The sequence below is a fragment of the Pongo pygmaeus genome, chromosome 2, assembly GCF_028885625.2.
Source record: "Pongo pygmaeus isolate AG05252 chromosome 2, NHGRI_mPonPyg2-v2.0_pri, whole genome shotgun sequence".
Classification (NCBI taxonomy): Eukaryota; Metazoa; Chordata; class Mammalia; order Primates; family Hominidae; genus Pongo; species Pongo pygmaeus.
Window position 1 is genome coordinate 150,153,736 of NC_085930.1, and position 288,358 is coordinate 150,442,093.

The 288,358-nt window shown below is 40.4% G+C and overlaps 3 protein-coding genes, 1 long non-coding RNA gene and 3 pseudogenes across 8 annotated transcripts in view; 3 read left to right on the forward strand and 4 right to left on the reverse strand.

The window, feature by feature from the left end:
• Positions 1-5,739: 5,739 nt before the first annotated feature.
• On the reverse strand, positions 5,740-7,035 carry LOC129032933 (keratin, type I cytoskeletal 18-like; annotated as a pseudogene).
• Positions 7,036-22,074: 15,039 nt separating this feature from the next.
• RASA2 (RAS p21 protein activator 2) lies at positions 22,075-151,188 on the forward strand. Of its 4 annotated transcripts, none has more exons than XM_054480198.2 (24): positions 22,075-22,307; positions 47,272-47,389; positions 51,409-51,512; positions 64,772-64,866; positions 75,596-75,672; positions 88,910-88,993; positions 90,889-90,961; positions 94,435-94,511; positions 95,441-95,542; positions 106,451-106,607; positions 106,945-107,093; positions 108,149-108,263; positions 108,681-108,755; positions 109,472-109,595; positions 112,528-112,634; positions 115,887-115,970; positions 116,628-116,705; positions 121,533-121,606; positions 122,152-122,261; positions 143,606-143,688; positions 144,414-144,622; positions 145,340-145,443; positions 145,800-145,989; positions 148,125-151,188. In XM_054480198.2, exons 1-24 carry the CDS (start codon positions 22,175-22,177, stop codon positions 148,153-148,155), a joined length of 2,553 nt encoding a protein of 850 aa, XP_054336173.1. In that variant the 5' UTR covers positions 22,075-22,174; the 3' UTR covers positions 148,156-151,188. The 4 variants fall into 4 exon arrangements, with proteins under 4 accessions (XP_054336173.1, XP_054336175.1, XP_054336174.1 ...); XM_054480200.2 differs by having other exon boundaries at positions 148,887-151,188; XM_054480199.2 differs by having other exon boundaries at positions 122,152-122,258.
• On the reverse strand, positions 57,333-58,888 carry LOC129034190 (putative uncharacterized protein MSANTD5; annotated as a pseudogene).
• Positions 135,770-136,468, reverse strand: LOC129032624 (14-3-3 protein theta-like; annotated as a pseudogene).
• A 13,857-nt stretch (positions 151,189-165,045) lies between the features above and the next one.
• Positions 165,046-169,099, reverse strand: LOC134739189 (uncharacterized). The gene is made up of 2 exons (XR_010125770.1): positions 168,968-169,099; positions 165,046-165,212 (listed from the first exon to the last, which is right to left on the reverse strand). It is a non-coding gene; the product is annotated as an uncharacterized LOC134739189 (long non-coding RNA).
• Positions 169,100-198,155: 29,056 nt separating this feature from the next.
• On the forward strand, positions 198,156-277,255 carry LOC129032625 (uncharacterized). Its single transcript, XM_054480203.2, has 12 exons — positions 198,156-198,443; positions 199,233-199,333; positions 201,098-201,326; positions 204,414-204,566; positions 220,466-220,614; positions 224,080-224,220; positions 224,894-225,039; positions 229,421-229,516; positions 259,937-260,072; positions 267,798-267,904; positions 276,208-276,320; positions 276,773-277,255. The coding sequence occupies exons 4-12, from the start codon at positions 204,417-204,419 to the stop codon at positions 276,782-276,784; spliced, it is 1,050 nt and encodes a 349-aa protein (XP_054336178.1). The 5' UTR covers positions 198,156-198,443; positions 199,233-199,333; positions 201,098-201,326; positions 204,414-204,416; the 3' UTR covers positions 276,785-277,255.
• A 7,620-nt stretch (positions 277,256-284,875) lies between these two features.
• RNF7 (ring finger protein 7) overlaps positions 284,876-288,358 on the forward strand; it is a 7,608-nt gene continuing 4,125 nt past the window's right edge. Inside the window, exon 1 of one of the 2 annotated variants that reach the window (XM_054480204.2) lies at positions 284,876-285,342. In XM_054480204.2, the coding sequence (XP_054336179.1) occupies positions 285,168-285,342 (175 nt within the window). In that variant the 5' untranslated portion in view covers positions 284,876-285,167. The remainder of the gene's footprint in view (positions 285,343-288,358) is intronic. The other variant, XM_054480205.1, reaches the window with a different exon arrangement.

Genomic DNA, 288,358 nt, shown 5'->3' on the forward strand with positions numbered 1-288,358 from the left:
TCATCTGGTGCACTTTCTATTTTTATATTAACAAAATTTTTCTTATAAATTAATGGAAATGGCTGCTTTCTAGAGGACAATATAGAGAACTGGTAATTTCTGGATTCTAACCTGATTTGTAATGCCACTTGCACCTACAGCGTTTAACAACTCTCTGAATATCTTTCTATTTCCTCATCCAGGAAATTACAGGACATTTCTGACATTTCAATGAGTTTTTAGTTAGGGACTTTAAAGGTAATAAGTATCTATTCCCTGGTTTCAGAGGAAGCGTAATTGAAATTAAAGTCTAATACCCCAAATAAAAAGCTACATCATAGACAAGATAGCACAGCTTACATTTCTTTGTCAATCTGTTTTGTAAATGTCTGCATTTCTCATTGCAGACTCAATGTAACTGAGACATCTAGTGTTCAGTCCTAAGAAAAACAAATTTCCATGAATCTAGGTTTAAAGAATTCACAAAATCCCTTTTATGTTCCCTCTGAGTAAAACTGAATTCTCCCCACCCCCGATCCTGGGAAACCTCTTTATGGTTCTTCCTGGGCTTAGCCCTTTCCCAGGTGAAAATTTTTTTCATATCACAGACGCTTATGAAATGTTTCCCACATTTAGTGTTCTTGTTATTATAACTATGTTGTGAGTCACACGGATAAAACCCATCCCCTCAGTCCAACCTCACCCTCCTCTAACTTTTAAAGCAATTGTCTCAGATAGAAAATGCCTTTCCTCGGCCGGGCGCGGTGGCTCAAGCCTGTAATCCCAGCACTTTGGGAGGCCGAGGCAGGTGGATCACAAGGTCAGGAGATCGAGACCATCCTGGCTAACACGGTGAAACCCCGTCTCTACTAAAAGCACAAAAAAATTAGCTGGGTGTGGTGGTGGGCGCCTGTAGTCCCAGCTACTCGAGAGGCTGAGGCAGGAGAATGGCATAAACCCGGGAGGCAGAGCTTGCAGTGAGCCGAGATCGCACCACTGCACTCCAGCCTGGGCGACAGAGCGAGACTCCATCTCAAAATTAAAAAAAAAGAAAAAGAAAATGCCTTTCCTCTTCAATAGGGCTGCATGTAGGTCACACCTTGTTTTCTGGATTTCTAGTAATTAAGAATGTACACATAAACCCAAAATATTTAAATTATTTCATATGAATGTAAGTAACATATTAATTTCTATCACATAATGAATAATATTTGCATATCAGGATAACTTATAAAGGTGAATTATATATTAAATATGGCAGCAAAAGCACAAGCAACAAAAAATAGGTGAACTGGACATCACCAAAATTTAAAACTTTATGCTTCAAAGAGCACTATCAAGAAAATGAAGACAACCCACAGAATGGTAGAAAACATTTGAAAATCATGTATCTGATAAAAGACATATTTAAAATATGTAAAGTACTATTACAACTCAAAAAGACAACCCTATCTATAAATGGGCAAGGAATCTAAATAGATATTTTTGTCCAAATTTTCAATTTGGGGTGATGAGTACAGTAGAAACCCACCCACCATTATACAATATATTCATGTAGCAAACATGCACATTTGTATATTTTTTCAGATATACAAATGGCTAATAAACACATGATGCTCAACATAATAAGCACAAGATGTCCAACATCATTAGCCATTAGGGAACTGCAAATCAAAACCACAATGATTTTGATTGTTCTCATGATTACTATCATGAGAACAGCATGGGGGTAACCACTGTTCTCACAATGATACCTCACACCAACTATAGTGGCTGTAATAAAAAAAAAAAAAGATAAAAACAAGTATGAGGGAAAATGTAGAGAAATTGGAACCCCCATGCATTGCTGGTGGAAATGTAAAATGGTGCAGCTGCCTTAGAAACAGTTTGGCAGTTCCTCGAAAGATTAAACAGAGTTACCACATGACCCAGCAATTTCACTCCTGGCTGAAGTGAAATTCACTGAAAACAAATGAAAGTCTATGTCTATACACACACTTGAAGACAAGCATCCTTCATAATAACCAAAAAGTGTAAACAACCCAAATATCCATCAACTTATGAAAGGGTAGATAAAATGTGCCGTATCCTCACAATGAAATACATTTGGCCATAAGAATAGGCAAATCTACAGAGACAGAAAGTTGATTATCAGTTGCTTAGGGATAGGGTGGGGATGGAATGGGAGGGAGAATGAGTTGGAGGGAAATGGAAAGTGACTCCTAATGGGTATGGAGTTTCTTTGGGGGTGAGGAAAATATTATAAAATTGATTGTGATGATGGTTGTACAACTCTGTGAACGTACTAAAAAATAGTTAAGGTCAGGTGCGGTGGCTCACGCCTGTAATTCCAGCATTTTAGGAGGCCGAGGTGGGTGGATCACCTGAGGTCAGGAGTTCGAGACCAGCTGGCCAACATGATGAAACCCCATCTCTACTAAAAATACAAAAAATTAGCTGGGCTTGGTGGCAGGTGCCTGTAATCCCAGCTACTTGGGAGGCTGAGACAGGAGAATCGCTTGAACTTGGGAGGTGGAGGTTGCAGTGAGCTGAGGTTGCACCACTGCACTCCAGCTTGGGCAACAAGAGTGAAACTCCGTCTCAAAAAAAAAAGTTTTAAAAAAATATATTAAAAACATTTAATTATATTTTAAAGTATAATGGGTGAATTTTATGGTAGGTGAATTATACCTCAACAAAGCTTTTATTTAAAAGTAGGTTATAAGTAGTAACTTTTTTCCATTAAAAATTCCATTTACATTTACATTGAACTGTAAACTAACATAAAAGAGTTAATTTCTTACTTAGTGGTTAGGAGTTCATGATGTTTTCTTTTTTAATTAAATTAATTTAAAAATTTTTTGATTCATAGGGTACATGTGCATGTTTGTAACATGGGCATATTGCATAATGGTGGGGTTTGGGCCTCTAGTGTACTAGTCACCCTAAATTGAACATTGTCTCCAATAGGTAACCTTTCAACAATCACCCCCTTCCTCCCTTCCCCTTTTTGGAATCCCCAGTGTCTGTTATTTCCATCTTTATGTCCATGTGTATCCATTGTTTAGCTCCCACTTATAAGTGAGAACAGGCAATATTTGATTTTCTGCTTCACTTGGGATAATGGCCTCCAGCTCCATTCATGCTGCTGTATGAAAGGAAATTATTTCTTTTTTTTATGGCTGCATATCACATTTTCTGTATCCAATCAACCACTGATGGATACTACGTTGGTTCCTTGACTTTGCTATGATAAATAATAGTGCTGCAATAAACACACAAGTGTGGGTGGTTTTTTTTTTGTATTATTTCTTATGTTTGGGGTAGATTCCCTTAGTGTGATCGCTCTATTTTTAGTTCCTTGAGATTTTTCCATAAAGATTGAACCAATCTACATTTCTACCATCAGGGTACAAGAGTTCTCTTTTTTCACATCCACGCCATTTGTTGTTTTTGACTTTTTAATAGTATTCTGAATGATGTAAGAGGGTATCTCAGTGTGGTTTTTAATTTGCATTTCGTTAATGATTGAGTGATGTTGAGCATTTTTTCATGTGTTTGTTGGCTGCTTATATTTCTTCTTTTAAGAAATGTCTGTTCATGTCCTTTGCCCAGTTTTTAATGGAGTTATTTGTTTTTTTCTTGTTCAATTGTTTGAGTTCCTTGTAGCTTCTGGATATTAGTCCTTTGGTGAAGGAATAATTTTCAAATATTTTCTACCATTCTATAGGTTGTCTGTTTATTCTGTTGATTATTTCAGAAGTATTTTAGCTTAATTAAATCCTATCTGTCTGTTTTCATTTTTATTGCATTTGCTTTTGAGGTCTTTGTCATAAATTATTTACCTAGGCTGATATTCAGAAGTGTTTTTCCTAGATTTTCTTCTAGGATTTTAATAGCTTCAGGCTTTACATTTATGTCTTTAATCCATCTTGAATTAGTTTTTGTATGTGATGAGAGAAAGAGGTCCAGTTTCCTTCTTCTGCAGGTGGCTAGCCAATTTTCCCAGAACCATTTATTGAATAAGGGTGTCCTTTCCCTGTTGTTTATTTTTGTCAACTTTGTCAAAAATCAGTTGGTTGTAGGTATGTGACTTTATTTCTGGGTCCTCTATTCTGAACCATTGATCAATGTGTCTATTTTTGTACCAGTACCATGCTGTTTTAGTTACTATAGCCTTGTAGTATAATTTGACATCAGGCAATGTAATGCCTCCAGATTTGTTCTTTTTGCTTAGGATTGTTTTGGATATTTGGGCTTTTATTTAGGCTCCATAAGAACTTTAAGATAGCTTTCTTCTAGTGAGTAGTAACTTTTAAATTGATACATAATAATTGTATATATTTATGGAGTACATGTGATAGTTTGATACATGCATACAATGTGTAATGATCAAATCATGGTGAATAGAACACCCATTACCTCAAACATTTATCATTTATTTGTGTTGGGAACATTTCAAATTTTCTCTTCTAGTTATTGTGAAATATATGATAAATTATTGTTAACTTAGTCATCCTCCTGTGCCGTCAAACACTAGAATATATTCCTTCTATCTAACTGTATTTTTGTACCCATTAACCAACCTCTATTCATCCTCTGACCTTCCCAGCCTCTGGCAACCATCATTCTACTCTCTGCCTCCATGAGATCAACTTTTTAAGATCCCACACGTGAGTGACAGAATACAGTATTTGTCTTTTTTCACTTTTCTAACCTAGTTATTTCACTTAACATAGCAATCTCTCATTTCATCCATGCTGCTGCAAGTGACAGGATTTCATTCTTTTTTATGACTGAGTTGTATTTCATTGTGTATATGTACCATATTTTCTTTATCCATACATCCATTGATGGACACTTAGATTGATCTCATATCTTAGCTAATTGTGAAGAATGCTGCAATAAACATAGGTATGCAGGTATCTCTTCAATATACTGATTTCCTTTCTTTTGCATGCATACCTAGCAGTGGGATTGCTAGATCGTATCGTAGATCTATTTTTAGATCTCAGTGTTTTGAGGAACCTCCACACTGTTTTCCATAGTGACTACTGATTTATATTTCCATCTGCAGTGTATGAGTGTTCCCCTTTCTCCACATCCTCACCAGCATCTGTTATTTTTCGTGTTTTTCATAATAGCCATTCTAACTGGGATGAGATGAGATCTCACTGTGGTTTTGATTTGCATTTTCCTGATAATTAGTAATGTTGAGCATTTTTTATATGCCTGTTGGCCATTTGTATGTCTGCTTTTGAGAAATGTCTCTTCAGTTCATTTGCCCATTTTTAAATTGTATTACTTGGTTTTTTTTGTTTTTTTGTTTTGTTTTGTTTTTTGCTGTTGAGTTGAGTTCCCTATATATTCTGGTTATTAATCCCTTGTTGAACGGATAGTTTGCAAATATTTTTTCCCAATCCATAGATTGTCTCTTCACTTTGTTGATTGTTTCGTTTGCTGTGCAGAAGCTTTTTAGCTTTATGCAATCTTATTTGCCTATTTTTGCTTTAGTTGTCTATGCTTTTGAGGTTTTAACCCAAAAAAATTTGCCCAGACCCATGTCATAAAGCACTTTCCCAATGCTTTCCTCTAGTAGTTTCAAGTCTTACATTTAAGTTTTTAATTCATTTTGATTTGTTTTTTGTATATGGTGAGAAATAAGGGTTTCTTTTTTCTTTCTTTTTTTTTTTTTTTTTTTTGACCGCTGAACTTTTTATTGGCCTCCTGCTCCCCAAAGGGTACCCTGCTTCTGCTGTCTTAATGTCTCAGAACTTCGGTGCCATTGGTCTAAGACACCACTTTGCCAACCACTATCCGGCAGGTGGTGGTCCTTTGGATGGTTTGCATGGAGTTGCTGCTGTCCAGGGCATCACCAAGATTGAAGTCCTCGCCGTCTTCCAGCAGGCGGCAGTGGGTGGTGCTCTCAGCCTCCAGCTTGGCCTTGATGTTCAGCAGGGCCTCATACTCCTGGGCCTAGCACTGCCCCTCTGCCCGGGTCTGTGCCAGCTCTGACTCCAGATACAGCAGGATCCCATTGAGCTGCTCCATCTGCAGGGCATAGCGGGCCTCCACCTCCTTCAGGCTGTTCTCCAAGCTGGGCTTCAGATTTCTCATCGAGTCCAGGTTGATCTTCAAGGACTGTACTCTATGTCTCAGCTCCCTGAGCATCATTTCAACAGCTCTAATCTGCATGGTGACTACTGTGGTACCCTCCTCAGTCTGCTGAGACCAGTACTTGTCTAGCTTCTCTCGGTTCTTCTGAGCCATCTCGTCATATTGGGCCCAGATGTCTGCCATGATCTTGGCGAGGACCTGAGATTTGGGGGCATCTACCTCCATGGTCAGCCCACAGCTGGCCACCTGGGCTTGTAGGCCTTTTACTTCCTCTTTGTGGTTCTTCTTCATAAAGAGCAGCTCCTTCTTGAGAGCCTCAGTCTCTGTCTACAGCTGCAGCTGAGTAACATTGGTGTCATCAATGACCTTGGGGAGCTCATGGATGTTGCTCTCCACAGACTGGCGCATGGCCAGCTCTGTCTCATACTTAACTCGAAAGTCATCAGCAGCAAGACAGACATTGTTGATCTGCAGAACCATGTGAGCATTGTCCACAGTATTTGCGAAGATCTGAGCCCTCGGGTCCCCGATGGTCTTGAAGTAATGGCCCCAGTCTCTGACCTGGGGTCCCTTCTTCTCCAGGTGCTCCCGGATTTTGCTCTCCAGCTTCTGGTTCTCTGTCTTCAGGTAGGAGGCCAGGTGGTTATTCAGGCTTTGCACGGTCTCCTTTTCATTTTGGATGCCTCCCATTCTTACCAGACCCCCGGCCATCCCCGCAGCCAGGCCTCTGGACCCCAAGCCACCCTGGAAGCTGATGGAGTGGGACACAGAGATCCAGGAACCAGAGCCCTCCACGCCTGCATAGACACTGGCCATGCTGCTGACCGGCCAGGTGCTGTAGCTGGGTGCCTGGACAGACCCCAGGGACCAGTAGTTGGTGGAGAAGGTGGAGCGAGTGGTGAAGCTCATGCTGTCCAGGGAGGAGAGCGAGAGGACAGGACTCAGGCTTTGCTGATGACCAAGATAGGGTTTTCATCTTTCTGTCTATGAATACCCAGTTTTCCCAGCACCATTTACTGAAGAGACTGTCATTTCTCCATTGGATGTTCTTGGTACTTTTGTCAAAAATTAATTGGCTGTAAATACATGGATTTATTTCTGGGTTCTCTACTGTGTTCCATTGGTCTATGTGTCTGGTTTTATACCAGTACCATGCTGTTTTGTTTACTATAGTTTTGCAGTATATTTTGAAGTCAGGTAATGCGATGCCTCTAGTTTTGTTGTTTTTTACTCAGGACTGCTTTGGCTATTTGAGGCCTTCTGTAGTTTCTTTTGTTTTAAAAAAAAAATTTAAGCTAACGTTCTTACTGGACTTCTGTGGTTTCATATGAATTTTAGGGTCATTTTTTCTACTTCTGTGAAGAATGTCTTTGGTATTTTGATAGAGATTGCACTGAATCTGTAGATCATTTTTGGTGGTATGGTCATTTTCATAATATAAATTCTTCCAGTCCATGAACAGGGATGTGTTTCCATTTTCTCTGTGACCTCTTCAATTTCTTTCATTCATGTTTTATAGTTTACCTTATAGAGATCTTTCATCAACTTGGTTAAATTTACTCCTACATTTTTTTATAGCTGTTGTAAATGAGACTGATTTCTTGATTTCTTTTTCCACTAGTCTGTTAGTGGTGTATAGAAATGATACTGATTTTTGTATGTTAATTTTTTATCCTGCCACTTTTCTGAATTTGCATATCAGTTCTAAGAGTTTTTTGTTTTGTTTTGTTTTGGTGGAACTTTTAGGGTTTTCTATACATAAAATCATGTCATCTGCAAATAGTGACAGTGTGACTTCCTCCTTTCTAATTTGAATGCCCTTTATTTCTTTCTTTTACTTATTTGCTCTGGCTAGGAATTCCAGTACTATGTTGAATGGTAAGAGTAGGCATTCTTGTCTTGTTCTAGTTCTTAGAGAAGAAATTTTCAGTTTTTCCCCATTCAGTATATTAGCTGTGAGTTTGTCATATGTGGCCTTTATTGTATTGAGGTACATTTTCTCTATACATAATTTTTGGAGGGTTTTTTTTTATCATGAAGGGATGTTGAATTTTATAAAATGCTTTCTCTGCATCTATTGAAATTTTTTTTGTACTTCATTCTTTTGACATAATATATCACATTTATAGATTTGCATATGCTAAACTATCCTTGCATCCCTGGAATAAATCCCACTGGATCATGATGAATGATCTTTTTAATGTGCTGTTGGACTCAGTTTACTAGTATTGTGTTGAGGATTTTTGCATCTATGTTCTTTAGGGACATTGTCCTATAGTTTTCTTATATTGTTGTGTTCTTGTCTGGTTTTGGTATCAGGATGAGCTGGCCTCAAAGATGCATTTGGAAGAATTCTCTCCTCCTCAACTTTCTGGAAAAGTTTTTTTAAAAAGGTATAGTTCTTCTTTAAATATTTGGTAGAATTCAGCAGTGAAATCATCAACTCCTGGACTTTTCTTTGATGGGAGACTTTTAATACTGATTCAATCATGTTACTCACAATTGGTCTATTCAGGTTTTCTGTTTCTTCTTGGTTCAATCTTGGTAGTTTGTACATGTCTAGGAATTTATGCATTTCCATTACGTTTCTCATTTTTTGGTGTATAGTTTTTCACAATAGTCTCTAACAATCTTTTGGACTTCTGTAGTAGCAGTTGTAATGTCTCCTTTTTTCGTTTCTGATTTTATTTGTTTGGGTCTTTTCTCTATTTTTCTTGTTTAGTCTGCCTAATGGTTTGGCAATTTTGTTTATCTTTTCAAAAAAATGCCTTTTTTCTTTTGTATTTTTTTGGTCTCAATTATATTTATTTCTGCTCTTATCCTTGTTATTTCTTTTCTCCTACTAATTTTGGGGTTGGCTTCTTCTTGATTTTCTAGTTCCTTGAGATGCATCATTAGGTTGGTTATTTGAAATCTTTATACTTTTTTAATGTAAGCATTTATTGTTATAAACTTCTCTCTTAATACTGCTTTGCTGTATGCCATAGGTTTTGGTATGAGTATTTCTTCTCAATAATCTTAATGAATGTGTTGCTATACCATCACTATAGAGTGTATTTCTACCACAGATATCTGTGTCTTCAAGTGATCCATGCATGTCGCATAAGGTAATTTATTAATGCGATACTTCAATTCCCTGACTACTTTTGTGAATCAGAAATTTTACTACGATTTACTACATAAGATTTCTTTATCTGAAATGTGGAAAATGGGGTGAAACAAAGCTACTATTTAATAGAGAAAGAGTGAGAAAACAGTAAGTTTAGCTGAGGAAATGAAGCCAAATATAAAAATTTGTTAATGCCAGAGGAGATGCCACAAAATTCAGATGGGACTACATGTTTCTTTGCAAAGGGAAAATGTGATTGTGCAAAAAGCCGAATTTTCTGTTTTATCCAACAGGGGGCACTACATTAGCGCCATGCCTCAGCTGCCAGGAACTACCAAGACCACTTCACGTAACAGCAACTGTAGGATCCATTATTTATTTGTGTTTGATTGTGGCCTTTAAGAAGCTCATTTTGTTAAAAACAAACAAACAAATACACCTCACACAGACACTCAGTAAAGTGTACTTGATGAAGAGATTCCAATTACTCTTCCTAGAGGTACATTCATGTGTTGATTCGTTTATTGAGTGCCTTTTTTTTTTTTTTTTTTTTTTTTGAGACGGAGTCTCACTCTGTTGCCCAGGCTGGAGTGCAGTGGCGCAATCTTGACTCACTGCAAGCTCCGCCTCCCGCGTTCACGCCATTCTCCTGCCTCAGCCTCCCGAGTAGCCCGCCACCACACCGGCTAATTTTTTGTATTTTTAGTAGAGACGGGGCTTCACCGTGTTAGCCAGGATGGTCTCGATCTCCTGACCTCATGATCCGCCCACCTTGGCCTCCCTAAGTGCTGGGATTACACGCGTGAGCCACCGTGCCCGGCCTAACGAGTGCCTTTTTTATAAGTCAGACACATACTTGGTGCTAGAGATACAATCGTGAGTAAAATAATGAGCCCTGTTCTTATGAACCTCATGGTTTAGTGGAGGAAACAGATATTAATGAGATGCTTATGTTAATGAAATAATCCGAATTGTGGTAAGTGACCCAAAGGAAAAAGGCAAGCCATATTATGATACAGGCACCAAGGTGGAAGGCCTGTACAAATGTGGACTAAGTTCTGTACAGAAGAGACAGAAATTGTCTTAAATGTTCAAATCTACCTTGTGCATATCTATTGGATTTTAAAGAGTGTCTGTGGCTCTCTTAAAAATCACCTGGTCCCCCATGGCAACCAACAGACACCATAACTAACAGACGTAGAAAAAGTGCGCCATTCATGTCGCACTAGATGTTACACTTCAGCCAAAGTCTGGGATAGGGTCCATGCTTTCTCTCCTGAATGGCTTTCCTTCCTCCCGCTTCTCTGCCACAAAATGCAGTAATTCCAACAGAAGCTGCACATAACCTACAACTTAAATTTCCCAAATATGGTTTCCTCTTAGCCAATTCCCTCTTCATGAAACAGACAGAAGCTCTGACTTTCTCAAAGCTGACATTCTAGTCCTCGCCCTGTTACTCAAGGATCTCCAGGGCATGCTCCAGCGTCCTTTCGGTCCCACCTCCCATAGGCCCCCGTGCAAATCCTGTGGGCAAAGAATTATACCTACTAGCCTTGGAATGACCTTGTTTATCTCCCTTCTCTGGCTCTGTCCCATGCCTTTGCTCCACGCCATCCAGACATCTGAAGTGGCTTTCTTGCTTGTCAATAAATGACGCCTCCCTTAAAATAAAATCATCAACTTTTCGGGTATTAAACGAAACACTGACAATACAAATAATGCTTTTACTCTTTTTAAAAGAAACATTTACAATAAAAATAATGCTTTGTTTTAAACATCCGTGCTTGGCAAAATAAAAAGTGATACTCCTATGTTAGTCCTCTTACTAAAAATATTTTATTTTGCTAATCTTTTGAATTGTAGATTCAGGGAAGCAGAGCCCTACAAAGAAGTCTCCCTTTAAAGACACTGGCCTGACTCCATTTGAGAGAGAAAATTGGCCCACATGTGGGAGGACTGTCCTGAGGCTCCTGTGAGGCCAGGCCAAGAAACCTTGAGATGGCCAAGAATGCCTTCTCCTGTCTGCTAAGATTGCCCTCAGAGTTCTGGTTTCCTGTCTGAGGACCTACATCTTCTTCCAACCATTGGCTGGACAGATGTGGTCTACCCACAGGGCTGTGGTCTCAGCCTTGCAAGTCTCTATGGAACAACCACGTTAGAACATGATGTGCGTAGGAAAAATTATCAATGTATATAATGGTGATAATATCATTTTGAAGTCCCTCAACTCGCTGCCTTCTTTTACATTTTCTTGTACTTACCTTTCCCCCAATCTTTAGAGGTTTCCAGTTGCCTCAGGGAGGTTTAGGATTGTTACAGTGGGAATGCAAAAAAAAAAAAAAAAAAAAAGAAGAAGGAGAAAACAGAAAAAGTTAATTATCAGCTTCTAAATAGGATTTGGGGGCTTTTTGGCCAGGTAGTAGCCTAAAAGCTAGGCTTTATAAGGGAGAGAAAAGACATTCTAGATTCCATCTTGGAGGTTGTTTTTGTTTGTTTGTTTTGTTTTTTTGAGATGGCATTTCACTCTTGTTGCCCAGGCTGGAGTGTAATGGCACAATCTTGGCTCACTGCAATCTCCGCCTCCTGGTTTCAAGCGATTCTCCTACCTCAACCTCCTGAGTAGCTGAGATTACAGGTGCATGCTACCACGCCCAGCTAATTTTTGTATTTTTAGTAGAGATGGGGTTTCACCATGTTGGCCAGGCTTGTCTCACACTCCTGACCTAGGTGATCTGCCTGCCTCAGCCTCCCAAAGTGCTGGGATTACAGGCGTGAGCCACTGTGCCTGGCCAGTCTTGGAGTTTTACACAAGGAAAGACAAGAAGAAAAAGAGGAAACCCCTTCCCCGCTATTCATCCCAGGGGACTACCTAGGAAAAAAAGAAGAGAGAGGTAAGGGAGGCCACATCTAATCTTCCTTTTCCTGATCCTGCCCAAAGTGAGGAGGTTTGTTAAGCAGATAGGGGAAAGGCTGAGGGCTTCGGACTACTGCATCTTTGGGACCCTGGGAGGAGTTCACCTTATCGGTTGACTGACACCACCCCAGAAGTGGCTATATCAAAGTTTAACTCAATAGCACAGCATAGCTTGCAGGGAAAGGGGTAAAACATAATTTCCTGAGCTTCCCCCAAGACCAGTATGGACTAGACTGGACCAAGGAGTTCCCACATACTCCAGGGAAGAGGCGTGGAAAGCAGCTGAGGTGGTAGCCACCAGGCTTCCAGGCACCGGCCATCACAAGGGAAAGGTGAATCAGCAGCGAGGCTGGGGAGAGGTATTCTAGTGAAGAGCCAGATGGAGGATGTAGGGTCTGAGAGGCAGCCAGAGTGGAGTCTGAGTCATCAGGGAAAACGAGCAGGCGCTGCCAAGCCAGAAGGAACCAAATCACAGGTACTATAGATACAGCCTCAATAGCAGGCCCTCACACAACTCCCAGGATTGAGCCCATCTCACCCTCAAAAGAAGTATCCAGAAAGTATCCAGACCACCCACTCACAACAGAAATCTGCAGAGATGCAAAAGATACTGCATCGATATAAGGACCCCACCTCTTCTCTGTCTCTATGGGATCATTTAGCCACAATTCCATCAAAAACTCAGACACCATCTCAAAAAAAATAGAAAAAAAGAACGCAGATATCTAAGAGACTGAGCATTATTTACTTAAATGGATGGACCATTTATATAATGTCTATTTAGGTCGCTGACACCTGTAATTCCAGTACTTTGGGAGGTCAAGGAAGAAGGATTGCTTAAGCCCAGGAATTTGAGACCTGCTTGGGCAACAAAGCAAGATCCCCATCTCAACAAAAAATAAAAATAAAAATAAATGGCTTATACCTATAGTCCCAGCTACTCAGGAGGCCAAGACAGGAGGATCCCTTGAGCCCAGGAATTCGAGGTTGCAGTGAGCTATGATCAGCCACTGCACTCCAGCCTGGGTGACAGCGTGAGACCCTGTCTCAAAACAAACAAACAAACAAACAAACTGGTGCATCAGAATATTTTCCCCTCTATTCAGTTATTGGAGACTCATAAGGAAGAGAAGAACAATTTTAGAGAAATGAAGATGCTACATCTTCTTTGCACATCTGTGGGTAGGATGAAAAAAATCTGCAACCCTTCACACATACTAGTGTTGCCAGTTTTTCTTGTCCTCCTCCCCACTGCTAAATTTGGTGCTGCTTGGGCTGCTCAGTTCCTCCCATCCACCCACACCCAACTGTAGAGAAGAGTGTGGAGGGTCCAGACCGGATCTTTGGGACTTTCGATGCAAAATTTAAAAAAATAAGAGAGGAATAGAAATGACATAAGCCACATGGGTACATTCTAGGGAGAAAAGAATCAAAGCCAAGCTTTTCTTGCAAGAGGCAACTGAGAGTGGGGGCCATTGATGTGTTCAGAGGCATCAAGTGGGAGCAGGAGGACAGTCAGAGATAGAAGGAGAGAACGGGTGGGTGGGAGAGTGTGCTACTCTGGGGAAAGAGGGTGAGGGATCTTGGTTTTGTTGGATATTGGAGAAGATAAGATGAAAAACATTTTGATAAGAACTGCTCCAGCCTAGTGCTGTGACACATACCTATGGTCCCAGCTACCTGGGAGGCTGAAGCAAGAGAATCCCATAAGCAGGAGTTCGAGACTCACCTAGGCAACGTAGGGAAACCCTATCTGAAAAAGGAGAAGAAGGAGGAGGAGGAGGAGGAGGAGGAGGAGGAGGAGGAGGAGGAGGAGGAGGAGGAGGAGGAGGAGGAGGAGGAGGAGGAGGAGGAGGAGGAGGAGGAGGAGGAGGAGGAGGAGGAGGAGGAGGAGGAGGAGGAGGAGGAGGAGGAGGAGGAGGAGGAGGAGGAGGAGGAGGAGGAGAAGAAGAAGAGGAAGAAGAAGAAGAGTAGGAAGAACTGCTCTAGATTATATAATTGTATCTCATTTTTTAACAGTGGAATTACTATCAGGACTTTGCTTCTTTGAACTCTACCCACTCAGGCACTGAACAACACAGACCTCAGCTTTGACAGGTTTACAAACACAATGACCCTGTTAATACAAGAGATGTATTAACATACAGCAGAGATTCTCAATGGGGCGGTGATTTGTCTCCCAGAGGATATTTGGCAGTATCTGTAGACATTTTTGATAGTCACAACTGGAATATGCTGGTGGCATCTAGTGGATAGAGTCTAGGGTGCTGCTAAATGCCCTATAATGCACAGGACATTCCCCAATAAGAAAGAATTACCCATCCTAGCCAAAATGTCAATAGTGCCACAGTTGGGAAACCCTGAAACAGAGAAATGGAGGAAGGGCAGTTGTTTCCTTACAGCTTCCCTTTCCAATGACAAAACAAAAGACAGCTTTGTTTCATTCGAAACACGTTTTCAAGTGTGTGATATTCATTCTTAATCAGCACTACATACATATAATGATCTCAGCCAAACCATATAAATCAGTTCCCTAAAACCCTTTAAGGTAGAAGATTTCCCATTGAAGAATTCCAGATCCTGTGGAAAAAACAGAGTTGAATAAAGGAGGCTCTAGAAAATTTTGGAAAATCTTTATAAATATTTGTATTTTCAATATGAAATATGAAAATATAATAAACCTAGCACAGCAAATAAAATAGCTATGACATGTAAGACATGCTTATTATGGGTAATCAGGTTACTCTCTATGCTTTGCTCATGGCTAGAGAGAATCCTCAGAATCTAGCTTATATTCCATCACGCCCCTTGAGAAACTTTAGCTGAGGTGTTAATACGTTTGTTTTGCCTCGTTGCAGATAAGACATTCACTAAGAAGAATTATTTGGAGTTAAGGGTGCTGGGTACAGTGGTATATTTGGCCTTCCATACAGATGCTCTATAAATGCCTCTGGATTTTTATTTCAATCTCCCTGGCCCCTCTCTCCAACAGCCCTTCCCAGTTCTATCTCTGCACAGACAGCCCAAGAATTCAGTCCTAAGGACCCACCTTACATGGCTTCAAACAACAATACACAAACTAGATGTTTTACATTCTGGTGGCCATGTCGAGTCAATTATTTGATAGGCCACCAGCTTTCATTTGTGGCTGTATATCCAAGTCAGTTTTCCAAAATTCAGTTATATGCTTATAAAATAAGTACCAATGTCTTTAGAACTAGATAAAATACAATTTATTAAAATATTTTCTTTATATATGTGATAAGGATTGAGGGGTTCACTCCCTCATTCCACCCCCAATCTTGCCCTCTTTTAGATGAAAGGCAGGAGGCAGTTGCCTAAGAGAGGGCAACCAATAGCCCTTGCCTAGGCAGGTCAATGCAGGCCTCTCTCCTTCCCTTGGACCCTCAACTGTGAGGGCTAGGATACCAGGCCGGGCTGTTCCTAAAGACTCTGAGCCCAAGCAGTGCAGCTTTGGGCCTAGAAATGGGGAGGTAACCCTTCTTGCCAGCCTTGCTGAAAATGTGGAAGCCCTGCGGGTTCTGAAGGATAACGCTCTTGGCTTGGGCCTTGATATTCTCATAGCAGGCATCATAAAGTGGTGAAGGTCCCTTTTTGTGACAGTGGCAGGGGAAGCCAGAGCAGGAGAGGAAGAATATAACAAATCCAGCAACACCATCATGTTCCCCACACCCTACTCTGCCAATGTAACCCACTGGGCACTCCTGAAAATCAATAATTGGGAAGAGGTTTAATTATTTGGGCAGGTAGAAAGTGGAGACAAGATAGAGAACTGTGGATTATTTATGTTAACAGGATTTCATTTGTAGCCACAGACTGACATGCTGCCTGGATATCTGGTCATAATAACAAGTATGAAAACACCTTGCAACTTTGAAATCAGTTTTCCCAGCTTCTACAACCACCCACAAAAAATTGAAGGCATTTGTATCTAGCCCACGTTTAGAACACAGATTACGATCGATGAGCTTCTGCTCTCCTTGGCCATCTCTGACAAAAATGAGCTGCTTGGGACAGATGCAGCCCCAGCCCAGTGTGAGGACTGGAAACCCCAGATCCTGACTCTTTCCCTTTCTCCTTCCTTATCTGACTCCTGAGCATTGCCTTTTCTCTGCACCTAAGCTTTCTGCAAAGCCCAGGCCCAGCCAGCTGGTTCTGTGGTCTGCTCTGATTTCCTTTGTGGATTTTAAATTCAGAATTCTAGGCTCATTTGTTAGCAGCTTCTCTGAACACATTATCTCATTTATTTGCTCATTCATTCATTCGTTCATTTATCAAACATTTAATAAGTGCCTTCTGTGTTCTTCTATATTTTCTATGCGCTAGGGAGGCAAAGACAAAATACTGTCCAGTCTTTGAGACTGTTTCAGACAGGTAAACAAACAGGAATAGTAAATGTGTTACGAGTACTACAATGATTATGTGTATTCATATATACAGGGTACATAATGGCCTAAAGGAAAAAGAGGCCAGTTCTGTGAGACAAAGTCAGGAAGTGAAGATTGGGCATTAAATGTATTGAAATATTTTCATTTGAACTTAGGCACTATTATTAGAAGATAAGTATGTTGATATGGTGAACAGAGTTGGCTGCCTACTCCATGTCTTACTGCTCCCCTTTCTGTGTCACAAGAAAACGTTGGTTTGGTTCAGGCTTCAGGTCTCAAGTAGCAACGTACTTTGGGAAGGAGGGTTCATCCCCAGACCCAGGGGTATCAATGTTGCTTAGACTAAGAAAATTATATATTCCTTGTGATTGTGAATGAGCCTTAAGAAGATACCTCATGGTGGTGATTTACAGGAAAGCTACCTGGAAAAGTGTTCCTCCCTAATATTAGGTTGGTGCAAAAGTAACTATGATCATGCCACTGAAAGTAATGAAAAAGACATTTTAGAAAAAAAAAAATACACCTTCCTGCCATTGGATGTTGAGATGTTTGGAGGTACAGCAGCCATAATGTGACCATGAGGCAAAAGCCAAAAGAATTGCAAAGAAGCTAACCCAATAAAGTCCTGTTTATGAATGAATACAGAGTAGAAAATGAAACAAGCGAATGGCTGCACAACATTTCCAGTTTTCTTTTTACACTCATTGTTTTGTATGTTTTTATTTGTTTGGTTGGTTTTGAGTTTTGGGGGTTTTTGTTGTTTTTGTTTTTTGTTTTGTTTTTTAATAGATTTGGGGTCTCACTATGTTGCCCAGGCTGGTCTTGAACTCCTGGGCTCAAGTGATCCACCCAACTCGGCCTCCGAAAGTTCTGGGATTATAGGCATGAGTCACCAAGCCCAGCCTACACCCATTGTTTGTTTTATCACTAAAATGACAAGAATGCACTGGAGATGGAATGGATATGGCAAAATAGTTCAAAAGGAGGGGGATTGAGAAATAACTGAAGTCACACTGACCTAAGGGCATCAGCTATATTGTGCTCAGATATTCAGGCCTTTAAAGTTCTCTTGCAAGAGGTGACAGAATTTGAAAAAGAAAAAAATTCTTTTTTTAGAGATAGGGTCTCTCTCTGTCACCCACGCTGGAGTGCACTGGGATGATCATAGCTCACTGCAGCCTCAAATTCCTGAGCTCAAACAATCCTCCCACCTCAGCCTCCTGATTAGCTAGGAGTACAGGCGGGGCACTTGCCACCATGCCCAGCTAATTTATTGATTTATATTTGTAGAGACAGAGTCCCACGGTGTTGCCCAGGCTGGTCCTAAACTCCTAGCCTCAGGTGATCCTCCTGTCAAAGTTGGTATTACAACCGACTGTTGGATTACAGGCATGAACCATCACATCTGGCCTTGAAAATATTTGTACCGAAGGAGTTGGAGGTTTTAAGGTAAAAATTTGTCCACATTTTTGTCCACACAGTCTTGTCAATGGCCTTATTTGGTCTTCAAATGAAATGTTGAAAGTAAGTTTTCTGAACATTTAAGGTCTCCCCTCACCTTCTACCACTCCAATTTTATTTTTAAAAATGCCAGTTGGATTTAGAGATTTTTTTTAATAATGTAACTGAGTGCATAACGCTTAATATCAAACAGTACTCTGATGGGGCAAATGGGGAAACCAAGTCATCAATGATCAAAGGAACTTGCTTTCCCACCAGTCCAGCAGAAACAGTTCTGTCTCATAAGTGTCCAGCCCTATGAAAATGATCTACATTTAAATACTAAAAAGAAAGCGCATTTCTTTTCCCCCTACTCACCAGAAAAAAATGTAATAAGTAACTCAAGGCCAGGAGACAACCCCTTACAATGCCGTGTTATAGGTTGGTGGGTGCTGATTCAAAAATATGCCGTAACAGACAAGTTATGGAATTAGTTTCTAGCTGCAGGTTATAGTCTTCTTATTAAGAGACAATGTAGTTTTCCTACATCATCTGCCATAAAGCAAGTCAATGTATGGGTTGAAATGACTGAATGAGTTTAAAACTGGTGAAGAAATAGGAAAAGACATAGTAGTGAATGGTTGCTCATCAGAACGAAGAGTGGTAGGGATAGGAGTGATGGCCTTTAAACACATTCATTAATAATTTGAGGAAGGAAGTGAAGTTCAAGTTTGTGATGATGCAATATTGTTCCAGTTACTAAACATTATGAAGAAAAGAGAGGAACTCTAGATGAATTTAAAACATAATGCAAGGGCAATAAGGGGAATGAGATGTAACAGCCTTCTTGTAATTATACTGTATGTCTTGTTAGTCTTTAGACAACTTTATTTTCGGCTGGGCGAGGTGGCTCACGCCTGTAATCCCAGCACTTTGGGAGGCCGAGGCTGGTGGATCACTAGGTCAGGAGATCGAGACCACAGTGAAACCACGTTTCTACTAAAAATACAAAAAAAATTAGCCGGGCGCGGTGGTGGGTGCCTGTAGTCCCAGCTACTAGGGAGGCTGAGGCAGGAGAATGGCGTGAACTCGGGAGGCGGAGCTTGCCGTGAGCCGAGATCGTGCCACTGCACTCCAGCCTAGGCGACAGAGCAAGACTCCATCTTAAAAAAAAAAAAGAAAGAAAGAAAGAAAACTTTATTTTCCAAATATTTTATATTAAGGAAACATTGACATTACCCAAGATCTCTTCAAAGTAGGCAAGTATCAGTAAAAACAGAATAATTAGAAGTGACTTCGGATGAAAAAGCAATGGAGTTTGGTGATTTTAGTGAAACCGTATAAGTCTGAAATCTGCAAAAGGAAGACTGTCTGGAAGAACAAAAAAAGTGGAGTGTCCCTTTATGTAAAATTGTTTTCATACCTTTAGTGACCATTTAGTAACAGGGTTATGCACTTGGGGTTAAGCTAGTGAAAAAGAAGGGAAGTTAGAAGATTTTGACACTAATGGACAAACATATTGATACTTTGTCCATTGGATACATTTGTCCATTGGATACATTTGTCCATTGGATACATTTGTCCATTTGTACATTGATACTTTATCCATGGATACATTTGTCCAAAGGTTCAAATAATTTCTCTGTTTATTGGAGAAAGAAATAGATGGATGGGGCATCGCTTGGCCAAGCAGGAGGAAGACCAAAATCAGACTGGTGAGAAAAGGGGCTCGGTGTGGCTGGAGATCAGAGGAGTCAGGTAGGCTGGATCCAGTTCCAACACTTGGCTGAAGAATTTGAACCTTAGTCATTTCTAGCATTGTTCATTACCTGTAGTGTGCTCTTGCTAGCTGGCTGAAGGGATAAATGAAGCCACTGATGTCCTCTTGAGCAGGCAACTGATAAGCTCCATATTTTTTTTTTGTTAGGAAAGTTAATTTAAGTGGTATGTAGGAGGAATGAGAGGGATGGGGGACTTATTACCAGAGTTCCAGTCAAAAGCATGAGGTCAGTTACTGAGGTAATCCTACTACGTGCTCAGCATTCCACTAGACACTTCACATCCTGCTCCCAATAATTATTTAATCTTGATAACAACGCTTCAAAGAAGAAAGTTTAGCATTTCCACTTTACTGTTAAAGAAACAGGTTCAACCGGGAGCAGTGGCTTACACCCAGCAGTTTGGGAGGCTGACGCGGACGGATCACTTGAGCCCAGGAGTTCAAGACCAGCCTGGGCAACATGGCGAAACCCGACCTCTACCAAAAATACAAAAATTAACTGGACATGGTGGCACACATCTGTAGTCCCGGCTACTTAGGAGGCTGACATGGGAGGATCGCTTGAGCCCAGGAAGTTGAGGCTGCAGTGAGCTGAGATCGTGCCACTGCACTCCAGCCTAGGCAACTGAGCAAGACGGTCTCAAAAAGAAAAAAAAGAAAGAAAGAAAGAAGGAAGGAAGGAAAGAAAGAAAGAGAGAAAGAAAGAAAGAGAGAAAGAAAGAAAGAGAGAGAAAGAAAGAGAAGAAACAGGTTTAGGAAGGTTGAGTAACTTGCCCAAATGTAAAAGGGGTAGAAACAGGCTCTGTGTCTGATTCTAAAAAGGGATGCCTTTAAAAATAAGGGGAAAAAACCCCTGTAACACGTTGATACTCTTTAAATGAGAAAAATTTTAACAAGGGCAATGACAGAGAATGGAAAGGAAGGAAGAGATTTCAGCAGAGTCGGAAGGATGTGGCAACTGAAAACAGCATTGGGACAAGGGATAAGAAAAAGTCAAAGTTTCTGGCCTGAATAACAGTATAAGGTGTGAACTCAGATTTGGAAAGGAAGACAGGAAATTAAGTTTTGGACTTATGTTTGAAATGACAGCAAAACATTCATATAAGAGGAGGTGGTTCACTTTATCCAACAAGTGTAAAGATCACATGGGGGAATAGGAGTCACCTGCAACACAGGCAGAACTGGAAGCTTCGCTGGCCAGGTCCATGTTAAACTCTGACCATTCTCTGGGGCTGTCCAGCCTTTGCACAGGCGGCGCGTTTGTCTTCAGTTTTCAGGTTTCCCCGTCCTATTTCTTATCTCCCAGTGCCTCTGGCCTTTTCTGTGTCTCCCTCCAGAATGAGCTGGAGCTCTCTTCATCTTGACCTTTGTGTAGTCTCTGAGGTCTGAGGCTATCACTATGTCTGACCCTCAAAAAATATTTGTTGACTAACTGGCTTATTCCTGTTGTTGCCCTGGAAAAGAACTACCCTGCCGGATTAAGTCACAGTTTCTTCCTTCTTAGGGCAGCGTAGTTAACAACCTCAACACCAGGAAATTGTCTTCCTCATCACATACCAGGGTATTATTCATGCAGTTTACTCACTGTAAAGAGTTCCCTTGAAATAAAGCTAACAATTAGTCAAAGATTTACACATTTCCTAGGGTCAGTCAACTTTTTAACAAAGCCAACTTTTAGTAGTGGTGGTGGCGGGGGGGGAGCCCTTCTTTGCTTTTTCTGTTCCTGAAATACAAAAGTGATGGTAAATGCTTCAGAATTTCTCTATGAGAGGGTCTCAGGCGCTGCACTCACGCTGGAGTTGGGGGTGGCTGGTCCTTTTCTTGAACCAGGTTTTGCAGAGAAGTGGTCCTAGTAAAGAGTATTTGTGTGGGAGGAATTTGGCTTGCTGGCGGGGAGTATTTGGATAATACTGGAAGAGCCTCAAATGCATCTCTTGCCTGCTTTTGAATAAAATACTTTTGAGGTCCACCCACCTGCCAAATTCCATTCTATTTTCTTCCCACAGGGAGTTTCCCTGATTGGGAAGGGCCTGTATTTCCCGCGAGCGTTAGGAGATGTGCAGGTCTATTCATTGGGGCAGCCCAATTCCCGGGAGTATTTAGGGATCACGGGAGGGCCGGGGCTTTCTCCTGGTGGGGATTTTAAGGCCGCTCAGAGCCACGACTGGGAGCTACCCTTAGCCAGCGCCCCATGCCGGGAGTACGGTTCTCGGCAGGGCAGCCGGGTTCCAGGGTGGCGAAGGCGGTGAATGGAGACCTGGGTGGGGCGGGGGCGGGGCCGCGGCGGGCGGGGCGGGGCGGGGCGAGTCGGGCCGAGGCCCGGGGGCGGGGCCAGGCGCGCGGCTCGCCTGGGCCTAGGCCGCCGCTGGGCTCCGCCTCGCCCGGCTACGCAGGCGGCAGGGCTGCGGCACGGGCCGGGCGGCACCATGGCGGCGGCGGCGCCCGCTGCTGCGGCGGCTTTTTCCGAGGCGCCGGCGGCGAGTGCAACTGCAGAGCCCGAGGCCGGGGACGAGGACAGTCGCGAGGTTCGAGTGTTGCAGAGCCTGCGGGGCAAGATCTGTAAGCAGGGGCTGGGCTGAGGGGACGCCCTGGCGGCGCTGGGCGCGAGGCTGAGGGGGCGGCGGGTGCGCGGCAGTGGCGGCGCCGAGCTGCGCTGGGATCGCGGGCCGGGGAGGGGGCCTGGGCCGGGCGCGGTTGAGGCTGGAAGCGGGTGTGTTGGGGGGCGGTGTCGCCTCGACGGGGCGGCGTGGGCCGGGGCTGCTGCCCTCCGGAGGGAGTGAGAGCTGGAGATTGGCCTGGGGTGGGAGAGCCCGGGCTGCGCCGGCGCGAGGGGCTCGGTCGTGGGGAGCGGCCTGGACGCTGGGACGCTGGAGTCAGGGGCGCGGCCGGGGGCGCGGTCCGGGGGCGTGAGGAGCTTCCGGCCGCCCTCAGACTCTGGCCTTCGCGCGGCTGCGGGCGCTGGGGAGCGGCCCCGCGGTGGGAGCCGAGCAGTAATTATACGGAGGCGCGGCCCGAGGAGGGGGCGGGTTGGGAAGTGGGGCTGGCCCGAGGGGAGGGGGCCGTTCGTTTCCTGGGCTCGGCGAGCCTGGGAGAGGTTGAAAAAGGCGCCCTGAGCTGCAGGAAACGGGCCGCCCTGGGGCCCGAGTGGCTACCGCGCGGGCTGTTCGCGGGTGAGCGCCCGGGGAGGAGCTCGGCGGGACACCTGTACTTGCCCCACCTCGCTGCGGCGGGGAGTTGAATCGAGGGACGGCGTGACAGGCGGGACTAAAGGCAGGATGTAGTGGCTTCCTGTGAGCAGGTCTCAAAACACAATCACTCAGCCCGCTTAATTCCCTTCCTTCTCGTGCGTGTAATTGCTGCTTTAGTGAGCGAGCCTACCAGTTGACTAAATACGAAATTGTGCTTAGAGTTGTCCGAGCATTACTGTGGACAGATCATTTGAGTTCTGTCATTTGAACATTTTAGTTTTAAAAACGACCCTTTGGTGTCAGGTTGCCATTTTTTTTCACAGTGGTTTATTTAGATGAAGCGCTTTTTGTTTTCTGTTTGTAAGAGAGATCAATAAAATTTATTTTTGCATTTGTCGAAAATTAGCATTATTTTCTTCATGTAGTATTCTCAGATTGGAAACATGCTTCATGTTTCTTATAAATAACCCTCAATTATGAGGGCGTACTTTTCACTTTGAAGAAAATTGACTTGCATTAAAGTAGCTAACAATTCTTTCCTGGGCAGGATGTAAAATTTTCCTCTCCTCTAATACCAGTACTATTGAGCTCACATTCTCCCACTTGTCCTCTTTTCAGGTGGTTCACGTATTTGGGATTTTATGAAACCTCAGAAGCAGACATGTTAACTTCTCTTATCTTTTTATTCTCTGAAGTAGTCCTGGGGCTCTTAAGAGATTACAGTTCTTAAAACCTGGAAAGTGACACCAGAGAGGTAGATCTTAGTTCCCAAAATTAAAGTTACTTTCTAGGGCATAAAACCTTTTCAGAATTCAGATTAAATTTTATTTATTTTTTGTTTTTTCTGTAACCTTATATTTGAGGGGAAAATTTTATTTTCAACTTTTGCATGTATCTAATTTAATATTTGGGAAAACTGTAAATGGGCCAAAGTTTCTCCCTTTATATGATTTTCCAGACTTTTACCACTTTCTTAGTGCCACTTGATGCTAGGCATTGTCTATTGGAGCCTCACTGGTACGTAACTGCAGGTTTTACCATGGAACTACATATACACATGTCTTAGAATTGAGGGTTAGGGTTTCCAGAAGGACTTAGTTGTCCTGTGCTTTTGTCTGCCCCGTGCCAAAGACCACTAAGAACAGTTTTGTAAGTGAAACTTGGGTCTACACATTAAAAGAAAAACAAAAAACCACTTTGTTTTTATGGTTTAAAGCAACCCTGGCTTGGAGATTGATCATCCAGCTGCTGGAAATGATATTACTGCTTTAACCACAGTTGGAGTATTGTATCTGTTATCCTAGTCAGTTTCTTGCTTTTTAAATTGCTTATCTTATAGCTCAGGTTATGGAGTGTCTGCTTTCTAGAAAAAAAAATATGTTTGTATACTTATATACAGAAGCTCCCTTCCCATTTCTTTGTCCTCCTTTTAACTGATGTAATCCACAGTTGGTTGACATTCAGAACCTTGTGAAGAGATGCTGTTTTCTGTTTCCCTGAAACTAACATGTGGGTTTTGTAGGGTGGGGACTGAGGGGTTGGAAGAGTCATTAGCAGGTGTCAAGGTCACAGAAATGAGACGGTGGTGGTTCTGACAAGATATTAAGCAGCTTGGGGAGGGTGTAACCGTGTCAGCTTTTCTCTTCACCACAGTAGGAAACCTTGGAAGAAAGCCTGATAGTGCCCACTAGGAGATGTGCTGGCAGATTTTATACTACTGATTGAGAGCCTCTTTTCTGGAGAGTTAGAGATCTGTAGGGGCTGAAAATTAGCCTGAAGAAATTTTCTTATTTCTGGACTTGCATAGGACTTTTAACTGCAAATCACCCCAGTGAAAAGCGAGGAGGATTGGTTTATGTATCTTGAATGTTCAAGAGATAATAGTCCATAACCTTCTTTAGGGATTTCATTCCTGTAATTATTTCCCCTTATACTTCACAAGATGAAATATCTGTCAGTTGGACAGATATTTGTCTATTGAACAAGAGGAAACTTAACAAAAAGTGGTAACCAAAAAGGTGGAGGTCACAAAATAACAATATGAGACCTCAATATATATAAAGGATGAAGCCCCAATACCCCTTTTTTGCTTGAGTGTACTTTTTTTTTTTTTTTTTTTTTTTGCTGGGGGGCTGGGGAGGAGGGAAGAAGGGGCATGCAAATATGTTTCAGGTGTTTTATATGCGCTCAAATGAGCCCAGGGAATTCGAGATCCATCTATAAGACAAAATATTGTCAGCAACCCTGGATTTGCTGCAGTTTGCGCTAGGAAACCATGACAGTTCTGAATTGTCTGCTTCCTGAAACTTTTTCAAGAGGTGAGTTTGGTTGTTTGATATCCTAAGGTTGTTGTATGAACCCTTGATAAAGGAAATTAGGGGTGTACTCGACTCCATTCTTTGGTCTGAACTCCTGTGTAGCGAGTAGCAAGTATGCTAGAACACCTGAAACACATTTGCATGCTCCCTCTTCCCCTCAAAAAAAAAAAAAAAAAAAACGTACTCAAGCAGAAAAGAGGGATTGGGGCTTCCTCCTTTATGTATCTTCAGGCTTCATGCTGTTATTTGGTGACCTCCTTTTTGATTAGCACTCATTAAGTTTCCTCTTATCCAATTACATTAGATTGTAAAAATGTTGCGGAGAGCACCCATGCCACTATATGTATGGGCTGATCTACTCAAGGAATACCAGATCAATAAGAGAGCCAAATGGGAAAATTTTGTGTGAATTTTCAGATGTGTGGTACAGTGCGAGATCTGTGGGACCATGTGTTCCAAAACTCACTTGGTTTCTCTGATGTCTTCAGACCAAGAATAGCCTAGGGTTATTTGACAGAGTAGGGAGGATCTTATAGGATATGGTTAAGTGCTTGAGCTTAGAGGCTGGGTGAAGAAGTTAGTTACCTGGGTTTGAATCTTCACCTAGTTTCCAACTTTCGTTAATGTCTTTGGGCCTCCATATTCTCATATATAAAATGGGGATAGTAAAAATAACTATCTCATAGTATTGTTATGAGGTTTAAATAAGCCTGCCTCCCTACTCTGCCCCTCCTCATCTCTGCCCGCTCTTTCTCACTCCCCAGGATCTGGGTCATACACGGACCATCTCTTAGGAAGGAGTAAAGTAGGAGATAAAAACTAATCTTTATCTGATGTTCTTGTCCAACGTATACTGGCATTTCCAGGTGTACAAAGCTGATTAAAATCTGAAGACCTATATTCTTCTTTAAACGTTGTTAATTAATCTTCATATGGCGTTAGCCAGCTCACTTATCTTGAAGCTTACCTTCCGCATCTTTTAAATGGGAATGATGCTTTTCCACTATCCATTGTATACAGGTTGTTCCCTCTGCTTGGGATTGTCTTTCTTCTTTACTCCACCCCATCTTTATGTCAGGAAGCTCCTACTCATCCCTCAAAAGCCTGCTCTATGTGATCTCCTTCCCAAAACCTTCTGAGACACTGCCAGTGCCATCTCTGGCCAGAGGATGTTAGGACTTTCTGCTGCTGGGGAATCACAATTCCTTGCTCATTTCCTTATTATAGCACATTTCATAGAAATCATTTGTTCACTTCTCCTGTTAGATTGTGAGCTCTTTCAAGATAGAATTGATTCTTGTTCATTTTTTAAAAATCATCCCAGTGTGAGCACAGTGCCTAGAACAGAATAGGCCTTTAGAATATGCCCTACCTCACAATGTTATCCTGTGGATAATTACTAGATATGAAAGTATTTTATAAATTATATACCTAAAAAAACTAGAAGGTGTTAGTATTAAGAGAAAACTGCATGAGTCTGCATTAGGAAGTTCATCCCTTTCAAAATCACAGTGCCCACTAAGCTTAGGTTTGAATTGATGCCAAAGTTGGCTTGTTAGGAAAAAGATTAAATTTTTCTTAATGCTCTGATTACTTATTATTAGGGCATTTGAATATTGTTACTAATTGGTCCTGGAGCTTGGAAAAGAAAATCTCATATTGATACTTTACACATTAAGTGTTTTAATTTGACATGACAGGTTTGAGTAAAACCGTCTATTTAATTCTGTGAAGTATAAATCAAAACATTTTATTGACTATCCAGTAAAGTTGAGTGGAAGAGATTAAAAAGGGCGTATTCATGCTAAGAGTTCATTTTTATCAGATATTTGAAATGAGATGATGAGTTATTTAGGATGGAGGAAGAATCCATCTTTCAGATGAATAGAAACTGGGGAGAAAAGGGTTCTTTGTAAAAGTTCACAGAGCAGTCTGCTAATCATTTGCTCTGTGGAAGACGGGAGGTAAACCTCAATGAGTTCATAGAGTTGTTTTTTTAAAACTTAGAACTCTTTGAATAGATCCTTAAGTGACTAATATAGCCAGAATAAAACCATCATTTTATCCTTTAATCATAGCTGCTAATCCTATTTCCTTGTTAATGTGCTTTATGAAATTATTTGACAATAATATCAGATTACATGTTTTTGCTACTAATAAAGTTCTGTTCTCTTTTGAGAACTGCAAACAAAATGTTGTATAGTCATATATTCATGTAAGTTAAGCTTTTTATGTGTATTAAGACTTTTTATGGCATCTCTTTAGCTTTGTATGTAATTTTAGTCATCAAAAACCCCTATCTAAAGTGATAAACATTAAAAGTTTGTATCAGTACACATACAGAGAACTATAAATGACAAATTTGTTTTCCTGTCATTAATGACAATGACTTTGGACAAATTCTTTAACCTTGCTGAGCCCGTATTTCCTTACTTGTAAAATTAGAGGTTTGGATGTGGTCTTTAACATCCCTTCTACCATTTTGATTATTGCTTTTTAACTTGAACCATTCGCTTTAAGACAGTACATCAGATGCTTTATTTTAGTGTTTAAATGTATTTAGTACACTTGTTTTGCATGATTCACTGTTTTAAAAATGTTTAAGATTTATTAGATAAGAGCGTTTGAATTCTAAATTTTTTTTCTGTGACCGTTAATTAATTCAGCAGCACATAATACATATCTAAGGGTCTGTTAAGAGACACTAACCCACTGGACTGAAATGGGCCTAAGCTGTGAATCGAATGAAAGATCCTATTTTATCCTAAAGTCTGTACTAAGCAATAGCTGTTTTTAGACATCTGTATTCTTAGACAATTATAGAAATTTAAAGCTGGAAGGTAGAGAACATGAAGGTAGAGAAAATAAAGATTCTTACCCTTCATTTTACAAATGAAGAATCTAACAGAGATAGCAAGTGTCACACAGTTGATGGCCTGTTCAGCACTGGTCCACTATTATCAAAGTTCTTTCTAGAATGCTATATGAGATTAACTTATTACTATGAATGTTGCAAATGTACTACATTTAATACACAGAGATTATACTACTTATCTGTTTATATATTGAGAGGTGGTAATAAGATTTTCACTGTGCCGTCTACACACTCTCAACTGTTTCTTCTTAAGAACTTTGTGAAGTGGTTAGGATTAGTGATGAAACTATGGTTATGACCTAGGTGGAGATTGAACCTGGATGTTTACTTACTTGTGCCATGGTCTGCCTCAGCCATTTTCAGTTCTGACTGACTGTCACCATCACCTGTGAACTAAAAAAATTATGATGCCTAGAGTCTACCCCAGACCTACTAAGTCAGAATTTCTGGGTTTCAAAAGTTCTATAGGGGGTGATGTTGGGCAGCTAGGATGGTGAATTTCTGCTTTTGTCACAAATAGATTAGCCACAAACCCTACCTAAATGGTAGCAACCTGCTGTGCTATCATTTAAAAGGTACCAGTAGAAAGGTTGGTGTAGTTACAGTGAGATTTTAGTTTGTTTGCATATATATTTGATATATTAATTCTATTTGATTAGATAATATGAACAATTGGTACAAAATTCAAGGGGTACAAAACAGTATATACATTGAAAAGTATTCCTTCCTTTCATTGTCTTCTAGCCATTCCCTCCCCAGAAGCAAGCATTACCAATTTGTTATATCCTTTTTGTTGTGTGTTCTTCCAGAAATAAAGCATTTACAAACATAAATTTATGTGCACTAATATATTCCTTCCACCAACATACAAATTATAGCAAAATATATACATTTTTCTGTATCTTGCTCTTTTACACTTAACAACATAGCTTGAAGATTTTTTCACATTCGCATAAAGAGAGATCTGCCTTATTTTTTAAACAACTGCATAATATTTCATCATTTGGCTGTACCACAGATTGTTTAGCCAGTCACCTATTAGTTGACACTTAGGTTGTTAACAGTCATTGCTATTACAGACATTACTACAATGAATAACCTTGTAAGCATGTCATTTTTAATATGAGTGTCTTTTTGTAGGATACATTTCTAGATAGATGTTAAATTGATGAAGGATATGTGCATTTTTATTTTGGAAAGACAATGCTAAACTATAGCAATTTAAGCTCTCGCCAGCAGTGTATGACTGCCTATTTCTTTATACCCACGTAGGGTGTATTTTAAAACTTCTTGATCTTTACTGGTCTGTGAAATAAAAAGGAACATTTAATTTGTAGTTTTAATTTGCACTTTTAAATGAGAGTGAGGATCGCTCTGTCACCCTGTCACCAGGGCATGATCTCGGCTCACTGCAACCTCCGCCTCCTGGGTTCAAGCGATTCTCCTGCCTCAGCCTCCTGAGTAGCTGGGATTACAGGCATGTGCCACCACGCCCAGCTAATTTTTGTATCTTTGGTAGAGATGGGGTTTCACCATGTTGGCCAGGATGGTCTCGATCTCCTGATCTTGTGATTTGCCTGCTTCAGCCTCCCAAAGTGCTGGGATTACAGCCATGAACCACTGCACCTGGCCCTAATTTTTAAATTTTAAATTTTTCTAAGGCTTGAAATTAAGTTATAGGATCTCTTCATATTTTTAAGAGCCATTTTTTTTTGGTGTGCTATGTGAACTTGTCTATTTCTTTTGTCCTTTTTTTTTCTGGTGAGTTACAGTCTTGTTGATTTGTGAGAAAATGCTTTATGCTGTAAGGAAGTTAGCTATTATTTTAAAACCTGTGCAGAGATTTTAAAAATCTGTATACTTTGGCTGATGCCTGAATTTATTCTTAAGTTGATTGTGAGATCCAGTGAGGGCAGTCAGTTGTAAGTTTCATCTACTTATATAACGTCTGATGGTCGAGAAATTGAGAAAGAACTGCTTGAGGAAAGGTAAGCGAAGACTTACAAACAAAAGTTAAAAGACAGTAGATTGGGAGAAAATATTTGCAGTGTATCCTTCAGACAAAGGGAACATGTATAACACTTAATTCTTTGCCAGGCACTGTTTTAAAGCACTTTTTGCATATTAACTAATTTAATCCTTACAGTAACTCTAAAAATACCATTATTATCCCCATTTTACACATTATGAGGAAACAGATACACAATAGCTAAGCTAAGTAAATTGACCAAGGTTAGATGGCTGGTGAATGGTGGAGCTATCAATCAGACTGGGCAGATTGGCTCTAGAGTCCATCCTGTTAACTCTTAACCTACTATGCTATTATGCCTCTCTATTTATTATGTCCAGATTATATAAATAATTCATACAGACTTAAAAACAAGAGGCCATTAGAAAAATAAAGGATACGGATAGGCGTCTCACAGGAAAGGAAATACAAATGTCCAGTAAACGTGAAAATATTGGTAAAGTAAAAATTAATCAGGGAAATAAAATTTTAAAACATCAATTTACAAAAAAGGAAAGTTTATCTCAGTCTTTGGTGAGGGTTTAGGGAAATAAGTATTTTCCTCATTCTTGCTGTGAGTTTAAATTGATAAAGCAATGTTGGAGAGCATTTTGGCTATATCTATTAATAATTTAAATGTCTATACTCCATGCATTTTTACTTCTACCTATTTGCCCTACATCAACAGTTGTACATTTAGAGAAGAGGCATATACAAAGATATATGATGTTGCCTTGTTGGTAAAACAGAATAATTGGAGACGACTTAAATGTACATCTGTAGGAAAATGGATAATATGTTCATATACGTATTCTATAGCAACTAAAAAGAATGAGGTATATCTGTGTTATGAAAGGAAAGAACTCCAGGATGTCTTGTTGGGTAAAAACAGCAAGTTGTAGAATAATATGTGTAGTATCCTATGTATTTTTTTAAATCTCAAAACATTTTACTTTTCTGCATGTAGATGGATAAATACATAAAAAGAGGTCTGAACAGTTGTACAGATAACAGTGATTGCCTCAATGGTGGATAAAGGGAGTTAGCCGGTGCTGGGAAAACTGGCTAGCCATATGTAGAAAGCTGAAACTGGAACCCTTCCTTACACCTTATACAAAAATTAATTCAAGATGGATTAAAGACTTAAATGTTAGACCTAAAACCGTAAAAACCCTAGAAGAAAACCTAGGCAATACCATTTAGGGCATAGGCATGGGCAAGGACTTCATGTCTAAAACACCAAAAGCAATGGCCACAAAAGCCAAAATTGACAAATGGGATCTAATTAAACTAAAGAGCTTCTGCACAGCAAAAGAAACTACCATCAGAGTGAACAGGCAACCTACAGAATGGGAGAAAAATTTTGCAATCTACTCATCTGACAAAGGGCTAATATCTAGAATCTACAAAGAACTCAAACAAATTTACAAGAAAAAAACAACCCCATCAACAAGTGGGCAAAGATGAACAGACACTTCTCAAAAGAAGACATTTCTTTTTGAAATGCAGTCAACAGACACATGAAAAAATGCTTATCATCACTGGCCATCAGAGAAATGCAAATCAAAACCACAATGAGATACTATCTCACTCCAGTTAGAATGGCAATCATTAAAAAGTCAGGAAACAACAGGTGCTGGAGAGGATGTGGAGAAATAGGAACACTTTTAAACTGTTGGTGGGACTGTAAACTAGTTCAACTATTGTGGAAGTCAGTGTGGCGATTCCTCAGGGATCTAGAACTAGAAATACCATTTGACCCAGCCATCCCATTACTGGGTATATACCCAAAGGATTATAAATCATGCTGCTACAAAGACACATGCACACGTATGTTTATTGTGGCGCTATTCACAATAGCAAAGACTTGGAACCAACCCAAATGTCCATCAATGATAGACTGGATTAAGAAAATGTGGCACATATACACCATGGAATACTATGCAGCCATAAAAATGGATGAATTCATGTCCTTTGTAGGGACATGGATGAAGCTGGAAACCATCATTCTCAGCAAACGATCGCAAGGACAAAAAACCAAACACCACATGTTCTCACTCATAGGTGGGAATTGAACAATGAGAACACTTGGACACAGGAAGGGGAACATCACACACTAGGGCCTGTCGTGGGGTGGGGGAGAGGGGAGGGGTGAGGGATAACATTAGGAGATATACCTAATGTAAATGACGAATTAATGGGTGCAGCACACCAATATGGCACATGTATACATACATATGTAATAAACCTGCATGTTGTGCACATGTACCCTAGAACTTAAAGTATAATTAAAAAAAAAAGAGGGAGTTAGCCTTACCTGTAATGGTTTGATTTCCTATAGGGAGTATATTTATATATTATATTATCAAAAGTAACTATTTATATAAATGAACTTGATACAGTATTAATCTTAAGCTGTGCCAGTCTCTGTTGCTCTACTTTGGAAGACTATCCTATCTGCAAAAACAAGAGTAATCAAATGTTAGGTTTTGTAACATTTTGAGTGCTATAGAAGAAATAAAGTCAACTTTTCTGTTAAGTTTTTTTGGTAACTTCTGATATAATTTCAAACTTACAAATTGTAAGAATAGGCCGAGGAGGGTGGATGGCTTGAGCTCAGGAGTTTAAGACCAGCCTGGGCAACATGGCAAAACCCCATTTCTACAAACGAAAAAAAAAAAAAAATGCCAGGCATAGTGGTGTGTGTCTTTAGCCCTAGCTATTAATACTTGGAATGCTGAGTCCAGAGAATCACTTGAGCCGAGGAGGTTGAGGCTGCGGTGAGCTGAGGTTGCGCCACTGCGCTCCAGCCTGGGTGACAAAGTGAGACCCTGTCTCAAAAAAAAAAAAAAAAGTAAGAATAATACAGCAAATTCTTATATACTTTGCCTGTTTGACTAATTGTTTATGTTAGAAAAACTTTTTAAAAATTTAATACATTGTTTCAGAGAAATGTGGTAAAAAGGGTCTGAAAAATTTGATCCTTTAAAATATGACATTTGTGTGAGTGGTACAGAATTTTAGTTTTGAATTTTACAGTTTTATATAAAATATTCTTGGTAGATGGGGTGAACTAATGTTTATTGAGTATTTACTGGTTTCCAGATGTTGTGTTAGGATACTTTGCAAAATATTTCATGTAATCCAATTTCATGAAGAAGATTGTTATTCCTATTTTAGAGAAGAAGCAACAGACAGAGGTTATTTGCTCAGGACTGTAAGGGAGCAGAGCCAAGTTTTCAGAAAGTCTTTATGTTACCAAAGCCCACATCCCTTTCTCTACAAAGCTGCCTGTCAGATGATATATTGGAAGGAATTGATGAGTACATTTATATTGTCAAGAAGTTGATAATTACTCCTAAATTGGCTATGGTCTAATGTAATGGATATTCAATAAAATTATGATGTTTGAATGCTATAAGAATTTATCTTCTGGCCTGTCTTGGGGGTTCATGAATGTAATTATTTTAGCTGCCTAACTGCTTATGTGGGTTTGTGTGTACTTTTGAGTGGTTCTTGAATATGTGTACACACATACATACACACACACAGGTATACACATACACACCTTTATATGCTCATGGGTGTAACTTCTTTATGTGTCTAGTTGTCTTTTTTTTGTAGGGGGGGCCAAGATCAATATGAATCCTATTTTGGCCCCCTGGATGCTGTCACCAGAAATAACAGCCATATCCCATATATAGCCTGTCCATGTAGCCCTGAGTTCTGCCAGCGCCTGGCTTTTTGCCTTCCTTTTGTTTGCCATACCAGGCTCTCTTGGTCACCTTGGTAGCCTTGCTAAGCTTCTTGTAGCTATAGGTACCATTGGCTTAGCCCAGAAGAGCTTCCTGCCATATATGTACTTCAGAGTTTGGTTTGCCACTTGTGGAAGGGGTCTGTAGGGAGCTTGTAGATCAGCACACATTCAAAACTGAAACCGGAAGTGGGCAAGGCAAACCACAGGAAGATCCTGCCCGCAACTTGGTGACGTATCTATATAACCCATAGACACTTCCTGGCAATACTTTGTGAAACTTGCCTTTTCGTGTATAGTAGTTTCCTAACTTCTTGTTCTAGACTAAGCTTCAGTCAGAAGTGATTAATATGATAGCAATGTAGATAACTGTATGATAGTTATTGTGCGCATGACTTCCATGCAGCAACCAGCCCCTGATTATGTTCTGTAGACTTTATCACTGAGGAGTTGCAGTGGTATTTATGCGTTTACTTTGACTTTGTCTTGTCACTAGCCATTGTCTTACTTATGTGTCATTGTACTTATATATAGTTCAGGTTTTATACCCACAAAAACCCTTATGATATATTACCACTATATAGGATTGTCTTATTTATGTGGAATTGTACTTATATATAGTTCAGGTTTTATAGCCACACACACACACGAAAAAACAGTTCTTTGCTTCACTGAGTCTCGGCTAGCCACCCAAACTGTGTCATATTCCTAGAGTCCTGTGCCCACTCAAGTGTTTGCTCACTGGTACTACCTCATTTTATCATAGTGGCTTGTTCTTAGGCAGAACCAGATTTCTGGTAGGAGTTATTTAAATGTGTTTTTTTTGTTGTTTTTTTTTTTTTTTTTTGAGACGGAGTCTCCCTCTGTCACCAGGCTGGAGTGCAGTGGCGCGATCTCAGCTCACTGCAACCTCCGCCTCCCAGGTTCGACAATTCTCCTGCCTCAGCCTCCCGAATAGCTGGGACTGCAGGTGCGCGCCACCACATCCAGCTAATTTTTGAGTTTTTAGTAGAGGCGGCATTTCGCCATGTTAGCCAGGATGGTCTCAATCTCCTGACCCGCCCACCTCGGCCTCCCAAAGTGCTGGGATTAGAGGCATGAGCCACCGCGCCTGGCCAATGTGTTGATTTTTTAAAGATTACCAATCGAGTGGGATTATAGACTCTTGGATTATTTTACAGATACAAGTCATTTGCCAGGAGTGAGGAAAATTGCTTGACAACTGAGTTATCTCACCATGTTAATTTATGCATTGGAAAACTCTGCTTACTGGTAGATATTCCAGCAGTCACCATATGCCTATTGGTACCATTTCTCATTCTCTGTCTGATTAATATCACAAATGTGTAACTTTCCAGTGGTGTTTTCAAGATGACAGTTAAGGAGCCACTAAGGAAGGAAATAACAGCTACATAACTTTTTTCTTTTCAGTAGTTCTTGGCACTCGCCCCTCCTTTTTTAATTTTTATTTCTTCATACACTGCAGCAATCTGATGTACTCTGAAGGGGGTAAATTTGAGACTCTTTGGAAGGTCTTGTGTGATAAAGACAGTTCTTCTCTTCCTTTCTCCATTCAGAACTGTTAAAGATAAATCAATGGGAGTGTTTTTTTCTTGTGTAAGATTTATTATATACAAAATATTTTTTAAGTGTGTGAAAACTGATTGAATGATAAAGGCTAAGGTAGCATGTTTAAAGCATGGTTTTCTGCTACTTTTCTACTAATCACTTAACCTCTCTGAGCCTCAGCTTCCTTGTCTACAAATTAGGAATAGTAGTTTTACTAATCATATAGCATGGTTGTGAAAAGGTTAAATGACTTGGTATACTGCCTGGCATTTTGTGCTCAGTTAAGTGTTGGTTCTAACATGAGCAGTAGTGATACTCATAAAGTATCTTTTCATAGTTTTCTTAATGTATAACTTATTTGATCGAAATGTACTGGAGTATTCGTACTTACATGTATATCCAGTTCTTGTAGTGTTCATCAGGTTAAACTGGCAATAAATATTAATATCTGAAAGCATTAGAAATCAGTGTTACTCTGTGCTTTTTAAATTTCAAGTGTTGTCTCTCAGATTTTATTTTTTTATTTTTTATTTTTTTTGTCTCTCAGATTTTAGAGCTATGGAGAACCTAGAAGATTAACTGGCTAAGGAGCTGGAAACTCAAATATACACAGACCAGGTATAATGCAGTAAAGCCCAGCAGAGATTATTATGATTTAGTGAGATACCCCTGTCTGCAGTTTCCACTCAAAATCATTTTGCCAGATTTTGATTATTAAAGAGAAACCAGAAATACAAATTTATTGTTAGCTCTCATTTTCTAGATGGTCACAAATTATTTTTTAAATTTGGTGCAGGCCAAACAAATCTCTGGCTAGCCAACCTCAGATTTGTATCCTCATTTTAGAGATGTGGAGCTTGAGGTATGAAGGTTGGACGTGTTTCCATGTATTTCCTATAATAGAAATGCATTGATTCTGTAACAAAGGACTCATTTTAAAAAATGACCTCCTCTGTTATACCCAGTTGTTATATTACAGGTTATTTTTGGTCAGGAGCTAATGGCTTGGATGAAGGGAATTGTATATAGATGCTAATTTTTAAGAATGTCTAGCCAAGAAAGGACACTAATAGTTACTATCCATTGAATTGTGCCAAGCACTTTACCTTAGTTAATACTCACAACAATCTTGAAGCATTATAGTTACCTCTTTTTACATAGGAGGTTGAGAGTAAGGACATACAGGTAGTTAAATGCAAAGTTCATGTTGAAACGCAGATGTCTGCCTCCGTAATGCATTCATTTAACTTGCTATACTATACTAGTACTGTATATGTTTTTATAATTATGCATACCTTTTATCATATTGCAAAAATTGAAGTTAAACTTTAGAAGAAAATTTCAAAGACCTTATGATATATTACCATTATATAGGATTGTCTTATTTATGTGTAATTAGATTGGCACAACAGCATTTTAATTTTACTTTAAACTAGTCAATACCAGAGACTATATCATATTTTTAAATATGCATTAGATTCATTCTTTCTCACTCTTTTTTTGTTGTTGTTGTTGCAAATGTAAATGACAAAATGTGCATATTTTATATCTTTTCATCACCTGAAGTTCTACTGTTCTGTTTAGGTTGATATTTCTGTTGCTGGTTGAGCATTCCAAATCTCAAAGTCCAAAATCCCAAATGCTCCAGGGGGCAAAACTGAGCACCAACATGATTCTCAAAGGAAATATTCATTGGAGCATTTCAGATTTTCGGATTTGGGATGCACAACTGTTAAGTATATATAATGCAAAATTTCAAAATGTAAAAACATTTGAAATCTGAAATACTTCTGGTCCTAAGCTTTTCGGATAAGGGATATTCGATCTGTATTAGAACATTATATTCTGAGTCATTCAAGCCAGTTAATGCCAAATTCTGTGGATTCTGTCTCCATAGTATCTCTTCTATTTTTTCTTTCCTCCTATCTCCCTTTGTTACCTTAATGTAGGCTCTTCAAACTATCAGAGTACTTTTCCTGAAGTATGAACCACACAGAAATCTTTAGCGAACCTTGTTGCCTACTGAATAAAGTTAAACCTTAGCTTGGCATTTTAGGTTCTCTGTTTGATACTAGCTGTCCTTTATAATCTTTTTCCCTCTCATTCCCCCTTCATCTCTCTTTATGCTTTAGTCAGTTTATACTATTCACTGCCTCCTCGATGGTGCTCTTCTTGTTGCCACCCTCCAGAACTTGTTCATGTTATGCCTTCCTCCTGGAATGTTATCCTCCGATCCCCAATTTCTGTATTTTGAAAATATATATCATTCAGATGAGTTATTGTGAAGATTAAGTAAAATAATATATATTAAGTCAATGAAAAATCTCTGTGTAATACACGTATTAATTTATTCAGTAAGTGGTAGCTATTATTATGATTTGGCTTTCTCTCACCCCAAATAATCCTTAACTTTGGATCATCTTGTCCAGGACCCTGGCCCTTTGCAGTTTTTCTAGGGGATTAATCCCACTGGGACCCATGTTGGCTCCTACCCTTGTACTTCAGGTAACCTTTGAAGTAGACCTGGACCTACTACATCTCTTTCAGATGGGAATAGTTTCTCAGCACAGCTGTATTCAGAAAGACCTTAAGAGTTGAATGGAAAGACTCTAGGCTTTGGAGTTTGATTTATGCCAGATAACCTTACCAGCTATGTAACTGAATTTTTTTTTCTTAATTTATGAAAGGGAATAGTAATGCTTATCTCACAGGGTTGTTGTACCGATCAAATGACACATTTGAGAAAATGTTTAACACTGTCTTGGAGCATCTAACTACTTAATAAATCTTTATCTTCTTTTCTGTCTTATCCCTGTAGTGTCCTCCCCTAGGACATGAAGAAACATACATGCAAACCTTCAGGTATAAATGCATGCACATAATCCTCAAACATCCACATAGGCGCATATGTACATACTCACATACATGAACAGAAGCATATACATCAGAATCTCTACCTTTGATAGTAGCCTGATATTGGAATTTTTGTCCTAGATAAAATTTATATGGTAGGATTTGAATTTACTGTCTGATGACTGTTACATGGAATCATTGATCTTGTACATAGAGAGTTGGCTGTTTTTCCGTTTCTGTTAATCTTAACAGTTTTGATTTGATGGTGTTTATCTTTTGTGCTTTAAACTATTTACTTTTTAACAATATCTAAAAGCTGCTGTTTTCTATAGTTACATGTCTCTCCTCTTTTTTCTGGTATTTATGCAGAAGTTACTTTCTCAATGAAGCCTTCCTTGAGCTACCTCATTTCTTGTGGTGCCCATAGTTATTAGTATTAGGCCATACATTTTTACTTATTTATCTTATTTGTTGTCGATCTCTGCATGTGTGTTAGCCTAATAAGGACACAGACTTTTTGTCTGTTTTGCTCACTGTCATATCCTAGCAGCTTAGTAGGTACTCAGTAAATATTTGAATGTGTGAACTTCAGCACTGGTTTATTTTCAAAACGTCTCTGTATTAATACAATAAAGATTCTTTAAGTGCTTTTGGTAACTGTATACAGGAGACTTTTTAAAAAATCTTTGGAGTAGTTGACATAAATCAACTTAAATGAAATAGAAAAAAGGAGCTTACATACAATTGTATGGTTTGTGGTGTGGTATTGGAACCTCTTTTTTGCCCATGCCAAAGTTATATACACACGCATTGATACTTATTCAGCAGCTGTTTCATTATATATTTTATGCTAAGGATGGTGCTAAGAATCCCTTTCCTCAAGAATTTTATAGTTCAGTGAAGAGACAAGCAAACTGCCTTTGCTTGGTTGTGTCTCATCTTTACCACCTCAAAACATTAGAGAGCCCTGAGGCTCAGTCTTCAAATTTCTTTTCTATATTTGCTCCCATTGTGATTTTGTATTGTCTCTTGGTTTTGTAAATTTTATGTACTTACTGGTGATTCTCAAATTTTATCTCTATCCAGGACCCTTTGTCCTTGGACACATTGTCTGCACTTGGATATATAAGGCATCTCAGATTTAATATTCAATACAGTCTCTTGAATTTAGTCCCCAACAAGAGGCTATGTCTCTAGAAATAGCATCTCTATTCATCCAGCTGCTCAGACTAAAACTCTTAGAAGTCATTCTTGACTACTCTATTTCTCACACCCTACAGTAAATCCTGTTGGCTCCATCTTCAAAATACATGCCCAAATGACCCATTCTCTCCAGACCCGTGTCTGCTCTGCCCCTCCCCTGACCTGCAAGTTTTCGCTCATCGAGATTACTACAGTAGCCTCCTATCTAGTCACCTGCTTCTACCTTTCCCCTCTGCATTGATTTTAAAACAAAAAAATCTTGCCATTTTTATGCTCAAAATCCTTCAAAACCTTACCATCTCACACACAAAAAAAGCCTAAGACTTTCCAGTGCCTGTAAGACCTTATTTAACCTGCCTCTTCCGGTACCCTTACTCCCTCTCTTACTATCTCCTCCCTCTCCCCACTTTGCGTATTGCTTTGTAGCCATACTGCCCTCCTTGCCACTCCTCCAGTGTGCTAAACTATCCTGTCTCAGGGCCTTTGCACATTTTATTCTTTCTGCCTGTCCATCTCCTTCCCCAGATATCTGTATGGCTTATACCCTTAATGACTTCCTTCAGGTATCTGCTTAAATATTTTAATTGAAAGGCCTTCCCTGCTTCCCTATATAAAATAACATTGACCTCCTCCCTGTCTCTACCCTCTGGGCCTGCCATTCCCTAACTCTTAACCTGCTTTGTTTTCTTGAATAGCAATAAATATTTGTTTCTTCCATGACAATAAATACTATATGCTTATTTAAGAGTTTGTGGTATTTGTCGTCCCTGTATGTATTGTACAACAGTTTCGTATGGGCAGAGACCTGTTTTTATTCACTGTTATATCCCCAGCACTTAGAACAGTGCCTTGTGTGTTTAGGCACTTAGTAAATATTTGTTGAATGAAATGCAACAAGTACAAAACAATATGATCACTGTAGTAGAGATGCAAGGTACAGTAGAAACACATGGGAAAGAGTGACATGACTACCTAGGAATTGAGGAAGACTTTACAAAGATGCCCTTAAGCAGAGCTCTTTGGAGAGAAAAACAGGTAGGGCATTTCATACAAAGAAAATAGCATTGCAGATACACAGAGGAATGAGAGAACAGTGTGTTCAAGGAACTAAAATATAGTACTGCTACAGCATAATTTGTAGGGGGTAAAGATGAAGTAGATGAGGCTGAACATGTAGTAGATAGCACCTGATCATGGAGGGATGGAGGGTTTTTGTGCCAGACTAAGGAATTTTAGATTTTGTCCTGCCAAGTGGGCAGTGGTAGATAGTGTGAGCCATTGAAGACTTCTGAGCAAGGGATGTTTTATTTATATTTATTTATACGTGTCTGTGTGTGTGTGTGTGTGTGTGTGTGTACGTATTAAAAAGGTAACTCTAGCAACAATGTGAAGGTTGAGTATCAAAGCTAAACACAGCATTTTCTTTAAGATATGTATGATTTAGGAAAATATGATGTAGAAAAACAATTACTATCACATGTGGGCGAGAGGATATTTCATTTTATGTTTGGACAAAATCATGGATGTATAGTGGGAAGATGTTCTTGGCATACTTGTAGTACATTTGTGAAAGAGAAGAAATGCACAATGGAGGATTATTCTGTTTATCTTTGAAAATCCACCCTTTAAGAAAGAAGACTTTAAAAAATTAGTTAACAGTTATGTTGTAAGTCATAATGTACACTAGAAAAGTGCTTAAGGAGTACCAGTTATGAATCAACAAGAAAAGATGTTACAGAATAAAATAAATTGTGCTTGAATGTCAACCTCCTTTCTTCATAGAGGAACAGTTGGCTGTCGTTGATGTACCTCCTGATCTTGATTTATTGTTGAAGGAAATAGTGACAGTTGTACACACAATCAAATCTATACTGTTTGCTATGGGAACAATGTATCTGCCTTTGTAGGACAAATGTCTGCTTTTGCATATTGCAGGACTCCGCATGCACAGAATTTTTGAAATGAGGGATGAACTATAAAAACATTTCTTCCTTTCATTCAAATGCAAGTAAAAACCATTTTTATTATTTCAGCTGGCTTGCTTGTGTCATATCTTAGCAATATATTGAATTTCTTGAATACTTTATTCGTATTAATTTAGGGTCAAACTATGATTTGTGAATTTAAGGATAAAATAGAGGCACCCAAAATGGTGCACACGATTTGAATGTTAAGAATTTGGATTTGGCACTCCCAGCCAGGCATGGTAGCTCACGCCTATAATCCCAGCACTTTGGGAGGCCAAGGCAGGCAGATCTCTCGAACCCAGGAGTTCAAGACCAGCCTGGGCAACATGGCAAAACCCTGTCTCTCCATAAAATACAAAGCAAATTAGTCAGGCATGGTGGTATGTGTCTGTAGTCCCAGCTACTCGGAAGGCTGAGGTGACAGAATCACGTGAGTCCAGGAAGGCGAGGCTGCAGTGAGCCATGATTGTGCCACTGCACTCCAGCCTGGGCGACAGAGCAAGACCCTGTCTCAAAAAAAAAAAAAAAAAAGAAAAGAATTTGGCATTCCAAATTCATGAAAATATGAATACTGTATTATTGAATATATTTTTAAAATTTTATCCAAATGCTACAGAAGGTGAAGAAATATTTTGTGAAAGTATATACAACTATATATAGAGTTAAGATCCATTTCCCAAGTTAAAGGATTCCCTTTTTAAGTGTGCTGCTATTCAACTCACTATCTGATGGAACAATGAAAATAATTTTCAGTGAAAAATTGCTTTGTAATTTCTGAGTCCATGTTTGATCCAGATAGCCACGTGTAGCTGGCAGATTTACCCAACCATGATGACCAGTAACTCAAGGTGGGATTTTCTAATTTGTTGGAAACAAAGATTAGAAAAGAATTGAGATTAGGTGACAGCATCAACTGTAGTTAGTTTAAGCAGAAAGAGATTTAATAAAAAAATTTTAAGTGGCTTATAAAATTGTTGACAAGACTGAAGAAACAGACTCTAGATCTAGAAAAAGCCACGTTGCATCTAGGCCACCAAGAGCCTCTTTTAGGATCCTCTTTTAGGATTATTGCCTCTTTTAGGATCAGAAAGGCTTTTGCAGAATTGTGAAACTGTAACTTTTAGATGCCTGTCTTAGAACCTTGCCACCTCTCCACGATCAGGAGTCTACTACTATTAGGAAATAGCCATTAGCAAGCAGCCACCTTCATCAGTAAGCCATTGTCGTTGCTGGCCCTAGAGCCAAGCCCTGCCTACCACAACCTGTACTGCAGAATGGACGCCTTGTGCCTTTCTTAATATTCATGAAATCTGTGACTGAATACTAGGACTTCTACAAATACTGCTGCAGAACATGAACATCTCCATGACAATGTTTGCTAGTAAAGCAACCCAAACTCAACCTCCCTTCTCTTCTGTCCTTAAAATTTCTAGTGAGTGCATCTGATTGGTGGAACTTAAATCACATTTACAACTCTAGCCACAAGAGAGGCTGGGAAATGTATTTTTTAACTTTCTCTTCAGCACAGGAAGACATACACTGAAGGAGGTTGAAATGGATGTTGAACAGTAATCTACCATATTTACTGCAGATTTAGAACCTGATTCTCCTTAAGGTTGGCTGTCATTAAACGGGCTATAGATAAGTTGAGAAAGTTTGTAAATAATACCATCAAACAATGTTGAGAAACTCATTTGTTTCTTTGTATATTTTTATTGTTTTATAATGACAACATTAAAAAGAAAAACTAGAATTTGTCCTTCACTCTATGATGAATTAAGTGGGCTGTGGATACCAAAAGTTTCCTCACGTTTAAGATGTGGTTAGTGGATAAAAAGCCCAAAAGAGGGAGTATAAGAAAAACCCTCATAAAAGGTTACCTGAGCTGAGGAAAGGTTAGTGTTGTCAAATAATGAAGAGTGGTCAAATAAGGTGGGACTGAAAAGCAGTGATATGATTTGGGCACTTAATATTAGTGGTTTTTTGGGGTTTTTTTTCTTTCTTTACTATTGAGACAGGGTCTTGCTCTTTTGTCCCAGGCTGGAGTGCAGTGGCGCAGTCTCGGCTCACTGCAACTCCCATCCCCTGGGCTCAAGCCATCCTCACACCTCAGCCTCCCAAGTAGCTGGGACCACAGGCATGCACCACCACGCCTGGCTAATTTTTTGTATTTTTAGTAGAGATGAGGTCTCACCGTGTTGCCAAGGCTGGTTTCGAAATCCTGTGCTCAAGCAGTTTGCCCACCTTGGCCTCCCAAAGTGTTGGGATTACAGGCATGACCACTGCGCCCAACCTGTTAGTGTTCTTCAAGTTTCTAAACAAGAAGTAGAGAAGTAGGATAAGAGGGCAAGTTGCAGGTTTAGGCTGTGAGTTGAAGGGAACACTTGAAAGCAGAGATTATAGAATAAGTTTTCAAGAAATTTGGCAATAGATTTTTTTTTTTTTTTGGTCCAAGGCACATGCTCATTTATATACCAGAATTGGCTAGAGTTCATGAGGCCCTGAACAAATATCACACACAAGCAAGTACAATCTTCCAAAGTTCTTTACTTTTGTCTTTTTGTGTAGCTTGATGTAAAGTGTGGCTCTTAACATATTCTCTTTATGCTTAGAGATGTAATAGGTACAACATTATTTTTATTATATCTGTAACCATTACTTCCTTTTTGATTATGTTGTTTATAAAGTGCCAATTAATCACTACTATAGTTTGGAGTTACAGTATCTGACTTAACATATTTGTACAATTGATTGTTGAGCCGGGCATTGATTAGATGAATTAACTTTCAACAAAGTTTATTTGAACTTCAGTCAGTGGTGGATATTTAAGAAGTACAGATTATGATAACTGCTTTTATAGGAAAGGATGCTTGGTACATTTTTTCATATTACATAGAACTTACATTTTTATGTATTCTGGATAAATATCTGATAATGTCAGATTCATTGGATTCTTCAAAATAACCTCACTTTCTCTCTCTTAAGAGGGAGAGGGAAGTAGAATATGTGTAAATTTATATAATATTGTTTTCTCAAAACTGCACTTATGTGAATGAAACAGAAACATGTTCAGGGACAGTTAGTGTTTCAAATTCTCTCAATTAGATATGGAGCATATTTATTATGGAGCATATTAAGTAGAGAATTATTATGATCTAATTCCAAATTTTTTATATTTTAGGTCCTATATTGTGACCTAGTTGGACTTTTGTTTAAAAAAAAGTCTAAATTATGCAGAAGGGAGATGTCAGAGAAAAAGGAGAGGCTGAAGAACAAGAAGGCTGAAAGTAATGAAAATAGAATTGCTAGACAGTGTCCTGGAGGGAGAAGAGGGAATGGGGTAGAGAGAGCACAGGTAAACGGATGAGCTTTGGATGAGAAGAGGAATAACTAGTCTTTGGAGGAAGAGGAAAACGGATGAATACCGGTTCACATATAGATTATTTTTCTTAGCGACCTGGTTTATTTGTAAGGACTAACCCATTTTAGGCAGTTAATTAAATTAATCATTTAAAAGGTGAGATTCCTCGATTCTGACTTGAGATGGACATAAATTTGTTTATTCTGTTTAAGTGGTAACTTTATTTTTTAAAAAAATCTTTTAGTGACAGATTTAATAAGTATCTTACTGGTACTATTCCATTGGTTTTCTTATTTTAATTTTATAAATAATTTGTTTACTGAGTTTTTTTATAGGTGCTTCTTAGGTTTCTAATAGACTTCTCTAAAATATATTGGTTTAAATGGCCTTTAAAGTTGATAAGCAGAAAGATACTTCAGTTTATCTAGTCCAAACTTTCATCAGGAAAGCTGTGATTGAGTGATTTGTCTGAAGTCATACAGCCACTTAGTAGCAGAGTAACAGAGGAATATTGGTTTTATGGTTCTTGGGGGTAATGCTGTTTCCCTTATGCCAACTGATTGCATAAGGGAACTAGTGTACTGATTTCAGCACCCATATTTGTGTATGTCCTTTGAGCTAGAGTATCAAAGCGCTTCAAAACTAGACTTTTTAGGTTATTTAATATTCCTTCAACAAATGTTTCTCAGCTGTCTACTGTATGACAGTCACTGTTTAAGATCTTGAAGATCAACAAGTTCTTGGGCCTCAAGAATGAGGGAACCAAAAAATAAACACTGAATTAAAAATGAACAGAAATTTAGATAATTATCGGTGCTATCAAAGAAACAAAATGGAGAAATAGAATATGGTAGCAGAACTATGTGCTTTAGATAGAATAGTCAAGGACGATTTCTCTGAGTTAGTGATATTTGAGCTGAGACTGAATGATAAGGCACTAGCCATTGAAGATCTCTAGGAGTGTAGCATTCCAGACAAAAGCCCTAAACTTGAACATGATGTGGCACAGTTGATGAATGAAAAAAACTAAACACTGACCGGGGTTGGGGGAATGGAAGGAGAAGAGATCAGAGAGACCATTAAGTAGCGCTTTGTAGACTGTGGTATAGAAAGATAATTTTATTCTAAGTGAAATGGTGTGGTATTGGAGGAGGGGAGTGAGTGAGTAACCTAAAGAATGTGTTTCAAATATCACACTGCTTGATGGAGAATGGATTGTGTAGGAGGGCCAAAAGTGGAAGCAGGGGCACCAGTTAGGCAACTTTCATGTTTGTTCAAATAAAAGATTGTGGTGGCTTGGGCTTGGTGATTCTAGTCAAGGCAAAGAGAACTGGTTGGATTTGGGATTTATTTTGGAGGTCTGCTGGATTTGCTAAGAGACTGGGTATGGGAGTTTGGGGAAGTAGAGAATGGTGAGAGTAAGAGAGAAAAATGGAAGACTGGGGAAAGGGCACATTTTAGGGAAAGAAATCAGATGGTTTTTCTGGGACTTGTTAAATTTGAAATGCCTACTGGATATCCAAGGAGACAGTTGAATAGTCACATCTAGTGTTTGTTGAGGAGAGTTAGACTTGATGTTGCAGATCTGGGAGGTGTTAGCATTAACACCATATACTGCAGAGTTGGCAAAGAGAAGGAAGAGAAGGTGGTTTGGAATTGAGGCATTGCATGTTTAGAGGTAGGGAGGGGGAGAAGTCAGCAGAGAGCCAGTGATGTAGGAGAAAAGTCAGAAATACTGTGTTGTGGAAGCCAAGAGAAGAGAGCATTTTAAAGAGGGATATTAATGTTCACTTGGGTTAAATCATGCTGCCTGGCCGGGTATGATGAAAACAGAGAAGTGACTGTTGATTTGGCAATGTGGAAGGCATTACTGTCCTCAGCTAGAGCAGTTTTAGTGTCATGGTGGGGTCAGAAGCTGATTGGAGAGGGTTGAAGAATGAATGGAAGGTAAGAAAGATGAGACAATGACTAGAGATGATGCTTTTAAGAAGTTTTTTTTCCTTTTCTTTTTGTGTGTTTTTTTAAGTTGAGAAATTCCCATCATCGTTTATATGCTGATGGGAATTTCCTTTCCACTAGAGAGGAAAATTAATGGTGATTCGGGAAAGAAAGATTAATTGTGGAGTAAAGTCCTTGAGGTAGCACTGGTGGAATGGGATAGAGAGCACAAGTAGAGGGATTGCCCTTTCATAGGAGTGGGGGTGCAATTACGTAATATAAAAAAGGGACCTCAAGTCACTTTACACACAGCCCCACCCTTCAGTCTTACCAGTCTCCTTTAGACCAGCTTGATCTTTCTCTAATCACTAGTGTTTTTTTTTTCTGTGCCACATTAATATGTTCTTTCAGATTGAAGTCATCTTATATAAGGCTTAGTATGAAGCAGTTGATGATATTTAATAACAATTTTAAATTTTATGCCAACAGGTGAAGCAAAAAATTTATTGCCATATCTTGGACCCCACAAAATGAGAGATTGTTTCTGTACCATAAATTTGGACCAGGAAGAAGTTTATCGTACCCAAGTTGTGGAAAAATCTTTAAGGTTGGTAGAAAAATTGGTAAATTATAATTTTTACTATATGGATTGGTAAATATTATGCATTTTCCAGATTATAATAATCAAGAAGACAAGATAGAAACAGTGCTTGCTTTCATGTGGCTTTTCATTGCCTCAAAATGTGTCTTCCTCTTAATTGTTCCTAATTTTATCTTTGTTTTCTGGAGAAAAGTTTTTTCACATGAAAGGCTAAATATTGCCTATTTGTTTGAACTTTCCTCAAAGTACATCTTTATTTTATTTATCTAAAGAATAAGTTACTTAAAGTTCATACAAGTTGCTTAACTTAGTAGTGCATTATCAGGGAATGAATTCTCAGATAGATGTCTCATCTTTGAAAGTGTAATTGCCCTTTGAGAGTATCATATTAAATTCTAATTCATAAAATTGGAATATACCACCTCTGCACCGTAGCAATGTGAACATAATTCTGGTGCAGAGCTGTGCTGAGAATCTTGTTCAGAGACAAAAGTCAAAATAAGGAGGCCGGGCATGGTGGCTCACGCTTGTAATCCCAGCACTTTGGGAGGCAGATGCGGGCAGATCACCTGAGGTCAGAAGTTCGAGACCAGCTCGGGCAACATGGTGAAACCCCGTCTCTACGAAAAATACAAAAATTAGTTGGGCGTGGTGCTGGGTGCCTGTAATCCCAGCTACTTGGGAGGCTGAGGCAGGAGAATCGCTTGAGCCCAGGGTGTGGAGGTTGCAGTGAGCCAAGATTATGCCATTGGACTCTAGCCTGGGCAACAAGAGTGAAACTCCATCTCAGAAAAAAAAGCAAAAAACAAAAAACAAGGTGTGGGGTGTTATTGGAATGAGCATGTGGTGGATGAAATATTGAATGCCATGCCTTATCTGAATCATATTTTAGGTCAGTTGTATTTTAGGGATCTGTTTTTTTTTGGTGCCTTTTTAAAAATACCTTTCTTTTACATTTGCCTTTGAAGTTTCCCTTTATGTCTTTATTTTCATTGTTTATAATTTTAAATATCTATTGAATTCTTCTTAGAAAAGGTATTTTATAAAACTGAAAATAGTAGCCCAAAAACATTTCAAGTAGTAAACTTGAAATCTTTAGTCTTAATTCTCATATTGTTCTAATTTGGCTTTAGAATGTACTTTAAACATAATATTTGAATGTGGATGTGATATATAAAGGAAATTCTGCATTTATAATTGTTTATAAAATAATGCAAAGAGATACATACCTACACGTCTTGTCTTTCATATCATGTTTTCATATCATATTTGACTAATAGTTCTTTTTGCATTGATTTCTGTGTTGAAATTAATTAGAAGGCTCTAGTTACTTTGTGAGACCAACTTTTAAAAGTTATAGTTTGGTTACATTTGAAGGGAAAAACATAGTGACAAAAGTTCACCAGGCATTTTAACAACTAAAAAGCTGAACCAACCGTTTTCTAGACAAGATCAGATATGACTTCTGTAGGAGTGTTTTACTTTATATTTCAGCTTCTCATTTAGTTATGACATCATAAAGATACTGCATTTCATAGTGATATTTCTAGAGAATCTTTTTGTTCTTTAAACTTTCTCGGGAAAGAGGTACACTTGACAAAAGCAACTGTCATTTCAGAGATTCACATCTTCATAGAAGAGTCATAGAAGAATAAATATATCAAAATGGCATTCTTAAAATGAACTTATAAAAATAAGCTTTGCAACATGGGGATGGGCAAAGATTTCTTGCTTTGAATGCAAGAAGCACCACTAATTATAAAAGATGAAAATTGGTAAATTAGATTTTATCAAACTTGGAGGCTCCTTTTGTTTAAAAGACACTGTCAAGAAAATTAAATGGCAAGCCACACCTGGGAGAAAGTATTCTGACAAAAGACTTGTATCCAGAATTTATTTAAAAACAAAAGAAGACAGATGGCCGTTTAAAATATGGGGAGAATACTTAAACAGATATTTCAGAAAAGATACAGCCAAGAGCACATGAAAAGGTATTGGACATTGTTAGTCATCAGGAAATCAATTTAAAACCATTTTTGTCACTATAGATTCTAGAACATAATCTGCAGTGATAGAAATCGTATCACTGGTTGCCTGTAAGAATATGGTGGGAGTGATTGCAGAGTCACAAGGGAACCTTCTGGAGAGATAAAAATGTTTTGTATCTTGATTATAAGGTAGAGATTACATAGGTGTATACATTTATCATGTTACATTCACTAGAATAGCTAAAGTTAAAGACTGTCAATACCAAGATGTGGAACAACTGGAGCATTGCTGTTAGGAGTGTAAAACAGTACAACCACTTTGAAAACAGTTTGACAGTTTCTTGTAAATTACACATTCACCTGCCTTTTAACTCAGCAATTGCACTCTCAGTAATCAAAAGCATGTGTCTAGAAAAAGCTTTGTATAAGAATGTTCATAGCAGCTTTACTTTTGATAGCCCAAACTGGAAACAACTCAAATAACATCACTAGGAGAATGGATTTGGAATGCAATGGAATACTATGCAGCAATTAAAACAGTTGAACTACTGTATACACAACAACATCGAAAAAATCTCACAGACATTAAGCTGCATGAACAAAGCTGGACATGAGTACATACCATATGATTCTATTTATGTGAGATTTTAGGATAGATGTATAGTGATAGAAAACACATCACAGGTTGGGGCAGGTATGGTGGGGTAACTGAAGGAGAGGTGTAAGAGAACTTTCTGGGGAGATAGCAGTGTCCTATATTTTGATTGGGGTGGAAGCTACACAGTTGTATAAATTTATCAGAAGTCATCAACCTCTATACTTTAAATTGGATTTTTATTGTTTGTAACTTATAGCTCAATAAAATTGATTTAAAAATAGCTTGTTTTAATTTTTTAAAAATATTTTTTAAAGTTGATTTTAAAATTGCATATTTTAATTTTTTAAAAATAGCTTAATTTTTAAAAAAATTTTGAAGTAAACTTTCACATAACATTGGCTGTTTTAGGTATTATGTATTGTAAATAATACAGCTTTACACATTTCTAAGACAAGGATGGTATGAATGACACTATCCTCACCTCTCAAATGGTCCACCTTAGGTGAGCATGACCCCAGGCAGTTACTGTATCTTCTATTCACAGGACTGCTGAAAAGCTGTTGCCAGAACTCATACTGGCAACTTAGATCCCCTCAGTGTTCAGCTTGGTTTGTATAGAACTTAGTTGAAATTTAGCATTGAGAATTATCTTGGGGCTTTTCAAATTCTTTTCAATGGCGTTTTAGTCCATAATTTCATTAACTTTATTGAAAGTGATATTATTTGGCCAGGAACATTGGCTCACTCCTGTAATCCCAGTACTTTGGGAGGCTGAGGCGGGTGGATCACAAGGTCAAGAGATTGAGACCATCCTCCTGGCCAACATGGTGAAACCCCATCTCTACATACAAAAATTAGCTGGGCGTGGTGGCATGTGCTTGTAGTCCCAGCTACTCGGGAGGCTGAGGCAGGAGAATCGCTTGAAACTGGGAGCTGGAGGTTGTGGTGAGCTGAGATCACGCCACTGGACTCCAGCCTGGCAACAGAGCAAGACTCTGTCTCAAAAAAAAAAAAAAAAAAAGAAAGTGATATTATCATTCTCAGCAAACTATCGCAAAGACAAAAAAACCAAACACTGCATGTTCTCACTCATAGGTGGGAATTGAACAGTGAGAACACTTGGACACAGGAAGGGGAGCATCACACACCGGGGCCTGTTGTGGGGTGGGGGGAGGGGGGAGGGATAGCATTAGAAGATATACCTAATGTAAATGACGAGTTAATGGGTGCAGCACACCAACATGGCACATGTATACATATGTAACAAACCTGCACGTTGTGAACATGTACCCTAGAACTTAAAGTATAATAAAATATATATATTAAAAAAAGAAAGTGATATTATTTGAGTATTTATACAATTATTATTGAAAGTGATATTAATTATTATTTAATTATTTTATATTATTTGAAGTAATGAGCTTTCCTTTTCTTTCTAGCCCATTTTTCAGTGAAGAATTTTACTTTGAGATTCCAAGAACTTTCCAGTATTTGTCTTTCTATGTTTATGATAAGAATGTTTTACAAAGAGATCTCCGTATAGGTATGTACTATTCATAATTATCTTTAATCACAATGTTAATGTTTATATTCATTCGTTCTCTTAGTATAGTTTTGAAAACTGCAGAATAATATATGCTCAACATCTCTGATCTTTTTCTCTAGACTACATGTTCATTTGTGAAATTTCATTTTTAATTTGTATGTTCAGCTTATATGACACTTTCTCAGGGAGGCCTTTGCAGCTCCCCTAGTCACTATGTCATATGTTTTTATAATACCTGATGGTTCCCTTTCCATGGTACTCATTATGCTTATTCATTAGTTGGCTGTTTCATATCTAGGTTCTCTAGTTAAATGTGATATTTAAAAGAGCAGGGACTCTTTTTTTTTTTGGACACAGAATCTTGCTCTGTCTCCCAGGCTGGACTGCAGTGGTGCGATCTTGGCTCACTGCAACCTCTACTTCCCAGGTTCAAGCGATTTCTCCTGTCTCAGCCTCCTGAGTAGCTGGGATTACAGGTGCGTGCCACCACCCCTAGCCAATTTTTGTATTTTTAGTAGAAACAGGGTTTCACCATGTTGGCCAGGCTGGTCTTAAACTCCTGCAGGAGATCTACCTGCCTCGGCCTCCCAAAGTGTTAGGATTACAGGCATGAGCCACCGCGCCCGGCCGGGCAGGGACTCTTTCTTACGGAGCACCTTACATTTAGTAAGTGTTGGGTAAGTATTTGTTTAGTGGTTCAAATAATGTTTTTATAGAAAGACTGCAGTTTTGATCCTTCCAAAGAACATCTGTTGTTGAGGTTTTTCTAATAGAAGTAATAATTCGCTTTAATCTATTTATACCTTATCTTCCTGTCTGTATTAGTGACTGTATTAGTCCATTCTCACACTGCCATAAAGACATACCTGAGACTGGGTAATTTATAAAGAATATAGGTTTATTGGCTCACAGTTTTTCAGGCTGTACAGGCTTCTGCTTTTGGAAGGCCTCAGGAAACCTACATGAGTGGAAGGCAAAGGGGAAGCAAGCACATCTTCACATGGCTGGCAGGAAAGAGGAGAGTTGGGACGTGCTACACACTTTTACAATAACCAGATCTCATGAGAACTCACTGTCATGAGAACAGCAAGGGGTTGTCTGCCCCCATGATTCAGTCACCTTATGCCAGGCCCCTCCTCCAACAGTGGGATTACAGTTTGCCATGACATTTTCGTGGGGACACAGAGTCAAACCATATCAGTGACCAATAAATATATTTCTCTCTCTCTTTTTTTTTTTTTTTATGAGACGGAGTCTCGCTCTGTCGCCCAGGCTGGATGGAGTACAGTGGTGCGATCTCAGCTCACTGCAAGCTCCGCCTCCTGGGTTCACGCTATTCTCCTGCCACAGCCTCCCAAATAGCTGGGCCTACAGGTGCCCACCACCACGCCCGACTAATTTTTTTGTATTTTTAGTAGAGATGGGGTTTCACCGTGTTAGCCAGGATGGTCTCAATCTCCTGACCTTGTGATCTGCCCACCTCGGCCTCCCAAAGCGCTGGGATTACAGGCATCAGCCACTGCGCCCGGCCAACAAATATATTTCTTAAATAATTGTCAGACTAGAGTGTGATCTGTGGGCATGAACTAGAACAGAGCTAACTGGCCACATATGTGTCACATTCCTGATCTTTGCACCACTATCTTTGTATTTTAATCATAGGCAGAGGTCTAATTTACATTTATTCTCTTTCTTTTTAGTATCCTAAATTTCATCTCTATTTCCTTTTTTATTTGAAATATGGTCAAGTCTCCTACAGCTTAAAAAATTAAGCATTATTTGGCCAGGTGCAGTGGCTCATGCCTGTAATCCCAGCACTTTGAGAGGCTGAGGTGGGCAGATCTCGAGGTCAGGAGTTCAAGACGAGCCTGGCCAATGTGGTGAAACCCTGTCTCTACTAAAAATACAAAAATTAGCCTGGAGTGGCGGTGCGCACCTGTAGTCCCAGCTACTCAGGAGGCTGAGGCAGAAGAATCGCTTGAATCCGGGAGGCAGAGGTTGCAGTGAGCTGAGGTTGCGCCACTGTGCTCCAGCCTCGGCAACAGAGCGAGACACTGTCTCAAAAAAAAAAAAAAAAAAATTAAGCGTTGTCTTTGTCCTCTTAACTAACTTCTGATGTTTCTCTGTGTTTGATATTTAACTCCTTAACAAATGGTCTGTGTCAGTCCTCTGCTTGCTACTTATTTCTTTTAAAATCTCTATAATCTGACTTCTTTGTTTTTTTGATAAACCTTTCTTGAAATTTGCCAACGTCATTTTAATCAAATAACCTTTAAAACAATATATTTTTCTTAATTATAAAACTATTATATGTTCTTAGTGTCTGGTAGTGATTCTCTACAGAAACAACTACAGTTAATAATTCGGTGTATTTCTTCCATTCTTTATTTCATAGATTTGTATGACTACATTTTATTCAGATTTTTTCCTTTTCAATTAATATCATAGTGATCCTTTCCCCATATCATTAATATTTGTCAAAACTATTTGTTACATAATATCCTTTATAGAAAAGTATTTTATTTTAACCACATCCTTGTTGGTGAACATTTACATTTCCAAATTTTGGGCATCCTCAATGGTGTTGCTATGAACAAATGTCCTTTGGCATAAATTTTTGCATGTCTCTTTTTCCCAGGATAAATTCCTAGAAGTGAAAATACTGAGTCAAGGGGTATGAACATTTTTATGATTTCCTCTGTAAATTTCTGTATTGCCCCTCTGCCCCACACAGTATCATGCTAATATGGACGACAGAAATGTTGTACTAATTTACATTTCCTCAAAGATGTCATGGGCATAACCATTTTACCACCCCCTGGCCATTTTTCCATATTATCATTGAAAAAAATTTGTCAATGTGGTAGGTGAAAAATAACACATTATTATTTTAATGTGTGTTTTCTGATTTTGAAGGAATTTGAGGAATTTTTCATGTGTTTATTGGTATTTACATTTTTCTTCTGTGAATTGATTGCTCATTCCTTTGCCTATTTTTCTTTTGGTTGGAGTTCTAACATTTATCCGTAAGCCTTCTTATTTTTAGATATGTTAACTTTTGTCAGCTATATACATACCAAATACTCTGTCTCACAAAAGGCATTTTCTTCATTTTTATTGTTATCTGCCTCTGTGTCACATTTCACTCTCTGGATTGCTTATTCAGTTTGTTGAAAGTGAAAGAAAAGACATTTTCATGGTGGTGTATTTTTTTAGATGTGTTTCTCCCTCTGACAGCTTCTTATATGCAGGCTCTTCTGTTTCTAGCAAACCGTTGATTATAGACCACCCTTGAAGCTGTATCCTCAATTCAGTTTAACATTTACCAAACACTTCTCTGTGGCACACAAAGGATGGGACTTTTAAGATGAGTAAGACTCGTTGCTCATTAGAGAGGCAGACTTCTAGTCTAATACTAATGTATTAATACTAATATATTAGGGTCTGTGCTGGAGATATGAACAGATTACTTAGAGAGAATAGTAGGGAGAACAGCTCATTTTATTTGGTAGGGAGTAACAGAGACTACATAGGTAGGAAAAGGAAGAACAATTTCTTTTCTTTTTTTTTTTGAGATGGAGTCTTGCTCTGTTGCCCAGGCTGGAGTGCAGTGACGTGATCTCCGTTCACTGCAACCTCCACCTCCTGGGTTCAAGCGATTCTCCTGCCTCAGCCTCCAAGTAGCTGGGATTACAGGCATGCAACACCACACCCAGCTAATTTTTGTATTTTTAGTAGAGACGGGGTTTCACCATGTCGGCCAGGCTGGTCTCGAACTCCTGACCTCATGATCCGCCTGCCTTGGCCTCCCAAAGTGCTGGGATTACAGGTGTGAGCCACCGCGCCCCACCAGGAAGAACAGTTTCCAGGTGACAGGGATTGGCAGAAGCAGAGGGGGAAAAATGAATCATGTTTGTGGTGTACCTGCTGGAGGAGGGTGATAGAAGCTGAGGATATAAATTGGGACCAAACTGATGAACCCTAGAAACCATTCTTAATTCCAAAAGCTAAGGAACTTGGACTTTATTCTGTAGACAGTGGTTTTGAACCTTTTGAGAATGTATGTAACTATATATAACTGGAGTGTGTCTGTGTGTGTGTTATATAATATACATGCATTTGTACTGCTAGAAACAGAAGAATCTGCATATTGTATTATATCATATATAGTTATAGTTACATACACAGTTATATATATATATGCACACACATACACATACACTTATATACACAGATATATATACACACACAATTATACATACGCAGATATTATATATTCTAATTTAAATATGTAATCTATATACATCGAGTTTGTAGTACAGTTGTAGGCCATAAGAAGTTGTTGATTTGGAATAGGGAGCGGTTAGAGGCAGGAAGATCAACAGGTATGCTGTTATCAAATGAAATGAGTTAGGGCAGTTGCAGTGGAAATACAGATGAGGGAATGTACTTCAGGGGTTTCAAATAGGGCATAGGGACCAAGATGAACAGGAGATGTGAAAAGGAGAAGAGTTTAAAATGGTCTTGTTTGTATGGCTGTCATTAAATTAGATAAAGAACACAGCAAGAACATTCACTTTTGAGTGAGAAGGGGAGAGGATGACTTTGGTTTCAAACAAGTTAAACTTAGTATTACCGGGGTACAACTTAGTGGTTGTCAACCAACAACATGTTGGTTGACAGTTGGAAATATAGCTCTGAAGCTTAGAGAAAAGAGCTAGAGATGTAGATTTGAGAGTTATTAGCATTAAGTGATAGGTGAAGCCTGTGTTGGAATGAACAAAATTACCTGGGAGTGGATAAGGAGGGTTTCAGGGAAAAAGAGACTTGAAGATAGATAAGGCATATCAGGAAGTAGAAAGAAAGATAGGAGAGATTAATGTCAGAGAAGATAAGGAACCCTTTTAATGTCAGCAACTAGAGAAAGGTGGAGTCAGATAAGGATTGATAGAGGCTATTGGTAATTATTAATAACCTTTGAGAGAATGTATAACTTCGGCCATCATATCTTAAGAAAAATGTTTAGTAATTTTTGTCTCTACATGTTATAATCTTAAGGTAATATTTCTTGAAAAGGCCTTTAAGGAATAGCAGCATAAAGTTGAGGTTTATGATTTCCAGAAGTTGCCTTTGTTTTTTGTTTATTTTGAAAGTAAAACTCAATTTTAAGTAAAATAATTTCTAGTAAAAATCAGTTCTTTAGGGAGTGGTGTCAGAAAGCTGTAACTGTTGGTGTGATAACTTTTTCTTAAATGTTTATTCCTTCTAAGGGATAAAATTTCTACATTTAACAGAAAATTCTTTTTCCTTTTGCATATAGAGTTATTATTAAACACACTACATACCCTTTAAGGTTGGAAGTGGTTGATGGTTTTACTTATACATTTTTAACATTTTTCTAGTTCAGTATCATTTTCTTTTGTCATTAACACACAGGTTTGTTTTTTTTTAATTTTGAGCTATTGGAAGTTGAGTTTTCTTAATTTATAATTTGGAGTCACTCAATTGTAGATTAAACACTGACAGCATTTTCTGGAAATGAAATTTGAGCTAGAATTGAGAGAATCATCTTTTAAACTTAAGATCTGAGATTCAGTACAAGTTGAGCATAGATAGATTTTAGGGGTTTTTTATTTTTAATTATATGAGTAATGTATGGATTTTTTTTTTTTTTTGTCATTCATTTATTTCACATTTATTCTTATTGTACCAGGCAAAGAGAGGAAGGAGTCATGCACCAACACACACAGATTGTGCTGTTTTTCAGTCTTTCTGATAGAATCAGGATCCATATTCTAACTGTCTTCTAAATCTGGATCAGTCAGTAGAGATGGACCACTGTGGTGGAGGGCCCGGGGCTGCTGAGAGAAAGGCAGGATACATCTGTAGAACTGACCATGGCGGGTTCATGTTCCAGGGCTCCCATCTGGGTGGGTACCTGAGCATTTTCCATGTAGATCACAGGTGTTGGGGCCCACATCGGCTCCTGAAAGTCTCCAGGAATGCCATAGGCTTGGGGCTGGTGCTCGGGAGGTGCAAGGTCAGCCACATCAGCACAGGGAGGACCTGAGAAGTTGCTGATCTTCCATCTGTATCCCAGAATCCTGTGCAGGGCCTCTCCATAAGGACATTGCGAGGGGTGGCACCTTGGCCCCTGCTTGGCCTCATGAATAGTGAAGTGTAAGTCCTGCAAGCTTATCAGCATCTGGAGACATTCCTGCCAGCTCTTCTTTATACCTCTGTGCTTGAGATGCGGGGCAATTGCTTTTGATACTGTGAGATACTTCTTCACCCTGTACACTTCACGCTCAAGGAATTCCCATTCTTGCAGGAAACTCTGGACTTCCTGGCTACTCCATGGTTTTAATTAACTGGACTGAGGGCTTTTCTGGTCCCTGGACTGCTTTTTTTCTGCATGTTTCTGGTAGTTTCAGTCTGAAGTGTCACTTTCTCCATTTTTATTCCTGAGTTTTCTTCTGGGATGATTCTCACTGAGTCTGCAGAGCCTGTTCCTGGGTTGGTGGAACACTGGCACTTACTCTGCTCTAATGGAACCTAGTAGAGTCAGAAGGAGCCTGAGTGTGGAAATGTGTTTGCTTCTCTCTGCTTGTTATGTATGGATATTTTTATTTTTGTAAAAAAATTTTAAATTATGGCATAGATAATCCTTTTTTTTTTTTTTTTTTTTTTTTTTTTGAGATGAAGACTTGCCCTGTTGTCCAGGCTGGAGTGCGTTGGCATGATCTCGGCTCACTGCAGTCTCCGCCTCCTGGGTTTAAGCAATTCTGCCTCAGCCTCCTGAGTAGCTGGGATTACAAATACCCGCCCCCACACCCAGCTAATTTTTATATTTTTAGTAGAGACGAGGTTTCGCCATTTGTCCAGGCTGGTCTCAAACTCTTATCCACCTGCCTTAGCCTCCCAAAGTGCTGGAATTGCAGGCGTGAGCCACCACGCCCAGCCTAAATGACTTTTGACCACTGCCTCCTCCCAGTCCTCTTCCCAGAGGTAATAATTGTTATTAATTCGGGGCATAACTGTTTATATTAGGCATCTTTATATGCTAGGAACAGTTAGTACAAAATGAGAGAAAAAGAAAAACTTTAAGCATATATTTTTATTTCCAATGAGGATTCTAATAATATTGAAATTAAAACATAAATGTTTTACCTCCTATTATGTATTTTTTAGTTATTTTGTTATTCAAGAGCTCAGACAAGTAAACTATGACTATTTTTCTAGAGCTCAAACAAGTAAACTGACTATCTTAGTAGACTCTGGCAGTTCTCCCCACCCCTCACCCCACCTTGGTTCAGAACCATATAGAAATGAAAGGATTTTACTAGAATGTCAGAGACCTGAATACCAGTCATGACTATGTCACTAACTATGTGATCTTTATTGAGTCATTTTCTTAGGCCTGGTTCATCCATAAAATAAGATTGGGTTTAAAATTGCTAAGGTCTTTTCCAACACTTTGAATTGTAATTTCTGCTGACATTTAGCTTTTAAGCAAAATTTACTGTGTATAAATTGCTTATGACTACATTTTGGTGTCTGTTTGCATAGGGACTATATCAGTTATCTACTGCTATGTAACTACTCCAATACTTACTGGCTTAATACAGCAACCTTACATTTACTCATGATCCTATTGTTTGTCAGTTTGAGCTGAACCTAGCTGAGTGGCTCGGCTGGTCTCGCCTGGGGCTGATGTGCAGTTATCTGGGAGATTGGGGCTGGCTAGTCTGATTCATATGTCTGATGGTTGGTGCTGACTATCCATCCATGAGGAAGGATGGTTGGACCTTCCTCACCACATGGTCTCCTGATTGGTTCTAAGAAGGCAAGCCCTAATGCAAAGGTGTGTCACATTTGCTGATGTCCCATTGGTAAAGACAAGTCACATAATCCAAGAGTCAGTGCTATAGGGGACCACACAATGGTGTAGATAACCAGGAGTTATGGAGGCCATTAATATACCAGTCTACCACAAAGACCAAAGTGTATCTATCGAAACCTCGTACACTAAGGCTTCGAAGTGCTGCCATTGTCTCTAAATTGCTGCTGTTGACTATCTGCCAGGATTTGTTGAGTCCTCTGGTCCTGTTTCATTTTTATATAGACAGTAATATTTGTTACTGTTTTTGTTTGTTTGTTTTTTTGAGACGGAGTCTTGCTCTGTCGCCCAGGCTGGAGTGCAGTGGCGTGGCATGATTTCATCTTACTGCAACCTCTGCCTCCTGGGTTCAAGCAATTCTCTTGTCTCGGCCTCCCGAGTAGCTGGGACTACAGGCGCACACTGCCATGCTCTGCTAATTTTTTGTATTTTAGTAGAGATGGCGTTTCACTGTGTTGCCCAGGCTAGTCTCAAACTCCTGAGCTCAGGCAATCCACCCACCTCGGCCTCCCAAAGTGCTAGAATTACAGGCGTGAGCCACCATGCCCGGCCTGTCACTGTTTTTATCTCCTCTTTTAGCCATTTCTGCTAGTGCTCAAATAGGAACAGGACTATCAGGATTTTGCCAACTGGTGAATTGTATCAGGCTGAAATTTCTAAGAATATATTGTATCTAAAAATGGGTCCCAAGGGTAACATAGTATTTACTGATGGCAAGAAAATGCTGCTGACAAATGGTATTAGAAAGCTAAAAATGCTTTTTTTATTTAAAGATCAACAAAGGTGGTTTCTGTGCCCACAGTTCCTTCATTTCCTTTTGTGTTTCCTTTCTTTGTCTGATTTTAAGGAACTAATACAGCATCTGGTGTGTATATGTCTGGTTTTAAGCTCTTTCTGTCCATGAGTTTGTCAGGACAGTGAGGAAATGAAGTACTAACTTTAAATGATTTGTTGGGACGTTTGTTTCTTGTTGACTTTTTTTTTTTTAAGAGTCGGGGGTCTCACTGTGTTGCCCAGGCTGAACTTGAACTCCTGGGCTCAAGCAGTCCTCCTGTCTCAGCTTCCCAGATACCTGGAACTACAGGCATGAACCACTGCACCCAGATGGGTTTGATTTTTTTTGAAGTTGGTAATTTCATAGCTAGTGAAATAATGAATTAATTTTGTTTAAAATAGTAATCAACAACTGGCCACAGTGGCTCATGTCTATAATCCCAGCACTTTGGGAGGCCAAGGCAGTTGGACTGCTTAAGCTCAAAAGTTCAAGACCAGCCTCGGCAACATGGTGAAAACCCATCTCTACAAAAACTAAAAAGTAGCCAACTGGGACCAACTATAAAAATTACTTCTGGCTACTTGGGAGGCTGAAGTGGGAGGGTCACCTGAGCCCAGGAGATCGAGGCTGCAGTGAGCTGTAATCATGCCACTACACTCCATCCTGGGCAGCAGAGCAAGACCCTGTCTCAAAAAAAAAAATTGAAAAAAATACATAAATAAAAGAAAATAGTAAACACTAAACTAAAACAATCTTTGGGACTATTAGAGGCACAAAAAAGGTTTTTAAGATCATTAAGTTAAAAGTCATTCTAATGCAGAGGAGGCACATCAGATGTAGAGTTTGAGTAATTCACCCAAGATTACACAGCTAATAAGTAACAGAATTGACACCAGGTTATAGAATTAGTGTTTGTGTTAGAAGGAGCACAAACAGGCATGCCTTGGTTTCGAAATCTGGCTGCAGCACCTGTTAGCGGCAAGTTTAAAAATATTGTTCAGCTTTCCTCATCTGTAAGATGGTGATTATACCCTCTACCTCCAAGATTATTAGGAAAATTAAACAAGAAAATATATAAGAATGTCTCCTTATATATACTTATATTTACTGAGGTAGAGACTCAGTAAATGCTGGCTTTTCTTTCAGTTCAGTGCTCTTTCCACTGTGTCGGGCTGCCTACCTTTTACTGTTAATGCCTGCCAGTTTAGTGATTAAACAACAAATCAGAATCATGAGGCTTTTTTTTTATTCTATTTGTGTTTCAGAAACTTGTTCCTTCCTTCCCCATCCTCTCTTCTCCCTCTCCCATACTTCCTTCTCATTTATCCTCTCACCTTTTTTCCTCCTTCATTCTTTGTCTCTTTTCCCCTCTCCCCCTTCCTTGTTTTATTCCCTTGGGCTGATGTATATTTCTTTTTATATGTTATATTGCCTAATAAAGTGCTGGACATGTTGTAGGTATCCTGCTACCTATTGACTTCAAATATTTTTCTTAATTTTCCTGTGCCATTCTTATATATCATTTTCTCTAACTTTGTGGGATCATGTACTCTTTCTTCCCTGCTTCTTCAAGCCAACTAGCCTCATGCAACTAGATCTTTACATATCAGAAACTGACATCTTAAAAAGGAGCTTAAGAATAAGAGCTGGCAATAAAATTACAGATTATTCTCAACTCACAAATGACTTATTTATGCAGCTAGTCAGAGAAGGGTTTCCCTCTCATAGGACAAGAAACATTCAACTCTTCAGTGACAGTGATGTCATGATACTCATGATGCAGAATAGGAGGAAGAGGCTGCTTGCTTTAGAATATATTACCTGTGTGACTAAGAGAGGATTCTCTTTTGGGAAGGCACCTGTGACAGATGAAATGTATTTCCAGTGATCTGAGAGTAATGAGTCATAAGTAGGACAGGTAAATTTCTACTCTAGTTTTTAGCAGCATTGTTAGTTAAATAGAGTTTGGTTAGGGAAGCCTGGAAATCAAATCAGCATTTACAACACAGTGCCATTGTGATTGTTGAATGAGGGAATGAATTTGTCAAACCAATAAACTCCTAAATAAACTTTGTAGGAAACCCTCTTTTAGAATTTGGGACTCGTTTTAGTGATGTTTGTATGTATTATATGTATGTACGTATGTACGTCTATATACATATTCATAAATTGTGTACAAAACTAAAAATTATGGAAATTGTAAAGTAGAAATTTCACCAGAAGTCTACTGATTCGTTTCTGGATGGTAAGTAAACTCTCTTAAAATTATGTGCCAGATATTATCTGTGCCTTTTTCTGGGGAGAGGACATAAAAGATACACAGTTACAAAGATTCTTAAAGGGAGGGGAATGGTTCTCAAAAGGTAGGACCTTCAGCTGTAGGATGTATAGATGTATTTCTGTATGTACATATATATTTTTTGAGTATCAGACTGTTAATGCATTGCCTTAACATTTTATTTACGTCTGGTGTGGAATCTGTGGTAATTAGGACTACTTGATAGAATTATGGTAATCATTTGTGGTGTGCAATATTGAATACTTTGTCATAATTTTTTATCTTAAGCCATTCCTGGTAGTATATGGATTTGCCAGGAATTTGATACAATTCATACATAAAACATATCCAGAGATTTGGATGATTTGTCTCTTAACCTAAATTCTTCCTGCAGTTTAAGGAATATTTGAGTATTCCAGTTAGTGCCTGAATTTTATATTTGGCTTTTAATCTGTGTATTTAATACTATAAGAATTTCTGTTTTCCCATCATTTTTATCTTAAATTTAACCAAAAAAGAACTAAAATACATTATTTCCCTAGTGTCATTTTCCATGTGATTTGAATGAACTATAAATGCTATATAGTCACATAAAGATTTTGATCTTCAAATTACATTTTATCCAAAGTATTCAAAAGAAAGTTGGGAAGATATGTATTTGTTATCAGGACCAATTTATTTTAAAATTTTATATGTTTTAACTTCATGTATTCATAGACATATAAAGATGAACTTTCAATAGGCCTCCTTCGATTGTATTTTTTAATACAGTTACCACTCTTTAATAAAATACAGCTGTGTACTTTACTGTTTTCTTTAAAATTAGATGTATCGATTGTCTTTACAGTTTGAATTCCAAGACATGAATGAGAAGCTTATCAAAAACTGTAATGTGGTTACATTCTAAAAATAACAGTTTTATTGAGATGTAATTCACATACCATTAAATTCACCCTTTTAAGGTATACATTATATTTGCTTTTCAGTGGTTCAGAAAAAGAATCATTATATATGTTAGAGGGAGAGAAACATTATAAAAGTTTACAGTAGGGGAATCTGAGTAGAAAATATGGAAATTTTTGGTGTACGGTTCTTGTAACTTTTCTCTGTTTGAAATTATTTCAAAATACATCTTTTTTTCTTTTTTCCAGCACTAATGGCTTGGGTGAATTAAAGTATTTTTTAAATTAAAAAAAGTGTATGGTGTGGTGGGGGCCTTAATATGTTCACAGAGTTGTGTAACTGTCACCACTAATTCCAGAATGAAATTTTAAGCATAGTTTGTATTTGTTTTCCTGTTCCTTCCTTTTCACTTGATATACAAAAGTTGACATATCTTGACAAAAAAATTTCTTTACACTTTTCTTAAAGTTTTCAAATGTTGAACTAAAAGACAAAGGTATATCATAAGTACAAGGAAATAAAGTAGAATTAGGGCGTATAAAATGAAAATTCTTACTTGACAAAAGAAAGTGAACTGCTTTTAACTTTATATATCCTTTGTTGAAACTTTTGTGTAGAATCCTGGAATAAATCATCAGTCTTATGCAAAACTGTGTCTACTTCTTAAAACTTGAATTGAGGAAGGAAATGCTTTGTACCAAGATGGCAAATATTTTATTATAAGAACATTTCTGTTTCTTCCTCTCATACTACTTTGTTCATTGTACTGTATCTTCCTCTGAGAGGGTTTAAACTCTTTAGAGAACTGCCTTAATTTTTGTATGTGTTGGAGCAACATAATCAGTGTTTGCAATGTTTTGATGAAAGTAAATTCTTAATAATAAAATTGTTATAATCTCCCATAATTTTCAAGTCAGTTTTCACTGTTGTTAATGATGTATGATATTGTTTTTCCTTTTCTCTTAATTAGAATTTATAAACTCTTACTAAATGCAGATACATCTGCTCAAAACTTGTCATTTGTTCATAGCGTCAAAAAATTGGGAAGATTAGTTTGCACTACCATTGTACCTTGCTTTTTATAATGAGTATACTCTGGGTAAAAACATGAATCTGAATAAGCACTAAAAAAATGCAGTTGCATGTAATACAACTGAGGTTTTATCTAATCCCCTGATTCAAAATGACCCAGACAAAGGTCTGCCAAGGGGCAAGGAGAAATGAGACACTTTTTCATTCTTTAAAATGTAGAAAAAATGCTTTATAAAAATGGATTTTTATGTCAATAGGTACAAATCATTTTAAAATGTTTTCTATAAAGTATTATATAAAACAGTGCTAATGAGTCTTAGGATTATACAAAGCGTGTTTTCTTATATTGTTTTACTTATTTTCTGTAGGAAAAGTAGCCATCAAAAAAGAAGACTTGTGTAATCACAGTGGCAAAGAAACTTGGTTTTCATTACAGCCTGTTGACTCCAATTCAGAGGTTCAGGTAAATATTAAGGCTTATGTAATACAAGAGATTGTCACAGGAAATGAGTAAAAAATGAACTAATTAAACTGGTTCATGTAAATAGAGCACATTATACCTTATTTTAAATTCTGGCATCAAATATTATAGACTTTTGGGTAATATAGGACAGGAAGGTAATGGCTTTGTCATATTGTTTCAAGAATAATGCTCATGTATGCATATGTGTAGATTTGTGGAGATAAGGGCATTTCTTTCTTACCTTCTTCTGTTTGAGTCACAATAGCAAATTATTATTTTGTCTTTGAGGGGAAAAGTTTTAAGGGAAAATATGTGTTTTATTAACTCTGACTTTGGGGAGAATCCCTGGAAGTCTGATTTTGTCTGTCTTGATTCTCTGTTTACTCTCTAGTAAACTGGACTTGGGGAAATGTTATTCATTTAAACCCTGCCTGAGCCCACTGTGCACAGCCTTCACTCCCACACCCACCCTTTCCTGTTGTTCACCTCGCTTTTTATTTGAAAGAGTATCATTACTCTTTAATCTTTTTCTTTTTTCCAAAATAAGAGACCTTTTTCAGATTCTGAGTAAAGATGTGTGTTTAGCCATGTAGCTGAAGTTTCTATTTGTTTTTAGAAAATCTGAGTTGCTCTGTCTTAGAAATTATTATTTCTAACTAAAGGGAATCTTTTTGTTGTAGCCTTATTTATTTATAAAATATGGTAAGGATTGTGAAACCATTTCCCGAGGGCATAATTGCAAGCAGGATTCTTCCTCTCTAAAAGAAGTTTTAATTTGCCACTGTGACTCAAACAGAAGTTTAAGACAAGAAAAAAGTGCTACACCCACACCACAGATAATTTGCAAATAAGTGCCTGTGTCTCCATTTCCTCATAATCTCTCAAGCATTCTCTTTGATTAATTATTAAATTCTCAAAAAATTAAGTACTTATGCACTAACACCCCTTCTTAACTGCAAAATTTAACATACTTTTCCTGTTTAACCTACTTTGCCGTGTTTTAATATTCTTGTCTTTCCTTATGACCATAGCTATTATTCAGATTCCAACTGTACAGTATTGTAAATGATCCATGTGAGAAGCAATGTGAAGAAGTGGAAAGGGTTTAAATTAAAAGGCAGAAAACTTAGGTCCTAGTTTTTATATGTAGTTACTTAAATGACATTGAATTTCATTTCTATAAAGTGGGAATAAAAGTTGCTGTGTTCGATTCATATGGTTGTGAGAATTAAGTGAAATATCTGTAAGAATAGTTTAAAAGCTGTTAATGCTATACAGATGTAAAATATTGTCTGTTTACCACCAGTCAGTCTGGTGGCTATTTCCCTAATATTCCTTTACCAAAAGGCAGATATGAAAGTTTTAAAGTACCAGTTTTTCTTTTAATAGTTTTAAGAAAAGGCATGATAGGAAAAGGCTTTGAAAATTTAAACTGAAATTTTATGAACCATTACATTTTATAAAACTCATAAATTTTGTGAATTTTATGTAAATTTGCTAAACAATTTAAGAGTTCCAGCTCTCAAAAGGTAGAAATCTATATAGAATATAGAATTATTGGAGATGGTACTAAAGATTAATACAGAGACACAAGACTTTATTTGATGGTGTGTGTGTGTATATATATATGTGTGTGTATATATATATATGCATGTGTGTGTATATATGCATATATATGTATATATACACACACATTACATACACATGGGTATGCATATTTATAGATATACATATATATGCATATATGCATGTATATATACACATTTGAGAGATACATATCTCATCTATGAAACATGAAAATTGTGGAAGCAGCAGTTACCCAGATATAATATAGTCATTTTAAAATTTTGTGCCAGTTATTTTCATGACTATGAGTTATTAAACTTTACAACTCTTTTGTCTTAAATGATACTTAATTAATAAGATTTGCCCACTATTTAAAACAGATTTTAGAAGGAAAAGTACTTTATGGGGTGGAAGAGACATATAACACTTTTGGGTTAATATTGTACCATTGAAAATGTTGTTGTCCCACTACTGATAAGGGAATACTAAATTATCTTTATGAGAATAGAAAAGATAGAAAATCATCCCATGGTTCATACAAATCCTACTTTGTTAATAAATTTGTTCACTTCCATAAACTATAAAATTTTACAAAAATACCGTGAAACATAAGTGCAATTAATAGGGAAATAGGTGAAAGCTATGAAACAGATTGCATTCAACAGGAACTCAGTCTGATAATTACTATTAGTAATTATACCAGTATATCCTAAGCACAGTACTAAGTACTTAATGTCATTTAACTTTCAGAGTAGCATTATGAGGTAAATAGCATCACCTGCATTTTACAAATAAGGCAAGTGAAATTCAGAGGTTAAATGTCTTCTCCAGAGTCACAGAACTACTAAGTAGTGAAGCCTTGATTCCAAAAGAGATCTGTCTGATTCTAAAACTCCTAACCACAGTGCCTTTACTACCTTTCACCACTCTGTACTATTAGTCATAAAAAAAAAATAGATTAGGAGTATCACTTAAATAACATCTGAGTGTAAGGAACAGAAGACTGCTCAGATTTGCTCAAAGAAAATGGGAGAGGCCGTTGGAAAGCTCCTAAAGAGTTTCTTGGAATGTCATCATGGGAACTTTACATTGCCAGTGTGAGCTAGAAAGTTGTCAGGCATTTGCAGAGGAGATGCATCTTAAGTGGAGGTTAGATTCTTAGAACAATAGACATTAAAATTTGCCTGAGTTCATCTGTAAAATGAGTATACAAAATGAAAAGTTAAAAATTTTTGCATAAGTTACAATTATTTTTGAAAAGAGTTTAGTTTCTTATAAGATACCCTAAGGTATTTGGATGGTTTTTTTGTTTTTGGTTGACTACCACATAAAATAATTGGCTTGCATTCTGGGCCATGGTAAATGAAAACTATATAATGTATCTTTAGACTGTAGACCTCCCCGCCGCTCCGACTCAGTACAGCAATAGATACTGCAGGTGGCACATGGAAACTGAGACCCACTAATCATTTCTTCTATTCCTATGTTCACTGTGCTTATTGAGTATAAGTTCTCACTGTTTAAATATTGGTTTTTTTCTTTCCCTTTCATGAAGTGAGTAATGTTTTCTCTCAGTCTTTCCCTCTCATTTTAATAACTATTCGCTTTGCAAAATATAAAGGAAAGAAAAAAACACCATTTTGAGATTCCATTGTATTCTTTTTGTATATATAATGAGACATGTCTCTTCCCCTGCTTCTCTGTAAATCTACTGCAGTCTCTTTTTGAGACCTAAAAGAGGCCACACCAATTTTTGAGTCCATGTGACCATACAGCTTCCTCACCTCCAACATCTGACTCAGTTTTCTGCCACAATCTAGAGAGAAAGTTTGGCTAAACTTGGGTCAGATGTCTACTTCAATCTAATTTGATATGGTTGGAGGAAAATGCACTGTAAGGCAGTCCACTTTAGGGCTTTGAGTAGGCATGTTCCCTAAGGAAGGGGTTTGAGTAGAGGAAATGATTGGCATTGCTACCTCAGAGGGAGAGATGCTTGTTTCCTAGTTCTACCACTAATTAGCATTTGCGCCCCAAATAATCGCAAGCCTGTTACCTGAGGATCTTCATCTGTGAAATGATAATGTCAGTGCAAAGGGTTCCCTTGGTTGTGAAGTTCTAGGGAAATAACATGCAGAAATGTAATTTAGCTTTCCAGTGGAAAGATCCCAATAGTATTAAGATGGGCTTTATGCCAAAACAGTTGAAAAATTGTTTAGAACTATAACCTCTTACCTTGAATTGTCTCCCGGAGATAATTTTTTATTATTGCTGATACTGTTATACTTGTCAATAATGTTAATAGTTCTTTTCAGTTTCATCTTCAGTAGTTCAAAATATTGTTAGTAACATTTCATGAGTGTATTTTTCTACTTTTTTTTTGTATTTAGGTTTTGGCTTGATTCTACCTTTTGTAATTTTTCCTTCTGGGCTGAACCATTTTTTTCCTCAACCTATTCTAATCTGCTTTCAGACTCTGCAGTGGGTCAGAGAGAGAGCAGAAATGGTTCTTTTTACCAATGACATTGTGTCAATAAGTCTAGTGGACATTTTTCAGTCCTCATCTTACTTGATCTTTGAGCAGCTTTTGATACTGGTGACCACTCCCTCCATTTTGAAGCATTCTCTTCCTTAGTTTCTGATCCTGTTTATGGTCCTAGTTATCATCTATTTCATTTGGTATTCTTTCTCAATATTCTTTGCCACATATGTGAAGTTAATATGGGTTGTGCTGGTGCCTTCTACAAATCCTCTTTTGGCTTCAGTGAACTACAGCCGTGCTATTAGTTATTAGGTCCTGTAACTCACCAGGAACATTAAGTATTTATCCTTTCTTTATTTCTTAGGCACTGTGATAAAAAGCATACTTTACATATGGTTGATTAAACCAGGCCAGGTATGGTGGCTCACTGCAGTCCCAGCACTTTGAAAGGTTGAGGCAGACAGATTGCTTGAGCCCAGAAGTTTGAGACCAGCTTGGGCAACATAGCAAGACCCCATCTTTATAGGGAGGGAAAAAAAGAGTGATTAAACCAAATCTCCCATGTGGAGAATTTGCTGCTGTCATTAATTAAGGAGTTTGTCTCACACAACTTGTCCAAGCAGTAAATCCAGATGTGGTATCAACCATGTCCTATATGATGCAATTACTTAGTTAATAGGTCTTTACCAACAAGCATATCTTGAATTTCTGGATCATGCCATAAGTTATTGATTGTTTTATTGGTTTTTTTTTTTTTTTTTAAAAAGACCTCTGCCTTACCTGTTTAAAAAGACATTTAAAAATAAATGCAATGATTATAGCTAATAATAAATACACGAGGATTTTTAAAACATGCCCTATTCAAGCCATAACAAATGTAAAAACATAATTCATTATTGCAGGTTGAGTTTAACTTCATTTTAAATTTTTATATGTGAATTAATAATGAGCCATTCTAGATCATATTAAATACTTCTTTAAGGAGAAAACAACACCTTCATAAAGAACTGCCATTAATATAAGAGATACTAAACAAAATTTATATTTTGCTTTTTCATCTGATGGGCAATTGTGTCCAAAATTATTTATAGAGGTAATTTCTACATATTAAAACATCCATCAGAAACCCCGAAGTTGGGATATTTTTCACTTCATGTACAGGCATACCTTCTTTCATTGTACTTCACTGTATTGTGCTTCACAGATACTACATTTTTTACAAATTGCAGGTTTGTGACAACTGTGTGTCAAGCAAATCTATCTGCCTCGTTTTTCCTACATCATGTGCTCACCTCATGTCTCTATGACAGCCTTTTTTAGCAATAACATATTTTTAAATTAAAATATGTATATCGTTATTTAAGACATATTGCACGCTTAATGGACTGCAATATAGTATAAATGTAACTTATATGCATTAGAAAACCAAAAAATTTTTGTGACTTTCTATTTAGATATTTGCTTTATTGAAGTGGTCTGGACCCTTAGACAGTATTTCCAAGGTATGCCTGTAAAAATATTTTTTACCAGTTGAAACATACTGAGTTATTTTATATGGAAATGGTGTTTTGTGATAAAAACAAAATAAAGTTTAGTCTTGAGAGGATTTTAAGTGCATGTGTTATGTTTTGCTCAAATACCTCTGTATTGGTCCTTTTTTGTGTTGCTATAAAGGAACATCTAAGGCTGAGTAATTTATAAAGGAAAGAGGTTTACTTTGGCTTACAGTTCTTCTGCAGGTTGTACAGGAAGTATGGTGCTGGCATCTGCTTCTGGTGAGTGCTTCAGGAAGCTTACAATCATGGTGGAAGGTAAACGGGGAGCAGGCTTATTACAGGATGAGAGAGGGAGCAAGAGACAGAAGGCAGAAGTCCCAGACTCTTAAACAACTAGATGTCACATGAACTAACTAAGCAAGACGCACTTATCACCAAGGGGGTGGCACTAAGCCATTCATGAGGGATCTGCCCCCATGATCTGACACCTCCCACTAGGCCCCACCTCCAACAATGGGGATCACATTTCATCATGAGATTTGGAGGGACAAACATTCAAGCCATATCAACCTCTGTTCATCTTGTTTTTCCAAACTGTATGCAGAAATTTACACAGTATCTTCTATATGGTACCAAGAATATATGTAATATACAATTGAAATAATCACAGATATTTTTGTGTGAAATTTTTGTAAAATTAATTGAAATAAAGTTAGCATATAAAATACTAAATCTTCAAATAGTACCTGTATTAGCCTGTTTTCATGCTGCTGATAAAGACATATCCGAGACTGGGAAGAAAAAGAGGTTTAATTGGACTTACAGTTCCACATGACTGGGGAGGCATCAGAATCATCGCAGGAGGTGAAAGGCACTTCTTACATGGCAGTGGCAAAAGAAAATGAGAGAGAAGCAAAAGCGGAAACCCCTGATAAGCCCATCAGATCTTGTGAGACTTATTCACTATTACGAGTATAGCACAGGAAAGACTGGCCTCCATGATTCAATGACCTCCCCCCCGGGTTCCTCCCACCACACATGGGAATTCTGGGAGATACAATTCAAGTTGACATTTGGTGGGGACACAGCCAAACCAAATCAGTACCAGAGTAATGTAAGTTCCTCAGAATGCCCCTTAATACAAGATAATGTGATATTATAACTGCATGTATCAGCCTAACATAATGATATGGAAGTCATATAGAGCAATACCTTCCAAGAATTTGGTTTATTTTTTATTAAAGATGTATAATACAGAGCAAGGTATCTGATGTTCCAACATTTTCTGACATACATGAAAATTATACTGTCGTTGAGCTTCCTTTAAGAGATTGAATAATAAGAATGCAGTTGTACACCAAATCACATTACATGTTTATTATCAAACATAGTGCCTTGTTAGATTCTTTTTTTTTTTTTTTTTTTGAGATGGAGTTCTGCCGGAGTGCAATGGTGTGATCTCAGTTCACCACAACCTCTGCCTCTTGGGTTGAAGTGATTCTTCTGCCTCAGCCTCCCGAATAGCTGGGGTTACAGGCATGCGCTACCATACCCGGCTAATTTTGTATTTTTAGTAGAGACAGGGTTTCTCCATGTTGGTCAGGCTGGTCTCAAACTCCTGACCTCAGGTGATCTGCCTGCCTCAGCCTCCCAAAGTGCTGGGATTACAGGCATGAGCCACTGCGCCCAGCCTCCTTGTTGGATTCTTAATGTTACTTCTTTGTAGGTTCTTTATTTTTCTTATTTGTCCCTAGGAATTCTTGAATCTGTGGCTTGTCTTCTATCAGTTTTGGAAAATTCCAGGCAATTATCTTATCTCCTTTTTTCTTCTGCCCTGTTCTTTTTTTCTCTTCTCTGCTGTGACTCCAGTTACATGAATAATAGGCCATTTCACCATGTCTCATATGTCTCCTATGCTTTTTCCCTCTCTGTGCTTCATTGTGGATATTTTCTACTGACCTGTCTCCCATTTCACCAGTCCTCTTTTCAGCTGTGGCTACTCTGCTACTAAATACATTTTCATTTTGGTTTATTACTTAGTTCTAACTTTTCTATTTCATTCATTTTATAGTTTCCAGGCATCTGCTGGATTTTTCATTTTGTTTTACATCTTTTAAAATAAAATAGCTATTTTAGGCTGGATGCAGTGGCTCACACCTGTAATCCCAGCACTTTGGGAGGCCAAGGCAGGAAAATTACTTGAGGTCAGAAGTTCAAGACCAGCCTGGCCAACATGGTGAAACCCTGTCTCTACTAAAAATACAAAAATTAGCTGGGCGTGGTGGCACATGCCTGTAGTCCCAGCTACTCGGGAGGCTGAGGCAGGAGAATCGCTTGAACCCAGGAGGCAGAGGTTGCAGTGAGCTGAGATCATGCCACTGCACTCTGGCCTGCGCGACAGAGCTAGACTCTGTCTCAAAGAAAAAAAAAAGCAATTTTAAATTCTGTCAGTTCCAATATCTGCATCTCTTGTAAGTCCATTGCTTTCCTCATTTTTTCTCTTGGTTTTTGATCTTCTGGCATATTCTGTAATTTTTAATGGAATGCTGGAGATTAAAATATAAAATATATTGGAGATAATTTGAGGGCCTGAATGACATATTTCCCCTAGAGAAGAAGTATGATTCCCTGCCAGCAACTTCTGTTTCTATCTTGTTGGCCAGAACTACATCATATGGCTATCCCTGATCTCAAGGGAGGCTACAAAATGTCAGTTTGCTGGGCTCATAACTGCCCCATCAAAAAACAAAACACACACACACACACACACAGACACACAAACTTGTTTTGCTGCAGTTCACATCTATAAAATGATTACAGATATAAGTAAAACTGAACTTTTGTGTGAAGAGACTAAAAAGTATTCTAAAATGTTCACTGATTTGAGTTTCTAAAACTGAAAAGCAGTTTTAAATAATTTAAAACTTTGTTCATTTTTCTTTACTAAGAACAACACAGTAGTAGTAAAAACTTTGAAAATTAAATTGGTAGTATAAACTTTTAAAATCTGAAAATTAAATTGGTAGTATGAACTTTTAAAATCTAGAGCAAAAAAGCAAAGAAAATCTTCTGAAATTTCACCAACCAAAGGTATCTTCTATCAACATTTTGGTAGATGATCTTGTAATTTTATACATATATGTTTTTTATTTTAATAAGTTAACATTATAGTATGTACCCTATTTTGTGATTTATTTCTTTTGCTAAGTATCGTATGTATTTCCTTGTTAAAGTATATAATGAGTTAGTGTTTTACAGTTTAGAAATTATAATTTCTTTAATTTAACTCATAATGCCTTTTAATTTAGTGTTCCACACTAATAGTATGTGTTTTGTGTCTGCCTGTTCTGTCCTCACACTTTTCTTGACCAGGTTAATATATAATTATGTTATTGTTGATTAATACCTAAGGAATGTTTAATTTACCAGTCAGTGGGAGTAATGAACATATTAGGTAGGCTCTGACTCAATAATAATGATTTCTGGCAGAATCTCATTAAATATCCTTTTGACTTGCTATAATACTATGATTTTAGTTGTAAACAAAATGATTGTCTTTTTCTACTCTATTGTCATAGTTTTTATTTTTTAGAACTGGAATAGATCCTAGACATTTCCTGAGAGACAGTTGTGTTAGCATACGATTTCTGTAATAAAATGTATATATGTTAAAATTGTAAAACTGCAAATTTTTGTGCAGTTGGCTTGGCTCCCTTGCTAGCCAAGTAATACATACATGCTGTCACAACAGAAAATATGATTTCAAAATTCTAGTTGAGTAATATTACAAATTACAGATCATGGACCTTCAAGATCACTCTTGAATAGTAGAGATTGTAAATACTAAATGCAGGAATAATGAAAGACCTAGTTTACAAATTATGTATGATTTTATAAATATTTGTGCCTAGATTTTTAGTGGAAGATTGCTTAATTTAGTGCCAGCTCCACGTAACTGCTATTAATTTTGCTACCACAGATGTGTTTGCTGCTTTAGACCTTAGCTTTCTCAGGCAGACTTTTGTTTTAAGATCCATCAGTATTTATTGCTCATCTCTTAACTATTCATCTAACCCTGAGCTTTGTACCTGGTGGACCTCAGATTCATTCTTGTATAAGTCCCCTTAAAATAGTGAGGGTGTTTCAGGTTAGGTTTCTGAAAGAATTTTTGAAAGGGGTTGTTCTAAAGAGGAACAGTGACTAGGTAATGAACTTTCCTACCTCTAATGAAATCACTCACGTCATCAGTCCCTAGACATCAGTCCCCTGACATCTCCACGTGGCAGTGTGAGAATTTGTCTTGTCAGCTGGGTGGAGGTAATCCAGTACTGTTTCTTAACCAGTTTAGAATTGCTCATGATTAGCGCAGAATTGCTCATCACCAGCGGCAGGGTAGAAATATCAAGCTCTGGATTATATTGTTCCTAAGCCTTTGTTTCTTGAGAAGTTGATAGTTTGAATTCTTTTGAACTTACACTACTTAGTTTTTAAAAATTCGTCTATTAATATCTCTTTAAGAAAGTACTCCTTTATTTTCAGTGTCCCATCTTTCCATCAAGACTCTTGGCCATATGTTATCTTTTGTTTATTGTCTTCCCAACTAGATTGTACGCTGCTTGTAAGCAGTGACTTACATCTTTGACATCTATGGATTCCTACCCACTCCCACAGTGCCTTCTGAAACATAGTAGACATTCCATAAATCTTTATTGTTTGATCAGAGTAAGTAGTGACAAATTGAGTTTTATTGGCTGTAACTTAGTTTTTAGTTGTTTTAGAATTGTATGATTTCTTTGTCTTTTAATGATACAGCTTCTGTCCTTAATGCTGGTTTATCTTCTGGAAAAAGCATCCTACATTTTATAATTTGGTTTTATCTCAAAATTTCCTTAAATTTAGGTATTATCTTTCCTTTTAGTCTATGATAATTAGATATATAAATATTTATTGAATTGGACATAAAATTCTTAAATTTGAATACCGTGTTTGACATAAGTATTTGTTTCATGTCTTTCAGAACTTTGATCTATGGTTTTGGTTATTATTCATTTAACAAGTACTTAGTGTAGGCAAAGCCATGTGCTAGTGGTCAGTGGATAAATACTGTGATGATTTGAAAAGGCACATACCTTTAATATTTTGTCAGTAAAATAGACTACTCAGTTTGTAATTTTTTTTGTCATTATAGGGTAAAGTTCACCTTGAATTAAAACTGAATGAACTGATAACGGAGAATGGAACTGTATGCCAGCAGCTTGTTGTACAGTAAGCATTTTTTTTAACCAAAATCAACTAGAAATAATTCTCCATTTTGTATTCTTTCGATTTTAAGCCAACTCCTTATTTTAACTTCAAAAACTTTTTTCAAAAATGAGATTCTGCTATGTCATTCCTTTTGTGAAGTTGATTTTCAATTTTCTCGTAGTCTACTCAGGTTATGGTGAGTCATTAATTTATTCAACTAATATTTATTGAATATGGGTTAAATGATATATATGGGCATTAAGGATAAGGGTGTCTAACTCTCTGGCAGTGGAGAATTGGAAAGGCTTCCCAAAGAAAGTCCTCTAGAAATTGTCATACCACAGAGCAGAGCTTTAGAGACCTTGGAGCTAGAACTAATGCCCACTCAGAGATGACCAGTATTGATTCCCACCTACTTTGAATTCCTTTTTACCTCTTCCACCCTCAAGTCATTTTTTACCACCCAGACTCTAATCTCCTGGCTGTTCTGGAAATCTGTTGTAGCCCAATCCCCTGCTCTTTTCCTCCCCTCCAAACCCTTACTCTGTGATATCAATAGACTGCCAGATAACCTTCACTTCTTCTGGGTGTTTTCTCTATTTTTGCATTGGTTGACATCTGAATATCCCACAAAGTACTGCAGTTTCACAGCCTTCTCAGTTAGAGGCTTTGTTTTTCTATCATGTCCACATATTGTAAGGCCAGGAAGTAGAGTAGATATTACTCTCCTATTGCTGCTCCAGACTGTAACTTATTCTCATCAATTGTGAACCCCAGCTCCTTTGAGGTATTCTATCTGTATATAAATATGTCTGTTTGCTACTATATATAATACTTATTGCGTTAATTTTTTCCGACCTCTTTGAAAGAAGATTGCATGTGTATGACTCTTTATCTCTTAATATATCAGTATGTATTTCCTAAGAATAAGGAATATTATCTTAAATAACTCCAGTACAGTTACCAAATTCAGGAAGTTTAACATTGTTACAATACTTTTTAAAAATCTATAGTTATTTTCTAATATTTTAATCTGCAGTTATTATATTCCACTTTTGTTAACTGTCCCAGTGATGTCTATTAAGGCATTTTTTTCCTTCTAAGAAAGGATCTGCTCCAAGATTATGTTTTATGTTTAGTTGACGTGTCTCTTTAATCTCCTTTAACATGGAACAATTTTTTGCTTTTCTTTGATTGTATTAACATTTTTTAAGAATATAAGCCAGTTTTTTTTTTTTTTAAATGTTTGTCAATTTGGGTTTACCTACTAAAAACAGTTCAAGATCTGTTTGCAGCTTTTTCTCCACAGACTGACTCTGTAGACCAACTGAGAGCATATGGTGAAAGTATCTGGATTAGGTCTTCCACTCCTCCCTCCCCTGCTTCAGTTTAATTATAATAGTCATTTGAAATACAGTTAGTTTGGTTGGTTTGGTTTGTTTGCATTCAATTTAAGGGTTTTCTTGTGCCCCTTCCCCCCAATTTAAGTTTTTTCCCCCATCCTTCTAGGCTTAATTTTATTTTTGAATAGAATATTTGCGTGATTTCAAAAATCAAAACTGTAACAAAAGGCGTTACTCAGAGATGTGTAGTTCAGTTCCCTCTCCCCACACCCAGCTCCAAGCAACCGTGATCTGATTTCTGTCCCTATAGTTTTTGCCTTTTCCAAAGTGTTATTTGAACAAAAGTATATGATATGTCTTTTTTGTGTCTGCTGTCTTTCACTTAGCATAATGCTTTTGAGATTCATCCACATTGTACGTATATAATTTCCTTTTTGGTGTGTTATTTGTTTCTTGCCATAATTTGATAGATACTGTTATCCTCATTTTGCAGATGACAAAACTGATGCCCATGTTGGTTAAATAAGCCTAATTTCACACAGGAAGTGTTGGAGCCTGAATTTGAACTCTGGCAGTTTGATTTTTTTCCCCCAACTTTAAAATTTTGAAATAAATTTTAAAATCCTTACAGAAAGTTGTAAGGATAGTACAGAGAGGTCCTGTGTACCCTTCATTCTTTTTCCCTCAGTGGGTACATCTTGCATGACTATAGCACAATACCAAAACCAGGAAATTTACATTGGCATAATGTATGGATATAGTTATAGATCATTTTATCATGTGTGTAGATTTGTGTAACTACCACCACCAAGTTACGAAACTCTTCTGTCACCATAAAGATATCCCTCATCCCATAGCTTTATAGTCATAACGACTCCTCTCTTCTAACCCTTCGCAACCTCTAATCTGTCTTTATATCTATAATTTTGTCATTTCAAGAATGTTATGTGAATGGAATCTTATAATATGTGACCTTTTGAGATTGGCTTTTTTTACTCAGCTCTATCTGAATGACTGTGTAGTTTTTTGTAGATGGAATATAGTTGGGTCACTTTTTAAAAAAATCATTTTTGCCAATCTCTGTCTTTTTTTGGTGAGTTTTTTCCATTTATTTTTAATGTAATTATTGAATATGAGGCTTAAATATGCCATTTTTTGTTTGTTTTCTGTTTGTTTCCTATTTTATAGTTTTCTGTTTTCTTTTTCCTATGGGTTACTTGAACACTTTTTAGAATTCCATTTTGATTTATTTATATTGTGTTTTTAAAAAATCTGTAGTCTATCTCTTTGTATAGATTTTTTTTTAGTGGTTGCTCTAGATATTACATTATACATGCATAACTAATCATAATGTACTGATGTCAACATTTTACCAGTTAGAATAAAATGTATATACTTTACCTTTCTTTAAATCCCTTTACCCTCCCCCATTTGTAATATACTTTGTCTACATATATTGAGAACCACATCAAACAATGTTATAATTTTTGCTTCAGCCATCTAACACAATTGAGAAGAGTTAGAGGAGAAGGAAAGTGTAAGTCTATTGTCTTTACCCACATTTTTGCCCTTTCCATGTTATTTTTTTCCTTTCTGATGTTTCAAGATTCCTTCTGTGATTAAGTTTATAGAGTTTCCTCTTAACATTCTTTTAGAGTAAGTCTCTTGGTGATACATTCTCTTGGTTTTCCTTCATCTCAGAAGGTCTTGATTTCCTCTTCATTTGTAAAAGATAATTATACTACATACAGAATTCTGAGTGGACAGTTCTTTTCTTTCCACATTTGAAAATGTACCACTTCCTTGTGTCCTCGATGGTTTCTGATGTGAAATTCATTGTCATTCAAATTGTTTTTCCCTATGGGTAACACACTGTTTTTCTCTGGCTTCTTTTAAGGTTGTTCTTTGCCTTTAGATTTCTTTTCTTTTTTTCTTTTTTTTTTTTTTTTTTTTTTTTTTGATATGGAGTCTAGTTCTGTCGCTCAGGCTGGAGTGCATTGATGTGATCTCAGCTCACTGCAACCTCTGCCTCCTGGGTTCAAACGATTCTCATGCCTCAGCCTCCGAAGTAGCTGGAATTATAGGCATGCACCATCATGCCCAGCTAATTTTTACATTTTTAGTACAAACGGGGTTTCGCCATATTGGCCAGGCTGCTCTCGAGCTCCTGGCCTGAAGTGATTCTTCTGCCTTGGCCTCCCAAAGTCCTGGGATTATAGGTGTGAGCCACCACGCCCAGCCTGCCTTTAGATTTCTATATGTTTTAGCTTGACTGTGATGTATCCTGGAATAGATTTCTTTTAGTTTATCCTGTTTGGGGTTCGCTCAGCTTCTTGACTGTGTATATTTATGTCTTTTGCCAGATTTGGGGAATTTTCAACCATTATTTCTTCTATTAATTCTTTATCACCTCTGCTATCTTCCTCTTCTTTCAGAACGCCAGTGGCACAAATGTTAGGTCTTTTTTTTTTTTTTTTTTTTTTTACAGTCCCAGAGGTCCCCCTGAGGCTTTGTCCTTTGCTTTTCCCCCCAAGTCTATTTTCCCTCTATTGTTCAAACTGGGTGATTTCTATTGTTATGTCTTCAAGTTCACTGATTCTTTCCTCTGTCCACATCTTCATTCTTCTGTTTAGCCTATCTGTTGAGTTTTTTATTTTGGTTATTTATATTTTTAAGTTCTAAAATTTATATTTGATTCTTCTTTATAACTTTTTTCCTTTGGTGAGAGTTTCTTTTGCTGAGACTTTCTTGTTTGTTTTTTTGTTTCAAACATATTCATAATTGCTCATTGCATTATTCACAATAGCAAAGACATGGAATCAACTTAAATGGCCATCAATCGCAGACTGGATAAAGAAAATGCAGTACATATATGCCATGGAATACTAGCCATAAAGAATGAGATCATATCCTTTGCAGGAACATAGGTGGAGCTGGAGGCCATTATCCTTAGCAGACTAATGCAGAAACAGAAAACGAAACCAAACACTGCACGTGCTCACTTATAGTGGGAGCTAAATGATGAGAATGCATGGACACATAGAGGAGAACAGCAGACATTAGGGCCTACCAGAGGGTGGAGGGTAGGAGGAGGGAGAGGATCAGGAACAATAACTAATGGGTGCTAGCCTTAATACCCAAGTGACAAAATAATCTGTACAACAAACCCTTGTGGCACAAGTTTACCTATATAACAGACCTGCACATGTACCCCTGAACTTGTTAAAAAAAAAAATTGCTCATTGAATTATTTTTATGATGGCTGCTTTCAGATCCATGTCACATAATCATAACAATCATGTCATCTTGGTGTTAGTGTCTTGTATTAGTCCATTCTCACATTGCTATAAAGAAATACCTGAGACTGGGTAATTTATAAAGAAGTTTAATTCACTCGTGGTTCTGCAGGCTGTATAGGAAGCATGGCAGCATCTGCTTCTGTGGAGGCCTCAGGAAGCTTCCAATCATAGCAAACGCCAAGGGGGAGCAGGTGTCCTACATGGCAGGAGCAGGAACAGGAGAGAGAGTGGGGAGGTACTACATACTTTTTTTTTTTTTTTTTGAGACGGAGTCTTGCTCTGTCGACCAGGCTGGGGTGCAGTGACACGACCTCCACCTCCTGGGTTCAAGTGATTCTCCTGCCTCAGCCTCCCGAGTAGCTGGGATTACAGGTGTGCACCACCACACCTGGCTAATTTTTGTATTTTTAGTAGAGTCGGGGTTTCATCATGTTGGTCAGGCTGGTCTCAAACTCCTGACCTCATGATGTGCCCACCTCAGCCTCCCAAAGTGCTGGGATTAGAGGCATGAGCCACCAAGCCTGGCCCTCTTTTAGTTATTTTTAAATGTATAATAAATTATTGTTGACCGTAGTCACCTTCTTATTCCATTAAATACGAGATCTTATACATTATATCTAACTATTTTTGTACCCTTACTTCCCATCCCAGCCCCTGGAAAACATTGTTCTACTCTCTGTTATCATGAGTTCAGTTGCTTGAGTTTTTAGCTCCCACAAGTGAGACCATACGAAGTTTGTCTTTTTGTGCCTGGTTTATTTCACTTAACATAATGATCTCCAGTTCCATCCCTGTTATTTTGAATGACAGGATCTGATTCTTTTTTGTGACTGAAAAGTACTCCATTATGTATATATACCACATTTTATTTATCAGTTCGCCTGTTGATGGACACTTAGATTGCTTCCAATTCTTGACTATTGTGAATAGTGCCACAGTAACCATGAGAGTGCAGATATCTCTTCAATATACTGATTCCCTTTCTTTAGTGGGATTGCTGGATCATATGGTAGCTCTGTTTTTAGTTTTTTGAGGAACCTCCAAACTGTTCTCCATAGTGGTTTTATTAATTTACATTGCCACCAGTAGTGTACAAGGGTTCCCTTTTCTCCATATTCTCACCAATATTTATTATGCATGTCTTTTGGATAAAAGCCATTTTAACTGGAGAAAAATTATAATTTCATTGTAGTTTTGATTTACACTTCTCTGATGATCAGTGATGTTGAGCACCTTTTCATAAACTTGTTTGCCATTTGTATGTCTTCTTTTGAGAAATATTTATTCAGATCTGTTGCTCATTTTTAAATCAGATTATTATATTCTTTTGCTGTAGAGTTGTTTGACCTCCTTACATATTCTGGTTATTAATCCCTTCTCAGATGGATAGTTAGCAAATATTTTCTCCCATTCTGTGGGTTGTCTCTTCACTTTCTTGATCGTTTCCTTTGCTGTGTAGAAGCTTTTTAACTTGGTGTGATCCCATTTGTCTATTTTCGCTTTGGTTGCCTGTGCTTGTGTGCTTGTGGCAACCATTATGCAAGAAATCTTTGTCTAGTCCAGTGTCCTGGAGAGTTTCCCAATGTTTTCTTGTAGTAATTTCATAGTCTGTGGTCTAGATTTAAGCCTTTAATCCATTTTTATTTGATTTTTTTAATATGCTGAGAGATATGGGTTTAGTTTCATTCTTCTACATATGGATATCTATTTTTCCCAGCACCACTTATTGAAGAAACTGTCCTTTCCGCAATGTATGTTCTTGGCACCTTTATTAAAAATGAGTTCATTGTAGATGTACGGATTTGTTTCTAGGTTCTCTGTAATGATCTGTTGGTCTATGTGTCTGTTTTTATGCCAGTACAATGCTGTTTTGGTTACTATAGCTCTGTAGTATAATTTGAAATCAGATAATGTGATTCTTCTAGTTTTTTCTTTTTGCTCAGGATAGCTTTGGTTATTCTGGGTCTTTTGTGGTTTCATATAAATTTTGGGATTTTTTTTTTCTGTTTCTGTGAAGAATGACATTGGTATTTTGATAGGGATTGCATTGAGTCTGTAGATTGCTTTAGGTAGTATGGACATTTTAACAACATTGATTCTTCCAGTCCATGAACTTGGAATATCTTTCCATTTTTAAGTGTCCTTTTCAATTTCCTGCATCAGTGTTTTACAGTTTTCATTATAGATATCTTTCACTTTTTTGGTTAATTCCTAGCTATTTTGTTTTATTTGTAGCTATTGTGTAAGCAGTATTACTTTCTTGATTTATTTTTCAAATTGTTCACTGTTGGCATATAGAAACCCCACCGATTTTTGTTGTGTTAATTTTGAATCCTGCAACTTTACTAAATTTGTTTATCAGTTCTAATAGTTTTTTCGTGGAGTCTTTAGGTTTTTTCCAAATAAGATCATATCATCTGCAAACAAGGATAATTTTACTTCTTTCTTTCCAGTTTGGATGCCTTTATTTCTATCTCTTGTCTGATTGCTCTAGCTAGGACTTGAATAACAGTGGTGAAAGTGGGCATCCTTGTCATGTTCCAGATCTTAGAGAAAAGACTTTCAGTTGTTCCCCATTCAGTATGATACTAACTATGGATATGTACTATATGGCTTTTATTGTGTTGAGGTTTGATCCTTCTGTACCTATTTTTTGAGGGTTTTATTATTATGAAGGACTGTTGAATTTTGTCAAATACTTTTTGGCATCAGTTGAAATGATCATATGGTTCTTGCCCTTCATTCGGTTGATATGATGTGTCACATTGATTAATTTGCACATATTGAACCATCCTTGCATCCCTGAGACAAATCCCACTTGGTCATGATGAATGGTCTTTTTAATGTGTTGTTGAATTGGGTTTGCTGATATTTTGTTGAAGATTTTTGCATCAAGGTTCATCAGGGATATTGGCCTGTAGTTTTCTTTTTTTGATGTATCTCTTTCTGGTTTGGTATCAGGGTAATACTGGCCTCATACGAAGAATTTGGAAGTATTCCCCTCTCTATTTTTTGGACTAGCTGAGTAGGATTGGTATTAGTTCTTCTTGAAATATTTGGTAGAATTCAGCAGTGAAGCCATCAGGTCCCAGGCTTTTCTTTGCTGCAAGACTTTTTATTGTGGCTTCAATTTCATTACTTGTTATTGGTCTCTTCAGGTTTTGGATTTTTTCATGGTTCAATCTTGGTAGGTTGTATATGTCCAGGAATTTATCCATTTCTTCTAGGTTTTTCCATTTATTCTTTTTTTCAAAATTTCTTAAGCCTTTGCTCTCCATACTCACTGTCTTGTAGCAGCAGAGTTCCAGTGGTAGCTTTATGGAATTTATTGTTGATTTCTCATCCTTATAGATATTCTGAAATTCATGACATTCTCTGTTTTTTAGTATTGCTAAAGGCATGGTTTCACATATGGCTTTCTTTGTGCTTCTTGCTGGACTTTGGTTTTGGGGGAGTAATGTATGGGAAGATTCATATCCTAGTAGTTACTATTATCCTCCAGACCTAGAAAGTCCCCACTACAACATTTTTTTGAACTTCAGTGAGACCTCCCTACCATCCATTGATCTTCACTGTGTTCCTGTTTTCACTTCTTTCTACATCTTTTTCCGTGATCTATTGCTGTAGTCATTTTCTTGCAGGTTCCGTAAACTCCCCTATTGTTCTCGTCATTCTTATTTATTTGGAAAAGCTCTGATTGAAAGTGACCTCTTCCTCTGTGTTCAATCTGCACATGAATATTGCTGGAGAAGATCACGTAGGCTGATTTCACTTTAAATTTATCATCACATGCCTCAAATGGGCACTTATATCTGCCCTGGAACTTAACTGTGCTTCTCTAATACAGCTAAAAGATTCTCTACCACCACAGCCTGGAAATTGCTTACATCTCCCTGAATCCGAATCTATAAACCTAATTTGCATCCATAATTTTGTCCTTATAGCAGAGGAGGTACTCCTTTTCTTGACATTGAATTCTTCCATCTGAGCTCTGGATTCCATTTATTTCCTCTACTTAACGAGTTTTGCTCCTTCAGTTATGCCTTCTTTTTCTTGTTTTGTCAGCTTTACCTTCTCCCCTACATGGTTCTCACCACAAATAAACATGGTCTAGTATCTCTATCCTAAAAGGCATGCCTCCCCAGACCTCATCTCTGCCCACCCATACCCCAGTTCCTTTTTATCATTCCCATTCCTCTGCTCTCCTTTGAAGGCAGACTTCTCTAGGGAAACATAGTGGTAGGAGTGTGTATGAGTGAGTGTATGTGCGTGTGTGTGTGTGTGTTTGCAATTCTCCAGTCAGCACTCTCCAGTAGATTTTTCTGTGATGTAGAAAATGCTTTGTATCTTCACTGTCCAAAACAGTAGCCACTAGCCATGTGTGGATATTGAAAACTTGAAATACAGCTAATGTGACCAAAGAGCTGAAGTTTAATTTTGTTTAATTTTAATTAAATGTAAATAACCACACGTGGCTAGTGACTACAGCATTAGTGCAGCTTCAGTAAAAGAACCTGGACTCCTTTTTAGCAGTAGTTTATTTCAGGACTTGGGCAGGGAAAATATGAGATGGGTCTGGAGCATCTTGGGGGCTCAAAAAGTAAGAAAGTGCTAAAAAAATAATGGGGATATGTAAAAAGGACATTGAAGCCAATGTAAAGGGACTTCAAATTACCAAATCTGGAACAATTTGAGCTTCAGAATAAATAATAATAGTGGATTAAAACTTATAGAATAAAATGAATATAAGCAAATACTGGTACAAATAAACAATTAAAAACTCAAATACTTGGTAGGGAGAAAGGACTGCTTTTTCCTATAGTAGAATTCTAATTAATGAATGTAGGAGGAATGATGGAAATGAAAATCAACATTGGCAAACATCACAATAATAAGTGAGTGAGGGGATAATTCAACAGATCATCTATGGATGCTAAGTGAGCATAAGTATGATGACAAGATGTCTGATAGATGCCACCTTAATTGAGTGATCCAAGTTAACATCACCAATAATGAGACATCCAGTACCTCCCAATAGGATGCATTGAGAAGGACACCAAGATACATAACCTCAACCTAATCATGAGTAAACATCAGACAAACTCAGATTAAGGAATACACTACAAAATAACTGGCCAGTACTGGCAAGGTCATGGGGCAAAGAAGGAAAACTAATGAACTGTCTCAGGATGGAAAGGAATAAGAAGACATGACAACTAAATGCACTATGGGATCCTATATTGTGTCCTACTTCAAAAAGGGACATTGATGAAATTTGAGTAAGGGCTACAGATTTCAGTAATTCTGCTATGGTTATACAAAACGTTAACATTGGTTGATGAGTATACAGAAACTATTATTTTAACAGCTTTTTTGAATATCTGAAATTATTTCAAAATAACAAGGTTTTTAAAATTGCCTATACCTTGTGCATTCAACCCAGGTCTGTTTTCTGAGTTTCAGATTAATATGTCTACTTTGATGAATCACATTGCAAACTTAACACATTTAAAACTGAAGTACAGGGAGGCTGAGGCAGGAGAATGGCGTGAACCCGGGAAGCGGAGCTTGCAGTGAGCCGAGATTGCGCCACTGCACTCCAGCCTGGGCGACAGAGTGAGACTCCGTCTCAAAAACTGAAGTACTGATTCTCATGTCTATCCACCTCCTCCCCCAAAGTCTTAGCAAATGTTTAATTCCACTCAGTATGTTTTTCATCTCTAGATTTTTCCATTTTTATTGTCTTCTGTGTCTGGATGGATCGTATGGAATATAATTATAACTTTTAAATGTCTTTGCTAGTTCTATCTTCTTTGTCATTTCTGATTCTGTTTCTATTGATTTTTCTTTTCATTATGGATCATAATTTTAGTTCCTTGCATTCCTGGTTATTTTCTGTTGCATGCCAGACATTGTGAAGTTGCTGGATATTTTAATATTTCTATGAATGTACTTGAGCTTTGTTCAGCACTTGGTTAAGTTACTTAGAAACAGTTTGATCCTTTTGTGGTTTACTTTTAACTTTTGTTAAACAGACAAGCACAGCCTTTACTGGAGGGCTTATGTTTTCCTACTATTAAGGCAGTACCCATGAATTACCAGGTTTTCTACTGTGGCTGATGGTACCTCTTGCTAGCCATGTGTGGGTTTTAGGAACTATTGCCTCTATTCTTTTCAAATGGTTCTTTCCCCAGCCTCGGATGATTTCCTCATATATATACACATATCAGTACTCAGCTGAATACTCAGTGGGGATTCTTGTAGCTCCCTGGAGGTTTTTCTTTCTCTGTGTAACTTTCTTCCCTTTAGTACTCTGCCCTGGGGACTCTAGTCACTTTCACCTCCTTCTGCTGACAGCTTTGTCTCCTCTTCTCAGAGAAACCATTTAGCTGTAAGCTGGGGCAGTTGGAGGGCTCACCTGTCCTTCACTGCTGATTTTGTTCAATTCATTTTGGGTGGAGAGTAAATCTCGTTCCTGTTACTCCATCTTACCTGGATGTAGAAGTTAAAATTTTCTTTTAGTTTAAAGAAAAAATCCAAAGAAAAGAATCAGATCAGTCTTATTCTAAACTGTTTATAATATTTTCTTACCTTTGTAAATTTTAGATACTGTATTGTAAATGCTTTATATGTCACATATAAATAAAATATAAAATTCCTTATATTGTGGTTATTTTCAACATTTGTTTTCTGCCCATCCATGATTTATGATATGAAATTGCTTGACTTACAGATTGGAAGAACAGTGCTATCCTAGGTAATTAGAAAAATAATATTTCCAAATATATGTAATGAATAACCTATATTTAATAATATTACTTAAGTTTTGCAGAAAACTCAATTTTTAACTGTTTTATATTTAAAAATTAAGAGTACTGATGATTTCTGTAGGGTGACACTTCTGGTTTGTGGGCATCCTTGTTTTGGTTTGTGGGTATTCTTATCCTTTCATAAGTTTTTTATAAGTCAGCATTTTCCTCTGGTTTTTTTATAGCTCATAAAATAGACAATTGGATTTCTGTCATTAAGGTTTCTCATAATTGGTGTTTATGTGAGATAAATGTGGTATTACAAGGACAGTAATATTATATTTGGGGGCACAGTGGGAATGTAGAAGGGCACTGGACTTCAGTAACGAAATTAAAAAGTAGAAGTTGAGTCTTGGCCAGCTTCTTACAAGTTATGCTACCTCTTTGAGCCTTACATTGTAACTTCCTCACATAACCTCTGAGCCTTACTTCTTTTAAATGGCATAATTCTCCTCACAAAGGCAGTTGTGAGGATTAGGTGCATTTTGTGAAAGTGCATAGTAAACTGCAAATGCCGTATCAGATATCATTTTGAGGTTTAGCCTGAGAAGGGTAAGTTTTAAGCAGTATGTACAGTGGGAAAATCTGACTATACCTCAACCCAACGTTAAAAACCAGGATTATCTTGGCTTGTGTTTTCTTTGGCTAGTTTCAAAATTTCTTTATTTATTTTTTGATGCTCAGCTTAATAGAAATGAGTCGTATTATCATTTCTGTCTTTACTCTGCAGTATACCAATAGCACTTCACTCACATCTGTGACCTGTGGGTTGTGGAGAGAAATGAGGATGTTACTCAACAGCTTGCATCTTTCAACAAAAAATACTTTTCAGCAACACTCATGAGTTTCTCTTAGGCATTAGAAAATGCATACCCTTAGACATTAAACTAAACTCATAAACTCAGTAATATTTAGTGAGAAAATTGGAGGAACAAATCACTAAAGTTAGATTCTGTGTTCTCTGTAAATACCAACAACTGTGAGCCATGGAGTAGATTAGATGACCTTGGTTTTTATGGTCTAAAACATTTTCTGCAGAATGGTGCTTACTGAGGAGCTGTTTACTGAGAATTGGAATAAAAGGCTACAGAATTGTGTGAGGCTTGCCCTATATTTATGAATCAGATTTTTAACTGGAAGCCACAGTTGTTTCCTTGTTTGTCATTCATGCTTTAGCAGAGGATATGATGCCATAGAGCTAGCTTGGTTTGTAGCTTCTCATTTAGGGTTTGCACCGCTTTCTTTTCCTTTTTAGAGGCCACAGCAGTTTTGATGTATTATCAAACCGCAAAATGTATCTTGTTGGGTATTTAGCAGAAGGAAATGTGTTGACTATTACACATCCCTTATCTACAATGCTTGAGACTAGAAGTGTTTTGAATTTCTTATTCTTGTTGGGTTTTTTTTTGAGTATTTGCATTATGTATACTTGCCCATTAAGCATCCCAAATCCAGAAAGCCCAAATTTGAAATGCTCCAGTGAGCATTTCCTTGGAGCATCATGTCAGTGCTCAGAAAGTTTCGAATTTTGGAGGACTTTGGATTTTTGAATTTGGAATGCTCAGCCTGTGTTTGATAGTTTCATTAATGATTGTGGCATTCCTGTTTAGTCTCATTTTGAAAATATAGCATAAATTTAAAAATGCATACATATGTATGTATGGAATAGGTAGTACATAGCCATACAACTGCAGACACATGGAAAACAATTCTTAACCTTTTGAATGTATTAGTTTGTGTTTAAAGATAATGTTTTATCTTGTTTAACTGGAATCTAATATGTTAAATCTCTTTTATTCTACCTTAGCATCAAGGCATGCCATGGGTTGCCTCTCATAAATGGCCAAAGCTGTGACCCTTATGCAACAGTTTCTCTAGTGGGCCCTTCTAGGTAATGTTTATTGAATTATTATTAGGTTTTAAGGTTTTGATGTTTGATTTAAAAATTTAAAAAGTGAGATTCTATGAGCAAATGATAAATAGCTATTTATAACACACAGTAATAAATGCTTTGAAAGAAAAATCTTTAGTGAGTTCTATTATACACTTGTCAATAAAAAAGCCCTCTTTTTACAGACACAAATTGGTACCCCATTTTAAATCTGCCATGCTCTTAGGCTTTAAGGAACAACCTCAGTTTTATACTATTACAATGTAGTACTTTAAAACATAAACTTGACTTTTCATGCATCAGCATTCCTACTTTCAAATATCCTGAATTTTATGCATGTAAAATCCTGTTTTAATGAATGCCAGTTCAGAATAACAAGAAAATTTATATATTTTTATCTGGAAGGCAGCTCAGGACTGAAAATTGCCTTTTCTACTCATGAGATCTGTCCTCTACAGAGAGAATTCCAACTATAGAAAAACTGCTGAAGTACCAGAGCATGGCAAAGTGTACCATATCATTGATTTAAATGATTTATAATAATTTGTGAAAAAACCTGTAGCATTTTGTAATATGGTGTGTTATATGACTTCATTATGGTTTCTTTAAGGAACTGACACATCTGAAATATGTCTACAACTGGAAGGTTTAGAATCAGGAAGCAGGAAGCACAGTATTCCCTCTACACACACATACATGCATACATACACACCCCTTTTCCCCATCTCCAGAATCTCTAGTTATTCTTACTTTGTAGAAAATCACTACTAAGTCACTTTGAAAAATGTATTTATGTATGTATGTAAAGTACCTAGTACCATGCCAGTATTTATTAGGTGCTCAAACAATAGTATGCTATTAGCAGATACTCAGTCGTATGACATTAAATGCTATTAGAGAGATTTATTTTTGCGAGTTAAAAATGTTCAATCTAGTGGAGCTATTTTTGTTTTTTTTAATAATCTCTACCTGACAAATTATTTGGTAACATACAGTTAGGGACAATTTGGCATATGAATTTGTGTTTTAAAAAGTCTGGCCAGGCGCAGGTGGCTCACGCCTGTAATCCCAGCACTTTGGGAGGCCGATGCGGGCGGATTACCTGAGGTCAGGAGTTCGAGACCAGCCTGACCAACAAGGAGAAACCCCGTCTCTACTAAAAATACAAAATTAGCTGGGTGTGGTGGCACATGCCTGTAATCCCAGCTACTCGGGAGGCTGAGGCAGGAGAATCGCTTGAACCCTGAGGCGAAGGTTGTGGTGAGCCAAGATTGCGCCATTGCACTCCATCCAGCCTGGGCAACAAGAGCAAAACTCTGTCTCAAAAAACTAAAAAATAAAAAGTCACTGTTGGTTTTGCTATTGTACTGTAGTTGTGTAAGATGTTAACACTGGGAGAGGCTGGGTAAAAACACAAGATTTCCTTACGCATTTTTTGTGACCGCCTCTGAATCTATAATTAAAAGATTTTTTTAAGAAGTCTCTATTATACCTGAAGCCCAAGAAGTAAGCTGAGTTAAGAACGTTTTTCAAGTTCCTTGGGTATTTTTCAACATAGATGAAGGTACTCTAAATCTTATTGTCTTCCTTCTATTTATTCTGAGTTGCTTATAGAATAGAATGTGTTTTTAAAACCCCTGAAAAAGGTTGGCAATCTAGTGTGTCCATAGAGAGAGTAATACAATCTTGGCACACAGGGGATGCCTAAAGCTTATATATTCTTTGATTTGAGTTTATAAGGACACTTACTTTTTTCCAAGGACTATTTAAAACTGAATCTTCCCTGAGTCACCTTAACTTTTAAATGGAGGTCAGGCTCCCTGGTTGGAAATAGCATGTTTTATAATTGTGTACTGTTAAGTTCTACAAGGTAAAACTCTACCACATTGGAACAGGAATGACCAAAAGAAGACAAAAGTAAAGAAGAAAACAAGCAATCCGCAGTTTAATGAAATCTTTTATTTTGAGGTAATTTTTTGTTTTACGTAAATGTTAACATTAAATATGTAATATTTAATGCTAGTTGATTTCTTTTTTCAAACCACAGTCATAGTAATCATTTTATCAATTAATGCAGATAAGCATTTCTCTCCTGAAAGCAGTAGAACCGTGGTGTGATGCAATGGATGCCCAATATATAAAATGAATAAAGGCAGAGCTCTAATTTGGGAGCAGGAGGGGCCGGGGCCATACCCACTCCCCAGTCATCCTCACTATCATGCCCTCCTTTGCACCCTCCCTTACCCTACTCAGCTCCCTACCTAACACGTAGTGGCCACAGGACTCTTCTGCAGGGTACCCTTTGACAGTCACTAGTGAAGTAAGTATAATTATCACTCAAGAAATCTGAGTTCCAGTCAAGTTGACTGAAAGAGTCACTAAATGTGACTCAAGTTTCTTATCCTGTGAAAGAATAATTGGAGGGGAAAATAAGAGCACTACCTGACTCAGAGTTTTTGTAAGACCCAAAGCATGTGAGAATCCTTTGAGACCATAAAATACTGTATGATTACAGCCTTATTATTACTCTTTTTTTTTAAGCCTGTGGACGCCTGCTTATCTTCATAGACAGCTTCAGCTGCCTTGAAGTTGTCCCAAATACAGTGCTTTGGAGTGCTTTTCTTTGGAGCATTTGTTAAATAAATCCTTTTTCATATTATTTACAAACTACAGAAAAAAAAAATCAGACTCTCAAAAAGATTGTGTTCTAATAAAGCATGTTGCAGTTCGTATCAACATGTAGGGAAGGTTTTAAAAAAGGAGTTACATTTTGTGCCTTTTCTTCTGTGTGTATTTTTCTTCGTATTTCAAAGTGGAGAGAATAAGGGTATCTCTAGTCATGCCAAATTGCTGTACTTTAATAAAGGAACACAGGCCGAAGAAAATGCCAAAAGTGAAGCAGGAAGAATTGTGGAGGGGGAAGCAAGGGAGAAAAAAAACAAGAAAAAGTACCAATGTGAGACTTTTCCATTTCCTGGCTAAGGACTTGGTGCAGTTGTTCTACATTTATTAATGGCGGTTGCATCTAACCTGGAGAAAACAAAGAAGGCAGCAATGTAAAGAGCTGCTGACTAAAGGGCACTCACACTCCCCATTAGCCCACATACCTTAAACCTCAGCTGGATGGAATCTACTCTGCTTCATGGATCCTTACAGTCAGCAGATGACCTTTTAAAAGTAGAAGGCCTGACCTGCCTGCTGTAGCAGGAGTACTTGTTAGGCCTTGCAACATTCATTCAGAGGGCCTTTTGTTGGTTATAAAGATAGATACATTTCCATCTCTGTCCTTTAACTAAAGCAAGGAACACAAAGCAGACATATGTATGCATATACACAACAGTAAAATGCAGTAGATATTGGGGAGGTCAGATGAACTCTGCTCCATTAAAGGCTTGAAGAAAGATTGGATTTTCTAAGATTGAGGAAAGAGTATTAGAGATGACGAACATTTTGAGCAGAGGCACAGAGACAGAAAAGCAGAAAGTTATGTCCAAGGTACAGTGAGTACTGATTTTACTGGGCTTGTGTAAGGAAATAATGGAAACTAAGATTAGAAAGGTAGAGTAGGACCAGCTGATGAAAGGCCTTGAGTGCCTAGCTGTGGTGCTTAAGTAAATGATTTTGAGCCTATAAGTTATGAGTAAAACAGTGTTTGGGAAGGAATTAACTATGATCTGAGGTCTAGGTGGCTTAGGGAGAAAGAACAAAGATGGGGAGACTGTTGTACTTTAGGTGTAAGAAAAATGGGGAGGGGATGGGGTATCTTTCAAGAGAGCGCTATGGAAATAGAGAGGAAGAGGCAGATAAAAGAGAGAATGCAAAGGGCAAGGTAACAAATTGGTTATAGAAAAAAAGAGAAAGGAAGTAGTTGAATGCTGCCCCCAAGGTTCCAAATCTGGAAAAATAGAAAAGTAGGGAAGAAGGAAAATAAAAGTGGTTTAGTTTGGAGCATAATTAGCTTGAGGGCTAACATTTTAAATCCTCCAGTAGGGAGTTTTTGACTGAAACTTAATATGAGTGATAGTTATTGACCAACACTCAAGGTTTGTTTATATAAACAGCCAAGAAAGCCAAGAGAATAGATGTATACAATACAGGAGAAAAGTGAAGAAACTAATTTCTGCGACTTAAGTATTCAACTTTGAGCATGTCATTTAATTTCTGTACTTCAGCTTCCTCATTTTTAAGTGAGGGTAATAAATCTAGCCCTGTCCGCCTCTGAGCAGCGTTCTGATTAACAAAGGAGATAATGGATGTGAAAGCACTTTGTAGACTGTACAGCACTGTGCAGCTCCAAGTTGTTTTTAGTGCAAGATAAAACATAAAATTTTGAAGAATAATATATCTATAGATTCTGAAAAAGAAAGACACAGCAGCATAAGGTTGCCAAGGTAGTGCCCAGGTAAACTCTATAGAGTGTTTCTGGGAAAGGAGATACAGTTGTATGATCACTAAATTAAATAGGAGATCAAGGGAGGTAAGAACTAAGAATTTATCATCAGATTTGGTGATGAAGAGAGAGATTTTAGGAGAGTGATCTGTGAGGAAGCCAAGATTATAAGGAGTTACTATAGTGAGTGGGTGGTGAGGAAGTACAAGCTGTAAGGATGGATTACAGTTTTCAGATATTTGTCTGAGAAAAGAAAGAGATAGGAAGACCATAATTTAAGGGAGAATTTTTCTTAGACTTGAGTTAGATGAACAAGCTGGTATTGAAAGCTGTAATTAAAATAGATCAAATAATGCTTACTGAATGCTTATTGCATACCATGTGTGGGTGGCTAGTCTTAGAAAAGAAGAAAATCATCTCATTCTCTTGTTGAGAAGAGCATGAGAAAAAACTCAAGTAGAGAACCCTGTGTGGGAGTGGACAAGTTCAGGTGAACGGTTATTGAGGAAGTTCCTGCCAATGGCCTTGATATTTTCAGCAAAAATGTGAGAAAGAAGTGCAGAGTAGGATTGGTGTCTTGAGAAATGTGAGAAGGTCTTTAAACACTTCTGAATCACCAACTGACTACCTGTGAGCCAGAGAATCTAATGTTCATTGATATATTTATTTTATTTTATTTTTGTTAAAATAGAGACAGTCTCACTTTGTTGCCCAGGCTGGTCTTGAACTCCTGGCTTCAAGCAATCCTCCTGCCTTGGCCTCCCAAAGTGGTGGGATTACAGGCATGAGCCACTGCACCTGGCCATTGCCATATATTGAGTTGATAGGAATGGCATAGAGACAAAGATTATTTTGATTTTTTTTTACACTACCTTATTCTTTTCTGCTACTTCCACAGTTGCTTTTATATTCAGCTATTGAGTAAAATATTACTTGGACATTTTCCTCTGCTTTTATCCACAATTGAATATTTTGCAGATGATCATTTTTAAGCTGTAGGAAAAATGTATTTTTTAAAAAAAAATTTTTACTAAAAATATTTTGTTTACAGGTAACCAGATCCAGTAGTTACACCAGAAAGTCCCAGTTCCAGGTAGAAGAGGAGGACATTGAAAAGCTAGAAATCAGGTATGTGCCTTGGGGTTTTACAGAATTGCTTTTTTGTATACCAAAAGAAAATCCTAGATTCAACCAAAAAAGGTAAACCAACTTTAATAGAATTCTCTATAGCAAGTTGGTTGATGAAACTTAGAGGAATATGCAACTAATTTAAATCCAGATTATCTTTCCAAAGTCTGATTTGTTTGCAGAAATAGTCAAGGTGTATTAATTTTATAAACAAAGATGATCTAATTTTCATCTGTTTTATTGTATTGATTTTTAATTTTTCCCAAATTGTTCCTTACATTTCTGGATTATAGTGTAACGGATGGAAAGGAAGTTATATCTCAGCCAATTTAGAAATTTTTTTTTATCCTTCTTAACATATCTGCTGTCTAACAGAAATTTCAGTGAGGTAAGAAGATAATTCAACAGGTGCATGTGTTTGAAGTTTGTGCTGTTTCCTAGGTCTTAAATATCTATGCCCTTTGTGAAGGAAAAATCTTATAAATGCATGTGTAGGTGTGATGTTAACAGTGTGTTCATCTAGATGGTATATTAATCATGTGTTTGGAGTGATCAGGTAATGTATTTTTCTAATTTTTCTGTATATATTAATTGGTGGTAATCTAGAGAGAAACTGTAGTCTTATTGTAGTTTCTTTCTGTAGTCCTTATTGCTATAGGTTAAAATAAAGCCTCAGCTTTCAAACTAAGACAGTTTAAGTGCCTTCTTTCAGACTATTTAAAATTACTTTCTGTGCTTTTTAAATAAAAGCTGCTATAGTATTTTGCTTCTCTGGTCTGGATAGTGAGGTATGTATATGGTGTTGCTAACATCTTTTAAGCATGTAAAATTAATGCTATAATACAGATCAAAGTAATTTGAAGCTGTTTTGTGGTGTGAACTCTCTTAAACATTGTTTGCAAAACATAAAGCCAGTTTTCAATTTTCAGGATCGACTTGTGGAACAATGGAAACCTAGTCCAAGATGTTTTCCTAGGTGAGATTAAGGTTCCTGTAAACGTATTAAGAACTGATTCCTCTCATCAAGCCTGGTAAGAGCCCAGCATTTTGGTGAACTCCATAGTTTAATTCTCTTTAATACAGTGTATATATATGCAAATAAATGCTTACTCTGAACATATTTTAAATTTGCCATGTAATAAGCCAAACGTCATTAATATTGATATGTTCATTAATTCATTGTTGCAGAAGTAAATTGTAAGTTTTATGACTTGACCTGTGGTACGGAGATAAAAGAACTGAATCATCTAGGAATATTTTTCTTTTCAGAAGTGAAGACTTGACTCTTAAGGAGAAAAATGGGAAACATTTAAAACATTATGTAAGAGTTGTTCATGTAAGAAAACGCTTGGTCACAAATCAGTGTCTGCATTTCAGAAGCTTTATTAGTGGTCATAGGAACTGTGGATATTTGAAAGCAAAGGATTTTATTTAGGGGCCTCAGTTGTTTATGAGAACTAACCACTGTTCTTCCTTCACCACACCCCATTGAAATGTACTGTAGATGGCCCTAATGTTACTTTTTGAATGTCTAAGGTCTTATGTTGTTGAGCTGGCACTTTTTAGGGCTCTTGGTTTTCAATAATGACTATAATATTATTTTAGTTTTCAATGACTCTAATAATAACATTAAACTGATGTTAAATTCAAATTAATATTCAGACATTACATTGAGCTAGTTTCCTTAGCAGAATCAATGTGAAACTATTGTTTTTTTCTGTCTATAGCACTTAAAAGCATGTGTATCCTTTCAGTATGTTGCCCAGCATCTCTCTTGCTAGATTTTGGTTTCAACTGGATATAAATGAACATGCCTTTCTCATTTGCCTTTTAAGGAGCACTTTTTGGAACTCAGTTTCCGCTGCCTCAAAGGGGAGTGTTTAGGTGTTTTTTATGGATATCAGTTTCATCTGTCCCTAAAAGAGCCTGCCTCTTCTGATTGGCCATCAGACGTCTTCATTTTAGAGTCTTGTCCTAGAGCAGTTATCATTTGTAGACTGATATGGAGACTCTCAAAAGTTTTACTTTATTTTTGCCTCTCTAGTCTAAGGCAGATCTAAGATTTATTGGTCTTTATGTTGGCATTTTGTGTATTATAGTTTGTAAAATGCATCCACAGAGGGGGAAAAAGTCAAACGTAGTCACTGTGAAAAATTGATGAAGATTTGGGACCTGTCATCCTCCCATTACACCATGTCTTCCACCTTCCATCAAATGGCATACATTTTAAAATGAAAATTTCTGAGCTCAGTTTGTCAAGTTTTTTAAATTATGTGCCAGACCACTCAGTACAGAAGAGAAAAACGCTTTGTAATGCCTCCGGGTCCCTCAAAATGAACTTGAAATGTGCCACATAATCTGTTTTTTAAGTAAGACTGTCTCCAGAGATGCCTTCCAAATTTGGCAAAACTTTGTGCAGCTTCCTTGGCAGTATGTAAGAACATTAACAAACTAATTTTATTTTTATAGATGTTTTTGGCCCATGATATTTTAAAGTAACCTGCCAGAAATATAAGTGCTAAAATTTATATAGCATGAAATAGGAACATCTGGTAATTCATATATAGTTCCATAGTTGTAAAGAAACATAAAAATGTGAATGCCATTTCTTGTAAGTTGGAAATAAAACTCTTAACCTCCTCTGTCAATTGTAGAGCCATAGCATCCCCTTGTGGGGTTGTTGGTAACTGCATGAAAACTCAAGAAAAGATTTATTTATCCTCAGGATTTCAGGCAATTCTTTCTAATCTTGATGTTAAGAGAGTAATCATCAGTAATTTAATTCTGTTGTTTGAAAAGTCTCAAAATAGATATAAACATCTTTTCAGTTTTAATTTTTAAATTTGAAAGTAAGATTCAAATAATAGATAAGAGAATTACTGAGTTTTTCTTTTCAACAGAAGCACTTTATACATTATTTTAGACTAGATGAATATTTGATATGATTTAGCTTTCCAGTTAGTTAATTTTGACACCTTTTGTCCTCAAACATTTTTTTTGGGGGGGGTGGTCTTACTTTTTTTGAGACAAAGTCTCACTCTGTTGCCCAAGCTGGAGTGCAGTGGCGTGATCTCGGCTCACTGCAACCTCCACCTCCCGGGTTCAAGCGATTCTCCTGCCTTAGCCTCCCAAGTAGCTGGGACTTCAGGTACATGCCACCATGCCGAGCTAATTTTTGTATTTTTAGTAGAGATGGGGTTTAACTATGTTGGCTAGGCTGGTCTTGAACTCCTCGTGATCCGCCCACCTCGGCCTCCCAAAGTGCTGGGATTGTGAGCCACTGCGCCCAGCCTTTGGTCTCACATTTTTAACATATCTGTTTAATATTTGAATTTAGAAAATATAACAAGTCTCCTGTCTTCAGTTAAAAAAAAAACAAAATACAAAAAAACAAAAATAGGCCTGGCGTGGTGGCTTACGCCTGTAATCCCCGCACTTTGGGAGGCCGAGGCAGGCGGATCACGAGGTCAGGAGATCGAGACCATCCTGGCTAACACGGTGAAACCCCATCTCTACTAAAAATACAAAAAATTAGCTGGGCTTGGTAGTGGGCACCTGTAGTTCTAGCTACTCGGGAGGCTGAGGCAGGAGAATGGCGTGAACCCGGGAGGCGGGGCTTACAGTAAGCTGAGATCGCACCACTGCACTCCAGCCTGGGAGACAGAGCGAGACTCCGTCTCAAAAAAAATCAACAACAACAACAACAACAACAAAAAACAGAAATAACGTTCAACTTTTTTTTTTTTTTTTTTAGACGGAGTCTCACTCTGTCGCCAGGCTGGAGTGCAGTGGCGCAATCTTGGCCCACTGCAGTCTCCACCTTCTGGGTTTAAGCCATTCTCCTGCCTCAGCCTCCTGAGTCGCTGGGATGACAGGCATGCGCCACCACACCCAGCTAATTTTTGTATTTTTAGTAGAGACGGGGTTTCACCACGTTCACGAGGCTGGTCTTGATCTCCTGACCTCATGATCCCCCTGCCTCGGCCTCCCAAAGTGCTGGGATTACAGGCGTGAGTCACCGCACCCAGCCCACGTTCAGTTATTAATAGAACTGCTTCTTTATTCTCTCATTTACATAGCATTATGTACAAATCATTGTACTTTGGGTTTGTCTACCTCAATTTTAATTACACAGACCCTATGGTTAGAATTGTTTAAATGCTGATTTTTTTCTGTTAAGGGACTGTCAAAACTGCTTACTCTTGAGAGCATAAGGATTGCTTTTATGCTTGTGAATGAAAAGTACATGTTTAGAGCAACTGAATGCTACTTTCAGTTAAAAATTTCTCTTTATTTCCTGCTTCTTTTTCTTTCAAATGGAAATATTTCATTCAAAAACTGACATATATATATATATGAGTTTTTTGTTTTGTTTTCATTTAGAAATGCCAGATAGTCCTGAACTATTTAACAAATCTTGAGCCTTTTCTCTTTAGCTCTAATTCATACAGAATTATTTAATTCACAAGGATCTTTCAGGTAGTTTATTAAATTGAGCCTTCGTAATAATATTTTAAAGTAATAATCACATTTATATAGTTATACAAATAACTATTGATAGTTATTCATATATTTAAGTGGTAATAGTTATACATCATATATATAAATGTTATATGTGTAACATTTACATAGTGATTACTGTGTACCAGGAACTATTCTAAGTGCTTTAGTTATAATAACTTTTTTAGGGCTGTTGTAGGGCTTTAATGTGTTAAGACACTATTAATACTCCTTATTTGACAAATGAGGAAAAAGCACAGAGAAATTTAGCAACTTGTCTAAGGTCACACAGCTGGGATTTGAACCAAACTGTTTGACCCCAAAGTTTGTGCTTTTAACCAGTGTACTGTAAGTTTTGAACTTTGGCATATTTCTGAATATATTTAAAACTCAAAAACATTCTTTTAAGCCATTAGCAAAGATTTGAGTGCCCCTTGCTTATAAAATATTATTTAAAAGAGAATCAGAGTTCCCTACTCATTTAAAAAATGAACTCTTCAAGGGATGGGTAAAACAACATGTTATGAAGTCTTTTTTTTTTTTTCAAGTAGACATAGATGAGATATTTTGTCTATGGGGATTTCTTATGCTGCAAAGAAAATCCAAGGAAACAAGTTTAGAAAGTATGGCAGGAGTGAACCCTTCTGGAGTTCTTAAGCATCCAAAAACAATATGTGCATAAAAATGAGTAATTGGCATAGCACTACCCTAATTCCTCTACATAGAACAATGCTATGTTAAGACTGTAGGCCTGGTAATTTTCAGTTATATGAGAGTAAAGAGGGATGTCATACCCCTCCCTCAGTTATTTGGAGCTAAAGGAAATAAACTTGCGCTCTGAGCAAAATTTCTGTAGTAAAAACCAAAACAGAGTTTGTTTTGACTGTAGAGTGTAGAGACACTGTTTAAGATGGATACGGATGGTCCCAGAGAGGCAGAACCAGTTGTAATTGAGTAAGCAGTAATACGAGTAATGTTACTCTACTGTGCATGGAAAACATTAGTTCAATAGGAGGAAAAGATTCATCTAGAGTAATAAAAAAGGATTCCAAAGAGGTAGGCATGGTACTGCCTATTCAAGCACAATTGAGGGGGTAGGGGATTCTGGTCCAGAAGAATTACTGTTTCCTTGGCAAGACTGTTGTCTTAGCTGAGAGATTCTTAAGGCTGCATAAAACTTGTCATGCCTCTGTACTCACCACAACGACTTTTGATAATTTGCCTTTTCAACAACAGGTAAAAAAAATACAGTGAAAGATATAGATGAAAACCCTATGGTAAATGGTGACAATTGTTGTAACCAAGTGACGAGCACATGGGGGTGGTGGTAAGAAAGGGTGTTCATTATTACTATTATCACTCTTCTCCCTACTTTTTTAAGTGAGCATTTCTATAATAAAATGCATTGGTCACTTAACAATCCAGGTACTTACGCCACTTGACTATATTTCTTTTTCATAAATTTAATAATTGACCTGCTTTTATCAGGCTCTGCACTCAGTCATTGCAATTCAGGTGCACCTTATTTTTCTTTTTTATTTTTTTTGAGATGGAGTCTCTCTCTGTCGCCCAGGCTGGAGTGCAGTGGTGCGATCTTGGCTCAGTGCAACCTCCACCTCCTGGGTTCAAGCGATTCTCCTGCCTCAGCCTCCCAAGTAGCTGGGACTACAGGCATGTGCCACCATGCCTGGCTAATTTTTGTATTTTTGTAGAGATGGGGTTTCACCATGTTGGCCAGGCTGGTCTCGAACTCCTGACCTCAGGTGATCCACCCGCCTTGGCCTCCCAAAGTGCTGGGATTACAGGCATGAGCCACCACACTTGACCTTCAGGTTCACTTCAGATGTGCTGATAAAACGAGATGTCTGAATTTGCAAGGTTGCCAAACATGCCCTGGATTGTGAAAAATTGACCAAAGTATCAATTGTCAGGATGCTTGGTCATCAACCAGCTAAACTTCCTGATATGGTTTGGCTGTGTCCCCACCCAAATCTCACCTTGAATTGTAATCATCACCACATGTCAAGGGCAGGGCCAGGTGAAGATAATTGAATCATCGGGTGGTTTCAAACCCCCATACTGTTCTTGTGGTAGTGAATAAGTCTCAAGAGATCTGATGGTTTTATAAATGGGAGTTCCCCTGCACAAGCTCTCTTGCCTGCCACATGTAAGACGTCCCTTTACTCTTCTTTGTCTTCTGCCATGATTGCGAGGTCTCCCCAGCCATGTGGAACTGTGAGTCAATTAAACCTCTTACCTTCATAAATTACCCAGCCTTGGGTATGTCTGTATTAGCAGCATGAAAACAGACTACACTTCCCTTAGAGGTACTTCTGAGTCACCTTTGCTAACAGGCTTGTTTCTAATTATTTCATTGACCATATCTTTACATCACTATTTCTTAAATCAGACAGTAGATGTTCTGAAGGTTGATCTTCCTCTTTTGTGGGATAGTGATGTAATTTCTTCTTGTATTAACCATCCCTTCATCCTTTAAATTTGCCTTGGTTAATTCGCTAGTTGTCTTTTCTGTCTTTATCTTATCTTTCTCAAAGCTAATAAATATTCTATTAAAGCCTTCTTCTATTTTTAAATGAATTAATATATTAGAGGAGGTCATAGCTGATAAATATATAAATTAAATATTAAAACTACTGTTTCTTTTATAAAAAGCATCTCAGCATTCCAGCTAAGTGAAGGAGGAGTGATAGAGTTATAAAATTATCATTTTGATGATTAATGGCTCTAAGCCGTGATCATCAGTGGCTGCTGATATTGCAAAAGGAGAAACAACCAGACATTTGTGCCTCTTGGTAGAACTACACAGCATTATCAATGAAGCATTCTTGCCAGAACGTCAAATCTGAATCTAACGAAGCCTCTAGATCTAACTACCAATATAGAGGAAATACAGAGAAGATGAAGGAATATGGTAAATGACATTGTGGAGGTAGAGATAAGAGCTAACACAATTCCAAAGGTGGAAAACTCTATAGGACCAATAGTGAGGAATCTATAAAAGAGACTTAAGAATGCTATTACCAATTCTAATCTATGGACCTTATTTGGATTTGAACAAACTGTAGAAAAACATTTATGATAAGTTTGGGGAAATTTGAATACTAACTGAATAGTCATGACTTTTTAAAATTATATATGAAATTATACCTGGAAATTGCTTTAAAATAATAATGCAGGAACAGGATGGGAGAGTGAGTGAAGGTATGGCTGAAACAAGATCAGTCTTCTATTAAAAAAAATCAGTGTATGTATTTTTAAATTTTGTTTGGCATTGCCTTTAGATAGAGAATAGAGAAGATGGCAGCTTTTTTCTCATGTTAATTAGAAACTTCTTTCTAATTGCTTTCAAAAATTGACCCAAGGCTTCAAAACCAAAGCATTCATTCACTCACTCTCTAGTCAACATCCATGGAATGTCTACTACTAAGCCCATGTGCCCTATGCTGACCTATCTACTGAAAATAAAATCGTGGGTTCAAACAGCAATGCTTAAAAAAAATCAAACTGCTTAAAAATATTGCACCTGTGAATCTATTTTAGTATTTCTAGGGAATTACTTTACTACTGGGCTTTGTAATTTCAAACTTTAGAAAGGCCTTAGCGCAGGATTTATAAAACTTGAAATCTATGAGTATAAATAAATAATTCCAGGCCAGGCATGGTGGCTTACACCTGTAATCCCAGCACTTTGGGAGGCTGAGGCAGATAGATCACCTGAGGTCAGGGGTTCGAGACCAGCCTGGCCAACATAGTGAAACCCCATCTCTACTAAAAATATAAAAATTAGCCTGGTGTGGTGGCACACGCCTGTAGTCCCAGCTACTCGGGAGGCTGAGGCGGGAGAATCGCTTGAACCCAGGAGGCAGAGGTTCAGTGAGCCGAGAGCATGCCATTGCACTCCAGCCTGGGTGACAGAGTGAGACTCCGTCTCAAATAATAATAATAATAATTCCAAACATTCTACATTCTTAGATAAAATATATAATTTATTTCTCAAACAGTATAGGGGAAATATTGACAGCATTTAAAATGCATTTTAATGTATTTTAAAACTTTTTAAATGTATTTTTAAAACATTAAAATGCATTCTTAATGTATTTTACATGTATTCACAAAATATAAGAAAATGCAATTCGTGTCATAATTGTGACATGATACCAAAGGAGAGAATCCCTCCCTTTACTGTAGCAAGTGTATACCATAGAGGCAGTGAGTAAGAGAGGAACAGAATAGAGCAGTAACAAGATGAAAATGGAAAGACAAACTCTTCCTCAGTATAAGTAACCAGTGCTATAAATTTGCTGTGCCTAGTACAAATGTTGAACAATTGTATAAACAGAGGTTGAGGATTTTCTGCAAATAATAAAAGAAGTATCAGTGCAGATTATTCTGGGAGAAGAATGGCAAAGAAAATCCACAAAAGCATTTTAGCAGAACTTGGGTAACAGAGGACTGAGAAAGAGAATTTCCCAGACCCACAAAGCAAATAAATAATTTTCCCCAGTCTCTTAGTAAGGAGGATTGAAATTAAATTCAAAATTTTAATGTTTGCTGTTTATTGCTTTTTGAACACAATTATTTTTAAGTTACTTATGGCCTATTAAGCTGTATAGCATTTTCACTTCACAAGACAGTACAATTATTTTTCATTATATTCATAAATACCTCTCTTAAAGAACTCGAGTCCATTCATTGCATGAATATTATGTACCCGTTAAAAAGAACAAACTGGATCTATGAAAAGTAGTTTCAGAGAGTTAACTAGGAAGTGCTTTCGGGTAAAAAAACAAGATACAGGAGAGTAGAATATGATAACATTTTTGTAAACTGACTAATAGGCTCAAAACTCATTTATAAATGTGTATATATGCACACATTTTTAAAAATCTATATAAAATTATATAAGCATGAAGAAAATAGAGAAGGGTCCATAGTAGGTAGTTAACAGGTTCCTAAGAGAAGAGGAGGTGCAGAATGGTAGTGTTTTGAAGATAGGAAAAAAGATAAGAGAAACCCAAAGTTAAAAGAGAAAAAAAAGAAAACGTTCCTTGAAAAAACAAAAGCATTGATTTGATGACATTGTTTATATATGTATGCATCGTTATCTATTTGTCTATGTGTAGTAAGGATTTTTTAATATTAAATAAAGATTCTGGTTCAAAGAGTGATGAAAATAATAAGTGGCACTCCACACAGATTCTTTCTTGGTTCTTGAGGTTTGAGCTTCACTACAAAAAGAATCTCCATTCAGTTGCTTTTATCTACCCTACAGCGTTTGTTAATAGCAAATCCAAATTTGTAAATTTAATTTGGAGTTATTTCTGAAAATAAATTTTGTGGGCAATATGATGATAAGTCATAGGAAAAAAAATGCAGATAAATATTTATAAATAAATTCCCTTAATATATTCTAATTGTGATAGTTTCTGCAGCATAATTTAAAATTACGCTATTTTCAGTGTCCAAATAATGATGTTATCAGTGTTAGTATTGATCATCTGGCTGCACATAGTAACTTAAAATAATTTTGTTTTAGAATGTACTAATAAAAGACACATATAATACAGTTTTTCTGCAGTTTGGTTTCTGGTTATAGTTAAGTAAAGTAAAGATTCACTATTTTATATACAGCACAAGAAAATGCCTTTTTAAAATAATGAATTATTGAAGAATAAGAATACAGTTAGGTTTTTTTCCTGGCTGTTTTTAGATATTTTGCTCTAATGGAATAAAGGGGATGAAGTATTTGTAATTGGCATATTATTTTAGATAAATAAATTTTTAAGAGTTTGAACAATTTTTTAACTCCTGGAACTCCTGTGATATCTTGAATGAGTAGCAAACTTTTTTTTTTCCAGTCCTAGAAAGATATATTTTGGCTAAAGCCCAGCAACTCTGAAGTTTTAATGTCCAAATTAGTTGAGTTCAATTGTTTTTGCAAACTTAGGCTACTATAAGAGTAAAAATTGCCTTTCTCTAAACCTGATATAGTCTAGAAAAAAAAGAGGTATTTACACTAACAACAAATCATAAATTTCAAATTTAGGCAAGCATATTGCTGAGTATCCCCCAAAAAAGGAAATAAGAATACTTGATTGTCAATGGCACTTTACAATTTTTATCAGCCTTCATCCAATTTTGTTTTGTTTTGTTTTTTAATTTTAGATTCAGGGGTACATGTACAGGTTTGTTACATGGGTATATTGTGTAATGCTGAGGTTTAGGCTTATTATCCCTTCACCCAAGTAGCGAACAAAGTACCGGATAGTTTTTTCAACCCCTACCCCCCTATCTCCCTCCCCACTTTTGGAACCCCCAGTGTCTATTGTTACCATCTTTGTGTTTGTGCATACCCAGTGTTTAGCTCCCACTTACAAGTGAGAACATAGGGTATTTGGTTTTCTGTTTCTGCATTAATTCGCATAGAGTAGTGGCCTCCAGCAGCATCCATGTTAGTGCAAAGGACATAATTTTTTTCTTTCTGTGACTGCGAACAAGATTAGTCTTCAGTTGATAATTGTTTAAGCTAGATAATGGGTACATGAGAGTTCAATATTCTCTTCTCTTTTGTTTGTGTTTTTAAATTCCCATGATAAAAAGCTTTTTTTTAACTCTTAGATTTCTGGTTTTGGTCCTGCAAATTTCTCTTAAGTTCAAATTTTTGGGTAAAGAATTTACTTTAAAACAAGTTTACTTGTGCATTCTGATATGTCTTATCTACTTTTTTTTTTTTGAGACGAAGTCTTGCTCTGTCATCCAGGCAAGCCCAGACTGGAGTACAGTGGCGGAATCTCAGCTCACTGCAACTCCGCCTCCTGAGTTCAAGTGATTCTCCTGCCTCAGCCTCCCAAGCAGCTGGATTACAGGCACCTGCCACCATGCCGGACTGATTTTTGTGTTTTTAGTAAAGACAGGGTTTTACCATGGTGGCCAGGCTGGTCTCGAACTCCTGACCTCAAGTGATCTGCCTGCCTCAGCCTCCCAAAGTGCTGAGATTACAGTCATGAGCCACTGCACCCGGACTGTCTTATCTATTTTCAACTAAATGCCTCTTTCTTAAATTTAGTTGGTAAAAATTTATTTTTGATAATACATTGGATTTTAAATGTTTACCTTTTATTATCATTTTTTCTAAACCTGCAAGCTAATCAAACTCTTGTTCAACTCCTTTGAGATCTTAATTTCTGTAATATCTATGCTTTTTGTTTCCTGGATAAAAATGTATTTATAGCTTTCTAATCCAACGTATAACCAATATTAGGTTCCTGAAGATGAGTATCCTGCTACTTATGAAGCTTCCTAACCGTAAATACTAAGTTGACTTTTTTGGTTTAGTTTTTTTATAGCTTAACTCTTAACTTGCCTCATTGGCTTGAGTGCATTTCCATCACATGGAATCACTTATATTTTTACTTCAGGTACTTGCTACAACCAAGAGACAATGGAAACAAGTCATCCAAAACTGATGACCTGGGGTCTCTGCGATTAAATATATGTTATACAGAAGACTACGTGCTTCCTTCAGAGTACTATGGTTCTTTGAAAACTTTGCTGCTAAAATCACCAGATGTTCAAGTATGTTAAGAATCTTAAGGATATGATTTAACACGAAACAGCTAAAATAATTCTATAAATGATAAGGAAAAGATTTCAAGAGTATCAAGTCTTATTAAAACAGTAAAAATTATATACATACATATATCTACACACACACGTTTCTATTTATCTGAACCAGAATACTGTGATTCCTACATGTGCTCCCACAATCATCTCTGATAAAAAATTACAAAAATTAAATATCCTGTATAACAGCTTTAGTGACATTATTTCAGTTACTTTTACAGGCTAGTGATTGAACAGTTAATCATGTTTCCTTGATGTTTGTGCTTGTTTTCTACCTTTCTGTATTTAGCCAATATCTGCCTCAGCTGCTTACATTTTGAGTGAAATATGTCGAGATAAAAATGATGCTGTTTTGCCCCTTGTACGACTGCTGCTGCACCATGATAAACTTGTTCCTTTTGCCACTGCTGTGGCTGAATTAGACTTGAAGGATACACAGTAAGAGTTATATTTTATTAAATGTTAATTACATATTGTTGAAATTGGACCTTAGTATGACAGATTGATTCTGTAGTCTGAATTTTTTTGTATTGATTAGCCTTACTGTATAGTAGGCTGAAAAGAAGTACTTAACAAATAACAAAAGGCAGTTAAGCTATCAAACAGTATTCATCTACCTTAAGGACAACAATTAATGAAGGATGTTTTTCTTTAACTCAGGAAATTTCATTTGTTACTAATCTGCTGCTTAGTATACTGATTCACGTGTCACAAGTTAAAACACCAGAGCAGAAGTGTTTTTTTCTTTATTCATTATGTGTCACCCTTATATGCATATGTATGACATTCAAAAAGCAATCAAGTGACTTCTCATTCACGTCATAGTCCAACACTGTTGTTTTTTTACACACAGAGACATACATATACTCCACATTTTTGGTTCATAAACATGATATGCCTTTTTAAAAAAACATATATATGTATATATGTATATATATATATATACACACACACACACACACGTATTGAGTTTTTTGTTTGTTTATTTGTTTTTAAGACAGAGTCTCGCTTTTTCACCCAGGTTGGAGTGCAGTGGCATCATCTTGGCTCACTGCAGCTTCTGCCTACTAGGTTCAAGCGATTCTCCTGCCTTAGCCTCCTGAGTAGCTGGGATTACAGGCACTCGCCACCATGCCCAGCTAATTTTTGTATTTTTAGTAGAGATGGGGTTTCACCATGTTGGCCAGGCTAGTCTCACACTCCTGACTTCAAGTGATCCACCTGCTTCGGACCCCCAAAGTGCTGAGATTACAGGCGTGAGCCATCACACCTGGCCATTATTTCTATATATTTTTGGTAAGTTTGAAAAACCTAATGGCGGCAAGCTTTTAAATAAATGGTAAAAATTACTAAAATTGTAGGTCACTCATGCCTTCTAGTATGTCTTAATCTATTTCAGCTAAATGCTTCTTTCTTAAATTGGTCAAGTATGTTATATTATTGGTTTCAAAACCTTTGTTTACTACATTTGGTTTCATCCATTTCTATTTCAGAGATGCAAACACAATTTTTAGAGGAAATTCCTTGGCTACCCGATGTCTGGATGAGATGATGAAAATAGTGGGAGGGCACTACCTGAAAGTAACATTAAAACCTATTCTTGATGAGGTACAGAATATATCTCCAACAATGATAGTTTGTTGCCTTATGATAGTTGTTCTTTTATCAAGTGATCTATTGATGGGAAGGATTTATTCATTCATGTGTTACTGAAAAAATAGACTGAACACTTTAGAAGCAAATTATTTACTTCTCTGTCAATGGGTTTTTACTCAAAAGGTACAGTATAGTATAATCTACATTATTTCTTTGTTATGGGATTTCTATTTTAGCTAGAGTTTCAAATATATGACAAATACTTTTTGATATCATGTTTTAAGAAAATTGTGTATGTTATCCCTGCATAGGACATTTTACGCTTTGCTACAATTTAAATTTCTATAATTTTATTGTCAGAAAAATAAGTTATTTTCATTTTGTCAGATTACTTAGAAAAAATCATTAACTGAAAAATTTATTTTTCAGATATGTGACTCCTCAAAATCCTGTGAAATCGATCCTATTAAATTGAAAGAGGGAGATAATGTAGAAAATAATAAGGTAAGTCCTTGTTATATTATTTATAATTGCATTAAAATTGGTCTTAATGGTGTACTTTTCTCCCACTTACATTATAATAAAGCCATATAGAGGGAAGCAGTGCTGTTTATTCTTCACATAAGCCTTTATTATTAGCAGCACTTCCTAGGATTAGTTTTTAGAATGTTATTTCCTCAGTGGTTTCACTTTATTTTTGTTCTTGATTGTCTCTTTTTGGCTCTAGTAACAATAGTGAACTTAAGCTATAGCTAGTTGCATCCCCCGTTCTAGCCATTCCTTTGGGCTCAAACTGATCAGGCTAAGTGACACAGTGACTCTATCAGTCAGTAGTTTCAGTGGCCTCTGAAAAAACAGTGATTGTGTTAGGGTCACAAATTTTTATTGCAGTGGATAATAGTGTCACAATGTCCTTGTGCTTGTGTATCCGAGTTATTTTGTGATTTCCTTTTGGATCATTTTATTCTGTCTTGCTTCTTGTGAGGTTTATTCATAGATTCAGCTCTTACGCCTAGCAAATCTAAATTTAATTTATTAAATTAAGTCAGTATATAAATTGTCCTTAAACTGAGTGAGTTTGGAAAAGGGTAACAGTGCTTTAAAAAATATTAGATAGTGACTGTCTAATAAACCTCATTTTCTTACATTTTTCTTTCATGAAGGCTATTGAAGATGTGTGAACATCAAAATCTTAACGTTTACCTTTTTAAATCCTGCAGGAGAATCTGCGCTACTACGTAGACAAGTTATTCAATACAATTGTAAAATCAAGTATGAGCTGCCCCACTGTAATGTGTGATATCTTTTATTCTCTAAGGCAGATGGCTACTCAGAGATTTCCTAGTAAGTGCCTTGTTTTACTAAAACATGCCATTTCTTTTTCTTTGACTTTTTTGTAGATATTAATTACATGTTTGGTTTGTGTGAGATATTTAAGGTATTTATTTATTTATTTATTTATATTTTATTTATTTATTTTTTTTTTTGAGACGGAGTCTTGCTCTGTCACCCTGGCTGGAGTGCAGTGGCACTGTCTTGGCTCACTGCAACCTCCGTCTCCCAGGTTCATGCCATTCTCCTGCCTCAGCCTCCCGAGTAGCTGGGACTACAGGCGCCCACCACCATGCCCGACTAATTTTTTGTATTTTTAGTTTCACCATGTTAGCCAGGATAGTCTCGATCTCCTGACCTCATGATCCGCCCGCCTCGGCCTCCCAAAGTTGCTGGGATTACAGGCGTGACCCACCATGCCCAGCCTAAGGTTTTTAAGTACAACCTTCTTTAGTTTTTCAAAATGATTCTAGCTTTCTCATAAGAAATCTGATTTTTCTTGAAATCTCAAAATACATATTCCATTTTATTTCAGTATAATGCAACTTTATACAAAGAGCAAATCAAAATCACCATTAAAGAAAGGCAAAAATTTAGAACTATAACATTATATAAGTAAGCACTTACACCAGATGCTTATGAGAGTTAAAAATACCTTTGTTATTTATACCATCTTTTCCAGCTGCATGCATTCAGATAGTGAGAATCTTTAGTTCCATAAAATTGACTAGATTTGACAGTATGAGAATGCTAATAAGGTTTTGGTGGTGAGCGGTTTTTACAGAAATGGTCTTAGACATTAGAAACCTTTCTGTTGTAACATACATAGAGTTTTAAGATACATATATCAGTAACTGGCATATTTTAATTTTGAAAAAGTAGCTATGTCAAGGTTTTGCTTAGAAACTTTTCATAAAATTAAGTGTTACTGTCGCTGCTAATATTTAGAATTATTCACATTTTAATATATTTCTGATAAGTAGATAAACTTACTACAGGTAGCTTTTCAGATCTGTCTATAATGGGAGGTGGTGGGTAGGAGGGTAAAATTAGGCAGGTACTTAAATTATCAGTCTTAACCAGCTGTGCAAAACTGTAAGTTTATTTCTGTAACCATCTGAAGAGATTTTGCAGTTTTATGTTCTTTTAAGTGTGTGCTCACCCTGTACACACATGTGTGCAGTTAACTGCCCTTCTACTAAATTGATGCATTACTAAATTAGTGGGGCTGAGTTGTCTAACATGTAGATAAATTCAGATCTAAATGTCTTTGCTAATTATAGTTGCAAATAAGTAACTAAATCTAATCTTCATAACAAAAATAAGGGGAGCCAGAGGCACACGGAAAGGTGAAATGCTCATTGAAATTATATTTTTAAATAGTTAAATCATGATAACCACATTGACTACTTAGTAACACACACAGTGTTAGCATGTTAGCCTCCATTGTCTCCTATTCTCATCTTCACAAAACCACATGAGGTAGGTACTACTCCCATTAGGTGAGAAACTAAGGTTTAGAGAAGCTGAGTAGCTTTACCAAGGTCTATGGCGTGGCCAACAGGCAAGCAGGACCTCAAACCTGGGCCTAGTCTGCTCCAAACCACATGCTGCCATTCACTATACTCTATACTAACTGGTGATCTTGGCCTTAAATCTGTTTTAGCAATTTAATTCTTGTTTATATAAATGAACTTAAACACTTTATGGAATTTTTTTGGGTTTTGTTTTTGTTTTTGTTTTTGAGACTGAGTTTCACTCTTGTTGCCCAGGCTGGAGTGCAATGGCACAATCTCAGCTCACTGCAGCTCTGCCTCCCAGGTTTCTAGCCTCCCAAGTTGCTGGGATTACAGACATGTGCCTCCACGCCTGGCTAATTTTGTATTTTTAGTAGAGACGGGGTTTCTCCATGTTGGTCAGGCTGGTCTCAAACTCCTGACCTCAGATGATCCGCCCGCCTCGGCCTCCCAAAGTGCTGGAATTACAGGCGTGGGCCACCGCGCCCGGCCAACACTTTATGTTTTTATATACATGCAGATGTATCTCTTTAGTTATGTTTTTTGTTGACTTGACTATTAATATGGTTATCATATCCTCAGTAGACTATAGTAGTGACAGTTTTGTTGCCATAAGTGTTTCATATTCTCTCGTTTTTGTTGTTCTTACTACGCTAGAAGAATGGGGGAAGGAGAGGTAGAAGGGCAGGGCAGACAGCAGGTAGAAGGCAGATATTACTAAAAAATGACAAACGACTTGTTAATGGTTACCTACTGAATGACTTAGAAGAGTTAAAACTCGAACCAAACCTAAAGATTCTTTCCCTCACCATCTGCTTCACCACCATCTGTCTGATTGTTGGGTAAAGTGTTGACTCCAGTCTGAAACGAAAGTTGTAGGTGAATGATCAAAGCCACCAGTAGTCTTCAGTTCGTCTGCATTTTTGTTTATGGACTGTTGATAGCTTTTTAAAGTAAACATTTCTGCCTAATTGTTTTTGTTGCATAACTTTTGATATTATTAATATTTTTGGGGGGGGAAATTGAAACAAGAACCTAAAACTGAAAGTAGCCTTGTATCATACTCTTAAGGGATTCAGTGTTACCACTAGGTAGTGCTAGATACTACTTTTATTTCTGTTGTAATTTTAGCAGTCTCTTCTTGCAGGTGAAGAAAGAGGTATTTTTCAAATTAAAATATTTCTGAAAACCTAACAGCTTTGTCTTTTTTCATATTATTTCTTACTTCTTTTGGATTTTTTTAATCATAGGGGTTTTCTTTTAATTGAGTCATAAATATCACTATCATTTCATCAACTCAGTTCTTACTAGACAAATTATGTTGCTCTCCTAGTTTACATGTCTTTTCTATATTTTTTAATTTATCATCTTTGTTTTTTAATTAAGTGTTTTTGTGCATGACATTTCACCATTTTTTTTTCCTGCAGATGACCCTCATGTTCAGTATTCTGCAGTGAGCAGCTTTGTATTTCTTCGTTTCTTTGCTGTAGCCGTAGTATCACCTCATACTTTTCATTTGCGACCTCATCATCCAGTAAGTGTTTGTTCTTCTGAAAGCTTTATTCCATTTTTTAAATTTTTATTAAAATGAAGAAAAGATAAACCAATTTCACTGGGCTGTATTTTCTTATAACTGATACTTAAATTTACTCAGCATTTTTCTTGGCCATTTCAGTCTTTCAAGTGAGGCTAATAATCCTATTTTTTGTTGTTAAAAGATGTTCTACAAGAGTAATAAAATGTTGTTAATTATTGAAGCTTGGTGATGAGTACAAAGGGGATTTATTATATTTTTTCATCTGCTACTGTGTGTGGTTGTAAATTTCCATAAGATTTTTTTTCATTAGTTACAGGTTTCATTTTGATAGGTTTTTTATTTAAACAAAATCTGCTTTCCTGATTTATTAAAATAGGTTAATTTTGCAGATATTTTTAAATTTCACAGAAATTTGAAGAGGCTCTTCTCTAAGAAAGAAGGCTACAAGAGAAATTCCATTTAATTTAGAAACAGCATCTAAGATAGAAGATTTCAGTAGCAATGAAACTGACAGCATATAATTAAAAAATATTAAGTGGCAGGTGAACTGGACAAGCATTAACGGTAAAAACAGAAAAAGAAACCAAGAATGCAGTATAGTGAAAGGCGTAGGAACTTTTATTGGAATATAACTTGTTAAATATATCAGTATTTTTACTTTTTATTTACGTGAGGTAATACTGTAAACATATGAGATTTAAAAATTTTTTAAGCATACAATCTTTGTTCTGGAGTCCTATTTAATTACCAAAAATCTAAATCTCCACTGCATAGATTTACATGTTTATTTCTTAATTTTTAAAATTCTTTTTTTTTTGCTATACTTCTGATTCCTTCTTATATCGTGTAATTTGGCTGATTCTTTAATCTTTTATGTTCCAAATACTTTATAATCTTATCTAATTGCTCTTAGTTGCTGATTTGTATAACAAATAATAATAATAGTCCACATTTATTTAGTGCTTTGTACTAGGCCTTGTTCTAACTACTTTATGTTTTAACTTGTTTGGGCCTCCTAGCAACCCGTAAGGTAAATTCTATTATCATCCACATGTGCAGATAAGGAAATCACAATACAGTAACTTTTCCAAGCTCACACAACTGACAAATTATGATTTGATCTTACTCAATTTGAACTGGGTTTAACTGGGATTCAAATTCAGTCAGTCTTTATCATCTGTGAGCTTAATCCTATCCCTTCCAACCTCTTAGACAGATGTTCAGGTACCTATAATGTATCATTCCGTGCTCAGTACTGGAGATACAGTGATGAATAAGATACTCTTTGCCCTTAGGAAACTCACAGCCAAGAGGAGTTGCTCAATAGTGTAGGGAAAACACTTGAGTTTTAGAGTTAAACCAGGTTCTGAATACCCATTTCTTCTCTCAACGGCTACATGACACTGACACTCACTTAACCTTGTGAGAACTGAATAGAACCATGTTGCAGTGGCAGCACCACGCCCTTTCTTGCCAAAGGATAAATGGTCTGTGAGCAGCCCCAGCAGAGAGTGGGCCAGTGTCCTTTTGTTCACAGGGCTGTCCATTCTGTGGCTTTGTTACTAAAGCTGCATAGAACTCTGAGGCAGTGAAAGCGTGGTAGCAACATTCTGGACATAAACAGAACACCTACTTCTGAACTTGTGAGTCTGCCTTGTATTCATACTTGAATTTGTGTATTCCTGTAACAGATGTTGGTGGATACTTAGGTTGGTTCTATGACTTTGCTATTGTAAATAGTGCTGCAGGAAACATGAGTGCAGGTGCCAGGACATCTTTAAGAATATTATTTTCTTCAAAGACAGAGAATTGTAGGGACCTTTTATAGATGTAATGAAATCCCAGATGTTACAGCTAAAATGTTTTCTGAATAGCCTTAATTTAGGTGTGTATCTATTTTATAAGTATATTATAAGGATCATATTTCAGATATTCCTTCCTTTCCAGATTACCTTATATTTTGGTCATCTCTTCCCCTTCACATTCATTGCCTATTTTCAATGTGGGGGTGGGGGGGATACCAAAATATTAAGGAATGTGAGCCAAAAATCAAACTAAAGCTTTTCTGTATCTAAATTTTTCTGGATATGTCTTTAGATGCAAGATACTGTTTACTTGAATCCTTAAAACAAATAAAAATGGTCTGTGTTTTGATAGAAACTTACACAAATGTATGGATTGGTGAAAATTCAGTAGGGTATTCATTTAAGACCTATTCATTTTGTCATATGTAAATTATATCTCAATTAAAAAAAAATGAAGGATCAAAGATTCTTGAGGGAACACCGTTTAGTCAATTTTATATACTACTATATATTACTTCTTTCAGATAGACAGGCCTGAAAAACCTCTTGGATAATAGACCCAAATAATCACCCTCTGGTAAGATCCAAAAATAACTAGGTGACTTCACATTTCCTAAGCTGAATTTAGGTCTTTGCTTCCATGGTGAAAAGAGTTAATTGCAAAAGCCATTTAAAGTATTGAATATGTTTAGAGGTGAGCTGAGCACAGAAAATTTGGAACACCTTAAAACTGCCATTTTAAGTTATAAGGTAGTAAAGTAGAAGTGACTGTTACAGAAGTGACTATAATTTGTCAGATAATCCAAGGTGCCATACTGTACAAAACAACTTATATACAATATTGATAAAATTATGGCTTTTGGTTGGTGCCAAAAGGCTCATGCCTGTAATCCCAGCACTTCAGGAGGCCAAGGCGGGCAGATCACCCGAGGTCAGGAGTTCAAGACCAGCCTGGCCAACATGGCAAAACTCTGTTTCTGCTAAAAATACAAAAATTAGCCAGGCGTGGTGACAGGCACCTGTAATCCCAGCTACTTAGGAGACTGAGACAGGAGAATCGCTTGAACCCAGAAGGTGGAGGTTACAGTGAGCTGAGGTTACGCCACTACACTCCAGCCTGGGCAACAGAGCGAGACTCCATCTCAGAAAAAAATATATATATACGTATATATATATATGTGTGTATATATATATGACTTTTAAGAGCACCACATCTTTAATAATTACTTTGGGAAGAATTGTTAATTATATATGGCTTCTTTAGTCTCTTAATTCCTTAGGCCGGTAAGTTGTACCCAGCCTTAGCTAGATTTTAACTGTGTGTGGTTTGAACGTTTTTGAGTCATTGTTTTACAGCAATGTAGTTCATTTACTCTATTCTACTTTTTTATACAAATTATTTTCTTGAAAACTTAGTAGTTTTGGTCTTTTTTACATTTTTTAGGATGCACAGACAATTAGAACATTAACTCTCATCTCAAAAACTATACAAACTTTGGGAAGCTGGGGGAGTCTGTCCAAAAGCAAGGTAAGTCCTTACATCTTTTATTTTGTTTTTACACTTCTAAATGTTGTTACATCCTATGATCCCTTATCCTTGACTTACCTTCTTCCAAATTAAAAACAAAACATACACACACACACACACACACACACACACACAAATAGCTGTCTTTTAAGTAGATACTCTCTTAGTCACCTGTTAAAGAGGACAGTTTCAGAAGCTGGGCATGGTGACTTGTGTCTTTAATCCCAGGAAGCTGAAGCAGGAAGATGACTTGAGGCCAGGAGTTCAAGGCTGTAGTGCACAATGATGGCACCTATGAATAGCCACTGCACTCCAGTCCGAGCAACATAGCAAGACCCTGTCTCTAGAAATTTAAAAAAGAAAAAAAGTTTAATGAGAACATTAAAAAAAAAAAAAAAAAAAAAAAGACAGTTTCATGAAAACTGCTAAATAAGACAAGAGAGCCTACCTAGTAAGGAGGTACAGGACAGTCTGTCTGCCTGCTTGGGCCATAATCACATGACAGCTTTGAAAGAAGTCTTCCACTCCAAGCCCTGAACTCTCTGAAAATATATAATTGAGTCCTTTTAGGCCTTAATCCTCCGCTTAAAAATACAATCCATTCTATTCTTAATTCTCTATTTAACACATATAAACCCTGTGTTTGTTTTTTCTTAGTCAAGTTTCAAAGAGACATTCATGTGTGAATTTTTCAAAATGTTTCAAGAAGAAGGATATATTATAGCAGTTAAAAAGGTATGATGGTTTTATTCTGGAATTGTTAATATTTATTTCATATAACATAGGGGAAATAACATTTTATATATATTATTATTATCAATCCCCAGTTTAAATAATAATGTTTAAACTGTTCATCAAAAAGGCTTCCTTTTTCTTTTTTCTTCTTCCACAAAGCTATGTTTTTCAGCTTTGAAAATACCTAAATAAGTTTAACAACAACTGCTTTTGCCAGTGCATTAGAAACACAAATTACGGCTGTCTAGGGTTAGGATTTCTCAGAGTGACACTATTGGCATTTGGGACCAGATAATTCTTGATTCTGAGGGGCTGGCTTGTGCGTTTCAGGATATTTAGCAGCATCCCTGGCCTCTACCCCTTAGATGCAAGAAGTATGCCTCTGTTTTGACAGCCAAACATGCCTCCAGGTATTGCCAAATGTTCCTTGAGGGACAGAATTATCTCTGGTTGAGAACCTCTGGTCTCTGGGGGTAAAGGCTTTGTATGCTGCCTGATGTAGAGTGGGCACTTAATTGCCATAGTAAAAAATATATACATTATTGAACATTTAATGAACAATATAAATTTATGGTAGTAACCTGAGGAAAGTTACTATACATGTGCAAAAGCCTGTAGTATATAATATCCTAACATAAGGCCTGCAGCCTACAAAAATCACTGTACTTAGAAGTTGAGAATGTTTTGAAAGGATCTTTAATTTCTTGAGTCTTTAGTCTTGAATCATCTAAACAAAATATAGCATTATTGTAAAATGCTGAAAATTTATAAAGAAAAGTTACCTTTGAAGTACTCTATCCCATATAGTCTAGAAGTTAAGAATTAAAAAATAAGGAAAGAAATGAATTACATGTAAACTGGGCCTGAAGAAAGTACTGTATTTTATGTATCACAGTCTTAACTTAATGAATCCAAATTAGCAAAGCCAGATATTAAAGACTTCATTCAATTTCTGTAGCACAACTAGCAGTTGGTTGCCAGAGTATTTATTTTGTTGAGATACATGTTTGAGCCTTTTTTTATACTTAGGATTCTTATAGAGACTTAGTGAAACATGATGATTTAAAAAATTAAAGTCCATTGGAATATTTTTCATCTGGAATAGTGCCTGTTTAACCAAAATTTTTTTAGGCAACCATTGAAGGCTTTTGAGGAGAAAGTCTTTCAAAAGAATAGGCAAAGAAAAAGCTGCCCTTTTATTTTTCAGACGTTGTTGAAACATTTGTGACACTGTAGGCAGACTTTTATTGGCAAGATTATGATGTACTGTCTTTTGTTTGAGGGTTGTTTTTCCATGTTTTCTGACTGAGGCTGTGGTAGCATCTGATTTTTTTTCCCCTGATATAATCAGAATGTTTAGAGTTGATAATGTCAGTGGAGAAAGGATTTAAGGGTTCCAGGAGTTCAGTCTGTTCCTGATCTGCTCTGAGTCACCCACTCACATTCTAATGGACTATCGCCATAGTGTGCCTCTGTCTCAGATTTGGTTCTGGATCCCTAAGCTGACATAGGGTATTTTGCCCTAATATCCTAGTTTCCTTTATTATTTAGTAGTTACAACAAGATATGTGCAGTGCTATAAAGTGTAAAAGCTTGTGAAGCTCAATTTCTCATTTTATATTGGCACTCTGACTAGTGACATTTACTATTGATGCAGAAGAAAATAGAGTATAACTGAATCATATGCTATTCCCTGCAGAGTTTAGAAAGGATAACCTGGATAGTTCTATAAACAAGGTGACCATATAATTTGATGTCTAAACCAGAACACTTTTAAGAGTGAAAAATACTATTGGTGATTATTCTGGGATGATAGGAATGGTCCTGATAGAGATGGTCCTGAGCAAACTGGGACCTATAATCACCCTGCCTATAGTCCATCTTAATTACTGGGTTTTCTTTCACTTTATATCTCTGTATTTACCCCATAGTTCCTTAAGAATTATAATAAATAAATTATTGGCTGGGTGCAGTGGCTCACGCCTGTAATCCCAGCACTTTGGGAGGCCAAAGCGGGTGGATCACCTGAGGTCAGGAGTTGGAGACCAGCCTGGCTAACATGGTGAAACCCCATTTCTACTAAAAATACAAAAAATTAGCCAGGCCTGGTGGCACATGTCTGTAATCCCAGCTACTAGGGAGGCTGAGGCAGGAGAATCGCTTGAACCCAGGAGGTAGAGGTTGCAGTGAGCCGAGATCATGCCATTGCACTCCAGCTTGGGCAACAAGAGCAAAACTCTGTCTCAAAAAAAAAAATAAATTATTATAAATAATAAATATTTGCTAACAAATCAGTGACTTCAGGTATATATTAAGAAATAAAATATTCACATAACTCAGACCCCATTAGTGCATGGTCCATCTGGGAGAATTGATGCTGTGATAGGGCGCTTCTTCAGTTCCCTTGGATACTTGTACCCACATTACCCACATATAATGCAAAAGGAACTCTGTTCTTGTTCTTGTTCTTTCACTTACCAATATTTTCTCCCAGCAAACAGAAGTAAACATTCCATTTCAAAACTCCTTAAGTCTGAGCTCTGGTGGGCAATTGTCAGCCAGTCTTAGGAGAAAATGGCTGTGCCTACAAATTCCACTTTAGAATAGGCACTGGAGCCTCAATACTATCCTTATTGGAATGTGGTTTGTTTTTAAGTCCTAAGCAGAACAACATAGAAAAGTATAAAGGAAAAAGCAAAGAAATGCAGACCCTCTCTGAGTTTCTGAGTTTGTAATATACACCTAATGAACTAAATAAATGGATAGCTCATTTAGGGGGCAAAATAGGATTCTTCTTTAAGAACAAGAATTGTTCCTCAAAATCAAAGTAATGGTAGATTTAAAAAAAAAAAAAGAAAAGAAAAGAATTGTTCCGGCCAGGCACGGTGGCTCACGCCTGTAATCCCAGCACTTTGGGAGGCCGAGGCAGGCGGATCACAAGATCAGGAGTTCAAGACCAGCCTGGCCAATATGGTAAAACCCTGTCTCTACTAAAAATACAAAAATTAGCCGGGCATGGTGGCAGGTGCCTGTAGTCCCAGTTACTCGGGAGGCTGAGGCAGGAGAATCACTTGAACCTGAGAGGTGGAGGTTGAAATGAGCCGAGATCACACCATTGCACTCCAGCCTGGGCAACAGAACAAAACTCCATCACAAAAAAAAAAAGAAAGAAAAGAAAAAGGAATTGTTCCTTGAACTGCTGATTTCCCTTTCCCATGAAGAGACAGCCAAATACTAAAAAGCCCTTGACCAGTCAAGGTAGCATATTTATGAAGTTAAATGTTTTTCACTAGCTGACTTGGTAAAGATGGATACTATAAATTTTCTTGATGGAAAGTTTATAAATGGTGATTAGATTTCCAGATTATCCATTTACACTTCAGTCATGACTGTGAAATACCATCTCTCAGAGCTAAAGTCAGTTATATATAATAGAAGTTGGCAAACTCTTTTCTGTAAAGGGACAGTGAGAAAATATTTTAGGCTTTGCTGATCACATAAGGTCTCTGCCACTTAGTCTTTGTTTTCACAACCCTTTCACAATCCTAAATGTAACCCTAATTGTTACATTTAGAAATGTAATAGTTACAGGTTGAGTATCCTTTATCAAAATGGTTGAGACCAGAAGTGTTTTGGATTTTGGATTTTTTTCAAATTTTGAAATACTTTTATTCATTCTCTCTCTCTCCATATATATTTTTTGACTGAGCATCCCTAATCTGAAAATCCAAAATTCAAAATCCAGAATGCACCAGCAAGCATTTCCTTTGAATATTCTGTTGGCACTCAAAAGGTTTTGGGCTTTGGAACATCTGGGATTTTTTAGATTAAGGGTGTTCAACCTGTATTCTTATGGGCCTTACAAAAACAGGCTACAGGTCAAACGTGGCCCTCTGAGCCATGCTTTGGTGATCCTTAACCTATAATAAAGGTTCACAATCTTATATGTAAAATCATTGGGACCAAAAGTATTTCAGAATTCAGTTTTTCAGAGTTTCAAACGGTAATCAGTATATACTATATGTAACACCTCCCAGTGGAGCCTAGGGTAGCACCCCACAATCAAATACATTAATTCTTATAGCACAGTGTATGAATACTTACAGTAAGTAATATAAGTACAGAGTGTAAATAGCCTTACACCAGTTCAGGTTAAGTTATACCCCTGAATGAGTACTTCAAATCAGAGACAAGATTAAAAACTTTGTATTCAGAATGTTATGTATTTCAGAATTGCAGTTAAGGAATTATGGATTGAATTATTCCTACAAGGAAATATGTTCTGGGTTTTAAGTAACTTAAGAACAAAGTTTTAGGCTGGGCATGGTGGCTCACACCTGTAATCCTGTAATCCCAGCACTTCGGTAGGCTGAGTCAGGCAGATCACTTGAGGCCAGGAGTTCAAGACCAGCCTGGCCAACATAGTGTAACCCTGTCTCTACTAAAAATCAAAAAAATTAGCTGGGCATGGTGGCACATGCCTGTAATCCCAGCTGCTTGGGAAACTGAGATATGAGAATCACTTGAACCCAGGAGGAGGAGGTTGCAGTGAGCCGAGATTGCACCACTGCACTCCAGCCTGGGCAACAGAGTGAGCCTCTGTCTCCACATAAATAAATAAATAAACATTACTTTTATAATACTTGTCATTTGTAAATTAGGGATTTCCTCTCTAATTAAATATGTGTTTTGTTTTATAAATTACTATTATGTGTATTCATTAATAATGAAGAACTTCCCATTATAATCAATGACATGTAAGATAAACTGAATTTTTTATAATGTACCTTATCACACAGTGTAATATTTGCCCATTTCCCCATTTAGTTCTTGGATGAGATTTCATCTACTGAAACTAAAGAGTCCAGTGGTACGAGTGAGCCTGTGCACCTGAAAGAAGGGTAATGTAATCAAATTAGACATGGAAGTTATATATCGGTATAGATATTAAGTAAGTACAAAGAGCATGGGTCTAAGAGTGAGGAGATCTGGCTTTGTGTGCTGTGTTAGAACTGCCAAAATTAGCAGTCAGGTAAGTCACCTTTACTGTCCTACAAACTTTATGGCAAAAAAGCCTGATTTCCTATGCATACAGTCCTAGAGTTGTTTTGCAATTATAGTGAGATGATGGGTATTTAGAGTACTTTAAAAAAGTAACAGCACTATTAGTCTTAATGTAAAGTGTTTATTGTAAGTTAAGGGGGGGAACCACTCATTTGACCCTTTTTTGTTCTGTATAGTACAATTAAAAATATTAAATTAATTAAAGACCTTATTCCTTTGGTATGGCCAAAATAAATGCAACAGTCATGGATAGCAAAAATATTTTTATATATTTAATATAATCTTACACTACTATTCATGTCATTTAAAGTTAAAGGATACTTCTTTGTTTTAGATTAACTTAATTTTTATAGCTAAATGTTTACATCTGTTATGTTGGCAGTGAGATGTATAAAAGAGCTCAAGGAAGAACTCGGATTGGAAAAAAGAATTTTAAGAAACGATGGTTCTGCTTAACAAGCAGAGAGCTCACCTACCACAAACAGCCAGGTAGTTGTGTTTATGCTTTATTGTGGGGTTTTTCCTGGTTCTCAGTGAAGGTTTCTTTGCCGCTTATTGTGACTCTAGTGAATCCTTTCAGTAATATTACTGTAGTTTATGGTTTCTCACACTGATACATACGTACTAAGAATGAAAAAATATTTGACAGTAACCCCATGTATGTTATGTTTTTCTTGAGTTCCTGAAAATGGTGTTCCTTCAGTGTGCTCTGTTTTCTAAAAATCCAGAGTAATCCATACTGTTATTTATCAAAGAGCAACAGCTAAACCTCTTAGAACACGGGAGTTTCTTTAACTCTCAGAGGCAAAATTAGCAAGATTCCATATCTAATAAATGAGACTATTTCTGTCCTTTGCTGGGAAATATCAGCCAAAAATTCCCACAGTTATACCATAGATTGTGATCCCTATACAGTTGTCAAATTCATCCTAGGCTCTTAGCTAAGCTAACCCCAAGGTGGATGACTTAATAATTTGCCTTGTGAGAAGACTCTGTTGCCTTTACAAGTGGGCTGTTTGTGTAAATGAAGCCATCTTCCTACAGTGTGATTTGAGAGCTGCAGAGAGGCAAAGCGTATCCTTCAGTAGACTCACACAGTCCTTTAAATAAACTACTTTTGAGTTTATTCCGTTGGGTTAATTTTCCACAGAAGGCCAGGTGTGGTGGCTCATGCCTGTAATCCTAGCACTTTGGGAGGCCAAGGCAGGCAGATCACTTGAGGTCAGGAGTTTGAGACCAGCCTGACCAACATGGCGAAACCCCATCTCTACTAAAAATACAAAAAAATTAGCCGGGCATGGTGGCACATGCCTGTAGTCCCAGCTACTCTGGAGGCTGAAGCAGGAGAATCGCTTGAACCCAGGAGGCAGAGGCTGCAGTAAGCCAAGATCGTGCCACTGCACTGTAGCCTGGGTGACAGAGCAAGACTCCATCTCAAAAAAAAAAAAAAAAAAAAAAAGGAATTATCCACAGAAGGCCATTAGCTTCTGATATTTTAGCAAGAAGAATTTAGTATCTAGATGACAGATCACATCTATATAGTAGAATCCCTTCTGTCCAAAATGATCAGGATCCAGAGATGTTCACTTAACCAAACCAAAAGGTTGGTTAAAGCGAGAATCATTTTAAAATAAAAAGATGCATATAGATCTTAAATATTTATGTATTTGTTTACCAGCATTTTGGTAGAGAACCAAGATTATTTCTTTGACTATGGACCTATAGATCAGATTTCCTGCCTTTCTTGTGTAAATATACACATAATGCATCAGTTTTCAGGATGATTTCTCCAAAGTAAATCTAGAACTTAGATACTTAAAAAGTAATTCAAGCACAAAATCCTCTTAGATTTTCAGGATAGTTACATTAGTCTTTTACAGCTGTCTTACCCCCACATAAATCAGCCTTATTTGTGGAGGGTATGTGTCTCCTTTTTAGAGGCTTTTCAAAGCATTTACCTGATTTTCAAATAAGTAATAAACCTCTTGGTAGTGGGCACTTACTTTGTCTCTTTACATAAAGTAAATTATAGTTACAACATAGAAAACTAGCATAAATAAGTTTAGCAACAAACCCAGTGGATTTAGTAAGCAAAACAGACTAACTGATGGAAGTAGAAGGGTGCAGGCTTAACAGAGTACCCGAGCAACCACAAGCGTGTAGCACCCCGTGAGCAACATTCAGTATGTTTTACAGAGGAAATGGAGAGTCTGTTAATCCATCAAATCTGTTAGGTAAAAATCTGTTAAGAGAGCTTCTGCTGTAAATTCTGGAATAATACATCAGACATAAGATGCTTTAAAGAGGATATAACAGTTAAGTAGAGTGCTTCAGTGGAGACTCTTGAATAGTAGAGTGATAAGAAAAAACTTTTATTTCATAATTCTTCCTTAGGAATGGCTTAACCAGAATGACTACATGTGTCCCAGTATATTAGAAAGATATAAGAAACCAAATGCATTATACTTTTGGGTATATTACCCAGATAATTTGTTACAACATTTACATACTCAAATAACTAAAAATCAATAGGCTGCATACATGACCTTCCAGATAGCTTTTTATTTATTTATTTTATTTTTGAGATGGAGTCTTACTCTGTCACCCAGACTGGAGGGCAGTGGCATGATCTTGGCTCACTGCAACCTCTGCCTCCCAGATTCAAGTGATTGTCCTGCCTCAGCCTCCTGAGTAGCTGGGATTACAGGCTCCCGCCACCACACCCAGCGAATTTTTGTATTTTTGGTGGAGACGGGGTTTCACCATGTTGGCCAGGCTGGTCTTGAACTCCTGACCTCATGACCTGCCCCCTCAGCCTCCTAAAGTGCTGAGATTACAGGCGTGAGCCAGCGTGCCCAGCCCAGATAGCATTTTTTAAGCTAAGCATATTTTGAATGTTTTAGAAATTATAACTTACTGAATACTATATAAATGTTCTCACCTATGCATAGCACTGGGTGCTAATTATGTTTATATTAATAGTACATTTAAATAAAAGTTAAGGTAAATTAGTCATTCTCTATGAATAAATGAGTTCTTTTTTCCTCATTTAAAGCATTTTCTAATCTAAACCAATATTCTGAAGTATTTTTTGGTTTATAATCTTCTTTAAGAATTAGATAGCTATGGACCCCTTTGTCTAGAAAATTGTACCTACAAACATAGACAAAAAATTTTGCATTTAACTTCAGGGAGTTCATAGACACAAAATTTTGCATGTAATATCAGGGAGTTCATAGACCTAAAGTTCATCTGTGATTCTCAAGTTAAGAACCTCTGTTCTGGCCGGGCGCGGTGGCTCACGCCTGTGATCCCAACACTTTTGGAGGCTGAGGCAGGCGGATCATGAGGCCAGGAGATCAAGACCATCCTGGCCAACGCGGTGAAACCCCATCTCTACCAAAAATACAAAAATTAGCCAGGCGTGGTGGCGTGCATCTGTAGTCCCAGCTACTTGGGAGGCTGAGGCAGGAGAATTGCTTGAACCTGGGAGGCGGAGGCTACAGTGAGCCAAGATCGTGCTGCTGCATTCCAGCCTGGGTAACAGAATGAGACTCCGTCTCCAAAAAAAAAGAAAAAAAGAAAAAAAAAAAGAATCTCTGTTCTGTCCACTGATTTTAAGAGGACAAAATTCTCTAGAATGATGAGGCTACTAGAGGTATAAAATAGATGCATTAGAAGCCATGTTGTTTTTAAGCATTAAGAAGTTTAAAATTTTGGAATGACATTGGAGAAATGAGATATGAAGTTTCAAGCTTATTTACCAAAGCCTGCAGTTTTAAGCTTCCATGCTTTTTGTTTTAACTATTTTGATGGATTTTTCCAAAATATATTACATGCTTCCCTGCCTTCTAAAAAAGAGTTCATTGAACGTAAGTTAACATCTTCTAGATGACTTGGGGCTACCATTGGTAATATTAATTGTTATATGGATTCTGATTTAGTGATATTTTCAGGGCTGCTTAAGGGTATGTGCAACTGTTTACTCCAGCTAAATGCATTTACTCCGCAGCTAAATGCCTTGGACTGCTGTGCTTCTTGTGTTCCTATGTTCGCTTTATACAGTTTCTCTGTATCCTTTGTGGTAAGGCTGTGACCTTAAATTTCTTGTGATGTCTGTGAACCATAATATAACACCTTATTCCCATCCCATCACCCACCTCTGTTTTTTACAGCAATGTCCTATGAGTGAGGATGCAAGTGCTATGTTAGTTTAAATTATGCCTAAGATTAAAAGGCTTTGAATGAAAATGTCAGGACTTTCTCCTGTAAATAAAATACCTGGGCTTTGCATTCTCTGTTTGGTTGTTGAGCAAATGTTTTGCTTACTTCCAGTTTCCCTGCTGTTTTCTAGATAGCCAAGACTGCTAGTTAATTAGTCTTTTGCTACACTTACTATGTGACTTTGGTGTCTGAAAGAATACCTCCCAAATTTCCTGTAACATAGACCTAAATCATTGAGTCTTTCACTCTGTCTTCCTAATATACAGTAGTATTGTGAATCAAGTATTTCTGTCACTTATTGTCAAATAATATGCATAGTCCTTTCCCAATTTACTGGAAAATGAATTAGTAGAATTTTCTCTGTCTTAAGGATTTTTCTTCAATAAGTTTTTAAATTTTTGAGGCCCCTTTAGGCAAGTGCTAACAGGCAATAGTAAGCAACTAATCAGTAGAGTTAAATTAACATGTAGCAAGTGAATATTATCAGACACTCAGCCATCAGTCATGATTACCTTGAGAGATTTTTATGGCCCTGTGTACTTATTACGATTATGATTTTATATTGCTATATTATAATTTAGTCATCTTCTACAAGTAAAAGTTCTCTTAGTTATATGCGGAGATCAAACTAGTTATTGATGTTCCAGCCTCTTTATGTCTCATTCAGCCTCATCTTTTGCAGTATCCATATGTAGTTTCACCAGACTACTTTTTGCAGTGCCTTCTTTACATCTTTTGCATGCTTTTACATTCATGCTTTTGCATATGTACATAAAAATATCTACCTAAAAATTCCTTTATTTTCTTCTTTACCTGTGTAATCTGTTGTCCTTTAAGTCTTAGATCAAGTGTCAGCTCTTTATGGAAGCCATTGTAAGCCTCATATGGCTACCTCAGTGTAGCCATTCCCTTACTGTGTATCTTTAGCTATGTGGCATACTGTGTGGTCATTACTTTTGTCCATCTCTTCCCCTAGTCTTTAAGATCCTCAGTGGTAAGGACCATATTATTACTAGTGGCATAAAGGCATATACTAAATATTCTTCAAAGAACCCCATGTCTTCCATATATGCTGTCATCTGAATTACGTTAAGAACCACTTGTCTTTCTAAAATTTCTGCCAGGCATACTAATTCATCTTTGAAATTCTGTTCTGTAGAATTTAATTAGATAAATTAAATTAAATTAAATTCTAATTAAATTTAATTTAATTCTTTGGGGAGACCTGTTATACACATATACATACACACAACTTTCATGTGACATTAAATGCCCTAGCTTATATAGCCAGCCATACCCTAGCTCATATAGCCAATGGACATTGTAAAAGAAATGTCCATGATATTTTAAACATAAATGTTCAATACACTGAGGTTGACATGGTTTTCACCTACCTGTATTTTCACATACAGGGCTCTGCAGCCTTTTTTTTTTTTTCTTCTGATAGCTAAGGAACAAAATACATCATTGATTCAATCATGCATTTATTCAACAGGTATTTTATTGAGTGCCTACTATGTACCAGACACTGTTCTAGGCTCTGGAGAGAAAAATAGTAAACAAAACATACCAAAATCCCTGTCCTTATAGATCTTTACTAAGACAATAAACAGTAAAAAAAAGAAAATTATATTTATGTTGGATTATAATAAATCAGATGAACAAAAAAGAAGCAAAGACAAGGAACAGAAAATGATGGGTTCAGTGAGGTGAGTTAAAATATTAAAAGGTCTAACCAGGGAAGGCTTCACTGAGAAAGTGACATTTGAGCAAAGACCTAAACCTAAAGATGGTCGGGGAGTGAACCATGTGGATATTTGGGATAAAAGTGTCACAGAAATAGCTAACAGCACCCAGAACAAATGCCTTGAAATAGAAGCATGCCTGGAGTGTTAAAGAGATAAGAGAAAGCTCTTGTGGCTGGAAAAAAATGAAGAAGAGGGTAAGTCATAGGAACTAAGATCAAAAAGATCATAGAAGTGCTAGATTTTATAGGACCTTGTGGGCTTTTGCTTTGAGTAAAATGGAAAGACATTTGAGAGGTTTAAGCAGAAGAATGACATTGTTTAACTTATGTCTTAATAGGGTAACTTATGTCTGTGGAGTGTTACATGGAGAATGAATGAAGGTCACAAGGAGACCAGTTAAGAGACTATTAAAATATTCTAGAGGAGAAAAGAGAATGGCTTGGATCTGTTGGTAGCAGTAGAAATGATAAAAATGGATCACATTCTGGATCTATTTGAAAGATAGTACCCAGAGGAGTTAGATACTGGGAGTGAGAGAAAAAGGCAAGTTAAGGATAATTCCAAGGATTTGGGCATGAAGTTGCCATTTTAAAAATAGATACAGAACTCTTTTTGAGGAAAAAAAAAAAAAGAAGTAAAGAAGGGGAACAGAAAATGATGGAGTCGGTGTAAAACTGAACTTGAAAAAAAAAAAAGAGTCCTGGTAATGGTAGAAAAAAACCAAGAGTCCTGGTAATGGTAGAGAAGCTTGTATTAGACTAACTCTCATAGATAACAATTATAAACCTTGAGCAGAATATATATAGCAATTCTCTGAAGAATTTGACCCTTGAAAGAAAGGAACCATGCTGGCTAAGATTGATTGATTGAGATGGAGTTTCACTCTTGTTGCCCAGGCTGGAGTGCAGTGGTGCAATCTCAGCTCACTGCAACCTCCACCTCCCAGGTTTAAGTGATTCTCCTGCCTCAGCCTCCCCAGGAGCTGAGATTACAGGCATGCGCCGCCATGCCCGGCTAATTTTGTATTTTTAGTAGAGACAGGGTTTCTCCATGTTGGTCAGTCTGGTCTTGAACTCCCAACCTCAGGTGATTTACCCGCCTTGGCCTCCCAAAGTGCTGGGATTATAGGCATGAGCCACTGCGCCCGGCCTAAGATTTATTTTTATACAGCTTTTCCCTTTGAAAGCACTCCCAGTCTAGCCAGTTTGCAGTGGTGCTAAAATGCAAGCAGAAAACTAAGCTTTATTGGCTTGAGATACCAAAGGATGGAGTTTAGGGCTACCAGAGAGGCTGGAAATTGAGGCATAAAGAGGAGTTCTTCAGTCTGCATGTGAACTCCTCTGAAATATTTAGTTGACTCTTAAACCACTAATGCAAGAGGGACCTCCAAAGGGGCTAGTGAAAAGCAATAACTGAAAACTTGAAAAAGATGAGCAGAGACTTCAGTTTCTGTCCCCCTCAAAGGAGACAGAATTTGGAATTTTACTTAGAGAGCTTAGCAAACACTTCAGTATTTTCATCAAAATCTCAAGAGTGGTGGCTTAGTAGTAAAGACTATATTCTAGGATTAAGAATAAACAAAGTATAGTATAAACAAAGTATAAAACCAACCCTCAAGATAACCACCAATGATGTAACTTCAAGGGAAGGTAACTGAATCCATAGTTTCTACAATGTTTTATTCATGATGGCCAGTATGTAATGGAACATTAACAACTCAAGAAGAAACACAGAATTATAATGCATAATCTGGAGAAAAGGCAATCAGTAGAAGTAGACCCCTAGATGATCTACATGTTGGAATTAGCAGATGTGAACTTTAAAGCCTCTATTATAAATATTTCAAGGACTTAGTGGAAAAGTAGTCATCATGAGTAAAGAAATGGGGAATCTCAGCCAAAAAAGAAAATAAAAAGGGAATCAAATGGAAATTCTAGAATTGAAAAGCACAATACCTGACATGAAAAATCTGACAGGCTTAACAACAGATTGGTTCACTGAACTTGAAGATAGATCAGTGGAAATGAACCAATCTATAACACAGAAAAGACGGGGGGGGAAATGAACAAAACCTCAGTGACCCTTTAGTACAATATCAGGTAGTCTAACATATGCATGGTTGGTGTCCTAGAAGGAGAGTAGAGAAAGAATTGGACCAAAAAAAAAAAATTTTTTTTTGAAGAAATAATGGCCTAAAATTTCCCAAATTTGATGAAATAGTATCTTATAGATCTGAGAAGCTCAATGAACTGCAAGCATGATAAACGCAAAGGAAGCCGCACTTAGACATACAATAGTCAAACCAGAGATAAAGAGAAAATCTTGCAAGCAGAGAAGCAAAAGACAGGGGAACAGCAGTACAGTTGACAGCCAACTCCTCATAAAAAGCAACTAAAACTGGAGGACAGTGGAATGACTTCTTTAAAATGCTAAAGGAACAAAAGTCTCAACATTCTAGAGAAAATTTTCTTCGAAAATGAAAATATATTTTAAATAAATGAAAGCTGAGAGAGACTCCATTGTGAGCAAGCCTGCACTATAGGAAATGCTAAAGGAAATTATTCAGGCTGAAAGGAAATAATACCAGATGGAAACTTAGATCTACAAGGAGTAAAGAGCACTGGAAATAGTAAATATGTGGGTAAATGTAAGAATGCCTGTTTTTTTTTCTTCATTTCTTTAAAAAGCAACTGTTTGATGCAAAATGTATGACATTTAATTATAGGGTTTATAATGTATCTGGATATGAAATATATGACAGTAACAGCACAAAGGAAGGGGGTGGAGTAAATTATTCCAAGGGTCTTATATTTTATGTGAAGTGATGCAAGAATAATTTTAAGTGGACTGTGATGAGTTAAAGCTGTATATTATAATATCTAGAACAAAAATTTAGGAAAAAACTTGACATAACTAATCCATCCCCTCTCCTCCTCCCAAACAGTAAGTAAATTAAAATGTGAGGAAGGGAAGAACAGAGGAACAAAAATCAGATGAGACAGAAAACGAATAACAAAATGATAGCTCAAACCCAGCCATATCAATAATTACAGTAAATGTAAATTAACTACATTACATTGAAAGTCAGAGACTGTCAGACTATATTTTAAAAAGCAAGAACCAATAATATACTTTCTACAATATATCCACGTTAAATATATTATAAAAGCACAGATAGGTTGAAAGTAATTGGGTGGAGAAAGATGATGTAAACAGTAAGCAGTAATCCCAGACCAAGTAGATGTCAAAACAACTTTTACCAAATATGTTTGGGCACATTTTATAATGGCAGAAGGAGCATATAATCCTAAATGTGTACATACCTAATTACAACTTCAGTGTAGTTGGAGAAAAAAGCAGAATTGAAATAGGACATCTACAATTCTAGTTGAATTTTTTTTTTTTTTTTTTTTTTTTTTGAGACAAGGTCTCGCTCTGTCTCCCAAGCTGGAGTGCACAGACATAGCTCACTGCAGCCTCAACCTCCTGGGCTCAAGAGATCCTCCTGCCTCTGCCTCCTGTGTACCTGGGACCACAGGTGGATGCCACCACATCTGGCTAATTTTCTGATTTTTTGTAGCTGCAAGGTCTCACTTTGTTGCCCAGGCTGGTCTCAAACTCCTGGACTCAAGTGATCCTCCTGCTTCGGCCTAGAATTACAGGTATGAGCCACCGCACCTGGCCTGTAGTTGAATATTTTAATAGTCTTCTCTCAGCAATTGTTAGAGCAGCTGAGCATAAGGACCAGTTTTCTTACAGAAGTTTGGAATAATACTATCAGTCACCTTGATCTAGTTTACATTTATGGGACGCTAGGCCAAACAGGTGCAGAATACATGTTCTTTTGAAATGTGCATTGGAACATTCAGTAAAATAGGCCACCACATGCTGGGCCTGGAGTCTCAGTAAATATCAAAAGATTGACCTTTTACAAAGTATGTTCTCTGATCACAACAGAATTAATGACAATATGATACCTGGAAGAGCCCCAAATATTTGGAAATTAAATAAAATACTTCTAAGTAACCTATAGATTGAAGAATTCACAAGGAAACTCAAAAATATTTTTATCTTAAATGATAATGAAAATGCAACAAATACATCAAAGTTTGTAGGATGCAGCTAAAACAGTACGTAAAGGGAAATTGATTGTTATAAATATTTATATTAGCAAGTAAAGAAAATCTTTGAACTTTTGTAGGTTAGGCAAAGATTTCTTACATAACTAAATATATGGTCTATAAAAGAAAATATTTGATAAATTGGATCTCATCAAAATTCAAAAACATTATTTCAAAAGAAGATCATTAAGAAAATGAAAAGGTAAGCAACAGACTGGAAGAAAATATTTGCAAAACCCTTATCTAATATACTTGTATCCAGAATTTTCAAAAACCCAATTTAAAAAGAGGACGATAGATAAGAACATTTTATCAAAGAGATTATACAAATGGATAATAAGCATATGAAAAGATGCTCAACATCATTATTAGGAAAATGCAAATTAAAACCACAATGAGATACCATTTCACACCAACTAGAGTGTCTGTAATAAATAAGACAGACAATACCAAATGTTGTTGAGAATGTGGAGAAACAGAAACCCTCATACATTTCCAGTGGAAATGTAAAATAGTCAGGGGCTTTGACAAGCAATTGGGCAAGTTCTCAGAAAGATAAACATAAAACTACTATACATGTAACCTAGCAATTCCACTGTTGGTTACCTACCCCAAAAGAAATGAAAACATATGCCCACACAAAGAATCGGAGTGAATGTTCAGAGCAGCATTATTCACAGTAGCCAAAAACTAGAAGCAACCTACATGTCTATCAACTGGTGAATGGGTAAACAAAATATGATACATATGTGCAATAGAACACTATTAGCAGTACAGGCTGGGCGTGGTGGCTCACATCTGAAATCCCAGCACTTTGGGAGGCCAAGGTAGGAGGATGACTTCAGCTCAGGGGTTTGAGACCAGCCTGGGCAACATGGTGAAACCCTGTCTCTACAAAAAAAAATAATAATAATAAAGAATACTACTAGCAGTAAAAAAGATTGAACTACTGACACATGCTGCATCATGGATGAACCTCAAAAAATTATGCTAAGTGAAAGAAGTCAGATCCAAGAAATTATGTACTGTATGATTCCATTTATACGAAGTGTCCAGAAAAGACAAAGGTATAGGAACAGAAAGTAAGTTAGTGGCTGCTTGGGACAGGTTGGGAACCAGTCCCAAGTAGCCGATTGGGGTATAAACAGGCATGAGGGATTTTATTGGTAGAATGAAGCTGTTCTAAAATTGATTTATGGTCATGGTTATACCACTCAGTAGAGTTACAAACAAACCTTCCTTTGTACACTTAAACGGGATGAATTGATACGTCAAATAGGCTCACCTTAATAAAGCTTTTATTTTTTTAAAAAAAAGGATAAAATCAATTACATATTTTCAACTTAAACTAGAAAATGAGAAAATAAACCTAAAGTTAATTGAAGAATGGCAAAAATAAAGATGAGAGTACAATCAGTGAAATAGGAAACAAACTAATAGTGAAGCATAACAAAGCCAAAAGCTTTAATAAAATTGAAAAATGCCTAGAAAGACTGATAAAAGAAAAAAAAATCAAACACAAAATTACCATGATTAGGAATAAGACTACTACAAATTCTAATGACATTAAAAGACTAACCAGGAACTAATATGAACAACTTTATATCAATAAATTTGACAATTCAGATGAATGGGCAAATTTCTTGGAAAACAATTTACTAAAACAGATGCAAGAAAAAAGTAGAATATCTTAAAAACCCTGTATCTGCTTGTGATGAAATGTGTCCTAAAAAAGAATGCCAGGCTTAAATAGCTTTACTGGTAAAATCGGCCAAACACTTAAGGAAGAAATAACGTCAACCTTACCCACAAAGTCTTTTAGAAAACAGAGGGAAAGAATACTTGCCAAGTCATCTTCTGAAGCCTGCATAACTCTAGTACTAAAACTAAAGATTTTACAAGAAAAAATACGTATAATGAATTAAATCCAGCAGTATATGAAAAGGACAATCCATAATGAAGTGGAGTTTGTCCCAAGTATATAAAGTTGGTTTAATATCTGAGAACTAATCAACATAATTTATCTTAACAGACTAAATGTATTTGACAAAATTTAACACCTGTTTGTGATTAAAGAAAATAAAAACTCTGAATGAAGTCTAAAAGATAATCTCCTTAATCTGATCAAAAGTATATAAGAAATCTGCAGTTAAATCAAGGATTATCCCCTTTAATAAATTCTGTTCAATACTGAAGATTTTAACCAATGCAGTAAGACAAGAAATAAAAGGCATATAGTGTTATATTGAAACTCCTGAAGAATCCTCAAAACAGCTACTTGAACTAATAACTGAATTTAATTTAGCAAGGTCTTGGGATAAAGGATAAATATGTACAAATCAATTATATTTCTGCAAGTTGCAAACTGTTAGAAAACAAAATTTTAAAAATCATACCCTTTACAGTAGTCCCCCCGAAAAAAACCCTAAAATACTTAGGAATAAATTTAACCAAAGAAGGCTGGGCACGGTGGTTCACGCCTATAATCCCAGCACTTTGGGAGGCCAAGGTGGGCAGGTCACTTGAGGTCAGGAGTTCAAGACCAGCCTGGCCAACATGCTGAAACCTCGTCTCTACTAAAAAATACCAAAAAATTAGCTGGGCGTCGTGGTGCATGCCTGTAATCCCAGTTATTCGGGAGGCTGAGACAGCAGAATCACTTGAACCCAGGAGGTGGAGATTGCAGTGAGCCGAGATCGCACCACTGCACTCCAGCCTCGGTGACAGAGCGAGACTCTGTCTCAATAAATAAATTAATTAAATTAAACCAAAGAAGTACAACACCTCTACACTGAAACTACAAAACACTCCAGAGATAAAGTAAAGAAAGTCTAAATAAAAAAAGACACGTCATGTTTGCAGATTGAAGATTGAGTTTCTTTGTTTTTTGGGGTTTATTTTTTTGGTTTATAAAATGTAATTTTATTTTATGTTACTCTGCTGTTACATAGGGCATAACATTTTCACAAGGCTTTTTGGGCCTACAGTCAATGAATAGCAACACACAATAGTGTTCCAACTCTAACAATCACTAGACAAACGGGACACCCTCTCACGTGCACAAATCTGCATAGAAAAGTACAAAAGTTTTAAACTTAGACTTGTGTACTTTATTTCCCCTTTCTAGTGTATTAAGAAATGACATGCACTTTAATTTGCCAAAAGCAATGTTGTATTCTGGCAGTAACATGCTACTTCTATTACATAGTAAAGTGAATACCAGAACTACAAAGACAGGAGGTATAAGTGAATTTTTATTGGGAAGGGAGGTTGTCGACTTAAACAGCAGCAAATAAAGAGTGAATAAGGAAACTCCCTGTTGCCACAGATATACATGACCTCCTTATGTGATAAAGGAGGCATTTCAATTTGTGAACCCCATAGCCAGAGATGGCAAGTGTGTTTTCATTCAGTCTAATACTTCTGGATTCCTACTAAAAAGGAATACATTAAGAGCATGGAAAAGTTGCTTATTGAAAGGAAATCCTCGAAGAGTAAGGGAGGGAATGTAGAAATTAAGAAGTTATATGGAACACTCTTTAAATTGTAATTAACTACATTTTTGTATCTTCACAGTAATACAAAACAGCCACTTGCAGAACTGTTTCAGATTACTTAAATACCAGATACATTTTTAGTCCTCTACATAAGTGTGTGGAAGTTACTTACGTTTATATGAAATGAAGCTATGAATACTTTTCTACAGCAGTAACTGCACACCAGGAAGGCCGAGACAAACACAAATCAAGGAATGAAGTTTTCTGAAAGCTGCAGTTTGAAAAGACTATAAACAGTTGATTCCAAATACATGAATCGGTTTCTTTGCTATAGGAAATCCAAGTGGAATAAGGAATAGAGATGTGTAAAAAGGTTTCTTGAAGGAAAGAAGGATGACACCCTGGTGGATTTAGTTTTCAGCCCCTTCTACTGCCTCATATTTCTTCTCCTGCACTGTCTGATGTCCAAAGTGTTAGGTTGTCTCTAAGCAGTTGCATGATGAGGGTTCTGTCTTTATGAGTCCTCCTTCAGTGTATCAAGTTCAGCAATGGCCTCATGAAAAGCCATTTTAGCCAGCGTGCAGGCAAGCTCTGGGTTATTAAGAATCTCATAGTAAAATACAGAAAAGTTAAGAGCAAGCCCCAGGCGTATTGGGTGTGTGGGTTGCATCTCTTTCTTGCTTATATCAAATGCCTCTCGGTAAGCTCCTTGGGAATTATCTATTGTTTGTTTTCAATCATCACCACATGCAACCACATACAACTTCAGCAAGGTACTGGAAGTAATCACCCTTCATTTTCAGATAGAAGACCTTCCTCTCTGGATTAGTCGCATTGGCTATTAAATATTTATCCAACAATTCCAGGACGGTGGTGCAGATGGATCTCAGCTCAGACTCCACTTTCTCCCAATAGTCCTTAATCAGCTGCAGCTTCTTGTCGGAGGTGTCAGTCTTCTGCTCGATGCTCGAGATGAGCCTCCAGGCAGACCTGCAGCCCCCGACCACATTCTCATAGGCCACAGAGAGCAGGTTGCGCTCCTCATTAGACAGCTCAGCGACCTACTCGGTCACAGCCTTCATGCAAGTGGCCATGTCATCGTAGCGCTCTGCCTGCTTGGCCAGCTTCGCCTTCTGGATCAGCTCCCTCTTCTCCTTGGTGGGTGCAGGGCGGAGGGCAAAGAGAGCAAGGGCAAGCGCCAACCTGGAGCAGGAGGAGTCTTCAGAGCTTCACATCTCCGTGGCCACAACTAGAGTCCTACCACTTTGATCTGCTTTTAGATAAGTATTTTTTAAGAAGCCACATCTCCCTGAATTCATCTTGATTTTAACACAATCCCACTCCAAATCCCAGCCAGTTTTTAAAATAAAAATGTACAAGTTGATTCTAGAATTTACATGGATGGAAAAATAAAGGTCTTAACCATAGCCAAAGCAATGTTGAAAGGTAAAGCAAAGTTGAGAGCTAATTTAAAGACTTACTGTAAAGCTGCGGTAATCAAGATTGTAGGTTTAGGATAAGAGAGAAAGAGATCAATGGACAGAGCAGAAAGAAACACACACATATATATGGCCAATTCCATTTTAACAAAGCTGTCAAGGCAATTCAGTAGGGAAAGAAAAGGCTTTTTAACATATGGTGCAGGAACAACCCTGATAAACATGGAGGGGAAATGAACTTTACCCCATCTCACACAACACAAAATTTAATTCAAGATGATGGGGCCAGGCACAGTGGCTCACACCTGTAACCCAAGCACTTTGAGAGGCTGCAGCAGACAGATTGCCTGAGCTCAAGAGTTCAAGACCAGTCTGGGCAATATGGTGAAACCCCGTTTGTATTAAAAATACAAAAATTAGCTGTGCGTGGTGGCCCACGGCTGTAATCCCAGCTACTTAGGAAGCTGAGGTCCAAGAATCACTTGAACACTTGAACTCAGGAGGCAGAAGTTGCTGTGAGCCGAGATCGCACCACTGCGCTCCAGCCTGGACAACAGAGACAGACTGTCTCCACTGTCTCCAAAAAAAAGAAAAAAAAAAGATGATAGAATCATAGACCTCAAAGAAAATGTGGAAAAATATCTTCGAAACCGTGATATGCTAGGATTTCTTGAAGAGAACATTAAAAGCACTGAACATTTTTCTTAAATGAATTGGACTTCATTGAAAAGAAAGGTGTATTTTCTCCATTATTCATTGTCATTCCTTTTTCTTTTTTTAATATGATGACCATAAAATGTATTACTTGGTGGTTGAAATTTTTCAAGAGCTTGTTGGGGTTTGTTGAATTTTTTGAACCATAAGATAATGTTTTTCACCAAATTTGGGACTTTTTTGACTTATTTCTTCAAATTTCCCCCCTTTTTCTTCTAGGGATCCTCCAATTTATGCTGACAAATTGTCTCATAGATCTCACTGAGACTCAGTTCATTTTTCTTTTATTCTCTTCGGTCTCCAAATTAGATCATTTTTACTTAAGTTCACTGATTTAGCTCATGTGAATTTTTCATTCATCGATTGTACTTTTCAGCTCCAGAATTTCCATTTAGTTCTCTTTGTACTTTAGATTTTTCTGTTGAGAGCCTATATATGTTCAGTTGCTATTAGTATATTTTTATTGAATTATTTCAGCATATTTAGAGTAACTGTTTTGAAGTCTTAGGCTGCTAAATTCAGTATCTGGACCCATTCAGAATCAGTTTTAGTTGGCTGCCTTCTTTCCCAAGTTATGTGTCACACTTTCCTGTTTTTTTATATGTCTTACTTTCTTATTAAAAGCTAGACATTTTTAAGATCAGCAGTCCCCAACCTTTTTGTCACCAGGGACCAGTTTCATGGAAGACAATTTTTCCATGGACTGGTGGGGGGATCATGGTTTTGGGATGAAATTGTTTTACCTCAGATCATCAGGCATTAGATTCTCATAAGGAGTGCACAACCTAGATCCGTTGCATGCTCATTTCACAATAGGGTTTGCACTCTTGTGATCTCATGCCACCCTTATCTGACAGGAGGCGGAACTCAGGTGATAATGCTTGCTTGCCCACCCACTGCTCCTCCTGCTGGGTGGCCTAGTTCCTAACAGGCCACTGACCAGTACCAGTCTATGGTCCAGATTTTGGGGACCCCTCTTGTAGATAGTACACTGTAGTGTGTCTGCATTTGGTTTGTTCTGAATGCTTGCCTAGACTAAAACTGCAGAGTCTCTCTCTTACTTACAGTGTATCTCTCTGTTCAGATGTTTCCCTCTAACCCTAGCTAGCTCCCTAGGGGGCCTCACCTGAACTTGATTAGTTTAGTGGTCAACAAATTAATTGAGCAGGCAGCCCAAATACCTCAAAGGCTTCCACCCTCTGTCACCTAAGCTGTGTGTGGATTAGAGAATACATTCAGAGTCACAGCAAATTGACATCTCCCCAGGCTTTCAGTTTTTGCCAGACTCTGGGATATTCCACATACATGCCTACGTTAGCAGTCAGGCAGGGATCTGGCAAGTTTATTATCAGGCTTTCATAGCCCTCTTGCTTCCAGATTTCATCCTTAAACGGAATCTGTAACCTCCAGCCAGTAAAACTCTTGTATTTTCACTGCCTAACTTGGGGATAATGGAAATACCCCCAGGTAGGAAGACCATAAATCCACAGTTCTTACCCTATGCAGTTTTTCATGAGTAAACTTATCACCGTTGGTTGTTTTCCTATGCCCTGAAGTTGTTTTTAATAATTTGCCCAGTTTTATACACCCATCTTTCTTAACACTATTATCAAAAATACGGTCATGATAACATTATTTTAGCTGTGTCCCTTGGGGCCAATATGTAGTTGGACATTCGTTTTTATTGTGGTGGTAATGGTATTTTTTTAAATTTAGGTCGGGCACAGTGGTTCAGGCCCGTAATCCCAGTACTTTAGGAGGCCAAGGCGGGTGGATCACCTGAGGTCAGGAGTTCGAGACCAGCCTGGCCAACATGGTGAAACTCCATCTCTACTGAAAATACAAAAATTAGCCAAGTGTGGTGGTGGGCGCCTGTAATCCCAGCTACTCAGGAGGCTGAGGCAGGAGAATCGTTTGATCCCAGGAGGTGGAGATTGCAGTGAGCCGAGATCATGCCATTGTACTCAGCCTGGGTGATGAGAGCAAAACTCTGTCTCAAAAAAAATAAAAAATAAAATTTAGATATAATTCACATACCATAAAATTCACCCTTTTAAGGTATACAGTTGATTGGTTTTCAAGATATTCATAGTGTTGCGCAATCACCACTAATTCCAAAGCATTTTCACCACCCAGAAAGAAACCCTATACCCATTAACAGTCACTCCCCATTCCTCCCTTCTCCCAGCCTCTGACAACCACTAATATACTTTCTGTCTCTATAGGTTTGCCCATTCTAGACATTTCATATACATGGAATCACAGGTAGCCTTTTGTGACTAACATCTTTCACTCAGCGTAATGTTTTGGAGGTTCATTCATGTTGTAGCATGAATCAGTACTTTATTTTCGTGGCTGAATCATATTCTCTTTTACAGATAATACCACGTCTTGTTTATTCATTCACCAGTTGATGGACATTTAGATTGTTTTTGGTTTTTGGCTATTATGAACAATGCAGTTGTGAACATTCATTTACAAGTTTTTGTGTGGATGTGTCTTCAGCTGTCATGGTATATACGTAGGAGTGTAATTAGCGAGTTAATAGGGTATTTCTGTTTAATTAGGAGGTAATGACAACTTTAAAACCTGATTTCAGCCATTTAGTAGGAAATTTAATGCACTCACATTTATTGTGATTACCATTACTACTACTTTGTTTTGTGTTTTCTATTTACTAGGCTTTTCTGTTTCTTGGGTTTATTTTTCCCTTCCTTTTTATTGGAATAGTTGAGCATGTATGGGTGTTTGCACTCTATCTTTCTGTCTCTATCTAGTGAGGAAACTTGACTATCCTATTTTTACTTTTTAAATTGTTAGCAAATTTAAACTTAAATGTTTATATTAATGTCTACAGTTGATCCAAGTCTCCATTCAAGCTGGGAAAGAACATTACCATGCTTTCAATTATTCTTTTCCTAGCATCTCCCTAAAGAAGTCATCTGGAATTTTAATACTTGTTTCTCTTGTTTCTTTTACCTTTTTACATTATGTTTTAATGATTTTGCATCCTTGCCTATCAATTTTCCTGATTTCTTTGGCCCAGCACTATTTTTTGTATAACACATCTTTTTCCTGAATTCATTATTATTTTGTGGGAGTACTTAAGGAATTCTTTCAGATAGGCTTTGTGGCTGATAAGTTTTCTGAGTCCTTACATATACAAAAATGTCTTTTACCTGAGGGGGGAGGGGGGAGGGGGGAGGGATAGCATTAGGAGATATACCTAATGTAAATGACGAGTTAATGGGTGCAGTACACCAACATGACACATGTATACGTATGTAACAAACCTGCACATTGTGCACATGTACCCTAGAACTTAAAGTATAATAAAAATATATATATTAAATAATAAGTTGAACAGGAATTTAAAAAAAATGTCTTTTACCCTTACTCTCGAATGATAGTTAGAATACTCCATTGTTTACTAGCTTCCATTGCTGCTGATGAGGATTTTGATGTCACTCTGATTCTCAGTCTTTTGATTCTTCTATCTAAAAACTCTTAGGGCTCTCTGTAGCCTTCAAGTTCTAATGTTTTTCTGCCTAGTATTTAGGTAGTTTTCTTTTTTCTTCCATCCTGCTTAGTACTTGGTGGATAACTTTCTATTTGAAGATTTCTGACTTTCTCTTGGGGACATTTTTATTTGTAATTTTCTCCTGAATACTCTTATTTGTCAGATATTAAAACTTCTAAATCCATCCACGATGGTACTTAACTATTCTAATATTGCTTTTTTTTCTTCTTGTACTGTATTTTTGGAAAGTCCTCAGTAAAATCTTTCATTTTCACTAACTCACATTGCAGTTCACTCCAGTTAACACTGTTAACTGTGAAATTAACCCTAATATCATGATAGTATATGTGCCTGGGAGCAATGCCCTTTCTCCACATATGCTGTGTTACAATTTGTCCAGAAATGAATAAATATAGCAGTTTTCAGGGTATGTGCATTCTTTGTGTATTCAACAAATCTAAAGATAGAAACTCCTTGCAAAATTTTAAAATTGTCTGACTATAATGCCCCCTGTAAATTAGTACCCAAAGACATAGGTCTCTTCCCCCCAGTTTCTTAAACTCCTGATTTCCTCAGATGTTATCCTCCTTTGTTGCATGTATGTCTCTTCTTCAGAGTGATTAGTTTCCTTAACTGGTGATTTTTTTTTTTTTTTTTTTTTTGGTGTTTTGCTCATCTCTGTGTTTTGCAGTCCATTTACCTACTTGAGTGTTGAATAGCTTACTGCCAATGATTATGAGGGAGGGACAGGACAAGCTGCTGAGGGGCAGGAGTGCTTTTGCTTGTCTTCTGGTGTGGGTGTTCTCTTCTTCCCTTCTGAGAGTTAGCAGCTACCTGTGACATTGCACTGCTCTGCAGCCCAGTATGCATCCTTGCTGCTTTAGCCTGTGAATATATGCCTCTGTTGACTGCTGCTTAGCACAAACCTGGGAATGGGGAGGGCCTGATTGACCCAGCTGTTCCACATGCAACTTACTGATTAATCATCCTGATGTATGTTTGAGTGCCCCCAACCTTCAGCTGTCTGTGTGCACTGGCTCTGGCTTGAAACTCTTCCTTAACCACTCGTACTTTTGCAGATGTCTTATCGTACATCTGGCTTAGACTATGGCTTCCTTCAGTTACTGCCTTCCTGCCCCACCATTCAACTCCCCACCCCCATAAATATAATCTCGTCTGATTCTAGGAGATTGCTGATAGTCTTTCCTTATTATCTCATGCATTAATGATTTATATTTGTTAACTGTAAATGTCATTTCCTCAGAAAGTTTTTTCCTAGCCACCCAATTTAAAGTAACTTCTCACTTTCTATCACATCACTCAGTTTATTTTCATTGTAGCATTCATCTCTATTTAATATTTATGGTCTTTTGTCTTTCCAGACCTAAATGCATACTCCTTTAGAAGCCTTATATGATCTATTTACAGCTATATCATAAGTGGTTAGAACAGTGCCTGATATATAATAGACATTCAATATATGATAGTTGAATTAAGTGACTTTATCTTTTTTAAAAACATTATATGTCACATCTGCTTGAATTACATAAATTTTAGATTTTATACCAGAAACCAGGCTTACCAAATATTCTATCTTAACATCTCTGTAAAGACAAAAAAAAAAAAGAAACATACCTTTATTAACCAAATAGTTTCGTTGCCCAAAACTATGCAATTAATTGGTTAAATAATATAAAATGCAAAGTTTCTTAACCTCCAGCACTTCAATCTATATGTCATTCAAGCAAAGCTTGGGGGTGAAATAAAAGCAAAGCTTTGATTTTTCTAAGAACAATACTACATAATGACCAGAAGTTAGAATTATGTTTGCTTATAGTTTCTATGACTTTGTGAGATATAATTTATTCTCAGGTAAATCGTTAAGTTGAAATGCATCATATTCTTACGCCATATTATTATGGAGCTCCTTTAGCAAACTCAAATTTCCTTAATGGAATTTCCAAAGTCTTAGGTTAAGGATTCACTCTACCAGATAAGATTTTTACTTTTTTTCCGTATATCTCTTAAATTTTGTAGCTTTTGATCAGGTGGCTGATCAACCCATATGGGATAATAATGAACAGTTTTTCAGTTTAGAAATATTGTTTTGAGGGTTAATCCCTTCATTAAATTTAGGTTAGAAAAATATAAAAATGCACGTAGGTAGTCATAGTCACTGCTTACATAGTAACTCCTCCATGAAAGACAAGTCCTTGTCTTGGCAAGTTTTGAGTTGGCCTCTTTTGCTGAGTCTGTTATTTTTTCAGTCCCCATATATAAAATTTTGTAACATTCTTACTTTCTACACAGAGATCAAATTTAGTCCCAGATTTTTCCTTGAAAATGTTTTAATATTATATGGCAAAGGAAAGTGGTAGTCACTTTAGAAGACAATCAAAATTCATCTGTTCCATGAAACAAATATTTATATATATGCCATTTGTAAGTCTTCTGTAGGTTATTTATACTCCTACCATCAAGAGGATGAGCTTAAACCCTACAGAATTAACCTCTCGTCTTTATAATTCTGAGGGAAATTACTTTAATTTTGTTTTACTTTTTTTATTATTTAGGCAAAGACGCAATCTACACAATTCCAGTAAAAAACATTCTTGCTGTGGAAAAACTGGAAGAGAGCTCTTTCAACAAGAAAAATGTAAGTTATGTAAATAAATATTTAAAGCTTTCTAAACTGCATATATTACTTAAGTATTTGTATTTCAAAGTATTTGGTAATACCTTGTATTTGTATCACCTATTAGATATTTGTATTCAAATTTTCAAGAGGTTGTTTATTGGATTGTTTACCATTAATCATTAATAGTTCATAAATAGCTAGCTCAAACTCTGTCTTGAAATTGTCCTTTATTGTTGATGCCTCATATAGCTTGCCTAGTTTGTTAAGTTAAAGATACTTTTCTCAAGATTTCCCTGTTATACTGCTGTACGTGATATTCAAGTCTCTAAGTAATACAGTCCCAAGCTATCTGTTCAGCTTTGTCTTCTGCTCCCATTCAGTGCATACGATACACTCAAGCCAACCAGGATGATTTCCTTGTTCCTAAATATTTTTCTACTGCTTTTTCTTTATACTTTTTCTTCCATTAACAATTCCCTCCCTTTATTCTTATCTATATGATAGTCCATTCCTTTGGATATGTGTGGCTTCTAAAACTTACATTCTTTTGTACTGCTTAGTACCATGTGATTCAGATTATGCTTGGGACTAACTTGCTTGAAACATAATAATTTCTAAGACGTCTTAGCACCAGTTGTCTAGCCAAGCAAACTAGATTCCTTTAGGTACTTTTCTTCTGTTTTGTACTGTGTGTTGGTTTTTGGACTTTTGTCACTAACTTTTTATCTTAATTGCCTATGAAGATGTTCCAAGTAATACATACGGAGAAACCACTCTATGTCCAGGCAAATAACTGTGTAGAAGCTAATGAATGGATAGACGTACTCTGCAGGGTGAGCCGATGCAATCAAAACAGGCTCAGTTTTTATCATCCCTCTGTGTATCTAAATGGAAATTGGCTCTGCTGTCAGGAGACCGGTGAAAACACTCTCGGCTGCAAGCCATGTACTGCGTAAGTTTCTTTCTGATTATAAAAGCAGTGTGTCAAAATTTGATATATCCATTCAATGTTAATATTATTTGTCCATGAAAAGGAATGACATACTGATCCATGCTACAACAAGGATGGGACCTTGAAAAATTATGCTAAGTGAAAGAAGTCAGTCATAAAGGCCACGTATTATCTGATAACATTGATATAAAGTGTCTAGAATAGGTAAATTCATAGAGACACAAAGTAGATTAGTGGTTACAAGGGATAGGAAGGGAGGAATGGGGAGTGCTATTGGATGCCGAGATTCTTTTAAGAGTGAAGAAAATGTTCTAAAATTAATAGTGGTTGCACAAGTTAAAAAATTTTAAGGCAATGTTTAAATAGAAGCCTGAGCTTGAACCAAGATATCAAGAAAGAAGGGTCCTTAGCATTCTCTTTCTAATTGTATGGAACAACCATTGTATTTCTGTAGACTTAAATAATAATGTTTTGTGATGAAGCATAGGTTGTGGAAATGATTTTACTTTAAAATTTCCCTCCTTCTGATTAGAGTCACATAACAACCAAACCTCTCCTTGGCCCCACTTTATTTTAACTGTCAAATGAAACTAAATTTCCAGACTTCCTTCTGCAAAAGTCTGTGGTTCTATTTTTAGTCTGAAACCATCAGAAGTCCTTGGCATGTTAACAAAATAAAATTTGTACAATATCTTTATTTTTTTATTTTTACCATAGAGGTGTCCCTGCAGACATCCAAATAGATATTGATGAAGACAGAGAAACAGAAAGAATTTATTCCCTTTTTACCCTCAGTTTACTTAAGCTGCAGAAGATGGAAGGTAAATACACAATCTATTTTTATATAACCATAATCTTTCATTACCAATTCCTAAAGTATTGCTTTAGCATTATACAAAAGTTGAAAATACTCATAGATTTACCAAAATGTTATTTATTGAAAGTTGACAAATCCACAGAGAGGCATTTTTCATTGACATTCATGAAGTAAAAATACTGTTTTTGCATGAAGGTGATGATGATGCTAATAAATAAAATGTATATATTTTAGTTATCTCGGCTCTGCCAAGGGAAATCCCCTCAGCATAAGACACTTGAAAAATTCTTATTTGTACTACATATTGCATTTATAGAATTTAGTTGTCTGATCAGAGATTTATTTTCCTGCTCTTTGTAGAGGCTTGTGGAACTATTGCAGTCTATCAAGGACCACAGAAAGAGCCTGATGATTATTCTAACTTTGTAATCGAGGATTCTGTAACAACCTTTAAGACAATTCAGCAAATAAAAAGCATAATTGAGAAGCTGGATGAACCTCATGAAAAATATAGGAAGAAAAGATCCAGTAGTGCAAAATATGGGAGCAAGTGAGTAATTTTTAAGCTATTGTAAACATATTTTTAAACAGAGTTTGAGATTGCCTCTCCTGCCCCATCGTCACACCTCCTGCTCACCCACATCTGTCAAGATCCAGCTCAGGGCCATTCTCTGGTGCAAGTTGCCCTGGCCTCTCAAACTCAAAGTGCTCTTTGTGTTGCTCAGTTTAGCCATCATCATCGCTTCTCGGCCTTTTGGCTAAGATCAAGTGCAGTTTAGCCATCATTTCACTGTGTTGGTGCTATACTTTATCGACTTTTTAATTTCATATATGTGTATATGAAATTATATATGATATATGTATATAAATATATATTTTATATATATATATATATATATATTTAGTTTTTGTGGAGACAGTTTCTTGCCCTGTCACACAGGCTGGAGTGCAGTGGTGTGATCATAACTCACTGTAACCTCCAACTCGTGGGCTCAAGCGATCCTCCCGTCTCAGCATCTTGAGTAGCTAGGACTACAAGTGTGCACCACTGTGCCCAGCTATTTGTTTTATTTTTTGTAAAGACAGGGTCTTGCTATGTTGCCCAGGCTGGTTTTGAATTCCTGACCTGCAGCAATCCTCCTGCCTTGGCTCTCAAAGTGCTGAGGTTACAGACATGAGCCAACACTACCAGCCTGTCACCAGTTTTAATGTTATGTTCAATTGTAATTCATTTCTTGAATACTTAATAGCTTTTCGTTTTGTTTTTGTTTTTACTGATCCTCCTTCTACAGTATATAATAAGAATTCACAAAACTCACCCCCCAAAAAAATAAGCTGTAAAAGTGCTAGAAGTATTTTATAGTTGATTTTTTGGACCACTTCAGGTGTAGATGGATACTGCAATGGATAACAACAGCAACAACTCGCATTTATTGGGAACTTACTCTACCAAGGGGCACTGTGCTTAGTACTTTACAGCTTATTTAGATTGCTTTTAGAAGCAAGTTAATGAAGTCCCAATTGAGGTGGCTTAAACAATAAAACTATTTACTCTTGCAAATTAAGTAGTTAACTTCTGCAGTTGGTTAATTCAGCAGCTCGGCACTGTCATCGAGGAACACCTGCCACTCAGCCAGCCTCAACAAGGTGATTTCTCTCTTCCTCAGGCTTGTTCCCTCATGGTCACAGATGAGCTGCAATAATTCAGAGCCCCACATTTTTATATGATAGCATCCAGAGGCAGAAAAGGCTGTTTTCTCCGTACTAGGAGAAAGGAACCTTCTCTAGAGTTACCCCCAGCTTTCCCTGAAACACATGGCTGCCCAATGTTAGAGCAGAATCAGGGTCCGTTTACAAAGAAGTGGATAGGGAGGGGATGGATCTTGGGCCAGCAAGTAACAGTGTTTGCCACAGTGAACACTCACTGATCCTCAAATCAGCCCAATTTGGTTTTATCCTCATTTTGCAGCTAGAGAAACAGAGGCTTAGGGAAGCTAAATGCCTTGCCCAAGGTCACACAGCTGACTAGTCACACAGCTGACTAGGGCTCTGAATCCTGGCCCTACCACTTTAAATATTCTTTGAAAAGTATGTGTATTAATAATTATATTTTTTATTCATGTACAATAAAAATCAATTTGACAGGTATAAATATTTATATGTTCTTCCTAGATAGATGCCTCAATTAGAAAGGTTATTATAAGCATCCTAATCCTGTCTTTTCTGTATTAATGTAATTGGTTCCTTCCAACAGTAGTAATCCAGTTTCCTTGGAGCCCTGGGAAGTTTCCATATGAGATCCCAGACATTCTTTCTTAAATAGTACCTCTCCACTCATACCCATACACACCATACCACTTCCCAGCTTTATTTTTCTTTATTAAAAAATATCAACCTCTACTGTACTAAATATCTTACTAATTTTATTTACCCTGTACCAGAGTGTAAGTTCCATGATGGCAAGGGTTTTCTTGGTCTGTTTTGTTTACTACTTTATCTTTAAGTTCTACACTAGGGTCTAAGATTGAATAGGTGGTCAGTAAGTACTCGTTGAATTAATGAAACAAGATTTGGCATGAGAGATTATCCAGGGAAAATTCTAAATACTTAATGGATTATATATTTGTCACCCTTTAAATTTTTGTATTTCTTAAATTTTGAAAAATGACTTTTTTTCTTCTCTAGGGAAAATCCAATTGTTGGGAAAGCATCTTAGAGTTTAACAGATTGGTTCAGAAGAACTGGAAAATATTATTTTTCTTGGAGCTTTTCAATTCATCATATATTTTGTTCATAGTATTTAAGAATGAGCATCCGCTTCAATGTCATCTGCCTCCACATTGTATTTAATATTTAATAATTGAAATTAATTGTTTGGGAATCCTGGTGTTGATGTATTACTAGAGAATTTAAAGCCCAAGATTCCCTTCATACCTGTGTGACCAAATCCATGTTTCTGCAACTTCTTTTTAATCGAAAGACTCTTCCTAGAAAAGCTTTGTAACAAAGGGAGAACTCCTCCGTAGCAAGAAACCATCTCTTCTTGTAACACTCTGTTCTGTGGACTTGTTTTCACTACCATCAGTGCCTGCTCTATACTGCCAACATTGTGTTTTACTAGAAAATTCCAATTCATGACAGTTCAGAGCTTTTCATTTAGGCCATGTAGACCCTCCCGCTTTAAAAAAGAAAAAAAATAGGAAATGTTTTTCCTTTGGCCCATCAGTCATTACAGGTTCGATTCAAGACAGTGATAGAAACTTTAGAAAACTGCCAGAGCATCCTTGAAAGTTGGTAGATCCTTTTGCCTAAAGATGTAAACAAAACTCAAGACAGAAGGAATCAGGGAATATGTGCTATTGTGTGCATCTTGTTTACATTTGGGATCAGTGATGGCAAAAGAAGTAATGAGACCACTGAAATTGTTTTCATTGTTTTAAATACCAGGTACTCATTTTCTTGATTTGAAAGTTTAACATGACTTCTAAGGACATCTCTTCAAAAAGAAAGTAAACAGGGAATGAAGGTGGTGGGAAAATCACTTCACTTCACCCGCTATTTCATGTTGTAATAAGGGCCACCATAAGGATGCCCTCCTCATAGTGTTCGGTTCTGATCTTACTCGAGAACAGTCACTCGGCGCACTTTAATAATCTGGACTGCTCCAGATTATACTTTAGATACTCCATGGTATCTAATCTTTATGATCAGTTGAATGATCAGTGTTTAAGTCTAAAAATAATGCTTTCCTGAAAATGTTTATATTTCATTGCTGTTTCCTTATTGCCTGCTAGCCAAATGGAATTTGGGCAAGCAACTCTTTGAAGACTTTTTTACCCTAGAAATTTACTTTTGTCCTAAAAACCCTAACTGTAAATAAGCAGTCGAAGCAAGTTACCACCTTGAAGTTGAGGATACACTTTGCTTCATCAGTATTAAAAACCATGGTACTCTTATTTTGTCTTTTTTAATTCAAAACATTTTCTAAATGTGGTACTTTGAACCTTGGAGTATTTACATGTTTCTGTTCAAAACTGTGACTTATTAATGTAAGTCTGCTAGTAGTACTTTTTTTGTTTCCCTGAGCATAAGCTATATTTCACGATATACTTTGCCAATTTTGTTATTGGTGGGTAATCGTTTTTAAATTATATTGTTATTAGGTAATTATTTTTAAAGACTACTGGCATACAATCAAAGTTGTTCCATAAAAGAATATAACTGAGCAATGTATTTCTCTAAATGACTTGTAAAAATCAATGAGTTACGTTTAAGTCTGCATTATGCTAGATTATTACTCCCAGCTTATTTTAAAGACAAGTTTGAAAGAGTCCTTTAAATTTTATAAGCTTGTAGATTCCGTAAACTACACTGATTTATACATTTGAAAGAATTTAGCCATTTAATAAATTTCTTATTCTCAAATTGCATTTAGATTAAAATTCCTTTTAAGAGTCTCTGAAATGTCTACCTGCGAAGAACATGTAAACATTGCCAGGTACCAGTCATTATTCTTTAGTGGCTTTTTAGTACTCTGCTATTTTTTTTAAGGCCAAAGAAATATGCATCTAGCATTTCTAATACCAAATCCCCAATTGTGATTGTTTTAAAGATCATGGCATGATCACAGGGACCAAGGCTGTGTGCATATATAACTCTGGATTTGAAAGGAGGAGAGTTCAGCCATCTAGTTCTTTTCTTCATATGACACTTTTAAACAGCCAGTTTGACTGGAATTAACCAACTTGGCACAGCCTAAAAAAGAAGTAATGTGAAATTAAATTATTTTTCTTTGAAAGTCTTTTGAAATAAGAGACCATGTAAGTAGGACCCTAAGACAACCAAGGAATTTGCTTCCAGGGCCCTCATTCCTCTGCCCTTACTTACAAATGTTTTAATTTTTACTACCTGATATTCTTTCTCTACCTTTTCCACATTTGAAAATATACAAGGCAGCTCACTTCATCCTAAAAACCTAAAAACTCCAGGAAAGAAAGAAAAGGATGATATGGGGAAATTTGCCATAAATGCCAGTTCTGGTTTGTAGTTTAGCCATTTCCATCAGTTGAAATTGTGGTGTGATCTGTTGCTTGTTTTGTTGTTGTTTTGTTTTTGTTTAGCTTTGTTTTTTAATATTCATTTAATAAGATGATGGGCAATAGCAAAGATTTTTACTCCCAGGAATATAATTTATCAAATTGAACTATTTTATTTGCCAAAGAAACTTGTTTTTAATATCACGGGTAATGGGTAAGTGTGAAAACTAGGCTTTTTTTAATTAAACAAAAAAAGGTGACGAATAATATGGCTTTTGTTTCTGTTTCTGAAGCCTGATTTCATTTATGCCAGGTTTTGAAAAACAGATCTTTTTATTAAGTGAAAGCACCTTAATTTGCTCTAACGGTACATCCTGTAAAGACAGAATTCTGCATAGCCTTTTAGGTGTTTTTACAGTATGTGAAAAATGCAAGACTCATTCTAGAGTTAAATTACCAATCTTGGTTGACATTATCTGCTTCCATTTTTATTAATTTGGAAATTAATATGTTGCTAGTAAATATCGGTTTTTACAGTACCCAGTTTGAAAATGTAAGTTATCAAAACTTAATGTAGTGAATTTGTGTAACCATGTTGTATTGTTGAGAATGTATTTTTATTTAAATTTTATTTTCTTATCAAGAGTATTATAAAAATTAACTTTTGTAACTGTCGCTTGGAAATAACTCAAATAAATTACAAGAAGCCTGTCTGTTCTTTGTGAGACTGTATTTTCTTACTGATTTAGTAATTTCTTCTTAAAATTATTATACTTTTCCTATTAGTAAGGGAACTGTGGAAGTGAGAAGTCTCCAGTAAGAATGATGCAATCTGAAAAGTGTTCAGTTTTCTTGCACTTAACTAGGCTGATTTTTGATGGGTTTGTTCTTTTTTTTTTTTTTTTTTTTTTTTGAGACAAAGTCTTGCTCTCCCCAGGCAGGAGTGCAGTGGCATGATCTCGGCTCACTGCAGCCTCTACTTCCCGGGTTCAAGCAATTCTCCTGCCTTAGCCTCCCCAATAGCTGGAACTTCAGGTGTGCACCACCATGCCCAGCTAGTTTTTGTATTTTTAGTAGAGATAGGGTTTCACCATATTGGCCAGGATGGTCTGTATCTCTTGAGCTTGTGATCTGCCCACTTCGGCCTCCCAAAGTGCTGGGATTACAGGCGTGAGCCACCATGCCTGGCCTCTAATGGGCTGTGTTCTTATATGTTCATTCATTAAGCAGACTTGTTTTGAGGACCCATGGTGTTCAAAACACCTTGCCAGGCTCCTGTCATTCCCTAGAGCCATGTACAACTGTCATGGAGGAATATAATTCACTTGTGTCTAGACGAAGTTTAAAGCTGAGTTTTCCAGACTATGTTTGACTTTTTAAAGAACAGTAGAAAGAAGAATTCTTTCAGAGCCTATGGTTACTCAGGCCCTGCACTGACCCCTGCAGATTAACCTACTCCATAGCTTGACCTTCAGTGCATCATCCTTCAGGATGTTAGAATTTGCCCGTGTTCTGCCATTTTGCTGAGATGCCTGGAGACATCTCTGGTGACAGCACCAGAGACCAGGTTAGTGGGTATAACTTGTGCCCTCAACAAGAGAAGCCAGGATCCTCCCTGATTTGTGCCTGAACCCTTTTATAATAGCATCCCTAAAAAACCCTTCTATAAAACAAAGCCCCTGGGCTCCAGAGGAATTTAAGGTTAACAAAATGGAAAGGATAGGGTTCTGAATCTCTATATTTATTGAAACTTTAGAATTCCTCTCATACTAGCCCATGTATAGAATAGAACTTGTGAAAAGCATCAGATTTAGGGTTCTAGTCTACGATAGAAGTAAACTAGGTATTTAAGGGAGAGGGGACCATACTGCTATTTCAAATTGTATGATTCCAAAATGAGAGACACCTAGGGCCAGAGTCCCTTTATTACACAAGAATAAGAAACAAGACATACTTTGGCACTCCTGGTATATGTTTTTCTACTCCAGTGGCAAGTACGGAACTCCTCTGGAAATGTTTCAGAGAATAACCTGTCTTGGGTACTGACCATATTCAGAGATCTTTGGTCTTAATTCTTCATACATACCTTCACCTGAGGTTTGCTCTTTTGTGGCCAAAAAGTTCATTCTTTGGCTTACCATTTTGCCATTTGACTTCATAGTTTAGGGACACCATTTGCCGTCATATTTTGAGCTTATGCCTATTTTTTATATTGACAGCAGAGATGTGACTTGTTTAATTAAAGTACTATTAAGATTTCATCACTTTTCTGCCTTATATTTCAAACCCTTTTTGTTTTGTACTGTTAGGCAAAGCCTTTGTGCTTTTTATTGATCTGCTTTTTGAGTTGGAGTTCAGTCTTAGATACATAAATTTTACTCATCAAGAAAGAATTCTGTTGTCTAGAGCAGATAACATTGTTTTCCAAACTTAACATTTTTCTCAACTCCATCCAGAACCATGAAGACCACACTGCCTGCAGAGTTAAAGGAGCAACCATTATTTTAATGGTTCCCCGTGCGCAATGAGGTAAATGATCCCTAGACAGACACCTCAGAATCTGCATCAGAATGTAGTTTTTTTGTTTTTGTTTTTGTTTTTTGAGGTGGAGTCTCGCTCTGTCGCCCAGGCTGGAGTGCAGTGGTGGGATCTTGGCTCACGGCATCCTCCACCTCCCAGGTTCAAGCAATTCTCCTGCCTCAGCCTCCCGAGTAGCTGAGATTACAGGTGCCCACCACCACGCCCGGCTAATTTTTGTATTTTTAGTAGAGATGGGGTTTCACCATGTCGGCCAACTGGTCTCAAACTCCTGACCTCAGGTGATCCACCCGCTTCGGCCTCCCAAAGTGCTGGGATTATAGGTGTGAGCCACCTTGCCCAGTCAGAATGTAGTTTGAAAGACATTGTCAATATTATTTTACATTTGGAAATGCAGAATATCACCTAATTTTATAATACAAACTACGAAAAACAAAGGTCAACAAAATCATCACTGAGAGAGAGTATAGATGAGGCCATAATTCTCACCTGGAGACCTTTGGGGCCTGAGGTTTCAGTGTTAATGTGGGACATTTGCTTTTAAAGCTTGGAAAACACAGGAATATAGGCTTAAGTAAATTCCAAATCTTGACCTAAAGTCTTAGTAATAAACTGCCATCAAAATTATGTGTCAGGAGTAAGAATACAGCAAAAATCACTGGTCCCTTATAGCTTGTACTCTGGGAAATTGAAGAAAAGTAAAATATGTCAGATGGTGGTATGGAGCAAAGTAATGTGCAGGAAAGAGACAGGGAGTGCTGCATAGGATGAGGGGTCAAGGAAGGAGATATTTTTCAACAAAGACCTGAAGAAGGTGAGGAAGGAAGTGATGTGGATAGGAAGTGAAGTGATGTGATATGAGGGGAAGATCCTCATAGGAAGAAGAAATAAAATTACACAGTATACTCAAGAACAGCAAGGGGATTGGTGTGGCTGAAGCAGGATGAGTGAGAGGGAATGGGAGACAGGAGACCTGGGTGATGGAGAGGTCAAGTGGCTCAATGACGTGATTCACTTACCTTTTTTGGATTGCTCTGACTGCTATGTTGAGAAACATCTCAAGGAGGCCATAGGAGGAAGAGGGGACAGGGTAGATCAGTATAGTCATCAGGTGAGGGGTGATGGTGATAGCGAGCGCCATGGGTGATTGGAGTGGTCAGGTTCTTGTTATGTTTGATGGTAGAGCCAACAAGATTTATTGACAGGCAGAATGTGGAAGAAAGGAGTCTGGGAAGATCCAGTAGCCTAAGCAACTGGAAGAAAAGGGGTCATTCACTGAGATGGGAAAGACTATAGGAGGAGCAGGATTTTATGTGTTGTATCTATGTCCATGTTAATGACTCCTGATAGCCAGGTCCACTTAAATCACTTAGTAGCAGCACGTATTTTACCCGGTTTTAGACATTTATCATAACTTCCTCACCAGATTGTAAATGACTCCAAGGATAGGGAAGGGCTTTTATTATACCCTACAACCCTTGCTCTTAGTCGCAAAAAGGCGCAATAAACATTCCATGAAGGAATAACTTACTGTGGCTAATGGTGGAACAAGCAAGGTCTTGGCTAACAGTGATGACTCAACTAGAAACTACATTTATGATCTTGGTTAAATAACCTCTTTGGGTTTGTGTGTCTTTACACATGTAAGATTTTAAAGATTATATTGTCTAGAAAAAGTATCGGGCCCCTGCTACACACTACATACCCTGCTAAACCCAGGGGCCCTAAGATGCTGCCCTCAAGCTGCTCTGGGTCAAGCTAGGGACTGGACCAGAGGGACCTGAGGATTTTTCACAAGTTCAATGCCCAGACAACCCCTAGGGCCCCTCCCACCCCCCAATTATTTGTGTAGATCATTCGATAATTCCTCCAGTGGACTCTTCCTGAGAGGATGTTCCCAGCCTTCCCCAAAAACTCCATGACAATGGACCAATTTAGCAGCATCTTTGACCCTATAGAATGTATTGTAATGCTTCCCCCAGAAAAGTCCTGGTCATTCCTGAGATTTTTGGCTTAACCAATGAAAGAGCCTGATGTGGGAAATGAACCCAGCACCCATTCTGCCAAGGTGTATGGACAAAAAGCAGCCTTGACCGGGTGCGGTGGCTCACACCTGTAATCCCAGCGCTTTGAGAAGCTGAGGCAGGCGGATCACTTGAGGTCAGGAGTTCGAGACCAGCCTGGTCAACATGGTGAAACCCCATCTGTACCAAAAAATACAAAAATTAGCTGGGCGTGGTGGCGGACACCTGTAATCCCAGCTACTCCGTAGGCTGAGGTGGGAGGAGTGCTTGAATCCAGGAGGCAGAGGCTACAGTGAGCCAAGATTTTATCCCTGCACTCTAGCCTGGGTTGGACAAAAAAAAAAAAAGCAGCCTTATGGCTCAAATAAGGAGCAGACTGACAGTTGCATTCTGTTGGCACAGAACACATCTTGGATGATAATGGCCCTTCCAGTGTGCGGCATAGATCCAGATATTCTCTCCTCTGGCTGGGCAGCCACTCGTCTACCCCTCCCACTGTTTATAGGGAACATGGAAAAAATTAAAACGTGTGGCCAGTAAGAATGTAACCATCATTTGGAGACTCAATTGGATTTTTTCATGTGGTGGTTTAAAAGAAAACAAAACAAAAATGCTACGTTTCAAAAACATTTGCAGCAAAAAATAAAGTAAATCATTATCTCAAGCAAATTTTTATAAGTAAATGCTCTATTTACTTGTATCTTGGAAAGTTTCAAAACATTTTATTTTATTTAAATGCTTAAGGGAATGTAGAGATTTGCTCAGTTATGAGATAGAAATGCTTAAATCTAATCACTCTATTTGAAACATTTTATCCACATATTGAGAAATATGTGAAAACTTTTACCAACAGACCACTAAAGCATAGTAGGGAAGCAAATCATATCACCTGCGTACCCTAAATTCCTAAAGTCTATATAGCAGTCAGTGAAAGTGCCAACATTCAGTTAACCTTTGTTTTTCAGCCACCCTAACAACAGCAGGGGGTGGCGGGGAGGGGGATGGAGTTCACGTTTCCAGTCATAGTTCAAGAGGTGTTTTCTCAAACCAGACCCAGGCTTCCTACAATTTCCTGCAATTCCAATACAACCAGCCCCACAGGGTTGGGGGTGGGAGGAAGAGCTTGTCCTTTGGCCTCCTTTCCACTGGAACCCTTCACTTGTCATCTTAAGAAGACAAAATGGCCTGGAGGTGGGGGCTGTGTGGGCTCCTCAGGCACAAGAGCCACTTACAGAGCGTGGGAAGGCCTGGCCTGCACCAGCCTCAGACCCCACAACCCTCCTTCAGGGCTTCCAGGGCCACTCTTAGGCCACATAGGTGGGCTTAGAGGATCAGTGCTATCGTGCCCTCTGCTGAACTAGTGCACATAATAAATTCTAAATAAATGTTATTATTACTACGAGGCCTGAGACAGACACCCAATCTCATAAGAGGTGCCCAAAACACTTAGGTAGCCCTCCTTCAAACCCTTGATGCTAACTCAACCTGTGGGGGTTTTGACTGGGGGTCACACTTTGAGAGCCATTGGCTGCTCCATCTCTTTATAAGACTGGCTCTGCCTGTGACAAAGTAATACCTAGACCACCTTAGAACAGTGGTTCTCAACCAGGGATGGTTTTTGCCCCCAGGGGACGTTTGGCAGTATCTAAAAAAAAATTTTTTTTTTTTAATTTTTGAGACAGTCTCGCTCTGTAGCCCAGGCTGGAGTGCAGTGGTGCAATCTTGGCTCACTGCAACTTCCGCCTACGAGGTTCCAGTGATTCTCATGCCTCAGCTTCCCAAGTAGCTGCAACTACAGGCATGCCCCACCACGCCTGGCTAATTTTTGTGTGTGTATGTGTATTTTTAGTAGGGGTTGAGGGGGTTCACCATGTTGGCCAGGCTGGTCTCGACCTCCTGACCTCGTGTGATCCTCTCATCTTGGCCTCCCAAAGTGCTGGGATTTTACAGGCATGAGCCACCATGCCCAGCCTCAAAAAATTTTTGTTGGTCACAACTAGGAAATTGCTATTGACATCTAGTGGGTAGAGGCCAGAGATGCTGCTAAGCATCCTACAAGGTACACAACAGACCCCAACCACAAAGAAGTGTCAGGTCCGAAATGTCACTAGTGCCTAGTATATCCAACAGTTAAGAGCACACAGGCCTAAGGGACAGACCTGGTGCCACTGGCCAACTGAGCAGCCTTGGCCTTGTTCCCTAAGCTCTGCAAACCCCAGTCTCCAAGCATCAAATGGGAATGATAACGATATCTGACCTCAGAGTTGGTGTGTGGAACATAAACAGAGTCACACAGCTTAGGTCCCTGAGCACACAAGCAGGTGCTTGGTGAGTGCCAGGCTTTATTTTCGGGTGATCCAAAGCTGTCTGCAAGGGGAACTCCACTTTGCTCTGTCTGAGCTACAGAGACCTTGTTTTCACAGATCAGGGCATCATGACCCCAGGTTCTCCATTTGGCTGTGCCCCTGACTTCTCCTCTCTATTACCTTTGCTCAGTGCTAGGGATACTCATGCAAGCGTGCAGGTGGAAGCCTACCAGGGGCGAGAAGTACACAGAGAAATCTCCACCCTGCTGAGCAAAGCAGCAGCATTACCACGCAAGAGCTCCAGAGAAACCTCTTTTCTCAGAGCTGCTGGCTCAGTGGAGCAAAGGTGACTTTGTGAGACTGTGTGTGGGTTGAACCAACCCTAACTAGGATATTAGGAGCCATGCTGGTCCCCTAGTAGGAGGGTCCAGGCCTAATAGTGAGGCCTCAGGAGGAGTGGCCTCCACACCACACCTGAGAGGAGGGAGATGGGGAAGCTGCTGGGCGTAGGGGATGGACAGCTAAAGGGCTCCCTGAAGAGGAGAGATCAGAGCCCTGCCCGAGGCCCTGGTGGCCAGAAGGGTACAGAATGGGAGGCACGCTGTGATGATGACCCCATGCCACAAGGAAATTTCTTTTCTTTCTTTTTTTTTTTTTTTTTTTTGAGATGGAGCCTTGCTCTGTCGCCCAGGCTGGAGTGCAGTGGCGCCATCTCAGCTCACTGCAAACTTCTACCTCCCAGGTTCCAGCGATTCTCCTGCCTCAGCTTCCTAAGTAGCCGGGACTACAGGCATGCACCACCATGCCAGGCTAATTTTTGTATTTTTAATAGAGACAGGGTGTCACTGATACACACAGGAGACAGGGAAATACTGGATAGAAGAGGGCAGTTCCCTGGCAAAGGCCCACCCTCAAGCCTGGAAACCTGCGGCCCTAAATGAGGACAGGCATTCCTGTTTTTGCCCCCAAAAGTTGCCTTTTGACCTGCCGTGCTCCCCTATCCTGTACCCATATAAACCCCAAACCCCAGGCTCCACAAGCAGATGAGATGAACAGAAGAGCAGAATGGCAGAATGGCCTGGCGGAGAGAAGAGAAGGAGTGCGTGAACACGGAGAAGAGTTCAGCTGGGGACAGTTGGAGAGGAGATTGGCCACTGGATGGCCAAACTCGAGGGGAAGATCATCTTCCCACTCCATCCCCCTTCCAGCTCCCCATCCATCCCACTGAGAGCCACCTCCACCACTCAACAAAACCCCTGCATTTACCATCCTTCAAGTCCATGTGCGACCTGATGTTTCCTGGATGCTGGACAAGGACCTGGGTACCAAGAGGGCACTGAAGTTGGTTAAAACTTGAGCCGTCCATGGATGGCAAGGCTAAAAGAGGGCACTGTAACATGCACCCACTTGGGCTTTGGGGGTCACAGACACCTACCCCTGGGCACTGCCCTGGGGCTGGAGCCCAGGGGTATTTGCCCCAGCTCCTGCACCTGCCCATCTGCTCCCCCTCCCATAAGGGGTTCGAACGCATATGGCAGCCAAACAGATGAGCCACACCCCTGTCGCACGTCCTGTGTGGAGGGGTCAGGGAACTCTCCCGTTTTCATCACCCTGTTGCCCAGACTGGTGTCAAACTACTGGACTCAAGCAATCCACCCACCTCAGCCTCCCAAAGCGCTGGGATTACAGGCGTGAGCCACCACCCTTGGCCTCCAGGAGGAAATTTTTTACTGTGTCGAACCAAAAACTGCCTCCTGCAGGCCCTGTCCTTCCCTCAGCCCTCTGCCCCTCTACCCTGCCTCTTGAAGGCAGCCCCACCCAGTTCTGGAAGCGTCCTGGGGGCAGAAAGGACTTCAGAAGCTCCCACCGCAGCAGCATGTGGCTTCCACCTGGGCTAGGGTTAACAGATTTAGGAAATAAAACATAGGACACTCAGTTAAGTTTGAATTTCAGAGAAACAACAAATAATTTATTAGTCCAAGTATGTTCCATGCAGTACTTATGTATTTTATCTGGCAGCTGTCCTCTCTACACACACACACACACACACACACACACACACAGAGGACACAGTCCCTCGGGAAAAGGAGCCCCTGGGGAGAGGCGCTCTGCCCTCGGCCCACCTATGGCTGCTGCTTCTGAGGGGTGGAAGGTGCCTGCGGGGGGTGCGCCCCTGAGCTCTAAGCAGGATGCAGTCAGCTTACGAGGGACCATCTTCAAGTCTCCAGAAAGTCCTAAGTTCAAGGAAGGGATAAAACTCCAAGCAGGCCCAGGGTAGCCCCAACCTCCCTTTCCCAGCCCTCCCCTGTCCCATGAGCCCCTCCTTCCTCCCTCCAGCAGGGCCTCCCCGCCCAACCTCAGTAAGGACTTGGCCCCAGGAGGCTTCCCTCAGGTGACTCACTGGGCACCCAGCCTTTGCCCCATCGGTGGAATCGCACTGGTGCGGATGTGTCTCAGAGCCTGGAAGCTGGAGTCAGGGCCCTAGGCTCCTTTCCTTGCTGTCATGTCCCCTTACAAGTCCCTTGCTCACCCAGTCTCCATTCCTTTCGCTGGAAATTGGAGACTGAGGACTCTGCCTCCCTCAGGAAGTGTGTAGTTGGTGGTAAAGGAGGACACCTGTGTTCGGGGCAGTCATTATTCTTTGGGGCCCTAAATCTAAGTCTGTGCAAGGGGTCACCACTACGGCCATCTGCTCTTTCCCAGATGGGAAAACGTAATAGCACGAAGAGTAGCTTCGGGACAGGCTCCAGGGACCCTTTAAACTCTTCTAATAGAAAAGATGCGGCCGGGCATGGTGGCTCATGTCTGTAATCCTAGCACTTTGGGAGGCCGAGGACGGTGGATCACCTGAGGTCAGGAGTTCGAGACCAGTCTGGCCAACATGGTGAAACCCTGTCTCTATTAAAAATACAAAAAAGTAGCTGGGTGCAGTGGCACATGCCTGTAATCCCAGCTACTCTGGAGGCTGAGGCAGGAGAATCGCTTGAACCCGGGAGACGGAGGTTGCAGTGAGCCAAGATTGTGCCACTGCACTCCAACCTGGGCTACAGAGGGTGACTTGGTCTCAATAAAAGAAAAAAGAAAAGAAAAGAGAGGAGAGGGGAGAGGAGGGGAGGGGGGGAAAGGAAGGGGAGGGGAGGGGGACTCTATCCCATATAGAAGGATTAGTCACACCTCAGAGCAGAAAGGCCCCCTCCATTCCTTGCAGTTCAAAAACCCTCATTTTGAATCTTTTCACATTCCAATAGTCATATTTGCAGAGCATCTTTGACTCTTTTTCAAATTTCCACATCATCTAAACTTTCATGGCCTCGGGGAGAGAGCCTAGTCCACCCTTCTAGCCTCACCCGGCTCTGCCTCAGTGCACAATTCTGCCAGTGTACAGCCCACCCACAGTCCAGATCACCAGGTGCAGGCAAGGTTCAGGTGCCAGACACTGGGGTCAAAGTGGACCAGAGTTCTAGAAGGAGGGACGAGAGCTAACGCAGAGGGCATTCATATGCATTTCATGAGTACTCTCTTACATAATCCTCACAACAGTCCTGACACCGAGGGAGATTCTGCTGCCCAGAGAGGGTAAGTGGCCATCCTAACAAGAAAGGTATGGCCCAGAGCAGTCCAACTCATCAGGCCAGCGGGTGGAAGCCTGAGTGCAAGGCTTAGAAAACTTGAAGGCAGGCTAGCACATGCTCAGTGCCTCTGTGGGAGGCTCAGCTACCACTGAGGAGCAAGGGCAGAGTCACAGGATGCAACGGGGCCGCTGACAAGCCTCCGAATGCAGGGGCCCAGAAGGGAACCTGGAGGACCAGGAATGGGGGAAGCTGGATGAGGAAACAGGAAGCATCGTGGCAGGCACCTGTGATGTCTGACCTGCAGCCCACCTCAAAGTTGCCACATCTGACACCAGACAGCCCAGCAGTGCGCCCCTCTTGGGTCTGAATGGGCCCAGCAGGAGGTGTGGAGGACAGGCATGTGAGACATCAGCGGGGGCCCAGCCAGAGCCCAGGGGGACAGGTGTATCACCGGCCCTGGAGCCCTGAAGTTCATCCCTCACATGCCCTGGTGAAATGCTTCCCAGCACCAGACCTAAGCTGGGCCCAGACACAGGGCACTGTGCCAGGATGGGCCCTGAGTCACCCCTGCCCTCCCAAGCTCAGAAGCCACCTCCACCCTCATTTCCCCACACTCTGCTCTGCTCCTTCCTCAGTGTAGACTTCTGACGAGCACACTGTCCCTGCACCTCCAGGCCCAGGCCTCAGGCTCACTGGACACTTGTTTCTAACTCTCGTTCACTGACAGAGTTTTCTGCCCAGTCCTGCGGATCTGCCCACCCCGGACAGGCAAGGGGCCAAGGTCAGGCCTCAGACTCCCTCCTCTCTGTGGCTCAGTCCCAAAAACTGACTGGGCTCAGATACTTAAAACTTTAAGGACTTTCTCCCAATATCATGGATGCTCTGTCCCAAGTTCAGACAGCCACAGAGAATCCAGGATAATCCTCTCTCCCAGCACAGTCATCCCAGGGAGTGACCACACCTAAGTACCTTCCAGGAAATTGTCAGGTACCAGGCAGATTCTTGACCCTTGAAACAACCCCTTCACCCAGAACCTGGGAATCAGCCAGAGGGGCCTTTCTCACCCGCCCTCCTTAAACCCCCTATTTCAGTGCAATCCCTGGGAGATGGAGTGTCCCTTCTCAGGCTTCTGCAAGTCGGTTTCCCATCTGAGAGTTAACATTTTAGGGAGCTTTGGAAAGAAAGAGAAACATTAGACCAGTGGTTCTCCAAGTGTGGTCCCCAAGACCAGCAGCATCAGCATTACCTGGGCACCTGCTAGAAATGCATCTTTCCGGCCAGGCGCAGGGGCTCACACCTGTAATCTCAGCACTTTGGGAGGCTGAGGCAGGTGGATCACGAGGTCAAGAGATCGAGACATCCTGGCCAACATGATGAAACCTCGTCTCTACTAAAAATACAAAAAAAAATTAGCTAGATGTGGTGGCTCACGCCTGTAGTCCCAGCTATTCAGGAGGCTGAGGCAGGAGAATCACTTGAACTTGGGAGGCAGAGGTTGCAGTGAGCCGAGATCGTGCCACTGTGCTCCAGCCTGGGCAACAGAGCCAGACTCCGTCAAAAAAAAAAAAAAGAAATGCATCTTTCCAGGCCCCAGCACAGATGAGTCAGCCACTGCAGGGTGAGCCTGAGCCATCTGTTTCACAGGCCTTCCAGGTGATTCTGACGGTGACTCAAGTTGGAGAACTCCTGCTTTTAGCACCCTCCAAGCTGATCTGGAAAGGTGATCAGGTGCTGTAGACCTCCCTGACACCTGCTGCCAATGGGAAATCGGCCACCTGCCTCTGGGGGGCACAGGCAATTCCTGGAAGCACTGGGTCGTCCTGCAAGCCTCCTCTGACTTACTGTAGGTGTTAACATTGAGGGGGAGCCCCGAGCTGAATCCAAGTGGCATGGAGCCACCCAAGATAAAAAATTAAAGTTCTCAAAATATTATTGTTGGGAGTACTTGGGAAGGCTCTAGTGTGGTGCCTTTTACACAAATATTGTGAATCACAATAACTGTGTTTATCTTCTTTTTCCTTCAGCAAATAAGGAAACATCTGTGGGGGTGCTGATATTTATTTATTTTTGAATGAGCATCGTAATAGTGGAAATATTTTGTATGTGATTACAGAACCCTGGGGCTAAAGCACTGCCCCTGAGGAGGAGCAAGGAGTTAATTGGTAAATAATGTAGACATTCCCTTCTAATTAAGAAGACTTAAACGATAAATCCTTGTTTTTTAGGTGGCATCGCTTGGGGTGTCTCTATAAAATGCAAGGTCAGCCCAGTGGGGAACGAAAGCAGTCCTAGCAGAGGGTGCCTGACCCAACAATCTCAAATTATACTGCCTTTTCTGGGCCTCAGTTTTCCCTTGTTTCTCTGCCTCCTGGAGGAGCTGAGAAACCAGGTGTAGCTCTCTGGACTCAAGCCTCTGATCTTGTCTGGAGCCAGCCCCTTAGGAAGAATCCATCAGTGCAGATCCCCACTGTGGCCGCCATAAACCTCCTGCCTAAGAATCACATTGACCTATGTGACTCATGCACTCAGTGCAAGAGAAAAGAAGGTGCTCTGTGTCCTGGGGTGACAGGGCAGAAAAGAAGAACAGCCTCTTAAACACCCACTTAAGGAGAGCTTGATCCTGAGGCTGGATGTGTGCTCTGACTCTGCAAGATAAAGAAACGCATAACAGGCCAGGCCCAGTGGCTCACGCCTGTAATCCTGCACTTTGAGAGGCTGAGGCGGGTGGATCACGAGGTCAGGAGTTCGAGACCAGCTTGGCCAACATAGTGAAACCCTGTCTCTACTAAAAGTAAAAAAATTAGCCAGGCGTGGTGGTGCACACCTGTAATCCCAGCTACTCGGGAGCCTGAGGCAGGAGAATTGTTGGAACCTGGGAGGCAGAGGTTGCAGTGAGCCAAGATCGTGCCACTGCACTCCAGCCTGGGTGACAGAGCAAGACTCCATCTCAAAAAAAAAAGAAAGAAAAGAAAAGAAATGCATAACAGGTACTTGTAACAGGAGGGGTGAATCTCAGCACCATTATTCAGAGTAAAATAATTAATAATTGCTGGACAAAAAAGAGTACTTGCTGTGTGACTTATTTGTATAAAATTCTAGAAAGTGAAGACTAATCTACAGTGACCGATAGCAGTGATTTTCTTGTGGGAGGGATTACAAGGGGTCCAAGAAATCTGGGAAGTGAAGGAGATGCTCACTGTCTTAATTGTGGTGATGGTTTTGATGGGATTCAGGACAAACTACTCCCAAAATATGGCACTGTAACTGAGAGGTGAAGCCAGCTGGACTTCCTGGGTCAAGTGGGGACTTGGAGAACTTTTCTGTCTAGCTAAAGGATTGTAAGCACGCCAATCAGCACTCTGTGTCTAGCTAAAGGTTTGCAAACGCACCAATCAGCACTCTGTAAAAATGCACCAATCAGCACTCTGTGTCTAGCTAACAGTTTGTAAATGCACCAATCAGCACTCTGTAAAAACGAGCCAATCAGCACTCTGCAAAATGGACCAATCAGTGCTCTGTAAAATGGACCAATCAGCAAGATGTGGGCAGGGCCAAATAAGGGAATAAAAGCTGGCCACCCAACTCAGCAGCAGCAACTAGCTGGTGTTTACTTCTATGCTGTGCAAGCTTTGTTCTTTTGCTCTTCACAGAAAATCTTGCTGCTGCTCACTCTGGGTCCGTACTACCTTTATGAGCTGTTAACACTCACTGCGAAGGTCTGCAGCTTCACTCCTGAAGTCAGCGAGACCATGAACCCACCAGGAGGAACAAACAACTCCAGAAGCGCCAACTCTAAGAGCTGTAATGCTCACTGGGAAGGTCTGAGGCTTTACTCCTGAAGTCAGCGAGACCACGAACCCACCAGGAGGAAGAAACTCCGGATATATCTGAAGAGCTGAAGGAACAAACTCTGGACACACCATCTTTAAGAACTGTAACACTCACCGCGAGGGTCTGCAGCTTCATTCTTGAAGTCAGTGAGACCAAGAACCCACCAGAAGGAATAAATTCCGGACACATAACCACCCAACAGATTCCCCCTGCCCACTGCCTAGACAGAGCCAATTTATCAAGACAGAGGAATTGCAATAGAGAAAGAGTAATTCACACAGAGCCAGCTGTGTAGGAGACCAGAGTTTTATTATTACTGAAATTAGTCTCCCCAAGCATTCGGGGATAGGAGTTTTAAGGATAACTTGGTGGGTTGTGGGCAGCCAGTGACTCAGGAGTGCTGATTGGTTGGATTGGAGAGGAAATCATAGGGAGTCAAAGCTGTCTTCTTGTGCTGAGTCATTTCCTGGTGGGGGCCAAGAGATTGGATGAGCCAGTTTATCGAGCTGGATGGCACCAGCTGATCCATCAAGTGCAGAGACTGCAAAATATCTTAAACAGTGATCTTAGGTTTTACAATAGTGATGTTATCTCCAGGTGCAATTTGGGAAGGGTCAAAATCTTGTAGCCTCTAGCTACATGACTCCTAAACCATAATTTCTAATCTTTTGGCTAGTTTGTTAGTCCTACAAAGGCAGTCTAGTCCCCAGACAAGAAGGGGGTTTGCCTTGGGAAAGGCCTGTTACCATCTTTGTTTTAAACTATAAACTAAGTTCCTCCTGAAGTTAGTTCAGCCTACACCCAGGAATGAACAAGGACAGGTTGAAGATTAGAAGCAAGATGGAGTTGGTTAGGTCAGGTCTCTTTCACTGTCTCAGTTACAATTTTGCAATGGCGGTTTCAGCACATTGGCATATTGAATTATTTTAAGCTGAAAGACTTTCAGAAAATAGTCCCATTCCCTTTTCTCCACCCATCTCTCCTGAAGCAGGTCATTGTAAGGTCAGCCCAGAGAAAGGAAGAATGACCCAAAGTTAGGCGAGTACATTTATTGAACCTGCCGGCTGCTCCATCACACTCAGAGGAAGCAGCCCTGAGCTTACAAAATGAGGAATTTATACTGGGGAGGGGTGTTTGAAGGAGTTCTTTGGTATGGCCACATTCCGGGGTTGTTTGCTGTTTAATTTTGTCACATATCACTTTGTGACGTGTATGGTAGCAACTAGATGAACAGCAGGAATTTACAGGTGTAGGTAAAGTTTGTTTATGCTTCCCATGACCTCCCCCGTGCAGCCCAGATGGTTTGTAATTGGAGTTTGCTTATCACAGCAAGCCCTGATAGGTAAAGTCTGCTGGCTTTACCGTGGCACCTGGTGCCTAGATAAGGGCTTAGAAATGTAAAGGGGCTCAGGGGGAAGGGTGGACGGCACAGAGAAGAGTTGCAGAGCATTAGGTGGAGGGGTGGGCAGCGTGGAGAGGTTTGGGGGAATTGTCAGCAGTACCAAGAAGCTTTTGGGGAAGTTTGTCCTTAACAGTCATAAAACCTAGGAGGGATTTTCTGACCTTCCACCAAAGCAGGTCACAAGACACTCACTTGAGAGGTACCCTTCCTATACTTGGAGAAAAGGAACATCCTTATCTCTGAAATCATGGGGTCACAGAGAAGAATCTGAGCAAACAGGCCTTGCTAAATCCCTCCCAGTTCATCACCAGTAGATCACACCTTTGTTCAATTATATTCCTCCATGACTGTCCACTCTTCATCAAAGTTAGCGTAAAAATATGCAAGTTTAACTGTTTCTTCTGGTCTTCATTTCCTTATGAAGACTCTTGTGTCATGTAAAACTTACATAAAATAAATTGAAGGCCAAGCGTGGTGGCTGATGCCTGTAATTCCAGCACTTTGGGAGGCCGAGGCAGGTGGATCACCTGAGGTCAGGAGTTCAAGACCAGCCTAGCCAACATGGTGAAACCCCCGTCTCTACTAAAAATACAAAAATTAGCCAGGCATGGTGGTACACACCTGTAATCCCAGCTACTCGGGAGGCTGAGGCAGGAGTCTCACTTGAACCCAGAAGGTGGTGGTTGCAGTGAGCCAAGATCGCACCACTGTACTCCAGCCTGGGTGACAAGAGCAAAACTCCATCTCAATAAAATAAATAAATTGATATGCTTTTTTTTCTAGTCTGCCTTTTATTATGGGGCCTCCATCATGAACCTAGAAAGGGTAAAGAAAAAATACTTTTCTTCCCCTACATTTTTATGAGTGGTCCATATGTCAAAACTTATCCAATTGGACACTTAAGTATGAAGTCTATTATATGTCAACAGTGCCTTAAAGCTTAAAAAATAAACAATTCTGTTTCTTTGAGAAACTGTTCACGTATGTGCTAGAGTTCCTCTTCTTCCTGACTGAGTTTGAATCATACAGATTTTTGTGGTGAGCTGTTATCATCAAAAGAGTCATAAAAGATATTCCGGGGTGAATGGTGCAGGTGTTTGTATAAGAGGTAGGGAATGAATGTATCTTCTCTGTATCAACGTTAATATTGGTAATCAACAATTTGAGCATTTGTTATCTGCCAGGCTGAGCATTTTACAAACATCATATAATTTAACGCTCACACAATCTTTTGAGTAGATATTATTGGATCCATTTTCCAGAGGGGGAACCTTAGTCTCAGGGACACTAAGTAATTTCCTAAGGGGCAGCAGGCAGACCCAGGACTTGAACCAGGTTCACAGATCTGCATTCTAAGATGTTAAACTGTGGCCATCTCTGGATGGCGTGATTACAAGTGAAATTTTTAAAATATTTTTTATTTTTATGTATTGCTAAAACTTTCTACAATGAACATGTACTTTTTTTTTTTTTGAGATGGAGTTTCACTCTTGTTTCTCAGGCTGGAGTGCAATGGCGCAATCTTGGCTCACTGCAACATCTGCCTCCAGGGTTCAAGCGATTTTCCTGTCTCAGCCTCCCGAGTAGCTGGGATTACAGGCGCATGCCACCATGCCCGGCTAATTTTTGTATTTTTAGTAGAGATGGGGTTTCATCATATTGGTCAGGCTGGTCTTGAACTCCTGACCTCAGGTGATCTGCCCGCCTTGGTCTGTTAAAGTGCTGGGATTACAAGTGTGAGCCACAGCGCCAGGCCTAACATGTACTATTATTAACAGAAGTATTTTTAAGCCTTTAAGTTGTTATAACCACTTTGCAACAATACTTTAAAAATTCTTCTCCAGTAAAGATAATCCATACTGCTTACTGAGCCTAGTAAATGCCACAAGCTTAATCTGTCATTTTAATCTGCAAAGTACAAAATGGGAAGCTGAGGCTCTGAGTAGGTGAATTGTATTCCCAAAATGACAAGTGTGGGAGGCAGGATTTCAACTCAGAGCACTCTGGCCCTGGAACCACTTATTCTTAGCATGGCACCAAATACCACCACATCTGACCAAACACTCTACAGCCATTTTAACGTCTCTGAAGTCCCTGTCCAGTGTTGGTCAGGCGTACACATGTTTAGCATAGCTGAAGTCACTGCGTCTATCTGTCATGGATTTTTCCCCACGTCAGACGGTTTGAGAAATATTTTCCACATTACTTTTGAACTTTTTCCACTTCTCATTAGTTCTTTAGAGGACCATGCAATACTTCATGCTACTGATGTACTATAATCACTTCTTGGCCGTTCTTAAAGAGTGATTTGCAATGGGCTTTTCAAGGAGCCAAAAAACTACCTAGTAACTTACATTCCTCTTCAAAAGGAACGGAGAGAGAAGGGGAAAATATACCCTTATGTTTAGAAGCAGGTCAGTCACATTCCAAAACATGACAGGGAAAGGCTCAGAGAAATTAACTCTTTCATCCTCAAGAAGGAAGATTTACGGAAAAGCTCAAAATAGTTCACCATATTGATGCTTGTGGACTGTCAGTCCAAGTATTTCTACTCTTCCATAAAATAGCACATTTTCTTTCGCTCACTATGAAACAGATTATCTACCCAACCTCTTCCTTGGGGACTACATGGATTCATTATCTCGCCACATGCCAACCCTGGAACTTCCGCTGACAGTGGGTCAACTTGGACTGACACTTGGAAGCCACAAACTAACACACCAGTGGCCACACAACTATAAAATCCAGCTAATCTATCTGCCTCCTGCCTGCCTTCTGGGCTGTCAGCTGCTTACTCAATGAAGACACCTGTCACCCACCTCATCTTAGCCATGCCTCATTTGGCCTCCCTGGCACGCAGGCAGTGCTCCAGCATGGCCTTGTTCCTTCCATGATGCCTGCATCTCCATCACCTCCAGACTCGGCTGAAGCACTCACCTCAGAAACTGAGATCTGCTTCCACAGTGGCTACGCTGAGAGCCAGGTGGCACAATCTGGAAGTGCAGGTGCAAGGGGCTTGAAATTGACCAGTGAGAGATAGGAGGCAGGAGGGAGCTGGCAGATAAATTCTTTTCTCTTGACTCTGCTGAGATACAGTGGTTGCATTTAGCTTGGCCATAAACATAGCTCTGACTGTGATCAGCCCAGGAATGCACCACTTTGCGTTTCCTTTTTCTCTTTCTGAGCCTTTTCCCTCACATTGGTTGCCTTGGGCTTGTAGTTCCAACTTGTTTTTAGGGAACACAAGTTATGACACCCATCAGGTCCATTGTTTGATATAGTAATTTCCCCAGTGATTCACAAACTTTTACACAGCCTCAAAAGCATGACTCTGTGCATAAGAATCAAGTATTTTATGAAATACCCAGGAATGGTGGATCTATCTATTGCTTTTTTTTCAGTTTTCCTAAAAGGTATCATATCATTCACTTCACAGGAAAAAACAACAACAAACATATGGCACATGTTAATATTCGATGACAACCACTATAGCAAAAATTACTTTTTAATATTAATTTAGTGCATTCACTACAGTGTCTAAAAAATTTAAATTGATTTAGGACACATTTTGGGAGTAGCTGGTGTATGTCAAGTCTTTTTACCAATTACTCATAGTATAAATATCCTATCTCTAATATATAATGAACTTCTAGAAGTCAATATAAAAACCAAAATAGAAAAAAAAAAAGAAAAATAAGAAAAGAATATGCACAGTAGGTTTACAGAGAGGAAAATATGGCTTCCTTACACATGGGGAAATGTTGAATTTCACATGTTATTTTTAAAATACAAATTAAAACTACAAAATATCATTTTTCACTGATTAGTTTTGCAAAAATAAAAAGTCTTACACAGTGTGAGCTAGGGTGTGAAGGAAGAGTTACTTTTAGGTATTATGTTAGAAATATTTGCCTCCATGATGAGATCTTGCCACATTAAAAAGTAAAAGAAATATTTGCTTACAGAGGGCAATTTAGCAAAATATCGACCAAATTATAAATGTACACCTCTACTGACTATGCTGTTCCATTCAGACATTTATCCTGTGGATATCTGGATAGGTGTTTGCAAAAAATCATCTGCATAAAGTTATTCTCTGCAGCCTTGTTTGAAATGGCAGAAGATTGTAAACATCCTAAACATCCAGTAGGACTAATTAAAGAAATGTTGTTACATCTATACAGGAGTATAAAAGAATGACAAAGACTTTAATGTACTAATAAGAAACTAACTCTGAGATTTAATGTTTAACTTAAAAAAAAAAAAAACCAGAAAAGTGAAGAACAGAAGGTTGAGTGTGCTAACTTGTGTAATCCTGTGTGTATTCTTTATGCATAGAACATCTTTAGAAGGATATTGGATATTTTTAAAATTAACATTGGTTGGAGGTAACTGGGGGATGACAGAAGTGCTTACTTTACATTGTGTACCTTTTTGTGCCTTTGAATTTTGAAATATGTGATTATATTACCCATTCTTCAAAAAAATTAAGAGTTTTTAAAAGATGAAAGAAGAAAACAGACACTTCGTCCCTCTCCCTCTACCCTTCCTCTCCCTCTCCCTCTACCCTTCCTCTCCCTCTCCCTCTGTCTCCCCTCTTCGGGCTCCCTCTCCTTCTTTCTTCGGTCTCCCTCTGTTGCCGAAGCTGGACTGTACTGCCGTGATCTCAGCTCGCTGCAACCTCCCTGACTCGGGCTCCTGTGATTCTCCTGCCTCAGCCTGCCGAGTGCCTGGGATTGCAGGCACACGCCGCCATGCCTGACTGGTTTTTGTGTTTTTGGTGGAGACGGGGTTTCGTCCTGTTGACTGGGCTGGTCTCCAGCTCCTGGCCTCGAGTGATCTGCCCGCCTAGGCCTCCCGAGGTGCTGGGATTGCAGATGGAGTCTCGCTCACTCAATGCTCAATGTTGCCCAGGCTGGAGTGCAGTGGTGTGATCTCGGCTCGCTACAACCTCCACCTCCCAGCCGCCTGCCTTGGCCTCCCAAAGTGCTAAGATTACAGCCTCTGCCCGGCCACCACCCCGTCTAGGAAGTGAGGAGTGCCTCTGCCTGGCCGCCCATCGTCTGGGATATGAGGAGCCCCTCTGCCCGGCCGCCCTGTCTGGGAAGTGAGGAGCACCTCTGCCCGGCCGCCCCGTCTGGGAAGTGAGGAGCGCCTCTGCCTGGCCACCATCCCATATAGGAAGTGAGGAGCGTCTCTGCCCGGCCGCCCATTGTCTGGGATGTGAGAAGCGCCTCTGCCCGGCAGCCCAACGTCTGGGAAGTGAGGAGCGCCTCTGCCCAGCCGCCCCGTCTGGGAAGTGAGGAGCGCCTCTGCCCAGCCGCCCATCGTCTGGGAGGTGAGGAGCACCTCTGCCTGGCTGCCACCCCGTCTAGGAGGAAGTGAGGAGCGCCTCTGCCCGGCCGCCCCGTCTGGGAGGTGAGGAGCGCCTCTGCCCGGCAGCGCAACGTCTGGGAAGTGAGGAGCGCCTCTGCCCGGCAGCGCAATGTCTGGGAAGTGAGGAGCGCCGCTGCCCGGCCGCCCTTCGTCTGGGAGGTGAGGAGCGCCTCTGCCCGGCCGCCCCGTCTGGGAGGTGAGGAGCGCCTCTGCCCGGCCGCCCCGTCTGGGAGGTGAGGAGCGCCTCTGCCCTGCCGCCCCGTCTGGGAGGTGTACCCAACAGCTCCGAAGAGAAAGCGACCATCGAGAACGGGCCATGATGACGATGACGGTTTTATTGAAAAGAAAACGGGGAAATGTGGGGAAAAGAAAGAGAGATCAGATTGTTACTGTGTCTGTGTAGAAAGAAGTAGGCATAGGAGATTCCATTTTGTTCTGTACTAGGAGAAATTCTTCTGCCTTGGGATGGTGTTGATCTATGGCCTTGCCCCCAGCCCTGTGCTCTCTGAAACATGTGCTGTGTCAACTCAGGGTTAAATGGATTAAGGGCGGTGCAAGATGTGCTTTGTTAAACAGATGCTTGAAGGCAGCATGCTCTTTAAGAGTCATCACCACTCCCTAATCTCAAATACCCAGGGACACAAACACTGCGGAAGGCCGCAGGGACCTCTGCCTAGGAAAACCAGAGACCTTTGTTCATGTGTTTATCTGCTGAACTTCTCTCCACTATTATCCTATGACCCTGCCATATCCCCCTCTCCGAGAAACACCCAAGAATGATCAATAAATACTTAATAAAAAAAAAATTACCCAGGCATGGTGGTGCGCACCTGTAATCCCAGCTACTCAGGAGACTGAGGCAGGAGAATCGCTTGAACCCAGGAGGCAGAGGTTGCAGTGAGCCAAGATTGCGCCACTGCACTCCAGCCTGGGCGACAGAGTAAGACTCCATTTCAAAAAAAAAAAGATTTAACTATTCATATAAATCCGTTTCATATGTGTCTGATTTAAATTAAATGTAAACTTATACAACAACAACAACAAAAAAAGAAAACAGACACTTCCCACATAGAGCAATATGGCAGACTGGATGGATCTCCTAAAACCTTCTAACAATAAAACACCTAAAAATTTTTTTAAAATAGTTTGATTTCTTTATTTGTTCATTCTTTTTTTGAGATGGGGTCTCACTCTATGGTCAGGCTGGAGTACATTGGTGCAATCTCGGCTCACTGCAACCTCTGCCTCCCAGGTTCAAGTGATTCTCCTGCCTCAGCCTACCGAGTAGCTGGAATTACAGGCACGCACCACCATGCCTGGCTAATTTGTGTATTTTTAGTAGAAATGAGGTTTCACCATGTTGGCTAGGCTGCTGTCAGACTCCTGACCTCAGGCGATCTGCTAGCCTCAGCCTCCCAAAGTGCTGGGATTACAGGTGTGATCCACCGCACCCAGCCCTTAAAAAATAGTTTTAAATGCATAGCTAAACTGACATGAAATTAAGACAAATCCTCGGAAGCCAAAACAAAAGAGAAAATACAAAACTAGGAAAGACAAAGCTAAAGCCATTGACTGCCCTAGGGCATCAGGAAGTCCCTGGAGATGAACAGCTTCCATTTTCAAGACCCAATAAGGGGGCTGCGAAATAACACCTAAGGAGCAAGTTAGCACATAGTGTCTCAAATAAAGCTGGGGCCTTAAAGACAACACCCTTAGTAAAGGAGTAATCTAGGGAAAACATCCACTCCACAAAGGGAATAGCGAGAAAATTTGCCAACCATGGCCTTGACTTTGGGTAGAAGGAACGAAAAGGTCCCCCTGAGAAGTCTGAACTCTCCAACTCATTTTATAAAGTTAATATGACCTTGATACCAAAATAGACAAAAGGCAACAGAGAAAGAGCTAATCTTGCTCATGAACATACATGCAAAATCTTTTTTTTTTTTTTTAGACGGAATTTCACTCTTGTTGCCCAGGCTGAAGTGCAATGGCACAATCTCGGCTCACTGCAACCTCTGCCTCCTGGGTTCAAGCGATTCTCCTGCCTCAGCCTCTCGAGTAGCTGGGATTACAAGCGCCTGCCACCATGCTGAGCTAATTTTTGTATTTTTAGTAGAAACAGAGTCTGGCTATGTTGGCCAGGCTGGTCTTGAACTCCTGACCTCAGGTAATCCACCCGCCTTGGCCTCCTAAAGTGCTGGGATTACAGGCGTGAGCCACCACACCCGGCCCAAAATCTTAAATAGAATATCTGCAAACCAAACCTAGTATTAAATACAAAATGTAATACAACATGACAAAGTTGGGTCTATCTCTGATCAAGATTTAATATTAGAAAACCTATTAATGCAACTGACCACATGAACAGATTAAAAAAGAAAAATAATATCTCAATAGAGACAGAAAAAGCATTGAATAATGATTAAACAAAACTATAAAAACACTAAGAACTAGATAAAGGATAGTCTTGAAATACTATGGCAAATGTCATACTTAATAGTGAAACAGCTGGGTGCGATGGCTCCCATCTATAATGCACACCTGTAATCCCAGTACTTTGGGAGACTGAGACAGAAGGATCACTTGAGCCCGGGAGTTCAAGATCAGCCTGGGCAACATAGGGAGACCTCATTTCTACAAAAAATTTAAAAGTTAGCTGGGTGTGGTGGCACACGACTGTGGTCCCAGCTACTCAAGAGGCTGAGGTAGGAGGATAGCTTGAGCCTGGAGGTTAAGGCTCCAGTGAGCCAGATTCATACTATTGCACTCCAGCCTGGGCAACAGAGCGAGAGTCTGTCTCCAGAAAAAAAAAAAAAGTGAAATATTAAAAACTGAAAGCTTAAAATATGAAACAATATAAGAATGCCTGCTTTCATAACTCATCATTGTACTAGAGGTCCTAGCCGGTATAAGAAAAGCATAAGAAATAAAAGATGTAAAGATTAGAACAGAAGAAATAATTAAATCAGTTGATAGTTGTAAAAGTTGCAGATACCAAAACGAAACCAGTTTTTGACAAACCCAAACAAATGAGAGGTGGGCAAACACTAACAGGGAGAGCTCATGCTTGCATGTCTGAGATAAAGACTGTCTCAAGGACTTTCTGAAATAAGCCCACAAGAAATTCCTTTTTTAGGACTGTAGCAATTCAGACAAGATGCTCTCAAAAGAACACCTGCCCAGGCCGGGCACAGTGGCTCACACCTGTAATCCCAGCACATTGGGAGGCCAAGTGGGGAGGATCACTTGAGGTCAGCAGTTTGAGACCAGTCTGGTCAACATGGTGAAACCTCGTCTCTACTAAAAATACAAAAATTAGCCAGGCATGATGGTCCATGTCTGTAATTCCAGCTACTAGGGAGCCTGAGGCAGGAGAATCACTTGAACCTGGGAGGTGGAAGTTGCAGTGAGCTGAGATCACACCACTGCACTCCATCCTGTGTGACAGAGTGAGATTTTGTCTAAAACAACAAAAAAAAAAACAAAAGAACACTGGCCCAGTAACAGCATGAGTAACCAATGAGCCGATGCTGAAAACCAGTGAATTCTGTTTTCAAGCAACTTGTGTAAACTTCACTTTTCCCAATAAAAGGTTCCCTTTATCCTCCCCTCTTCAGGTACGTATGTGGCTTTCCATAACTGTGCATCTTGGATTTTAATCCTTTTTTCTAATTCCCTAATAAACTCAACATGTTTGGAGATATTTGTGTATGTTTTTTTTGAGGCTGAGTCTCACTCTGTTTCCCAAACTGGAGTGCAATGGCACGATCTCGGCTCCCTGCAACCTCTGCCTCCCGGGTTCAAGCAATTCTCCTGCCTCAGCCTCCCAAGTAGCTGGGATTACAGGCACATGACACCATGCCCGGCTAATTTTTGTATTTTTAGTAGAGACGAGGTTTCTCCATGTTGACCAGGCTGGTCTTGAATTCCTGACCTCAGATGATCTGCCCACCTCAGCCTCCCAAAGTGCTGGGATTACAGGCATGAGCCACCACGCCTGGCCTTGTCTCTGATTTTTTTTTTTAGGTTGACAGAGTCCATATAAAAACTCAAAGAATTGCCCCAGGTGCAGTGGCTCATGCCCCTAATCCCAGCACTTTGGGAGGCTGAGACGGGCAGGTCACCTGAGGTCGGGAGTTCGAGACCAGCCTAGTCAACATGGAGAAACCCCATCTCTACTAAAAATACAAAAATTAGCTGGGCGTGGTGGCGCATGCCTGTAATCCCAGCTACTCGGGAGGCTGAGGCAGGAGAATCGCTTGAACCCAAGAGGTAGAGGTTGCAGTGAGCAGAGATCACTCCATTGCACTCCAGCCTGGGCAACAAGAGAAAAACTCCATCTCAAAAAAACAAAAGAAACAAAACTCAAAGAATCTACAGCCAAATTAACAGAATTAATCAGAGATTTGATCAAGACTGATGGACATAAGATTATATACAAACATTGATTATGTTTCTGTATACTGGCAACAGTAAAAAAATTTTTTCTTTTACAAAATATCATATTCAACATTAATAAAACAGTTAATGTACCTAGGAAGATCCAACGAAAGATCTTATGCATCTAACGAAAGATGCATAAGGCATTTATGAAAAAAATGTTGGAATATAATGGAAAGATATTGCATTTCTTAATGTAAACTAACTATTCTAGCAAACTTCAAACTCTTAGTGGTGTAGCACAGTAGAAGTGTTTTTCTTTTACTTTTTTGTTTTGAAATGGAGTCTCGTTCTGTTACACAGGCTGGAGTGCAGTGGTGTGATCTCGGCTCACTGCAACCTCCGCTTCCCGGGTTCAAGCGATTCTCCTTCCTCACCCTCCCAAGTAGCTGGGATTACAGGCGCCTGCCACCACACATGGCTAATTTTTGTATTTTTAGTAGAGACAGGGTTTCACCATGTTGGCCAGGCTGGTCTCAAACTTCTGACCTCAAGTGATCTGCCTGCCTGGGCCTCCCAAAGTGCTGGGATTACAGGCGTGAGCCACCACACCCTGCCAGAAGTGTTTTTCTTGCTCTTCCAACAGTCCCATGTGGGTGTTCAGTGGGAAGACTTCCACACCATGACGGGGGAACCCAGGTTCTTTCATCTTGCGGCTCTGTCATTCCTTAGGGTCTCAGAATCCTCTTCTTGATCCTCTGCGTCCACCTACAGTTGAGGGAAGAAACAGAGCAAGGCAGATCACAAAGGAGGGCCAGGCCTGAAGGGGTTACCTGTCCCTTGCTCTGCCCTCATCCCATTGCCCAAAACTTACCTTGGCCACAACTCACTTTTAGGGAAGCTGGGAAACACAGCCCAGCTGTGAGCTAAAAGAAAGGGGATTGGGCTTGGTGAACCACTGGACAGTTTTGTGCCACAGACAGATCAGACCTACATAAATGTTTGTTGATAGGATGACTTGAAATTACAAAAGTGTGTCAGGCACAGTGGCTCACAACTGTAATCCCAGCACTTTGGGAGGCTGAGTGGGGCGGTGGGGGGCGGATCACTTGAGCCCAGGAGTTCAAGACCAGCCTGGTCAACATGGTGAAACCCCATCTCTACCAAAAATACAAAAATTAGCCAGGCATGGTGGTGCACACTGGTAATCCCAGCTACGTGAGAGGCTGAGGCAGGAGAATCACTTGAACCCGGGATGCGGAGGTTACAATGAGCCGAGATCGCACTACTGCACTCCAGCCTGGGCAACAGAGTGAGACTCTGTATTAAAAAAAAATAATAATAAAAAAGCTGACTTTTTGATTCAATGCAAAGCCAACCAAAATTCTAACAGAGCTATTTGCAGAATTTGAACAACTGATCTTAAAATGCATGTGAAGAAGGAAAGGGCCGAGAATAGCCAAAATTGTCCTGAATGTGGGGAGAAATTATCCTGTCAGGAAAAAGGGCTTGCTTTAAAGCTATAATAATTTAAAGTGTGGTATTGGTTCAAAAACAGAAAACTATACCAATGGACAGAATTGAAAGCCCGTAATCAGAGCCTCACATCTGTGAGGGACACAAAAGTAGGTGAACCACAGATGAGCAAATAAAGAACAGACTTTTCAATGAATGCTGCTGGAATCAATCGAGTGTCCTAATGTCCACATTACTATTATCCAAATTATCCATTAGTTGCTTTTTTTGTTGTTAAATAAACAGGTAAATGTGAATGGTAAAAACTTCAACACTTTTAATAGAAAATATAGAAGAATGTCTTTAAGACCACACAGAAAAGGATTTTTAAAAAAATAAGTCACAAAAGGCCAGGCGTGATGGCTCACGTCTGTCATCCCAGCACTTTGGGAGGCTGAGATGGGCGGATCATCTGAGGTCAGAAGTTTGAGACCAGCCTGGCCAACATGGTGAAACCCCGTCTCTACTAAAAATACAAAAATTAGCTGGGCATAGTGGCAGGTGCCTGTAATCTCCACTACTCAGGAGGCTGAGGCAGGAGAATTGCTTGAACCTGGGAGGCAAAGGTTACAGTGAGCTGAGATCCCACCACTGCACTCCAGCCTGGGCAACAGAGCAAGACTCCGTCTCAAAAAAAATAAAATAAATAAATAAGTCACAAAAATGTCATATGATAAAAGGAAATGATTGACACAAAAATTAGGAAGTTGAGTTCATCTAAAGAAGACATAAAGAAAATGAAAAGACAGACCAGGTGCAGTGGCTTGCACCTGTAATCCTAGCACATTGGGAGGCCGAGGTGGGCGGATTACTTGAGATCAGGAGTTCGAAACCAGCCTGGCCAACATGGTGAAACCCCGTCTCTACAAAAATACAAAAATTAGCCGGGCATGATAGCATGTGATTCTAATCCCAGCTGCTAGGGAGGCTGAGGCAGGAGAATCGCTTGAACCCAGGAGGCAGAGGTGGCAGTGGGCCAAGATTACACCATTGCACTCCAGCCTGGGCTGGAGTAAGATGCCATCTCAAAAAAAGAAAATGAAAAGACAAGCCACAGGCTAGGAGAAAATATTCATGACACATACAACTGAAGAAGGAGTAGTATCCAAAATATATAAGGAATTGCTACAAATCAATAAGAAAAAGAAAACAACCCTATAGCAAAATGAAATAAAGACAGGAACATATTTTCACTAAGAAAGGAAACCCAAATGACCAATTAAACACATTTAATGATGTTTAGATTCATTAGTAATTGTAGATATGGAAAATACAGGGTGCATTACAATGCAAATTAAAATGACAATAAAATGTTTTCCACTCACTACAGTGGCAAAATTGTAAAATCTAACAACTGGGGAGCAACAGGAACTCGTTTACACAAGATGTGTACATGTGGTGTAAATCTATAAAGAAAAAGAAGGGAATAGGCTGGGCGTGGTGGATCACACCTGTAATCCTAGCAGGCGATTTGGGAGGCTGAGGTGGGTGGATTACCTGAGGTCAGGAGTTCAAGACCAGCTAGACCAACATTGCAAAACCCTGTACTAAAAATACAAAAAAATTAGCCAGGAGTGGTGGTACGTGCCTGTAATCCCAGCTACTCAGAAGGCTGAGGCAGGAGAGTCGCTTGAACCTGGGGGGTGGAGGTTTCAGTGAGCCAAGATCATGCCATTGCACTCCAGCCTGGGTGACAGAGCAAGACTGCATCTCAAAAAAAAAAAAAAAAAAACAAAGAAAAAGAAAAAGAAGGGAATAATAAACACCAAATTCAGGATAGGGGTTACCGTAGGAGGGGTGGTATAAAGAGAGAGGGGCACCCAGGAGGGCCTCCCAGTCTCAGTACATAGGCAACGTTGGTTACATAGATGTTTCTATTATTATTTTGTATACCTTATATGTGTTTAATATAATATTCTATTGTACACATATGTGTATGTTCTATTATGTATATATGAAATATTCTATCATGCATTTATTTATTTATTTGAGAGAGAGCCTGGCTCTGTCACCCAGGCTGGAGTGTAGTGATACAATCTCAGCTTACTGCAACCTCTGCCTCCTGGGTTCAAGTAATTCTTGTGCTTCAGCCTCCCAAGTAGCTGGAATTACAGGCATGCACCACCACGCCCGGCTAATTTTTGTATTTTTAGTAGAGATGGGGTTTCACCATCGTGACCAGGCTGGTCTCGAATTCCTGGGCTCAAGTGATCCACCTGCCTCAGCCTCCCAAAGTGCTGGGATTACAGGAGAAATATTCCATCATTTTAAAATTAAGTTACTAAAAATAAGATAAAATAAAGATACTATTTTGATTCTGGAAGGGCTTGAAATATTGTCAAGAAAACAGAAAACCAAATCATTCCAATATAATATAGGTGGGTATAAGATGCCATGGGACCCAAGAGGAGAGACATGCTAATTAATTCTGCCTGAGAAAGTTAGAAAGGCCCTGTGAAAGAGGGGAAACTTTGAGTTGGGTCTTAAATAATGAATAAGAGTTTTCTGGGTCATTAGATATCAGCAGCACTAGATTTACAAATCATAAGACAGAGGAGGCCGGCATAAGACAGCATCGTGAGGAATTGCAAGAACTTCAATGCTCTGCTCTCACAGATATATCCATGCCATGTTTTTATTTTTGCTGTTAGGCTGAAGGCAAAATGGTTGGGTCTTTTGTGTTTTTCAAGCCATTTCACCAGTATGGACACATATAAACTGAAAATTGAATTTCTGAAATAAATGAGATTGTGGTATGGGCATGAAACAGTTATGTAATCATGATCAGCAGAGTCATCTATGGTCAAGGTGGTGGAGTGACCCAGCCAGTCAGTCTGCAGGATGTGTGATTGCACACCGTTCTTACCAAGCAAATAGAGGAAGCTCGAGAAGGTATTTGCAGAGCCTCAGAAAAATGCTGTGGTTATTCTGAGTAAACTTAAGCATGGCTTTGAGGGAAAAATAAAATTTTGGATTTTGAGATCTGTCTAAATTTTGGATACTTTATATCTAACCACATTACACCTACAAAAAAAAGTAGCAATTTTTTTTCTCATCAAACCTCTGGCTAGCCTTATTAATTATCAAAATGACTAATTTAGAATTCAGCTTTCCTCCACAACCCCTGCTGTTCTCTGACAGAAAGAGGAAAAGGGAGAGGAGAGGGGATACATTTCTAGAAGGCAGGTGCCCTGAGAAAAGTAACCAGCCACTGTGGTTGGCCATCTGCACAATCAATCAGTCCATAAGTAACTGACCTGCAGAAACATCAGGGAAAACAGCCTGAGCCAAAGACCTGCAACTGGAATCCGTTTAATTTTAGGCCCAGTGCGGTGGCTCACACCTGTAATCCCAGCACTTTGAGAGGCCAAGGTGGGCAGAACATTTGAGGGTCAGGAGTTTGAGAGAAGCCTGGCCAACATGGCCAACTAAAAATACAAAAATTAGCTGGGTGTGGTGGTGCACACCTGTAATCCCAACTACTCGGGAGGCTGAGGTGGGAGTATTGCTTGAACCTGGGAGGTGGAGGTTGCAGTGAACGGAGATTGTGCCACTGCACTCCAGCCTGGGTGACAAAGCAAGACTCTATCTCAAACAAAAAAAAAATCCCTTTAATTTAAAAAAGTATCTTCCATTATTGTTAGAAAGTCATATTACTATTATCCAGATTCTCCAAACATTGCTTTTGTTTGATAAGCCTTCTTCATATACCCTGGGTTTGACTGAGGGGTTTAGGTGTTTTAATAATATTATTACAATTGACCCAGTAAAGCAGTCGGAATCCATGGAAACTTAAACTGGCTTTAACTTTTAGCTGTTTTGGTCTCTCAGCAGGAATCAGGCAAAGAATCTCAGAGGAGTCTGCTAACCTCTCAAAAGTGACAACTGGGATAAGAATGTCAGAAATCCCTCAACTATCCTAGTTATTGGAGAATGGGGGTATTGTGGTGCATTGACTGCTTTTTATTAAGTAATCTACATTTTGGAAGGCTTTCTGTTGCTTTTTCTTCTATGGTGGTTAATGATTTTGTTAAATCCAAAGGGGTAGTAGCAACTAAGAATGTGGGTTTGGAGTCCGACCAACCTGGTTGGAAGCCAGATTCTAATCCCTTTTAGTTTTAGTAGTTTCCCTATCCAAATAAATGGACTATAATTTCTTTTTTCTTTCTTACTTTTTTTTCTAGAGACAGGGTTTCACTATGTTGCCCAGGCTGGACTCAAACTCCTGGGTTCAAATGATCCTCCCACCTCAGCCTTACATGTACCATAATTTCTTAACCACATAGTTTCTATTTCTTTATATTTATGAATAACACTATATCAAATATCTTCATATGAAAATGTTGGTTCCCTGTGGCAGACACCATTGGCTGCTTACCCAAAAGAAATTTACCCTCCTTCCTTTGGAATGCTACGCCACTGGTATTCAGGCAGCCATGTGCCTGCTGGGCCTTGAATGGCCTGAGCCCATCATGGAGATCTCACTCCTCTTTGTTAATGATACACATCCAGAAGGTGAAGCGAAGTGTTTATAAGCTTCCGAGAAAGGCATTTTTGGAGAAGGTCTGTTTTTCCCCACTCTCTTCTTTTGTATTTGTCCATTGTCATATGAGAATAGGATGCTGTGAGTACTACCATGAAGGGAGACAACACGTCCCCCCAACTCTGGATGGCAGAGTGGGAAAAGAAAGATCCCAGGTTCTTCGTTATACCATGGGGACACAAAACCACTTCCAGGATTTCTTACTACCAAACTTATATGAGCAAGAAATGTCTGTATGCTGCAGTCACATTAGCTGAGTTTTTTTTTTCTTTCTTTCTTTTTGACAGAGTTTCACTCTTGTTGCCCAGGCTGGAGTGCAGTGGCACAACCTTGGCTCACTGCAACCCCTGCCTCCCGGGTTCAAGTGATTCTTCTGTCTCAGCCTCCCCAGTAGCTGGGATTACAGGTGCGTGCCACCACGCCTGATTTTTGTATTTTTAGTAGAGATGGGGTTTCATCATACTGGTCAGGCTGGTCTCGAACTCCTGACCTCACGCAATCTGCCTGCCTCAGCCTCCCAAAGGGCTGGTATTACAAGCATGAGCCACCGCGCCCGGCTGAGTTTTCTATCACTGGCAGCTGAAAGCATTTGAGCTCTTACACCTAAATTTAATTTATTTCCTAGAGTAGGTTCCCACATGTGGAACTTCTAGACCTCATCTATACAGGCAAATCTCACTCGAGAAAAGCCTCCATTTATACCCCCAGCAGCATACAGGAGACTACCTTCTCACCGCAGTCTCTTCATATTGAGTCACTGAGTGTTACAGATTATCATTCTTTAAAAATCACTGCTAATTTGGTAGGCAAAATCTGCTATTTCAAAATCAGTGTTTGTTCATCTCGAGTTGGTGGAGCACAGTGTGATTGGACATGGCGTAAGAGAGCCTCCTGGCGGCCCGCCCAGGCACTGCAGGAAGAGGTGTGGTCAGTATTAGGCTTCCAGAAGCAGTGACAGTGACGGGTAAGGGTCAACAGTGAACTCACATGGGAAGGATCAAGAGCTCTTTCAGGTGAGGCCAGAAATGTGAGGCCAAGGGTGTAAAGCTGGCCTGAGCCGGCAGGAGGTGACCAGGGATCACAGACAAGGGCAGGCCCCAAGGAGGAGTGGCCCTCTGGAAGGCCCCAAAGTCTTGTGTCTTCTCAGCCAGATTCTGTGCCTCTGCTCTGTGTTCCACCCAGAGATGATCTTAAAGATGCTCCTTAGCACCTGAGGATCTTTCTTTCTCTCTCCCTTTTTTTTTTTTGAGACAAGGTCTCACTCTGTTATCCAGGCTGGGTGCACTGGCACAATCTCAGCTCACTGCAACCTTGACCCCCTCCAGGCTCAAGCCATCCTCCTGCCTCAGCCTCTCGAGTAGTTGCGACTGCAGGCGTGCACCACCACACCCGGCTAACTCGTGTATTTTTTTTGTAGAGATGAGGTCTCACTATGTTGCCCAGGCTGGTCTTAAACTCCTGAACTCAAGTGATATGCCCAACTGGGCCTCCCCAAGTGCTGGGATTATAGGTGTGAGCCACCACACCCAGCCAAGATCTTTCTTGATAAAACCCAAAAAAGAGGATGGGCTTGGTGCTCACGCCTGTAATCCCAGCTCTTGGGGAGGCCGAGGCGGGCAGATCACCTGAGGTCAGGATTTCGAGACCAGCCTGGCCAACATGGTGAAACCCTGTCTCTACTAAAACTACAAAAAATTAGCTGGGCTTGGTGGTAAGTGCCTGTAATCCCAGCTACTCGAGAGGCTGAGGCAGGAGAATTGCTTGAACCTGGGAGGCAGAGTTTGCAGTGAGCCAAGATTGCGCCGCTGCACTTCAGCCTGGGCAACAAAAGCAAAACTCCATCTGAAAAAAAAAAAACAAAAAAACCCAAACAGGAAAATGGAGGAGGCCAAGATGACCTAACTACTGTAAACTGTCTGCTCAAATTTTAAACAGAGCCAAAATTAAATATGGGAATTAAGTTTCCTTACATTGAAACTCAGAAGCAACACTTGTGCCTTTTGTATCAGTCAGAGTTCAGTCAGAAAGACAGAAAACATTCCAGTTATTTCCAACAGAGAAAATTTAATTTGGGAATTTTTTTTTTTTTTTTTTTTTTTTGAGATAGAGTCTTCCTCTGTCACCCAGCCTGGAATGCAGTGGCACAATCTCAGCTCAGTGCAACCTCCACCTCCCGGGTTCAAATGATTCTCTTGCCTCAGCCTCCCAAGTAGCTGGGACTACAGGCATGTGCCACCATGCCTGGCTAATTTTTGTATTTTTAATAGAGATGGGGTTTCACCATGTTGGCCAGGCTGGTCTTGAACTCCTGACCTCAGGTGATCCACCCGCCTTGGCCTCCCAAAGTGCTGGGATTACAAGCGTGAGCCATCGCGCCCGGCCTAATTTGGGGAATTTTCAACAAAATTCTTAGAAGGTCTAGAAGAGCAAAAGGTTGAAGAAAGAATGCTGGAGAAACAAAACAAAACAAAAAAAGAAACAGTGATACCCAAAGACCAGAAGCTGCTAATATCACCCTGAGTGGGGCTCTGAGACCCTACATCTGCTGCCACAATTTTGGAGCCACCATTGCAATTAGTTCTAAATCCATCAAAGAGATGAAGAGATAAAACCACTGAAAATGTTCTGCTTCTATCTGGGCTTCTAGGGCCTCGGAATGACCCTACTTCTGCTGCCTCAACAACAACTGCGAGGACCTGCCAACAACTGCCAGGGAATGAGGTAAGATTCTTCTCCCTTCTCCCTACCCTCTGGTCTCCTGCCTGTCCTCTGATTGGAGGAACCCACGGATATCCAGTTGGCAAAGGGGCCTGGGAAATGTAGTTTGCAACCTCTCAACCCCAGTAGTTCAGAGTGTACCAGGGCAGGAATGAAGTTCAGAATAAACAGGAAGTAACTTGCACATTATCATATCCAAGTCTACAACCTCTATTTTTTACTCTAAATTGGACTATATAACTTATTTTTATATTTGATTCTGGGTGAATTTCTCATATGAATCTAACTCCCCTCCATGAGAGTTTTTCATAAAAGTTGACCATGAAAAACAATTTGTGTTGGCCATTCTACACAGAACACAGGAGCTTGGCACTGAACGGCGCTGTCTTTTACATATGGCTGCACTGAGGACCCATGTCAGTCAAAGGCAGCATTTGAGACGTTCTGTTTCAAGGTGTACTTTGATAGCCAACATATCTACCTCAAGGAACCTCATTCTAGGGAATGTTTATTATAGTTTTTCCTCTGATCTGTTTCCTCTCCACCTCTCATCTGGCAATAGCACCCCACACCTTGCAATAGGAAGACCCAGCCGATTCTTCCTCTTTCAAGAAGTTGGATCTTGAATAGACACAGACACAGATCATGGTGCTGTGGAGTCATCTAATGGCACATAGTATAGTGCAATGGTACATGCCCAGGTCCCCAGGGGTGACCTGTTTTCTGCCTTTCCCAAGGCCTAGTTGTTCAGCTGTCCCTTAGCAGTGTATTAGTCAGGGTTCTCCAGAGGAACAGAACCACTAGGATGGGGGTGGGTGTGTCTTGAGAGAGAGACAGAAACAGAGAGAGAGAGAGAGATTTTGAAGAATTGGCTCGTGCAATCGTAGCAGCTGGCAAGTCTGAAATCTGCAGGGCAGGCCTGCCAGCTGGAGACCCAGGGAAGAGCTGAGGTTGCAGTTCAAGTCCACAGGCAGTCCAGAGGCAGAATTCCTTCTTCCTCGAGGGACTTCTCAGTCTTTTCTCCTAAGGTCTTCAACTAACTAGATTAGCAATCACCCACACCATGGAGAGTGATCTGCTTTACTCAAAATCAATTTATTTAAACGTTAATTACATCTAAAAAATGCCTTCCCAGCAACATCTGGACCAGTGTTTGACCAAAAACTGGGTACCACGGCCTAGCCACGTTGACACTAAAATTACTTATCACAAGGATTCTGCCAATACATCCTCCTTTTTTTTTGCCCTAGTTTATTGGAAATATTTTCTGTTGCTTGCAACTACAGAGCACGAACTGCTACAGAATGTAATTTGTTTGAACATCAGTCTGTCCAAATTGAACTTTGACCTGACAGGTTGATAATTTGCCTCAGTAAACAGAGATCTGACTGTGAGTAGCGGGGGTTCCCTTTCCTATGGCATCACTTAATTTTTATATGAAAATAAGGCATATGTTAATAATAGCAAAAAATACTTTAAAAATAATATATGGCCTACCTCTCACTAGTTCTTGTCTTTACTTGCTATTTTTGGACCTCAGGTCCCTGGAAGTTCCTGGGAGATGTTTTTGGGTGTTTCACACAGATCCCCCAGCTAGCCCAGGCAGCTGAAGTGTTGCTCTGCTTTCCTTCTCCTCCCCTGTCATCTGCTGGGAGGGAGAGACCAACAGCTCTAATTGGTCATCGCTGTTAGCGCCGCTGAGCCACCCTTTCCTCCTGAGGACTGCCACCAGGCCATGTGAGGTCTTGAACTACCCAGGGCCTGCAGGGAGGCTGGGAGCTTGGCTAGGGTACCACACTCCCCTGCTCCCCACTGTCTGCTCTCCCACATCAAACCAACCACAGAGGCATGCTTATTAGTACATGTACACCTTCCCCTTCCACAGATAAGGCTAGCTCCTTTTTCCTTTAGGAAACCTCCCTGGTCTTCCACATCCAGTCAACTTCAGATAGCCCATGCTGTCAACTCTTCAGATGTGCCCAACAGATCTGAAATTTAGCAATGGTCCCAACAGGGGGCTGGGATGGAGCCCCTGCTATAAGAGCAATAGAGCTACAGACCTGTGGCACCTTGGATAATCAAATCAAATTTAAAACATTGGGGCAAACCATTGGTTTGATCTAAATCATCCATACTCTCAGACTTCAAAATAAACCAGGGCCGGGCACAGTGGCTCACACCTGTAATCTCAGCACTTTAGGAGGCCGAGGTGGGCAGATCATGAGGTCAAGAGATCAAGACTATCCTGGCCAACATGGTGAAACCTTGTCTCCACTAAAAATACAAAAAAATTGGCTGGGCATGGTGGCACGTGCCTGTAGTCCCAGTACTTGGGAGGCTGAGGCAGGAGAATGGCGTGAACCCGGGAGCTGGAGGTTGCAGTGAGCTGAGATCGCACCACTGCGCTCCAGCCTGGTGACAGAGTGAGACTCCATCTCAAATAAATAAATAAATAAATAAAAATAAAAAACAAACAAAAAAACCAAATCCATATGCCCATATGCCTGTTAGCTAGACTTCTTCTTCTCCAACTGGATATAAAATTGAATGGAAGCATTACTCACCTTCATAGACATTTTGGCTGGGAAGGCAGCTCATTAAATTCACCAAGGAAAGATTAAACTATCTAGGGGAATACAAAGCATTAACAACTACAGAATCTGAAAAGTAACAGAAAGTTCACTCATTTCCAAATATGTGAACTCATATAATAGGAAACGCTTTCTGATGCTTGCAACCACAAGACTAATTAATGAATCTTTTCAAACTTAAATTTTACTTAACTAGCTGCTACTCTACCTCAAGAAATTATATATTGTATTTGAGAATATACCCATTTTCAGCATATAACACTTAACTATTTGTGGAAATGGCTATGTTTTAAAAATAAAACAATTTCATGCATTAACAGTACCATAAAGAATTATGTAGAATAGTGAGGACTGAATGACATAAAGAGAGTTCAATAATGAGAATGTCATCTTCTCCATTGTGGTGTCTTAGGCTTGTGAGAAAGGAAGCTGGGGGAGTTAAATAAAATGTCTAAAACTAACTTTTTAATTCAGTAATTTTTGTCTGGATTCTAAGTTGAATTTTGACTCAGCAAAAGCAGGAGCTATTTGTCTCTGCCGTCCCACACAAAGCCCACAGGGAAGATACCTTTCTTCTCAGGCTTAGCAAATGTTCTTGTGCACTCAGATTTCTGAATCTGCAGGGTTTTGCGCGGCTGCCACAAGGACACTCGCAACATGAGAACTTCAGTGTACAAAGGAGGTGATTGCAAATCTACAATGAAATTCAATTCTTGGATTCCACAAGAATAAAAAAGTCTTTGCTCCTCTTCTGTACCCGGGAAAGGGAACCTAGGAGGACCACTGGAGCGAGGACAATTATGGAACCATGCAATTGGACTTCCAAATTCGATGAACTGCGCGCCTGCAAGCTTTCTCCATGGTCTGTGGCCCACATTCACCTCACAAGATGGGGGAGAGATAACACACTTTGGTTTTCTTTTTTTTTTTTTGAGACGGAGTCTCGGTCTGTCACCCAGGCTGGAGTGCCGTAGCGCGATCTCGGCTCACTGCAAGCTCTGCCTCCCGGGTTCACGCCATTCTCCTGCCTCAGCCTCCCGAGTAGCTGGGACTACAGGGGCCCACCATCACGCCCGGCTAATTTTTTTGTATTTTTAGTAGAGACGGGGTTTCATCGTGTTAACCCAGGATGGTCTCGATCTCCTGACCTCGTGATCCTCCCGCCTCGGCCTCCCAAAGTGCTGGGATTACAGGCGTGAGCCACTGCGCCCGGCCCTCACTTTGGTTTTCTTAATGCAATATTGGTGTTTCTTTAAGAAAGTATAGCCTAGACCGGGCCAGGCGCAGTGGCTCACACCTGTAATCCTAGCACTTTGGGAGGCCGAGGCAGGCAGGTCACTAGGTCAGGAGTTCAAGACCAGCCTGGCCAACATGGTGAAACCCCATCTCTACTGAAAATACAAAAATTAGCTGGGCATGGTGGCGTGTTCCTGTAATCCCAGCTACTCGGGAGGCTGAGGCAGGAGAATTGCTTGAACCAGGACCCGGGAGGCGAGGTTTGCAGTGAGCGGAGATCGTGCCACTGCACTCCAGCCTGGGCTACAGAACAAGACTCCATCTCAAAAAAATAAAAATTTAAAAAAAAAAAAAGAAAGTATAGCCTAGACCTTTATCACAAGCACAAAGTCAAAGCACCCAAAGTCCAAACACTCCTTTACCTCATGGAGACATCCAATCTTCCAGCCCAGAGTCCACAGTGGTTTGGGAGTGGCTCTTCTCTGTCTTGAACATCAGACCCAGATCCTCCAGGGACATGGTCTTCACAGGGAAGCCCTTGGGGTTTTTTAAGAGCCCTCCAGTTCCTTGGCCCTTTCTCACCTTCTTCCCCAGGGTCCTCTTTGCAGCTTCTCATCTACGTGGACAATCATTCCATTTTCCTCTTGATGGGGTGGGAGGAGGACTGTAGTCCTGGAGATGAGGCATCTACAAGGCAAGTAGGCCTTCATGTTGTAAAAAATGGCCCCCTCTTAGCATTTTACTGTGTGTGTTGAGCTTAAAATATGTTATTATACTGAAAAAGGGAGGGGGTGCTGAGTTGCATTACCAAGGCCATATCTGTTAACTCAACTTCAGTATGCAGCAGGAAAGCAAAATTGCTGGGAGCTGGGGAGGATGAAGGGAAGAAAAAAGTTCTGTCCTATTACCAAATATAAAATTGAATGCTCAAATTTATTTGAATAAGATTTAAGTTAATTTGAGTTAATTAATTTGAATAAGAAAAAGTTGTCAACTTCAGCAATAAGACTTTGACCTCATATTTTGGCCCTGTTTATCAACAACTACTAAAAGAGGTGCCTGATATTTTGCAGCAGATAGCAAAGTACAATAAGATCTTACTTGAAGAAAAGGCAACAAATTTTATTCCGCCTGGCTCTTCTGGTATGCTACTTCTGCTCTGTGATCTTTTAAGGTGACAGATTTATTAGGTTTCTGGATATTATTTCCTTGCAAATACTTGACACAGAGAACTTGGCCATGAGAACAGAAAAGATGGGGAGATAATATTTTTAATGCAGGCACGCTGGATTTGGAGAGGAGCAGAAAGAACCTCCAAAACAGTTAGGGTGCTCTAGAGACTGAGCCAACAGAATGTGTGTAGAGATAGGTTTATCATAAGGAATTGGCTTACATGATTGTGGAGGCTTGGCCAAGTTCAAAATCTGATGGGGCAGGCTGGAGACTCAGAGAAGGGTGGGAATTTGAATCCAAAGGCAGTCTGCAGGCAGAATTCCTTCTTTCTGCGGGGAGGTCAGTCTTTGTTCTAGTAAGGGCTTTAACTGATGGGAGGAAGTCCTCCCACATAACGGAGGGCAATCTGCTTTACTCGGAATCTACTGATTTAAATGTCAATCTCATCCAAAAAAACATCCATACAGAAACATCTGGAATCATGTTTGACCAAATATCTGGGCACCATGGTCTGGCCAGATTGGCACATAAAATTAACCATCATACTAGGGAAATGGTGATAGGTCCAGGTTCCCAGAAGGAATGGCTCCTCAGGGAACAAAATCCTGGACAATGCTGGGAAGGCATGCACTAGTGGCCCCCAGGATCATGTCTTGTGTTGATGGATTTTCAGTTTGGGTACTGAGGAAGAGCAGTGGTTTCTGTAGCAATCAGAAAGACCAGGTACCAGAGAATCTCAGAACCAGAAGAGATTTTGGAATTTACAGGGCAGAGGTCCTCAGACTTGAGCATGCTTCTGAATCACCTAGAAGCTTTGTTATAACAGATGGCTAGATCTTGTCATACTCAGAGTATCAGAGTAACAGTCCAAAATTTTGCATTTCTAACAGTTTCCCAGGTGTAAGGACAATGGCCACACTGCACTCAAGTGTAGGCTGAGGTACACATCCGGCACAGCATGACACAGCGGGATTGGAGCACAGGCACACAATACTGTGTATTATACCACCATGCTATGTAGCCATAACATGGGAGGGCTCATCACGTGGCTCTGAGCCACTATTGTCTGTGAGGTGCATAAATGCAGCACCGACGGTGTGAAAGAGCTGGTGAACAAAGCCATGTGGTCTCTCGAGTGTTCTTTCAGCTGCCCTCCCCTCATCTACCGACTCCCCTTGGACCTCAGCTTGGGCCAGAACCTGACACCAGGTGATGCTGAGGCTGCTGGTCTTGGGACTACATTTTGAGAACCACGGACCTAGGATCTTGCTATTCCAATTATAGCCCACAGACCAGCAGCATTAGCAGCATCCACGAGCTTCTTAGAAATGCAGGTCTCAGGCCCCACTCTTGACCTACTATACCAGACTCTCACATTGACAAGATCCCCATGTAACTTGCGTGCACATTAAAATGTCAGAAACACTGATATTGCAAATGAGAACAATGAGAGTGGTGGAGTACCTTGCTTGACAGTGGAGAGGACTGATTCCTGATTCCTGGTCTCAGCACTCTTCCACAGCCCTGTGCCTTTCCACGGCTGCGTGTTAGAACCACCTGAGAACAAACACTGTCGCCCCCCAACCAAGGATAATGATGTAACTGGTCTGGGGCAGGGTCTCAGGCATGGACATTACTTTCAAACTCCCAGGTGGTTCTAATGCAGCACTGGGGTTAAGAAGCACTGATATAGCCCACATTTAAGGCTTAGTTTTGTATCATTACCCCATTCACCTTGCTGAAAAACTATTTGAGATTTGTTTTCAAATGTCTTTCTCCATTGAGTTTTTTATTGGAAAACATTCCTGGCCCTTTAGTTAAGAAGTTTATTTGAGATTTTTTTTTTTTTTTTTTCTGGTCAGATCACTTTTCAGAAACACCTGCAAATGGTTTGCAAGGCCAGTCCTCACTGAGTCCACAACACCTAGTGCCTGTGAATTTCAGATATACCCAGCCCCAGGAAAACCTCCTCTTCCTTCTAAGCACACCCTAGAAGAAAACTCTTCCTTACCTGCCAAGGGTCTCACCATTTCCTCACTGAAGATTTTGCTTTTTTTGGCATAGGAACCCTGTCAGGACTGAATGACGACTACAGAAAAAGCAGAAAAGAGAGAGAGCTTCCTTCCCTAGAATTCTGCTGGGGGAAGTGGGCTGGGAAGATGGTGGCTGCCTGCTTAAGGGTCCAAGTCTTCTCCTTTCTCCTCCTGTTGGTGCCAGAAGAAACAGACACATAGATGGAGGACAAGTTATTTGAGGCCAAGGTTGAATGAGTTTCCAAAAATTCCAGCTCCTGCCAGGGCTATGCTCTGTTGCCTGCTCCTCCCCCTCTCACCAATTCCTGACCCTGCTGGAGCCCGTAAACAGGGGAGGGGCTTACAGCTCTGGCTTTGGGGTTCTGTTAAATGTCACTGACCAAAGATTACCAGGATTTCTTTGACCTGCAGTCCAAAAAGACGTTAGATTGACTGGCCTTCCTGCAACAGGAGCAAATGTCCCCAGAGGAACGTGGGGACTTCAGGAAGAAGAAGGAGTTGGGAGAGGCTTCTTACAGGATTGGACTCACATGGGGTGACTCTACAAGGGGAAGAGGAAAGTGGGGGGCAGTCCTAGATTGGATGCTGTCAAGGAGTATGGGCAATTTGTAATCGTATGTGAATTTTATCAAGACGGTAGGAGCATTCCAGATGGCTGTCATTGGTGACGGACAGCAGTCATTCAGGTCCATCAGAAGAGGACATTCAGTCACTTTCATGCTTGGAGAATGGCCTTGTCTGTCTTGCCCCAAACATATTGTTGGGAGGTGGGAGCAATGCTTATGTGCAATTTGGAAGCCACAGTCTGGCGGCCAGCAGGGCCAGTTGTCACCTTTTTAGTATTCAAAACTCAGTGTTCTCCTTGAGAAAATGAAACAAGATTGGAGATTGTTTCCTAATTTCTGTCTTTTTTTTTTTTTGAGACAGAATCTTGCTTTGCCGTCCAGGCTGGAGTGCAATGGTGTGATCTCGGCTCACTGCACACCTCCATCTCCCACGTTCAAGTGATTCTCCTGCCTCAGCCTCCCCAGTAGCTGGATTAGAGGCACCCACCACCATGCTCAGCTAATTTTTTGTATTTTTAGTAGAGATGGGGTTTCCCCATATTGGCCAGGCTGGTGTTGATCTCCTGACCTCGGTGATCTGCCCGCCTCAGCCTCCCAAAGTGCTGGGATTACAGGCACGAGCCACCACACCAGGCCGTGTCCTAATTTCTTACCACTATAATCCCTGTTCTCTTCAGAGCAGTTTCTGTAGGTTTCAGAGAAAGGTGAACAACACAAATTCACCAATCAAAAATGTGATACTACCACTGCATACTTTCTAAAATTTGGAATTGAGTGTTTGCACATTTCTAAAGATGCATCAGTCAAGGAGTTTATGTATCTGTAAATCTGAGAAATCTGAACAGTTTTGCTTTACGAAATGAGAATCCAGGCCAGGTGTGGTGGCTTAGGCCTGTAATCCTAGTACTTTGGGAGACCAAGGTGGGAAGGATCACATGAGGCCAGGAGTTTGAGGCCAGCCTGGGCAACATAGTAAGACCCCATCTCTTAAAAAAATTTTCTGTTTTAAATTTAGCCAGGAGTGGTAATGTGTGCCTGTGGTCCCAACTACCTGGAAGACTGAAGTGAGAGGATTGCTTAAGCCCATGAGTTCAAGGCTTCAGTGAGCTATGATTGTGCCACTGCATTCCAGCCTGGGTGGCAGAGTGAGACCCTGTCTGAAAAACAAACAAACAAACCAACAAACAAACAAAGAAAATACAGAAGAGGGCAACTCAGACTGGTTCAGGGGCTCCATGATGCTACTAAAGACACCGACTCCTTTCATCATCTGCTCAGCCATCCAAGGTGTGTTTGACATCTAGTGATTACAGAACAGCAGCTTAGTCTTCAGCAGCATGACTGTATTCCAAACAAGAAGAAATGGAGGAACAAAAGACAGAAAGGTCAAGCCACCTGGATCTGCCTCCTTGTAAAGAGCCTTCTGGGAAGCCTCTTTCATCAATGTATGCATATGTCTCATTGGCCAACGCTATGTCACATGGTTACCCCATCAGCAAGAAAGCCTAGGGAATGTTGTTTTCCTGGCTTGTGGGCCCACATACCAAAATTGAGTTCTGTTAGCAAGGCAGAAGAGGAGAATGGATATTTAGGCACTTTGGCCATGCACCGTCTAGAACCTGTGAATCTTCCATTATGGAGAAAGAAGTTCCTAAATGTGTTAGTCTTATATTGGTGGTACAGCAAATTATTCTACAAAGTAATGGCTTTATACAACAAGCACTTATTATCTCACACAATTTCTGAGAGTCAGGATTCTGGGAGTGGCTTAGCTGGTGGTTCCAGCTCAGAGTTGCTCGTGAGGCTGCAGTGACTCGAAGGCTTCACAGGGCCTGAAGAATCCACTTCCAAAATGACTGTTGGCTGGAGGCCTCAGTTCCTTGTCACATGCACGTTTCCCAGGGCTTCTTGGGCATTTTCACAAAATGGGGGCTGCTTCCTCTCAGAGCCGGTGAGCCAAGAGGAAGAACAAGAAGGATGTCGCGATGCCTTTCTGACCTGGTCACACACTATCACTTCTACCATGTTTTATTCACTAGAAGCCGGTCACTAAGTTCAGCCCACACCCAAGGAAAGCAGAATGAAGCTCCATCTTTTGAAGGGAGGAGTAGATGTATTTGTGGATACATTTAAAATCCCCACATCAGGAGTGGGCCACCCCTGAACTGGTCTGTCCCTTTGACTTTACCTTCCTCGTTTGTCTCTTCTCCCTCCTATTCTCATTTTCTCTCTTTCTTTCTCTTTCTCCTTTCCTTTTCTTCTCTCAGGATTTCTCCCCTCTGGCATAATCTCCTGTGTATTCAGTAGCACAACAGCCCCTCTCCACGAAAAGCAAAATTCATCTCAAAGGCCTTTTAAGAGTTCCAGTGATGGATTAGCAGGGAGTAAAGAAACCCGGTGGGGTAGGCTGATACTGATTCTGAGTACCTGATCATGTTTTTAAGAACCAAAGAGATTGTGGCACATCCATCTTTCTCTTCTATGTAAATCAAAAACCAAAACAGCACTGCACTGCAAAATATAAATAATGAAGCCCAACAGAGTACTGATTTTTCCCAAAACTATTTTGGTAGCTTTTTGTTTGTTTGTTTGCTTGCAATATGAAATAGCAAGTTCTTTCCTTCTCATTGCTATTGTTTTGTTTCCAACTTTGCTGGAGCCCTTCACACATGCTTGGTTAGCCTGTTGGGTAATTCAGCCCTGGTGAGTCACATCCAAAATTACAACTGTTAAATGAGTTCCAGGCTGCCCCTGATTTACAAATGCTCAATGTGTGAGAAATCCACACAGTACTGATAGTGACAGGAGTCAGCCAAATGCCTAGGGAGATAGGGGCGGGTCCCCAGTGAAACTCCACCTCCAAGCCAAAGAAAGTTTAAAGCCTGAAGGCCAAGCTACATGTCAAATTCATGGACCAGATTGAGAACCTGTCTTTCCGTTTGGCATGCTTTCCTCTAATTGATCCCCACCCTTCACCTATTTTACATGTACTCACACTTCCCTAAGGGTTTTCTACACTGTTGTGCGCACCTTTGAGTGATATCTTTGCTTTAAACTTTTTTGCATACTCACAAACCAATCAGCACGCACTTGCCATTCTAAGTCCATAAAAGCCCTGATTCAGCCACACTGGGAGAGAAACCCACCCAGCTGCTGGGATGGGGGACCACCCCTGCATCCCTTCTCTGCTGAGAGCTGTTCTGTGGCTCAATAAAATTCTTCTCCACCCTTCTCACCCTTTGAATTGTCAGTGTATCCTCATTCTTCTTGGATGTGGGACAAGAGCTCGGAAACCACCGAACGTGGGTACAAGCCATAACACAGGTGGGCCAAGTGGGGAGGGTGCCTCCAGCAGCAGGCTGTGGGCAAGTGAGACCTGGGAGGCAGGTGGGGCATTGTTGGCTAAGGAGGTCCCCAGTTGGCAAAGTGGCTGAGAAAAATCCTGTGTCAGTACTGATAAACTGGCAACTATCTCACCACTGCACCTATCATTGCTGTGGCTCTGGCAGCTACCAGCTGCTGTGGCTCAGGGTGCTAGTTATCTCCCGATATCTGTCTTGCCCTTCTTCCGTAGTAACAAAAGCTCCCATTTTCAGGTGGGCACGTGGCTGCCTATAATAAAGACTACATTTCCCAGCCTCCTCTGCAGCTAGGTATGATCATGTATGGTCATGTCCCTAATCTAGGGGAATGTAAGCACAAGTGTCATGTGCAGTTTCTGGAAGATATTCTTAAAGACAGAGAATGTGCCCTTCTTTTTCCAGCTTTCTTTCCTGAATTTGGGACAAAATGGCTGGAGTTCAACAACCGTTCTGGGCCATGAGGTAGAAGTCACACACCAAGGATGGAAGAGTAATAAAGTAAAAGTTGCTTTGGTTCTTTATAATCCTGGAGCTTCCGCAGCAGCTCTGGACTGCTCACTCCTGAACTTCATTTACATGAGCTTCATTTACATGAAACTTCATTCACTGCCCACTCCTGAACATTTCTGTATTGTTTCAACTGTGTAACTGGGTTTCTGTCACTAGCAGCTGAACCAAATCCTAGTGACATGGTTCCTTTAAGAACTTGCCCACAGTGCATATGAAGGACCCTTCATCTCAGCTCTGATGGGCTTTCTAGGTTCTGCCCCTCACCGTCCCTGTCCTCAGGCTCTGGCCTTCCTGACCATTCCTCTGCTCCCTAAGCATCTGCCCTGAGTCCCAGCAGGTGCCTTGCAGGTGCCCTCTTGCCCACTCTGGAACTCTCCTCCCTCACTGTCTTCCTCTGCTTTTTGTCTTAGGAAGGCAGAAATAGTCATGCACAAAATAGGACCCTTTGAGAAAAGCTATAAGTTCCAGCACAGAGGGGAAGAGAAGAGGCAAAAATAACAGAGGGGCACAGACTCCTGAGGGCACACTCACTGGAAAGTCATGTTGGACCAAATTCAGGATCCCTCCTGGCCCTTCTTGACCCTCCTCACTTCACTGTGAGCCCAGACTTCCTCCCATTAGAGCTAATTGGGTTGAAAACGTACACTTAGAAAACTACAGCCAGCCCTACAGGAATGAAGGGGTTACTTTCCATTTGCAGTTTACTGTGAATTTGTTTAATCCAACTGTTATTTTTATTCACTTTTTTCCATTAAACAAGTATGCATTAAGCACCTACTCTATATCCTAAGATAGATATAGATAACTTATGTGCCAGATATGGAGGGCAGAAATCCCACACAACTCTCACTGGACTGAAATCAAGGAGTCGGCAGGGCTGTGTTTCCTTACGGAGGCTTTGGGGAGAATTCTTTCTCCACTTTTCCAGCTTCTAGAGGCTGCCTACCTTCCTTGGCTTAAGTCTCCTTACCTCCCCCATTAAAGGCTTCAACAGGGCGCAAAATCCTGCTCATTGCATCTCTCTCTCTCTTTCTCTCTAATCTTCCTTACCTCTCTCTGACCTAACCTAAAAGGTTCTCAATGTCACGTTCTCAGACTCCTGTGATTAGACAGGGCCCACCTGGGTAATCAAGGATAACCATTCACTCCAACCTGCACCCTGCTTCGAGGTCCATAACTTTAATCCTGTGGAAAGTCGCTTTTGCCATATAAGGTAACATATCCACAAGTTACCAGGCTTAGAGCATGCATATCTTTGGGGGACTCTATTCCGCCTACCACATCCTCCCAATCCTTCCTTTCTACGCCCACAAACTACTGCCTGAAGCAAGTGGCGCGATCTTGGCTCACTACAACCTCTGCCTCAGGTTCAAACGATTCTCCTACCTCATCCTTCCGAGCAGCTGGGATTACAGGTGCCCGCCACCACGCCCGGCTAATTTTTGTATTTTTAGTAGAGACAGGGTTTCACTATGTTGGCCAGGCTAGTCTGGAACTCCTGACCTCAGGTGATCTGCCCTCCTCGGCCTCCCAAAGTGCTGGGATTACAAACGTGAGCCACCGCGCCCGGCCAGTAAAGCTTCTTAAAATCCTTTTTCCTCCCCATCCAGTCCTGAAGGCTTCAGCTGTTTTGCACCTTTCTCCTTAACATTCCCCAGAAAAACTCCTGTATAGTCCCTGAGCCTCTCTGCCTTTATCCCTGCGCCCCTTTTCTCCTGGGATCGGGAGCGGGAAGCAGCCGCTCCATGAAGCCCCTCTAGTGGGTAGGAGAGGACTGGGAGGGACGGCGAGCGCGTCCCTGGCGCCTGCACCTCCTGCTGGGTGATGCGGGGACGGGGATCCCTGGGAAATCGTGTTAGCGGCTCCAGGGCTGGTCCACGGCGGCCTTGGGAGCGGCGGCAACAGGCTGGAGCGTCCACGCTTCGGAGGCCTCTGTCTCCCCCAGATTCCCCACTGATGAACAGGGACGCTGGTCCGCCTTCCCCAACTTCCCCTGTTCCCTGCCAGGCAGCGTCCCTCGCAGCGACGTTGGCTGAGACAAGTTTGACCTGCAGCGAGGACACCAGGATTTCTCAGTTTCTCCAAATCCAAGCCCGAGCCCGAGCCCGAGCTCCGACCAGTCCTGACACTGCTTCCTGCCGCCACCTGCCTCCTCCTCCGGCTCCCGCTGTCTCCCCCGCGCCGGCGCCCTGGGTGGCCACGGTCCCTCCAGCCTCCGCCCCTCGCCGCCGTCTCCAGGGCGCGGGACGCCACGCGGGCAGCTGGCCCGGGACGCAGGGAGAGTGAGAGCGAGTGAGTGCGGGCGCCCGGCGGGGCGGGCAGGGGCCGGAGGAGGTTGCCCCAGCTCCGGGAGAAATGCTTGATCCCGGGAGCGAGGGTCCATGGAGACCATGGTGCCCGCAACCCCCTACTCTCTCCCCTATCCACCCGCACAGCCCCAGGGCGGGGGCGGGAAACAGTGCACGCAGCTGGGCTTTTCCCGGCCTCGGGGTGCGCAGCTAGGATTCTCTAGGGAAATATATTAAAAGCACGGGAGCCTTGGAGAGGGAGCGCAAAGCAGCCCCTCCTTGCAGGCCCTCTCCATGTGCCCTGGGACTCCGAGGTGGACCAGGAGCTGTCCAAGCTGGGCGGGCAACGGACCCAGGGAGGGGCCCTCCGCATCCCCTCGGGACAGAGGGCAGGGTCCGGCCGCCCCTACTCTCAGCCCCTCCTCCGGCACCCACACTGTGCCCACACTGTCTCCAGGACACTGGGGAGGGAGAGTCACTTTCAGAAAAGACAAGTAAAACCTAGCACGGGGCGGGACACATACACCTTAGACCTTCAATAAATATTCATTAATGATTCAATCAATGCTGGCTTTGAAATGCCTAGATATTTGCTAACCTGAGCATTTACTGTATATAAAAGTGACATAAATTCTCGTGATAAAACATTAAGTGAAAAACTCAAGATTCAAAAGTGTCTTATTAGAGCATTTGCAGAATCTATGTGGGTAGTTTGTGCATCTGTAAATACTTTAAATGTTGATGAGGAATAATCCATAATGTGAGCAGTAATACTGTATACTACCTGTCTTAGCTTGGGCTGCCATGACGAAATACCATAGACCGGGTGGTTTAAACCACAGAATTTTCTTACAGTTCTGGAGGCTGGAAGTCTGAGATCAAGCTGCCATTGAGGTGGGTTTCGTTTGGAGGCCACTCTTCTTGGCCTGCAGCAGTGGGGGTGTCACAATTTCTCTGAGTGCTTTTTTTTTTTTTTTTTTTTTTTTTGAGGAGTCTTGCTCTGTCGCCCAGTCTGGAGTGCAGTGATGCCATCTCTGCTCACTGCAACCTCCACCTCCCAGGTCCAAGCGATTCTCCTGCCTCAGGCTCTAGAGTAGCTGGGATTACAGGCGCGTGCCACCACGCCCAGCTAATTTTTTGTATTTTTATTAGAGACTGGGGCCACCATGCCCGGCCATTCTCTGCGTGCTCTTATGGCCCATGTCTTTGTGCCTGAAACAGTCCTGGGAGTCAGGAGACCCAGTTCTGTTTTCAGCTGAAGTAAGTCCCTTCTTTTCCTTTCTTGAGCCCAGAAGATCAAGGTTACAGTGAGCTGTGATTGCACCACTGCACCAACAAAAAGGTTGACCTTGCCCAAGAAACAGTTTTCTGTAGCTGCCAAGTCTGGTTGCTCTGTGGCAGCAGACTGGAGTACAGGCTTCTGAGAGGACACCTGGGAGATGGCCGTGAGTGGAGGAGGACTGCTAGAGTTAACAGTGATTCTGGTTTGCCTAGTGCTTTTCTGTTTTTAGCATTCAACGTCCTGGATTAGACAATCTGTAAAGTCCCAACCAGAACTATGATATTGTGATTTTCCCTTACCCTAGTATCTGAATGTCTCTACATTCCACTGGGTTCATTCCCCTTTCCAGAATGCTTTTCACCCATGATGGGGTCATTTGCTATGTAAAAATAGGATACTAATACAAGTGTGATCTAATTTGAAATTGTAAAATACTTCCAGCTAATAATTCACATGACATCTAACAGATGTTGCTGGCTTTCTCTTGAAATTTTAAATTATCCTACAGTGCCCTGTAAATTTGTGGCAGTGTCCCGAAGCGCCTCAGTGTAGTATGGGAACCATGGCTTGAAAGTGCAAAGCATTACTAGAGACGAACAGGAATATTACATAATAACAAAAGAGTAGACTCCCCAGGAAGATTTATCAGTTCTAAATGTATAGACACCTAATAACATAGCTTCAAAATATATAAAACAAATGTTGGCAGAATTAATAGCAAAGATACATGAATTCACATTCACTCTCTCAATAACTGGTAGAATAAGCATGTGATAAATTCAGTAAAGATAAATGTAGTGGGAAGCCATCGGAGAGATTTAAGTAGAAGAGTCATATGACCTGATTTACATTTCAAAAACATCACTCTGGCCCATAATCCATTTTACAGATGGGGAAATGGAAACTTGAAGAGGCTTCATAATTTATCTAAGGCTACCCAGTGGGTCAAGTGGTAGGGAAAAGACTAAAGTCCAGACCCAGTCATCTCCAAATCCATATTCTTAACCACTATGATATATTACTGTCTGGCAAGAATTGTGTCTGTAAAGGGAACTATGCCATTTAAAAATCAGTATGTTCTTGGTAATTTTTAGTAACCAGTATTAATGTTAATTGCATTCCTTTATAACTGAGTTCCAGTGGGCATTGCCCCTATTTTGAAGAATCTAAAAGAAGGACATGGACCCATGAATAGGGAAATTGGCAATTGAACAATTCCTTTCAATGGTCTCCATTTTGACTCCTTAGTCCCATTTTAAGATAAATGAAGCACTTCAAGATTTTCAGAGAAGGGTATGCAGCAATATTTTCCTAATATTTTTAGTGGAGGAAGTATGTTCTGCTCCTTAAAAAGACACCTGTATGTTGGGTTTCAGGGCAAGTTACTGTTTTCACAATCCAAGTGAAATCTAACACTATAAAACAATGCCAAGAGCAAATGAAGGAAAATAAAAATCTAAAGGGGCACCTCTGCCCATCGTTTTGATTCTTCAAAAGTTTCTGAAAACATATGAGAAACACTGTGCGCAGTCTCAGACGTCCGTGTGTCCAGCCATCAAAAGTGACCTGAAAAGCAGCATTGACAGTGATCAGGTGCTCAGGAAGGTGAGTGTATGGTCTTGTTTTCTTATTCTTCTCTGAAATGAACTGGCTAGGGTTTACTCCCAAGCCACATGGGTCCTCGGTCCTTGTGTAACCTCCCAAGGGGTTCTTCCTGCCCGCCGCACAAATAAAGACCACAGCATTGTAGTAAAAAAAGACTTTGATTGACACCAGGCCAGCCACGCCATGCAAAAGGTGAAGTTATTGCTCAAATCAAACTCTCCAAAAATTCAGGATTGAGGTTTTTAAGGGTAATTTGGTGGGTAGAGGGTCACAAAGTGGGGAATACTGATTTGTCAGGTTGAAGATGAAATCATAGGGAGTTGAAGCTGTCCTCTTGCACTGAGTCAGTTCCTGGGTAGGGTCCACAAGACCAGATGAGCCATCTTATCCATCTGAGTGGCACCAGCTGGTGCTTTGGAACACAGGGTCTGCAAACTATCTCAAGCACTGATCTCAGGTTTTACAACAGTGACTCCTAAACCATAATTTCTATTCTTGTGGCTAATTGTTAGTCCTGCAAAGACAGTCTAGTCCCTAGTCAAGAAGGGGGTTTGTTTTGGGAAAGGGTTGTTATTGTCTTTGTTTCAAAGTTAATCTATTAACATAAACTAAGTTCCTCCCCAAGTTAGTCTGGCCCGTGCCCAGGAATGCACAAGGACAGTTTGAAGGTTAAAAGCAAGAAGGAGTTGGTTAGGTCAGATTTCTTTCACTGTCATAATTTTCTCAGTTAAAATTTTTGCAAAGGTGGTTTCACTTGCAAGCCCAGAGCTGGCTGTGTCATCCGCTCTGCGTTCCTGACTGAGTGGAGTGCAAAGCCTGGCTTGCCTGCTCAGCCCTTCTCCTCCATTCCCCCTTTGACCTACATGGCTGCCCCTCCCATCCCTTCCAGACGGCCTGTTCTCACACCACTTCCCTGGAAGGGCCACCGGCCCCTCCTCCACATCTGGAAGGCCCAGCTTGAAAGTCAGCACTTTGGTCATCACCGCAGGACCTCTGCTCCCGGCACTCCAGTCACCCCTACTGACCCCTCCAAGTGAGGGCCTCCTTCTCTTGGCTGCCGATGCGTCCCTGCTGTGAGGTCACACCTGTTCTCGCCCATGCCTCCCCTCCTGAGGCCGGCTCACTTGGAGTGAGACCAGCAATCAGAATTCTGACTCCAAAAGCACTGGGTTTCAGAAAATATTCTGCTGTCGTATCTTTTCTGAGATTAAATCTAGGGCTTGGAAGTGAGGGGGAAGGAGGAGAGGAGAGGTCAGCATTGAGATGAAATGGGTAACTTGGGAAGCGGGCACCTGACAGACCAGATGGGGAGCCTGGCATCCCAAACACATATGGGCCAGGCCCCAACTCTTCCCTTTGTACTCTGAACTTCCAGCTCCCCAGCTGGGGCTCCCTCTCTCCTTTCCTTCCCCCAAGGCTCCTTCCACCCAGGACCTCCTCCACTCTGCCCTCCCTCATCCACCTTCCCCAGTCTCTCTACTCCTTCCTTTCACAGTGCCTTTGCTGGGGTCCCTGCCATGTCTCCCTGCTCATCCCAATGGAGGACCTTCCCAGAACCAGCCCTTTTGTGGTAAAATTATTCCTAAGTCATTTTTTTAAAACTTCAGTTCTTATAATCAGCCTCCACTATTTAATTATAAGAGCTAATCATAACTTGTTCAAACCAGTCCCTTCAGCAATATTCAATTATTTTTTTCACTGCAATCACCATCATAAACACAAGTAACATCATGACCCCATGTGTAAGTATCAGCATGCATCAGTACCACCATAAGGGCTGTTTGTGTTGGGTGGGTTGCTTGGGTGGGGTCTCCATTATGATTCTGAATATCATTAAAATAAAAGTCTCATGAGATAATCATTATTTTTACTCCATAAGAGGCACTCAGACAATTTCCCTTCTTTTCTTTTTTGTTAAAGAAGAAAAAAGAGGCTGGGTGTGGTGGCTCATGTCTATAGTCCCAGAACTTTGGGAGGCTGAGGTGGGAGGGTTGCTTGAGGCCAGGAGTTTGAGACCAGCCTGGGCAACATGGTGAGACTCGTCTCTACAAAAAATTAAAAAATTAGCCAAGTGTGGTGTCCCCCACCTGTAGTCCCAGCTACTTGGGAGGCTGAGGTAGGAGCTTGAGCCTGGGAGCTTGAGGCTGCAGTGAGCTATGATCACCCCACTGTACTCCAGTCTGGGTGACAAACTGAGACTCTGTAGGAAGGAAGGAAGGAAGGAAGGAGAGAGAGAGGGAAGGAGGGAGGGAGGGAGAGGGGAAAGGAAGGAAGGAAGAGAGGGAGGGAGGGAGGAAGGAGGAGAGGAAGGAAGGAAGGAGAGGGGAGAGGAGGGGGCAAAGAAGGAAGGAAGGAAAGAAGGAAGAAGGAAGGAAGGAAAGGAGGGGGAGGGAGGGAGGAAGGAAGGAAGGAGGCAAGGAAGGAAGGAAGTAAGGAAGGGAGGGAGGAAGGAAGGGAGGAAGGAGAGTAGGGAGGAAGGAGAGTAGGAAGGAAAGAAGGAAGGAAGGAAGGAAGGAGGGAAGGAAGAGCTGGTTGCAACTAATTAGATTGATTTTCTGACCCAATAACAGTGGATAACATGCTAGAAAAATCTCTGCCCTATAGGACTTTTCATGGAGCTTTGTACATGGCTGGAACTTTATAAGTTTGTCTTTAATTACCACCTCAATGCACACTTGATCCAAAGTTAATACTACTTTTTTTTTTTTTTTTGAGACAGAGTCTTGCTCTGTCGCCCAGGCTGGAGTGCAGTTGCATGTCTCGGCTCACTGTCACCTCCTCCTCCCAGGTTCAAGCAATTCTCTTGCCTTAGCCTCCTGAGTAGCTGGGACTACAGGTGTGTGCCACCATGCCAGGCTAATTTTTCATCATTTTGGTTAGGCTGGTCTCAAACTCCTGACCTCAGGTGATCCGCCCACCTGGGCCACCCAAAGTGCTGGATTACAAGCGTGAGCCACCGTGCCCAGCCCAAAGTTAATACTATTTTAAATGTTCTTCTAATGTTGTTGTCTAATAAGAGTATTCCTTTTCCACATAGACTTCTCTTTGTGATATCCACTGTGATGCTGTTTTTTTCTTACACTCCAGCTTATGCTTGTGAGACCTGATGACTCCCCACCAAGAATCCTACCAGTTTCCTTGGAACCTTTGCTCATGACCATTCAAGATGAGTATTACACACTGGCAAAAGAGATCTGCATCTGGGGCCTTCAACTGAGCAACCCAGAGATTGCCAGACTTGTGAGTTATGGTTTTAAAAATATTTCTTCAAACCTTAAAATTCAATATAAGCATATTATATCATGTGTTCCAGCTGTAGTTCATGTGGTTACTGACTGATATGCTACAAGGTTTTCTCTAAAACAAAACAAAAACCAACACTATATTTTAAGTTAAATATTTCAAACATAAAAATGGAGAAAATATTAGAACTGACATCCATGGACCCATGACCCAAATGTAATATATTTTTTTAAAGGCACAAAATTTGCAGACATTGACAAATATATTATTACATATGCATGCATGTGTTTATTTGCAAAAATGGAATTACAGTGTGTATGATTTTGTGACTCACTCTTTTACTCTCATTATGTTGTCAAGATTTCTCCATGTTTATAAATTTTGACTGCTACCATATCACACATAACCTTTATTCTTGAAAGATAGTTTTGCTGGATATATAATTATAGATTAACTTTTTTTTTTTTTTTTTGAGACAGAGTCTCACTCTGTTGCCCAGGCTGAAGTGCAGTGGCATGATCTCAGCTCACTGCAACCTCCGCCTCCCAGGTTCAAGCAATTCTCCTGCCTCAGCCTCCCCAGTACCTGGGATTATAGGCACCCACCACCACACTTGGCTAATTTTTGTTGTGGTGTTTTTTTTTGTTTTTTGTTTTTTTTTTTGAGATGGAGCCTTGCTCTGTCACCCAGGTTGGAGTGCAGTGGTGTGATCTCGGCTTACTGCAACCTCTGCCTCCCAGGTTCAAGCGATTGTCCTGCTGCAGCCTCCCAAGTAGCTGGGACTACAGGCGTGTGCCACCATGCCTGGCTAATTTTTGTGTTTTTAGTAGGGACAGGGTTTCGCCATGTTGGCCAGGCTGGTCTCAAACTCCTGACCTCAGGTGATCCACCCGCCTCGGCCTCCCAAAGTGCTGGGATTACAGGCATGAGCCACCATGTCCAGCCAATTTTTGTATTTTTAGTAGAGACAGAGTTTCACTATGTCGGCTAGGCTGGTCTCAAACTCCCAACCTCAGGTGATCCACCCACCTCAGCACCCGGCAGATTAACTTTTTTTTTTTTAAAAAAAACAAATTCTATTATTACTAGTGAGAAGTCATATATGGGACTTTACTTCTGAAAAGGGCAAATCAGATAATTCACACCAGCCCTTTCACTGAAGACACACACACACACACACATACACACACACACACACACACACACACACACATACATACATACATACATATTAGGCAAGGAATCCAAGAGAGGCTGGGAGGAGACCCAGGGAGGAGAACATCACAGAGTCAATTATCTCTACAAGCATTTGATTTGTTAGAAGGCAGCTGAGAAGCTAAGAAACTTAACAGAGCTTTTGACATTCTTTCCAGTGCTAGGAGACACTGACTTTCTGGGGAAGCCCTAATAAACTTTCTTGTGCTTTGATTTGAGACCATGAAGGGCCACAGCCTAAGAACAAAGCCAAACTGCAGGTAGATAGGTCCTCAAGGGACTATAGATTGATTTCTGATAATCTCAAGTCCCGAAATTAGATTGAAGGAGCTTGGATTGCTGGTGCCCTCATGGGTCCAGAAGCATATGAAAATACCCTCTAAAAGACAATTATAATGTCTTATGCCTCAAATTACAAATTACACCTGTAAACAAGTTTGTGGGGTTTTGTTTGTTTGTTTGTTTTTGAGACAGAGTTTCACTCCATTGCCCAGGATGGAGTGCAGTGGCATGATCTTGGCTCATTGCAGCCTCCACCTTCCAGTTTCAAACAATTCCCCTGCCTCGGCCTCCCCAGTAGATGGGACCACAGCCATGTGCCACCAAGCCCGGCTAACTTTTAGATTTTTAGTAGAGACAGGGTTTTGCCGTTTTGGCTAGGCTGGTCTCAAACTCCTGACCTCAGGTGATCCATCTGCCACGGCCTCCCAAAGTGCTGGGGTTACAGTCATGAACCACTACGCCCACGCTAAAATCTTAATAAATGGGTTTAACGGTATTTTTGATAGATGTAGAGAGATAATTAGTAAAATAAGGACAGATCAGAAGAAAATATGAAGAAAGAATGAAGCATGAAATAACAAAAGAAAGAAAAGTCAGAAGAAAAGGTAAAAGACATAAGTAGATAAGCTGGTCACTGTGGCTTGTGCCTGTAATCCCAGCATTTTGGGAGGCCAAAGTGGGAGTAACACTTGAGGCCATGAGTTTGAGACCTGCCTGAGCAACATAACAGGACCTCCTCTCTAAAAAAAAAAAAAAAAATTTAATGAGCCAGATGTGGTGGCACATGCCTGTAGTCCCAGCTACTCAGGAAGCAGAGACAGGAAGATTGCTTAAGCTCAGGAAGTGGAGGCTACAGTTAGCCATGACCACACCATTGCACTCCAACCTGGACAACAGAGCAAGACCTTGTCTCAAAAAAAAAAAAAAAAAAGAGAGAGACATAGTAGATAAGTGAGATAATCAACATATGTGTAATTGAAGTCCCAGAAGGAGAGGAGAATGAGAATGGGACAAAAGCAATACTTAACTAAACTGGTGAAAGACATAAACCACAAATTCAAATAGAGTTATTAATCCCAAGAAGGTTAAACACAAAGAAAATTTAGAAACATCATAATAACACTAAAAAAGACCAAAGAGAAAGAGAAAATATTAAAATTAGTGAAATCACACATTACCTTCAAATGAGCTGCAATAAAACTGGTATCTGACTTTTCAACAGAAACAATGGAAGTCAGTTACCAATAGAATATCTTCAAAATGCTGAAGGGAAAATGCCAACTAACAATTCTACACCCAACAAAAATAGTTTTCATAAATGGAAGTGAAACAAAGACATTGTCAGACCAACAGAAACTGGAAGAATTTGTCACAAGCAGATCTTCCCTAAAAGAAATACTAAAGCACATTCTTCAAAGAAAAATGATCCCAGATAGAAGGTTGGAGGTGCAGGAAGAATCAAAGAGCCATGAAAATGGCTTTCTTATAGAACTTAAGGGGGCTCCAAGATGGCCAAATAGGAACAGCTCCAGTCTACAGCTCCCACGGTGAGCGACAAAGAAGACGGGTGATTTCTGCATTTCCAACTGAGGCACCGGGTTCATCTCACTGGGGCTTGTCAGACAGTGGGTGCAGGACAGTGGGTGCAGCCCACAGAGCGTGAGCCGAAGCAGGGCGAGGCATCGCCTCACCTGGGAAGCGCAAGGGGTCAGGGAATTCCCTTTCCTAGCCAAGGGAAGCCATCACAGACAGCACCTGGAAAATCGGGTCACTCCCACCCTAATACTGCCCTTTTCCAACGGTCTTAGCAAATGGCACACCAGGAGATTATATCCTGCACCTGGCTCGGATGGTCCCACGCCTTCAGAGCCTTGCTCATTGCTAGCACAGCAGTCTGAGATCCAACTGCAAGGTGGCAGTGAGGCTGGGGGAGGGGCATCCGCTGTTGCTGAGGCTTGAGTAGATAAACAAAGCAACCGGGAAGCTCGAACTGGGTGGAGCCCACTGCAGCTCAAGGAGGCCTGCCTGCCTCTGTAGACTTCACCTCTGGGAGCAGGGCATAGCTGAACAAAAGGCAGCAGAAACTTCTGCAGACTTAAACGTCCCTGTCTGACAGCTTTGAAGAGAGTAGTGGTTCTCCCAGCACAGAGTTTGAGATCTGAGAAGGAGGCAGACAGACTGCCTCCTCAAGTGGGTCCCTGACCCCCAAGTAGCCTAACTGGGAGGCACCTCCCAGTAGGGACCGACTGACACCTCATACGGCCTGGTACCCCTCTGAGACAAAGCTTCCAGAGGAACAATCAGACAGCAACATTTGCTGTTCTGCAGCCTCCACTGCTGATACCCAGGGAAACAGGGTCTGTAGTGGACCTCCAGCAAACTTCAACAGACCTGCAGCTGAGGGTCCTGACTGTTAGAAGGAAAACCAACAAACAGAAAGGACATCCACACAAAAACCCCATCTGTATGTTACCATCATCAAAGACAAAAGATAGATAAAACCACAAAGATGGGGAGAAACCAGAGCAGAAAAGCTGAAAATTCTAAAAATCAGAGTGCCTCTTCTCCTCCAAAGGAACGCAGCTCCTCACTAGCAACAGAACGAAGCTGGAGGGAGAATGACTTTGACGAGTTGAGAGAAGAAGGCTTCAGACGATTGGTAATAACAAACTTCTCCGAGCTGAAGGAGGCTGTTCGAACCCATCACAAAGAAGCTAAAAACCTTGAAAAAAGATTAGACAAATGGCTAACTAGAATAAACAGTGTAGAGACCTTAAATGACCTGATGGAGCTGAAAACCATGGCACGAGAACTTCGTGACACATGCACAAGCTTCAGTAGCCGATTCGATCAACTGGAAGAAACGGTATCAGTGATTGAAGATCAAATGAATGAAATGAAGTGAGAAGAGAAGTTCAGAGAAAAAAGAGTAAAAAGAAATGAATAAAGCCTCTAAGAAATATAGGACTGTGTGAAAAGACCAAATCTACATCTGATTGGTGTACCTGAAAGTGACGGGGAGAATGGAACCAAGTTGGAAAACACTCTTCAGGATATTATCCAGGAGAACTTCCTCAACCTAGCAAGACAGGCCAACATTCAAATTCAGGAAATACAGAGAACGCCACAAAGATACTCCTCAAGAAGAGCAACTCCAAGACACATAATTGTTAGATTCACCAAAGTTGAAATGAAGGAAAAAATGTTAAGGGCAGCCAGAGAGAAAGGTCGGGTTACCCGCAAAGTGAAGCCCATCAGACTAACAGTGGATCTCTCAGCAGAAACTCTACAAGCCAGAAGAGAGTGGGGGCCAATACTCAACATTCTTTTCTTTTTTTTTTGTACTTTAAGTTCTAGGGTACACGTGCACAATGTGCAGGTTTGTTACATATGTATACATGTACCATGTTGGTGTGCTGCACCCATTAACTCATCATTTACATTAGGTATATCTCCTAATGCTATCCTTCCCCCCTCCCTCAACCCCACGACAGGCCCCAGTGTGTGATGTTCCCCTTCCTGTGTCCAAGTGTTCTCATTGTTCAATTCCCACCTATGAGTGAGCACATGTGGTGTTTGGTTTTTTGTCCCTGCGATAAGGAAAGAATTTTCAACCCAGAATTTCATATTCAGCCAAACTAAGCTTCATAAGTGAAGGAGAAATAAAATCCTTTACAGACAAGCAAATGCTGAGAGATTTTTGTCACCACCAGGCCTGCCTTACAAGAGCTCCTGAAGGAAGCACTAAACATGGAAAGGAACAACTGGTACCAGCCACTGCAAAAATGCGAAATTGTAAAGACCATCGAGACTAGGAAGAATCTGCATCAACTGACGAGCAAAATAACCAGCTAACATCATAATGACAGGATCAAATTCACACATAACAATATTAACCTTAAATGTAAATGGGCTAAATGCTCCAATTAAAAGACACAGACTGGCAAATTGGATAAAGAGTCAAGACCCATCAGTGTGCTGTATTCAGGAGACCCATCTCACATGCAGAGACACACATAGGCTCAAAATAAAGGGATGGAGGAAGATCTACCAAGCAAATGGAAAACAAAAAAAAGCAGGGGTTGCAATCCTAGTCTCTGATAAAGCAGACTTTAAACCAACAAAGATCAGAAGAGACAAAGAAGGCCATTACATAATGGTAAAAGGATCAATTCAACAAGAAGAGCTAACTATCCTAAATATATATGCACCCAATACAGGAGCACCCAAATTCATAAAGCAAGTCCTTAGAGACCTACAAAGAGACTTAGACTCCCACACAATAATAATGGGACTTTAACACCCCACTGTCAACATTAGACAGATCAACGAGACAGAAAGTTAACAAGGATATCCAGGAATTGAACTCAGCTCTGCACCAAGCGGACCTAATAGACATCTACAGAACTCTCCACCCCAAATCAACAGAATATACATTCTTCTCAGCACCACATTGCACTTATTCCAAAATTGACCACATAGTTGGAAGTAAAGCACTCCTCAGCAAATGTGAAAGAATAGAAATTATAACAAACTGTCTCTTAGACCACAGTGCAATCAAACTAGAAATCAGGATTAAGAAACTCACTCAAACCACACAACTACATGGAAACTGAACAACCTGCTCCTGAATGACTACTGGGTACATAACGAAATGAAGGCAGAAATAAAGATGTTCTTTGAAACCAATGAGAACAAAGACACAACATACCAGAATCTCTGGGACACATTTAAAGCAGTGTGTAGAGGGAAATTTATAGCACTAAATGCCCACAAGAGAAAGCAGGAAAGATCTAAAATTGACACCCTAACATCACAATTAAAAGAACTAGAGAAGCAAGAGCAAACACATTCAAAAGCTAGCAGAAGGCAAGAAATAACTAAGATCAGAGCAGAACTGAAGGAGATACAGACACAAAAAACCCTTCAAAAAATCAATGAATCCACGAGCTGGTTTTTGGAAAAGATCAACAAAATTGATAGACCGCTAGCAAGACTAATAAAGAAGAAAAGAGAGAAGAATCAAATAGATGCAATAAAAAATGATAAAAGAGATATCACCACTGATCCCACAGAAATACAAACTACCATCAGAGAATACTATAAACACCTCTATGCAAATAAACTAGAAAATCTAGAAGAAATGGATACATTCCGGGACACACACACCCTCCCAAGACTAAACCAGGAAGAAGTTGAATCCCTGAATAGACCAATAACAGGCTCTGAAATTGAGGCAATAATTAATAGCCTACCAACCAAAAAAAAGTCCATGACCAGACAGATTCACAGCCAAATTCTACCAGAGGTACAAAGAGGAGCTGGTACCATTCCTTCTGAAACTATTTCAATCAATAGAAAAAGGGGAATCCTCCCTAACTCATTTTATGAGGCCAGCATCATCCTGATACCAAAGCCGGGCAGAGACATATCAAAAAAATGAGAATTTTAGACCAATATCCCTGATGAACATCGATGCAAAAATCCTCAATAAAATACTGGCAAACCAAATCCAGCAGCACCTCAAAAAGCTTATCCACCATGATCAAATGTGCTTCATCCCTGGGATGCCAGCCTGGTTCAACATATGCAAATCAATAAATGTAATCCAGCATATAAACAGAACCAAAGACAAAAACCACGTGATTATCCCAATAGATGCAGAAAAGGCCTTCGACAAAATTCAACAGCCCTTCATGCTAAAAACTCTCAATAAATTAGGTATTGATGGAATGTATCTCAAAATAATAAGAGCTATTTATGACAAACCCACAGCCAATATCATACTGAATGGGCAAAACTGGAAGCATTCCCTTTGAAAACTGGCACAAGACAGGGATGCCCTCTCTCACCACTTCTATTCAACATAGTGTTGGAAGTTCTGGCCAGGGCAATCAGGCAGGAGAAAAAAATAAAGGTATTCAATTAGGAAAAGAGGAAGTCAAGTTGTCCCTGTTTGCAGATGACATGATTGTATATTTAGAAAACCCCATCATCTCAGCCCAAAATCTCCTTAAGCTGATAAGCAACTTCAGCAAAGTCTCAGGATACAAAATCAATGTGCAAAAATCACAAGCATTCCAATACACCGATAACAGACAGAGAGCCAAATCATGAGTGAACTCCCATTCACAATTGCTTCAAAGAGAATAAAATACCTAGGAATCCATCTTACAAGGGATATGAAGGACCTCTTCAAGGAGAATTACAAACCACTGCTCAATGAAATAAAAGAGGACACAAACGAATGGAAGGACATTCCATGCTCATGGATAGGAAGAATCAATATCGTGAAAATGGCCATACTGCCCAAGGTAATTTATAGATTCAATGCCATCCCCATTAAGCTACCAATGACTTTCTTCACAGAATTGGAAAAAACTACTTTAAAGTTCATATGGAACCAAAAAAGAGCCCACATTGCCAAGACAATCCTAAGCCAAAAGAACAAAGCTGGAGGCATCATGCTACCTGACTTCAAACTATACTACAAGGCTACAGTAACCAAAACAGCACGGTACAGGTACCAAAACAGAGATATAGACCAATGGAACAGAAGAGAGCCCTCAGAAATAATACCACACATCTACAACCATCTAATCTTTGACGAACCTGACAAAAACAAGAAATGGGGAAAGGATTCCCTGTTTAATAAATGGTGCTGGGAAAACTGGCTAGCTATGTGTAGAAAGCTGAAACTGGATCCCTTCCTTACACCTTATACAAAAATTAATTCAAGATGGATTAAAGACTTAAATGTTAGACCTAAAATCATAAAAACCCTAGAAGAAAACCTAGGCAATACTATTCAGGACGTAGGCATGGGCAAAGACTTCATGTCTAAAACACCAAAAGCAATGGCAACAAAAGTCAAAATTGACAAATGGGATCTAATTAAACTAAAGAGCTTCTGTACAGCAAAACAAACTACCATCAGAGTGAACAGGCAACCTACAGAATGGGAGAAAATTTTCGCAACCTACTCATCTGACAAAGGGCTAATATCCAGAGTCTACAAGAACTTAAACAAATTTGCAAGAAAAAAAACAAACAACCCCATCAAAAAGTGGGCAAAGGATATGAACAGTTACTTCTCAAAAGAAGACATCTATGCAGCCAACAGACACATGAAAAAATGCTCATCATCACTGGCCATCAGAGAAATGCAAATCAAAACCACAATGAGATACCATCTCACACCAGTTAGAATGGTGATCATTAAAAAGTCAGGAAACAACAGGTGCTGGAGAGGATTTGGAGAAATAGGAACACTTTTACACTGTTGGTGGGACTGTAAACTAGTTCAACCATTGTGGAAGACAGTGTGGCGATTCCTCAAGGATCTAGAACTAGAAATATCATTTGACCCAGCCATCCCGTTACTGGGTATATACCCAAAGGATTATAAATCATGCTGCTATAAAGACACATCCACATGTATGTTTATTGTGACACTATTCACAATAGCAAAGACTTGGAACCAACCCAAATGTCCAACAATGATAGACTGGATTAAGAAAAATGTGGCACATATACACCATGGAATACTATGCAGCCATAAAAAATGATGAGTTCATGTCCTTTGAAGGGACATGGATGAACCTGGAAACCATCATTCTGAGCAAACTATCACCAGGACAGAAAACCAAACACTGCATGTTCTCACTCATAGGTGGGAATTGAACAATGAGAACACTTGGACACAGGGAGGGGAACATCACACACTGGGTCCTGTCGTGGGGTTGAGGGAGGGGGGAGGGATAGCATTAGGAGATATACCTAATGCAAATGATGAGTTAATGGGTGCAGCACACCAACATAGCACATGTATACACATGTAACAAACCTGCACGTTGTGCACATGTACCCTAGAACTTAAGGTATATATATAAAAAAAAGAACTGACTGTTAATTTTCTATGGAGATATAAGTGGTGAAGTATAAGCAAGACAATCTTGAACAGAAGAACACAGTTGGAGAATTTTCTCTAACAGACGTTAAACACTTCTTATAGAGCTACAGAAATTAAGATAGTATAATATTGCTACAAGTATAGATAAGTAAACCAAGGGAAAGAATAGAAAGGCTGGAAACAGAGTCTTACCTATATGGACATTTAATTACTGACAAAGATGACAATGCATGGTATTGAGGAAAAGATGATCTTTTCAATCAATGATAATGAGACCACTGGAAGTAAGTGTGGGGGACAAAGAAGCTTGACCCCTACTTCACATCATACCCCCAAATCAATGCTGGTGCATTACAGAGTTGAAAGGCAAAACAATAAACTTTCTAGAAGATAATATAAGAAAATATCATCATGACTTTGGAGTGGAGAAACACTTTTTTTAAAGTACACAAAGAGCACTAATCATAAAAGAAAAGATTGATTAAGTTAGACTCCATTAAAACTAACAACTTTTGTTCATCAAGTATCACCATTAAGAGAGTGAAAAGACAAGCTACAGAACTGGAAAAGATATTTGCTACATATATAATCAAAAAGGATTCTTAGGCAGGATGTATATATAACTCCCACACATCATTAAGAAAAAGACAAATTATCCAATAGAAACATGGTCAAGAAACTTGAATAGGAACTTCACAAAAAAAACCCTATCAAAATAGCCAATAAGAATATTAAGAGGTGCTCAACCTCATTAGGAATGAGTGGAATTCAAATAAAAAACATTAAGAGATACCAATACACATCCACTGAAATAGTGAAAATAAAAATACTTCATCAAGTGTTGGTGAGGAATTGGAGCAACTGGAATTTTTATACACTGTGGTGGGAGTGTATATTCGCACAGTCACCTTGGAAAACTGTACTGTAGTATCTACTGATTCCAAAGTCTGTGATCCAGCAGTTCTACTCTAGGTGTATGTCCAACATGAATGTATGTACATGGGCACCAGGGGACTTAGAGAAAAATGTTCTTGGAAATCAAGAACTGGAAACAACCCAAATTTCATCAACAATAGAATAAATAAATAAATTGTGGCATATTCATATAATGAGACACTATGTAGCAATGGAAATGAACTAACTGTAGCTATACAAACATAAAATATGATGACTCTCACCAACATAATGTCTACAAATGAAGAGAGGCACAAAAGAATGAATACTGTATGTTTGCATTTATGTAAAGTTCAAAAAACAGGTACAACTATAATGTTTGATTATCATAAAATTATGTTTAGGGAGGAAGGAGGAAGTAAAGAATAGGAACGGACACTAGTAGTCATTTTCTAGTCTCTTACTTTTAAAAAAACTCCTTTATTTTATGTCTTTGAATGTGTTAAAGTTATTTTGTATTCCGTCTAATAGTTTCAATAATCTGAATTATTTGGGGCTGATATTGTGAGCTCTTGCTTCTACTGGCTCTTACTCATGGTGACACCGATTTGTGTGTTTTGTGATTTCTTTTTTACTGTTAACTCATATTTCCTGGGAAAATGGTTAAGGAAATTTCCTGAGCTCTGGTTTGAATAGAACTTCCTCTTCAGGGCTTGAATTTGTGTTTGCCATTCACTCTGGGTGCTGCCATCCCAGGGTTACATTAAATTAAATTATCGACCTGTGATTTCTTTGAACCATCCAGATGGTTAATTAACTCAGGGTGCAAAACTGTATTGGAGCTAGTTTGTGAGTTCTCAGGGGATACATTTTTTCCTTATATTTATCAGTCTGAGATAGGCAATTTTCCCTAGGGTCCTTTGGGAAAAAGGAGAGTTAGGTTTTTATTTCTAGTTATCCTTACTCTAAGAAAAAAAACCTACGGCCCACTTTGTATTTGGGGCCATAACTTCATGCAGCATTTTCTGCTGGACTCCTTGTCTCCAGTGTCTGTGACTTTATCTTCTATTCCCTGGACTCCACAATCCATGAAAACCAACTACTGTTTGAGTGATACTCTCAAAGGAAACCTGGAGCCAGTGCTCTGCATACCCCACTGGGCTCCCACTTTCTCTCATTCATTGATCTTTGGGTATTCCTCACTAAACTGCCAGCCCATCGACACATTTTAAAAAGAGATTTTTTTTTTTTAAATCCTTAGAAGAAAACATAGAGGAAAAGCTTCATCACTTTGGATTTGGCAATTATTTCTTGGAAATGACACCAAAGGCACAGGCAAAAAAAAGAAAAAGTAGATAAATTGGCTACATCAAAATGTAAAACTTTCATGCACCAAAGGACGTAATCAATGAAGTGAAGAGGCAAGCTTATGGGATGAGAAAAAATAATTGCAAGTTGGTATATCTGATAAGGGGTTAACATCTAGAATATATATATATATATATAACTATTACAACTTTGCCAGGTGTGGTGGCTCATGTCTGTAATCCCAGCACTTCAGGAGGCCGAGGCAGGCAGATTGTTTGAGTCCAGGAGTTCGAGACCAGCCTGGCAACATGGTGAAACCCTATCTCTACAAAAATTAGCCAGGCATGCTGGCATGTACCTGTTGTCCCAGCTGCTCAGGAGATTGAGGCGAGAGGATTGCCTGAGCCTGGGAGGTGGAGGTTGCAGTAAGCCGAGATCACACCACTGTACTCCAGCCTGTCCTGTCACAGAAAAAAGAAAAAAGAAAAAAGAAAAAAAACTGCTACAGCTCAACAACAAAACAGCAAGCAACCTGATTTTTTTTTTTTTTTTTTTTTTTTTTGATATGGTGTCTCGCTGTGTCACCCAGGCTGGAGTGCAATGGTACGATCCATCTCAGCTGACTGCAACCTCCGCCTCTCAGATTCAAGTGATTCTCGTGCCTCAGTCTCCCGAGTAGCTGAGACTACAGGTGCACACAACCAGGCCTGGCTAATTTTTTTTTTTTTTGTATTTTTAGTAGAGACATGGTTTTACCATGTTGGGTAGGCTGGCCTCAAACTCTTGACCTCAAGCGATCCACCTGCTTTGGCCTCCCAAAGTGCTGGGATTACAGGTGTGAGCCATCATGCCTGGCCACAACCTGATTTAAAATAGGCAAGGAATTTAAATAGACATTCATCAAAGAAGATATGCAAATAGCCAATACATGCATGAAAAGATATTCAACATCACTAATCACTAAGGAAATGCAAATCAAAACCACAATGACATGCCAACCTCACTATCAAAAATAAAAAAATTTAAAAAAAAACACCCAGAAAATAACAAGTGTTGGCAAGGATGTGGTAAAGTTGGAAACTTGGGCACTGTTGGTGGCAATGTAAAATGGTGCAGCCAGTATGGAAAACAGTATGATGGTTCCTCAAAAAATTAAAAATAGAATGACCATATAATCCAGCAATACCACTTGTGAATATATACCCCGAATAATTAAAAACAGGATCTCAAAGAGAGACTTCTATACCCATGTTGACAGCAGCATTATTCATGATAGCCAAAAGGTGGAAGCAACCCAAGTGTCCATCAACAGATGTATGAATAAACAAAATGTGTTGTATACAGACAATGGAATATTATTCAGCCTTAAAAAGGAAGGAAATTCTGACACATGTTGCAGCATGAGATGAACCTTGAGGACAATGTGCTAAGTGAATAAGCCAGTCACAAAATGACAAATACTGTAGAATTCCACTTACATGATGGACCTAGAGTAGTCAGATTTATACGGAGAGAAAACAGAATGGTGGTTACCAGGGTCTGTGGGAAGAGGAGAATAGGGAGTTATTGTTTAATAAATAGAGTTTCAGTTTTGTAAGATGAAAAGAGTTCTGGAGATGGATGGTGGTTAGGATTGCACAACAATGTGAATGCTTCATGCCACTGAACTGTATACTAAAAATGGCTAAGGTGGTAAATGTTATGTGCATTTTGCCACAGTTAAGAAATACATTTTTTGCCCAGGCACAGTGGCTCACGCCTGTAATTCCAACACTTTGGGAGGCCGAGGTGGGCGGATCACGAGGTCAGGAGATCAAGACCATCCTGGCCAACATCCTGTCTCTACTAAAAATACAAAAATTAGCTGGGTGTAGTGGTGCACACCTGTAATCCCAGCTACTCGGGAGGCTAAGACAGGAGAATCACTTGAACCAGGGAGTTGGAGGTTGCAGTGAGCTGAGATCGCGCCACTGCACCCCAGCCTGACAACAGAGCAAGACTCCGTCTCAAAAAAAAAAAAAGAAATACATGTATTAAGTTACTTTAAATATGTATCCTGCAATTTTAATTGCTTTTATTCAGAGTGTCAGTCAGGGTACCCACTCCACTCAAGCTGGAAATAAGATGCTGTCCATGTATGTTAAAAGTGATCCTTAATAGTTCCTTAAATGTAGCCCTCTTGCTAATCTGGAGGCTGCTGAGGAATTCTATCTTGGATAGCATGGTCCTTGCCCATGGCAGTACTGGTGCCGAAGGAGTGACGTGTAAACCTCTGATTAGGAGCTTTAGGACCCAGTCAAGAGCCCATTTAGCACAGACTGATGTTAACATACGCACTGACATGCCACATTGATTGGCTCCTCTGTCAGAAACACAGCTTGCGGAATCCAGTCCAGCACTCAAATGAGGCACCTGTCATTAAAGAGGCCTTGGGCACCAGCTCTGTAGTTAAGGTCACAAGTGCCTTTTTAATCTCTGCCAAGGAATAATTTGGAATCCTATATCTGACCATGTCATTACCTCAAAAAACTCTGAATTCTCCAAACTCCACCAAAGCCTCTTCTAGGCTTAAATTCTGAAATGAAGGATCCTCAGGTTGTGATGGCTCTAATTGCTAAAAGGTGGCCTGTTCACGACATTCTCGTGATTTACATTTTTAAATACCCTCTCCTTTCATTAGGTGGGGATTTATCTGTCATTGGTATCCATTGTTACCACAGGAAATGACCTGGCCTTGGGCCCTCCGCACAGGAAACTGTGGGAACCTGGGCTGGCTCCAGTGCTCATGTGTTGGCTCCAATCCAGATGCTTCCATATGAGGAACTCCTAGTTGCTGAATCTGCACAGTCCAGTTCTCAGTGGACCTCCAAATCCTAATAATATATTTAGGACTATGAATGACAGATAATTTAACTATTATAATTTTTATTTAATTATTGGAAGATTGGCATAGTCACACCTCTCTACTAAAAATAACACAACCAGGCCAGGTGAGGTGGCTCACGCCTGTAATCCCAGCACTTTGGGAGGCCAAGGTGGGTGGATCACTTGAGGTCAGGAGTTTGAGACCAGCCTGACCAACATAATGAAACCCCATTTCTACCAAAAAATACAAGATTTAGCCAAGCGTGGTGGTGGCACCTGTAGTCCCAGCTACTCGGGAGGTGTGAATCGCTTGAACCCAGGAGGTGGAGGTTGCAGTGAGCTGAGATTGCGCCACTGTACTCCAGCCTGGGTGACAGAGGGAGACACTGTCTCAAAAACAAAAAGTTAAATTAAAATAAAAGAAAAAAATAACACAACCGTAGGAGGATAAATTTGCTCATTAGAACATCAACATCTGTTATAGTCTCCTCAGGCTGCCATAACAAAGTACCACAGACTGGGTGGCTTAACGAACAGAAATTTATTTTCTCACAGCCCTGGAGGCTAGTCATATCAAGTTGACAGGGTTGGGCCAGGTGCAGCGGCTCACGTCTGTAATCCCAGCATTTTGAAGGGCCAAGGCGAGGGGATCATTTGAGCCCAGGAGTTCGAGACCAGTCTGGGCAACAAAGCGAGACTCCTGTCTCTACAAAAAAAATTAGCTGGGCATGGTGGCACACACCTGTAGTCCCAGCTACTCAAGAGGCTGAGGCAGGAGGATTGCTTGATCCCAGGAAGTCAAGGCTATCACAGTGAGCTGTGATAGCACCACTGTACCCCAGCCTGGGTGACAGAGGGAGACCCTGTCTCAAAAGAAAAATAAAACTTGACAGGGTTGGTTTCTTCTGAGGTCTCTCTCATTGGCCTGTAGATGGCCACCTTCTTCCTGTGTCTTCCCCAGTCTTCCTTCTGTACATGTGTGTCCAAGCTTACTCTTCTTATAAGGATACCAGTCATATTGGGTTAAGGCTTACTTTAATGACCTCATTTTAACTTAATTATCTATTTAAATATCCTATCTCCAAATACAGTCACAGTCAGAGGTACTGGGGGTTAGGATTCCCACATACGAATTTGGGTCGGGGGCACAATTCAGCCCATAACAATATCTAAAATAATAATCTGCAATATATCTTATCTCATTATAAAGCTTGGTGTTTCCCTTGTAATTCTTCAGTGACTCTTTGTTTTAAAGGGAAAGTATTTTATTTTCATGCCACCTTTTCCTTAGATAATTAGAAAGTTATCTTGGGGCAAAAATGTTGAGGTAATTAACATGATGGACTTGAAAGCAACATTTTAAAGCACAGAGCATAGTTGTCATCATTATGTAAGCATTTTTTATATCTTGCATTCTTAGGCTTTGCTTCTGGAATTGAAGGGGCACACCACCTGCCCGTTTACCACCCTAGAAATCATTGATTGCAAGATGGATCTGTGGTCTCTAGAGCGATTTGGGAAGGCTCTGCGGTTCAGTAGTTTGCATTCTCTTGTCCTTGATTACTGCAAGTAAGGCTGGAATTCCTGCAGGGCTCTTACTGTTGTCAGCTGGGGGAAGCAAAGATGGGGAGGGTTGGGGGGTTGCATGTCCAGTTTCCTTGCACCTTATCAAGGGATGGCTGAAGAGGACCCTCTAAAACCTTCTTAGAGTTAATGTTTCTGAGTAAATATTAGAGTTCTCGAGAAAAGTCACTTTCATTTATTTATTCTTTCAACAAATATTTGTTGAAGGCTAGTTTATGCAAGATATTGTGCTCAGTGCTAAGAAAGATACAAATATAGAAGGCAATGCTGCTGTTCCAGGATGTCCTTGGTACAGTAGAGAAGAGATGCTCTTAAGGCAAGGTAGAAAATCTGAAGACCACAAAAGATGTCCATGTATATTATTTTGGTAGTTTGGACAAGGGAAACCACAATTCCCTAGGTGACGGGTCAATATTCACCAGATGAGGAGGTAGAAAGAAAGGTGTAGTGGGCTGGGCACAGTGGCCCTCACCTGTAATCCCAGCATTCTGAGAGGCTGAGATGGGAGGATCATTTGAGCTGAAGTGGGGGATGAAAGCTGTGGTGAGCCAAGATCATATCACTGCATTCCAGCCTGAGTGACAGAGCAAGACTCTGTCTCAAAAAGAAAACAGAAGAAAGAGAGAAAGAAAGATGAAAGAAGGAGGGAAGGAAGGAAGGAAGGAAAGAAGGAAGGAAGGAAGGAAGGAAAGAAGGAAGGAAGGAAGGAAGGAAGGGAGCGAGGGAGGGAGGGAGGGAGGGAAAGAGGGAGGGAAAGGTGTGGTGTTGGGGAGGAGTGGAGCAAGTCCTTCAGAGCTGGGGTACCAAGCATGTTAAGGGAATGTCCACAAGATGAGAATAATAATAATATTTCCAGCTAATGGTTAATGAGTGTTTATTGTGTGCCAAACACGATGCAGGGATGAGCTCATTTATCCTCCCAACAACCTCATGAGCTATGCACCATTACTATCCGTAGACTGTGGATGAGGTCCACAGACTTGTTCAAGGCTATTCAGTCCCCCGGGGATGGAACCTTGATATGGATTCAGGTTGTCTGAATCAGAGCCCACCTCCGATCCATGACACTAGATTGCCCGGGGTCTGTAAGTTGCCATCCACAAACAACTTCAAACTGTGTGTACGATCTGGAGTAAGTCACAGAACCTCTATGGTCTGTAATGAAATGATCTCCCGCACTCCAGGAGTCTGTGATTCTGTGACTCTTCCCATGCAATTGGGTGGGGCCTTAGACTCAAAAGGCCAGTGGGCTGTGAGGAGAGAAAGGAGATTCCAGCCTGAGAAGTGGTAGCCCAGAGACACAGAACTGGGATCCGGTCAGGGCCCTGGTGGTAAAAGCTGGGGAGAGGGCGTTCTCTGTGGAGGTTCTCAGGGTTTCTGAAATGCTGGGAGGAACGTCAGGCAGGGTCTTGTAACAGGGGGCAGCAGGAGCCCAATGCACACAGGACACCATGCAGTGACTGCAGGATCTGCTTGCGAGTCCCCCAGTTTCCCACTCTATTGGGCAGCACCAGCCCCACTGCTAAGAGACCCCTCCAGGCCCCATCTCCTAGGAGGGGCACCCAGAGACCTGCACTGGTGGGAAGAGAGAAGGATGAAAGAAGGAATTCTCTTCTTCAGGAGACAGCTTGTTGTAATAGTCAGATGACATACTGCCGCTGACGCCAGGACACTTAGTGTTGTCAGGGTTGCCTAGCTGGGAATCACCACCTGAGACCTTAACACTGGTAACACTGCAGGATACTGGCCTCTGGGGGTTGCAGTTCTCTCCTCACTGTCTCCACTGAGAGGCCATGAGGTCCATCAGACAGTTGTTCTTTCTCACACAAACTGCATCCCCACGCCCACCTTTGTAGGTGGCTCAGGGAAGGCCCTCAGTCATTACTTGTTCATGAATTGATACATGTTAAAAGTTATTTCTGTTCATCTTACCCACCTCATTTTAAGATTCAAGCTTTGACATTCCAAATTCCTTAAAGATGTTGCTTTCCTTCACTAAGCCTTGGTTTCCTGACCCGTGGCTTTTACCATTACCTCCCCGCAGAGGCTGCGGATGAGGCACAAGATTTCACTTTGCAAAGTAAAGCCTGCAATGCGAGAGGAGGGAACAGCCCTGCTGGGAGTCTCTAGGACTCCACCTGTCTCTGCCCTTCTCTGTAGGTCTTCTCTCTGGGGTTTAGAGCTTGTTCTCCATCCGCTGCCTGGATTGGGTAGTTCCAACCATCTTCTGCTCCCTTTACCCAGGAGGCAGACTTCCGGCCCTTTCCCTCATGCCCAGGCTACCCACTATGGCCAACCCAGCCCACCCCCATAGACAGCCCTGGCCCTGGAAGCTCAAATTAGGGATCAGCAGAAATGCTGCTAATTATCCTGGAAAGGGCTTTACAATTAATAATCCAGTGAGTGGCACAGGTTTTTGTTTTTGTTTTTTTTGAGACGGAGTCTCGCTCTGTCGCCCAGGCTGGAGTGCAGTGGCACCATCTCGGCTCACTGCATGCTCCGCCTACCGGGTTCACCCCGTTCTCCTGCCTCAGCCTCCCGAGTAGCTGGGACTACAGGTGCCTGCCACCACACCCAGCTAATTTTTTTTGTATTTTTAGTAGAGACGGGGTTTCACTGTGTTAGCCAGGATGGTCTCCATCTCCTGACCTCATGATCCACCCGCCTCGGCCTCCCAGTGTTGGGATTACAGGCATGAGCCACTGCGCCCGGCCCCACAGGTTTTAAAAGTCACTAATTTGGCCCCGCACGGTGGCTCATGCCTGTAATCCCAGCATATTGGGAGGCCAAGGTGGGCAGATCACCTGAGGTCGGGAGTTCGAGACCAGCCTGACCAACATGGTGAAACTCTGTCTCTACTTAAAATACAAAAATTAGCCAGGCGTGGTGGTGTGTGCCTGTAATCCTTGGTGAATTTCAGAGCAAGACTCTCTCTCAAAAAAAAAAAGAAAAAGAAAAAAAGTCACTAATTTGTTTCTATTGTGAAAATTGTCAGATTAAAATGGAGTCACTTGTGTTGAACAACAACAACAACAAAACCTGACAAACAGAGCCGGGGAAGGCCATGAAAGAAGGGCTCTCATGCATAAATGCCTGGTAACAAGAACTATCACAAAAGACCCTGCAGCAACCACAGCCTTGCACAAGACCATCATAACTTTACACAAAAAAATACTTCTATGAGGACATCTACCCAGTAACTGTCCAGCCTTAGTCTGGTGCCACCCTTGTTATTGATCCTTGTAGTCAAGGATAATTATCTGAAAACAATGATGTAATCCTCCTCACTTTTCATTGAAAGACCGTTGTCTTCCTCTGCCTCCCTGAATATGCACATAGTTTACCATGGCCTGCGTATTCCCATTCCCATTGCAATTCTGGTTCTGAATAAACAGGCTCCTTTTAGAGAGCCTCTCTGTTATTTAAGTTGACACTGTCATTTCTTTTTAGATTTGGAAATGAAGAACTTGAGAGCATTTTCTCTGGCCTGGAGAACAACCAAAGGCTTCAAGGCCTCAGTCTGCGTTACTGTGGTCTGGGACCTCAGAGCGGGCTAAGGCTGGGTTCGGTCATCAGCCAGAGTGCCATTTGGTGAGACGTGTCCCCCGCTGCCCCCTTCTAATCTTGGCTCTATTCTGTCTTGAGTTATACAATCTGTTGTAATTCTAATCATCCTTTCCCCACTCTTGTTATTTTTGCTTGCCTTTTCTTAACCATAAGAGAAGGTCCTTTAGTTGAGTTTGAAAATCAGTGGTGTCATACTGAATGCAGGTGTTTGGCCAGCTGACATGGTCACTAGGTCTATTTTTTATGACATGACCTATTATTAATTAATTAATTATGATTATTCCTTATTATTTTATGACTAGGTATATTATCAGATGAAAACCTTACATCAATTTTTTTTTTTTTTTTGAGACGTAGTCTTGCTGTGTCACCCAGGCTAGTGTGCAGTGGCACAATCTCGGCTCACTGCAAGCTCCGCCTCCTGGGTTCATGCCATTCTGATGCCTCAGCCTCCCCAGCAGCTGGGACTACAGGCGCCCGCCACCACGCCCGGCTAATTTTTTTGTATTTTTAGTAGAGATGCTGTTTCATCATGTTAGCCAGGATGGTCTCTATCTCCTGACCTTGTGATCCGCCCGCCTCGGCCTCCCAAAGTGCTGGGATTACAGGCATGAGCCACCGTGCCCAGCCCTTAAATCCAAATTTGAGGAAGTAGAACTACCATAAAATAAACAATGTATTCTGCTTCCTTCCCCAGCGAGCTGTTCCTTGATGGCAATTACTTGGAATGTTCCGGAGCACTGGCTCTTCTCAGGCCCATAGCAGGCTTTGCAGAGACACAGGGGAACGACCAGCCAGCCCCAGGCTCACCAGACGCTGGAAATCCCCCTCAGCAGCTCCAAGGTAAGTGCTGGGGGACTTGGCACTAAAATCCTGTTGGTGCCACCTAAAAGGAGGATGCTTTGCTCTGTGATTAAAAGTGACCTTCTCAGTGGTCAAGTGTGATTCTTCTTCTTGAGTATGTGTGGGAGACAAAATAATGGCAAAGATGTCTTTGCCCTAATCTTCAGAACCTGTGAATATGTCAGTTCACCTGGCAAAAGGGACTCTGCCTGCATGAGTTAAGGATGAGAGAGGGAGATCATCTTGGATCATCCTCATGGGTCCAGTGTAATCACGAGGATCATTATAGGAGGGAGGCAGGAGAGTCAGAGAAGATGTGACCATGGAAGCAGAGGTTAGAGTGATGTGAGGAAGGGGCCAGGAGCTGGGGTACGTAGGAAGCCTCTACAAGGTGGAAAAGGCAAGTAAACTATTTTTCCCCAGGGCCTTTAAAAGAATACAGCTCTGCTGACACCTTGACTTTCGCCTTTAAGACCTATTTCAGAGTTCAGACCTCCACTATAAGATCAGAAACTTGTATTGTTTTAAGGCACTAAGTGTGTGGTCATTTGCAACAGCAGCAATAGAAAACTACTACAGTGTGTTAATCAGATTCTTTAGGTTAAAAGTGAAAGCAACCCAAACAGGATTAAAGACCAGTATGGGTTTATAGGCTGACATAACTGGGACATCCATGGGTACAGCTGTCTCCAGAGATGACTGAATTCAGGGGCTCAAACCACCCCATCAGGAGACCCAGAATTTGCTGCTCTTGACTCTACTTCCCTTCCAAGGGTTGGCTTTTCTCCCTCCGGCTGCAGCCAGGCTTTCTCCAAGCAGGAAAAGACAGCTGATGTGCCTGCCAACAGTCCCAGGGCTACATCATCATGACTGTAATCAAACAGAAAGTGAAAGCTTCTTTCTTCCAATGACTATGTGTCAAATCCCATACGGAGATTCTGATCGACCCTCCTTGGGTCACATACCGACCTCTTGGCCCAATCTCAGGTCAGGGCGAAATGTGATTGGCCAGGACGCATCCCATGCCCATCCTGGAGGGTAGAGCACTGTGACCGGCAGCTCTGCCAGCACTACTGGATTTGCAGTGGGGAACTGGCAGTCCCCAAAAGAGTAGGCAGGTGGGAGGAGAAATGCAGGACAGACAAGAACAACAGCTGCTTACTCCCCTGTAAATGGCTTTCCACAGCTGACATTTAACTTCAGCCAACAGCCACATATTAGACAGTAGGGTGAGGAGTAGATGGGAAAGAGAGGCTAAATCTGGCAACCCTATTCCATTCCCATCACGTGTGAACAAGGTTTCTCAGTATTTCAACTATAACAATGAAAAATGGAAATAGAATTGATGCTGAACTCTGCCTCATGCTAGCAGTAATATTTAATGAATACATGAATTAATTATAAAAACAAATAAAACTGCAGTATCCATCTCACTGAGCAATGCATTCAAAAAATTTATTTTTCTATGTACTTAGAATCAATTACATACTTTTAAAAATTGATGAATAACTGGAGAAGAAACTTTTTTTTTGAGACAGGGTCTCACTCTGTCACCCAGACTGGTGTGCAGTGATGTGATCTTGGCTCACCACAACCTCTGCCTCCCAGCTTCAAGCAATTCTCCTGCCTCAGCCTCCGGAGTAACTGAGATTATAGGTGCAGGCCACCATCATACCCGGCTAATTTTTGTATTTTTAGCAGAGACAGGGTTTCTCTACGCTGGCTGGGCTGGTCTCAAACTCCTGGATGGCAGCAATCCATCCATCTCAGCCTCCCAAAGTTGGGATTACAGGTGTGAGCCACTGCACCCAGCCTGATCCCAAGAAATTTTGAAATTTGAGTATTTGTACATGTAACATTTTTATTACAAAGAAGTATAATAGGATTATCTATAAAATCTTTTTTTTTTTTTTTTTTTTTGAGATGGAGTCTTGCTCTGTCACCTAGGCTGGAGCGCAGTGGCATGATCTCGGCTCACTGCAAGCTCCATCTCCCAGGTTCATGCCATTCTCCTGCCTCAGCCTCCCAAGTAGCTGAGACTACAGGCGCCCGCCACCATGCCAGGCTAATTTTTTGTATTTTTAGTAGAGACGGGGTTTCACCGTGTTAGCCAGGATGGTCTCGATCTCCTGACCTCATGATCTGCCCACCTCGGCCTCCCAAAGTGCTGGGATTTCAGGCATGAGCCACCGTGCCTGGCCTATAAAATTCTTTTTAATATAAGATTTTACAGAATAAACAGAATGGAAATATACGTAAAACACAAGAAGAAAAGGGAATAATGTAAAAATGTCAATTGCTAAAGAAGAGTTTGCTCATGTTTTCTGTTGTTGCGATATTCTGGTAAGTGATGGCGAGTATCAAATGGTTTGGTTTATATTCCATTTGATACACTTAAGGGAATGATATAACAGATTTTATTTTTAAATGTCACTATTTGCCATATTCTAAAAATCTCTTTTGAAAATTTAAAAGTGATGATGGACTGGGCCTGGTGGTTCATGCCTATAATCCCTGCACTTTGGGAGGCTGAGGCGGGCAGATTACCTGAGGTCGGGAGTTCAAGACCAGCCTGACCAACATGGAGAAACCCCATCTCTACTAAAAGTATAAAATTAGCTGGGCGTGGTGGCTCATGCCTGTAATCCCAGCTACTTGGGAGGCTGAGGCAGGAGAATCACTTGAACCTGGGAGGCAGAGGTTGCGGTGAGCCGAGATCGTGCCATTGCACTCCAGCCTGGGCAACAAGAGCGAAACTCTGTCTCAAAAAAAAAAAAGTGATGATGAAAAACTTAGATACCGACCTAAAAATGTGCAAGATGGTCCATAAACTTTTTAATATTCCTCTATGTTGTTATGAGAACAAAAATGTTTGAGACCACTGCTGTTTGAGGACCAAATGTTTGACCTCCTGTTCTGTGAGCTACTCCCAGGCCTCTCGGTAACTCTTCCTTCTGGCCAGAGTCAGCCACAGGGGCTTTCAGTTGAAAGGGGCCCAAATGCCTTAGGATCCAATGACAAGTTTGTTTTCTTAATCATAATTACTTGTTACAGTGTAGAAATACAATTTTATTTGTTGTTTTTTGTTTTGTTTTGTTTTGTTTTGTTTTGTTTGAGATGGAGTCTACCTTGTCACCCAAGCTGGAGTGCAGTCGGGCGATCTTGGCTCACTGCAATCTCCACCTCCTGGGTTCAAGCTATTCTCCGGCCTCAGCTTCCCAGGTAGCTGGGATTATAAGCATGAACCACCATGCCCGGCTAATTTTTATATTTTTTTTAGTAGAGATGGGCTTTCGCCATGTTGGCCAGGCTGATCTCGAACTCCTGACCTCAAATGATCCACCTGTCTTGGCCTCCCAAAGTGCTGGGATCACAGGCTTGAGCCACCGTGCCCGGCCTGAAATACTTTTTAATACAAGATTTTGCAGAATAAGTAGAATTGAAATATAAGTAATATGTCAATTTTTACATTATTCCCTTTTCTTCTTGTGGGCAGGAAAGGGTGCGGGTGGGCAGGGAGGCCTGCTGGGTGGCCGCTGACCTCTAGGAGAGAGCTGTCTACCCAGGTGAGACAAGGGCAATAGCAGGGAAGGCAGTGAGAAGCAGTGAGACTCTGCATTATCCCACTTCCTAAGGGATTGGATGTAGGGTACAAGAGAAAGGAAGAGTCCAGAATGACTCCAGAGTGATATGTTCTAATATGTTGCTTTAAACATGCCAAAAAAGAGTTCCTCCCTGCTACATTCTTACTAATTCCAGGGCCTTGGAGTCACTTTTATAGAGGGCAGCTTTGAAATGTAAAGAAGAAGCAACACGAGGCTGGCAGGATGGTTCTTGGGGCTCTACTTGGTTGCATGTTCACCCTGAGACTTTAAGGAAAGAAACACAAAAACCACAGGACCCAGCTGGGTGCAGTGGCTCACACCTGTAATCCCAGCACTTTGGGAGGCTGAGGCAGGCAGATCACTTGAGGTCGGAGTTTGAGACCAGCCCGGCCAACATGATGAAACCCCATCTCTACTAAAAATACAAAAAATTAGCCGAGTGGGGAGGTGCACACCTGTAATTCCACCTACTCTGGAGGTTAAGGTGGGAGGATCACTTGAACCCAGGAGGCGAAGGTGCAGTGAGCCGAGATGGTGCCATTGCACTCCAGCCTGGGCGACAGGGCAAGACTCCATCTCAAAAAAAAAAAAAACACAGGACTGAACTGAAGTGAATGTGATCTTGACAAGAGGTCAGATCATTCTCTTTTGTGAGAAATATCTCTGCCTAAAGTGAACATAAAATAAAGGCCATAACCAACATCGAGGTGTGTCAGAAACCCATTCATTTGACTTTGAACAGGCTGCTTTTTAAAAAGTCTTTTTTTTTCAACCAGCCAAACAGAGAGGAAGTTCAACTATGAACCAGATTACAAAATCGTCTGAAGCTGTAACAGTGAAAACTACTTCAGGGAAGAAAAAGAGAAAAAAAGGTATTTTTTCTGTTGTCGTTTCAACTGTTCCTTCCACTTCCCTCATCTTCTAAATCACTTCCTCCTTTCATGAGCTGTGTGTTCCACTACTAAGTAGTTGCACCAAACAGAGAAAAACTCAAGTGGAGAAAAAAGAACACTCAATGTCTTGTGACTTCATGTAAACCAAACACCAAATGGCTTTGCCATGGCCATCAGAGGAATTCATCTTTGACATGTTCAACAAGAGTAATGGGGCCTCAGCTGGTCTGGGAATATCTCTGCAATGAACAGCCTGTGGAATCTGATCAGTTCAGCTCACAGACTTGCATCCTATGATTTTTACTTAGAATTAGCAACTGTGTAATCTAGAAGGAATTTTAAGAAATCAACAACTCTGTAACCTCTGAACTGGGTTAGACTATATGAGAAGCTATCTAAGTATTAAAGATGGGACCCGGATTCTATCCCTGACACTTCCACTAATGTCTGGCTCTCTGAATCCTCTTCTGCAAAATGAGAACTTTTCACTCACAGGATCCTAAACTCCACCCCAGCTTTACCATTTTGAAATTCTAAAGAGACAACGCAAGATTGTCACTGCGTGGTCATGAACACAGTCTTTGGGAAGCTCCTTGTGGAGGCTAATCTCAATTTGTGTTGTTCTGTTTTAGTCCGTTTCATGTTTTTCTCTGCCATGAGTCTGGGGGAGGGCAACTGGCCCTTATAATGAAGTTTGTCACCTTTTGGCTTTCTCTTCTTCAATATTCATCTGTTTTTCTGCAGTCTTTTTCTGTCCTGGAAATTATCCTTATAACTCCTCTGTGAAATCTCATTGAATTAGAAAATTACAAATTCTTATGATCCAAAATGTCAAATGAAAATGTAAAGTAAGAAAATTCATCAGACTGGCCAGGTGTGATGGCTCAAGCCTGTAATCCCAGCACTTTGGGAGGCCGAAGCAGGTGGATAACCTGAGGTCAGGAGTTCGAGACCAGCCTAGCCAACATGGTGAAACCCCGTCTCTACTAAAAAAAATACAAAAAAAATTAGCTGGGCATAGTGGCAGGTACCTGTAATCCCAGTGACTCAGGAGGCTGAGGCAGGAGAATCTCTTGAACCCAGGAGGCAGAGGTTGCAGTGAGCCAAGATTGCGCCATTGCACTCCAGCCTGGGTGACAAGAGCAAAACTCTATCTCAAAAAAAAAAAAAAAAGAAAATTCATCAGACTGTCTCTGTTATCTGATATTGGCTAATAAAGGCTATTAATATAGCTTTTCCACTGGGCAGAGCTAGTTTTGGAAAGTCTATTAAAGGAAGAAAAAAAAAAGAACCAAGTGAGGTTATCATTTGTTTTTGACGGTGTCTTAGTCAGTTTGGGCTGCTAGAATAGAATACGATAAAGTGAGTGGCTTGAATAGCAAACATTTATTCCCCACAGTTCTGCAGGCTGGGAAGTCCAAGATGAAGGCACTGGAGGATTCAGTGTCTGGAGAGGGCTGTTTCATAGATGGCCATTTTTTTCCAGTGTTCTCTTATGGTGGGAAGAAGGCTAGAGAGCTCCCCAGGATCTCTTTCCTAAAAGTACTGTGAACCCAGGAAATCTGAGACAGGTCTCAGTTAATTTAGAAAGTTTATTTTGCCAAGATTGGGGACTCCCCCAGACACAGCCTCAGGAAGTCCAGAGGACATGTGCCCAAGGCGATCAGTGCACAGCTTGGTTTTATACATTTAGGGAGACATGAGACATCAATCAATATATGTAAGAAGTGCATTGGTTCAGTCTGAAAAGGCGGGACAAGTTAACTTGAAGCAAAGGCAGGAAGCAGGGAGGGAGCTTCCAGGTCACAGATAGGCAATACACAAACTGTTACATTCTTTTGAGTTTCTGCTTAGCCTTTCCAAAGGAGGCAAATCAGATATGCATCTATCTCAGTGAGCAGAGGAGTGACTTTGAATAGAATGGGAGGCACATTTGCCCTAAGCAGTTTCCAGCTTGAGTTTTCCTTAGTGATTTTGGGGGCCCAAGATACTTTCCTTTCATAATACAAATCCCATTCAATGGGGGTTCCACCCTTATGACCTAATTATCTCCCAGAGGCCTACACTTCCTGATTCCATCACATCGGGGTTTACGGTTTCAGCATATGAATTTTAGGGTGACACAAACATTCAGTCCATAACAGAGTTACCATTTGGGAATATGTTCAGCCAAAAATTCTTCCACAGGAGTTGGGATTCCTGTGAAGATGAGAATAATCAGCATCTCCAGGACAAGTGGCCCCGCACTGGGCTGGATGACCTCAGAAGGGAGAGGAACTCTGGGTCGCCAATCCTAACTTGGAATCTAGGCTTAGTATCTTTTACCAGAAAGTGGTAAAAGAACAAAGGAGCATCTAACTGCATCACACTGTGCAGCTAACTCGGCACTGCAGAAAAACCAATGGGTCAAGATCTGTTTGGGAGTTTCAAGCCTTCTGAAGGCTGGGGTCAGGCCCTGACCACTCATATTTCTTGAGCCTTCCTGATTTTAAAAACAAAAATTAATTAATGGCAAAGAAGGTTAAAATAAATAGCATAATATTTGAAGACTTTATGTTTGATGCAATAACTCTCCTAACACACATAAAATCCCAGCGAATGCCTGCATAATATCATTAGGTAACAGTACCAGAAGGTGACTGTGGCCCTTTGTAAATGTGACTCTTCCTATGTGCCACACCCCCAGGGTAGCCCTTGCAGGTGTTAAACCCCCTTAGAAGGTGGATAGTTTGAGAGAAAAGTTAAAAAAAAAAAAGAGCAATACAACTACTCATCCTTCAGCTTTTAAATAACAGCATTGTTGAGGCCTGTCCCTGTGAAGAGACCACCAACAGGCTTTGTGTGAGCAATAAAGCTTTTTAATCACCTGGGTGCCGGTGGGCTGAGTCCGAAAAGAGAGTCAGCAAAGGGAGATAGGGGTGGGGCAGTTTTATAGGATTTGGGTAGGTAGTGGAAAATTACAGTCAAAGGGGGTTGTTCTCTTGTGGGCAGGGGCAAGGGTCACAAGGTGCTCAGTTGGGGAGCTTCTGAGCCAGGAGAAGGAATTTCAAAAGGTAGTGTCATCAGTTATGGCAGGAACCGGCCATTTTCACTTCTTTTGTGGTTCTTCAATTGCCTCAGGCCATCTGGATGTATATGTGCAGGCTTGGGTTCAGAGGCCTGACATTCCCGTCTTCTTATGTTAATAAGAAAAACAAAAGAAGATAGTGGTGAACTGTTGGGGCGGCAAAAATTTTGGGGGGTGGTATGGAGAGATAATGGGCAATGTTTTTCAGGGCTGCTTCGAGCAGGATTAGGGGTGGCATGAGAACCTAGAATGGGAGAGATTAAGCTGAAGGAAGATTTTGTGGTAAGGGGTGATACTGTGGGGTTGTTAGAAGGAGCATTTGTCATATAGAATGATTGGTGTTGGCCTGGATACAGTTTTGTATGAATTGAGAAACTAAACGGAAGACACAAGGTCCGAATAAGAGAAGGAGAAAAACAGGTATTAAAGGATTAAGAATTGGGAGGACCCAGGACATTCAATTAGAGAGTGCCCAAGGGGGTTCAGCATAATTACTTGCTTGGTTGGCGAGTTTTTGGGCTCTATCCTTCAGTTTTTTATGTTGTCATATACCAGGCCAGATTGATTTAGGTAAAAACAACTCTTCATTTACAAATATTCAGAGTCCTCCTTTTTCAGCAGTGAGTAAGTCGAGGCCTATTCCTGTCTTCTTATACTCATAATAAGAAAAACAAAACAAAATAGTAGTGAAGTGTTGGTGTCGTGAGGGGAACAGGAAGCAGTTCGGTCCTATTTGCAAATTGAATTTTGTGAGTAAGGAAAACTAGTGTGCATGTGCGTGTCCAATTAGCAGGTAAACACATGTAGGTGGAGGAGGCACAGAGGAAGAAGAGACATTTTGTAAGGCAAAACTGGAAATGTAAAGTGAAAAGATGAGGAGAAAAATTGATCTTGAGGACAGAAGTTGGAAGGCTAGCTGCTTGTTTAGTTATCTCATTAGCATAAGCGTTGCCTTGAGCAATGGGATCTGATGCCTTTTGATGGCCCTTGCGGTGAATGACCCTAGCTTCCTTGCAAGTAGAGCAGCTTTAAGAGGAGTTTTTATTAAGGAGGCATTAATGATGGAGGACCCTTGTGTAGTGAGGAAATTTCTTTCTGCCCATATAACAGCATAGTGGTGCAGGATATGGAAGGCATCTTTAGAGTCAGTGTAAATATTGACACATAGTCCCTTTGCAAGAGTGAGGGCCTGAGTTAAGGCAATGAGTTTGGCTTGCTGAGAGGTAGTGGAGCTGGGCAGAGCAGCAGCCTCAAGGATAGATGTGGAAGATACTACAGCATAGCCTGCCTTTGCTGGTGAGTGGCGATTGGGCCTAGAAGAACTATCATCAATAAACCAAGTGTGGTCTGGGTGGGGAACAGGAAAGAGGGAAATATGGGGAAATAGGGAGAATGAATGGTTTAGTTAGGAAGGCAAAACCAGGTATCCAAAGGTGAAAGTACCTAACCATGTGTAGGAAGGAAAGTTGTTGTTTTGTAGAAGGAGTTGGGGTTTGGAAGATTAGCCAGACACGATCAGCAGGGAGAGAACGTGTGTTTTTATGAAGAATTATGCTGAGATAGGTAATGGATGAGGAAGAAATTTGGGCTTGACTGAAGTAATGGGAGCTGTCCCTGAAACCTTGCAGCAGTACAGCCCAGGTAAGTTGCTGAGGCTGATGGGTGTCAGGGTCAGTCCAAGTGAAAGTGAAGAGAGGCTGGGATGAAGGGTGCAAAGGAACAGTAAAGAAAGCATGTTTGAGATTCAGAAGAAAATAATGTGTTGTGGAGGGAGGTATTGAGGATAGGAGAGTATATGGGTTTGGCACCATGGGGTGGATAGGCAAGACAATTTGGTTGATAAGGTACAGATCCTGAACTAACCTGTAAGACTTGTCCAGTTTTTGGACAAGTAAAATGGGGGAATTGTAAGGAGAGTTTATAGGCTTTAGAAGCCCATGCTGTAGCAGGCAAGTGACAACAGGCTTTAACCTTTTTAAAACCTGCTGTGGGATGGGATATTGGCGTTGAGTGGGGTAAGGGTGATTAGGTTTTAATGGGATGATAAGGGGTGCATGATTGGTCATCAAGGTAGGTGTAGAGGTGTCTTATATTTGTGGATTAAGGTAGGGAGACACAAGGGGAGGGTGCGAAGGAGGTTTGAACTGGGGAAAAGGGGAGCAATGAGGTGTGGCTGTAGCCCAGGAACAGTTAGGGAAGCAGATAATTTAGGTAAAATGTCTCAACCTAATAAGGGAGCTGGACAGGTGGGGATAATTAAAAAGAAGTGCATAAAAGAATGCTGTCCAAGTTGGCATCAGACTTGGGGAGTTTTAAGAGGTTTAGAAGCCTGGCCATCAATACCCACAACAGTTACGGAGGCAAGGGAAACAGGCCCTTGAAAAGAAGGTAATGTGGAGTGGGTAGCCTCTGTATTAATTAAGAAGGGGACAGACTTACCCTCCACTGTAAGAGCTACCTAAAGCACCCATGATGGTCCAGGAGGCTTTTGAGATAATCAGGCAGCGTCAGTCTTCAGCCACTAAGCCTGGAAGATCTGGGAAGGAGTTAGTCAGAGAGCTTTGGGCCAGAGTTCCAGGTGCTCTGGGAGTGGCTGCCGGGTGAGTTGGACAGTCTGATTTCCAGTGGGGTCCCACAGAGATGGGACATGGCTTAGGAGGAATCCCAGGCTGCGGGCATTCCTTGGCCCAGTGGCCAGATTTCCAGCACTTGAAGCAAGATCCTGGGGGAGGAGGTCCTGGAGGAATGCCTGGCCGCTGCAGTTCAGGCATTTTGAAGTTCTTCTGTGCTGGAGATGTGGCTGGGGTTTCTCTCACAGCGGAGGCAAGTAATTACAACTCTTCTCTATTATTGTACACCTTGAAAGCGAGGTTAATTAAGTCCTGTTATGGGGTTTGAGGGCCGGAATCTAATTTTTAGAGCTTTTTCTAATATCAAGAGCAGATTGGGTAATAAAATGTATATTGAGAATAAGACGGCCTTTTGGCCCTTCTGGGTCTAGGGCAGTAAAGTGTTCAAGGGTTGTTGCCAAATGGGCCATGAACTGGACTGGATTTTTATATTTGATGAAAAAGAGCCTAAACGCTAACTGATTTGGGAGAGGTCGGATAAAGAAAAAGGAGCATTAACCTTGACTATGCCTTCAGCTCCAGCTACCTCTTTAAGAGGAAATTGTTGGGCAGGTCGGGGAGGGCTAGTCATGGAATGAAACTGTAAGCCAGACAGGGTGTGAGGAGGGGTGGTGATAAAAGGATTATAGGGTTGGGGAGTGGAGGCTGAGGAAGAATTGGGACCTGGCTCAGCCTGGCAAGGAGCAGTCTGGGGAGGAGGGGAGAGGTCAGATGGGTCCGTAGAAAAGAAAAATTGAAAAGACTCAGCAATGCTTGGGGTTGGGACTGAGGGGACAGGAGGGAGGGAAAGAAGGAAGATTTGGGATGAGTTGCATTGGGAACAGAGACTAGGGAGGAGCCGATGTGTAAAAAGAATGCCTGGACATCAGGCACCTCAGACCATTTGCCCATTTTACACCAAGAATTATCTAGATCTTGTAGGATGGAGAAATTGAAGGTGCCATTTTCTAGCTATTTGGAGTCATTGTCAAGTTTGTATTGGGGTCAAGTGGTATTGTAGAAGAAAATAAGGCATTTAGGTTTTAGGTCAGGTGTGAGTTGAGGAGGTTTTAAGTTCTTGAGAACACAGGCTAAGGGAGAAGAAGGAGAAATGGAGGATGGAAGGTTGCCCATAGTGAAGGAGGCAAGCCCAGAGAAAAGAGAGGGTAGAGACACGGAGGGTGGGGGTACTTGCCCCCCAGGGGAGGTGGTGCTTTCCACCAAGGTGAAGGATTAAGGCCGGCATCCCCGCAGTGATCAGGCACCTCTGAAATGTGGGTGAATAATCAAGCAGGCATCCCCGCAGTGATTAAACACCAAGGGAAGACTGTCTTCCAGAGTCCGTGGCCGATGCCAGAGTTTTGGGTTCACAGCTAAAATGCGTCTCCTCTGTCTCTACCAGAAAAGGAAAGGAACTGAAATTAAGGTAAGGCAGAGATTGAAGAGTGGTGCCAAAATTGAAAGGAGAAAGAGGTTGAGGGATAGTGAGAGAGGTTGGAGAAGAGAATAAAATGAGACTGCTTACCTGATTTAAATTTGGTGAGATGTTCCTTGGGCTGGTTGGTCTGAGGACCCGAGGTCGTAGGTGGATCTTTCTCATGGAGCAAAGAGCAGGAGGACAGGGGATTGATCTCCCAAGGGAGATCCCCTGATCCGAGTCACCAAATGTCATGTGCATTTGTGTGAAGAGACCACCAACAGGCTTTGTGTGAGCAATAAAGCTTTTTAATCATCTGGGTGCAGGGGGATTGAGTCTGAAAAGAGTCAGTAAAGGGAGTTAGGGGTGGGACAGTTTTATAGGCTTTGGGTAGCTTGGGCTCAGAGGCCTGACAAGACCCAAGTTACAACAGTCCTTTCAGCTACTAATACTCCATTACAGACAAAGGATGCAGCCCTGAGCTTACAAAATGTTGGGTTTATATGGGGGAGAGAAACTGTGGGGTTGTTTGTTGGTTAACTCTGCCACATATCACCTTGTGACGTTTATGGTGCCAGAGGGTGTAGGTAAAGTTTGTTTATGCTTGCCACGACCTCCCCTTGTGCGGTCTGGATGGTTTGTAATTGGGGTTTGCTTTATAGCAGTAAGGCCTGATAGGTAAAGTCTGCTGGCTTCACTGTGGTGCCTAGATAAGGGCTTAGAAATGTAGAAAGGCTTGGGGGAAGGGGAGTGGGGTTGGCAATACCAAGAAGCTTTTTTTGGGGCAGTTTGTCTCTAACATTCCAGCCTTTTAATAGGTAATAGAAGAGGGACGCCATTGTCGTTTGGCTACTTCCTGCTGGGAAGGGGTGACGGTTATGAGGAAAGGCTGGACGGTAGGGACTGCTGTTCTTGGAGCTGTTGGTATTCCTGGAGCAGCATCATATTTTGTATTGTCCAGCAGGTGAAGGCTCTGATACAGTCCTGTAAAAACTGGGTTAGAAGGCATAGGAGACATGAGCTGAATGCTGGAAAGAGAAGAATGGTTATGGCTGGGCCTAGGAGGAGTGTTAGCCATGGAAACCAGGTGCTAAAGGACCAGGAGGGCCATGCTGGCCATTGGGGGACATTTTTCTTAAATTTTTGTGTTCAGTCCTTTAGTCTTTTTACAGCATCTTGTACTAAGCCAGATTGATTAAGATAAAAGCAACACTGTTTATCTAGAAAAAGGTAGAATCCTCCTTTTTTGGCTGTGAGTAGGTTTAAGCCTCTGCGGTTTTGAAGAACTACCACTGCTAAAGAATCTATTTGTGATTAGAGAGTTGTAATAGATTTGGCTAAGTCTGCCAAGCTATTTGTGAGGTCTTTGGAGAGGGATTAGGAATAGGAAACGGAAGTGGCTAATCTTGCAATCCCAGTTCCAACTTATGTAGTTATTCCAAGGGCTACTAACAGACGTGTGAGTTGTATAGCATGGCGGTGTCAGATAGGGGTATTAACTGGTATTGGTAGGGGCTGGTCTCCTGGGGCAATGTTGATTTTTGGACTGAGGAAAACCAGGGTGCAGGTGCCTCTCCAGTTAGAGGGGAGGCAAATATAAGTTGAGGTACCACAGAGGAAAAGTCTGCCTTGGCTTTGTAGACAGAACTTGTTGCATATGCTGAAAAGATGTACTATTTTGTTATTTTCATGCATCCATAGTTCTAGGGTCCCGGCTAGGGCTGCTGCTGTAAGTGGTTGTAAAGGGTGGTTTGGTTTGGGCTGGGAGGCTTTTGGGCTGTTTTTTCCCAGTGTGAGAGGAAGCGTTTTGTGTTTACTAAGATTCATGTGGGAGTGTGGCTGGATGTTGGGATAAGGAGACAGTTGCGGGTGGTGGGTGCAGGGATGGTGCGTGGAGAGGGGAGCCAAGGGAAGCGGGATAAACAGGGGAGATGTTGGCCGTTGTAGTACTCTGAATTTTTGTTAATGAGGTGGGAGGTGTCAAGGGCTGGGGGGCTGGAGAAAGGAAGCCTGTCTCTATTGTTGGCAGCTTTGAGAGTAGTATGTTTGGTGAAAGGTTTGAGTTGTAAGGTACAGTTTCACAGTTTGGAATTTAGGTGGCTGAGGGGACTGCCAGAGGGTAGATGTCATTGGATGCACAGTGATGCTGGATAAGATAAGATTGTGTGGGTTGTTATGGCTCCTAATATGGGTTTATTTACGGCTGCGGCAGGGGGATAGTTTGGGGATAGGTTGTGTAAGTAGGGATGTAAAGTTGTAACTGCCGGACCAAACTCGCTAGCTAACTGGGGGGAGATTTTTGTTAATGCCTGTATTTTGAGTTTGAGGGGGCTGTTAATGAGGATGTTAGGATGGTAGGTTACTTGGGTGGAAGTTCAGTTATAGGCTGAGGCAGGGATTACATTGTATGTTGTGGAGTGGAGGGATACGCAGAACCAGAAGTCTCTTGCCAGGGAGGAATTGGAGTTTTTTAGTTTCTGCGTAGGTGTTTAGGGGTCGTAGGTATTGGTTGGGCTGAAAGAAGGGTTGGAGTATTAATTATGGGACAGGTTAGAAAGGCAGAGAGTGAGCAGAAAAGTAAATAGTTTGATTTTGCCCGGAGTGAAGCCATAGAGAGAGCCTTGGAGGAAAAGTTCGGTTATCCACTCGAAAAAGGCTTCCAGAGTGTTGTTCCGTGGGTGGAACCGGGAAATATTCTGTGAGAGGCATCAAGGAAGAGAGTGAAGCAGCAGGACAGACAAAAGCAGGGCATCTAGGGAGGATGTGGGAATGCTTGTTCATTAGCGATTGTGATTTTTGCCACAAGGATAACGATTAGGCAGAAGGCTAAAGTGAGGGAGACTTTTTGGCTGGTATTCCAACTGGAAGGAGTTATACTATATAATTTTACTGTAAACAATAGGGTAAGTAGTATAATAGATGGGGAATGGAGGCCTCCTTGAGAGGAGGCGGCAGAGCATATATGTCAGTTTGAAGTTACGTTTTTTAGTGAGGTGAATAGGTGAGGGGAGAAGAAATATGGGTGGAGGAGGAGATATAGGGGGCGTGCATTAATATGGAAGGATTGGTGGAGAGATGTCAGAATTCTGTCGGTTTGGCACTGGGGTAGGACTAGCCTCGGGTCCTTAACTCTCCAGCCTCCCTGGAGGAAGGCTCCTTGTTGTAGTAATGAGACTATTTCAGTGGGGGCATATTGAGGTTGGATTGCAGGGGTAATGAGGAGGAGGGAGGCAGGAGCAGAAGAAAGGGAGGCTTCTTTTGCTGCTTTATCAGCCTTTCCGTTCCCTCTTGAGGTTTTATCTGTTCCTGTTTGATGTCCCCGACAGTGTATAACTCCCACTTCAGTTAGGAGGTGTGCGGCCTGAAGGAGTTGGTAAATAAGGGGGCCGTTAGTGATGGGGGTCCCTTTGGCAGTAAGAAATCCTCTCTCATGCCAGGTGGCAGTGTGGGAATGAAGAATGTGATATGCATATTTGGAGTCTGTGTAAATGTTGACTCATTTGCCTTTGGAGAGGGTTAGGGCTCTGGTGAGAGCTATGAGTTCTGTTTTCTGAGAGGAGGTTCCTGGAGATAGGGGCTTAGCTTCGATTACTCAGTTAAGGGAAACAACCACATACCCAACAATTTTCGGAGGGCCAGTGGGCCCAGAAGAGGAGCCATCTATAAATAGCTGGTTATCGGGGTTGGTGAGAGGCTCAGAGGAAATGTTTGGAAAGTGTGGCTGCAGGTGATCTAGGATGTCAGGGTAAGAATGAGTAGGAGGGGAAGAAGACAAAGGGAGTGAGGATGCTGGGCTGAGAGGAGCACTGTTGGCAAGACTGAATTTAGGATTTTTGATAAACAGAGCATGGAGTAATTGTATTTGGGAAGGAGGAAGGGAGCCTAATGCTTAGCGGGAGAGGAGATCCTATATATTATGAGGACTGTAAAAGGTGATATTTTGACTGCATGTTACTTTTTTGCTTTTTTAGAGTTAAAGTAGCTGCTGCTGCTAGCCTTTTAAGACAGGTTGGCCATCCTCCAACTGTGTTGTTTAATCGTTTAGAGAGGTAGGCTACAGGGAGCGAAGAAAGGAGGATTTCTTTTTTGTTGTCCTAAGACACCGAGGGCTGTTCCTCAGCTTTTGGCAGTATAGATAGTGAAATGTTGGAACATATCAGGTAAGGACAGAGCTGGTGTAGTGACAAGAGCAGTTTAGAGTTTGTGGAAGCTGGGGAGTATGTTATGTGAGGGATTTAGGGGTTTATTGAGAGGGTCTTTGGCCGCTTTATAGAGGGGGTGAACTAGGAAGCACAGTTGGGAATCTATATTTTAAAGAAGGCTGCTAACCCTAGGAAGGAAAGGATTTTGCTTTTGGAGGAGGGAGCAGGTAGATGATCTATTAATGCTGCTTGGGCTGGCCTCATAGCCCAGGCCTCAGGGGAAAGTTGAATTTCTAAGTAGGTTACCATGGAGGTGGAGAGTAGTGTGGAGTTTTGAAAGGATGTCTCTGCCTAGGAATGGAGTTGGGCATGAGGGCAGGACTAAGAAAGAGTGAGTGAAGGAAATGGTGTGCAGGGAGCAGAAGGGTGGAGTGGGGCTCGGGGTTTGGAGACTTGTCCATCATTTCCTATAACAGAGAGCTGGGAGGACTCGGTAGGTCCTGAAAAATTAGGTAAAGCAGAGTAGGTTGTCCCAATATTAATTAGAAAAAACATACTAGCCTACCTGCCACCACCAGGGTTACCTTGGCTTGGATGAAGTGATGGTAGTTGCCAGGGTGTCTGTTCCAGGGCACCGTCAGTCTTCAGCCGCAAGGCCGATGAGATCCGAGTAGCAGGTTTTGGCCAGCTCAGGAAGGGATGGGGGCAGCCCTTGTGGGGGTTGCTCACAGTATGACTTCCAGTGGGGTCCTCCACAGAGGCGCACAGCCTGGTGGGCTTACCTGGGTTAGGGCATTGTCTGGACTAGCGGCCCTCACTGCCACACTTGAAACAGGCGCCAGGTGGAGGTGGATTGCTAGGAGATTTCTGCATGGAGCTGCGGCCCCATGGGCCTGCAGGGCCCCTGATGACAGAGGTAAGCGTTTGAAACTCTGCTTGTTTTTTGCCTTTTTTTCCTCATCATGATTGTTAAAGACTTTGAAGGCTAAATTAAGAAGGTGGGGTTTGAGGGCCGTTGTCAACCTTCTGAAGCTTGTGCTGAATATTGGTGGTTTTGGCTGGGGACTGCCTTTGCACCAGTAGGCTGGGCAGGAGCCTGGTAATGAATGGTATAGCATGTGCCTGAGCTAGGGTCCAGATACAGTCCCGGTCTTCTGGGGTGAGGGTGGAAGAGAAGATAACATAGAGGTCATGCCAGGTTAGTTCATAAGACTGGGTAAGGTACTGAAACTCCCTAATATAAAAGGCAGGATCCTCTGGAAATGAACTGAGTCTTTTGTTAATTAGAGAGAGATCAGTGAGAGAAAAGGGAACACGAATTTTATCAATACCTTCAGCTCTTGCTACTTCCCGGAGAGGAAGCAAGGGAGCTGGTTGCCGAGCATGTTGGGCCTGAGGACGGGTGAGGGGCAGAGACGGAGAGGACTCAGATTCAGAAGCAGGGTGGTTAGAGAGAGGGGGAGAGAGGGGGAGAGAGGGGTAGAGCTGGAGCAGGGACATACAGTGGAGGATTATGATGCTGTTGGGGAGGGGGAAAATCGGCCGGGTCAAAGGAAGAGGAATCGTCGGCTGGGGCTGTGGGATTGGGGGCAGGAGGTGAGTCAGGTTTGGAGAGGGCAAGGAGAATTTGGAAAGTAGAACAGGACTGACAGAGGGAAGGGCGGCTATGGAGGGTGAAGAAATTCCTGAACATAAGGAATTTCAGACCATTTCCCATTGCAATGGCAAAAGTTGTCTAAGTTTTTGAGAACGTTGGAATAGAAAGTGCCATTTTCGGGACATTAGGAGCCATGGTCCAATTTGTATTGAGGTCATGCAGTATTACAGTAAAAAAATAAGCCTTTTAGGGCAGATTTCTGAATGGAGGCTGAGAGCTTTGAGACTGCGGAGGAGACACCTAAGGAGGGTGGTCTTGGAAGGGGTAGACTGAGAGGCTCTCATAGTGAATGGAAGGGGGCTGGGGTAGAGGAAAAAGAGACTGCTGGTGACAAGGATGGCAGGAGAGGGCATCCCCTTTCCTGTGGAACTTGTCTGGAATAGAGGAGGTAATTGTCAAGTCAGGCGTCCCTGAAACAGAGGAACCAGAGGCCCGGAGGCTGGAGGAAACCCTTGGTCCAGCGTTGGGTCTTTTGGAAACGGAGAGACGGATGGTCACGGGTTCTGGGGAATGGTAACAGTATCTTTTTCACTCACCCTGGCGGAGGCTTTGATGGTGGATGAGGTTGCCAGCAATGGGAGACTCTAGGAGAGTCTCTGGGTCTTCGGCAGGTTCTGGGAGGGGAAAGTTGGCTTGGAGAGGGGTGATAGGGGAGAGAGAGAGAGAGAGAGAGAGAGAGAGAGAGAGTCCCAGCCAGAGTCTGTCTCCTTCCCTGGTTTTGGCACCAGAATGTAAGGTCAGCTGAGAGAAAGGACAAGAGAGAGAGACCCAAGTTCAGGTGAGTAAGTTTATTGAACCTGCTGGCTGCTCCATTACAGACAGAGGAGGCAGCCCTGAGCTTACAAAATGAAGGGTTTATATGGGGGAGAGAGACCCTGGGGTTGTTTGTTGGTTAACTCTGCCACATATCACCTTGTGATGTTTATGGTACCGAGGGTGTAGGTAAAGTTTGTTTATGCTTTCCGTGACCTCCCCTTGTGCGGTCTGAATGGTTTGTAATTGGGGTTTGCTTTATAGCAGTAAGGCCTGATAGGTAAAGTCTGCTGGCTTCACTGTGGTGCCTAGATAAGGGCTTAGAAATATAAAAAGGTTTGGGTGAAGGGGAGGGATGTTGGCAATACCAAGAAGCTTTTTTGGGGCGGTTTGTCTCTAACACCTCCCTAAATCATTTTATGAAGCCAGTATCACCCAAATACCAAAACCAGGAAAGGACATAACCAAAATAGAAAACTACAGACCAATATCCCTGATGAACATAGGTGCTAAAATCCTTAACAAAATACTAGCTAACTGAATCCAACAACATATCAAAAAGATAATCCACCATGATCAAGTGAGTTTCATACCAGGGATGCAGGGATGGTTTAACATATGCAAGTCAATAAATGTGATACATCACATAAACAGAATTAAAAACAAAAATCACATGATCATCTCAATAGATGCAGAAAAAGCATTTGACAAAATCCAGCATCCCTTTATGATTAAAACTCTCAGCAAGGTCAGCATACAAGGGACATACGTCAACATAATAAAAGCCATCTATGACAGACCCACAGCCAACCTAATGCTGAATGGAAAAAGTTGAAAGCATTCCCTCTGAGAACTGGCAAAAGAAAAGGATGCCCACTCTCACCATTCCTCTTCAATATAGTACTGGAAGTCCTAGCCAGAGCAATCAGACAAGAGAAAGAAATAAAGGGCATCCAAATTGGTAAAGAGGAAGTTAAGCTATCACTGTTTGCTGGTGAGATCATTGTTTACCTAGAAAACCCTACAGACTCCTCCAGAAAGCTCCTAGAACTGATAAAAGAATTCAGCAAAGTTTCCAGATACAAAATTAATGTACACAAATCAGTAGCTCTTCTGTACACCAACAGCTACCAAGCTGAGAATCAAATCAAGAACCCAACCCCTTTTACAATAGCTGTAAAAAAAAAAATTAAATGCTTAGTAATATACCTAACCAAGGAGGCAAAAGACCTCTACAAGGAAAACTACAAAACACTGCTGAAAGAAATCACAGATGACACAAACAAATGGAAACACATCCCATGCTCATGGATGGGTAGAATCAATTTTGTGAAAATGACTACTGCCAAAAGCAATCTACAAATTCAATGCAATTCCCATCAAAATACTGTCACAGAATTAGAAAAATCAAGTATAAAATTCATATGGAACCAAGAAAGAGCCTGCATAGCCAAAGCAAGGCTAAGCAAAAAGAACAAATCTGGAGGCATCACATTATCTGATTTCTTTTTTCTTTTTCTTTTTTTTTTGAGACGGAGTCTTGCTCTGTCACCCTGGCTGGAGTGCAGTGGCGTGATCTCGGTTCACTGCAACCTCTGCCTCCTGGGTTCAAGTGATCCTCCTGCCTCAATCTCCCAAGTAGCTGGGACTACAGGCGCCCGCCACCATGCCCGGCTAATTTTTGTATTTTAGTAAAGATGGAGTTTCACCATGTTGGTCAGGCTGGTCTCAAACTCCTGATCTCAGGTGATCCGTCCGCCTTGGCTTCCCAAAGTGCTGGGATTACAGGCGTGAACCACAGCACCCGGCCTGATTTCAAACTATATTATAAGGCCATAGCTACCAAAACAGCCCTGACTGGTATAAAATAGACACATAGACCAATGGAACAGAATAGAGAACCCAGAAATAAACCCAAATACCTACAGCCAACTGATCTTCAAGAAATCAAACAAAAACATAAAGAGGGGAAAGGACACCCTTTTCAACAAGTGGTGCTGGGATAATTGGCTAGCCACATGTAGCAGAATGAAACTGCATCCTCATCTCTCACCTTCTACAAAAATCAACTCAAGATGGATTAAGGACTTGAATCTAAGACCTGAAACTATAAAAATTCTAGAAGATAACATTGGGAAAATCTTCTAGACATTGGCTTAGGCAGGGATTTCATGACCAAGAACCCAAAAGCAAAGCAATGAAAACAAAGAGAAATAGCTGGGACTTAATTAAGCTGAAGAGCTTTTGCATGGCAAAAGGGACAGTCAGCAGAGTAAACAGGCAACTCACAGAGTGGGAAAAAATCTTCACAATCTGTACATCTGACAAAGAACTAATATCCAGAATCTACAATGAACTCAAACAAATCAACAAGAAAAAAATAAACAATCCCATCAAAAAGTGGGCTAAGAACATGAATAGACATTCTCAAAAGAAGATATACAAATGGCCAACAGACATGAAAATGCTCAACATCAGTAATGATCAGGGAAACGCAAATCAAAACCACAATGCAATACCACCTTACTCCAGCAAGAATGGTCATAATAAAAAAGTAATAGATGTTGATGTGGATGCAGTGAACAGGGAACACTCCTACACTGCTGGTGGGAATGTAAACCAGTACAATCACTATGGAAAACAGTGTGGAGATTCCTTAAAGAACTAAAAGTAGAACTACCATTTGATCCAGTAATCCCACTACTGGGTATCTACCCAGAGGAAAAGAAGTCATTATATGAAAAAGATGCTTGCACACGCATGTTTATAGCAACACAATTCGCAATTGCAAAAACGTGGAACCAACTCAAATGCCCATCAATTAATGAAGGGATAAAGAAACTGTGGTGTATATATATGATAGAATACTACTCAGCAATAAAAAGGAATGAATTAATGGCATTCACAGTGACCTGGATGAGATTGGAGACTTTTATTCTAAGCGAAGTAACTCAGGAAAGGAAAATCAAACACCGTATGTTCTCAGTCATAAGTGGGAGCTAAGTATGAGGATGCAAAGGCATAAGAATGACACAATGGGCCGGGCGCGGTGGCTCACACCTGTAATCCCAGCACTTTGGGAGCCTGAGGGGGACAGATCATCTGAGGTTGGGAGTTCAAGACCAGCCTGACCAACATGGAGAAACCCTGTCTTTACTAAAAATACAAAAATTAGCTGGGCATGGTGGCGCATGCCTGTAATCCCAGCTACTCGAGAGGCTGAGGCAGGAGAATCGCTTGAACCCAGGAGGTAGAGGTTTCAGTGAGCCGAGATCGCACCATTGCACTCCAGCCTGGGCAACAAAAGCAAAACTCCGTCTCAAAAAAAAAAAAAAAAAAGGAATAACACAATGGACTTTGGAGACTTGGGGGAAAGGCTGGGAAGAGGGTGAGGGATAAAAGACTACAAATAAGGTTCGGTGTATACTGCTCAGGTGATGGGTGCAGCAAAATCTCACAAATCACCACTTAATAACTTACTCGTGTAACCAAACACCACCTATTCCCCAGTAATCTATGGAAATAAAAAAAATTTTTTTTTCAAAGGAAAGGCTTAGGTGAGGAAGGACTTAAGTGAGGAAGAAGGGCCTTAATGCAAGCCATGAGCCTGCAGGTTTAGGTAGAACAAGAGGATGAGGGGAGGGCGGCCCTTGGCAAGAGGGGAGGTCATAGTAAGGAAGAGTTTGCATATTAGATGGAGAGTTTATACTTAACCTAGTAGACATTGGGAGCCATTAAAGTCTTGTTTCCCAAGGAATTCTTTGCCTCAAATCCTTTTATATCTAATATCATACTTATTTTATAGCTTCCTTTCAGGGCAGACTAGTGTCATGCTTTCCAGAGTTTACAAAGCAAATTCAACAACAGCTTCCCACATTTGACAATTGTTTTTGCTATCATAAAGTGTTTGGGGGGTGAGTTTGGTCTTTGGTAGAAGAGTTCTACTTGTTTCAAAGTAAAGGTTCAGATTGATCTACATCAGCCTCCTGAGTGACAAGTCCAGATGGTTTCCATTTGGCTCTAACTGGAAACAGTCAAACGATTTCCATGCTGACCTCTTTGTGGACAAGAGGCTTTTGGCCTGCTGCTTGGAAAGTTGTCCCCACAATGCCACTGAGGCAAAACACCCATTAGGAAACCTGATGCCTATTATTATTCCTCTCATTTGGAGTGATAAGAACATTTAGAGCAATACGAGAACTTGACAGCTTTACATTGAGCAACCGTTTATAAGTTAATAAAGGAAGCAAAATATCTTCTTTCTATGTTTGCCGGAGTTAAAGATTTTTGTCCAAATCAGTCTTGCCTCAGTGCACCCCTGAAGATGAAGAGTTATTAGAACAAGGGTCCTCAAATTTGAGCAGCCTCAGGGGTACCCAGAGGGCTTGTTAAAACAGACTGCTGGGCACCACCCACCAGGTTCTGAGTGAGTAGATCTGAGTGAAGCTGGACAGTGTGCATTTCTATCCAGTTCCCAGGGTGCTGATGCTGCTGGTCCGAGGATCACACTTTGAGAATCACTGTTTTGGACTTGAAAAAATCAGACTGTCTGCTCCTGATTTATTTTGCACAATGAAGAAAATCAGAGAGCAGACCGAGGCTCTGAGATGCCTCTTCTCTGCCCTGAAAACTGCAGAACAGACAAGACTCAGTCCCATTTCCATTCTGGCTTCTCTGTCTTCTTCTATACTGTCTTCTATACTTTCTTCTTCTATACTCAGGGAAGCCACCTCTGAGCCCCATGGCTCTCTGTACCATGGGGATACAGGAACTAGGAATCGTGGGCCTGGAAGTTGATCGGTGCTCAAGTGGATGATGTCTGGCTTGGTCTATGCCTAGTCACAAACCTGCGAGATCCACAAAGAGCCAAAAGATAGCTGAAGACTGGAAGTCACTGTAAGGTCATCAGGAATAGCCAACCCCAGTTTGGATGGTTTCTCTGAGCCCTATTCAGCCATTGCTGCCTTGTTGCCTCAAGGCCCCCAAAGTTCTTGAAAGACCCAGTGAGGACTTGGGGTATCCTGTGCCTGTTCACTCCCAGCCCAAGCCCCACAGACAACCTCCAGGGCTGTTTCAATTTTGGAGGATTTAGGACAGGGAGAGCCAGTAAGTGACTTAGGCATGTACATGGGCCAAAAATCCAACCATAAAATGGTGTGTCCACAAACTTGGGATTGATCAGAACTTTACTACAGTACCTTGCCACCCAAGTGGCAAATACACTTCCCCAAATAAGGCATCATTGCTTGTATCATAGCCACAGTCCACAGAAATACCAGTGGCATTATGGAATGCAAAGACCAAGTTCAAAAGTCAAGATGTAATCTTCAAAACAGCTTTATTAGTTGCAAAACAGGAAGTTGCCAGTTATAATCCTGCAATTATTTTATTTGGGGCTTCATCCTGGGGTGACAGCTAAACAATGGAAACCTTTATAGAAAGGTCCCAAGGCCCAAGGTGTGAATCATCAAACACTACATTTTGCCTTCTTAAGTCCTATAATCAAGCAAACAGTTTATGTTCTGGTTTATAAAACTAGGACTTACACAGGAAATTACACACGTTCCTTTTCGATGGAAAGAAGCTATTTTTAACAAGTTAAAAAAATAATTCAACCACAAGGAGAAGGTCTACCAGGGCCTGGCATCCACAGATGAACATTTGAGTAGTGGTTAATCTGATGCCCCCAGAATGTAGAATGCCCACCTGTTCTGGTGGTCCCAAAAGAGGCCAGCAAGTGAAGGATATGGAGAGCCTCTCTGGGGGATGCTGGTTCCATGAAAATTTACACTTGACCTTTGAGTACTGGCCCATTTAGGAAACAGGGCTCTCCTTGGAAGAAATGAGAAGAGGTTTGTCAGCTGCGTTAAGCGAGGAGGTTCCACGCAGACAGACCACATGAGAAAAGGCTAACAGGAGGAAGGTGCCTGGCGTATTAGGCATCTGGAGGGGTGACTTTTGCCGTAGAGCGGTCACTGGGAAAGAGGCTGGAAATGTGACTGAAGAGGCCAGTGGACCCACATGACTGAAAGCCATGAATGCTGAGTTCAGGAGTTAGATTTTCTCCTATGTGCAAAGAGGGAGACATGATGGTTTTGAAGCAGGACAGTAGCATAGTGAGAACTGGGTTTTTGAAAAGCATCTTCGGCAGTTTTGCAGAATGTGCTTTAGAGAGAGGAATAGTTAGAGGATAGGAGACTAGTTATAGGCTTTTTTTTTTTTTAAGTTTAAATGCATTTTATTTTTAGACAACCTATGTGACATGTTTTTTTTTTTTTCTTAAAAAAACAAGGCCTTCACTCCACATAAATCACAGTCAAAATAAATGAAGGGCCCATTTATCTTAAGACCTGGTGTTTTGTGGATGGCAAGCAGCAGCCATTTATGATGATAGGTGATATATTCAAAGTAATTGCCAAATCTGTTAATATTTACCCATTTCTAAACCATTGTTAAAGAAAATCTTATACAGGGTCACACCATCCTCACGGTCGTTCAGAAGAGCAACCATGCCATCAGGATTCATGTTTTCATCAAAAAAGAACTGGTAGTTTTTGAAATTAGCAAGGATGTGCTTGATTTATTCTGCAGCCCTACCATAAAAGGTTTTACTCTTTCTGATCTCTCTCCTTCAAGTTTGCCTTTCATTGATTTCGTGTCATCGTTAATGTACTTCTTTTTTTTGTTTTCTTCTTGAGATAGGAACTCACTCTGTGGCCCAGACTGGAGTGCAGTGGTGTGATCATGACTCACTGCAGCCTTGACCTACTGGCCTCAAGCAATCCACCCACCTCAGCCTCCCAAGTAGTTGGGACCACAGATGTGACCACCATGGCCAACTAATTTTTTTTTGTACAGACTGGGTCTCTTCACGTTGCTCACACTGGTCTCAAACTGGTAGGCTTAAATGATCCTCTCACCTCAGCCTCTCAAAGTGCTGGAATTACAGGCAAGAACCACCTTGCCCCGCTGATGTACTTGTAGGCATCCTTTGTGAAGCTGGTTTCCTGCAAGTGATGGTTCATGACAATATCAACACCAATGATGACTTTGGGTGCTTTGGATACCTTTGCCCTTGGGGCCTTCAGAGGAGGCATTTCCACCAACTAGCAAGTCATCAGTGTTACCCTCTGTCCTGGTGATTATCTTCTCCTCCACTGTCAGGCACAGTCTATCCACAATCTCCCAGATCTCATCAATGTCAGAAGGCTTCTCATCGTGTCTGACGAGGTCCACTGAAGGAAGAGGACAACTGCACTAGCTTAGCAGGATTCTGGAGCGGCGTCGGGAGTCGGGGATGAGAGGGGAGCGGTAGGAAAAGCAGGAAGCTTTTACGCTGGTTCAGGCAAGAGAAGATAAAGCGAGGCTGCAGTGATAGAAAGATGGAGTCTCAATATATTTAGAAGGAAGAGAATTAACAGGACCTAGCAGCCAGTTCAAAGAGGGTGGTGAGAAAGATTCTGAAGTCCAGGACACCTGGGGAAGCTTGGCAATTGACCAAAGAGAAAATGAGAGGAAGCACAAGGCTGGGTGGGTCCATACTGGATCTGTGGAGTGGCTGCCAGGGAAGGCGTGCCATTGTCCTCCTGATCCTCAGGGAGACAGTGGTAGAAGGAAGGATACTTGCACATGAAGTTTCTTCACCAGGTTGCTCCCATTTCAGTGTTTCAGCGACGTATGAAATCCAGAGATAACGCTGGCAAGCGAGGCACTAAAACTGTGTCCTACGTGCCTCTACCACCACTATTTCACAATGCTTCCCAGCCGTCCTCACAATGCTTCTAAGAGATGGGTATTATGATCTCTATTTTGCCAGAGGAAATTTAGATTCAGAGAAGTCAAGTGACTTTCCAAGGAGTTTCATAGCATTTTCTGGAGAGGTTTTAAACCTGGACATTCCGCACATCTACTACACCACCCTGCCTCTTGGGCACAACCAGGCATAGCTATGCCACTGCTAAATTCTCCCAGACAGAGGGGGTAAATTAAAATGGTCATTGTTGGTGAGCTTGTTTTTGTTTCAAAGTAAAGAAATGTAAGATTAGGTAAAAATGGGTTACGGTGAATACAGCTGGAGTGTATCAAGTATTACCAAGACCTGAGCACATACCCACCCTTACTCCAAGGAATTTGTTTTCAACCTAGGGGAAAGAATCCAGTTTTGCTTGAACTTTGGTTAAAGCTCTGGAGCAGGAAGTTCCTGTACTGAGCAATGCCAGCCTTCCTATTATCTAACACGGCCGCCATAACTCATTAGAGGTCTAAATTCTGGAGAGTGGTTTAGACTAGCATTTTCCAAACTGGTTATTTTTCATGGGCAGAGATGACATTGTGACTGTCTTATCATCAGCTGGAGGGAGACTTTGATTGTTTTTGCCATGGGAGTACACGTTGGACCAGGCCATTCACAGGCCTGGAAGTCCCTTCCTCTCCAAGGGCACACATTTGTGCCACACTGGCTAAGTTAGGGATGTAGACTGGCTAAGATGATGTATTTCCTTGCAAAGCTGAGCAGCTGGAAAGGAATTTAGCTTTTGGCTTTCAGCCTTGGCCCTGTTGGTCACCACTGCTTTCTATCATGCCAGAAAGGGGCAAAAAGAAATGGATGCCACTCCGGTCTACAGCTCCCAGCGCGAGCGACGCAGAAGACGGGTGATTTCTGCATTTCCATCTGAGGTACCGTGTTCATCTCACTAGGGAGTGCCAGACAGTGGGCGCAGGTCAGTGGGTGAGAGCACCGTGCGCCAGCCGAAGCAGGGGCGAGGCATTGCCTCACTCGGGAAGCGCAAGGGGTCAGGGAGTTCCCCTTCTAGGGGTGACAGACGGCACCTGGAAAATCGGGCCACTCCCACCCGAATACTGTGCTTTTCCGACGGGCTTAGGAAACGGTGCCCCAGGAGAGTATAGTCCGCACCTGGCTCAGAGGGTCCTACGCCCACGGAGTCTCGCTGATTGCTAGCACAGCAGTCTGAGATCAAACAGCAAGTCGGCAGCCAGGCTGGGGGAGGGGCGCCCGCCATTGCCCAGGCTCGCTTAGGTAAACAAAGCAGCCTGGAAGCTTGAACTGGGTGGAGCCCACCACAGCTCAAGGAGGCCTGCCTGCCTCTGTAGGCTCCACCTCTGGGGGCAGGACACAGACAAACAAAAAGACAGCAGCAACCTCTGCAGACTTAAATGTCCCTGTCTGACAGCTGTGAGGAGAGCAGTGGTTCTCCCAGCACACAGCTGGAGATCTGAGAACGGGCTGACTGCCTCCTCAAGTGGGTCCCTGACCCCTGACCCCCGAGCAGCCTAACTGGGAGGCACCCCCCAGCAGGGGCAGACTGACACCTCACACGGCCGGCCAGCTACTCCAACAGACCTGCAGCTGAGGGTTCTGTCTGTTAGAAGGAAAACTAACAGAAAGGACATCCACACCAAAAACCCATCTGTACATCACCATCATCAAAGACCAAAAGTAGATAAAACCACAAAGATGGGGAAAAAACAGAGCAGAAAAACTGGAAACTCTAAAAACCAGAGTACCTCTCCTCCTCCAAAGGAACGCAGTTCCTCACCAGCAACGGAACAAAGCTGGACGGAGAATGACTTTGACGAGCTGAGAGAAGAAGGCTTCAGACGATCAAATTACTCCGAGCTATGGGAGGATATTCAAACCAAAGGCAAAGAAGTTGAAAACTTTGAAAAAAATTTAGAAGAATGTATAACTAGAATAACCAATACAGAGAAGTGCTTAAAGGAGCTGATGGAGCTGAAAACCAAGGCTCGAGAACTACGTGAAGAATGCAGAAGCCTCAGGAGCCGATGCGATCAAATGGAAGAAAGGGTATCAGCCCTGGAAGATGAAATGAATGAAATGAAGCGAGAAGGGAAGTTTAGAGAAAAAAGAATAAAAAGAAACGAGCAAAGCCTCCAAGAAATGTGGGACTATGTGAAAAGACCAAATCTACGTCTGATTGGTGTACCTGAAAGTGACGGGGAGAATGGAACCAAGTTGGAAAACACTCTGCAGGATATTATCCAGGAGAACTTCCCCAATCTAGCAAGGCAGGCCAACATTCAGATTCAGGAAATACAGAGAACGCCACAAAGATACTCCTCGAGAAGAGCAACTCCAAGACACATAATTGTCAGATTCACCAAAGTTGAAATGAAGGAAAAAATGTTAAGGGCAGCCAGAGAGAAAGGTCGGGTTACCATCAAAGGGAAGCCCATCAGACTAACAGCGGATCTCTCGGCAGAAACCCTACAAGCCAGAAGAGAGTGGGGGCCAATATTCAACATTCTTAAAGAAAAGAATTTTCAACCCAGAATTTCATATCCTGCCAAACTAAGCTTCATAAGTGAAGGAGAAATAAAATACTTTACAGACAAGCAAATGCTGAGAGATTTTGTCACCACCAGGCCTGCCCTAAAAGAGCTCCTGAAGGAAGCGCTAAACATGGAAAGGCACAACCGGTACCAGCCACTGCAAAATCATACCGAAATGTAAAGAACATCGAGACTAGGAAGAGACTGCATCAACTAACGAGCAAAATATCCAGCTAACATCATAATGACAGGATCAAATTCACACATAACAATATTAACCTTAAATGTAAATGGACTAAATGCTCCAATTAAAAGACACAGACTGGCAAACTGGATAAAGACTCAAGACCCATCAGTGTGCTGTATTCAGGAAACCCATCTCACGTGCAGAGACACACATAGGCTCAAAGTAAAAGGATGGAGGAAGATCTACCAAGCAAATGGAAAACAAAAAAAGGCAGGGGTTGCAATCCTAGTCTCTGATAAAACAGACTTTAAACCAACAAAGATCAAAAGAGACAAAGAAGGCCATTACATAATGGTAAAGGGATTAATTCAACAAGAAGAGCTAACTATCCTAAATATATATGCACCCAATACAGGAGCACCCAGATTCATAAAGCAAGTCCTGAGTGACCTACAAAGAGACTTAGACTCCCACACATTAATAATGGGAGACTTTAACACCCCACTATCAACATTAGACAGATCAACGAGACAGAAAGTCAACAAGGATACCCAGGAATTGAACTCAGCTCTGCACCAAGCGGACCTAATAGACATCTACAGAACTCTCCACCCCAAATCAACAGAATATACATTTTTTTCAGCACCACACCACACCTATTCCAAAATTGACCATATACTTGGAAGTAAAGCTCTCCTCAATAAATGTAAAAGAACAGAAATTGTAACAAACTGTCTCTCAGATCACAGTGCAATCAAGCTAGAACTCAGGATTAAGAATCTCACTCAAAACCGCTCAACTACGTGGAAACTGAACAACCTGCTCCTGAATGACTACTGGGTACATAACGAAATGAAGGCAGAAATAAAGATGTTCTTTGAAACCAACGAGAACCAAGACACAACATACCAGAATCTCTGGGATGCATTCAAAGCAGTGTGTAGAGGGAAATTTATAGCACTAAATGCCCACAAGAGAAAGCAGGAAAGATCCAAAATTGACACCCTAACATCACAATTAAAAGAACTAGAAAAGCAAGAGCAAACACATTCAAAAGCTAGCAGAAGGCAAGAAATAACTAAAATCAGAGCAGAACTGAAGGAAATAGAGACACAAAAAACCCTTCAAAAAATAAATGAATCCAGGAGCTGGTTTTTTGAAAGGATCAACAAAATTGATAGACCGCTAGCAAGATTAATAAAGAAAAAAAGAGAGAAGAATCAAATAGATGCAATAAAAAATGATAAAGGGGATATCACCACCGATCCCACAGAAATACAAACTACCATCAGAGAATATTACAAACACCTCTATGCAAATAAACTAGAAAATCTGGAAGAAATGGATAAATTCCTCAACACATACACCCTCCCAAGACTAAACCAGGAAGAAGTCGAATCTCTGAATAGACCAATAACAGGAGCTGAAATTGTGGCAATAATCAATAGCTTACCAACCAAAAAAAGTCCAGGACCAGATGGGTTCACAGCCGAATTCTACCAGAGGTACAAGGAGGAGCTGGTACCATTCCTTCTGAAACTATTCCAATCAATAGAAAAAGAGGGAATCCTCCCTAACTCATTTTATGAGGCCAGCATCATCCTGATACCAAAGCCTGGCAGAGACACAACAAAAAAAGAGAATTTTAGACCAATATCCTTGATGAACATTGATGCAAAAATCCTCAATAAAATACTGGCAAACAGAATCCAGCAGCACATCAAAAAGCTTATCCACCATGATCAAGTGGGCTTCATCCCTGGGATGCAAGGCTGGTTCAATATACGCAAATCAATAAATGTAATCCAGCATATAAACAGAACGAAAGACAAAAACCACATGATTATCTCAATAGATGCAGAAAAGGCCTTTGACAAAATTCAACAACCCTTCATGCTAAAAACTCTCAATAAATTAGGAATTGATGGGACGTATCTCAAAATAATAAGAGCTATTTATGACAAACCCACAGCCAATATCATACTGAATGGGCAAAAACTGGAAGCATTCCCTTTGAAAACTGGCACAAGACAGGGATGCCCTCTCTCACCACTTCTATTCAACATAGTGTTGGAAGTTCTGGCCAGGGCAATTAGGCAGGAGAAGGAAATCAAGGGTATTCAATTAGGAAAAGAGGAAGTCAAATTGTCCCTGTTTGCAGATGACATGATAGTATATCTAGAAAACCCCATTGTCTCAGCCCAAAATCTCCTTAAGCTGATAAGCAACTTCAGCAAAGTCTCAGGATACAAAATCAATGTGCAAAAATCACAAGCATTCTTATACATCAATAACAGACAAACAGAGAGCCAAATCATGAGTGAACTCCCATTCACAATTGCTTCAAAGAGAATAAAATACCTAGGAATCCAACTTACAAGGGATGTGAAAGACCTCTTCAAGGAGAACTACAAACCACTGCTCAAGGAAATAAAAGAGGATACAAACAAATGGAAGAACATTCCATGCTCATGGGTAGGAAGAATCAATATCATGAAAATGGCCATCCTTCCCAAGGTAATTTACAGATTCAATGCCATCCCCATCAAGCTACCAATGACTTTCTTCACAGAATTGGAAAAAACTACTCTAAAGTTCATATGGAACCAAAAAAGAGCCCGCATCGCCAAGTCAATCCTAAGCCAAAAGAACAAAGCTGGAGGCATCACACTACCTGACTTCAAACTATACTACAAGGCTACAGTAACCAAAACAGCATGGTACTGGTACCAAAACAGAGATATAGACCAATGGAACAGAACAGAGCCGTCAGAAATAATGCCACATATCTACAAGTATCTGATCTTTGACAAACCTGACAAAAACAAGAAATGGGGAAAGGATTCCCTATTTAATAAATGGTGCTGGGAAAACTGGCTAGCCATATGTAGAAAGCTGAAACTGGATCCCTTCCTTACACCTTATACAAAAATCAATTCAAGATGGATTAAAGACTTAAATGTTAGACCTAAAACCATAAAAACCCTAGAAGAAAACCTAGGCATTACCATTCAGGACATAGGCATGGGCAAGGACTTCATGTCTAAAACACCAAAAGCAATGGCAACAAAAGCCAAAATTGACAAATGGGATCTAATTAAACTCAAGAGCTTCTGCACAGCAAAAGAAACTACCATCAGAGTGAACAGGCAACCTACAAAATGGGAGAAAATTTTTGCAACCTACTCATCTGACAAAGGGCTAATATCCAGAATCTACAATGAACTCCAACAAATTTACAAGAAAAAAACAAACAACCCCATCAAAAAGTGGGCGAAGGACATGAACAGACACTTCTCAAAAGAAGACATTTATGCAGCCAAAAATCACATGAAAAAATGCTCACCATCACTGGCCATCAGAGAAATGCAAATCAAAACCACAATGAGATACCATCTCACACCAGTTAGAATGGCAATCATTAAAAAGTCAGGAAACAACAGGTGCTGGAGAGGATGTGGAGAAATAGGAACACTTTTACACTGTTGGTGGGACTGTAAACTAGTTCAACCCTTGTGGAGGTCAGTGTGGCGATTCCTCGGGGATCTAGAACTACAAATTCCATTCGACCCAGCCATCCCATTACTGGGTATATACCCAAGGGACTATAAATCATGCTGCTATAAAGACACATGCACACGTATGTTTATTGCGGCATTATTCACAATAGCAAAGACTTGGAACCAACCCAAATGTCCAACAATGATAGACTGGATTAAGAAAATGTGGCACATATACACCATGGAATACTATGCAGCCATAAAAAATGATGAGTTCACGTCCTTTGTAGGGACATGGATGAAATTGGAAATCATCATTCTCAGTAAACTATCGCAAGAACAAAAAACCAAACACCGCATATTCTCACTCATAGGTGGGAATTGAACAATGAGAACACATGGACACAGGAAGGGGAACATCACACTCTGGGGACTGTTGTGGGGTGGGGGGAGGGGGGAGGGATAGCATTGGGAGATATACCTAATGCGAGATGACGAGTTGGTGGGTGCAGCGCACCAGCATGGCACATGTATACATATGTAACTTACCTGCACATTGCGCACATGTACCATAAAACCTAAAGTATAATAATAATAATAATAATAATAATAAAAGGAAAAAAAAAAAAAAAAAAAAAAAGAAATGGATGCCACATGTGATCAGTATCCACATCGTTCATCATTCTGGGCAGTCAACTTATGTTTTCAAACGCATTTTTCTTTGTGAAGAGATTTTACAAATAGAAAAATCATATTTCATCTTGTTCACGAGTGGTCTCAAGGCATTATTAGCAACACCGTACTTGGAAAAGCACTGAACAGTGAGATAAAGTTTCCATAACACGATTGTACTTTACACTCTATTAGTCATTGATTCATTGATTCATTGAACAAACATTTATTAAATACCTACCATGTGCCAGATACTATTCTAGTGTGAATAATGTAGCACTGTTATATCATTCATGACAGCTGTCGTTTGCTATCATTCCCATGCCTTACTTAGATGTAAGGATGAATGAGATTTAGACAAGTTAGGCTTACCCCTAATAAAACCAAAAGATGGGCCAGTGTTCATCCCTCCAACTGTGTTCTAAGGGAAAATAAATCCTGCCTATTTCCCTTTTTTTTTTTTTTTTTTTAAAGACACATTCTTGCTCTGTCATCCAGGCTATGCGGTGGTGCAATCTCAGCTCACTGCAATGTTTGCCTCCCGGGTTCAAGCAATTCTCCTGCCTTAGCCTCCCAAGTAGCTGGAACTACAGGCACATGCCACAATACCCGGCTAATTTTTGTATTTTTAGTAGAGATGGGTTTCACCATGTTGGCCAGGCTGGTCTCAAACTCCTGACCTCAAGTGATCTGCCCTTCTTGGCCTCCCAAAGTGCTGGGATTACAGGCATGAGCCATGATGCCCAGCCAATCCTATCTGTTTCATCCAACAACCCAGCAGATTAGATTCATGTCCAAAGAAACCAATCAAATCCTTTTTTTAAAAGCATACTTTCTACTCTTTTTCCCCAACCAGCAACCTAGGAAGGCCTGATGTCCAAATTTATCTCCTTTTCCTGAAAACTAAGTTTTCCCTCCAGGCTTGAAAACTTATGCTTGATTATCCTTGACTCTGTTCTCTTCCTTGCTCTAACCACGCTAGTTAACATTCACTTAATGTCAGCTTCATAAGGGCAGGGATTTTTGTCTCTTTTGTTCTCCGTTGGGTCCCTGGCACCTACAACCCTGCCTGACACATAATAGGAGCTCGAAAATATTTGTTAAATGGTGAAGGAATTCAAGTCTTGTCTAGCTCCAGGGTTAGGCTCTTGATGGTGGACATGGTGGACAAAATTAGTGTATAGTTAAATGATCCTTTAAAATTCCGTAATTTGCCCATACATTACAATATCTAGGCATATTATCTCTAAGTCCCACACAGTTTCTTCCCCAGTTTTGGAACAGATCACTTGGTCTTTCTTCAGTTGGGTCCAGATGAAGTAGTTGGTTAGTGTTTAGGGGGCACATATAACTCTAAACACTTGTAGGCCCCCAGAAAAAGGTTTGAACTTGGGACTGCCAATTCCGATTTCCCATCTCATACTTACTGAGTGGATGAGCCCGCATTATGCCTGTGATTATTTCTTTTCCTCCATTCCCTTCTTGTATTTTTCTTTGCCAAACTCAACTTGAACTGACATAAATTAAATGTGGACCTGATGTTGTTTCCCAGCACTGACAATAGACTTTACAAAAGCTGTGTCAACTGACAAGGGTGAACCAACTCCAGGATCCCTGAGTCCAGTCATGAATTCTACAAAGGCAGGATGGTTCTTTCTCCTTCAGATTTTCTCTTTTAAAACTCAAAAAGGTAACAGCTTTTCAGGCTCCTTTAAAGGGCTGAATTCCTTCATAAGAACTATCACTTCCCCTAGATCAGTGGGCAACTCATTCATCTTCTTCCAGGAAATTTCTAAATACATCAGTTTTCCTCTTCAAAGTAAAGGCAACAGTCTAAATCTTAGATGGAATTTCCTTTCATGCAGAGTAATTTTGGGCTTCTTGTTCTAAAGAAGGAAGGATGTACTGAGTATAAAACAAGGACTTTAAAAATTATATATACAGTATTTCCTTGACTATACTGCAAATGCATCTACTCACACAAGTCCAGTAAAGTACAATCTAAAAGAGTAAAGTCAGCTTAGCTGGTGACAAACAGGGGAACTATTGTCTAAAAATAATAAAATACTTTGATTTTCTTATAGGAATCAAGAAGAAAATTGAAGGTCTGATGGAAACTGGTCCTTGGTTAGTGAAGTTGCATTTGGCAGACAATGGCATAGATGGAAAAGGAAAAGAAGGAGAAAATGGTTTATTGGAATTCATTCAAACTTTAACATGGTAAGTAGCAAGTTAAGAGGCTTTATTTGTTCACCTTTTAAAACTAAGTGCTTGAATTAAATCATGGGGATAATTATTTAACTGCACCTTTTTAGCAGTTTCCAGTGAGATTTTTCAGCTCTGAGAGCCAAGCAGTGACTCATCTTGGTCTTGGTACCTAACGTGGCAAACAGTTGTGTGTGGACCATAAAGCAGTCTCAAAGACCTCACTAGAAGCCCCATTTTAAGAAGTTGGCAACTGAGGAAAAACAGGAAGTATGACCTCCCAATTTTTCTTTCTTAAAGTCAGGATATAATGTAAAATGTAATCAATGTGACCTGAGGAAGAAGGGCGGCCTGCTCAGGAGTGAACACTCTTTTGCGTTTGATTACAAAGTTGTCCCAGCCTCCTCAGGCAGAAGGACACAGCTATTCTCAAAAGCTTCTCAAAAACAGGATATTTCCTTGCCATGTTTGTCTTGAGAATCTTAGACATTTCCCTGTCCGGGCCTACTGAGTCCACATCCCCAGTGGGCCAAGTAGGATTTGCAGCTACTGTAGAAAAAGCTTGCTGGATGGAAACAACTCCAAGATATATAGTTTCAGGTAGTCGATAGTGACAGCACCATGGGGACAGTCAAGGGCAACAGAACACAGCCAAGGCTGGAGGCTTGAGGGCTTGATGGATGGCTGCTTAGTGTTATTATTACTACTTTTATTTTTATTTTTGAGACACGGTCTTGCTCTGTCGCCCAGGCTGGAGTGCAGTAGTGCGATCTCTGCTCACTGCAACCTCCACCTCCCTAGTTCAAGCAATTCTCCTGCGTCAGCCTCCTGAGTAGCTGGGACTACAGGCGTGTGCCACCACACCCAGCTAATTTTTACATTTTTAGTAGAGACGGAGTTTCACCATGTTGGCCAGGCTGGTCTCAAACTCCTGACCTCAAGTGATCTGCCCACCTCAGCCTCCCAAAGTGCTGAGATTATAGGTGTGAGCCACTGCACCCGGTCTACTTATTATTTTAGAAGAAAAGTATTCCTTCTCTGTCTGGGCATGGTGGCTCACACCTGTAATCCCAGCACTTTGGGAGGCCAAGGTGGACAAATTACTCGAGGTCAGGAGTTTGAGACCAGCCTGCCCAACATGGTGAAACCGCATCTCTACTAAAATACAAAACAATTAGGTGGGCATGGTGGCAGACACCTGTAATCCCAGCTACTCGGGAGGCTGAGATAGGAGAATCACTTGAACCCAGGAGGCAGAGGTTGCAGTGAGCCAAGATCATGTGCACTCCAGCCTGGGCAACAGAATGAGACTTCATCATGAAAGAAAGAATGGGAAGGGAAGGGGAGGGGAGGGGAGGGGAGAGGAGGGGAGAGGAGGGGAGGGGAGGGGAGGGGAGGGGAGGGGAGGGGAGGGGAGAGGAAGGGAGGGGAGGGGAGGGGAGTGGAAGGGAGGGGAGGGGAGGGGAGGGGAGGGGAGGGGAGGGGAGGGGAGGGGAGAGGAGGGGAGGGGAGGGGAAGGGAAGGGAATCTTCTCTAATATACTTATTCAGGAAGGATGGGAAGATTTTCAACTTTAATAGCTTCTCTGCTTTTTCTATAATAATCCTATTAATAAGCTTCATTTCATTGCCCTTTTAATACAATGCTGATTTAATATATTGCTGATATATTATGCTTTTAGTATATTGCTAAAATTTTGTTAAGGATTTTTGCATCTATGCTCATGAAGCATATTAGTCTGTACTTTTCTTTCTTTTTTTTTTTTTTTTTTGAGATGGAGTCTCGCTCTGTTGCCTGGGCTGGAGTGCAATGTCATGATCTCGGCTCACTGCAACCTCTGTCTCCGGGTTCAAGGGATTCTCCCACCTCCGCCTCCCAAGTAACTGGGACTGCAGGTGCGGATCACCATGCTTGGCTAATTTTTTGTATTTTTAGTAGAGGTGGGGTTTCACCATGTTGGTCAGGCTGGTCTTGAACTCATGATCTCAAGTCATCTGCCCAGCTAGGCGTGAGCTACCACACCCAGCTGTACTTTTCTTTTCTTGTAATATCTTTGTCTGGCATTAAGATCAGGGTAATTCTGGCTTTACAGAATGAGCTAATAAGTATGCCCCTCTCTTCTATTTTATGAAATAATTTGTGTAGCACTGGCATTATCTCACCCTTAAATATTCAGTAGAATTATCAGTGAAAACATCTGGACCTGGAGCTTTCTTTATGGGAAGGTTTTTAACAACAAATTCAATTTTTTTTTTTTTTTTTTTTTTTTTTTTGAGACGGAGTCTCTCTCTGTCACCAGGCTGGAATGCAGCGGTGCAATCTCAGCTCACTGCAACCTCCGCCTCCCAGGTTCAAGTAATTCGCCTACCTCAGGCGTAAGCCACCATGCCTGGTCTAAATTCAATTTCTTTAACAGATATAAGGCTATTCTGGATATTTTATCTTGAGTAAAGCTTTAGTAGTTTGTGTCCTTCAAGAAATTTATTTCATCTAATTTGTCAGATTTATTGGCATAAAGTTCTTCATAATATTTTCTTAACGATCCTTTTAATGTCTGTAGCATCTATAGTGATGTCTCCTTTTTCATTCTTGGTATTGATTACTTGTGTTTTCTCTTTTTCTGATTGATCTGGTTAGAAATTTATTAATTTTATTGATCTTCTCAAGAAACCACTCTTGATTTTCACTACTGTTTTTCTGTTTTTAACTTTATTGATTTCATCTCTTGTCTTTATTACTTCCTTTATTCTGCTTACCTTGGGTTTAATATGCTCTTCTCTGTCTAGATTATTAAAGTGAAAGCTTAAGTTATTGATTTTAAATCTTTTAATTTTTCTAATATAAATGTTTATATTAGCACTAAGCACTGCTTTTATTGTATCCTGCAAATTTCAATATGTTAAATTTTCATTTCATTCAGTTCAAACTATTTTCTAATGTTCCTTTTCATTTCATCTCTAACCTACGGGTTATTTAGAACAGCTCTGTTTAGTTTCCACATATGTGTATATTTTTTCAGATATCATTCTGTTTTAATCAAGAGGTTAAGAATCTCTTGATTCTTAATTAAGTTCTGCTGTGGTTGGAAAACATACTTGGTGCAATGGCATGATCTTGGCTCACTGCAATCTCCGTCTCCCGGGTTCAAGTGATTCTCTCACCTCCACCTCCCAAGTAACTGGGACTACAGGTCCCATGCCTGGTGTAGTCATGTAGTCCCAGCTACTTGAGAGGCTTAGGTGGGAGGATTTCTTGAGCTCAAGAGTTTGAGATCAGCCTGGGCAACATAGCAAGATCTCATCTCTAGCGGAAAAAAGGAACACACTTGTTTTATTTCTTTTATGGCCCAGATCTGATCTATCTTGGTAAATGTTCCATGTGCATGAGAAAAGAATGTGTATTCTGCTGTTACTGGATTGAATGTCCCATAAATGTCAATTAGGTCAAGTTGGTTGGCAGTGTTATTGAAGTCTTCTATATATGTACAAATTTTTACATGTTCTATCAATTATTGAGAGAGGGGAAAATTGTGATTTTGTTTATATCTCCTTGTAGTTTAATCAGTTTTTGCCTCATGTATTTTGAAGCTCTGCTTTTAGGTACATAAACATTTTTGATTGTTGTGCCTCTTGATGAATTGACACTCATCATTATGAAATGGTCTTCTTTATCCTTGGTAATGCTCCCTACTTTGACTGATATTAATATAGCCACTACAGGTTTTTTTAAATGAATATTTACATAATTTATCTGTTTTCATCCTTTGGTTTTAACCTATCTGTGTTTTTATATTGAAATTGGGTTTCTTATAGACAGCATACAGCTGAGAGCTTCTTTTTTTATCCATTTGACAATCTTTGTCTTTTAATTGTTTAGACCATTATATTTAATGTGATTATCTTTATGGTTTGTTTGGGTTTTAATCTATCATCTTGCCATTTGTTTTCTATTTGTCTCATCTGTTCTTTGTTCCTTTTAAACTAGTTTTCTGTTGCTTTTTGGATTAAGTAACGTTTATAAATCCATTTTTAAATCTTTTATTGGTTCGTGAGCTATACCTCTTAGTCTTTTTTTTTTCTAGTGGATGCTCTAGTGTTTACAGCCTTCACCTTTAACTTATTACAGTCTACCTTCAAATAATGTTATACTACTTCACTTATAGTATAAGAATCTTACAACAGTATACTTCCATTCTCTTCCTACCCTTTATGTTTTTGTAGTCATATATTTTACCTTTACCAGTGTTATAAATCCAAGGATATATTATTATTATGTCTAGTTTAAGCAGTTGTTTTTTTTAATAAGGGGGGAGTTTTTTATGTTTATTCACATATTTACCATTTCTGGCATTCTTTATTCCGTTGGCTATATTCACCTTTCTATGTGATATCATATTCTTTTGTCTAAAGGACTTACTTTATACATTTCTTGTAATCCTGGTCTACTGGCGATGAATTCTCTAAGCCTTTGTATATCTAACAAGTCTATGTTGCCTTCATTTCTAAAGTTTTTTTTTTGTTTTTTTTTTTTTTTTTTTTTTTTTTTGGCTGGATACAAAATATTTGATTGATAGTTAATTTTTTTTTTTTTTTTTTGAGATGGAGTCTCGCTCCTGTCACACAGGCTGGAGTGCAGTAGCACAATCTCAGCTCACTACAACCTCCACCCCCTGGGTTCAAGTGATTCACCTTCCTCAGTCTCCTGAGTAGCTGGGATTACAGGCGTGTGCCACCATACCTGGCCAATTTTTGTATTCTTAGTAGAGGCAGGGTTTCACCATGTTGGCCAGGCTGGTCTCGAACTCCTGACCTCAGGTGATCCACCTGCCTTGGCCTCCCAAAGTACTAGGATTACAGGTGTGAGCCACCACTCCCAGCAGACAGTTTATACTTTTAAGATGTTGCTCCACTATCTTCTGCTCGTATTGTTTCTGAAGAGGCACCACTATCTTCTGCTTGTATTGTTTCTGAAGAGACATCATTTTTATCTCTATTCTTTTGTATATAATTTGTTTTTAATTCCTCTGTATGCTTTTTTCCTTCTTCTTTTTTGAGACAGAGTCTCACTGTCACCCAGGCTGGAGTGCAGTGACGTGATCTTGGCTCACTGTAACCTCTGCCTCCCTGGTTCAAACAATTTTCGTGCCTCAGCCTCCCAAATACCTGGGACTACAAGCATGCAATCAATATGCCCAGCTAAATTTTTTTCGTATTTTTAGTAGAGATGGGGTTTCGCCATGTTGCCCAAGCTAGTCTCAAGCCCCTGGCCTCAAGTGATCCACCCACCTTAGCCTCCTAAAGTGCTAGGCTTACAGGTGTGAGCCACCGTGCCCAGCCTCTGGCTGCTTTTAAGACTTTCTTTTTATCACTGGTTTTCAGCAATTTAAGTATGACATGCTTAGTGTGACTTTTTTCTTGTTTTTTCAGATTGGAGTTTGTTGAACTTCTTAGATCTATGCGTTTGCAGTTTTCATCAAATTTAGAAAATTTTAGACCACTCCTTTTCAAGTATTTTTTTTCTATCACTCCTGTCTTTTATTCTTCTGAAACTCTAATTATATATATATATTAGGCTACTTGATTTTGACCCACAGCTAAATGATGTTGTATTCTTTTTTTTTTTTTTCCGGTCTTTTTGTCCTCTGCATTTCACTTTGGGTAGTTTCTGTTGCTATGTCTTCACATATTGTCTACAACATCTACTATGTTGCAAAGTCCATCCAATGTGTTTTTCTTATCTCAGACATTGTACTTTTTAATTTCTGAAAGTTCAATTTAAGTCTTTTTTTTTTTGAGACAGAGTATCGCTCTGTCACCCAGGCTGTAGTGCAGTGGCGTGATCTCAGCTCGCTGCAATCTCCACCACCCAGGTTCAAGCAATTCTCCTGCCTCAGCCTTCCAAATAGCTGGGATTACACGCACTCGCCACCATGCCTGGATAATTTTTGTATTTTTAGAGATGGGTTTTCACCATGTTGGCCAGGCTGGTCTTGAACTTGAAATATTTTGCACAGATGAATTAAAAAGGCACCACCTCTGGCCAATGAGTCAGAGGAAGTTCCCCTTCCAGGTCCATGCTTTGGAGCCCAGCATTTGGCAAGCAGAACTCTGTTGGATTTCAGCCCCTCTTACCCTCTTGGAAGGCACCTTGTGCAGGGCACAAGCACTTAACCATGTGGGTGGCCCTGGTCACAGCTGACGTGTAGTGAATGCTCCATCAAACCTTAGCTCATGTGAGGCTGCATGGTGTAGTGGTGAGATCCAAAGCCTCTGGAGTCGACCTAGATGTAGAATCGTTGAGTTATGAAGTTTGTCCTCCTCACTTCCTGCCCTCCTTCTGTGGACACTCTCTTCTGCCTCACATCCCTGCTGTCCACTCATTTTGTCTGAAGACACTGCACACAACCAGGCAGTTCAGGAAGCCAAGGCTGGTCAAATCCTGACTAGGCCGATTGTTTCCTCAAGAGCAAGACCTTTGAGAGAGTCTGGCAGGACGATTCAGCTCTGGCCTTGCATTCCGGCTGCTGAATCAATGGAAAATACATGCAATGAGCGAGAAAGTAGCCTCATATTCAATGTGGACCCTAACTGAAATTTCATACCTGCAGCCCATGGTAAGGGCTTGAAATTGTTTTATTGATAGTCATATAACTTCTTTCAGAGCGGAGGCCATGTGTCAAACCTCTCTTAATCCCTGCAGTGCTAGGTACATAATATGCATGTAATAAGTATGCACTCAATATACCATCAGCGGCATTGCATTTGCAAAATGGTTTCATAGAAATGGCTTCATTCTGTTTTCACTACAACCTTATGAAATAGGCAGAACAGCCTTTTTCAGGCCAGTTTTATAGATGAAGAGGGTGAGGGCACATAGCCTGCCGTCATCACATGATCTGACACATGATTTGACAAGGGGTTGAAGCTGGCCAGGAGTCCAGGCCTTTGCCCAGATTTCTTATTCACTCATGATGCCAGAGAGTCCCAAAGACCAGTCAGCAGTCCAGTGCAAATTTCCCGTGGTGGCACATGCCTGAATTCTAGCTACTTGGGAGGCTGAGGCACAAGAATTGCTAAAATCGGAAGATGGAGGTTGCAGTGAGCCAAGATTATGCCACTGCACCCCAGCCTGGGTGACACAGCGAGACCCTGTCTCAAAAAAAATTTTTTTTCAATAGTCCTCAAAGAAATTACAAACATAATGACAGTAGAGTTTACTTTTCATAAAACTAAAGTTATTTGATTTAAAGAGCTATCCTTTGTTTTCAGACTATGCCCTTCCTAATTTGATGTAAAAATGTTTGCTCATTTACAGTGTTGATAGTTGTTATTTCTTGACATACTAAAAGTTGCCAAACCTTTGTCTGCCCCTCTAAACTTTTGGACATTTGCTGGTATGTAAAATCTAAACCAGGAAGTCCTGCATTACATTATATCATACCATATCTTTTGAGTAAATAAACAAATTAAGGACTTAAAGCAACCAAAAATCCTTATTGTACCAACTTACCTAGGAGAAGTATCCAAACTAGAGAGAATAGATTGGTAAAAATTGATTTCGGGGTGTCTTTGGTCTCACATTGGGCCAATGCATCATCTTGGGTTTGGGGTTGGGGGAGGGGTTTAAAAAGAGAGATCATTCTCCAAAATAACTGGATTGAGGTTCTTTGAGTAACAATGCTTGACACGATGCCTGTGTGTGTGTGTGTGTGTGCGTGTGTGTGTGATTTTCTTTTGACAGCCTGATCAAATACTCTGCCCACTTAAAGGAAATTGACCTTGGAAACAATGTTCTGGGAGAAATGGCTGCTGCTAACATACTTGAAGCGCTGAGAGCCAGAAAGACAGGTAGAGTGTTTTCAGGTTATGTGTTTCCCCTCCACCTGCCCACAGCCACTCACTCCTAAACGCTGTACTACTCACAACTTGCTCCGCTTTTTCCATTTAAGTAACTGGCCTGAACTATGCAATGACCAGGAACACTGTCACAGGCCAGCCAGCATCGTGTCAATTTTCCCGGTGATTTGCACAGAGTTCAAGAATTTCTAGGATGTCATATGTAGCCTTCGATCTAAGTAATGCATGTTTTTAAAGGGAAATTTTCTCTATTGCTTTTTTTCTGTCTTGATCCTCTCATCCTTGCCTGTTCTCGAAGAAATGCTTCTCCCACTCTCCATTCTCCTCTTAGCCCAACCTGCAAAGAGGTCTCCAGATATCAATTGGAAAACTCAAGTAACACCCCCCATGAAATTTTGGTGTGCTTTCTGGATCATCAAATGATGATTAAATTGTGATCAGCATAGGGAGAGCAGTAAGTCTTTTATGATCCTGCAATCCTTTGAAAAGGAGAGAATCACATGTGGAAGGAGTTGGTTCCTATGGCCACTCCTGCCCTCTCCATCGCCAGCATGCATGACTGGAATTAATGACAGCTGCTTGCCCTGCTAATGCAGAGGAGGTGAAGAAATGTCATTTTAAATGAAGCTCAATGGAAGACTTCATAAACAGATTTGAAAATGCAAATTCAACCTTAAGAAAAGTAGAAAGAACTCTTGGTATTTACTGGGCAGGTCAAGTGGAGAGAATTAAGCAGTCCAAGCATCTGTCTCTACCATTTCCTCAGAATGGTCTTAGAGACATAGCATAATCATAGATTGCATTTTTCTTTTAATGCTCTAGAGTTTTAGATAGAAGAATTATAATGATATTACTGTATATTGTATTGACATTTTTAAAACTAAAACTCCTACATTTTTTACAGCCAGTCAAGTGATTCCATGATGTTTAAATTATCCCTTTATTTTAGAGAAACAGAATATCTACTTTCTATTCCATTAGAGTTGAATTCAATTTCAGCAGAATTACTCTGTTAAATTTAGTTCAAATATAGCTTTAAGCTTGATAAACTGAAGGCAGGTTAATGCTTTCATTTTGTTTTTCCTGGCACCATAGTAACTTTTTCATTATACATTGAGGGAGAAGATGTTACAAGTCTACAGGCAGTCTCGTGACCATGACTATAGTGAATGCTAATGACAATCAGTCTCAGATGACTTGATGGAAAATGATTATCTCTGAGTACGTATTTGGAGCTGGAAAACATCATGCTTTGCTTAGTAAATGTTTTAATTTGCATAAATGAGAAGATAATTATGAAATATCCACCTGAAAATACAAATACTCACTTAGAAGGCATTAAAAAGTAATTTATAGTTCAAGAAATCTTTTTTTCAAATATAGTAATATATATCATGAGTAGCCTTAATGCATCCCTCTCTTGAGCTGAAATAATTACGGTGTTTCTGATGGAACGCTTCAATTGGATTGTTAGTTTGAACACCAAGAAGATTCCTCAAAACAGGGTTAACTGGTTGGGTTTTATAGGGAAAATCTCTTCCCATTCAGCCCTAATGGCATCATTTTAAACATTAAAAGCAATTAGTAGTATTACTGATTATAGAACTAATGTTCTTCAATTGATTGTTTCTTAACATTTGCAAGTTAACAAGCTCATTTCCAATTCTAATTCTAATTCGTTCATGAAATCCAAATTAACAGCCTGAGGTCACTTACTTGGCTATCAAGGAGATCTTAATGACCTGCCTTTAATGATGGACTAGGCCCAATGAAATCTTCCTCAGAAACATTAGCAAGCTCATTTCATTAAAAAAAAGAAAAATAGCTAGCAAAACAATAAGCTGTTATCCTGTCTTACTGCTTTTTCACTAATAAGAAAACAGAGTACTGATGGAACATTTCATTTATTCATTCTTATTTCTTTCAATATATATTTGTTAAATGCCTATCACGTGCCAGGCCCTGTTCTGGGCCTGGTAGGAGGAGAGTCATGAATTCCTGCCTTCATGAGGCATATATATGATTGTATATCTGATGGGGATCATACTTAGAGGAAAAATAAAGCAAATGGGGGGGGTAAAGTGTGTGTCAGCGCATGGGGGTTGCCATCTTAGGGTAGCTAGGGAAGGCTTTGCTGAGAAGGGACACTTGAGTAAAGACCTAAAGTAGTGATGGAGCAGGCCATGTGAATATCTGAGAGATGAGCATTCTGGCTAGAAGGAACAGCAAGTGCCAAGGCCTTAAGGTAGGAGCCTCCTGGTATGTTCAGTAAAGCAGCCAGCATGGCTGAATGGAGTGAGCTAGAATGGGAGAGTCAGAGGACAAACAATTTGAGGTGCAAGTATGCAGAGCAGAAAGCCTTCTAGACCCTTGTGAGGACTTTCGGGTGTACCTGTTGACATGGAAAGGCTTTTGAGAATGATAAACCTAGAAGTAACTTGATGTAACCCACATTTTAACAGGATTGCTTCAGCTCTATGTTAAAAATAGACTATAGGGGAGGCAAGGGCAGAACAAGGATTCTAGTTAGGGAGTTTTCTCTGGGAAAACTACACAGAGCCTTTCAGCAGACCCAGAACACCCAGCAAGGTGGAAAATGTGGGTTGGGGAGAAGCTACAAAGATGATAATTAAGGAAAATTGTATACATTGAGCAGTTGAAACTCAGTCCTTACTACCACCCCAGGCTTGTCTGCCCTGCTTCCAGAAGGCTGACAGCCATGTAGAAGATTGGGGTATTCCTTGAGAAATTGAATAGCCCTAGAAAAAGAAATTCTAGATGCTGACAGCTGGCCATCTCCTCACCATTCAAAGAAGGCTAGCAGGTCAGCAAGCCCTGAACATACATGACAGCTGCCCATCAGCCTTTGTATGTCTTATGCTTCGTTGTGAACAGATACCTGAGAACCTCCAGACACTTGAGGCAAGTCTCCAACACGAGAGACCAACCCTGAAACAGAGGGAATGAAGGAACCCTGAAGATACAGAAACAATGCAGAAAACTAAAGAAAAACAAAAAAAGCTATAACATTATAGCATTCTGAATGGAAGAAAAGATAAGGCATCCATAAAAAGGGAATGGGGTACTATGAAAAAAGAACAATTACAAAATAAGAAAAAGTTTTTGGACAGTAAAAAAGATAGACAAAATAAAATATTCTGGGGGGGGAAAAAAAGGTAGACAGATGAAATCAAGAAGGTCAGCCCTCTGCTCCTCCAGTTCGACAGACAGCTGCATTTTCTCATGCAGCGCCAACTGCGCCCCTCAGACACCAGCGTGAAGGTGAAGGCCAGAATAAACAGATGTATCCACAGTGGGCCCTGGTCACCAGAGCTGCTTTTAACTCTGGCAAAGTGGATGTTGTCACCATCAATGACCCCTTCATTGACCACAACTACATGGCCTACATGTTCTAGTATGAGCATGTTCCAGTATGAACAAGGCCAAGTTCCACATGACCTCCAAGGAGTAAGACCCCTGGACCACCAGTCAGAGCAAAGAGGACGAAAGAGACCCTCAGCTGCTGGGGAGTCCCTGCTGCACTCAGTCCCCCACCACACTGAGACTCCACCCTGAAGAGGGAAGGGCTGGGGAACCCTGCTTTGTTGTGTACCATCAACAAAGTCACCTGTATTCAGCCCCCACCCCACCCCCCAAAAAAGAAAGAAAGCTTCAGAAGTGAAACAAAAGGTAAGAAGATGAAAAATTGGTGAGAAAGTATAAGAGACAGAGGATCAACCTACGAACATCAGTGTCTAACTAAGAGTTTTCAGAAAGAGAAAACAGAGAAAAGTGAAGACAGGGAATTATCAAAGGAATAAATAAAGAACTTTCCCAGAACCAAAGAACATAAATCTGCAGGTTGAAAGAGCCCATTGGGTGTCCAGCACAGGGAAATACAAAAAGTATATCATGATGGCATTCAGAACACTAGGAATAAAAAGGGGATCCTAACAACTAACTAAAAGAAAACAATTTACATCCAAAGGACTGGGAATTAGAATGACATCAGACTTCGTAACTAGAAGCTAAGGGCAACAAAGTGCTACTGTGACAATTCTATGAGAAGTCTATACATTCCCAACTTCTAACCATGTATGAGGCCAAAATAAAGATGTTTTCAACATGCAAGCATTCCAAACATGTGCTTCCTCTGAGTCTATTCTTAGGAAACTTCCAAAGAACATGCTTGAGCAAAATGAGAAAATAAACCAGGAAGACAGGCCAGGCGCAGTGGCTCATGCCTGTAATCCCTGCACTTTGGGAGGCTGAGGCAGGCGGATCACTTGAGGTCAGGAGTTCGAGACCAGCCTGGCCAACTTGGCAAAAACCCCTCTCTACTAAAAATACAAAATTAGCCAGGCATGGTGGTAAACACCTGTAAGCCCAGTTACTCAGGAGGGTAAGGCAGGAGAATCACTTGAACCGACGAGGCGGAGGTTGCAGTGGGCCGAGATCGCACCACTGCACTCCAGCCTGGGCAATAGAATGAGACTGTCTCAAAAAAATAAATAAATAAAAATAAAATAAAATAAACCACAAAAGAACGCCAAGTTCAGAAATCGGAAGGCCCAATACAGGACAGTAAAAAAGGGAGTCCCAGATGATGGTTGAGGTAAATCCAAATTGGAGCAGAAAAGTAGAAGACTTTGGAAAGGAGAAAGACTTGGTTAAAAACTGAACTTACAGAGCATGTGAAATACTTAAGTATTTTGTCAGCTGAGGTCAGGAGCTCGAGACCAGCCTGGCCAACATGATGAAACCCCCATCTCTACTAAAAATACAAAAATAAAAAACAAAAAATAAATGCTTAGGTATTTTGAAAGAAATATTGATAAGTGTATGAGAAATGACAAAAACCTGTGGGAAAATATTTAGAATAGGTACACAGAAAACTCTGCAAATGAAAAAACAGGCAATTATTAACTTAGACAAAAGATAGATATACAATGAAATATGTACAAAAATATACCAATGAATACACCAAGTGTTGATTTAACTAAAAATTGTGATATATCTTTATTGGGAGGCTTGGTGAGAGGAAGTTACAAAAGTCAATATGTAAAATTTTAAATGGAAATATCAAGAAATAATATAATAAGCACTTTGTTTAAAATCAGGCAGTAAATATCATGAAAAACTGCTGAATAAGTTGAAAGTGGCTGCCTCTGCAGAAGAGGACTTGGGGCCACGTGCAGTGGCCTACACCTGTAATCCCAGCACTTTGGGAGGCTAAGGTGGGAGGATCACTTGAGCCCAGGAGTTCGATACCAGCCTGGGCAACCTAGGGAGACCCCATCTCTAGAAGAAGAAGAAGAAGGAGAAGGAGAAGGAGAAGAAGAAGGAGAACGAGGAGGAGGAGGAGGGGAGGAGGAGGAGGAGGGGGACGAAGAAGAAGAAGACGATAAGAAAAGAAAGAAGGAAGGAAGGAAAGAAAGAGAGAAAGAGAGAGAAGAAAGAAAGAGAGAGAAAGGAAGGAAGAAAGAAAAAGAAAGAAAGAAAAAAGAAAGAAGAAAGAAAGAGAAAGAAAGAAAAGGAAGGAAGGAAGAAAGAAAGAAAGAAAGAAAGAAAGAAAGAAAGAAAGAAAGAAAGAAAGAAAGAAAGAAAGAAAGAAAGAAAGAAAGAAAGAAAAAGAAAGAAAGAAAATAAATTGGTCTGTTGCCCAGGCTGGAGTCCAGTGGCATGATCTTAGCTCACTGTATCCTTGAACTTCTGGGCTCAAGTGATCCTCCTACCTCAGCCTCCCAAGTAGTTAGGACTACAGGCATGTGCCACCATGCCTGGCTAATTTTAAATTTTTTGTAGAGGTTAGGTCTTGCCATTTTTCCCAGGCTGGTCTTGAACTCCTGAAACCCAAAGTGCTAGGATTGCAGGCATAAGCCACTAGCCACTGCACCCAGCTAAAAATATTTTTAAAGAGAGAATTGAAAAGTGCCTAGCTTTCTCACCATGTAATTTGTTGTTATATAACTCCAGGTCAATACCTAATGCTAGCTTAAATCATCTTAGTTTCCACAAAAGAAGAGGAAGTCTCATACACTTGGGATATGCTTCACTGAAGAATGAGTGAATTTTATAAGTGGAAAATAAGTATAAAGGATGACTGAAAGTGTGGCGTCCAGGAAGCATAACAGTCTTTTGTGAGCTTAGGTGACACATGAATCCTCTGAAGTCTCAGCTGGCCTCCATTCCACACTCCTGGCCCCATTTCAAATGGTCTGTAGCATATGAAACACCTCACAGCCTTTGCCGTGCATCCCACACTCCCTCCTTGCCTCAGTGGTCAAGACTTTGACCTTTGTTTTCCTACTGAAGGCTTTGCCTTCCCCTGCTTTGGACCTGTCCTCTTTATATTTCTAACTCCAAGAAATATAGAAAATATTGTTTTTCTCCTTGACCATGATTTATACCTGTTTCCGATTAAATACTACATCATATAGAGATAGTGTTTGGCTACAGGTAACAGAACCAGCTACAGTGCCCTACACAGGTGGAAGAGGACTGGGCAGGTGCAGCTACTGCACCACATCATCAACGTCCCAGATTCCTTCTCTCCTTCTCCACCATCGCTTCAGCAAGTGGCCCTTATCCTCATGGCTGCAAGGTGGCTGCCACATCTGTGACCTCTCATCTCCAATCCAGACCAGAAGAAGGAGAAGAAAGGACAAGGAGGAAGTGCTAGTATCTCATTTCTGGCCCATTCTTTTTTTTTTTTTTTTTTTTTTTGAGACAGAGTTTCGCTCTTGCTGCCCAGGCTGGAGTGCAATGGTGTGATCTTGGCTCACTGCAACCTCCACCTCCTGGATTCAAGCAATTCTCCTGCTGCCCAAATAGCTGGGATCACAGGCGTGCACCACCACGCCTGGCTAATTTTGTATTTTTAGTAGAGACGGGGTTTCTCCACATTGGTTAGGGAGTCTCAAACTCCCAACCACAGGTGATCCGCCCGCTTCGGCCTCCCAAAGTGCTGGGATTACCGCGCCCGGCCTCACGTTGTGACATTCTAAACCACATTGTCTTACACCTCCAGGTTCTTTCCATATTCATCCGCCTTGCCCTCCACTGTTCTTTCCTGTGCCCAGCCTGATTCGATCTCATGCTTCTACAACCATTTTCAACCTCAATTTACCCTCTGTAGCTGAAATTCAGTACTATTTTCTAAAGTTCTTGTTTTTCCTCTCGACTGTATTTCTTGTTTTCCCTTCTACTTTTGGCCTGTACCTGGAGAAGCCTGGCATCCAGAAGCTGTAGTGTTAGGCACCTCCAGCCTTATAAGCAGGACCTGGCCATATGGCTAAATGAAAAGCAGGAAGGAGGAAAAGGGAGAGTTCCATGGAAAAGAATATGGAGGAGGGGTTGACGCAGGCTCTCTAATAACACATTAGGGATTTGGCTCTTTATTTTATAGGAAAATCAGTGAGAACTCTGGGTTTCAAGTGATACAAAACCAATTCAAACTGACTTAAGTACAAAAGTAAATCTGTTGACTCCTGTAAATCCAGGGTGGTTCTAGCTAAAAATCCAGCTGGAATCAAGGGTTCATATAATGCCACCCACCTCCATCTCCTGGGAGTTCTGCTGCTTTCTTGACTTTACTCTCAGGCAGGCTCTTTCCCACATGGGGGCAAGTTGAGCAGCATTAGCCAGAGGGTTACATTCTGCCTCGTTAATAATCTCAAGAAGGAGCTCTTCTTTGGACTTTCACTGGACAACCATGAGTCACATGCACACCTGTTAACCAATCACTGTGCCAGGGAGATGAAATACACTAGACATCCGTGGGCTATGTGCATACCCTGGAGGGCAGGGGAGTGGAACCCTAAAACAAACTCAAGGTGCTGTTGCAAAAAGAAGCTAAAATGGAAGCTGGGTAGGTGGAAACAAGAGATGTCTACTAAAGAAAGAGGGCCAGTAATGGTATTAGAGCTGGTAATGATAAGATCAGCATGTTGCTTTCAGATGATTAATCTGGAAGCAGGGTCCAGGATGGGCTTGGGATTGGGGAAGTTTGGGATTAAGAAAACCAGTTAGAAGGCTACTCTATCATCCAGGTAAAAGACATGACAGTGAGAATGGGAAAGACAGGACAAGTGTAAGAAGTTACTTCAGAGGTAAGTTAATTGTCAGCATCACTCGCACCAAGAAGGTATAAGGAAGAGGTATGAGGTCAGAGGAAAGTCACTCAGCTAATAAGAATGTGGGAGAACGCCTCTCTCAGAAGCCTAAGATCCACTCCCTCTAATGTAGTTGAGAGATATCCTACCTACTTATGATTATGTTCTTTCCCCGTGCAGGTAAATTACTGATCTTAAAAATTACAGTCACTCCCCAGATCTCTTCAGATACCTTCAGATCAATTTGGAAAAATAGCAAGAAGTCTAATACTATCCGTAAAAAGAAGAAAAAGGTAAGTTCTTGGACGTCTGTGTCAGTGAGGAGCAGCCACCAGGGAGTGCTCTGTGGAGCCTGGGCCCTTGGGGCAGATGGCACCATCAGCTGCAGGTTTTGCATTTGATTATATGAGAATTTAGGTTCTAGGTCATGCTCCCCTAAACCATCATTCCAATCTGATGGATGATGATTGAACCAAGAGACAAGTAAGTAAGAGAACAATAGTTTCCTCAAAGATTGGCACAGACTGGGCCTCCCCTCTTTAATTCCCACCGCTACCCAAATCCTAGTTGCTGCTAGCCTATTGTGGATCTGAAAAGATAAATTTACTTTTAAATTTACCTAAACTCTTTATGAAGGCTGTGCTACCTCTTAGGAGGTAATGCTTTATATATGTTTATTCTCTACTGTAAGAAGTTGAACTCCCTTTTTTCTATAATTTATGATTTCCTGTTTATTATTTCACAGACTAAAAACTGAATATGGGTGCTGTATTTCCATATGGATGTCATCTATTTCCATGGCCAAGCAGACATGCCTAGATAGATATTGCTTATTCTATAGTAATATTTTTCACTGTAACCAAGTCCCTTTGAAGTTCTCAAATTTGATGATTATTGTATGAAAGTTTAAAGTCATGTGATAATCCTGTCTTGTGATGATCCCATCACACTTGTCATTTTCTAAAATGTGGGTTTCACAAGTAGGCCTTAGTAAAAAAACACTCAATTCTCTGAGGCTTCATCTCTCCTGCATATGAAATTTATAAGTTGAAGTAAGTCATACCTTTATCTAAGAAAGAAAGAATCCTCTTTCATAAATATACCTGTAGTTGGGAACAATAAGAATGGTTGGAAATAATAACCACTTCCTAAAAGACACCATCCCTAAAAATGAGGATCCTCCCTAAATGAGGAAACTTTTTTTTTTTAAGACAGGGTCTTGCTCTGTTGCCCAGGCTGGAGTGCAATGGCGCAATCTTGGCTCACTGCAACCTCTGCCTCCCGGGTTCAAGCGATTCTACTGCCTCAGCCTCCTGAGTAGCTGGGATTATAGGCGCGCACCACCATGCCCAGCTGATTTTTTGTATTATTAGTAGAGACAGGGTTTCACCATGTTGGCCAGGCTGGTGTCGAACTCCTGAACTCAGGTGATCCACCTGCCTTGGCCTCCCAAAGTGCTGGGATTACAGGCCTGAGCCACAGCGCCCAGCCAAATGAGGAAACTTTTAATTCCTCTGCCCCACCATGAAGATGCCACATAGCCCCGTGAGAAATGGAAGAGGTGTGGTTGATTGATGTACAGATGACAGTGGGTGAGTTGAGTTTTATATGCCACAACAATATGGTGCTGGATGAAGAGCATGGCCTAGGCAGTTAGATGAACCAGAAGTCTCTGTGGAGGAACTGCCGCTTTCCAGGTACTGAGCCTGGGCAAGTCAGTTCACCTCATGCTCCTCAGTGTCCTCTTATGTAAGACATAGTTAAGAGTAGCAGGGCTGGGTGCAATGGCTCATGCCTGTAATCCCAGCAGTTTGGGAGGCTGAGACAAAAGGATGGCTTGAGGCCAGGACTTCAAGACCAGCCTGAGCAACATAGTGAGACCCCCTATCTCTACAAAAAATTTAAAAATTAGCCAGCTGTGGTGGCATGTGCCCGTAGGCCTCACTATTTGAGAGGCTGAGGCAGGAGGATTGCTTAAGCCCAGGAGGATAATGCTTCAGTGAGCTATAATTGCACCACTGCACTCCAGTCTGTGTGAGGAAGTGAGACCCTATCTCAAAAAAAAAAAAAAGAGTAGCGCCTATCTCAATTGGTGAGCATTGAATGAGACCACACATGTCAAGCATTTTAGAACAATGCCTTGTTCATATTATACACTCAAAAATAAATATGAGTGGCTCTTATTATTGCTGCTGTTATTGTGGATGTTAGAATTGAATGGTGCCAGTTATTTCACCTATGACAACCATACAAGAAACATAGGAAAGAAATGAAAAAAAAGAAGACTGAAGACCTCTTCATTTTGTAAAAATAAAAAACAAAAACTTCATTCATTCTATCTACAAATTTAACAAGTGCTAGCAAGTTTGTGGAATCAAACTAACTGTAGGGTAAGACCCTCCACTCTCCAGGGTCTTAGGATCTAGCTAAGAAGACAAGATCTTCGGCCAGGCGCAGTGGCTCATGCCTGTAATCCCAGCATTTTGGTAGGCCGAGGCGGGTGGATCACCTGAGGTCAGGAGTTCGACACCAGCCTGGCCAACATGGTGAATCCCTGTCTCTACTAATAATACAAAAATTAGCCAGGCATGGTGGCACATGCCTGTAATACCAGCTACTCGGGAGGCTTAGGCAGGAGAATCACTTGAACCTGGGAGGCGGAAGTTGCAGTGAGCTGAGATCACGTCATTGCACTCCAGCCTGGGTGACTAGAGCAAAACTCTGTCTCCAAAAAAAAAAAAAGACAAGATTTTCTTGCATTAAAAGTGAACAACAATAAAGTACACAACTTGGAAAAATATGTGTCATTAAGCAGGATAAGAAAGGCCATAGAGTAACAAGGTCAATGTAACAAATTTACCAGAACTGATGTATCCAATATGTGAGAGCTCCTGAGAACTGTTCCTGCTTAAAAGAAATGAAAATAGACTGGGCGGGCGCCGTGGCTCATGCCTATAATTCCAGCACTTTGGGAGGCCGAGGTGGGCGGATCACGAGGTCAGGAGATCGAGACCATCCTGGCCAACATGGTGAAACCCCATCTCTACTAAAAATACGAAAACTAGCTGGTCGTGATGGCCCATGCCTGTAATCTCAGCTACTCAGGAGGCTGAGGCAGGAGAATCGCTTGAACCAGGGAGTTGGAGCTTGCAGTGAACTGAGATCATGCCACTGCACTCCAGCCTGGCAAAAGAGCGAGACTCCATCAAAAAAAAAAAAAAAAAAAAAGAAATGAAAATAAAATTCAAAAAGACCTTTTTTGAAATTTGCTACACATATCCACTGGGTAGGAGTGTAAAATCAGAATACCTCTTTAGCGGGTCTTTTGGCAGTGTTTATTAAAATGAAAAATACATAGCTTTTGACTCAGCCATTCTACTTTTAGAAATTTGTTTACTGTCACATGTGTGCAAGGAAATATGTATGAGGACGTTCACTGCAGCACTCTTTATTTTACATGGGAAATAACTAAATTTTTCTCAAAGAGTTTCAGGGGAATAAATCACAGTAAATGTATGTGGTAGAATACTATGCAGTCATTGAAAGAATAATGTGGATACGTAAGTGCTTATATGGAAAAGTATCCAAGTAACACCATTTTTAAAAACAGGTGAGAAAATAGTATATGTGAAAAATTCATACAAAAATGGATTGACATAGTATAATCCAGCAATTTCACTTGTGTGTATACATCTAAAAGAATTGAATGTAGCGTCATTAAGAGATATTTGAACACCATGTTCAAAGCAGCATCATTTACAATAAATCAAAAGTGGAAGTAGCCCAAATGTCCATGGAGAGATGACTGGATAAATTAAATGTGATATATACATAAAATGGAATATTACTCGGCCTTAAAAACGAAGGAAATTCTGACACATGCTACGACATGGATAAAACTTTAAAGATATTATGCTAACTGAATAAGTCAGTCACAAAAAGACAAATACTGCATGCCTCCACTTAGATACTTACAGTAGTCAAAATCAGAGACGGAAAGTAGAATGGTGGTTGGGAGGACGTGTGAGGAGGGAGTTATTGTTTAATAGGTACAGAGTTTCAGTTTTGCAAGATGAAAAAGTTCTGGAGATTGTTTGCACAACAGTGTGAACATACTAAACACTACTGGACTGTACACTTAAAATGGTTAAGATGGTAAATGTTATGCAAATTTTACCACAATTTAAAAAAATTTTTAAATTGATGCATTGTGCGTCTGCTTGTACATATACAGGAATTTCTGGAGAGTCTATTAATGGTACTTGGGTTTTTATTGTATTCCTGTTTCACTGTTTTTATCATTTGTGAGCTGTCAATTTTTAAAAACTTAAAATTGTTCAGTAAATTATGCTGAGCTTGTTAAACATCTGTAACAGCGCTCTTTGCTTGCTGTGTGACCTGGTGCCAAAAGTGTAGAAGAAGCACAGTAAATGCTGTGATTTCCTGGGAGGACATGAATATGTGGTGGCAAAGAGTAGCCAGTGAGAACACAAAGATGAGCACATTTTTTCTAAGCACAGAGGGCAATCCAGCTGAAGAAGGTAGGGGAAGTTCTGTCCAATTTCAGAGATGTTAACATGTGAGGAAAAGACAGTCTATGGTACACTTGGATGACTGTGCAGACCAGTCTCACGAGGATCCTGCAGAGAGGTGCTGGGGATGGCCTTGACAGGTAGGTTGGGGCCATATTGTGGCAGGACTTAAATGAACAATCAGGACATTTAGATTTTGTTCTGATGATAATGTGGAGCTTTGGAACATTTTGAGCAGGAGAGTGTCAGGAGGTAGGAAAATTAACCAGGCATGTTAGATTGAATGGCAGTTAGACTGGGGAGGAAAAGCAGGGAAGAAGTCAGGACACTGTAATCCAGAAGCAGGGTGATGAGGTTAAGACTCCACAATAGGGAATGGAAAGTTTGGTTGATTCTAGAAATTTCTAAAGAAAGAATGAACAGATAATTACGTATGAAGGGCGAGGAAGGGAAAGAGTCAACAGTGACTGTGGTTTCAGACCAGGACAGTTATACCTAGGAGAGAATTACATCTCAGGCAGAGAAAGGCAACTGTTGAAAGAAAGCTAAATTTTGCAAGAAAGGAAATGAACTCCCTTTCACCTGTCGAGTTTGAAGCAACAATGAGCCATTCAAGCAGATGTCACCAATATCTAATAGAAAAACTCAGCAGATTTCAAAAAAGAGATAAAAGCATACACACAGTGCTATACTCATCCACACCTGCAGCTCAAGAAGATTCAATGTGGAGCAATTTTAGACAAATGGATTAAAATCAATCCCCAAAACTCTACTTTCTCAGGAAAGTCACCAGGTTTCTAAAGAAGGCATCATGAGATTTAGGCATGGGTTTTTCTATTTCATTTTTCATCTATTCTGAAATATTCTACATCACTTCTTTTTTTACATCCGAAATTGATTTACGTCACACAATTGATGACTGATGTCTTACAATTAATGAAATATAATGTTGGGAGGATTTAAGGAATTCTCCAACAAAGGCTGATTGCCTTGGTCACATGTACGCTTTCAGAATGGGGTGTGTGTGTGTGTGTGTGTGTGTGTGTGTGTGTGTGTGTTGGGGGAGTGGGGTGGCAGGACTAATGATTTCCGGCCGTAGCACCTTCACCTAAGACCAAGAGAGGCAAATGAACTGGAGGGTTCCATCTGACCAAAGAAGACCAGAAAATGCTCAGGGACCTATGGACATGAACACAATTATTTCCAAGAAAAAAGATGAGCCATAACTCTTGTCTGACAAGTGTGATGGAGAGCAGACTTGCTTAGAAGGATGGTCCCAGGAGGAGGTAGCATGTACATTTCGGGCTAGCTTTGATCTCTAGCCTCTAGGAACAATTTTCTTGCTTTGTCATTATGGTTCCAAACATTGGTCCCTTTGGGGAAACTACTCCAGCTCAACAAGCAAATGTCATCAGGTTTGTTTTTGTTTTTATTTCTTTCCCTAGTACAGGAAAGAAGTCCAGAATATGCCACTATAGCATAAGGATTATTTTGAGCTAAAGGCATTTGAGAATCAGTGGATGCAGGAAGAGTTGTTTTATTTTATTTTAATTTTTTCCCTGAACTTACCTGCCTCTCAAAAGAATTCAACTGTCTTAAATTCCTTCCCAGGAATTTCAAAACCAGGGAAGATTGACCCTATCATTAGAAACAAGAAGTTGGTACTGGGATAATAAATCACCTAATAGACTTTGTCACAAAACTGTCATATCTCCCATCTATTCTCCCCGAAAGGCCTGTTTATCTTTTCTGAAAGTTTTTTCCCAGAAGTGCCCTTTGTCCTTCTCCCTTTCCTTTATTTAGACAGTATATAAGCCCCAAATTCTAATTGCTCCTTGAGTCATAATTTTCTGTGAACTCTGACTGCTTCAGTGAATAAAAATCTATCTTTTCTCCTGCTAAGCTGTGTTTTGTTGGTTTAATTTGCAATCCCCCGAATACTGAACCTAAGAGGGTAGAGCGACAGTTTTACCTCCCTGGCAACAGGAAAACTTATTTTGTTAAAGATAAATGGCATAGAAGGGGGAAATGATGGTTGGAGTGTGGACCAAAGAAATAACAAAAATGTCCACTTGTACTGAGACAAGTTTTTCCTAAATATTTATTAGTTAGTCCTTAAATATTTAGCTTAAGAGAAGTCCTCAAAATGAAAGAAACTACGTCTTCAATGTACTGAGCAGAAGGAATGGAGACTGTGCAGCTGAGGAAGCCGGGCCTGAAAAGTGAGTATGGGTTGTGTCGCCACACACCAAGGACTGGTGAGAGGAACAACGCACAGTGGTGGAGCGGGAACTGAGCAGGCCATGAGAAGGACAGGTATTTGTTTTGCTGTATTCAAGGCTGCCTATAGTTCCTGCCGTTTGGGAGCTCATGATGGCAGACAAGCCCTCATGAAGGTGAACCAAAGGAGGGTAATCACAGGGGACCCGTTGGCCCCACCACACCTAAACAGCTGCTGCAGCCTGAACTTTCTGCCTCACTCCTGCTTTCCCTTCTCCCCATGCATGCTTGCTTGTTGCACTGAACTCTGGCGCATCACTCATTCCTGTTCTTTTTGTCAGGAGAAAAAGTTCTTCTGACATGCAGTGTGTCAAAAGCGTACTCATCTCCTCCACCTGCCTTCCCACTTCCCGCCCCTATGCTCCCTCCTGGCTTCTATTTTAAATTTCATTGCAACAGACACCTCTCTCCAGATTTCATGCCTCAGCAAGGGCACATACCATTCCTCCAGCGAAACCATTCTTTTCCTTTTCACCATTTCATCCTTTTGTCTTTCAAACTTCTCACCAACTGGGTGCGTTTTATCCTCCTCTGGTGCCAGCCTTCCTTCTTTGTTAGATACCTAGAATTTATAGCCATCTCTAGGCAGATGTGTGGTCGTTCAGTAAGAAGAGAACACATGTTTTGTGTGCTCACTCCAATGGGTGTCTGGCTTATAAAGTAGGTGTGGTCCAATTCCTGTCTGCTGCCACCATTGTGCCCTGCTCTGGCCAAGAGCTCAGAGAGGTTTGCTCTCTCCACTGGCCCCAAAGCCCTGAAGGCCTCCCATGTTCCCCCAGTTCAAACTTCACCTCCCTCATGAGGCTTTCCCTCACTGCATCCTGTACCCTCACAGCCCTTAACACACCACTCAACAAATACGCATTTGCATCTAACCAAATGTGACCCCGCGTCCATATTTATGTTTCTATATATTAACGCATTCTTGTTTCCCCTTCCAGGCTCCATTAGTCTGGTTAGCTTTTGCCCAGGTATCAGGAGATGAGGGGATGGGGAGAGGCTCAGAATCCAAACTTGACAGAGTAGGTGTCCACCACTAGGTGATGGTGGGGTCAGGCATCTCCTTAGGCTGTCTGTGCTTCTGTTTTCTTTTCAATGGAGATAACTGCTTTCTTGGAAACACAAGTGATGGTGGGCTAGCCGTAGAAGCACTACTGTAATAATGATGTGATCTTTGTCATTTCACTTCTTCAGACCTCATTAGTCCTACATATAAAAAGAGGAAGTTAAACTAGCTCAAATGTACTGAGCAGAAGGAATGGAGACTGTGCAGCTGAGAGAGCGGGGCCTGAAAAATAAGTGTGGGTTGTGTCGCCATACACCGGGACTCCTGGGATCCTGACCTCTTTCAGGGGTCAAAAGAGGGCAAACTAGTTGCCTAACAATATTTAGAGCTATTTTTCTCTTTTCACTCTCATTCTACGAGTGTACACCGGAGTTTCTAGCAACTACATGTTATGTGAAGTCATCCTTCTAATGATAACCTGTAATGAGGTTATTACTGTGATTTTTAATGAATACATTTTAAAATGTTTTAATTTCTTAAAAAGCAAACATTAATCTCTATATATGTGTGTATACATATACAGGAAATGTATGAATATATATTCATTATATATATATGAATATACATATATTCATTGTATATGTGTATATATATTCATACATAATATGTGTGTGTGTGTATATATATATATATTTTTATACATTTCCCACATAAATAAAAGTTCTTTAAGGTCCTAATAATTTTTAAGTGAAAAGGAGTCCTGAGACCAAAAAGTTTGAGAATCACTGAACCAGATTTCTAGATCTTTAAGATCATTAATTCACTCAACAAATAATTGTGCCTCCTGTGGCCAGGCATTTTGTAGATACCGAGGATAATGTGGTGATAACATGTTTCCTGCTCTGATAGAGTTTTACATTTGGGAGGGAAGAGACAAACGAATAAATTAACAAGATAATTTCTGACAGCAGTAGGTTTAATGAAGCCATAAAGCAGGACACATATTCCTGCACGATCTGTGCGCCTGCTCAGACGTAACACCCTGCAGCGCAGCAGGCAGATTCAGCGGCGTCGCCCCAAAAACGCCCAAGCCCTCTCAGTTGCCCTAGGACGGCGAGGGCGGGGCCTTCCCGCCCCACGGCGCTGGCGTCAGGTGACGCCACTGGGCCGCGCCAGCCAATAGTGGGCGGCCGGGGTCTAGGCACCACGGTGGCTGGCGGCCTGCGGGCGGCGCTGTGGCCCGTCGGGCGGCCCCACAGAGCCGCCCTAGCCTTCCGCCTTCCCCAAGCCAACGTCTCCGCCGTCGGCTCCGCGGCGCCGCCATGGCCGACGTGGAAGACGGAGAGGAAACCTGCGCCCTGGCCTCTCACTCCGGGAGCTCAGGCTCCAAGTCGGGAGGCGACAAGATGTTCTCCCTCAAGAAGTGGAACGCGGTGGCCATGTGGAGCTGGGACGTGGAGTGCGATACGTGCGCCATCTGCAGGGTCCAGGTGATGGGTAAGCGCTGCACGCGAGGCCAGGGTCGCGCTGCGGCCTCCGGGAGCCGACTTCGGGGTTGGGAAGGGACGGGCGTCCGCCAGAAGCCTCGGAAATTGCCCTGCCTGGGAGAGTGGGTGGAGGTCGCCCTGCCCCGGTGCCGGAGGAACGCGGAGCCACGCTCCTGCTGCGGCTCCTGAGGGCTGCGGCCGCCGCCTGGGGCTGCGGGGTTGTGCAACAGGCGCCCGGCGCTGGGTGGTTGGTGTTCTAGGGAGAGAGACGGGCAATAAACGGAGGTAAACAAGGTAATTTCAGGTAGTGATGGGTGTGACCAAGAAAGTAAAACCGGGTGATTGTTGGGAATTAGCAGGAAACACTTCGGTTTGTGTGGCCAGCCCCAGCCCCTGCTCTAAAAGCTCATCACCAGGTGGTGAGGGTAAAGGCCGTGATTCAGCAGTGAGCTTTAATAGTCTTGGTCACCACCAAAGTGATGCTCCGGAGTCATCTTCCACCAAACGACACCCTTAGTTCTCCTCGAGGGACGCAGGAAAGCGTTCACAGCCATTGCATTTCCGGATTAGCTTACCGCCGCTCTTCGAATGGGCTTTTAAATCTGGATTGATTTAAGACGGGTCAGATAGCACTAGCGTGACTTGAAGGGGACAGTGTGGTTCAAGAATATCTAAGTTTCATGGAAGCTGAAGAATTGTAAGCCCTTTTTTTCAGAAACGTAAAACTTCACCTCCATCACACCCCCCCCTCCATATCGGATGCCATTTTCTGGAGAAGATACTGTGCTGCTCTGAGTCATGCCTTTGTGGAGAACCCTCTTACAAATATGTCTTCTTTCTGTGATATTTTGAGTTAAAATATTAGACCAAGTGAAACTTTTCAGAACAGCTTAATCTTGTTATATTTTATATGGTTCTAAGATCTCAGACCACTTTGAAAAGCAGGTGCTATTTAAATGCAAGTTGTATTTTCAGATAGGGCATTTAAAATTACTATGAGAGCATCTTCAGTGGAGTTCTTTATTGAGGGTAGTTAAAGAAAACGGACATTTGTATCGTTTGAAAACTGTGACTTGTCTTGAAAAATGAGAGAATTGGAGAACCTAAAGAGAATTGCTCACCTTAAGGGGGGGTGAGACTTTAAATATACCAGAATCAAGAGATTTCTCAGTTTATGCTCTTTTGTCTTTTATTCCTAAGGGCTTGTTTCAAAGAGGATTTACAACAATTGGATTCAGATATTTTTATCTTTCTCTTTTGAAAGACCTTGATATTAGACATGACACACTTATTTTACATGGATCACTTGAGCCCAGGAGTTTGAGACCAGCCTAGGCAACATCGCAAGACCCTGTCTGTACAATTAAAAATTAAAATAAAAAAGCTGACCAGGCATGGTGGCCTCCAGCTACTCTGGAGGCTGAGGTGGGAAGATCCCTTGAGCCCAGGAGGTCGAGGCGACAGTGAGCCTTGTTCCTGCCACTACCACTATACTCCAGCTTGGGTGGCAGAATGAGACCCTGTCTCAGCAACAAACAAACAAAACATATTAGGCTTTAAAAGTATCTAGTTTATTTGCCAGCAATACAGCTGCCCCTACCCCCACTTAGGAATCATAATTTCCAGTTTGGGAAGCATTTTTAACTGATCCAGGAGACCCTTTTTTTTTTTTTTTTTTTTAAGACAAGTTTCGCTAAACATTTTATCTCCTAAATTTCCTTTAGTTTAAAGGAAACTAAGCTTTCACTTAGTTCCTTTCCAGTTTAAAAATAATGTTCCCAAAGGATATTTTCAAAAGATTTATCTCCCAAAAAGCTATTTCCTCCCCAAAGGAAAAACATTTAAAGAGTAAGTGGAAATGTGTAACCTGAAATAATGATTGAAACTTTGCAACAAATAAACTTTACTGAGAGATTTTAATGTAGGTCAAAGTATAGGCTATAAATGACACATTTCATCATAAACTTTCTGATTATAGCAAGTATTCTGCTACTACAGGATCAGTCTTGCATATTTACAACAGCTGTACTTTGGGTTCAGGAAATTATTCTAGGCTAGACCTTTGTATTTTGTTTATGAGGTGTTAAAACCCACTTAGAGGTCAGGTGACAACAGAAGGAAATTTTTTTTCCAGACTTCCTAGTCCTTACCCTAGCATCATTCTAAAAGCTGTTACTGTACTCCTTAGAATGTGCTGTTTTAGATTCTAGGAAGATCATTAAAGCAATTTTTTATCTTCTATCTGAAACTTTAGGAATTTGTGTAGATTTGGGTCAGTTTTGATAATCTACATCAGAGCTATAAGTGTAATTCAGAGATTCCTAGATTCAGCAACAAGAACCCACTTAGTTCCCTTTCCTTAGTATTTGGAATTTGTCTCACACACTTGTGATTTATTATACTTTCTGCTCTCAAGACTTGCCTGTCAGCCCATTCCGATATGGATAACACTCTCATCTTGGTTTCCACTCTCCTCCCTTCATTCAGAAAGGAGTGATGATTGCACAGTGAGCAAGTGCTGATGAAAAGGGGAATAGGTTTGCTAGTACGGCCAGTTATAATAGCCAGAGTAACCCTTCATGACTGTATTACGTTGGATATTTCACATAACTTTTTGGAGCCTTATTTTCCTAATTTGTAAAGAGGCAGTTGGGATCACCAACCTTAATATTAAAATTCTGTCATTGCACAGAACTAGCGCCAGATTCAGGTAGGATGTCTTCACTGTTATATCACAACCCTTATGATATTTAGTTGTTTGTCTACGTCCCCATTTGCTGGTGAGCCCCTTGAGACCCAGCCTTGGTCATTTTGGTGTCTCCAGTGCATAACTCCTTGCACAGAGGAGATAGTAATTGTGGAATTGAAGAAAACCTCAGGAGGCAGTGGTTGTTTTAAATCCACACTGAAGAGACTAGGGCAGTGGTGTTTTTTTAAGGGTAAGAGCATGTGGAGAGGAGCAAACAAATGCCTGAGCAGAATCCAGTGTAAGAAGAGAAGCAGGCTTCAGCTTCACCGTGTTTCTA

What these genes read in the sequence shown, in the direction of transcription:
- LOC129032625 (XM_054480203.2), top strand. Translation starts at nt 204,417, where the DNA reads ATGCTTGTGAGACCTGATGACTCCCCACCAAGAATCCTACCAGTTTCC. An exon ending in CTTGTCCTTGATTACTGCAA is followed by an intron (nt 220,615 to 224,079) that starts GTAAGGCTGGAA and finishes ATTTCTTTTTAG; the next exon opens with ATTTGGAAATGAAGAACTTG. An exon ending in GCTGAGAGCCAGAAAGACAG is followed by an intron (nt 267,905 to 276,207) that starts GTAGAGTGTTTT and finishes TTCCCCGTGCAG; the next exon opens with GTAAATTACTGATCTTAAAA.
- RASA2 (XM_054480198.2), top strand. Translation starts at nt 22,175, where the DNA reads ATGGCGGCGGCGGCGCCCGCTGCTGCGGCGGCTTTTTCCGAGGCGCCG. An exon ending in GCTCTTTCAACAAGAAAAAT is followed by an intron (nt 143,689 to 144,413) that starts GTAAGTTATGTA and finishes TTGCCTATGAAG; the next exon opens with ATGTTCCAAGTAATACATAC. An exon ending in GGCTGCAAGCCATGTACTGC is followed by an intron (nt 144,623 to 145,339) that starts GTAAGTTTCTTT and finishes TTTTTACCATAG; the next exon opens with AGGTGTCCCTGCAGACATCC.